This window comes from Phalacrocorax carbo, chromosome 2 (genome assembly GCF_963921805.1).
Source record: "Phalacrocorax carbo chromosome 2, bPhaCar2.1, whole genome shotgun sequence".
Classification (NCBI taxonomy): Eukaryota; Metazoa; Chordata; class Aves; order Suliformes; family Phalacrocoracidae; genus Phalacrocorax; species Phalacrocorax carbo.
This window is the reverse complement of record NC_087514.1, coordinates 91,023,429-91,281,453: the sequence shown is the minus strand read 5'-3', so window position 1 is coordinate 91,281,453 and position 258,025 is coordinate 91,023,429. Positions and strand designations below refer to the sequence as shown.

The following is a 258,025-nucleotide window of genomic DNA, read 5'->3' as shown; positions in this document are numbered from 1 at the left end:
CTGGTAACCTCTCTCCTCACCCCTCCCAAGCTGATGGACCACAAGATGGGGACCAGGGGGGTAAAGCTCCTCACACTGTAAGGGAAGATCAGGTTTGTGACCAAACGTGACGTACACAAATCTATGGGACCTGGTGAGATGTGTTCCAGAGTCCTGAGCGAACTGGCTGATGTAGCTGCCAATTCACTCTCCATGATATTTGAAAAGTCATGGCAGTCAGGTGAAGTCTCTGGGGACTGGAAGAAGGGAAACATTTTGCCCATCTTTATAAAAGGTAGAAAGGAGGGCCTGGGGAACTACCAACCTGTCAGCCTACCTCTATGCTGGGGAAGATGATGGAACAGATCCTCCTAGAAGCTATGCAGAGGCACATGGAGGACAGGGAGGTGATTCAAGGCAGCCAGCTTGGCTTCACCAAGGGCAAGTCCTGCCTGACCAACCTAGTGGCCTTCTGTGATGGAGTGACTACATCAGTGGACAAGGGAAGAGCCACAGTGTCATCTATCTGGACTTCTGTAAGGCCTTTGACATGGTCCCCCACAGCATCCTTCTCTCTCAACTGGGGAGACAGAGATTTGGAGTGGACTGTTCAATGGATAAGGAGTTGGTTAGATGGTCACATCCAGAGGGTAGTGGTCAATGGCTTGATGTCCAGATTGAGGCCAGTGACAAGTGGTGTCCTTCAGGGGTCTGTACTGGGACCAGTACTGTTTAATATCTTCATCAATGACATAGACAGTGGGATTGAGTGCAGCCTCAGCAAGTTTGCAGATGACTCCAAGCTGAGTGGTGCAGTTAACACACCAGAAGGACGGGATGTCATCCAAAGAGACCTGGGCAAGCTGGAGAGGGGGGGCCTGTGAGAACTTCATGAGGTTCAACAAGGCCAAGTGCAAGGTCCTGCACCTGGGTCGGGGCAACCCACGATATCAATACAGGCTGAGGTGTGAAGGGATTGAGAGCAGCCCTGCAGAGAAGGAATTGGGGGTATTGATGGATGAAAAGCTGGACATGAGTCAACAATGTGTGCTTGCAGCCCAGAAGGCCAACCGTACCCTGGGCTGCATCGAAAGAAGAGTGGCCAGCAGGTCAGTGGAGGTGACACTCCTGCAGTGCAGGCCCCTCTGCTCCGCTCTGCCTGCAGTGCTGCGTCCAGCTCTGGAGCCCTCAGCACAAGACAGACACGGACCTGTTGAAGTGGCTCCAGAGGAGGGCTACAAAAATGAAGCGAGGGTTGGAGCACCTCTCCTACAGGGACAGGCTGAGAGAGTTGGGGTTTTTCAGCCTGGAAAAGAGAAGGCTGTGGGGAGACCTTATTGTGGCCTTTCAGTACTTAAAGGGGGACTATAGGAAAGATGGGGGCAACCTCTTTAGCAGGGCCTGTTGTGACAGGACAAGGGGTGATGGTTTTAAACTAAAGGAGGGTAGATTTAGACTGGATATAATGAAAAAATGTTTACACTGAGGGTTGTGAAACACTGGAGCAGGCTGCCCAGAGAGGTGGTAGATGCCCCATTCCTAGAAACATTCAAGGTCAGGCTGGATGGGGCTCTGAGCAACCTGATCTAGTTGAAGCTGTCCCTCCTCACTGCAGGGGGGTTGGACTAGATGACCTCTAAAGGTCCCTTCCAACCCAAACCATTCTATGATTATAAAGCTGGTTTTGCAAAATGTCATTTCTGGGTCTTTCTGATCAATTGACTACTCAGCTAAGCTCAAGTCCTGGCTAAAACATGCAAAGCCTTTCCCCCCCTCATCTCCCCTCTAGTTCTGCACACATCCCAAATATGTTCTGCCAAACAGCAGCTGTACAAAGCGAGGGTTACGTCAGGCAGCTGATGTTTAGCCACAACTCAGAAACATCAGAGGCAGGTTTGACCCACACTGATGGAACGTGTAACTGGGCTGTGGGCTGGTACCACAGCATCACAGCCACAATGCCACAGCCAGCGCCCTGGCAGGTACCGCCCCTCCGCAGCCCTCCTCGTAATTCCTCCCAGCTTCCCACAGAGGAAACACACAGGCAAGGTACTAAGTACCCTTTGCTGTTAATGTTGCTTATTAACAGTCACTTCAGAAGCACTGTGGTTATCAACAGCTAGTCAAGGCATGTTTTGTTTGCATCCCCTTCCCTGCCTCACCCAGGCTCAGCCAGTGCACGTCATGTTTTCCAATATAAAATACTTCCCAGCGGTATCAATGGGCTTCCAAGAGGGCAAACGAAGGCAATTCCTTATGCCATTTGTGGTAATAGTCCAACTTGCTTTATCCAGTGCTCATCCTGGTGTTTTATTTCCCTACAACAGGTAAAATAAAAGGTGCCTGCAATATCTCCTTCCTGCTGGCAGCCATAGCTCCCTTCTAGCAGGAGCAGCCCTACCAGTGGCGTTGCACCAGCTAGAGCAGGAAATGAAAAATCCTCCATCAAACTGAGGCCGTCCAAAAGGGGATCCACCAGCTCAAGAGCAAGGAAGGCGTATGGCAGAAACCGCATTATGCAGCTTCGGATGATCTCAGATCTTGGAGTTCACCAAGCAATGAGTGGAGCTTAAGGCAGGTCTCTACCACCAGCCACCTTCAGGCCACCGACATCACCTTAATGGCCAACGAGCAGCCGGAGCACGGGCTGTGTCAGCTGTACCTCGGTTATGGAGGCCATATAGAAATCTCTATGGCAGCTCCCTGACACCTGCTTTCCTGCACCCCGAACAGCGTAAGAAAAGGCTTGGGTAGCTGGAGACCTGGCCTGCTGCATTTGCATAAAGTCAGCAGGGGTGTCTCGTTTGGAGGAATATAATGAATTAAACGGGAAGAGGTCCAGGATTCAAGTTACACTAATTATGGGTTTAAAATTAATGTAACACTAAACACCTGCTTCCTTCGATCCTGAGAAAGATGCCTTAGAAGGGTGTTATGCCTAATTTGTGCTTTTACAACCTTGAAAGGAAGGTGCTCTTACCATGTGAAATTAATTGCTTAGGAGCCCTCCCTGGGCCCTCACGTGGAAATCAGAGCCTTTCAAAAAATGGGTGAGTTAAAAGACAACAGCTGTAAGATGAAACTCATGATGGAATAAAGGCTGCACCTTAGAGAATTAATTTTACTTTTCCCTGTAATACAGCCGTGGTTAGCTTCAGTTTTCCATCTGTTTAACCCTTCCTTTTCCATTACAATTTATTTAAAAACCACAAAACCTTACATGGCTCAGCTATTCCTTTTCCAGCTTGGATTATCTTTCTCTTCCACTTTTAAAACAAAACTAATTTAGGCACACAAAAGGCTGTCAAAGCTCGGAGCTGATGAACCTCACCCATCCTGCCCCCATCTCACACTCTTCAAGGGAGCCTCTTTCTTCTGGGGCTCCCGTGGCATGGCAGCCACCCTCCTCCTCCAGGTACCCTCCAGCCAGGCACAGCGGGCACCAGGTAGGCAGCAGCCCTGCCTGTGCGTGCTGCCCAGGAGCAGAAGCAAATCTGCCCCTACAGCACTCCAGTGGGAGGAAAATTAGGGGGACCACATGCTCCAAAAAGCCCTCCAAGGGTTTCTGGGAACACCTCTGACTGCAGCCTGGTGATGCAGCTCTGACCCATTGCGTGGCAAAGTGCACGCTCCTCTCCTGTGAGAGCTGGCACATGGGTGCCTCCCCATGCCGTCGCGTGGCCGCGCGGAAGGGCAGGGAGGGGAGACGTAACCGCTCCTGCACCCTGATCTTTAAAAGTTGTGTGACCTGCACAGAGCCATAACATCTGGGAAATCAATTCCCTTTGGGACTGGCTTAGAGCCTGTAAATACTACTCACCCAGAGTAGTTATCCCAGAACAGTTATTTTGGGATGTGTGCAGTCGCTGCCATTTCTTGCAGCAGCTTGTGCTTCCCCCATTTCCGATGCCTCCCATGTGCTGTAACACACCTGCAGGGAGACTCGTCCCTGTCTTCCAACTTTTCCAGCAATTAGAAGCAGCTGCCATTTTATAAAGGAAAATAACAAGATACAAGAAACATTTTCCTTTTCTTTTTGCCGGGTCAGTGGGATCCTTAATCAGGTGGGAACAGGGATTAGCTGCCTAGTATTTAAAGTCTGACAAATTTAGCCCTGAAAATAGCAATATTGTTGATGTCTCAGTCACCAGGAACTCTATGGGGCAGTTTCTAAAAGTGAAAACCATCTGACTGACTTGCAAGCATTTTCTTTACTCTGCAAAACCAGGTAATGAAATAAACCCTCCTCATTTTGCAAGTGGATTTTTCCCAAACTGAATAGTATTGGGTCACTGCTTCCAGCTCTGCGCTAACTGTAAACACCCCTTGCTCCCCTCTGCTGCATCTTCAATGTGCTGTGGCCCAGGAGTGCATCCTTGATAAAATGGTCAAGCGATCCCACTGCCATCGCTCCCGGGGAAGGGGAGTCCTGAACTTCTCGGGGAGGAAAGTGGGAACAGGCCATCAGGTTTGATCAGAGGAGGTTGCAAATTGCAGAGCCGAGAGGGAAACAGCCCTGAGAGGCTTAACTCAGGCAAAGTAGTTAAAACACTTAATTTTTGCACTTGTTGATGCTATTTCAGTGCCTCCGTCTGTAACATCTAGTTGCCTTAGATACATGAGGTAACTACGGCAACTAGATATTACAGGGAGAGGGATAAGAAATAGATCAACATCGCTGAATTTGGCAGGCTCTAAAATAGCTTTTCTGTGAAGTAGAGGCAGGTGCAGGTGGTACAATAGCGTGGTAGGCAGTGAATGGCACAGGTGGCTGTGGCAGGAGGATACTGTAGCGTTGGGCTGCGTAAGCACTTGGGTGCAGTACCCCTTTACATCTGCTTGCAGCAGGAGGACTGGCCAGTGTGCATTGGCAATACTTGGGATGCTCAAAGGGGGGTTCCCAGTGTTCATATTGGAGCTATTTTCAGAGAGCGCCATTCCATCCCCACCTCCCTACCCCCAAAAATAAGGGAAGGAGCTGGGAGCTGTAAGTGGTCCTCACCAGTTTTCTAACTAAACAGGGGGATGCATGAGTAGAAAAGATTGCAGTGAACAGAATCACTCTGAGCCTGAACACACTCATGTCCTAAATATCACCGCTTTGATGGCACAGGTGACACCATGCCTTGGTGATGCAATGTGCTGTAATGCCATGAAACGGATCAGAAAACGATGCACAGTTGTCATTTACTGATTATTTTGGTGCTTTTCAGAATAATTAGTTAATCCGTTAGAAGGCGAGCAGCTTTCTGGCTGTGTATGGTGAGTTGTCATCCCTGTAGAAAGTCATTAAAGTGCATTGAAACACTCCAGTGACCTCTTTGCTCTAGACAGGAGGGAGGAGTGGGTGTTCCCAGATTTGAAAGTGAACCAGCCAAGACTGCCAGAAAGACATGCTTGTACCCAAAATGTCTGTCTGACTTTTTTTTTCCCTGCAAGCCATTTTTTTCTGGCTTGCAGGAAAAGCTGTGTTAATAAATCTGCGTGAGAAGCTGGATCCGCATGCTGTCTGAGTATCCTTCACCAGGATTATTCCTACACAGAAATTTTCTCTGCGTAGCTGGGACAAAGACTTCATTTCTCACTTGACTCAAAACTGCAGACATTGGGAAACAGAAGAAAGCCAGCACGACTGCTCCATCTGTTGCATTTCATTAAAAATACCTGCAAGACGAGGGTGTTACAATAGCTAACCAGCCCCAGTTCCGCAAATGAAAGGCCTCATTCATTAATCCTGGCAACATTGTCTTCCCGACCACAAAGGGCACTGCCTTATTATATTGCTTACATATGAAATCTGAGTGCCTGAATCAGAAGGTCTCCACCTTTTCACTTCAGCATGCTCCTGGAGTGAAGTCTGCAGAGTTGTTTTCCTTGGGATGTTCTCCTTATTAAACCAGCTAGTTGGTAACTCACATAAGAACGTATTTTTCCCAGCAAATTGCCCTCTTGAAACACTTTGCTATTTATTTTCAGAGACATGAACTAGTTAGATGAACAGAAATGAAATTCAGTCTCAGTAAATGTAAAGTAATACACGCTGGAGGAGCAGCAAGAGCAATTCAAGCACCTTAAGGGCTCTAAATTAACGGCCTCAATTTCATAAAGTGACCCAGGTGGCAATGCATAGTTCAGTGAACATCGTTGCTCAATAGGCAATCCAAAATGCTGACAAGATATTAGGAAGTTTAAAGAATGGGCTGCATTTAAAAAAAAAAAAAAAAGAAAATATTTTAAGGCCATTTCAAATCACCAAGCACTGGGCAGACTCAGGTATAATATCGTGTTCATTGGTCAAAAGATTCAATTATCACAAGGGTTTGGAGGAATTTCATAAAAAATAGCAAACAAGAAACCTTTCCAATCAAAGAGAGATTTGAAGGAGTGAGACTGCATTCTTTAGGAAGCAGACAACTTGGAGGGGCCTGAGGGCAAGCATGGGAAATGAGAAATGATCTGGAGAAGAGAGATCAGGAGCTTCTCCTTTTCCTTCTTTGTAATACAAAAAGGCAATATTCAGCAAATTAAAAGATCAGAAGCACACAACATAAAAAAGGAAATACTTTTACACAGACTGTGCAATATAAATCCCTGGATATTGCTGCAAAGGCAGCTTAGGAGGTTACTGCCTAGACACCCTCCCCTATTTTGTACCTGCACTGCAGTCCCTTGAAGGACTGTGTGCTGGCTCCTTGGTCACCCCACATCACTGGCTGAAACCTTAGCTTGAAACCTGAATGAAAGCGGTCGTGTAGCGAGATGTCTGGGGTCTGGCAGCTAGGATTTCGGGTACATGCTCCATTCTACTTTGTTATGGGGTCAAAAGCCACCAACAGAGGTGTAATAACAAGCGCGTGATGATAAAGAGCTGCAGCTGCTGGCTCAGTGAATATAGGTCAGAGCTGCAAAACCTTAATCTACAGAGGAAGTACGAATGTCAAAAACATAATCAGATTCAAGCAGGATTGCAAGTTTTGTGGGTAACCAGAGCCCTCAGAGTTCACCTAAATTAGCTGATAGAGAATTTATCTGTTTCCATATAGATGCAAATGGGACTAAGCAGCAAGGCCTTCTGAAAACACGGTGACCTTGTCAGATACTTTGGGAAGACTACAAACTTCTTCCGCCCAACGGGCAACATACAGCCAGGACCTTTCAAGGGTGGTGCAGCAAGCTCACCACCACCGACTGCTGTTCTGGTACTATTAGCCGGGCAGCGTTTGAAATGAGAGGGCAGGTAGAGGAATGGGGTCACACCACATCAGTTTGGCACGGTGGAGCAAAGTAATTGTTTTGGGGGGCACAATCCACCAAAATCCTGGTGCATCACGGTGTGTTAAACAGTGCATATGTGAAACATCACTGTGTGTTAAACAGTGAGCATCACTATGTGTTAAACAGCAAACAGAGAAGCAATCTCAAGCCAGACAGGAATTTCTCAGAAATCAATTAGCATTTCACCTGTGAAGAAGTTCCCCATTAACAATTCAAACCCATCTTCAGCTCTTTCTTCCCTGCAAAACTGTTGGAGGTGATTCCCTCACCATCACCAAGCTGCCATGTTAATGCTGTAGCCACTGAAGCAGCAGCAGAGCATGGGTGACGACATGGCTCCCGCCACGGGCAGGAGGGGTAGAAGGGGTGTTAGCAAAGCAGGTGTTCGGTGGAGGAGCAAAAATTTCAGATGAGGAAACATTATGACTTTTTTTCATAGACTTAAATTTTGTGAGGCCTTTACAAGCGCATTTTTCTTGACATGTGCCAAAGTTCACGTGAGCCAGTCCATAAGCAGTGCTGCTAGGTGCAGAACACCTAATGATATCAATGGGAATGTTGCATTTGGGCTGCTTGCAGAATCCAGGAGCCCTGCGCTGCACGTAACATCTTTGGTAGTGTCAGTCTTAATAGGGGATAAGCTGCTCTAATCAGATGTGTGTTCAGGGAGGGAAAAGAGAGCCTTCAAGTCTTGTTCTTTGCAGACATGTGTCTTTTTCACTGTTAACCTGAAAAGTGACATTGATTCTTTTCTCTGTAGCGGAGAGCCATGATTATTCCGTTTATATCTGTTGAGGTCTGTGGCAAAAGCTTTTATGAAAACAACCATAATTATCACAGCTGACTTGAAAACTAGTGTGGGGACAGACAGAAGATGACCTATGGCTACTCAAATCTCAGCAAACAAGGTCATATCCTACTGGGACGAGGGTTTAAGCCCTTTGTACGAGCTCTCTCTCAAGGAGCAGGGTAAACTAAGGCTGTACCCCTGAGATTAGTCTTGTTTTACTTATAGTGCCGTACACAGTGGTTTGAACACTGTACCTACCTTTGGTCATTCCCTGACATTCGGGACATTAAGCCCTGCGTTAGTCTACAGAGGCAAAAGAGCAGCCTGGGTTTGAGTGACGACACCTGGTTTTTACAGAACTGGATTATTAAGACTAGTTTGAACACAAAGAAGCCAACTGATTTGTTGGGGGTTTTTTAACCTATGAGCCATCAGAAACAGAACTGAAAAAAACTCCTAACCATCTCTTTATACAGGGAGGTGTGGTGGTCTGCAGTGATAGCTGCATGGGCTCTGAACAAAACAGCCAGTGTATCAGAGGAGGAGGGTGGTGGTATCTCAGACAGTGCCCATGTGGACTTAACCGCATCCTCCTCTGCCAGAACAAGGCAGCCCCTAAATGCTGCAAGGTTTGACTGGTTCAGTGAGCAATTTAGATGCTGTTGGTTGGTTTAAAGGTGGTTTCTTGTTGTATAGAAAAGAGGAGGAAGAGATAATGTGCTCTGAAACCAAGTGTGGTGCAACTAGGTGGCACCTTCCTAAGTGCTGCCCAGTGCGCTCCTGCCTCTTGGAGGACACACCTGGAGACTCACTGCTGGGCAGAGCCACGCAGCTGAGAGGATGTGCTGCAATTGCTCCCTCTGGCGAAGCTTCTCCTCTTTTGGCAGACAGACTTCAGATATGCTGGTCTTTCTCCAGGAGCCCTGATCTTGAGGGACATAACACATGGGGGCCTGAACAACTGCCGAAAGCTGTGACAGCTTCGCTGAGGCAAGAGAGGCCCCTCTGGACAGCCCCGTGTCTCCACCTTCCTGAGCTGGATCTCATCGCCCTTTCTGACTTTGAGGCATGCTGCTCCATGGGACTTGACGACTGTATTTTGGCTGACTTCCTTCCCTGTTCGCTGCTTCTTGCTCCCAATAACTAATTCCTTGTCCTATACAGCTGATGCTCCTCAGCCTTTCATGTCCTCATCCATCATCCTCTGCTTACCCTGGGGCACCTGATGGCTCTCCCTCTGTCTCACCATTTCTCCTTCTGTCCTGCCAGATTCCTCTGTGGCCACCAAGCAACTGAGGCTCACCAGCCTCTCATGAGACACCAAATGCCTCACCCCAGGATGTCAAGGAGTTCGGAAGTGAGAAAATATCTTCAGTATGAAAATATTTCTGGTGCCTTCACCTTTAAATCAATATGCATGTAACTTCGGGGAAAAGAGAAAAAAAATTGTTTCAGAATGAATGCATTTTCTTCAGAGTTTAGTACTATGTATTTTCTACACATTGTTAATATTACTTACCGGCATCACAACATTCACTCTTTAACCAACAGTATGTAAAACCTCAGCTTTGTTAAAAGCTATCGTAGGCAAAACCAAGCCCTTTTTTGTGCTGTTTTCAATGAAGTTCGAATCTAACCACAAATATTCTACTATTTTTTAACACTGTGTGTGACTGCTGGTAGCACAATGAAAGTCTGTCAGGGTATTACTAGGCTGCGAATGTTTGCTTTAAAAATTTAACTTTTTATAGTAGTTGTGTTATATTTCCATGCTATTTTTTTTGCCTCAATACCTAGTCTTTGTTCACAAATGAACAATATTATACTAATGCTTTCCTTTTTAGGATATATGCATATTCTTCACATATAAGCTAAATTTTATCCATACATCGTTTTTTACAGAAATGGCAATGGGAAAAATACACACACGTGTATTGCATCTTTAACACTATCAGTGTCATTATTCAGACTCGAAAGTGCAGAAGTTATAGCAGTTATAAATGGAATTGTTCTCTCTGTGTTGAATTTATTACACAAAATGCAATTCTCACTTTAGGAAAGTATGTCCAGGTTAGACTCAACAGGTGAAAATTACTTCCATATTGTAATTTTCATTACAATAATTTTCAGGGATTCTTTTTCTCTGTTAAGAAAAGTTGTTCCCTTCTTTTCCAGAAATTCTACTCTCAAAGGCAGCTCAGAAATGAGAAGACTTCTAGGAAAGGATTTCAAATGAAGGCAACTCCTGCCCCTGTACGACAAGAGTCAGATAAGAAAGCTTTAATACTAGCACAAAACAGTCTTTGACTGCAAAGGTTTAATTTCTATCTGGCACAGGACCGATAAAACCAATCGTTTCCTCCTCAGATTTTGTTTTCTACTAATTGAATGTCTGTTCTTGTGAAACATGTTAGTGAGTGGCACACAGTGCTGGCTGCAGCCCAGCTCGCCAAGCTCCTGAGTTTATCCATTTGATGAAATACATAATTATGCACATTGTGTGCGTGCAGCCCAAGGTCCCACTGACTTTGACAGCTGATAAGATCGTATTTTAGGACCATCGGCATCTGTTCATAAGTTTTTATTCCTCCCATTCCAATTTCAGTTACGTTATTTGTTGTGGCTGTTTATCTTCGTTGGCCAAGGATTTCAAAGTGGCTTCAGGGATTTAGATACATTTTCTGGTTTATGTCTATATTCTTTACATTTCCTTGAAGAATCCCAGTTACCCAATTTCTAGACCTTTGTTAAGCTCTGTGCCAGCAACCCCTTGTGCTTTTGGCATGACATTTTTACATTTTACTTCTGGATTGGTCAATGGGTGAAACAGATTTAAGGGAGTATTTGAAAAGCATGGGAATAATACATTCTCTGTCTATAAAGCCGCCTGAAAACAAGAATACAGGCTTGACCTGTGGCTGTGGTGACTTAATTTAGACATTAGGAACAATTATTTAGCAATATAGTGACACACAGGACTATATTGCTGTAGGATGCCATGGTGTTCCTGTCTTCAGGTGACTTTTAAGGGCAGGTTAGGTTACACAGTATTTCAAGTCTGGCTATGCCTGCTTTCAGGCTGGCTCTTTGGGATTTTGTGGCTCTGCAGTTTCATACTTCTTGCAGAGAAAACGTCGTTTGGTGGCGAGGCGAGGCGAGGCGATCATTGCCAAGGGCGAGAGAGGAGCAGGGACAGTTTCAGACCAGAGAGGCTGTTGAGGTCAGCTGGCGGTACCTCGCTTCGCTCTCCATACAGAAAGCAAGCTCTCCCTCTTCGCCCGCCTATCGAGGCCATGCTAAAGCTGTTGTTCAGAGGCAGGGAAAAACCCGGCCGCCTGAGGCGGACAGGAAGCTCCGGTTAGAGGCGCTGGCGACTAAACCCAGCCCCCCGCCGGCCCCGGCCGCGGGCGGGCCCCAGCGCCGCCATCACCTCAGCGCAGGCGCGTCCCTGGGGCGACACCTCGCGGCGCCGCGCGCCGCTGCCGGCCGGCCGGCGGGCGGGAAAAGGCTGGCGAGGCCCGTGCCGGCACGGGGCAGGGCCGAGGGAGGGAGTACGCGTGTCGGTGCACGTCAGAACGGCGGCAAACCTCACAGCTGCCCAGTGCAGTGCATGTGTTATGCTGACGTCAGAGGAGATGGAGTTTTTCTTTGGTTTGGGGATTTTTTTTTTTGTTGTTTCCTTCTTGACGCCATTCACCTGCCTGTCAAACCAACATAACCCTGTTTTACAGAGGGAGGCTGGGGAAATGGAAGGGGCCCAGGGCTAGCGTAGAAATCTGTAATGCCAGGGTACAAGAGCAGGCTGGACCCAGGACCTCTAGTGGCAGCAGCAACTCCAGATATAGGGCATTTTCAGATAGACGGTTCTCAGGTCGACTGAGGGAGGTTGCAAAGATGGGGTCTCAATGAGCTAACCACAACGTGCTGTCTTTTCTGCCCCATGCCTTAAGAGGCAGTGTTGGCACATTCACACGCTACAAGGCCAGCCAAAGCAATAGGTAGCACCACAGCGCTTCAGGAGGGATTGCTTTGTTGATCCCAACCTTGAGGCTTTATCTAAATGCTGGGTATGGGCTAATCTCCCACGTATACATATATACATGTCCACTAAAGATGTTACATGCATCTATCCAACAGCAAAAAGTAATCTGCTTATTTCCATACCGTGCTGTCAGGTTAAAAGCATTTTCTTTCATCTCGCACACAGTCAGAAGTCCACAAGCAATCAAACATGAAAGTGGCACTGTTCAGGATAGCTAGAATCCACAAAGACATTTTTCATGCAGGCCAGCTGCAGGGAATACACACCACACTGGGACTTCTAAGTTTCCATTTTGATCACATTGCTCAAACATGAGAATGAGTCACCCACCGTACTGAAAACCATGACCTTTTATTTACACCAAAAAAGGAATGATAAGCCCAGGAGAGGGAAAGAAAACTAGAGAGAAAAAAAAAAAGAACCCGAACCCAAACCCAAATCCAAGCATGTCTTTGCTGTTTGAAACATAGTCAGCTGCTGTTATTCAGATGCGAGCTAAATAAGTTGTTGCTGTGATTGGGATTTTTTTAGTGTATCTGCATGAACTCTAAGGGACTCATGTCAGCAACACTACGGTCCCTGCAGCAGGCGTATGCTGATCACAGTAAAGCAGGGCAAAGCTTTGTGTGTCCATCCATCCAGTTGAGTGCTTTATTTAGAAATAGACTCCATCTTTATTTTAGGGTGATCCTGCCCTTCAGCCGTATGCAGCAAAAAAATCATATTGTGAGGGAACAAAATGGTGTCATGAAAGAGTGCTTACTCTCAAAGTAACCGCTCAGCAAAACATGGAGATGCAAAAGCAAACAAGTCTTTGAGATGTTTAAAAATGGTTAATGGGACAGAATTCTTGAGTCTGTTTTTCCTCATGCTCAGTCTCCCAAAGAAGAACAAAAATACTTCACTAATTTCTAGTATTTTTCACCAATGAAGCACCAGCTGCAAAATTTAATACTGAGTAGATAAAAGTATATAGTGTGGTAGACCCAAATGGGACCTTACAAAGGACATGGATTTGAAGAGAACAGACTTAATGTGCATCAACATTTAAATACAGCAGGCTGGCCTGACTGACAAAACCTAAGTCTTGAAGTAGATTTATTTTATGCGCCTCTCTATATCATACTTGGAGCATCTTTTCAGACAAAGGGGACAAAACCCTTGCAATGATTATTTGTGTAAGCGAAGACGATGAACTGGACAGGCTTGTAATGTGTCCATGAAGTGTTGCCCATCCAGCAGACAAGTTGGATCCATGGGGTGAAGATGAAAAGAACAGGGGTTGCAGGAAACATTTATGAGCAGCCTGCTGAGACAATCATTAGAGCCACTTGCATCCGTCGCATTCTCTGATACATTCAAAGGGTGTTCTCAGAAGGAAATTTGGCCATGCACAAGCGGGCACCTGTATTTTTAAGTGGACAACCCTGTTAAAGAAACATTTTATCTGTTATAGCTTGAGCTCTACCATCTGTTGTCTAGTTTATTTATCACCAGCTACGCTTGCAAAAAAACCTGATGAGGAACTGAAATGATGCAAAAAGCAAATGTCCTTGGGGAAACAGTGTTTTGTATTTCCCACAGGGAGCAAGGACTTCTGTGCTTTAGAAGCTCCTACAACACTAAAAGAACGAGAAATAAATGTTAGAACTGATCAAAACCAAAGAGAATAAAGAAAGCAAGCTGCTTCATAAAGGCTAAGTAATTGAGATCTGTAATGGCAGGCCTACATGTGGAAAACCACCTTTTAAATCCTCATTTAAGGTGCTTCAAATAATTGAGACTTCGTTTAAATAGCCTGCCATTAAAATCTGGTGAGGATCAATGGGAACAGCCTATTAGGGCAGCGTTTTCTGCATTTGAAATGGTTGGTCCTTATGTGCTGTCTATGGCCGATTTCACTTCATTTCGTGTACACTGATTTTTCTGAGAGAGACGCACACATGGCTGATTTAATCTGAAAAAAACCAAACAAACCCTGGATCACTTGCCAGCTATTTCTTTCCCTGTGGAAGAGTGGGGACCCAGGTCTCGCTGGGTTACACCTGGTGCTGGGCACTGGGCGTGGCAAAGTCTCCAGGATGCTGCTGCCCAGCTGACCTCCACTGGAGGGGCAAGTTGCTGTCTTCTCCCCCCATCCCCACAGCCAGTGAGAAGAGGGAGTACAGCTCTTTCAGCGTCTCTTCTTTGTGTCAGCTCCAGCCTTTGCCTCTCACCATCCCCTTCCTACAGATGTGAAATTTGAAAGCCCACCCCCAGGCACAAGATAAAGGTTTCAGACCTTATAACCAGACAAAGGCACAACACTGGGAACTCGCTGAAATGTTGGAAGTTTTCTGTCATTTTAGGAACCATCTGAAGAAACAGCTGTATTAGAACAAAAGCAACAACTTACAACCTTTTGAGGAAAGACAGAAAAGGCGGAAGAGGAGGAGGGGTTGTGCTCTATGTAAAAGAACAATTTGAGGACATGGGCAAGAGGACACGTCAGCTGAGCGCCTTTAGTTCACAGTCAGAGGTGTCACTGTCAAGGGAGTACTCATAGTGGGTGTCTGCTATGGATGACCTGGTAGGAAAAGAGAAACAGATTAAACCTTCTTCAGAAATCTTGAAGACTAACAATGGCAGCCTTGGCTGCAGTGATAAGATCATAGAGTTTAACATCCGAAGGGGTGTGAAGAAGGCAAGTAGCAGAATAAAGCCCCAGAACTTCATAAGAGCAGATTTTATCTTGCTCAGGGAGCTCTTTGGAGGTATCCCAGAAGAGTCTGCCTTGGAACACAAAGGTGTTCAGGAGTATTGGGAGACTTTCAGAGACAACCCTGTCCAAGCACAAGAGGAGTCCATCCATCTAAGCAGGAAAAGGAGCTGACACAGCAAGAAACCAGCCTGGTTAAACAGTGAGCTACTGAGAGTACTGAGATGCAAAAAAAAGGAACATAAGAGAGATGGAAAAGGGAACAGGCTCCCAAAGGAGAATATAGAAATACCGCTCAGGCACGCAGAGATGCAGAGAGGAAGGCTAAAGACCAGCTGGAGCCCAAACTGGCAAGAGATGTCAAAAATAGCAAGAAAGTACTAATATACTGTGTATGTTAGCAGGCAGAAGGACAAGGAAAGGTGGGTCCACTGCTGAGCTGAATTGGCAAGTTAGTTACAAATGACAGAGGGAAACCTGAATATTTTCCTTCATGCCTTCTTTGCCTTGATCTTCATGAGTAAGGTCAGCCTCCCAAGTCTCTTTGGAAGTCATGATGAAGCTAACAATGAACGGCTGACAGTGGAAGAGGGTTGAGGTAGCTGAGGTAGGTGTTGGCTTCTGCTGGTTGCCTTCTCCTTCATGCCTGGAAATAGCTTCCGTGAGGACCTGTTCCATAATTTTTCAAGGGACTCAGGCGAGGCTGACTCATCTGTAATTTCCTAAATCATCTTTTTTGCCCTTTTTGTAGATGGGTGTAATATTTGCCCTTTTCCAGTCAGCTGGGACTTCCCCTGAACTCCATGATCTGTCAAACATGTTAAAGTGTGGCTTTGCAGTTACGCTGTCCAAGCCTCTTGGCAGCCTTGGACGCATTCTGCCAAGTCCCATTGACTTGTATGTGTTCAGCTTGTACAGGCGGTCCCCAACACTTCTGAGCAACTTTGCCCTCCTTGGGAACCTTTCTAAAAGTTTCCTGGGAAATTGAAATCAGGAGCAGTTTTGTGTCTGATCATTTGCATAAATAATGTGTGGAAGTCTGAGACCACCAATAGAAACTTGATGTGACAGACTTGTCAACTTTGATGAAAGTAAAAGCTAGTGCAATGTCCAAGGATCGATCCAGTGGTCAGGCAGGCTAGGAACGAGCTAGAAGGGCTGTGGTAATCCTCAGCCAAAACAAAGAAACTGTAAGCCAGCTAGCCAAAAGAAGAAGAAGAAGAAGAAGGAAAAAAGCAGTGTTAAAACACAGCCGATTGGTCATTCTGGCATACTTGTCTACAGCACCATGGTTCCTTAATGTTACGCTGTCATTGCCTCATTCACAAGCCAATCACAATAACATATTTTTCCCTATGTTCATGCTTATGTACGCCCACATTTTACAAAACCCCCCCACAACAAATGTTTGATAATGCAATGAGAGCACTGGAGGGCCTGACGGCAAGACCAGAGGGCTAGAAAGGCTTCCTTCAGAGATGACACTACCACTTGGTGGCCACAACAGCTTTGACGCCTTGCAGAAGGCAAAACTGGACAACCAGACTTACTGAAGTGAGAGCAATGGGAAATGCAGGTATCTGCTAGTGTCTGTCAAGGGGAGATCCTCATTGGGACTCCCTAGGGTACAAACACTGGACGACAGCAGAAGCCTTTGAAGGTATATGCAAAAAATGCACCGAGGAGTGCAGCCTTGAATGATGGGGAGAATGGGTTTGAAGGCATAACAAAGACTGAAACTAACATAAATTCAGCTCAAGTAAATCATCCCGTACATGGCAAAAGTGGGAAGGAAATACGACAGTACCAAAAAAACCCTACAAGAACAGGAAAAAAGGAAAAGGAGAGAAGAATTTCTCCTGCACCATCCCCTAAGGTAAGGATATCATGTGCAGTCAGCAACACCACTTAAACAGAAGTAGTTCCTCCTCTGGATTTGAGGGGAGGAATGCTGTGTTTTGATTTGCCCCTTACAAAATCTTGCTAACTTGGAATAAGCAATCATACATAAAATAGCACCTTTTACCATGGAGTCAGGTTAGATAAACTGGGATGTTAAGGAGCTGTTCATACATGTTCTGATTTCTGCTTCAACCTTCCTACTCAACAAGGTGATTGATACTGCAGCACAAAGGCAGAGTAAACTCGTATGACAGAGGTCTGGGAGAAATAATTTATTGTATAGCAACAATTCACTCTTCATTCTGGAAATTAGGACAGCACCAGGCAAGAGGAAGAGAGGAGAAACACATTTCATGACAATCTTTCTGTCTGAAATGGGACTTGTTCCCATCAGCACCTGAGATCAAATGCCTCTTGCTTCATCAGTGACTGTGGCTGCCACAAGATTACCAGTATCATTTTTCCAGAGATACCACTGCAACTCAGCCAAAGTGAATGTGAATTGTTGACATTCAGCATCTTGGGGGGGCAGAGGGTGGGAATCCTCACAGGCCAAATGCTGCCAGGCAGGGCTCTGTGGTGCCTACGTCTCCAGGTGCGAGTGCTGCAGAACAGCACCCGGGGCAGGCTGTGGGGAGGTTGCCCTAGCATGTGCCTTTCGGGTCAAAAGTATCCCTGATGGACTGACGAGGGTAACAGCCATTTGGAAGGAGGTTTGGAAAACTAGCTTGTCAGGTTTGGAGTGGTTCAGCATTCCTTGCAAGAAACCTCAGACAGCTTGGTCAAGTACACTTCGATTTTCCAGTGACTATTATTAAGTGACTATTAATATATATTACTTACTCCAGAAATAACTTTTCCACACAAGGAATTTGCAGCCATTTTACCATGTCCAGTACCATGTGCTGGCAGAAGTGAATTCTCCAGTTGTTATAGATGGCTTTTGAGGGTGGTGGTGAGGGGCCATTACTGCCTAATTTGAATGGAGATATCTGATAAAACTATAGCTCTATTAAATACCCAATTAGCATGAAGACATCCTTCAGCAGGGTTCCATTTTATAATACACATAGGGGTGTAGTTGCATAGATACCACCAATACGATAAAAGGAAGGGAACCTGAACGGACAAGTAGAAATTACAACATTTTAGTGACGCTTCTCCCAGGTATGCTGTAAGCCTTGCAGAGTGATTTCCAATCTCTGTGTGAACGCGTAGCAAAATACACAGATTAACACCAGTTATTGTCTATATTGATCTTTAATGCCATATTGTTTCTATGGGGGTAAGAAGGGCTGCTCCAGTGCTGTTGAGCAAAAGACTGCTTCTCATTTTCCCACAGTTACATGCAGAACTACTGCTGCCCTTCCAGGCCTGAAGTGGCTGTGTTTCAAGAACACCCAGTGTATTCACTGTGGATAATGCATGCTGTGACACCTCAGACTGAAACACCTGTAAAAACACATGCTGTGCAGAAGGAGACTTCAGGAACGAGTTGGAATGAGTACCCAGTTCTCAGCAGTAAAGCATTACCACACCAGATCTACAAGAGCTCCTGTTCAACTCCCCATGTGTTTGTGGATGCCCTTGTATGTTATTGCAGCACATACTAGAGAAGGGAAGCACTTTTTGTTAAAACAATTCTACATACAAAAAATGTTACAGAAGCTAACCAGGAATGTTTTTATGCTCACATTTGACTTTTTTTTGTCAAAATGAGCATGGGCATATAATAATGTGTTTGATTCTTTCATTAATTTGTATAAAATATTTACTCAAGTAGGCCTTTAAGATTTTTATTGTCATTAATTATGTGTATTACAATAGCAGCCAGAAGCCTCCAAATTAGTGCCCAATGCATAGGGCCCCATTGTACAAACAGATGTTAAAGAACAGCCCCACCTCCGAACTGACAACAAATAAAATCACAAGGATAAAGTCGTCCCTTTGGGGTCCATGTCTAAACAGCCAGGCAGAGACCCAGGGAACGTGCAGCATGATAATGAGTGTGATATGGCTTCTTCACTTTTGGGTAGACTCTGGAGAAAGAAGAAGAATCGGATCTGTTGGCGCATCGCATTTCCCATAAGGGAGCGGCCACAGTGCTGGGATAATTATGACCCATTTCTTCATGCTTGCGGATGATCCTAGTTTCAGTCCTTGCTCAGTAGGATCCTGTGATTCAGTGAGTGAAAAAATGTGTCCTCACTGAGGACACGTCATAAACTTCCCATTGTCTTCTCTGAAATCAGGATTTTGAGCCTGCTCTCTGGTGGCAGATACAAATCATGGGAAGAAAGAAGCTGCAGAGACAGAAGAAGGAGGAGACAGACCTGCAGACAGGTAGGTTACCTAAAGCCAAACACAAGAATTCAGCCCATCCTGCCCTGTAAGTGGGGCTGGTTGAATGCTTTCCAGGAAAATATGACTCAAAAAGTTACGATGAAGTGGGAAAATATCTGCATGACCTTGCATGAACGTGATGGTGACTCTGTTCCTTGTCCCTATTGCACCAATGCCTAGGGGATACAGAAATAGGCCAGAAGAGGCTAAAAAGAGGTTGTTAAAGGATCCAACAAGAAAGACGACAGAATACCACAGATAAGAGAGAGCTCAGTTACACACCTTCAGAGAAGCAGAGGTAGCTTGGGCCGTCACTGAATGGGACAACTTACCTGCCTGGCTGAGTCTAGGCTAGGGTGGTCTAGTTTTCTGAAGGCCATGCAGAGGTGAAAGGGAGGCTGGTTGTTCATGCACCATATTTGCCAGCCACCCAAGAGAGAGTCTTGCTTGTCTGTGCTGAATTTTATATGCCAGATATATAAATAATGCAGAATTATCCTCCTGAGAGTGAAGGTGGCTAAGCCCATCCTTTTGTTTTATGGATAAGAAGCTCATCATGACACAATGGTCACTTTGTCAGCTTTATAGGTGCTCTTCACCCACAGAGCAGTACTATTGCAAACAGAGCAGCTACATAGTGAACCCCTTGGCTTTAAAAACCTCCCTGGAGAGGACCCCTCCTTACCAGAGATCTTTTCTGTCAGGGCAGATGAGATCACACTAGATAAGAGATCCCTTTGCTGTCTGACAGGAAACACAGCGCTGACCTTGATGAAGGCTCAGACTGAATATAGCCTCCTGCAGCACTCACATGTGCAGGAGAATGTCAGAAAATTACCCCTTGTCAGGAAATCATTAAAAATGTTATCTTTTCCTCTTGGGAGTTCCTTGAGTCTCTCTTCCCTTCACCTCTCTCCCCACAGTGGCTGCTGGAGGAGGCTACAGGATACAGGACCTGAACCAAAGCCAGCTGAGTAGCTGAGAGTCCCTTCTAACTACAACTACTATTATTCTGTAAATCCAACCCTTTGGTCCCATTGCTTATCAGCTCTCAGTGTGAGAGTTGGCTACACTCTGATTTCAGCTCAGACAGGCCAAGCTCTGGAAATAGCTTCATGCTACATAAGTAAAGCTCTGCTTAGTAATGAAAATATCAAAGGGAATGACAAAATTGTTTGGGCAGATGAAAGAACGTGTGTTTGACCCTGACTAAATTCTCCTTCTTTTGGTAATCCCTCCCTCTCCTGTCACTCAGGAAATGTCCACAGCTGGTTACTGTAGACCCTTCCTCCACCTGCTAGCAGCTCTGTGTCTCAAAGTGCAGTGATGTTATTCATGCAGCAGCGTGCCAGGCGCACGTCACCGTCATCTTCAGGGATTTGAATTTCTCTGCTGAGGTGCAATAAGGCAGAGGTAAATCAGGGTCCAAAACTATAAACGCTCTTTGCTCAGGATCAATCTGATATGCTTGTAAGGCATATCAGCTCTGTTTTGTCTGTTGTTGTGCACCTGGGGCAGTGTTACAATTATTCATACCCACAAGTTAATAAGGGACAGACCAGGATCTTGGCTCTGGTGCTGGTTTGAGACTGGAGTGTCTGCTCCCTTGGGGAAATATGGAAAGGGCTGATGCCACCTGCCCAATCCCCATGGGGAGGTGAAGGTTGCCAGCAGCACTAGGCTCAGCGGCCGACGTGGCTGCCACTTCCTTCCACCACCAGAGACATAGAGGAGGCCCAAGACCCAGCAACATGGGTGCAGCTTAGTTACAAAAAGAAAACCCCGAGAGGGAGCTCAGGGGCCCCTTTCAGTGTGGTCCTCCATCATGTCATCCCCTCCCCGGGTGCGCCCCACGTGCCCAGCCAGCAACACTGCTCGCTTCCTCGCAAAGTCCCCAGCCCAAAGGATCTCCTCAACTCTCCTTTGCTGCTTGCTGGGGAGAGGTGCCTGGGAGCGGGGGGCAGGTGGGGAGCCTTCTGCCCCACAAGGGAGAGGAGAGTGTCCTGCCACTGCTTCTGCAATGGGGACAGCACATCCAGCTTCACGCATGCACCTGTCCCCACTGGTAACCTCCTCAGCGGGACCACCACCACCACCCCCCGCACATGTGCCACAAGGGTCCTTTCCAGCTGTAAAATTTCCCTGGAGACACCAGGGGCAGCAACAGTCTCCGAATCTGTCGCGACACCCGGGATTTCAGCAGCCCTGCAGCAGCCCCACACCCTTCTCGTGGGCTGCCCGTCGTCGGCGCCCCAGCCCGCAGCAAGGACTCTCCTCAGTTCAATACTTTCTCCGAGAAGTGTCCCAGCTTCCCCTCCTCCTGCACGGGCTGCGAGGCCTGGCTGTGGCAGGATGGGCCCCGCTCCTGGGCCAGGGGTCTGGTGGTCCACCGCGGCCCCCCACTCCCCGCCGCCGGGCAGGCGCCCTGCAGCTCAGCACACTTCTCCTTGTAGTGCTGGGCATTGCCAGCAAAAGTCTCGCAGCGGCTGAGGTTTTCCTCCTGCACAGGGCTGCCCACGTTCTCCTCGCTCGGCCCTGAGGCTGTTGCCCCCTCCTGGGAGTTTTGGCTAAGGTAGACAACAATGATGTCGCCCTTGAAATTCATTACTTGTCCACTTGAGATAAAGGTGGAGTTACTGTTTCCAGTCACATTTCCTGGGGAAGGAGGGGGTAGAAAAGAAGACACACGTGATTAATATTTTCCCCTCACGAGATGAAAGTTTAGCGCAGCAAACTTAATCCACTGTGGTGGCTTTACTCTTGTTCCATTATTTTTTCCCCATGACTAGAGGATGCTCTTATAATCAATGCCTTCCACTGGACCTTTTCATTATTTCCATTTCTGCCTCCTCAGGACAAAGCCTGTCATCCACAAGGAGCCTGTCTGGAAGGCTTGGAAACATTTTTTCTCAGCTGTGCTCTGGGAAGCAGGAGAGAGCACGATCATCTCATGCTCCTTGTGCGGTCCAATGCACAAGCTGTCTCCAAACTGCCTCTGCCTGCAGTTTGTGAGGACATGGTCATTATTTCTAATTAGGAGAGATTTGTTTTAGAGTCCCAGGCATCGCATTGGGCTATTTTTTCCCCTTTGGTAAACAATCAATCCTACCATGTGGGCTAAGTATCAGGCTTATTGAATAAGTGCTGAAAGACTTAGCATCAGACCATACAGTCACACACTGCCCAAATGACACAGAGCTTATACAATTATCTTCTATTGTCCTGATCCTCCGTGTAGGTACACTCCGGTCCTCACCTAGTGCCCTCATGGATTTACCTGGATATACACTGACTCCACTGAAGAGACAGACTCTACATTATAGCAACCTAACCGAGTTACAGTTTCAGTCAGTCTGCCTGCAGTTAGAGATTTTTCAGCATAAATTCAATCTTTCTGCCATTCAAGGACTGAGTCGACGACTCAAGTGACAGCAGGGCCAGGCTCTGGGAATTAATAAACTTCCCTTAGAGCAGAAAGAAAATAACTGAGAGCAATCTTTCAACAACAGAACTCTTAAAGTTTGAAAATTAAAAAAACCAAAGCAACCAAGTTTAAAAAAAAAAAAAAGAAAAAAAAGTCTTCCTAGCCTATGAACCCTCTTCCTAAGAAATGTTTTTCCTGCTGTGCTTCACTTCATCATTACTTCCGGACTGATCGGACACCTTTTAGACATTTTGTGCCTTTCCTCATTATGTTCCTCAGCACTTGAGATGTTCCCATTTCCATTGCAGCTAAGCATGGCTCAGCCCAGAGAAATGCTGTTTTTCTAGCAGCCACAGGTGATGTTTGCACATCAGCAATGGACACTGGGCTCCAACTGTGCTGAGTTAGGACCTGCGCCTGCTCATAACTGGCCCTGGGTAGCACTTGAGTGTCTCTCTAATAGCCCCCCTCAGGCAATCCTATTTATTTTAGCTAAACCACTGCATGGCAAGCTCTTTGCTTTCTTTCCTAGTGTTGTTGATTAACATGAGGTGTCAATAGGAGTTTTCTCTGCAGGAGATTTTCCCCTGCTGGTTGCTTCCCATGTGTGATTCGATTCGGCTCTTTGCCATCAACACAACTGTTAGGCATAACGGGAGTACAAAAATAACTCTCTGCCTTTATACAAATTGCCCGTCACTTGCAACAGGTACTGTGGAAAAGTTCACCAGTGCTCAGTAGGAGATCAAGAATTTAGAGATCTATGTGACAGTGGGGAGGAAAAAGAAAAGCAGATTAACACATTTATGTTTAGTTGAATGTGGCTAGCAAATCTTCACTGCTTTCTGAAGACATCGTGCTGAAACAGAAGGATATTTGAGACCTAAAAGCACAGAAAGTGGATGCAAAAGGTTCCTGGACTGCACTAAGAGGTGTGCTTTCAACCTGGAAAGTATAAGGGACACCTTCAGAGGAAAAGCGATGGCATTGTTCTCTGCAACGTTTCAGCCTTTTGATCTCTTCAGACTACCTGATTATATTAATTACAATGACAGATTAATTTTTGTGGTAATTATTCACTAAGAACTGGAACAATGCAGGCGATTAATTTTCTCTGAGCCATCTAATGGCCTCTAGGTAGTAAGAACTGTCTGTTGCTGCTGAAGAGGGCTGGTTTGGGATCTGGAAGTGGAAAGCTCTGCAAAACTATTCCTAGTCGTGAGTCACCTAACTCTTCCTGCACTCATGCTGTAGCCCTGCACGTGACTTGAGGTGGTCATGTTCTGAGTGCCTCCAGGCTTGGGGGGTTTGAAAGAGCGCTTCAAAGGTTACCTCCATCTCTGGTGGTGACCCCTGTGAGTGGCACCTGTCCAGATGTTTACTTGTGTCCTCTAGGGTTGTTTCACAGGAGGGACAGAGCTTGCAATTTCTGTTGTTGTTTTGAGTGTTAGGGAACTAAAACCAAACTTCATGGAATTACCCATGGGCTTTTTCTTCCCATTTCTTTCATCCACCCTTTTTTGTAATGCTCTGTCTTAGCATGACGGTGTGCAAAGTCTGGTGGCTTCAGTTGCTTTGAAAAGCTTTACAGAAAGTTATTTTGACTGCACATTTATTCCATCTGGGCGTTTCACAAGGCCCAGCAAAATGACCGGTGCTGTTGCAGCTCCACGTGCAGCCCCAGCGTGGCCGGGTTGCTTCAGTGTGGAAGCTGTGGCTAAGCCCTGTCTCTCCCCTCGTGCAACTAGGTGTTGCCAGCAGGGCACAGCCATTCTGCGGACAGAAAAAAGCCTCTGCCAGCAAGCCACGTTTCCTGCAGATCAACTAACCCACACTCTCCTATTGCCCACAGCTCAGTCAGTACCTGCTGGCAGTCCTGCCTGAAAAAATGGCAAATTAGGAATGCTGTATCTGTGCTCATGTTTCACCAGATGGCACTATAGCATGTGCATACACAAAGGCACAGGCGTAATTAAAATCCCGTATAAAGAATTGTGCTGCAGATCAAAGATGGCACTTTCTAGCTCATCACTTAAATCCAAGCTCTCCTGTTTGCACTATTGTTCCTTAATATTTTCTCTTTCCCTTCTTGTCAGATTTAGAAAGAAAAGCAGTATTCCTGCAGTGGCAAATATGACTTGACTTTCAGTTGTGCCTCAGAGTCACCTTCCAACAACAACAACAACAACAACAACAAAAGCTAATCTCTGTTCTCTTTGCTACAGCTGAATTTTGTACAGGCCAGGCAGTGAAACTGTGTCACGATTTCAGGAAACTGAAGTAGCAGAAAGAGTATCTGCTCTTAGAAAGATGAACGCTATGCACTTTCAGATTCCAACATGGCATGCATGTTGAGAGGGGAAGGGCCTTCAAAAGTGTTGCTTTTGGGCTTTGGCAGACTGACAAGAATGTCTCAGTAAGAAACTTTAAGGCATGACATGGTTTTAAAGAAGGGCAACTGCTTACGACTGCTGTGCGTATTACAGTAATACTTAGATGTCCCAGTCAAAGCTAAGGTCTCATTACGCTTGGCAGTGCATCGACATAAATAAAAATAGAGCATCTGACTTTAAGAGATTATAATCTAAAATGACTAATAACACATGACAGGCAGATTGCAGACTTTTATACTGAAAAAAAGTCTGAGGGAGGAAGGTTTCATCCAGAAAAGACTCATAACTTCCCTTCTGCTGGTTTTGCTTCAGTGATTTTTTTACCCCCTGCTTTCATTTGGCAATTTCAATATATTTACTTAATTAGTCTATTGGTAGTCAATTGGTAAATTGGCGACAGTGTTTCAGAGTTGTTTAGGGGATGGAGCACTTTTGTATGGAGAAACAATGTCTGTATGAAATTATTTTTAGGTGAACGCTTCTATTCTAGCAAATTAAAACAAACAGCTAAAAGCAGAGAATTGAACATAATCTCTTAGAGCCAGTCAGGTTACCGCTCCAGCTGGAGTTTCAATGATTGCCATATAAATGTAACTAAACGTAAATGTGCATGCAGACTGTTGAACGGAAAATCATCTGTCCGAGTGTTACACATCCTTTCTTGACTCAGACTCTAGATCCCTATACTCTCCTCCTCCTAAGTTTTCTCCAATACACACACCTGCTATCACCAAAATACTTCAGTAGCAGAATTGCCTGGCCTTTGCAGTGACAGCCATAAGACGGGTTCTGCATTGCTGGTTAGATCAGGGCAGGACAGCGGTCCCCCACAGTGCTCATCCTATTTGCAGAATTCACTACAAACCAAATGGCCTTGCTATTTCACTTCTGTCTTTCAGATTAGCTTCTGACCCTCTGAATAATACAGAGATAGCACAGAGAATTATTCTATACAACTGTGTACTGGTCAAGCCTAACGGGCTTACCAGATGCTGGAGGGAGGTCTGAAGTGGTGCTGTTTGTCCCTGAAGTGCTTCTGTTTGTGTTTTGGTACTTCATGTTGGTACTGTCCAAAGATGCACCTTCCATACCATGATCATTTGCAGGAGTGCTCTGACCAGCAGAGAGAAAATTCAAGCCACAGGTGCACTGTGCATAGGATCCAGTTTCTGGGCAGGTGGAGGCACTGTCAGCTGCAGCACAATAGGGTTTACTCCACTTTCTGGGAGATTCCCTGTACGAAATGCCACACCTCACACAGATCTTCTCCGAGTCATAGTTAGTTGCAAAACAATCTGTGTCTTTATCGCCTGTTTCCTTCAGGCAACTGTGGGCACGCTGGCAAGATTTCTGAAGAAGATTGTCCGTGGCAGTGTGTGGCCCATCTATGTTGGAAGAAGGGTGGGAGCCTTGAGAGACTGATATGTCCTCTGTGCTCCCAATCCCTGAAAAGTACTGATTTAAGCTGTCGTTCTCCCCTGCCTCCATTGGTTCTGAAAATGATGACACGGTTTTACTGGCAGTCCGACTTAGTAGAGATAAATAATCAGTGGTATTAAGATCCTTATCCATGTATTCATCTTCTGTGGGAATTGGTGGGAAATGGTCATTATCAGTCTCAGTTACCACAGAAAACTCTTGGAGGCTCCCTCCTGCCTCGCAGGGTGCTGTGCCGGGGCTCCCGTTCCTGCAAGGAGCGTGACCGCTGGTGCAGCATGAGTTTCCAGGGGCAGGAGAGCCAGTGGGGCCCAGGAGACACACGCCCTCAGAGGTCTGGGGGACAGCAGCATTTGTGGTGCTCACGGTGACAAATGCATCCCTTGGGGGCTCCTGAAAGAAAGCCAAAAGAAAAACACGTTTAATAAATAGATCAGCAGAAGGTTATTTTCTAGACAAAGAAAGAAACAGGCAGATCTCAGTTCTTCCTCAGTGTGGGGCTGCTGAGGTTGAGCAGCACTGCTACATTTGAGTGTTGAAGTGTAATTCTGTTCTGCTGTGAAACTGTGACCAGTGATGCTGGGCTCAGCATGCGCTCAGAAAAAATTCTGTGGCCTGGAGGGCAACAACATTTAATTTTGGGAGAGGACTATTACTAGTTCTTAAGAAGGCACTTGAGAGTTAATCTATCTAGAAGAGTTCCTGGATTCTGCTGTTCCTTATGGACCATTGATAAGACCTACCTAACTGCCTATAAGGTTTGGAAACCCCACCCATATCATCTGTGTGTCAGAAGGGCTGTTGATCTGTGAAGGCCTTACTGGGAGCAGAATCTTTATTATCAGTAATGACTGAAGAAAGAAACTGGGTTGATTCAGAAGGCCCAACACAGGCTAGAAAAAACCAGAAGTCACACGGGCAAGGCTGCTTTAACCTGGAAAATGTTAGGACAATAAATGCAAAGGCCCATGACGTTATATTGCTAGTGCTTGTCAAAGTAAAGCTATATTTTTGGTTGCAGCTCCACAAAAAAGGGTTGGGAAATACTTCAAGGGTTCCCTTCAGTTCAGGCAAGTCATGCTGTAATGATGGGTATTTGGGAACTGCTACCTTTAATTTCTAGCATCTGTTCAGATCTTCCAGGAGAGAGTGTAAATGCTCCCAGCCACTAATTGCTGTTGATTCACTCCTGTGTCCCAGAGGATCTGAGCAGCTGCCAATGCAGGAGCTTGCATGAACACTTAAGGGACAGAAGAGGAACTGCCTGCTCAAAAAGGTGGTGTGGTTGTTGTTTTTTTTTTGCAGTGGAATTTGTCTTTCAATAGCTAAGCTACACAGAGCTCCTAGACGGTGGTGGGAAGAGCATGTACCTGGGACACCTGAGTCCACGTCCATGGTGTGAAGCAGGCAGTGCACATGAACTTGAACCTGTGCCCCCATCTAAGTGTTTCAAGCATGCGATCTGGGGCTGTTCCAGAGCAAAACCTCTTGGAAGGCCTTACTTTTTTCACAGCCAAATGGACAAGAGGGATTTCTGTGAGCTCTAGAAATAAGGGTATCACTGCCAATTTCTACATCTGATGGCTCTATGCTTAATGCCTTGCATGTCTGACATCCTTGGCGTTGCCCCAAATCCAGGTTTCTCCCCTATGAGGACTCTGGTATGTAAAAAGGTGCAAACTCAACTAAGTTGTTCCTGCCCTTAGGATTTAGAAAGGCCCTCTCCTAGGCAGTCTCAGGTGTTCAGCAACCAGTGGGCTCTTGCTTAACTTTCTCTTCATAAATATTTAATCACCACAGAGACTTTTACCACCGTTAAAATTGGCTGAAACCAGAGAGCAGGTTCAGAAGCTATTTGAGAATGGTGATTTCATACTCCTCACATTTAGAGAAAACCAGACTGAAAAAGCCAAAGCTGCAAGCACTTTTTGAAGAAGTCAAAACTTCCTTTCTAGCCAAACATTAACATGGAGTCTGCTTCAGGAGGGGTGTCAGGAATGCCATGAGGAAAACATAAAACAGAGAGAAAATGTTAGCATCTTTGGCTTTACCTTTGTTCCTTTTATTTGGCTGCACACTTCGTTAGCCCAATTCTGTAGATCTGCTGTAGGAAAAACAAAAAGATTAGCTGTAATGTATAGCAGGCACTGAAGTTAACCACAGACCTAAACACACACAGTTGTTCACAATCCACAATATGATATTAAATGAAAACCAGCAAGACTGTTTTTACTGACTTTTCAAGTGTCCCAGCGTTGGTCTAGCTGAGGATTCATTGTAACTGGAACAGGGATATATTTCTGTGGAACAAATGTTTCCAAGCTCTTAAAATAGACCACGGTTAAACCGTGTTCCACATCAAATGGGGTTTCTTTCCTGGTCATATGTCACACCAAGCTATGACTGGCCCGATACCGACCCACTTGCAGCCATACAGTCTATTTCAAGAGAAGTCACATGGATGGCCCAAAGACCATTCTCAGACAGAAGTGAGGAGCCTGGAGAGAAGAGGGTAAGCCACTGAAACCACGGGATGGCAGGCTCGAATACAGCCTATTCCACTTCATCAGGCTGTACTTAATGGGGAAATTCACTTAATCAGAGTTATCTTCCAAGGAAAAGCTTTAACTCCAACAATGCTCTGTGGTAAAGATGGCCACTTAATAGAGTTAGCAATTCTTGTTTTCTGTTTATACTTTCAGGAGATTTTGTAGGGCTCAGCTCTCACGTACATTTGAAGCTTGTGTTGATTTTATATGTCTGAAGACAGATCAGCTATGTACCACTGCCATTTCCCAGCAATGACTCTGCCCCTCTCATGTTAAGTCTGTACATTTACCATCAGTCCCCAAGCAGGCAGAGCTTCTTCCTGAGCCTCCAGGTCTCAGGAGCTCTGGTTAGCAGGATTTACCGTGCAAAGGCAACGAAGGACTGTCACTACAGAGCAGCAGGGCAACAGAAGTGCCAAATAAAGAGCATTCCCCCCCTAACCTGCTTTGCATCGTAAATATTTGCTTTGCAAGGAGAGTCACCATTTCCTCCAGCCCATCCCAGGAATTCCAGATTTAGCACAACCCATGTTTAGTGTGGCAGAGGCAGCTTATTTCTAAAACACAGGCTGAAATATACTTTACAAAAGAGGGTTACTGTCCTCCCTTCCACTGCTCCCAAAACATTTCATGAATTACTAGGGCTTGGGAAAGGAGGTGATGGAAAAACTACACTTTCTAAGTGTAGGGGGGGAAAATAAAAAATTAACAGAACAATATGGGTATGTCCTAACTCCTAGCTAGGGAGATCCAGGGCTTAGCACAGAGTTAGGTAACTGTTGAAGGTATTTCCATTGTATTCATAATATATTCAGTGGCCCTCTGTTATGCAGTATGCTTTTGCTAGAATTTTTCTGGTTTTCTACTTTTACTGTTTATTCTATTTCCTTGTAGTATTTCTTCCATACCTTATCAGGACTTCAGCCTTCAGCTAAAATCATTGCCTCTGTCATGTTTTCAAATACACATCAGGCCTCTGTCTTGAAATTCATATTTTACCCTGTCCAGATGCAGGTTTCAGGGATGGAGAGAAAGTGTGGGGAAGGAGACAGAGGTGGTGAAAGCCCCTGCCTCCCCTCGGCCAAGGGGCCTGATGTGCCATGTGGTGCAGAGCAGCTGTGCTGCTATAAAAGCTCCCAGCACCAGCCCTCCTTCATCCATGCAGTGGTGGCATCTGCCCTGAGGGCAGTCACCTCACAGTCAGGGCTGCAGGCAGATACCAAGCAATATGCATTATGCACAAGTGTAATACGCTCTCTGCCTAGAGGAAAGAAATTTGAAGCATGGCTTTGCAGTAGTTAAAGTATATCCGTATGGACAGATATAGGGATAGCATAGAACTTCCAAAATAGCTCCTGAGTTTCTTAACCTGGCAGTTACCCACGAAATCAGAGTGCACATAGCGCCATGCAGTTGTCACGTTCATGAATATCGTTATTTATCACGTACCTGTTAGCTTTTTTCCCTTATTCTTGTAGTATACAATGAAGATGACAATGCCAATTAGTGCCACAAAAAACAAGAGGACAATCAAAACGTATAAGATCCTGTTGGTTCCTGCAGGATTTAAAAAAAGATGGTGCCATCAACATGCAGCTTTTACTCAGCAGTATGACAATCCTTGCTCATTTTACCTGCTTTTCCACAGGAGAGGGCTTTTTTCTCTTCCTTCCTATTTCATTTTCAGTTTCTATAATAAGGACAACAGCTCTAGCACTCATGCAGTTCTGTGACAAGCAGCCTTACTGAAGGTACCTGGTCCCAAACCACCTCCATAAAAACCAGAGTCTTGGTGTCTCAGAGAGGCGTGATCCTGTCATGCTTCTGTGAAAGTCCCCTCGCAAGCTACCAGCAGCCCATGGGCTGTGCTTGCTCTGGCTCAGGGGACAGGAGACTCACCTCACATGGAGGCCATAAGCTTCAGCTGGCAAAATTCCTCCTTTATCTCAGGTTATGAAGGATCACTGCATGCCAGACAAGCAGCCTACCTGGTACCATATCCACACTGGAGAGGGAAATGGGCAGTGGGCAAGAAGGGAGAGATACATTCGGCTGTGACTGTATGCACTGCTATAAAGGAAGCATGGAGGGAAGCTGCGCTGCCAGGCTTAAAATAATCTTTAAAGGTGGGATTTTCCAAGAGCCCTCTCTTGGTCCACAGCTGCTCCCCCTAGAATCACTCACAATGGGAATGGAGCTAAGCCAGCCAAACACATCCCTTCTCCTCCCTGGTACTTTCTAACAGATAATCTGTATGAGGAAACATACCATCTTCTGATGGCTCTGGTGTCTTCTGTTCTGCACAAACTGCATCTGACTTGTCAGTCCCAGGCACTATTTCTGCCATTCCTAGAGCTGTACAGCTGAAAAAGAAGGGCAAAGAGGCTAGGTTCTCAGAGGGAGCTTCTTATGGCTCCTACACTTATGCAGAATAGTACTTGCTGTTGTAACATACAACATTTGTCCTGCATTTCTCCACCCTTAAGAAACTCCGATACCTCCTTTACTTTCAGCTGTGCTAACTCAGCAGTTGTTACTGTTCTCTCTTGGTCCCCCCACCAAGGAGAATTGAAGCTGTAGTGTGAGAATGCCTTTATCGCTGCACAGCCAACAGAGATGCTCTGTGCACTCTGCAGACAGCCTGAAACACCCCACTGAAAAATGCTTTCACCCAGGGATCCCTCCCTTGTGGCTGGCATAGTTCTTTAGCAAGATACAGGGACTTACTTGGTCCAGGTTTTACACTTATCGGTGGAAGAAGCGACCTTTGAGAAGTAGCCTCTGGGACATGGCGTACACATTGTGTCCTTGTCTTGTTGCACTGTGCATAGTAAAGGAAGAAAAACTTCATAGCTGAGCTTCTGTGAGTTCCTTTCAGGTAAGGGGAAGGTGACTATGCTCCCCACACTCCCGCTCCGCTCCCCATTAGAACAACAATGACAGTCATATGCAAGCAGAAAAAAGTATGCTAGTCTCACCTGAGCACTTATCTACGAGACCAAAATGAGAAGTGACTGGGAGTCATTTGCAGTTATTGTAAAATAACACACAGCTATTATATCCTTCCCCTTCTATTAACTTCCTCGTGTCAATGTTACGCCACAGACAGCAATGCTAACTGGTTTTGTCACTTCTATGAAGCCACAGTAAACAAAATGCTGTATCAGGGCTGGAGAAAAAACAGCACCACCGTGCTCCAGGCCCACACAGCATTTCATCCTCCATTACTGTATTATGTACTGCTTTTCTGGGCTTCTTTGTGCTTGGCACAGCTGTTCCCAGTGTTCATTACAACTCTGAACTTGACTGTTTCTATTTTCTACCTATAAAACAACTGCATTTTGTTTTCAATCAGACTTAGAACTAAATTAAAAGTCTGTAATAAATCTTTGCATTACAAGTAATCTAAAACAAAGAATACTTGCGCTACCTGAAAGGTGTTAATCACTTTTAACTTGCTTATAATGTTATAAAATGGCAAAGTCATTGGACAAAAAATTATTTCGAATCCGACCTCAGCAAGAGTCCCCATTGGACGACTACTCCAAATACCAGAGCAATGCATGTCCTAGTGACTCACAGTCAGACACCTCAGTGAACGTTAGAAATGCACTGAACACCTTGCGACTATTGCCATGTCCACGTGGTATCTTGCAAAAGTCACTTGATACAAGATCCTATTTAAACTACAGAAGCAAAAGCCTCCAAAATGCAAATAGTCCAGGAGGGTTATATGCAGTAGTAACGATAACTCAGATATGCATCTCCTGTTGACAGTCATCTGAGAGTCTAATGTATCCTCTCTAATGTCACAACCCACACAGTGCTGGCCTCATCCTGTAGGCCTGAGCTGGACATTTCACTTAGTGTGTCCCCTTTCTGTATCTTACCAGGATGCTCAGCACCAAATCCCGGAGCACATATGGTATTTCGCTGACAGCAGTCACAGTCTTCGTTCCAGTGGTAGCCCATCGTACAAGCACACTGCCGCTGGAACGTGCTGTTCCCTGGGTTCACTTCTCTCAAAGCTTTCCCTAAAAGAGAAAGCAGAAGGGAGTAAAAATCTCTCTGATAATAAGCCTCAAGTTTTTGAGCCTCCTATTCTACCTGTTTGCTTTGCTTGAATGCCAGATGCAAAGCCATTCATGTTAGAGGAAATGTTATCTTTCAAGAAGCATGGGAGGCCTTTGATCAGCGTGGGGCTCCTCACTGCACTCCTGAACAACACTTTTCCTCGTAGCTGCCTTAGAAAATAAACAGAGCTTTTGCAAGGGTGAAACAAATGTGTTAGGGGAAGTGAATGCACAGTATGGTGGGCAAAAGGACAACCTTTAAGATCCAGCTCACAGGAGTGAATGGCCCCAGTGATGGTAATCATTAGCAGCATGGAGACTATGGTGGCAGTGCTCAGCACAGCGCAGTCTCTGCCATCTGAGGACCTCCGTCTCTGCCAGGTGCTTCTGCAAGCCCAGCCTCCTGTGTTGGGTACCTGAACAAACCAACTTCCCTAGATCCACTTTCCCATCTTTGCGCTACACTAATTTGGATTTTAAAGTTCTTCAGTATGACAAGCTCACCTTGATCACATATTTTATGTAGTAAACATTTATCTTCTTCATTCCAGACATCCATATACTCGTTTGGGCCACACGGCTGGCACACACTGTCAGAAGTACCGGTGCATCTAGCAGACATATACTTCCCTGTGAATGAGAGAAGGACATGTAGGTCATTTGCAAGTTGCATATGAGCTGTCTAAGGAACTTAGGGAAAAATAACAGCTTGGGCTAAGGCTGCTGTACTGTCGTGGACAATCGTTTCTTCCTGCCACCTTTTCAGTTCCTCAGTCTGGCCCTATTTAGTGTGGCAATGAAACATCCGTGAAGCTTATGGGCTGGGAGCAGACCTGTCTACCTGCATGAGAATGAAGCTGCTTTCTGTCTCCCACAGTGGTTAAGTGCTATCCCAACATAACAGCTGCTATGGCTTTTGCTGAGGTCAGCAGGACCACTCCTGCACTAGAAGGACTAGCCGTAAACTAGTAAACCTGAAATCATGCACCTGTAACAGCATGCGCCAGTGGATTAGGGGAGTCACAACACCAAGCTGCCTTGCTGACCCACAGAGCTGTTTCTAATGTGCTTTCCAGTTATGAAGCTGGTACAGCCCAGTGCTCACATACCTGGCTCACACTTTGTGCAGCACCGTCCAGAGTATTCATAGTGTTGTTCACTTTCACACGGCGGGGTGATTTGTAGTGACAACTGGAGCAGAGAAGGAGGGAGAGGACATGAGAACCAATATACCTGGAGAGCTTCAGACCTACCTAGTCAGTGCTGGCAGAGAGGAGGAAAACTTTTCTTCCGTACAGCATTCTGGATAGCTAAGCTGTAAAAATTACTCAACATTTATGACTTCAAAGGGGCTTTGTAGACACGCTAAGAATATGTACTTGATGCTGTACACACAGGGACTTGTAATGCAGCCAGGTGATAAACAAATAACACAAGCTTGCAATTTGTCATGAACTTTTGGCCTGCTATATAACCTTTTCTTACAGTACTCTATTATGTGAAATCTATGCCTTTAAAACAATTGTAAAGAAAAAGAATTGGCATAGAAATACTTCTGTAGTATCTTCCACAGACATGACCTCAGACCAAGACCTGGGCAACTGACAGTTTTAATGTATAGCCTTAAGCAAACAAGTAAGGTGAACAATTTATATTCCTGAAAAAGAAGAAGTTCCCAGCTTCCCACTGGGATACACGATACTCCAAGCTAGCCCCAGAAAATACAGGACTTCAATTTTGCAGCTTTTTATGGCTCCAACTGTCTCCTGCAGAGATGGTCTCATGGAACTGAGGCAGCCATCCAGACAGGTGATACAATTAAGCCAACAGCTTTTAGTTCCTCAAAAAAAAAAAAGAAACAAAACAAAACCAACACAAACCATCACCGCCCCCCACAAACCACCTGAAACTGTTACATGAGAGGGCATCTCCAAAGCAGGTAGCAGTGCTGCCTCTAGCTCTTATGGGCCTTCACACTCCCTCCCTGCTCTCAGCTGCCTGTGCACACAGAGGCTCTGCCTGCAGCCCAGCACACGCGGCTCCCTTGGCCGGTCTTTGGGGCATGGCTTGTGTTGGCGATCCTGGCCAGCCAAGCACCGTGCTCAGCCCCTTGCTCACCCTGCTTTGGCTGCCCAGGAGTCTCCTGGCAGTGGTCCTCCAGGCAAACTCAACACTTTATGGCCAGTTGTTGATTTTGCAATAGATAAGATGATTCAAAATCTGGCTCGTAGCAAGCAATTAATTCTTCATTCTTGGATGCAGTTGGTAAAATCTCATCTACTTGGAGGAAGCTGCAATAAAGCTTCTGCTGCTGGTTAAAGGGACCTTTTGTCATCTAATAGCGTATGACAGCCCTGTGCCTACAGGTACTGTTTTCTATTCTTCTACCTAATGTTCTTGCCTTGTTTCCTCCAAGTCTTTACTTCTCCTCCTTCATCCTTTTCTAGTTTCAGCAATAGCAATCTATTTAAACAAAATTATTTTCTCTAAACACCTTGTCCTCTTCTAATGCTGGGAAGGGTCTTGTAACTTAAAGACAACCAAAACTGTTGAATTTTTTCTTTAAAACACCACCTTCTGGCTTGTAGTTTGAGCCATGGGTTGGTGCATAACTTGTCTTTATCAAAACTGCACTAGCTATGTCTGGAACAGAGTAAGTACCTCAAGACAGGTACTTTTTGCAGGTTATGAACACCTTATAGCCATTTTGTTATCATGACAGCAATCCCAGGTCAAATTTAGAGTCCAGTCTTCCAAGAAATTTTCTGTTGTTTCATTGTTTTCCTGTCTCTTTCTTTGCGCTCATTAGCAGTTCCTTTCTTGTGATTAGATTATACTTTTTTTTGGAACAGAGATTGCGTTTTGTCTTTGTGCAGCACCTCCCAGGAGAGGCACAGGGTAACGATCAGTGCTGGCAAGGCGAGAGGCAATCTAGGAAAGGGAAAGTGGGGCCAGCCTGGCAGCTGAACAGTAACACCACTCAGAGGAAACGCTGAAAACACTCCTGTAATTGAAGGAGCTCATTTTCTGTAAATGCACTTCAGGCAGCATCTGCTAAAGCACTGAGCTGGCCAGCACGAGGGTGAGGCAGCATTGCAGGACCAAGCAGCAGAGAGAAGGTCTTGAGCAACTGATTCCCTATTCCCAGCCATCTGAAAAGGCAACAAAAGTGATGAGACCAGCAACAGGCCCAGTCACTTGCTTTTTGTAAGAGAATGTCCTCTTCTTCCTCGTTTGCCCCAGTTTGATAGTTCCTCTTTATAAGAAAAAACTAAAAAAATTACTGAAGTGTCAAGCAAGGGCAAAGTCATCCTTTTTACGGAAGGATATGCAAATCTGCTAACATGCATTCAGCTAAAGGGTCTGGAATAATTTTTGAGAATCACAACTCAGCCTGAGGAGAAGCAGCAATCCCCTGGTGCTGAGGCTATGGAAGCAGGCTAATTGCTTGGCTACCTTTTTGAAATCATTTCATACCTCCCTGCTTTACCGTATAAAGAGGGCTGTACTTACAGTGTACTCACAGCTGCAGCTACATAAATCTACCTTATGTCAATAAGTAGTCTCTTCTACGACCGTGTCCCTTCCCCTTTTCACACAATTCAATGCATTCACAGAGCTGTAATACTCTCTCCTTTGATTTATGCTCAACGACATGAAGACAAGGCTCTTGGCATCCATGTGCTAATCCCGATGTAAGCCCAGCCTCCTCGCAAAGGCAAGGGATTTCAGCCTGGTATGGACTGACTGGACCTGCTGAGCATGAAAGCTGGGGGGAGAGGACAGGAAGGGAAACAAAAGCAACCTGGGGTTTTCTTAGGGTGGGAGATGATCCAGTGAACTTGGGCCCTTTTGCTAACACAGCCCTGTTGAAGTCAGATTATCCCTCATTTAACCCTCTGCCAGCAGAGCACGCGTGTCTCATCGGCAGCTTCCCTCGGGGGCTGAGAAGTACTCGTGCTGCTGGCAGCACAATGACCTGACATGTCACCATCACCAGCGCATTCCCACCACAGTGTCCTTCTGAGACGGGGAAGTGCGATTCATTTAGCAGATGAGGAACTCGCACCCAGGGGCCGGCTGGCTTTACAGAGGTGACAGGAAACCAGACCAAGTCTCCAAGTTTGCCCTGTAGCCCCTGGAACATCCTTCCTCTCATCGGGTGCTGGCCTGTGGGTCAGAGTGATCTGGATATCACTGAACTCTTAGCTAGAGAGAGAAGGGGCCTCAATGAATGCAAAGGTATCAGCCTCCTCTGAAGCGATTAAATAAGACAAAAAACCAGCCTGGTCATGCCTTTAATGGTCCCACTACTGGTGAAGCTGTTCATTAAATACGACCACCATGTGTAAATGAGTGCTTCAAAGAGCTCTGGGTATCCCGTGTAAATTTAATTTATCACTTAAAAAGCGTGTGAAACACACAAGCTTGCACCAGTTCCTAAAAAACCATTCAGCTTTCCCACTTGATTAACATTACCTCAGTACAAATATATCTGACGGGGGAGAATCCAGGGGGAAAAAAGTCAAACCTCCTCTGGGCTTGGTGGATCCAGTTCAGCAAAGCACGCCAACACCTGCTTGCCTTTAAGCACATGAGTAGCACCACTGACTTCTTTGGAAAGACAGGCATGCTCGGGTCAAGGTTAGCAGGAGGACTGTGTATTGGTGTTGAGCTGCAGGCAGCCTTTTCAGCTTCTTTCCCCCCCCCCCCCCCTCCATTTGTTTAAAAGGACACTAAGCAAGAGTGTGCTTGTAGGGTTGGAGAGCTTCGATGACTCAGAGCTACAAAGCAGCACTGTGTTACTCAGACCTTGAAAAAACACGCACACAGGTGCTTCTGAAGGGGGAACCAGCAGCATTCAGATTCCTGTCCTCAGGCTTAAGGAAATATTTATTCTTGGTGCCGTTGAGCAATCAGATGGCAGCAGAAGCTGTGTGTCATGGATGCTAAAATTACTTTCTCGCTCAGATGAATATTCAGACAGACATTTCAGAGCAGATAGAGTTGCATGGGCCTCTTTCCTTTCAAAGAAAAAATCTGGAAGAACAAGCTCGGGGGTTTCCGCAGACTTTTTCCCATGTCACTTCTGAACAAGAACCTGAGGCCTCAATGGGAATTGCTTATTAGCGATAATCTTAGTTTTGCAAAAATTGAAATGTAAAGGGACATGTCAAGGGGTAACTACCTTAAGACGACACCTTCTTGCTCAGTGTAGTTGTTTCTGGAGAGTATTCAAGTCATCTGTCATCATTTCACTGAGCAAAGCGCATTTTTTTTTCTCCATTTAGTATTGCAGACCCAAAGTACCTACGGGACAGCCAACTATGGTGTGCCCTGCCTTGCACACCACTTGTTCTTTACACTTCAGAGCCTAAGTTTATTCAAACCACTTGCTTTTGAGGTCCCTAGCCTTGCCTGCTGTAGAACTAGAACATTTCTGTGGAATTTGGCCTTTATTTGCCTGAGTGTTTGGGCTATTGGCTGAACATTGACCAACATTTCCTGATCGGAAGGAGCCCTTGCAAGCACAGCACCCTGGTATCCAGCTAGCACGGCCTCTGCAGTCGTCTGCTGCTTTTTCTCCTTCAAATGTGAGCCACTCCCTCTCCTCTCACAGGTATCAATTGTGTCCCCACAGCCCTCTAGCTTCCTACCTGGTTTGGGTCAGCAGTACTGTTAAGCGAAAACCAGATTTCTTCTGCTCATTGCCAGTTTCAGAGGCTTCCCTAAAAAATGATTTAAGAATAAAAATAGAATCTGGGTCGCGATGGGCACTGCTCCGTGGCCTGTGCTCCCAGGCACTCTATTGGGGCACATAATAGTAACGCACACAATGAATGACTCTGGCAATTTTTACAGCTGTGAGTTTATAAAGGGAAAGAGGAGTCTTATGTTAAAGGCTTAATCATAATCGCATGGATGCTGAATGCAACAGTTCCTTTGTAGCCAGTCTTCACTATTGATAAAAATTCGATCAAAGCAGCGCACAAGTCACAGCTGTGCAATTCCAGATATTCACTTGAAGGTTTGTAATTCATCACAAAAGTCTCAGATTGTGAATGAAATGCTTTTGGTGATGTCAACTTTCCAGTGACCAGTAAACCACATCACAGAACTACCACCACGTGGTAAAATATAGCCGGGAAATGGCAACAGCTAAAAACTAAATATTATTTCACTCTTAAAAATAGGTCCTCAGAACCCTGCTAGAGCCTGGGTACCTAAAGGGGCCAGAAAGAACACGGGGGATAAAACTGATAATAAAGAGATTAAGAGACAACTGTAACTAGCAGCCAGGGAGCAGCCAAACAGCAGTAAAAGTCCCATCCTGACTATTCCCCTTGCCCCTCTGTTTTAGCGCGCAGCAAAAAGCAAACACCTGAGCAACTGGTGCTGCTCTGCCAATGGGAAGGAGCATTCACCAATCTCAAACCCACCAGAGTTATTTCTAGCCGGCAGACTATGTGAAGGAGAAGTGCCGCACTGACCGCTCTCGCAGCGGGGCGGTAGGGGTAAGGCAGACAGGAACCTCAGGTATATCAGATGGAAGATGACAGAGGTGATAGATGGCAGGGCTGAAACAGCTACTGGCTGAACATGTGAATCAGCCAGCTTTCCTCTGCGGGCTGAAAACTTGCCATCACCTGCACAGCGTTCATAATTCAGAGACAAAGGCATCTTCTCGCAACAACCAAAAGGGTAGACCTAACATTTCCATCGACTGGGCGGTCGGGTGTACCTGCACGTTGCCTGCTTGGTCTGCACTTCACTGCAAAACGTACTGCTTTAACCTACGTGTCCTCACTGCCACAGTAATTCAAAGATTAATAGCTACTAGGTAGAATATTCTAAAGATGAATCAGAGAGACCCAAAAGCCAACAAAACCAAAATATTTAACAAAAAGGTTTGACAGCAAGACCGCAGTTCGTAACAAGCAGAAATAAAAACTGAAGTATAATGATGTTACCAAAGCTAATACCTTGGTGTGCTTGTGAGAAGGCCTGCAAGGGCAAATCTCTTCTACATTAAGCAGGTGCAATAGTATCCTTCCACAGGAAAGCTTAGCAGTCTCACTGCTCCAGGTACAGTCTCAATGACTCGCCATGAGTAACTCTACACCCATTCATGCTTAATTAAAATAATAATAATAAAAGGGCACTAAAGACAAAATCATTTATGGGGAGCACGCTCCTCTTCCATTTTAGTTCAGCCGATTATTTTTCCATGCTTCGTCAACTGAAGGTGAGTCTTAATGAAGAAATGACCAGGAGAGATTTCTTGGGCTGGGCTATTTCTGGACTCCAGAGGTCAATGGGGACTTTCTATGCTTAAAAAAATCTGTAGATTTATGTACCTTTCCTGCCATCATGCCCCCAGAGTGGAGCATAATGTATTAATCTCTTACGGTGTGAGGGCGAGATGCTGCAATCCTAGCTGAGTTGCCAGGGAGAACAAGAAAGCTTGTCGAGAAGAGAGGAAGCCTGCTTTCACCACCTGACACCCTGCTTTGGTTTCCTTCTCCTGGATTTTAGCATCCCACGTGGAACAAATGCTGAATATTCTGCAGGCAGAAATACAAAGGGTAGCGGCAGGGTTGTAGCCCTTACTTTGGATGATGGCCCTGTAGAGCGGATGCATGTGACACCCACAGACCGTTCTGCCTTGGTGTGAGCTATAGTAAGAATTGCATGCTCAGATCTGCACCTTCTTAATCATGAAGGAATTGCTGCCTTTAGTAAAGGGCTCAGGTCTGGGCTGAGAATTGGTTCATTTACTCTTTAGGTGTCACCCCAAGGAAGCAGCTCGGCCGAGGACCGTGGCCAGTCAAGTCGGTGGAAATATTCCTCCCTGATTTGAACAGGCTTTGGCTCGTTTCCATAAGCGGCCTGTTTTACTACATGTGGTATTGCAGGGAAGAATTTTTTTTCCTGTGAGAGCAGATTCAAAGAATCATCTTGTGGCTCTTGCTACTGAACAATGAAAAGTTACTGAAGAACATGATGTTCATAAGGCAAAACTATTTGCTGTGGCAAAATAACATGCTCAAAATAGATACCCTTGTGTGCTACATAAGCAATTTTTAGGACTTTATATGAACCTAGTAGCACATTTTTCCCTATCTGTATTCCAGATTAATGGGTTGTCTAACACAATTTCACAGTATTTTTTTTCCACATAAGATTTTTTTTTCCTTTCCCTCCACTTTGACCACTGACTAAATATATTCTGCACCCATCTGCAGTCACAAATGTTGTTCTTTGTCATTCCTGAACAGATCCTATATACTATTTTTTTCTTTTGGAGTAGCCACAAAGTGGTGAGGGTGAATGACCTCATTTTTTTTCCCCCCCCCCTTCTTGGCTAATTGGCTCTTGCAGGGTGGATTAAACCGGCCAGCTTGGCTTTTTTACCGAACACAGCCTTTCCTGGTCTCTTTTATCTAGATTTTAAGAGGGGAGCAGCCAGTGGGTTGAGGCAGCTCTAGGTCTCAGCTCTCTGCCTGCCTCCTGCGCTGCCATCCTCCACTGCAGCCCCCACCCCTCCGTCAGGGACACCACCGGGAAGAGGCAAGGAGCCAACAAGAACACATTTGGACAAATGGCATGGGAAACGTGCTTCCACCGTGGGGACGCTGGCGGGGTCATGGGCAGAAGAGGACCCGGGGAATAAGGGTGAGGGTTGAATGCTGCAGCCTGCATGATGGCAGCTGGCTGGGGGGACATACTCGCTCCCTTCCTGGGCCCACACAGGCAGACCTCCCTGTGATTTCAGTGGGAAACGGATGGGGATCTATCCTGCGGTGATTAATGACTCTGGCTTTGTTTGCAGCCACGGCATCCTAAGCGCTGTACAAACACCAAAGAAAGCCAAGCCCTCAGCGGGAGAACTCACACCCTGAAAAGGCAAACAAAAGAGGTAGCCGAGGGAAGCACTGCAATGAGCAGCTGAGGTGCCTGCATAGGTATAGGACAAAACCAGGATGTCCTGGAGCACCAGGTGTAAGTCAGTATTGCTCCTCTGCTGCGGTGCCGAGCCCTTGGCAAGGTGCTGCGTCACAAATACGACTGCATTTTGTGGTGATACACAAAAACAAAAAAAAAAAAAATCAGGAAACTTGCATTTCCCCAGAGCTGAAGCGTCACACCAAACCCTGCCGCGGAGCAGACACAACCCTGGGTGCCAGCGCAGCCTGCAGAGCAGGACTCTTCTGCAGCCTGCCCGGCAACTCAGCCATTGCTGCTAGTGGAGATACAAGAAGTCTTCTACTACATGAACTTTGGACCATTTTCAAAGAAGAGTAAGAGATAAAAAGGGACAAGTTCTTGCAGGCAGGCTATTGTGTTGTACAGACTGAGGCCTACCCAAGTCCATAGTGCAACTTGGTTAAACAGCACTTAATTTTTATATTGCATTTATAACACACAAATATTTCCTTTTGTGTTTTCTATCAGTAATAACAAACCATTCTCAGAGCAGCTGCTTCTCCATGCAGGCCACGCCAACCAATGCGCACTTAAACCAGAGGGTGAGCAGCTGCAGCAGAAGCCAGCGCTGCCTGACAAGTTGAATTTCCAATGAAAGGAAGGGGCAGCCTACGCAAGAAGCACAGTTGCAGCTGAGGACGTGGTGAACCAGCCATCTCCATTTCCCACTTGCCCCCACTGCCTGCCTCTAGTAAGCTAAACCAGCATCTGTAGCAACTGCCCCCTCCAAGCGTCCAGCAGCCTTTGCACTGCAGAGCAGCCCCTTGCAGCGCGGGGCGTGGGATGGAAGGAGGTCTGGACTCCGCAGTCACAGCACATGGTGGTAGGAACCCTCCTGGCTCTGGTCACCACTAACGCCTCCTGGAGACCCGGCCATGCGGAGAGGAAGCTGGTGGGGAGGAGCAGCAGGACAGCCTTGTGACAGGGGTTACCTTTTTGTTGTATCTGCACGTGCACCTAGTGCAGCAGGGTCTTCCGCTGCTTGAACCCCAAGGGACAGACGGATAAGCATAGCAAAGTGTCCCAAATACGATTCCCCTAAACAGCGTTAAGGTATAAATGACAGAGGGCACCACTTTTTTTCCTGTGGTGTAGTTATACACGCGTCCCTTTTACTCTCTGCATTGGTTCTTGCAGAGCAATCAAATTACGTCCCACTTTTCTGAGCTTGAGGGTGCTTGGGATGACAGCAACAGGCAAGAGGACAGATCCTTATGGCCACAGTTAATCTTTCTGCTTGGCCTGCATTTTTTTTTTCTTCTGGCACAGTGTGAAGGAAGCTCTGTGCCATAAATCTCGTTGGTCAGTACCCTTGAGATGGCTGATAAGCTTTTGAGTTCTACTGACTTGTGAAATGTGGTGAAGGTTTGTTTTGGTCCCGTTTGTGGGACAGAAGAAATTACATCAGGAAGATGATGCTTAGCATGAAAAGAGAAGCAGCAGAGGTTTCTTAAATTGTGGATTGGTTCAGTTCTATATGCATTATATTCCTTTTATATGAGGTGCTATAAGATTTTTCACATGTTCTGGGGGGGGGGGGAAACTGCAAAGCAATGAAAACTTTCCAGTTTTCCTTGCAGGAACCATTCCTGCAAGGGCATTTTGACAAGTGAACTAGTTGAATTACAGTAACTTTGAAATGCATGCTGTTAACAACAGAATAAATCCAGGAGTTTAAATTAGATATTTTGGAAGTTTTGCTCTACTGAGTGATTCCTTTGGCCCTGTTAAGAACAGGAATACTGGACCAGGAAAGACCATGATATAACACAGCATGGACATTTTTGTGCTCTTTTTCCCCCTCTCATCATAAAGACTGTGTATTTTAGGAAGTTGGAAGATAATCTATATTTAGGCCAAAATTCTTCTATATTACAAAGGATTCCAGACACTTGCAGTGAGCAAACTTTCCCCATAAAGTAAATATTACGGAGTAGTGGAAGAACCCATCCCATTGCCACAAAAGGGAAGAAGAGTCCTTGGTGTTAAACCAGGCAACTGGTTTATTGAATATTTGCAAATGCACAGTCTCACAGGCTTTAACTCCCATCTGATAGAAACATTTGCGCTCTTCACCAGTGTTAAGCAAGGAAAGGGATGTGACTATTCTGTGCAAAGAAGCTGAGCAGATCATGCCTCAGAAAGCAAAATACCATGTCCCCTGACAGGCGCACACAACAAATCACTTGGAAAGATCATCTTGCGGCTGAAGCACAAGACAAGGACTGATCTCTGCTCCCAGCAGTTCTGCTCCACGCTCGATGTGTGACCTAGAGCAAGTCACGAATTCTCTGTTCCTGTTTCCTTTTTGGTAAAAATGGTGTCGATGATAATGTCTATTCTCAGCAGAATGATGAGTACTCATTAGCTTACATTTCCAAGTGTTTCACATTCTTTGCAGGAAATACATTGCAAATATCACTGCCCTACCACTACACCACTGTATTATTGACTCTAAACTAACACAAGCGCATCAGACAAACTTCAGGCCTACCACACTTATTCTCACAATTTGTTCCATCAGAAAAAAGCACTCTTGCAAGAAACCACTGTTCAAATTAGTCAAGCAAAGGAGAACCTGAAAGGCTGGCTGGGAGCAGCATCTCTCCAGGCTTGCCTTGCTTTCACGTTCTTGACTTGCAGGTGCTGCTCACGGTTGCAGACGGGATATTAGATTAACTGGCTTTTTGACAAAGTGCGGCTTCTCCTGTGTAAGCTTACACTACAGCTTTTTTGGAACCCCCTACTATTTTTTACTGCTACTTGTCCAAGGCATTGGCTATGGAAAATTGCACCCTCTGCAACCGCTTACAGACTCAGAATTAAGCATGCGTTGAAAGTGGAAAGACTTTACACATCAGCCCCAAATAAATACAAGTTCCCTGTTTTGCATCCTCTGAAAGGCTCTGAATTGAGAGGGGAGAAATAATGAGGAGCTCCTCCTGGCTCCTACATCAGAGTACCTGAAACACACTGGGAGCTATAGCATGGAAACATGAATTTCCAAGGTTTGGTCAAGAGTTGAGCAGGTCCCAGGCAATGAGGAGATTCCAAAGGGAACGACTGCCCCAAACCCAGACAGCTCCGGGAAGAAGCAAATATGTCATGGTTAGTGACCCAGAGCAAAGGTACAAAGAACATCACGCTGCACTGATCAGAGTCCTGAACACCGGGGCAGGAAAAAAAAAAGAAGACAGATACAGAGGATACTGAGGAACGGGACAAACCACCTGAAAGCTATGATGTAAAAATCACTTTTGAAATATGCAGGCTTATTCAGATACATATGGAGGACACCTGGAAAGCAGCAGTTTAAGAGAAGCCTAAGAAGTGAGGGTGGACAGAACAAAACACATGTTTTAGAGGGGAAGAGCGGCCTGTGTGGTTTTAGGCAACATATTTAGGACCAGGGATCCAGAGGAAAGGCTCTCAGGACTATGCGGTCAGACATTAAATTGTAAGCTGTAGACAGCAGAGGGTTTTGTTTTTTGTTGTTGTTTTTTTTATTATTCTTTTTTTGTCTTGAAGCTGCACCTTGCTCTCAGGGAACCCAGGGGTAATCACCCAGTTGTAGCACTACGTTGCTTCAAATGACACAACTAATCAAGAATAATGAGAGACACAGAAATTCTAGAAGTTCAAATGAAAGAAATACAAATGGTAGCAAGGCTGCCAAACATTGATTAATGGAGGAAATAAAGCGGCTGTATAACATGGGATTTGCAAACAGCCTGCCAGTCTGGAAGGGTCTAAATAAGCTGAAGGGAGAGGAATCATTTTTAAGCTGTATAATTAGAAAAAGCAAAGCAAGATTCTGCAAATTTAAACCACTGGAGGAAACCCAACGTACACCATTCACAAGGCTCAGCAAGAGCTGACTGTAGAAAATGGTCTTTCTGAAAACAGGGGAAGACCAGCAATGATCCCAACTGTAAAACACGCTGACCATTAGCCACCTGGCATCGCACGAAGCTGCAAAAAGAACACGCTCTTTTTGCAAACGACCACAGAGCCAAACCTCGCTCAGATCTTTCCCCTTGAAAGGAAAGGGCTGCCCTTTTGGGGCAGCTGACCTGGGATGGGAGTTTGGTTCCCGGCTCTGTCGTGAGCGGCACATGAACCTCCAAGCCAGTCACGTAGCCGGTCTGGCCTCAGACTTCCACCTGTGGACCTGGGGCCGCCCAGGGGTTGCCTACATTTGGGGTGGCAGGGTGGTCAGAGCACAAGGGGGACTGCACCCCTCCGGGGGAGGCCGAAAAGCTGTAGCTGGGCTGTGAAAACCATACGCACTCACCCCACGTCCGAGGGACAAGCGTGCTCACGCTCTCTTAAATAAATCTGTTCGGTAGGGTGGAGTCTGCCTTATTTTTACTCTACATGCAAATTATATCCCTCAACAACTTTGCTGCAAATATTTTCTGGTTTCTCACACCCTGCCCTGGGCAGGAGCAGGCTGTTTTCCCTGCAGATCCTCTGGTTTCCTTTGGAGCTTTGGGTTTGGGCACTTTTGATTTTAAAGAAGCAAGAGAAGCTTGTGAGACAGGGCGAGCTGCAGGGAAAAAACAAAACCAAAACCCAACCAACCAGAGGGGAAAAAAAAGGCAGGCGAAGCTGTTCTGCTAAACCTCGCTCTGCGAGTGCCGGCAGTGCAAGATACCGCAGGCTCCAACTTCACCACCTCCTCTAAGCAACAGGCGACGAAACAAACCTCCCCCGGTGAGATGCGACACTCGCCTTCCCCCTCCTCTGGCTCAGCCCTGGCAGCACAATCTTACCTGTTTGCCAGCTGCAGCGAGGCAAAGAAGGAACCAGCAGCCTGACGGGACGGGCATGTCTGGGTGTCCGTCTCTGCCTCCTCCTGTGGCTCCTTTTCCTGCCACCGAAGAGAAACTAGATCCTTCCAGCCAAGCCCCCGTGCCCCGGCAGCAGAGCGAGGCACATTTGAGCTAGCTACTTCTCTTTCTTCCTTTCCTTCCTCTCAGCTACACAAGGGGAGAAGAGAGAAGAAGAAGAGGAGAAAAAAAAAAAAAAAAAAAAAGCGCCTGGCTGTAGTTCCCACAGCATTTCCTCAGACTTGACATGCAGGGTTTTTTTTCCCCCCCTCTTCTTGTCCCTCCCTTTCCTTTCTCCACCCCCTTTTACAAGAAGTTTAGTCACCATGCCCACATCCCTCCTCCTGCTGATGGGGACTGCTTTCCCGGTCCTTCTCAGCAGGGCCATCCATCCACCTGCCTCCCACCCTCTGCACCCTCCCTTCCCAGCCCTTCTCTTACCTGGCGCCTTCCCTCGCCGTGCATCTGCCCCCTGATCGCCTTCTCCTCCTCGCTGCTTCTGGATATTGCCTTATGCTGTCAGAGGACATCTTAGGCCTTGGCCATGCCTCAGAAGGCCCCCCACCTCGCTCTCTTGTCCGCCCTGGCATAGCTGCCCTCCTGGCAACACCTGCCCCTGGCACTGGCTAAAGCCTCCTGTCCCATCCCATTCCCTGTCCCGTCCCTGCTCCCATGAAACAGCCCTATGCGTGCCAGCCTCTGCGTTTTGGTGCAGCTCAAGGCACCCCCAAGTACTTTGCTTTGGCTGATGGCAGGAGCTGGCAGGTGGGATTGCTGCCGGGGGAAGGAAAAGTGGAAGATGTGCTTCAGAAGCTCTCCTAAAACACGCCGCGCCGTGCATGGGGTCAGTCCCTGGCACTTGACTTGGGACAGTGAGTGCAAAGCGGCCTCCCGCTCCCCCAAAACACAGGCATGGCCCACACCGCCAACCCAGCAGCAACCGCCTTGCCCGGCAAAAGAGCGCTGCAGCTGGTGGCACGCTGTCCAAATGCGGGCAGCGCCAATTGGCAGTGCCGGTTTACGGGGTCTGAGGATGTGGCAGAGCCGACCGTGTCGTTACAACACCTTCCCTGCCTCCCCGTGCTCACAGGCCGCTGTGAAATAAGCCGGGAGCATGCTTCTGACTTGAGCAAATAAGGAAGTTGTTCTTTCACTTGTGTATTTAGATTTAACCCTTGATCAGGAAAAAAAAAAGTTACTTCTAAGTTGCTCTACGTTTGCAAATAAATAAATTCAAACAAAAAATGAAGGGGGGAGATATATATATATATAAAAAAATAAAAATACTTTACATGTGCTGCTGTGGTCTGATTTCTGTTCTGAGGAGCGATCCTTGGAGCCAGGGAGCATGCAGGAAAGAAACAGTTGCCAGGTTTCTCTCTTGCAGCTAGTGTGGAGAGCCTGCCTGCATGGCAAAACAAAGCTACGACCTTCACTTCATCTCTGCATAATTTCCAGAGGCCATAAAGCCAGACCTTTTTAATCTTTCTAAAGTTCCTTTCAACACTTAATACCCTCAATGTCCTCAGCAAGCGCTGGGTCCTGCCCGATCTGTGCTCAAGCAGGTCTTGACACCCATGTTCCCCTGCCCGCTCTTCGACATGGTGTGGCTGTTTGGGCACTGGTAGCAACTACATGGGTTTGATGCTCTGCAACGGCATATGGGGCAAAACAACCCTGCACATTGTGCCTGGCTTAGGGCCCGTGGCTGGTCCTGCTGCCCATTCATACCTCAAGAAGAGCTAGGGCAAGGGACATACTGATGGGTTTTTGCAAGCCATAGAGCTTGAAATTACAGCGTCAGAGCCCTGTTGACCTGTCAGAGGCGTCAGGGTCTTACCACACTTGGGCTGGAGAGGCTACAGCTCTAGTACTGAACAGAAATTGAGTTGGGGTGAGGGGTGGGAGGGATGGCTGCAGCACCCAGCTTGCCCAGTAGGCAACACGTGCAAAGCTGACTTCACTGGGGGCTTTGCAAGGTAAGGCATGAGGCGCGGGTAACGTACGTGCCCGGTTGCTGGCAGCGGTGCTATTCCTATTCCCCGTCAGTCCCAGAGGGAGCCTGGTAAAGCGGCAGGGCCGCACCGGGTGGAGATCCTTCTGCCAGAGCCACGTCCACCACCAAAAACTTGCAGCCCTATGCCAGCCGGGGTGTTTTAAAATGTTTGTATTTAATGTACAAGGAAATGTTTCTTTTTAAACAGAACAGTCTGTTAAGTCTCTTCCCCTTTTCACATTTAGCACAATACCAAGCCTATAGGCTGTGTTTATTTACCAGCTGCTCATTCTAACCACAGATTTACAGGAGCAAGCTCACTGTCCTGAGCAGTTAGACATGTTATCGGCTCGCTCTGGAGGTGTTGAGTAAAGGCTTTGAAGGCAAAGTTGAGTAAAGCCAAGCTCTGTTCAGCTCAGAGGAGCTCCAGATAATTCAGTATTGCACGTTAGCACGATTACTTTTGTGTTCTCACCCCTGATCCTGCCTGAAGTATTTCTTGTTCAGGCTGAAGTTTCTCATTTTCTACCACTATGTGAAAACAGCCTCTTTTTGAAAGCTCAGACATTTTCCTCCGAGTTAAATTTGATGTTTCTGAGCCAGAACCCGCAGAAGCCACTACTGGGTGCTTTATAGTCTTAATTATGTATTGCAGTAGATCGTTAGAAACTGAAATGTGAATGCTCGAAAATATGAACTAGGGAATGTATAGGAGAAAGTGCTGTCAATGCTCTCACGTTTATCGCATATATCATTCTATGCAGCACAAATAAAAACTAAAAATTTACACCACGAGTGGTTTCTCATCCTGTTCTCATATAGATTTTTTTTCTATTGTAGAACACTAGTTTTTCAGCTACCTTTGCAAAGCACCTATTTTGAATAAAACCAAAATGCTCAAAATCTGAACATTTCAAACATACGGTGGCGTTCAGGTGCCTCCTGTTTCTGTTCACCACTGTGACATGCGGGCCTAAACTGGCCTGGCCTTCGGGACGCTCTTTCTAAAGAGAGATGGAAAATCATGTGCAGTGTTAGAGGTGAGACAGAATCAAAACAGTCCCCTGGTTAATATCAGGATCGCTTCCTTGGTGAAGCCTGCTGTGGAAAACAAACCATGAGCACGGCTGACTGCTTAGCAGGGCTGCTGTCAGTACAAACTTACCTCCTTCCTCAAGAGAGAAAAGTGGAAATTACATACTACATAATATAAGAACTACAGCGTTCAATGTAACACTCAAGTCTTGTAATTGAAAATGAAACCTCTTCAGCGTCAGTGTAAAAATGCCTCTTTTCCAGGAGCCTGGATAAACAGTGAATTTGACTCCGGTCTTTCCAAAACTTCCAACCCAAAAAGCAAAGATAAGGGACAGTTTGGTGGATACACCAGTTGCCTGGGCAACTGAACAGTGCCTGTAGGCTCAAGTTCATGTCCCTGGCTATTCCTTCGCTTTATCCGTGCTGCTGAACGCCCCTGCCCCTTACCTGCACAAAGGCCCCAGCCCCTCATGATGTTGTTTCCCCAGGAAGAAGAACGAGGAGGCTGCATGTTAAAACCTGGGTCTTTGAAACAATGCAAAAGAAACCCGTGCAGAGAAGCAAAACTGTCTCCAGCTGCCTCAGCAGCCACCACAGGGAGAGGGCCCTACTGTATGATCCAATATGTGGAGCTTTCTACACTGGGCTAAAGAGAAAATAAAATAGAAAAATATCTGCACCCTTTTAGCTCGGGGGCTCCGATTTCATTTGAGGTGTCTAGTTATTAAAATAAATCCATTAAAAATAAAAAGCTATTACCAAAAAGGAAAAAAATCATACAAAAAAACATGCCATCAACATGGAACTGTGTTCTTCCTGTGAAATGCAAGTTTCCATAGCAGACTATTGCCCAATCTCCTTGAGATTTCCGAACGCACACGTTTTTGCATGACAGAGCAACTATAATGAAGCTTCTTAGTCACACTGCTACGGTTTACACAACGCACCTTTTACAATCCCACAAAAACGTACCGGTGCTGAATGCCTGTCAAAAACCTGAAGTTTGCAGCATTCAGCAGAAAAAAAGCTCACAACCAGCTGCCCCTAACATGTTGGATATTTGAAGTACGTGCAGGCACACACTGAACTGAGAGGCTATCGCCAACCACTGTAGCAATAACAATTCCTACATACTTCTGGAAGGAAATACAAAGGCGTGGTGAATTTTTAACTTGGAATATTTGTTCATGCTTACAAGAGATACCACCTGATGAACTCCAGGGCTTAAGTCACATATTCATCCTTAGGAGAAAAGCAATACTGGCACGAACTGGGGAGCTTGCGCTGCCCAGGATACACCTCAAGCTCTGTCCTGCCCGGAGATGAGTCTTCCAAGCTGGCAAACACCCACCAACCTCTCAGGAGGAGGACTGAGACCGTAACTCCTTTGAAACACTGTGCAACACCCCATTACTAGTTCCTCAGAGCCCCACTGTCATTTTACTTAACAGCACACTTAACGATCTTGAACTGCTTTGAAAGCTTACCAGAATGCTGAGAGGACTCATACATACTTAGATCAACAGTGTGCATTCACCCCTCAGCAGAGGATCAAATCTAAATTAAAACTTATTGCCTATTAAACACGACAGCTGCTTCTTCCCCCATCTCCTTGCAGCATATTTAAGGGGAAGGTGTAACACGCCTGGCGGAACGACACACAAGATCCGGCTAGGCACACGCTTTGCTACAGCTGCTGTAACTTCAGCAGGACTCCACCGTACTGCCTTCACCTCAGCTGCAACTGAAGCTGAAGAGGTTTCTCAGGTTTTGGGGAATGGGAAAAATCTCCATTAAAAGGACAGCAGCACAAGACCACAATCACAGTGATTTGGGGAACGGCAATATTCAAACACACTGCAAACAGCCCGGTTTGCATGCACACTGTATTTAAATGGTAGAATTAAAAAGTGGAATAGAAAACTTGGAGATTAAGGTACAGACCAGCCTGAAATACAGCGAACAAGGGACACGGTGAGGAGCACATGCAATATCAGTGCTGGGAAAGGAACCAGACAGACCACCGTCAAAGTCTTGGCCCTCTATGCCAACTTGTGAGTCAACTTTTCAAGTCACTGACTTCTACTGTAGAACTGCTCACGCTCGAAGTTTCTAGGAACTAGAAATCTTCAGTCTAAGAAAGCCTTTCACTATACTGGAAGTATGATGGAAGTTCAAGCTTAGCATGTACTGCAGATGCCTCCAAAGATACAGGCCATTTACCACGGACTTGCCTGTTACAAACTCTACAATCAGAACCATCTTTTCTTACAGCTTACCTACAAGCATGAAACCTGAGCAGCATTAAACCTAAAGGCAGAACACTTTAGAAACAGCTTCTCTGGAAAATGATTACTCATTCATGGTTACTCATCGAGATTAGTTAACACATGATTTATGAGCATACAATCCTAACAACATCCAGGGCCTGATTAGCCTACTTATTCAACAACAGCACTCCTCCATGCCTTCGTTATCCAATGTTATGGTCTAAAACAAATCAGCTACATACTTGAATGTGTTTTCTAGCAATGTTAGCCAAATGCACTCAGTAAACCACCAAACCAGTTTCCTTGAAGTCTTGCAAGCCTGTACTTCATCAGCATTTACATCTGATGCAAGAAATCCTGTGATTCTGCCCAGGATCAATGCCATGCCCATCAGCTTGCTGTATCAGCATATTAACGACTTTCTCCTCCATTAAGCTTTTCTGGTACTTCATGGTTTACTTAAGCATCAACATCACTAAGTTTCACATGGGAAACATCTTAAAATATTCTGAGTGCGTGATACCTACCTTTAGAAACTGCACTAAAACATAGAGCCATTCCTGGAACAGAAAAATGCCATTAGCACTACCACAGCAAAGAAAACAAATATTCCACACTACTTCTTTTTCTGCACCATTTTGATTAATCTTTTCCATATGTAGCAATGAATTCCCACAATATATTACAAAAACTCCTTCTTCTTCACAAGAGATTTTTCATGGATAGTTTTTCTTTCCATCTTAACATTTTAATTCACAAACATCAGCTTCCTCAGTTTCTCTAGCCCTGAATCCATTCAAACACTGCTTTTAGTTCTCCTAATCAGAAAATACTTTTACGTGCAGCAATAGCAGCATGTGTTCTCTTCTTGGTGTGAAAGAGGAGTGGGAAGAGACTGACAGAAGAATGTGCAGCTTTTCTTAAGGAGCTCCCTGTATTCACCTTGATTAGAAGACAGGAAGAGTAATTTGCCTCATTTCTAGTTTTAGAAAACAGTCTCTTGCAGAACAAAAGATACACATAATACCAGTCAGCCTTATGTTTAATCTATAGAAAACATATTTAGATCATGAACACTCATTCAGGCAGCCATGTACCTTCAGCCCACTGATCATCTTTCCTTAAGAGCACAAGAGTCAATCCTTTAAATAAAAAGATACTGAGTGTCTGAAATTTCACTAGGGGCAGCACGAGACCTTCAACCTATCCCCTATCTAAAACCAACAAGCTGTGGAAGCTCAGGCACAGCTAATAAAGCCAACATTTTTGCTCTTTACAGAATCCTTATTTATGCAAAGTCATAAGCAATTGAAGATAACCCTTTCGGGATGAATTGTTTTCCATACTAGATATCCAACTGTCTTCTTTTAACGCAGCATTTTCTCCCAAATGGTTCCCTTCACAAGTTAGTTTACAATATCCTGGGAATTCTTTTCTTTAAAGAGTTCTCTCTTTTCATCCCCAAACCTGAATGCTACAGTGCCATAGCCAGGAAGAAAAAGAAGGAAAAAACCCACCCCAAACATTCCCAAAACCCACACAGAACAACTTCTTGTAACCTTCTTGAAAAATCTGTATCTGGTAAACTAATAAAACATCTTTTAAAACTCCTGTAACCAACATATACTAACAGACTGGAAATTTAGGGGGCAAAACAACTGAAGACAACCTGCATAAGGCATGTTGCCTACAGAGAATTTTTTTCACCTGGGTAGTTACCGTGCTGGTCTTCCTGGGATTCTCACTCAAATTCCTCCTGGGATCAACTGGTACGAAGGACAATGCTGACTAGCAAAAGCTAAACTTCACAAGGGGTTGGAGAGACTGGATGTAGCTGGGCAAAGATGCTACATTTATACTAACGAACTGAAGAGCCTCATCCCACAGTCATCCACAGTTAAATTGCTGTCACAGGTTCTTGGCTTGTGCCGACTAGCAGGTTTCCAAACACTGGCTGAAGTTCAGCGTGGGCTAGGAGCCGCTCTCACAGGCAGCTGCCCTGCTTTGGAAAGTAGAAGTTTAACTATAAAGAAGTCATTTTGGTGTCATGACTACAGAGCTACCTCTGGCACTGCAACTACCTGAACAGTGAGGCACAGAGGAGGAGGAGACCCTGCATGAAAACGCCACAAGGCTAAAGGCCTGAGTAAAACAGGCACGCAGAGATAGGAAATTTAGCAAGTTCAGTCTACCATCTGCCATGTAAAAAAAAGTTAAGTCTAAAAAACTTCTGTGCATTAGACCTCTCTCCTGTAACAGCTGTTTTTATGCAATAATTTATTTTTTTTAAGACGACGACTAGAAGTAACAAGACAAGGCAGGTATACAAAACTCTTTATTGACAACAGAACAATAGAGAGGAACGTCACCACTTCCCATTCCTCAGGAATGTCTCTGTTTCACAGTCAGTCTGCTAAGAGTATACTTCCATGGTAACAAGCAATACGAAGGCATGGAGCTGTCTGTAATCTCAAGAAAAATGTTTCATCAGTGCAGTGTAAAGGGACCGACAGTGTGGAGGTGTGCAGCAGGCCCTGTCACAACACAAACATGTCAGGCAACTGTATATGCAGAGCCAACAGGCACAGACACGAAGCAGTTAGAAGCCTCAAATTACATCCATTATTTCCATCTAAGGGCAATACCTGCAGTGCTACTCCATCAATATTCTGTTTCAGAAGCAAATACTTTCTTCCCTCACTCCTTTTGCTCCCCCTGTCCTCAAAGAGGTTAATACTTCCAACTGAATGGTACTGTATCAGAGAATGCCTGAGCTTTTATGTTTTGCTGCCTCATACCAGTTCATGCATGCACTTGAGTTTACTTTCAGAAGCTTACATTGACAGAAAGGAAAGAAACCTCCAAAACCCACTGCATAAGAATAGAAGGATTTAGTTGTTAGTGCTTCCTTGCTAACAAAAATATTTGGTAGCTGTTGAAGATGCCCCTTGTAATGCCATTTTTATAAAGTATGTATGCAGTCTACTTAACATTTTAAAGAAACTGCATGTCAAACTCCCATAACATAATTTCAAATACTCTGAAATTAAATGTGAACTGAGATTCAATCTAAACAACAAAATACTAGCTTAGCTTTCACAGTACACAAAACTGCACACTGAGTGCAAGATGAAAGCACGCTTCCTCCTGCATAAGTTTCCTCTGCCTGCAGAACTGTTCTGGGACCCCTGTGTAGTAGTTTATATATTTATTAACATTTATTAATTTATCATGTTTTTACTTTACTTAGTGGATGTGCCTCTGGATGTGTAGACTGGTTGTTAAAGTGCTTTAAAATAAAAAAAAACCCTCAACAAAAGAAAACATCCCTCAAAATAACCACGACAGATGTGAGAATTTTATCTGAAGGACTTTGTACAGCATTTACAATGTCAGCATAAAGCGTCTGAAACATGAGCATTCCCTGCAGACTGATGCAGTGCAAGCAGTCTCGTACATTAGATACTGCAATTCCTCTGGATTCAAGATGCACAATACTTAGAAAAACAACCCTAGAAGCACAGACAAATGCTGGTGGCTCTTCCTCTTCTTCTTAGAAACATAATAAAAAATCTGCATTACTCTTTCATAATTTAAATACATAAGTAATCTCCACTTTTATTACTTCATGACAATGACTTCAAATTTACATTATTTTAAGTACCATCGTAATAGCTCCATGTATAATACAGATATTTGCTGATATCCTGTCAGAAAATAAAAAAAAAAACAAAACCCTTCCACTATATAAAAAAAAGTGATGCTGGAAAGACAAGAACACAGAACAGGGACTTGGTACAGACTATGATTTCAGTTTTATATCAACCACAGTTAACCCAAAATTAACAGATACACAGCGATATTCAAAAGCAGTGCAAATATCTTTGGAGGTTAGAATAAAATTATACTACAAGAACATAAGACAGAAGAAATTAAAAGGCAAGTACTTCAAGTACAGGAACCAGTCTCTGTGAGGTCCATCTTAGTGTTAGCTGGGAGTTCCTTTTCCCATCTTACTTCTTCCTCTGAAACACATTGGCCAACATTGCACCTGATGTAGTCAGCTGGCCCATTTTGTTCAAAAACTTGGTCTTTGTATCTTCACTCACAAGGCTCGCTGCAATCGACATTGAGCTAGGAAAGTAAAAAATTTAGTGACGTGAGACTACAAAGAAAAAAGAACACTGTGGTGTTATTTGATAAGCAACTGAGTTGCCTTTGCATTTTAGATGTTTCAAGATCACAAAAGACCAGTCCGCCAAGAACTGAAAAACCATCACCACCAAGCCCAAATACACACTGTTACATGAATTACCATGTTCTCACAGTCCTACTGAAAAGTTGTAAATTATTTTTGTGCACACGAGTTTTTACTACGTTCAGAAGTCACCACACGAGCATTTGTTAGCTTTTTGGCAATTGCTGTAGTGAACAGATCGGCTTTACCTTCTCACTGGAAATGTCAATCCTCCTTTATTTAAGACAAGAACAACAGTACTGGTTCAGACCAAGGATCTATCTATCTAGCCCAAGTATCCTGCCTCCAATAGTGACCATTAGCAGACACATAGGGAAGAGTAAAAACAAGGGAAGTACCAAATGGTGACCTATCTCCTTCATTTCCAACTCCCTTATTTTCCAAATATTTCCACCTGAGCAGAGTTTAGAATTGGTGTGGACTGTCAATCTAGTAAGTCCCAATGAATCTTCATTCTGTATTACTTGTTCAGCTTTCCTTTGTAAATTTCTTGTAAACCCCACACTGGGGCACCGAGTCCTAATAGGTCTAGCCCTCGCTGGGTGAAGAGCTTTCTCCTTCTGGTTGCTGTGTATGACTCCTACTACCTTTGCTTTGAGCATTCCTACTTTGTATGTACTAAAGACGACAATGGAAAGTCCACAGTTTTCCCACAAACTGGACTAGAAGGAGCAACCCAATCAGTGCTGAACCTACAAGATGCTACAACTTCAAACACTTGTTAACAAATTATCTCAATGCGGCAAAATTAACGGATTATTTTTATTTACCACATATCCGTGAGCTCAACTTCAGATATATGTAACTGTTTAGCATAGTAGGAGTAATCTGTCTCAAGACAGAGTGCAACAATGCAAATGTGTGATAGAGGCATATTAATAAATATTCCATACTTCCTATATTTGTAGTTAAAATGGCAAACATTTTTCAGCATCGGACAGGGCCAATTTTACAAAACATTACCAGTGAAATTCTCCCTTGTGAGCTCAGTGGGGCTCTGTGTTTGAAAATTATACCTAAAATCACAAGATCTGTCTTACTGGTACAGGCCAGCTTCTAGGAACTGACTTTTCAGTCTACAAGGTTATAAAAAATTCTGTTTGTTAAGACACTTTTGCATCAAGGCAGTCAAGTTAAAGTTAACTCCAAATTGCTTCAATGGGATTGGAATTACTTCTTCAAAGGTAGAAGGGATGCATTCAGTATTTTTTCCTATTTCATACCACAAAGGTGCCTAATGAATTCTGGTTCTTTTTAAACAGAGTACTAGAAAAAACAAAAGGGATGCTTCTCACTAAAGCTGTACTGTGGATTTACAGATAGCTTAATTGTATCGTAACTATATCCCCCTCAAATGTATCCCCCACCCCTTCTACTTTTTAAGCTGAAGTGACTCCGTCTCCTGCATTTCTGCAGTGCCTAATGGACCTAGATACTTGAAAGGGCTTTAGGCATGCCTCACGTAGCATACCTAAGAGTATGACAAAACATACTCTTACACGTTTTTTCAGTAAATCTCCTATGGAATAGGCTACTCAAATCAACTGTCTCATTTTAAATCTTATTATTAGTTGGTTTTCTCTGAAAGCTCTGTAAAGTTCCGCATTAATATTTAGTGTTTAAGCATTATTTTATTTGAAGTATGATGCCTGAATTTTGAGTAAAGTTTAAGATTTTCAAAATTGTTCTCAGGCTATCTCTCTTTTTAAGATGATCCCTGAGGTCCCTTCCAACCTGTGATTCTGTGATCTGATTAAAATTGACATTTTAAAAATAATAATCGTTTTAGTCTCTTTAGAAGCCAACAATGAAGATATATAGCTGTTCTGAAATTATTTATAAACTTCAAGTGAAATATTTCTTTCAGGCACAATCACGGAGCCAGACATATTTTGGCTTGATTAAACATCTATAGTCAACTAGGGAGTCGTATATTTTCAGTTGATAAAATTTAGCAGGTAAGTTACTACTACTGTAAGATGGATTTCTTATGCAATTTCCCTTGATTTCATGATAAAACAAGGGCATATAAATTACGTAAATAACAATTTATATTTGCTATCAGCTGGTTAACAACAAGAAACTCTTCCAGCCTATGGCATATCTTAGAGTTGTGTATAACTAGGGAAAAGGATTTGGGAAATATAGTACATTCCAAGCATTAGCAACAATAAGAAAATTGCTCCCTTCAGAAAAGAAAGCTTAGCGACTGCTGACAAGCCTGTAGTTTTAAGCAAATGGTGCTGTCATTATTCTAAAGATCCTGAATAAGTTTGAGGAAAACCAGGAAATGTTCACTCGACTTTCAAAACAGTTTTGGGAGAAATCAACCATCTAATGTTAAAAATTAAGAACTGGAGTGACTAGAAGTTAATGTGTTCTCGTATTATGTTACTGTAAATAGAAAGATAATCCACAACACTTGATGTACTTAAACATTTAAATATGCCCCAAAAGTACTTCTGTTACTATACAAATTGAACATTTAAGTATAATAATAAAAGCAATATGAAATCAAATAATTTGTCTCTCATATCTTTAAAAAAGGAATCAGAGAAACCAACAAGTCAATAACATATCTTGTTTGGAACAAGTGGTCCTATAGAAAAGTCCCTGCATTCACTCATTATTAAAAAAAAAAAAGGCACCAAACAAACCCACAAACAAGAGTAATATGTAAACAACATTTTGACCAGTGTCTAGATGAATTACATGCTACAGAGAGTTCTGCCTGTTTTAAGGGGAAGCTTTAGGCCAAAACAAACGTTCATGCGGGACATTTTATAAAAATCAGTTTGTAACATAAGTTGTTACCCAAGATTGAGATCTCGCTAATTGCTAGAGAAAATGTTTAACAGAAGTGGTTAGCCAATATTTAAAGACACAAAGTTTAACCTTTTTTTTTGAAAAGCTATTTCTGTGACCCCATATTATTTGACAAACCTTTTTGAACAGTAGGGGGCAAAGACAAGTCTTATGACTGCTTTTGTATCCAGTTTTATTTTTGCGCAAGCATTCTCATGCTGTTAAAACTCAGTAATTCATCTCCCAGTTGCATTTAAATCCTTTGTCAAATATATATTTAACACTGAAATTAGGAACTGAAATTGGCACGGTCTTAGCAAGAAAAAGGAGACATTAATGTACACAAAAAGATAATTTCTCAGTGGTAAAATATTTCGTGTTAGTTTTGTAGAGTAAAAGGTTGCAACCAAGCCTGATTTTGAGTAAGAAAGGGGGAGGCTTATTAAAGAACAAAGCAACACATTGCGAAGACTTACCCTTCTCAAATCTTACAGTTTTCAGCAGTTGCATTCCAAAACAAAATACACTGGATGTTGTACCATATTTGCATCTATCTATTTCTGCAATGGCTTGGTAGGATTAACTGGGATATCAATATATTTTAATAAGAGGGATTTTAAGAAATACAGACCTTTTACATTTAGGTTAACACATCTGCACTGATAATAAGCTAAAGCAAGGTAAGTCTAAACCCTACATGAAAGAGAAGCTGATCACTCATGCAAAGAGCAGCTTTGATGAACTAAATAGTTTAAAACATTTGAAAGGCAAACACACATTTAAAAAAAAATATTGAAGATCCTGTCCAACTGAAGAGCACCACTTGAGAATTAGGAAGAGTTCAGCCAAGGAATTTTGTTTTGCAACCTTAGATTTCACCGTTCAGTTAATGCAGGTAAGATAACAAAAAACTTTCAGGTTAAGGTTAGTGGTGTTCTTTAAAGAGACCAGTCTGATATCACGTACATTTGCTGCACTCAGAGAGAAAAATATTTCTTTTAGAACACATTTGCCTGAGAAGGAATCAAGTTCCTATTTTCTAATGATCTCTCCTTCAGCAACTTCTTGACAGCTTTTAGAAGTGATAAATTAATTTACTAAAAACCCCATTTATCAGACATAGAAGTCATATATTTAGAAACAAACTGCTTTTATGTTTGTCTTTACATAGTCAAAGTCTGAGATGGTGGCTTTTTTAGTGCACAAAGAATGAAAATTAAGTCCATAAAACCCAAGCAGAGGAAATATTTGCAAAGTAATAGACGCCCATGTATGCAAATGATTCTAATGAATATTTTGACTAGCAAGTTGATTAAGTCATTGCTTATGGGATGTCCTTGCACAGGTTGGCTGGTGAGAGTCTACAGCAATTGCTTAGCATCAGATCTGCAGTGCAGATATAATAGGATTATTCATATTCATTACAATTATAATATTTATTATCAGATAAAGAAGATTAAACCTGCCTCATCAGAATTACCTATTGGGTATCTACTATGTAAAGTACCTAGTACACGGGAGACCTTGATAAAACTAATGCTTACTTGCAAAAAGTAGGATGGGTCTAATGGGGCAACTAGCATGTCTATCTTGCCAAGAATCATGACCGGTAGGTTGTTTTCTGAGAAAATAGTTGGCTTAAATGCCAACCTTTAATATAGCCAAAGGCAAGCTAAGCATTCACCGCTCTTTAAAAATAAAAAGCAAATACAGAGCTGCTGAAGAATCTGAAGGATACAGGAAGGGGTTGGGCATTCAGAGTATGGCTAGAGGGGACACACACAGGTAGGCATGCCAGAAAACTCCATTAAAGAGAAGGCAGAAAGGATAAGGGCAAAAGTACAAAGCTTGAGGAATTAACACGGTGAAGCCCTGGGGAAAAAACCAGCATGAATGAATGCATATTTTGCTTCTTGACTGACTGACTATTTATGTTGCGAACAAGGAATACGCCTGTGGAGTGATTAAGTCAAACTCATTTTGTGAGTTACTAACATGTCAAAGAAACACTTATTTCATCATGAAAATAGCCACTCAACTGGAATACGCTTAGTACAGTTCCCTACGTCATAATATTGCCACATGAACAGGAAAGAGGAAAGACGGTGACTGACAGTGCAGTCTTCAGATCCTAAGGGTTTTGTATTTCCTTCTCCTTTAAACAGGACTTCTATACGACTACACAGAACCAACTACCTTATTAGAACAAATACACTACGGATTGTGATGTGTTGTAGAACCTGGTCATTTTTAGTCTTAAAATTATTTCACTTCCCAAGTACGTCTAGTACACACCTTGAAGAGTTGACCTCACGTCTCAAATGGGTTCAGTTCTTACCACACTCCATTCATTATCAACTACACCAACAAACAGGCTAATTGCCACTAGTAAAGCCTGAGATATTTTATCTGGTGCATGAGACTAACTTTTTTCTCACCATGTCTCTTCTGTTCAATTCTTGTACACCTTTCCTATTTCAGTTGTTCTCAAACTAGCAGTTGCTTCCAGGATTTTGCCTGAGCTATTTCAAGAAGTAAATTCTATCAATTAGTTACAGATATGGAAGCGTAACATAAACAAGTTTCAGTAATTGTCTGGATTCCTGTGGCAAGGTATGAGGACTGAGGACAGATTCTATTTGTCAGATACCTACTGTTTCTTCTCAAACTCTTCCTGGCAACACTGCTAAGGATTTTTTAAGTCATATAATAACCTGTGAGAAGTTACCTGCTAGTATGCTGTTCTAGGCAGCAGCAGGCAAAAGAACACATACATCTCATCATAATGATGCTTAGCTATCCAAATTTGTGGATCTGTTTGTTCACTTCTTTTCTTATCAGGAGACACACACACATCCGATACCACCTCTACCACATGAGGTGAATGAATGCATATACACCATGTGCCTGGTGCCTCACTGGAGAGCTGGGTTTACTGTGCATTTGTAGGATGGGTGTTTTACTGAAGTGCAACATAGGTGGCATTTTCCCAAAGACAACACATTTACTAAACAGTGTATTCACACAAGTAGGTCGGTTTGTACACTGGAGAAACTGTTCTCGTGTGCACTAGTCACATGCAAGCAAAGGCAGCAGCCTGGAACAGATCATTACCACAACCAGCAGGCCACCCCCATGAAAGAGGGTTGCAAGGTGTGTGCTACATGCATTGCTCTAAGCACTTAGGCCAAGCACTCCCTGCTTTCTCAGATTCAGGACAGAAATTCAATTACTGCTTTAAATGGATAAAAAATTAAGAAGAAAGTAACATGGGAAAATATGAACGCCATTGCTATGATACGAATAAAAAAAAGTGTTGATCTGTGTTTTACACTGGAGGCAGAAATAATCACAATCTGAACTAAACATAAAGTTCTAAAAATCTGCTTTCAAATACAGAATGTGTCAGTGGAGGATTTCTGGTCACAAGCCTCGGACACCATTATGGAATAGACTCCACAGAACATTAATCTGGAGGCACCGAAAAAAAGAGAAGTGGAAGTCTTACCCCTGCGGTTCTTGGACGGTCTTGTTTTCCACTTTCTGTTCGCACTCTTTTATCATAGAGCTTAAAATAACCTAAGGCATATAAGGAAGAGATATACATGACAGTTTTTCTTTTGCATTAACATTTTGTACAAAATCTACTCCGCAACTAATTCTGACATTAGCAAAAGTGTTTTGAAAGTTTCTCTGTTGTTTTTCAAGCGCATTTAAATTCCAGCTATGTGATAGTGCCTCATGGCTAGAAACAAGACCATTCAAAACACTTTAAGGAAGAAAATGTTTTTGTAATAGTTACAGAAGTTCAAGACTCCCTCCTGCTTCCCCTGGCTTTTTAAAATAGAGCTAAAGCAAACTCACTTCTGTGACATCTCCTTATCTTCCCTTTTTGAAACAATACTTTTATTCATTAGCAATTAACTCTGACATACATTCATCTTCCCTCTATTCTCCTTCAGTGAGTTTAAGTACCTGTTAAAATTTGAATCTTTACCAACTTTATGAATGAAAGAAAAGGCAAGGCAAGAAAACAAAAAAGTGTGGTGGTGTCCCAAGACAACATCTTAATGGAAAGGAAATGCTAAAGCAAACTTGGTATCATTTCACTGGTGTCTTCCAGGTTTCTACGAATCAAGGCTTTTTTTTTTCTTTCCCTCTACTTAACCAGTGGTTAAAGGTTTCTGCAGAACATTTAAGACTAAAAACTCCCCCACACTGACATTTTATGTTTCTCCAGCATACCAAAAATAATGTTTCCCAATAGTAGCCTTTTAAAGAAATAATAGAATTCATTGGACAGGTATATAACTCCCTGCCCTGCCCACAACAGTACTATTTTAACACATTATTTGAAACACATTCTTTGAGACCCTAAACTTAAAATCTCAAAGCTACAAGCAACTAAAATTAGTAGAGTCTTACCAAAACTTGAATATATAAAATAAAGGAAAAAAACTAATTTAAATTTTAAAAATACAGATCAGTCACTATTGGTTACTACCAAATGATAACTGGTTTTAAATGTATTTATACACATAAAAAAGCTGATTTCTGTTAAATCCCTATTAGACAGCTCCAGCACAAAATATCCTTTGAAGCCATTTATTACACTGATAAAATGTAGCCCAGTCTGCGGATCTGTGCCACTACTTACTCTATTTCTCAAAAATTCACAGAATCCCAGGTTGGAAGGGACCTCAGGGATCATCAGTCCAACCTTTCTGGGAAAAGCACAGTCTAGACAAGATGGCCCAGCACCCTGTCCAGACGACTCTTGAAAGTGTCCAAGGTGACCGAGCCAACCACTTCCCTGGGGAGATTATTCCAATGGGTGACTCTCCTCAGTGTGAAAAATTTCCCTCTGGTGTCCAATTGGAATCTCCCCAAGAGCAACTTGTGTCCATTCCCCCTTGTCCTCTCCATGGGACTCCTTGTAAAAAGGGAGTCTCCATCTTCTTTGTAGCTGCCCCTTAAGTACTGGTACACAGTGATGGAATCCCCTCTGAGCCTCCTTTTCTGAAGGCTGAACAAACCCAGCTCTCCCAGCCTATCCTCGTATGGCGGCTTCCCAGTCCTTTGGTCATCTTGGTGGCCCTTCTCTGGACCCCTTCCAGCCTGTCCACATCCTTTTTGTATAGAGGGGACCAGAACTGTACCCAGTACTCCAGGTGTGTCCTGACAAGTGCTGAGTAGAGTGGGATGATGACTTTATCTCTGCTAGTGATGTCCTTTTTGATGCAACCCAGCATCCTGTTGGCCGCCTTGGCCGCAGCAGCCCACTGTTCGCTCATGTTGAGCTCCCTGTCCACCAGGACCCCCAGGTCCCTTTCCACAGAGCTGCTCTCCAGCCAGGTGGATCCCAGTCTGTGCTGACCTCCCAGATTATGTTTTCCCAGGTGCAAGACCTTACACTTGTCCTTGTTGAACTTCATAAGGTTCTTGCTGGCCCACTCTTCCAGCCTGTCCAGATATTCCCAAAGAGCAGCTCTCCCTTCTGGAGTGTCTGCTTCCCCACTCAATTTGGTGTCATCTGCAGACTTCATCAGACTACACTTGATCCCATTATCCAAATCACTTATGAATAAGTTGAATAACATGGGCCCAATATCGATCCCTGGGGGACTCCACTAGTGACAGGTTGCCAATCTGAAAAGGAGCCATTTAACACCACACCCTTTGGGTGCGGCCTGTCAGCCAATTCCACACCCACCGCACAGACCACTTGTCTAGGCCATAACACATTAATTTCTCCAGGGGGAGGCCATGGGGAACCATATCAAAAGCCTCGGAGAAGTCCAGGTAGACAATGTCCACTGCACACCCCATGTCAACCAGGCAAGTCACTTTGTCATAGAAGGCCACCAGGTTTGTCAAGCATGATCTCCCCTTAGTGAAGCCATGTTGGCTTTTCCCAATCATGTGCTTCATTGACTTGTGATGGCCCCCAGGAGGATTCGTTCCATAACTTTCCCAGAGATTGAGGTAAGGCTGATGGGCCTATAGTTACCTGGATCCTCCCTTGAGCCCTTCTTGTAGATAGGGGTAACACTTGCCTTCCTCCAGGCCTCTGGGGCATCCCCAAGACTTCTTGATGATTATGGAGAGTGGCCTCACAATGACATCAGCCAGCTCTTTCAACACCCTCAGATGGATGTTGTCAGGGCCCATTGATTTGTAGGGGTCAAGCTCCTGTAATAACTCACATACTAACTCTTCCTTCACTGATGGTGGGTCTATGTTTGGATCAACCAGGAATTTTGCTCCCAAAGTCTGGGGCCTGACAGTACTTATAAAGACTCAGGTGAAGAAAGTGTTGAGAACTTCTGCCTTTTCAGCATCGTTGGTGACTGTCTCTCCTTTCCTGTTAAACAGTGGATGTATGTTTTCCTTCTGTTTCTGCTTGTGGTTGACATACCTGGAGAACCCTTTCTTGTTATTTTTGACGTCTATGGCCAGTTTCAATTTGAGCTGGACTTTTGCTTTTCTAACTGCATCTCTGCACACTCTGGCAATGCACTTGTAGCTCTCGATGGATAATCCTCCACTTCTCCAACTCTGGTATGCTTCTCTTTTGGATTTGAGTAGACCCAGGAGGCCATGGTTGAGCCAAGGGGGCCTCTTGCTCTGCTTACTTCCCTTTCCTTTATAGGGGATAAACTGGTTTTGTGCTTCCAAGAAAGAGTCCTTAAAGAACTCCCAGCACTCACTAGCTCCTTTGTCTTCCATGGAGGCATCCCAGGAAATCCCTCCCAACAGAGCTCTGAGTGAGCTGAGGTTTCCTCTTCTAAAATCCAGAACCCTTGTTCTAGTACTGACCTTCAGCACGCTCAGCACAATCCCAAACTCCACAATATTGCGGTCACTGCAGCCCAGACTATCACTAACCGAGATATTACAAAGCAGGCTTTCTCGGTTTGTGAATAGCAAGTCCAGCAGTGCCTCCTTCCTGGTTGGCACATCTAACATTTCTATGAGAAAACAGTCCTCTATATATTCCAGGAACTTGGTGGATGACATGCGAGCTGCCGTATTATTCTTCCAGCAGGTGTCTGGGTAGTTGAAGTCCCCCATCAGGACCAGGTTCTGTTGGCCAGACGCTTGCTTTAGTGCCCCAAGTATCACTTCGTCAGCTTTGTCATTGTGGTTAGGTTGGTACCAGATGCCCACTGTGAGGTCCTGCTTGGAGACGACTCCTCTGACTTTAACCCAGAGGCATTCGATAGAGCAGTCGCAATCACCATAGTTGACTTTGATACATTCGAGGTTTTCCTTAATGTAGAGTGCGACTCCTCCACCTCTTCTACCCTGCCTGTCTTTACGAAAGAGCCTGTAACTGTCCATTGCGATCCCCCAGTCATTTGAGTTGTCCCACCACATTTCAGTTACTCCTATGATGTCAAAGCCTTCTGAGTGGGCACTTCAATATTTGAAATGGTTTGAGTAGCAGGTGTTACATACCATTGAATATTTCAGAAAGCACATTCAAACCTGTGTACCAGTCTAACAGGACTACAACTCTTACTGCTAAATTTGCTGTCCTTCATTTGCATAAAATATTATGAAAGTACTTAAACTCAAGAGTACAGAGGGACAAGAGAAATCCCTTCAGAATGCCAGTGAAAAAAGCAAGCTTTTCTTTTGTAGCAAAAGAAAACTGAAATTTCAGAGTACAGCTGCCATATTTTTTGTTACTTAGCATTTCTACCTGTGCATCGGAGCACTTCTACATTTTTTTTTACATCTATCTGAATCTAAATATTCCAAATATCAACAATATGAAGTCCTGATCAAGGGGGAGAATAATTCAGCAAGGACCCAGAATCATTTGAATACCGGGATGGAGCCCCGATCCATTACACAGCTCCTTCTGGGAAGGCTGCGTAATTCTTGAATGAAGTGGAGCAATTCTTCCCTTTTCCTGAAATTAATTTGTCTTAAAGTTTAGGGTGAAACAGAGGAAAGGTATAAATATATTATTTTATGGCAATTTTACATTATGATATTGCACATACTGCTCACACCTATTCCTTTGGGTTCTTTGTTTGGTCATAGGACTGACTGAAACCATTTAGACCTCCTTTAAGAGAGAGATTTTAGAGACGTAACTCTATTTAGAGACATTTAGGAGACATATTATGACTTAAGTATTAGAAACAACACTGCAGATGGGCTAAACATTTTTATCAAGTACTGACACTATCACTATCATGCAACTCAAAATCCAATTATTTTGAAAAGAAATAGAAGGCAAGGACAGAAGGGGGAAGAAGGGACCTGACATGGAATTAGAGATGTTATCTCTAGATAACTTCTAGAGAAGTATCTGAAACATCTGCACAAGGTGAAATGTTTATTTTGAAGATGAGAGGGTCTGGCTTAAGTGCCCAACTTGCACTTTTGTTTATATGAAAAAAATGAAAGCAAATATGAGGGATAAGTGGTAGACGCTGCCTGACAGGATCACAAGCCAATTCGACAAATGTTACACTTCCAAGATAGGCATAAACTCTGTACTGATGTTAGAGCCACAGGAGCTATGGCTCTGTGAATAAGAAAATGTGGTTTTGTAACTGATACGCCATTTGAATTGTCAATAACACCACAGGAACCAAAATAATGAGAAAAGGGTTTTTTCTGTTTATGCAAATGTTTAACTATTTGAATCAGTAGATCATATTTACCTCAGAAAACAGAAGGCTTGAAAGACAGACACTGGAACTAACTGGGCCTCAGAAGTCTCTATCATGGTGCCTACAAACAACCTGTTGTAGCAAGGAGCTGATTAAGCACCAAATTTCCATTTCTACAGTAAAAGCTGTAGTGAGTTTTCAACCCACTGGAGCAGGAGTAAATATTTTTAAATTTATGTTTCTCTCTGGCTAAAAAAAAAATGAAGCACTTGGCATCATGCCTGAAGCCAATTAATAACAGTGATGCAGAATGTAAAGGAGGACCGAGAGCTGTCTTTAGTTAGTTATTTATTTTTAATCCTATTTAAGCCCTCAGTTCCTTCTCTGGCTACAAGAGCCAAACTCAATCAAATCAACTCTTTTGTTCCAATTCAGGGCATCTTCTGAACTGGTGCTGCCCTTAAAGCATAGAAGTTTCACTAACCACTATACAAAAACGAAGTATTACTATTTCTATCTGTTATCCCATTAGTGAATATGATAGAACAAAGAAAATTAAGCAAATTCCAACTTGTGCCTACTGCAGCTTTCAGATATATTCTTGGACTTCCCAAAACAACACATCTCCAAGCTCACTCTGCATACAGAGTATCATCAGTGCCAGATCTCTTCCAGTGCTGCCTGCAGTAAGGAAGTGCAATTCTGTTGCCTTTGACCGATGCTCAGGTCACTGCTGTCCCTTCTGACTCAGTCCTCTGAAGTTAGATTCCTTCCTTTTAGGTCTGAGAGTTCCTCAAATTAACTAACTTCCAGTTACATATTATATAATATAATAATATACAGAAAATAAAAGCATGAGACTATAGGCTATTAGACTGAAAATGTAACTGGAAGAACTCAGAACTCGTAGAAGAATACAGTCATCTCAATTAAGTCACTTCTGCAAACAAAGAAAAGTAATTCATTTTCTCAAGTACAAAGTAATCCATGAAAGTGCAGTATTAATCTTCAAAAACCAGAGAGATGTTCCTGTGTACATTTTGATTAATCTTTTCCTCCATCACTTGGAAACTTTATAGTGTTGAGATTTTCCCAACATGCAAATAAACTACATCTCTTGTTTTCAGCTACTGACTTAAGACATATGTGTTTCAATCTCTGTTCGTGTTCGTCTTCTCCAAGTATTCACAAAAAAGGACCAAGATGTATGGCCAAGATTTTCAAGTTTCTCAAGTCAGCTCCTCCTGCTAACTCTTCTGCTACGTTCTGTAAGCTCCTTCTACCAGAGAATATCTTGTTAGCTCCCATGTTGTCCTGTCTGTTTATTATAATCTGTTTTTTACAATTCACAGAATCACAGCATGGTTGAGGTGGGAAGGGACCTCTGGGGGTCATCTGGTCCATCACCCTGCTCAAGCAGGGCTGCCTGCAGCCCAGGACCATGTCCAGATGGCTTTTGAGTATCTCCAGGGATGGAGACTCCACCACCTCTCTGGGCAACCTGTGCCAGTGCTTGGTCACCCTCACAGTAAAAGAGCATTTCTTGATGTTCAGAGGGAACCTCCTGTGTTTGAGTTTGTGCCCACTGCCTCTGGTCCTGCCGCTGGGCACCACAGAGAACAGCCTGGCTCTCCATCTTCTTTACACCCTCCCTTCCCATATTTATATACACTGCTAAGATCCCCAAGCGTGCTCTTTTCCAGGCTGAGCAGTCCCAGTTCTCTCAGCCTCTACACCTAAGAGAGATGCTCCAGTCCCTTCATCATCTTCGTGGCCCTTTGCTGGAATCTGTCCGGTAGGTCCATGCTTCTGTACTGGGGAGCCCAGAACTGGACACCATAGTCCAGACATGAAGTGCATCCCGTATATTTCAGGACTATACTTTCCTCATCCTTGCCTATCATTTCTCTCCTGCACTCCACCAATTTTCATCTGCATTTCCTTGGAAACATTGTGGCCACTGATTTTAGTGTATCCTTGTTTTGATGAAAAAACAGGTGGTAAAACCATCTTTTTCTTAAGTCTACAAAGATCTGTTTTTCTACATGCAATTCTGACAGTTGAATATTTCTCTGCAGAGGTCCTCTCTTAGAAGTGTATTTTAAAAGATTTCACTGTTTTTAAAATCATGTGACCTATTCCTTATCAAAAAACCCTCAATGCTATGTTTTGATACTACTTATGAGTAGCTCTCCTTAACTTTTGGTTTTAAATACCATTACATTTCAAGTCTTTCTTGTCACTTGCATTTCATACTCAGTTATTAAACATAGCTGCTCACCTCATGCTCTGGCGAGAGATGTTCCATGTCAGTTCGTAAACACTTAAGTCCTGGTAAAAAGTGATTGACCATTAAATCCTCTGAAATAACTAAAAACCAAGTTGTTAAGGTATTATAAGGATTGTCTTCTGAAATTATATAATTTTTTTTTGTCTGTTTTCTGATAATGTTGTTCTACTGAACACAGGGACCATCTACTGTAGCAAGACCCAAGAAAACAGAACAGCATTTGGCACTTGATTAACAGCAAAGAAAAACAACCTTAAACATACTTAACTTCATATATATCATATATGCATACAATTCTTTTCATTATTTTTTTTTTCTTAATTTACTGGTTAAGATCAAGGGCTTTGTTTTTATAGTTTTGGGGTTTTTTTAAGTATCTATCAGTTCCAATCTATTGGGTCTGGCTGAGAGGGAGTTAATTTTCCCCACAGCAGCCCTCATAGTGCTGTGCTTTGTATTCATAGCTAGAAAGGTATTGATAACACACTAGTGTTTTGGCTACTGCTGAGCAGTGCCGGCACAGCATCAAGACTGTCTCACCAATGTTGCCCCCTCACCAGTAGGTTGGTGGCGGGGGCAAGATCTTGGGAGGGGACATAGCCAGGGCAGCCGATCCCAACTGACCAAAGGGACATTCCATACCATATGATGTTTGCTCAGCAATAAAAGCTACGAGAAAGGAGGAGATGGGGGGTAATTCGTTATGATGACGTTTGTCTTCCTGAGCAACTGCTACCCATACTGAAGCCTTACTTCCCAGGAAGTGGCTGGACATTGCCTGCTGATGGCAAGCAGAGAATGAATCTTTTGTTTTCCTTTGCTTCCACGTGTGGCCTTTGCTTTTGCTTTATTAATCAGCCTTTTTCTTGACCCATGGGGGTTTTTTCCCCATCTTATTTTCTCCCCCCTCCATCCTGCTGAGGAGGTGAGTGATAGAGCGGCTTGGTGGGCACAGGGTACCCAGCCAAGGTCAACCCACCACATTCACCCTCTGTGAAAACCTCTTCTTTATACAGATCACGTTTTACATCTCTCACTCAAGGACAAACTAGGTTTTCTCTCAAGTATTAATCTTCTCCCCCCACCAGAAAATTAAAATATAAAGTTCCCATAAAAAAAGAGGATACAACAACACGAAAGAGCACTGTAGGCTTCAAACAGGTGGGTAGCGATATCCAGTCTCTTCGAATCCACAGACTGCTGGTTGTTGACTAAGGCTAACTTGTGCAAGTGTGGAATAACAACTGTAAAAGTAAATGCTGGAGTAAGTACTTGAAATTGCCTTCCATAGACTTGCTTAGCATTAAACAGCTGCTGAGTGGCAATCTTAGACATCTGAGACATCACACATGAGTGTGGAATAAGAACTGCAAATAGCTTTTGATGAGAGTGCCCTTCCAGATTTAACTAATCAACTTTAACTTGAAATAATCTAAAAAGGTACCCCAGAGTATCTTTGAAATAGTAACAGCTTACAGAAAATATTTTGCAACATTATTACTCTCCTACTGCTACAGCTGTCTAAAATATGCTTCTATTTTATAAACACAACTGATAAGCCAGTGACAGAGATACACATGTTCTGAGAAATCTTCACTGACTATAGAGGAAGCCTATCTAATGAGTTTAGCCTGCTAAACTAGATGCCTGTAGTTGGGAGCAATGATAGCTCCCCACGTTTTGTTTACGAGTATCTTTAAGACAGAATAGCCAAGTCAATTGTTAGACTATTGCCTTACATTTCAGGGCTGTGGCAAAAAGCTGTTTTGTTAAACTAGGATGCACTTACATTTAAGTTGTGTGGAATACTTGAAATTTATATGCCAGCAGGGGGCGAAGCAATGGTGGGGTGGGGAAGGCATTTTACATGTCAAGTAATTAAAAAAAAAAAAAGACAACTTCAAATTTGCTCTCAGCAAAGTGACCATTCCATATCTGAAATAATTTGTCACCATGTCCTGGCTTTGTAGGTAAAGTGAAAATTATATTAGCAAAGACTTAAATACTGGGTCACATCAAACTCTGAAAACAAGAGTACACTATTAGCTTTGGGACAGAAAGAGGAAGACTGCATCTTCCCACTATCACAACTTACATTCATCTCTAAATCTGGGCTCAGCATTAGGTCCAACTCTTCCAAATGTTTTTATGATTTCTGTATGTAGAGAATGTTGGTCTTGATATTGAGGGTCCTCCAGGAAAGATGCCAGCTGCATTTTTACTCTTTCCAGAAGCTTCAACATTCACAGAGAAATAAAAAGTACACAAAAAAATGAAGATCCTAGAAACTGTTATGGTCAGTTCAGAGTATGCCTGTAGTCTTCCACATTTCAGATGATAAACCTTGGACCTTCTGTTAATTTACACTTTTTTGCTGACAGGATGTCGCAAACTCCTTGATGCAGCTCTACATTTTGAAGGCTGTTAACAGTGTTTTCATCTTGTCTATCTTTAACTATAGACAAGTGCTTCCACATAGCCCATCTTTCCTCCTGAGGTTTCCTTGGTTTTGATACCCACATTTATTGCGTGCTATTAAAAATTTCCCTTTTACTATTAATATCATTGGAGTTTTCCTGTTTAATTAGAACTGAATTCATGGCGGGTTTTTTGTAATATATCTCAACTAGTATGCTGAAAAATTTTATGCAGAAGACAGATCCAAAAGTAAGCATCATAAAAATCAGTGGAATTAAAAAAAGATTTCTTCAACTAAAGGCTAGAAAAACCTGAAAATACAAGTATATCTAGAGATGACATAAGTATTTCATTTGCATTCAAAGCTGTAAAAATAACATTTTCTGGTACATTTTGGAAGGTGCTATCACCTCTGTACTCTAAGGCTTATTATAATTAGTGCAATGGATACAGTAATTTTTGTATGCTAACAGAACAGTATTCTTCCCAAACTGATTATAGGCATGCATTCCAAGCTACAAAATTGTAACTTATCCATCTTCCAAGCACTTGTGAGTCATCACTGACTTCTTACTCACATTTCCTCAAACACATTCTTTTAGAATATGTTGAAATTACAGGAAGAATGCAAGCTCTGCAAGAAGCTGCACGGACTTTTAAGAAGAAATTTGCACAGTTATATAAAATACAATACAGTGTTTCTACTGCTTACAGCAGAATCCTGAGTGTCTTTTTCAGAAGTCTGATCCGTTACCAAAGTTTCATCATTTAAAAAATACAAGGAGAAACTGCATATCTATATTATCCTCAAGGATTATTGCAGTTATATCAGTATGATGTCTTTTAATGCCATATTGGATACCATGGGCTAAACCAGCAGATATGACAGGAACTACAAGAATCTTGTGCCCTTCTAAAATAGTTGGAAGCCAAGCAGGATATCCTAAAGCATCTAAAATGATACAATAGACTCATGTGGAGATAACTAAATCCTACCATGACTTATTGGTTATCGTTTTAAACTGAAGCTATTTCATTTTGAAATAGCGGACTTGAATTTCTCAACTGCATTAGTGAATGTTTTAAAACAGCATTTTGAGCATGGGATTTCCCACCTTCTAGCACAGCCCTCCCCCTCTACATATCTGGGTTTTTTTGTTTATATTTGGTTTGATATTTAGAAGGAAATGTTTTTATTAAAGAGACCCAACCCAACCAAACAAAAACTACTGCAAAACTAGAAAACATTCTGGAAGAGGATATAACAAAGGAAGAAATAATTTAAGCTGGCTTTTTTTTCCCCTTCAAGTTCATTAATAAATGACTGGATTTCTGGATTTATAAAAAAAGACAACCACCCACTTATGCTACAAAACCAACAGCCTGACAACAGCTGTCTTACCTCTCTCTGAGTAACAGTTTCCATGATGGTGCCAAAAGCAGGAATTGTTGCAATCCTTACTGAACTACAACAGAAAAAGTGTCTTTAAGATGTATTAAACATTAAGAATAAAATTAATTAAAAATAAAGCTAAGATAAGAAATTAGTACTTCAAGTTACATTAGTTTCTAGCAATGACAAAACAAAAAAAGCAGACCAGGAAAGACAGACAGGATTAACTCAAGGTCTCAATCTGAAACTCACAATTCAGGATCACTGGACAAGGTAACAAGGGCTGGAGCAACCCGCTTGTCAACTAAGGCTTCAGTCATGCCTCGAAGAGTCAGCTGTAAACCAGTCAACATGCAATAAAAAATGGTTTGGTAAACTTGAAGAACTGAGTTAGCTGTGACTGAGGATGGGCAGGCAGACTCTTGGGGTTTTTCTTGGTTTAGTCACCCACACAAGACATTAAAACGATTAAAGCTATTCATGCTGTAGCGTTTATTAATAACAACCTGTTAGTGAGATTAGCAAAGCATCCTTCCTTAGCTTGAAAGAAATATCACATCAGAATGTTGAGAAAATTAAGTTCTACAGTTGTCTATCAAAAAACTAGATACAGCCTAAGCTATTCTGCATTCAGAAATGCAGATGATATTTAATTTTGCAGTAGTAAAGCTGATGGCATTATAGAACACAGTAGTATTCAGCTTTCTACTAGAAATGATGTAAGAAAATTTGAAAACTCAGAATATGATTAGATATAAAAAAACCATAAAAATGACATTTGTTTAAGTTTTCTATTTAAAGTTTATTCAGCATTTTTATCCAGTTTAGTTCCAGGTGCTGCAGTAAACCTTTTTATTTACAAATACGTGATTTTAAAGTTAGCTTAAAAGTAATTCAATTTTTGTTCAGCTAGAATAAGAAACAGAACTGATGGTTATTTCTTCCTAAGTATTAAGAGGGATGCTAGGTATATAAGACAGTCAGGAAACTTACATTTCAGGGTCACTGGAGAGAGTAATGAGAGCAGGAACAACTCTCTGAGCTACCAGAGTTTCATGTACCCCCTTCACCAACAGCTGAATGGTCGGAGCAGGGGGGTGTCACAGGTGATGCACGGAAAGAGCGAGCACAGTATCATGGGAAGAAGAACGGCACAACCAAGAGAGAGAAAGAAAAAAACACAAAGCAAACCAAAATTAGAAGCTAAGCAAATACTGCTAGACTAGTGCTTCATATATGCAAAGGCATGGCGAAAGCTGAAGTGGGCTGGCAATCAGCACAAACCTGACAAATTCAAAAATAGGATTGTTTTCTCTATTTTCAGCTCTTTTGAAACTTGAACTCTCAAAAGTTCAGCAACTAAGTATATATTATAATTCAAATACTAATGTAATTACAATGATACAGATAATTAAATACTAAAGCGCTGCCAATTTGAATTTGATAGTTTAATCTAAATGCTGTTCCTAACTCAGTGGAATGGTATTTATTGTAGTAGGTGGCTGTGACATGTGAAATAGATGTCTTTAGCTAGGCCAAACGCATGTAGTTTTCCCACACTGAGTGATACCTTTCAGGCCTTTTACAATGTGACAAAGAACACCTTCCCAGATGCCACTAAGCTTTCCTCAAAGTCATTCAGGACTGTTTTAGATTTAACTGCCATCCAAGCAGTATGTATGTGAAACTTCCCATGTTCCCCTTGCTAGTCTATGCAGGTAGAAAATGGAGGACCCTTGGATTATCCATTAAATGTATTTCACCAAGTCTTTTTGCAAACTAAGGGCTCTAGAAACGTATTTGTGGCAACACATTCCAAATGCTAAAAACTGAGATCACAGTGAAATTTATTACCTGTAAGTATGTGGAAATTGTTTGAATTTAGGTGTACACAGGTGATGTTATTTTTTTTTTTTAACTTATGTAGCGATACATAAGCATATTTTGCTGCATATGTAGCAGGTTTTCTTTACATTTTTCTTTCCTTTACATGTTTTCTACATAGGAAAACCTACTAAATTTCAAAAATGACAAGTTCCAAACTTTCTCCATATTCAGCACAAGAGGTTTTTTTTTTTGGTCTGCATTAATAAAAAAGCCTTGATATTTCCATTTTGTATCTCATGTAAGAAAGCCTGCATATATTTACTGGTTTTAGGAGATAATCACAAAAACCTTATCAGTAGTTTCTGTGAGAAATGTGAAATGTCTTTTTAATATTTAGCTATAGCCTAATTACTCAAATTACGTCATGAACAAATTTAAGTTCTATGCTTTCCCCCCCCAGCAGTGTAACAATAGAACACACAAGATCCACAGGGTGTGGGGAAAGCAGTAGCTGCCAGTATATCACACTACTAAAAGCAGGCAGTATTTACACCCTTCTAAGATGGTTTTACATTCTGCTATTTGTTTGAGCATTCCTGCTTTACCAACTCCGAATTTAAAGCAAAGTAAATTGTGAAAGACTGGAAGGAACCTGACTTCCCAGAAGCCTTCTATACAAATCAGTGATTTTTTATTTAGTAATTTTTACGTGTGCACGTACGTGCGTGCATGCGCAGGTGCACACAGGCACTGAACATATTGTGGCCTTACAGATAGTAACTGGAGAAGGAAGAATGGGGAGAGAACTGTTAAGCTGTGTAAGAACATCCGTTATTGCTGCAAAGCACCTGGAGGGGGAAAGCTGCAGCTTCCTATACTTGTTATTCAGAAAATATTAAGAAAGTCAGTTCAACTACTCTTTTAACATTAATACATTTTACGATTATTTACAGCGGCAACAACTTAAAGCACTGAGGTGTTGAGCTTATGGGCTACTCTTCAAACTAGTGTTAAGGACACAGGTCACAGTTTGACTATGACGACCTTGCTCTCATACACAGATTTACTAATTTTCCCATTGATTAAAATAGAGAATGCTTACTATTTTCAATTTTTAACAAATAGGAACTTCAGTTTTCATTACTAATCTTGAGAAAGTCCTAGATGTAATGTAGCGCTTTGAAAAGAATGATTGGGATTTGTATAATTAGCAAACAACTAATGATGATCTCAGCTTCATGACTATGTGGGCTGCCACACTTCTAATTATGGTAAAGCATGGTAAACAGCATCGTTCAGGCTTACAAAAAATGAAACATGCTTTATAACTCAAGTGTCATTCTGAAGATAAATGTTGCTACCCTTGAATCTACATAGACCAATAAAGCTTGTAACTCAGCTATGCGCTTCATGTTCAAACCAGCAGCAATCAAATCCATTTGCATCAATATTTAAATTAAATGGGAAACTATTCACTGAAAACACTAACACAGAAGCAACAGAAACAGCCGGATGGGCAAAGCCATGTAGCAGCACGTAAGGTTACAGTGAGACAGACAATGCAAAATTTTATCCTGCTCCGATTCCTCTAGATCAATGTGTGATCATTATTTATGCACACTCCATCTTAAAACTTCTGTGTCCTTCCTGTCCTTAACAGACTGTAAAGATTTGGTAACGCAGTCTGGCAGGCCCAAATGACGGCAGTCTCTGTGCTGCTGTACATACCACTGCACTGCTCAGAATCTCTATAGTTCTCATACGGCTGTCCTGCAGGTGACATACTCTTTACCTTATTACCTAAGCGCTGGGCTTTGCCATTCAGCAGCCTCTGAGATGTCAAGAAATTCCAAGTGAAGGAATCTTCCAAAAGTGAAACCAACTGTTACCACCTCTTTACACAGGTGACTTCCCAAATATACATATCGCCATGTACAAATACGTACGCTATGGCTATCAAGGAAGTGGCAATATGATGCTATTTTCAAGTGAGAAAAGTGTCTGCAACAAAGTTGCCTGTGCTTTAGTGAAAACTGAACTATACTAGGAAACAAGAGGTCAAACAGCTTGCAGGACTGCCAAAAAATAACCAACATGCAGTTGAATTTGAAAAGAAAATGCAACCAAGACAACAGGCCAGTTGTAACTGAGGCCTTTCATATCTTTGGCTAATGCTTATTTAAAAGAAAGCTTACTATTACAAATATAAAATATAAGTAACATTTTGTTAGATTAAAAAAGGAAAAAAAACCCCAAACAACTAAAAAATATTTTCAGGGTGACCAAAAATTGCCATTTCCTTTTTAAAGGGAGAGGAGGGTTTCAAAAAAAAAAAAAAAAAAAAAAGTTGGATGTTTTCAACCGAAATCTCAGAATCTGTCTTAAAATGGCTGTTTAGTGCTTTATCTGCAACTACTTGCAGAGTTGCAGTAAAGAATGCTCATGGTTAAGAGCTGTTTTTTCTGAGGCAGACTTGAGATTTGTTTTTCGAAATGGATACAAGGTGGCAGGTACAGCTAGTGGTCTACCCAAAGCCATTCAAACAAGTAAATGTGAAGGAAATGGGAAGGGAAATGGGCTGTGATTAGAAATGTGTCTTTCTAAGATAAAAGAGTACTTTCTTTGTTCAGCAAGTGGAGTATGTCCCAGAATTTTTGTATATGCCTTTTTTAACTAACACTTGATGAAACAAAGGCATGATGTGGAAATAGAAGCAAACTTATTAGTTAAATGTAACAGTTTTCATCCTGAACAAATTTATAAATGTTAAGGGTAAGATGAAGCTGTCACTATGTGACAAGTAAAGTAATCGTAAATTATCTTAATCTTTATAAAAATATAAAATTGCTTAAATGTGTGTTTTTACCACCATATTTGGTGCCAATAGAAACTAGTTTGAATTGTAATGCAACTGCATTGTATGAGCATACACAAAAAATATTGAAAAAACAGTAACTTGTGAATTCAGCTACTGATGGTGTGTTGAATAGCAAAAACAAATGTTCAAACTCAGAGAGATGCTTGCTTATGTTTATCTACAGACATAAGCAAACACATTTGACACCGTATTTAATTCTGGTTTGAACACCGTTTAGCAAAGAAATGCATTTTCATAATTGGAAAATGTTTCTCAGCATGCAATAATCAGAATGCAACAATCAAGTCAGCAGCAGACCAAAGAACACATACACAGTTACTACAGAAACACCTTGCAAGTGGCTAAAGACAAATTGCTTAATGAAAGATGTGGTGTTGAACAGAGAACAGATACAGAAACAACTGCACAACAGCTTCCTGCTCCATCACACAGTACACAACTTATTTAAGCCATGTGTAATTATTAAGAATGTAGCAACATTATCTGAATCACTTTATTTTTAAAAATAAACTCTTGTTTTAAAAAGGTGTAAAAAAGTCTGGATAACACTTACCTCAAACATTCTAGCAGCTGTACATCGAACAAGAGCAGACGTATGGACAACTCCATACCACAGGACAGTTAATAACAGCTCATGGTAAGCTGGGTTTGCACTAAAAGAAAACAGTTGGGCAATCAAAAAAGCAAAACAAAAAACAAACAAACCAAACCCCAAAACCTGCCAAACTCTGAATACGTTCTTTGCCTACAAAATGTAATCTCAAGAATCCACTGCTCCACAAGTTTAGAACTCCAACATTTATCCTTTCTGAAGGATACGTAACATTTATTCTGAAGGACATGCAACATGTTGCTGTCTGAAAATATGTTGCATTTTGAAGGTTTTTTTTTTAAGAAACTTTAAGAATATTATTTTCAATAAATTATGACACTGAACTGAATGCAAATACATATCTAGAACACATCATAATAGTATGGAAAATACAAAATTATCTTCCATTTTATCTTCAATGACTGATTTTTGCAAGGTGGTTTTGTTTTTTTTTTTTTTTGTTTTAACACTTCAGAATTTTTTTACCACATTTTTAATCCAGAGATTGAAAGTTTAAATTTTGTGAAGCATCAAGGAAAAAAAAGCAATTATACCCTTTATTCACCCAAAGCATCAGTTATTAACATTACAGCCAGATTAACAGCTTTTAATAAAAGCTTCTACTGTATTTAAGATCTAGACAATTCCAAGGTATATTCTTTACCCCAGTTCCACAAAGGAAGCTTTCAGGCTATCAAGAGGAGCATGGGACAGTGAAAGCATGGTCATTACATCTTCTAAGAATCCAACTAACAGCTTGCGGTCTTCTTCCTGAAAGAAGAGCGTACAATGTGGAATGTAGTAGAAGCATTGCTGTGGCTGTGATGACCTACAGCTGTGAAAGAGACACTATGAGAACAAACTACATTTAGCCTTTAACAATCTCATGAACTTCAAAAATGTGGTTTAAGAACAAGAACCTTTCAAAGTAAGCACAAGAAGGACTGTATTTCATCCACTAAGCACATACTCGTGCATAAATTATCCAAACTGTTTTACTAAAGAAATTTTTAAGAAGAGTACTTAAGCACTTTCATGACTCCTGACAGTTTGTGATTGTTCACAGTCCACTAAATATGTGTGAGACGATGAAGTACGTACTTTTTCCTGTAAGCTGCGTGTATGCCAGTCCATAACAACTGGTTACTGGAGGATCAGGTAGTATTATTTATGGAGTGTTTATTTTAGTACTAGGTAACGCTACAATTTTAAGACTCCAACTATGACCAAAATGGTGATTTACCTGCTCATCTCTTTCAGTAAATTTTGCAAAATTATTTTTGCTGGGGTCACAATTAAAAGGCCAAGAACCAATTTATGGCATAACATTAGTATTTTTGATAGAGGTACACAGCAGCTGTCAATGTCTGAGAGTTAGCAGTGGTAAAGGTGCCAGAAGTAGTTTTAAGATGTCCTAAATTCAGGTTTTAACACTGATGAATATCATCTCAATGCAGCAGACAACCTGACTAGAAAACTTTGCCTTCAAATGTGTTTACAGCCGCTCACTTACCTACCTAACTTCAAAGCACAAGAACACTAAGTTTTCAAAGAAAACAGTAAGGTTTTTCTGGTAGAATATATTTTACATATTATTATACATTTAACAATGAAACAGAAGAACCAAACCCACCTGAATATAACATGTAAGGACCCCTGTTGCATAGATGGGAACTGTGGCTTTTGTTAGCACTCCATTACCTGCTGTGGAATCTAGTGAAACACAGTGAAGAATTTAGGTTTTACATATAAATAAATAAAAATATATAAATATATACATATATGTGAATGTGTAATATATACACTATGTATTTTATATATATGGAAGTCTTGTATATGTGTACTGTATTATATATATTCACCTTTTTATATACACACAAAGACCTTTACACACACATATATATGTGCACATATACATGCACACACGCTAAAATAATGCTCAAGTGGTATTTGGATTTGAGATTTTGTTTGTACTCCACACACACACGCTCTCAATCTACAATTCCAGTGTTCCATTCAGATTAAGATTAGATATTCAAAATTTAATAAAGATGACAAATTTGAGAACTGCAGTATGAAAATTTTATGAGAATAAGAGATAGATTTTTTTTCCAGTTGCAGTTAGGATCAATTTTTATTCATTTGAGTACAAAGCTACTTACCTATGTTTTCCTCAGACAGTCTTAAGATTTCCTGGAACTGTGGTTTTACCTATACAAAAGATGATGAATCCCATGTAAGAAAACCTGTCACCAGTGTGAATTAACTTCGGAAAAAAATTAAGAATTAAAAAAAACCCAAACAAAAACCCAACAAAATACAACAGAAAGGACATTTTGAAGGTACAGAAAGAAAAAAAACCCACCTTTAAAAAGCACAGGCAGCTTTTATGAAAATTGAAAGTATGATATAAGAGAGGAGAAATTTCTACTGAGTACCCACACTGAGGTAGCAGTATTTACCACTCCTGATACCAGAAGTTGAAGTCTCTGGGCAATACGCTTGCCTGGGATTTAAGGATTATGGTTTTACCAAGCTATATGTTATTAAAAAAAATGTTTTTGTTTTATATCTTTGCTGTCCCTGAAGTGCTGTCTTCCAAACTATAGCTGTGATAATCAGTATCACAGCAATTTTATTACAGAAGGGGCTTTCAAAGACTAGTTTTCAAAGACTAGTTTTAATCTTCCTTCTGCAGACAGCACATAACACTAACCCTGTTTTGTAATTTTATCTTTAGGTAAGCGTCTTATGTTTTATACTTTCTGTTTAAAATATTCTTGAATTCTCTTCAGAAGTTATTTTGTTGAGAAAAATTAAGTATTTCCTTGAAAAGAATGTTTAGATATCATCTGTAGAAAAATATTTTGGGCAGGGAAAGCATTAATTTTAAATTTCCAATCAAGTACAGGCTGGAATACTTATGTTGACCGCAAATACTGAACAGTATGATATTCTGAAGAAAGAAAATTGCGCAATCATTAGAATTAGGATGATCTCTCCCACTCTATTCCACTCACAAAGCAAACATGAATAACACAGTTTAAAAAAATCCTTCCGTGTTGGGCAAGATAAGGCGGCCATTCCAAAATGGTTAAAAACAGAAATCAAAAGGATGCAAACAGAGGTTTAAAAATAGCAGGTTTAAATGTACTTATGGAAAAGCATCCGTGTGACACACAAATATAAATAGTCACATAAAGCATGGGTATTCAGACACACTGTAAATACAGAGAATATGTATTATCAAGGTACTCTTTTTGTAGAATATTTAAGGTAATGGCTTACCTTAGTGTTCGTAAAAATTTTCCCGAATGTCCTACAAAGTCTCCAGAAAAATCTAGAGAACTCATGGACACAGGCAGTTGATGCTACATTTATCTTGCCAACTATTTCTATAAGCTGCGGTAGCCTAAAAAAAAAAGAACAGGAAACAAAGGGATATTAAACACTACTCTGATCTTTTGCTTCTCTCCAGTTGTATCTGTATAGAGCTACTGTTTGTATTAATAAATATACATATACACACACAGCCCTACTGGTTCTAATAAATTTATCTACATGTTCTGTAAAATCCCTGACCCTTGAAGAAAGCAAGGGATTAAGCACCAGAAAAGTCTGACCTTTGTTTTCAAACATCTGTTACTGCAGAACAGTGTATTTCATTAGATATTCAGAACACAATCTTCACTTCAATAGAGGTTTGACTATACCAGTGCGAAGATGAAACAAACAATTTTTTGAGCATGTTGTTACCTACATGTTCTGCTATAGTTGTTTTCTGAATAAAATCAAAGTCAATCCAGTATGAAAATTAAAATGCCTAAAAAAATTTCAATCTTTTCCTCTCCAATAATTCTTAAATACAATCATACTTACAATTCCTATGTTTAGTAATTACTAAACAAAATCATGTTTAAGAAGTATTAATTTTGACATATTTTAAAATTAGTTATCATAAGATACAAATTAACTCACAGCTGGTTGACTACCCATAGCAAAGTCTCCCAGCCTGTGGTACCCTCGTGTTCTAGCTGATACTCGTACAGTTGCAACAACACTGCTAATTGCTCACGGCTTCCAATGATGACGGCCACATCCTGAAGAGGCGATACGGGTCGGGGAAATCTAGTGACTGTAACAGCAGAGAACAAGCGATCATGAACAAAAAGAAGATTAAAATACCTTGGAGGTGATGTCAGTAAAGATAGCTAAGACAGTCTGAAACTCTTTAGTGTCTTCATGTAAGGTTATCAAATTGCTTTTTAAAAATCAAGGAGTTAAATCAATCGCCAAAGAGATTGCATAACCCTCAGTTAAAAAGAGAAAAACATTGGTGTATGGAGATTATGGAATCATTATCACCAGCATGGCTTCACCAAGGACAAACCTTGCCTGACCAACCTAGTGGCCTTCTATGATGAAGTGACTATATCAGTGGACAAGGGAAGAGCTATGGGTATCATCTGTCTGGACTTCTGTAAGGCCTCTGATACAGTCCCACCACAACATCCTTCTCTCTAAACTGGGGAGATATGGATTTGATAGGTGGACCATTTGGTGGATAAGGAACTGGTTGGATGGTTGCATCCAGAAGGTAGTGGTCAACTACTCAATATCCAGATGGATATTGGTGACAAGTGGTGTCCCTCAGGGGTCTGTGTTGGGACCAGTACTGTTTAATACCTTCATCAATGACCAACAGTGGGATCATGTCCACCCTCAGCAAGTTTGCAGATGACACCAAGCTGAGTGATGCAGTTGACACACCTGAGGGATGGGATGACTTCCATAGGGACCTGGACAAGCTAAAGAAATGGTCCCATGTGACCCTCATGAGGTTCAACAAGGCCAAGTGCAGGGTCCTATACCTGGGCTGGGGCAACCCCCAATATCAATACAGGCTGGGGAATAAAGGGCTTGAGACCAGCCCTGCCAAGAAGGAGTTGGGGGTACTAGTGGAAAAAAAAAATGCACATGAGCCAGCAATGTATGCTCACAGCCCAGAAAGCCAACAATATCCTGGGCTGCATCAAAAGAAGGGTGGCCAGCAGGTCGAGGAAGGTGATTCCTCTACTCCACTCTCATGAGACTCCACCTGGAGTACTGCATCCAGCTCTGGAGCCCTCAGCACAAGACAGACACAGACCTGATGGAGCGGGTCCAGAGGAGGGCCACAAACATGATGTGAGGGCTGGAGCACCTCTCCTACAAGGGCAGGCTGAGAGAGTTGGGGCTGTTCAGAAGAAAAGGCTGTGGGGAGACCTTATTGTTGCTTTCTAGTACTTAAAGGGGGACTACAGGAAAGACAGGGGCAACCTCTTTAGCAAGGCCTGTTGTGACAGGTCAAGGGGTGATGGTTTTGAACTAAAGAATGGTAGATTTAGACTGAATATATGGAAGATATTTTTCACAGTGAAGGTGGTGAAACACCGAAACAAGTTGCCCAGAGAGCTTGTAGATGCCCCATCTCTAGAAACATTCAAGGTCAGATTGGACGGAGCTCTGAGCAACCTGATCTAGTTGAAAGTGTCCCTGCTCATTGCAGGGGGGTTGGACTAGACCCAAATGATTCTATGATCCCAAAAAACACACTGCAGATTTACGGTAGAGTGACTTGCATGCAAGGTTTCCTGACTTCTACAGCTAAACTTTAATCATCTAATTGCTCCAACCTTTATATATGAAGTAGTTTTTTACATGCCTCACTCCCTCCCCCAACTCCTTAATTATTTGAATTATCAGAAGAGAATAATTTATATGTAAAAAGAAAACCCCCAAAAAAGTTCTAGACTATTAAAATATCTAGGGATTGAAAACCTGCTACACCAACATTGCTTTTAATATTTCAATTCACGTCAAGCATACTTAAAATTATTCAACAATGAAGCTAAGCAACAAGAACATCATCTTTCCTGTTGCAAAACGCAACAAAGCAAACTTGTAGTTCCTGTAATACTACTGGATTAGTGCAAAGTACATGAGATTTTTTCATATACTTTTGTGGAGGAAGAAGCTGTCAGACCAGGTTGAAGCCTGAAATTTTTTAATTCCTTAATTAAGTAGTAGCCATTCAGAAGAAAAGTGCTCATCTTCAAAGGACGTAAGTCAGCTAAGCTAGGATTTACTGTGGCATGTTTGACATTTTCACACTAATATCATAGAGTAACGTACCCCTAGCTACTTTTCAAAATCATCTTTAAGTTTGTTACCCTTTCTTTGCATCTTCACACACAGTGCTATTGTCTGCATGTGGCAGGTATTGTCAATGATATCTCTAAAAAAAAAATTTGTAACAGGAGAAAACATTCTACAGGCTGCGATTGTTGATCTGAGTATAACTTCAGTATGACGCCATTCAGTCTGCTGAAGTATTACAAATGTACATAACAGATGGTAAAGCTCCTGCACTAGGCTGCATTTTTCCCAAATCATAAAACCTTTTATTTTTAAGAGTTAACTGAAACTGAGGCCAGCCTTCTCAAGCTATTACTGGCTATCAGTTGAAATAAATTATTCAGAAACCTTTAGGAAGTCCAATTAAAGATTGCTTTGCTTTCTCAACAGCTTCTTAAAAGAAGTAGGGAGAAATAATGAGAGATGAAATAAAAAAATTTTGGGGTGATAACCAGGTCTCTCAAGCATGAAAATGGGTGGAAAAAAGAAGCATTACTTAAGGTATTCTAAGGGAGACCAATATGAAAAAACATTTAAGAGGCAAATCAGAAGGTAAAACTGTCCCACCCCCCCAATTTACATCAGTATTTCAAAGTATTTCGTTGCAAAGTATACAACAAAGTATTTCATTTCAAGACTCTCACTGATTACATAAAGCTATGTGACTGGGCATGAAGAAGCCATTTTCCTTGTAACACTGCTAAGTAAATACAAGGGAAAAATTCCAAAAGGACACCATTTAGTTCTCCTTTATTCTACTGGCTATCATTTTGTAAATATTCACAACTTACATATTTCTTCTGCGTCAATAAACTGATATTTGTAGTTAGGTAAATATCTGATAAGGGTTTGTGTCAGACTGATTTCTTTCACAGGAATGAAGTAGGAGCTTCAGGGGTCTTGGGGACATAAACTTAAATCATTATTGTACAGACAGTGTGCTATTAGAATCTGAAGTTTAAACATACATTCTGCAACTTATGTTTATGTAGTAACCTTAAATACACACAAATCCCAAGAGCATTTGGACTATGGACTACTTCCTGGAATTCTTCCGTCACAGTTAATAGTGATTTGAGATTTGTCACTGCATTACACTTGAGGTTGTAAAAATTCCACATATCGGAAATTAATCATTTACCTTCTATTTGTGGTACTTCTCCCTGAAGTTTAGCCTTGCTTGTGAAAGGTGCATTCTGTAGCACAAGTGCAAACAGTGAAGGAATCAATGACTGCAGAGCAGACAGATACATGTGAAGCTTATGTTCATCCAAGCCATGTTCTCCTTCCTGAAACAAACAGGACGTTTACTTCAAGTTTTTGGTTTGGATGATTTATTGCTTAGGCATGTATACCCTGGCAAGAGATCAACACATCTGTGATGAACTTCTACACAGAAACACTAATTATACAGTAATTCATCCTAACCACAAGCTTTGTGTCACCATCCTGGCACCGTTAAGTCACTTCTACTCAAAGATTCAAGCAACATAGCCTTTGGAATTTAGTCGTTCATGCTGATGAACATACAGATATTCTGAAAGAACATTTTTGAGCACGTTTTGGAAACATGAATCCTTGGTCTCAGAGACCAATGCATCTAAAATCTGAATAAACTAGTCCGTTATACTCTGAAAACAAGCATCTTGGTTAAGTGTCTTAGATAGTTATGAGATACTCTATCTTCCAAAACCTCCCAGCTATCTACCAAATCAAGTGTTCAGACAAACTGGCTCAAAATTGCAAAGAACCTAAATCATTCAATTCTACTTTTTTTCTTTAATAAATATTGCACTTTATTAAAAACTACACTACATGACACTTAAAGACACGTTAAATACAGGGCAAATGCACTCAGAGTAACACATATCATATGGTCACAGCCCTAAAGCAAGCATTTTCTGAACTGCACTTTGATTATTGGGCTATAAAGCAAAACTTTGTTAAAGAAGGATATGTTTGGTTTTGGGAGTTTTGGTGTTTTTTTTTTTTTTCCTTCTTCCAAAGGACAAGTAAAAGTTAGAGTTACAACAAGAATCTCCAGAAAATTTTTCTGCCATAGAACATTAAGCAGCAATTATTTACATTTTTATATTTTTTTTAAAAGCCTGCATATGGAATAGATACAAACAAAATTCTCCAGTGTAGAAACAGCTGAACACATACCCTGAGCAGTTTTTCAATTTTATTAAGCAGTGTAGGTATAAGATGGAACTGTAAATTTCCCAGTTCTGTTGTCCAGGCAGCGTAAGCAGGTAAAAATACCTGATGCGTTGCACTAACTACACGTTCTGAAGGGTCTCCTAAAGCTGAAAGCAGCAGTTCAAAGCCCTGGTAAAAGAAAATAAAGAATGTAATTATTTTCCTAAAATTTATGCTAAAACTTTCCCCCACAGAAAATGCACACTATAAAAAGATAATAATCTATTTCAAAATTTTTTCACTAAAAAATAAAACAAGGTAGTACATGGAAGCCTCTCAACAGATATTCCTACAACTACAAAGGTAAACAGTAGGTAGTTCAATGATCTGGCTAGTATTTCTCTACAGTTAAGCTATCAAAATCAATACAAACACATTTTAACACACTGCCTTCAAAAACTCAGTATTATAAGTTCTTCATTTTCACTTATCTGAAACATTATTAGGCAGTATTAAGTTGAACTGCAAGTATCTTTTTTTGTAGTAGACAAATATCTGTTAGCAAGTGATATCAAATTGGCTAATAGTATCAGGTGGGTATTGAAGAGGTATGTCCTTGAAGGCAAATTATGAATTATTAGGGAAGCTTCTGTATAAGGCTTACACCTGAGGTTCTAATGATACTTTTAAGTATATGTTTTCTGTTTGGTCTTGGTGATACAATAAAATCAACATCCATAAACACCCTCAAAATTTTTAAAAGTATCTGGAAAGTTTTAATAAAAATACCTGAAATTATGCATCCTCCTATTCATGAAATAACGATAGAAGACATTTTATACATACAGAATCCAAAACAAATTATACCTGTTGATATTTGTCTGGATCATCAATATATCCCATAATGATGCCAAGGCTTTTGATCACAGCTTCTCGTACCAGATCTGCCTTATCTTCCATTAACATTTGCTGCAGCATGGAAAGTACTAACGAACTACGAATTTCTTTCTGTTTGTAAACAAGAAGCATACTTGTTAAATCCAATGAAAGAAGAAATGTGGGTTTATACAGATTTTAATAAGTAATTTGCACTTCTGTTAGTGCTCCGTAACAAAATCCCTTCCTCCAACAACAAATTCCCTTTATGAATATTACACATTCAGTTTCACAACAGAAGACGAAGGAATATAAGATGTCAGTAGCCTCATTAGAGAGCCTTTTGTCCTACTAAGCACAGAACTCAGGTCCTTTAATTCATATGGAACCAGAAATAACTAACAGCAAGAAAAACCTACAGACTTAAAACAATCTTTAATCACTGCATTGCTAAATTGGAGAGGTGGGCTTTTAATTTGGGTTATTTTCCTCTTTCTCTGAAGCTTCAAATTCTAGTTTGTCACTGACTTAATTCTGCTGCTTCTTCTGACTGGCAGCACTCTTCATGTAACATTCCACAGTGAAGAACTCTATTATTGGGTGCCAATTATTTTTTCAGATGTTATTTCCTTAATTGGTCCTAATTATCTTTACTTCATCTTCACCGAACCAAAGATGATTTTTTCAGAACATAAAATGTCTTTAAAAATCGTGTAACTAGATTGACTTGAATTCCTTTATAAGAAGTTATCCCCTCCTTAATGTGATTTATTGAATCTCCCATGCGTTATATGAAGTAGAAGATAATGTGACTATCTATGCATAAAAAGCACGCTTGGGAATATTTACAATAATAAGGACATTTACATTTTGCAACAGGTTTTCACCTTGCTTTCACTAGCCAAGTATTTAGAGTCAGTATTAATACTTACTGGAAGGTAAGGTGCTAGAGCTCCACAGGATTCTGCTACCAGTAGCCGTCTCTCTGGGTATTTGTGGTTAATCTGGTAAAGAGAAACAGAACATCTATTTGCTTTGCTTTAACCAGTATTCAAAATGTGGTTAGAATGAACTGCAATGCAGGGATACGTCTGCACCTCTTAGATAAACATTGACTGTGCCTGTAGAAGTTCCATATGGGTACTAAGCAACCTCAAATTCTTGCACTGAGGCATAAAGACAAGGCAGATACAGTCTTCTTTAGTTGCCCTGTAAAATAGAGCTTACAGTAAGAGAAGAATCTGAGAAGCATGTATGTATATGCAGTAAAAAGAAAGGTGGAAAGCAGCATATGGGCTGCTATACTCTTAAGGGTACAAATAACTTCTGAGCTGGCATGTCATGAAATATCTCATTTTGTGTAGCCCTTCAGGAACACTGCTCCTCTAAGAACTACACAAGTGCCCTCTAGTGCTCTAAGCCAACCAGTGTAGCGTAGCTGCCTAGGTCTTGCTGAGCAATCGGGGTCAAAAGAAGACACATGTACTAAGCCAAAAAGTATTTGCACGCTATTGAAGCTCTGCTCTCAAGTCCAGCATAAACATGTCACGTCTCTAAAATGTGACTCAAAACAGCTCCCTATTCCCAAGAACCTCTTGATCCTGCGCTACCTCCGCTTTCCACTCAAAAGGCTGTTCAAAAATTCTGCCTTACAAATTAAATATTAACACTTTGGAACCAAGTTTGCATCTGGTAGAATCAGCTTTAATGGCCAGTGTAATGGTTGTACAAGGAAACATGTGGTATGTTTCAATATATTTTGTGGATAAAACATTTTAGGGTAAAATAGTGAGAGGAAAATGTGAATAGTTTGATCCTGTCAGATAGAATAGGATACACATGTGGTGTGACTGTTTCTTTCTTGCTAAGCAATACATAGCCTTGTTAAGACAACCATCTTACCACAGAAAAGACCAAGGTACTCACTGACTTCTTCATCTTCGTCTTTACTGGGAAGACTTGCCTTCATTAGTTTGAGGTCCCTAAAAGCCATGCGGAAGTCTGGAGCAAGGAAGACTTACCTTTGATAGAGAACTATCAGGTTAGGAAATATTTAAGCAAACTGGGCATACGCTGATCTGTGGGCCCTAATGGGGTTGCAACCCATGAGTGCTGAGGGAGCTGGCTGATGTCACTGCAAGACCACTCTTCACAATCAACAAAAAAGCTGTGCCAATGAGGGAGGTTCCTGAGCACTGGAAGAAAGCAAATGTGACTCCTATCTTCAGGAAGGGCCAGAGGATCCAGTGAAACACAGGCCAGGCTGCCTCATTTCACTTCCTAGAAAGGCGTTGGAGCAATTAATCCTGGAAAGCATTTCCAAACATATGAGGGACAAAAAGGCGGTTGGGAATAATCAGCATGTATTTATATAGGAAAAACCATGCATGACCAACCTGATAGCTTTCCAAGATGTCTGGCTTAGTGAACAAGGGGAGAGCTGTGAATATGGTTTATCTTGACTTCAACAAGACTTTTGATACTGTTTCCATAACATCCTCATTCACAAACTGATGAAGTCTGGGCTAGGTAAGGACAGTAAGGTGGATAAAAAACTAGCTGAACTAATCACAAACTCAAAGAGTTACAGCTGGAGGCCAGTCCCCAGTGATGCACCCCTCAAGGGTTGATTCTGGGGCCAACAACAATAATGTGTAACATATTCATTAATAACCTGGATGACAAGACAGAATGTACCTCAACAGGTATGCAGATAAACTAGAAGGAGCAATTGATATACCCAGATGGGTGTACTGCCATTCAGGGGTACCTCAACAGGCTGGAGAAACAGGCAGACAGTACCCTCACTAAGTTCAAGAAAGGGAAGTGCAAAGTCCTGGCCTTGAGAGAAATAATTCCCATGCACCAGGACAGACTGGGGACCAGCTGGCCAGAAAGCAGCTTAGCAGAGGACCTGGAGGGCCTGACAGACACCAAGCATAGCCAGCAGTGCACTCCTTGCAGCAAGGAATATCAATGGTATCCTGGACAGCACTAGGATAAGCATCACCAGCAGGTAAGGAAAGTAATTTTCCCTTTTCACTCCACACAGGTGAGACCGCATCTGGAGTGCTGTGTACAGTTCTGAGTTTCCCAGCTAAGAGAGACAAAGATATATTGGACTAAGTCCAGTGGAGAGACATGATTAAGAGATAGGAATATCTGATACATGGGCAGAGGCTGAGAGCTGGGATTGTTTTGTCTTGAGAAGAGAGCGCTCAGGAGCAATCTTATCCATGTATATAAATATCTGTACCTATCCACAGAGAGATAAAGAACACAGAGGTTCTTTATCCCAATAAAGAATACCCCAGAAAGAATCCCGATAAAAGGACAAGAGGAAATCAAATGCAGGAAATTGTTTTATTGGGAGGATGGCCAAAACTTGGAATACATTGCCCAGAGATGTTATGGATGTCCTTGGACATATTCAAAACCAGACTGGACTTGGTCCTGAGCAACCTGCTCTAGTTGACTCTGAAGCAGGAGACTTGGACTACAAGATGTTCAAAGGTCCCTTCCAACCTCAGCCATTCTGTGATTCTCTCAATTCTTCTGGCTTAGGAGAAACTACAGATGAAGACATAGTAATAAATCAACCTTGGACAACTTCTTACCTCGACTTTATTTCCACAGCACACTGAACAATGGTACCTGACTGCTGATGTAGTATTATGTCTTCAACTTCCTCACTGTTCTGATCTGAAATCACCAAAAACTCTCTCATGAACAATGTGTGGCAAAGATAATTTGGAAGAGACTCAAATGAAAAAAATCATGAGCCTCAGGACTAAACTGAAGTGTCAAGCATGGGAGAATATTCTTTGAGTGTGTCTGTCATTATTTTGCATTCATTCATCAGCAGGGCACCTGTAATAGTTTTTGGAAGCATGGAGATTTCATAGACGAGAAGCATTACAAGCACACGATAGGCTACTTTAATACCTATAGTATCTTTGACTTATGTGCCATTTTTCCAAAAGTTAATTCCCAACTGGTAACAGACATACACTTTGCCTTCTGGAGCTCTGCCTACCCGATAGAAACAGCAAAGACTAGTTTCAACTGGTTGAGATGGACTGGCAAGGCAATATAAATATCACCCCGATATTGCAAAGACATACTGACACACTGGAGGAAGAGAGACTCAAATTTCTGCAAGGTTTGTGTTCAGGAAAGATTATTAGCCCCTGGAAACTTAAACATAACTGTAAAATGTGTATTACCATTTCTTTTCCCTTTGTCTTTAATAAGCAGTAATAAAATTTTGGAAACCAATTAACTGGTTGCTAGTTCTGAGGGAACTTTCAGCGTTCACAAAGACTGGATCTAAACTCAGATGAGCCAGCTACCAAATTCTAGCTGTGAAGAGCAGGTAGAAAGATCACAAAGACTAGCCTGATAACTGAGCTCCAGAACATGTGGATGAAAATGCTGAATCTTCTCAGGGTCCGGTCCTTTGCATCTGTAAATAGGTTTTGGTTGGAGACCAACTGCATGAATTCTTTCATGATTAAAGCACCTACCAAGAAAAGGTAGGAAATCATGTGTATTTTTGAGTTCTTTCTACAAACTCAGTCTTGTGACTATGAGATTCACCTAGTATTTTGCTGGAGAAGATGATGACCTGGTTTCAGTACTGCAAACCAAGTCTGGCAAACTGCATTTAATAAATGCACGATGACATATGGCTTGGCAGCCTGATATGCTGTACTGTTGCAGTTGGACTTGTTTCTCTTTTGCATCAGCAATTAGCAAGAAACTGATATGATGAAGATGTGCTCCTACTGAGGTGCAACTTTTTTTTAAAAACACTGTTTAAATTTCGTGACAGGGACTAAGAAAACAAAATGTAGTTTATTTTGTGTTCAACTACTACTGCCATGAGTCCTTAATTTATGCAACAGATACATCAGTCATAAGCACAAATTCAGCATATAATACATACTTCAGCTTCTACTGTCAGAAAGCATTAAGACTATTGAAGCTTGGACTTTATTGTGAAACACAGATGGCTGCATTATGCAAGAAACAGCAGGCAGTTATCAGACCAGAAAGATTGAGCCATCAAAGCAAGCATTACCCCTGTGTCATGGCTTCGCTATTCACTGTCTTTTTGGCAATGATGAACTCCCTTTTCTTCATTATGGTAGGAAAATAGCACGCATTTTCACCTGAACTCATGTTCTGTTTCTATACCTCAGATGAAACAGTAAGAGCATTTCAGTTTGGTTATTCAGTTTTTTGTATTAATTTAGAATATCTGTGGAAAAGGTCACTGTGATTCTAGAAATGACATGTAAACATCAGGCTGATCTTACAGGTGTAAAATCACACCCATCTACAGGGGACTTATTTCTGACTACTTTGACCTTTGATTTTGTTTAAGAATTTAAACTAGCTGAAGTGCAGACGCTGCTCCAGGGACTCAATACAATATAAAAATCAGTGAATGAATTATTTGAATGAAGATGGATTTCCAACAGTCTGGAAGTTACAGTACAAATTTAAAAGGCACCTACCTGGCAACAGGTTAGGCAACAACACTGATGATGAACATGTGCATATCTACATTTCAATACAATAAACATATGCACGTATGTGCAGGTAACTAGAATTTTCAGATAACCTCTGACAAATTCTCTGCTTCTGAGTTATTTTTAATGTTATATCAAAGTACAAATAAGGACGACAAAGGACATATAAATATCTTTCTGAAAAATACTCAGAACTGCCATCCATTGAAAAACAAACCCAAAAAATCTCCCCCTCAAACAAATAAAACTCAACGTTTATGAATTCTTAACTATCTTTCCAGCATAAAGCACAAAATAATCAGTTACCTGTTCCCAACACTGTGGTAAAAGCTCAGCTTCTACACGTGTTGGTCCAACGTGTCGGGCAAATGCCACACACCCGGTCAGTATCATCTGTCTGAAAACATAAATTTAAACCTTTAATCTGTTTATAAAGTTAAAGAATATATTCTTATACGTTACAGAAGTTTGGGAAAGCAGATACTGCCAGACAACAGGTAATTGTTCACAGTCAGAGTTTCACACCATACATACTGACATAAAGGCTAAATCTTAAGTTGAAAGCTGCTATTGTCCCTGCTCATTGCAGGCAGGGACTGGACCTTTAAAAGTTGCTTCCAACCCAAACTATTCTATGATTCTGTCTTGTTTTCTATTTCATATACCTTTTCCAGAAGCTTGCAGATCCCAAACTCCATGAGCCATAACCTGAGAAACTGATTTGGGAATCTCTGATTTCTTAATGTCTGAGATTAGGAATCTCTGACTGAATCTCTATTTAATTCTTATTAGTGAACACTATGATTCATCAGGCAGTAAAAGGATCTAAATTACTTCATACTATCATTATCTCAGTCATGAACAAGTACTGCTTTTATTTAGAGGCATTTGAGATTTAATGAACTTTTTTCAAAACAAGTAACTTGGTTCTTTTATGACATGGTTTTGCAACATTCTAACATGCAAGTTCCTCTCATCTCTCCCAAAATACTGGACTCTACTCTTGTCAGAAATCTTCTAAAGCCCAGTATTAAAGGGAGGCAATTAATCAACCAGTAGTATCTATGATCACCTGAGTAATTTGTATTTATTTTCTTGCCTTTTTTTCTTAACTTCCCTCAAAGTTTGCAAGAAATCACTGGTGTTCCACCAATTTCATAGGCACAGAGTTAAAATTTCAATAAAATTGTACTTAAAAGTTAGTGTCGCAAATGACAGTTGTTTAATGAGCGTTTATCTTGCTAGGACTTTTTACTTCTATTTCTCCTGTTAATAGGATTGGAATGATACCAACTTTGCATGCAATTCACCAGTTCTATTTACTTCTAGTGCCTACCTCAACACTTAAAACAGTTTCAAATAACTCATGGACATGAGACTTATTTTAGCACCTCCACAGTGAGATTAGGACACTACTGAGAATTTATTCATTATTACTTTGGGGAAACCAAGCTAAGTTCATTTTAGTGTCATGTCTAAACTCCTAAATATTTACTGCCGCTAATAGTATGCCCTTAAGGTTGAAAGGCTGAGATTCTGCTGGTGACTTCTTAAACAGTTATACAATATACTCCATCAAAAAAAGACTCATTCACTTTCAGAATCTTTTCAAGGAGAAATGGTATATTAAAAAGATTTTTTTTCCCCCACCATCCTTTAGGCCAACAATCAGAGCAAGCTCTTTGGTTTTGTGTTGTGGACCACATACAGAGACCTAGACCTTTGATCAAGGTAAAAAGGTTGGAGGAAAACAAAAATGCAATGATTAGATAAGACTCAAGAAATGAACAGCTGATATGTGAAAGCAATACGGAGACAAAAGCCTGTGGTAATTCCGAGTTCTCAATAAACAAAATAATTATTCAAATGCCTGTCTTTGGTCCTACATGCTGAACTGGGCAACAGAATACACTTTTCTAAGATATTAAAAAAGCAAATAGCAGAATAGAGTAATCATTGAAATCCTCTGCATTAGAAATGGAGAAAACCAGGAGAGAGAGTGTGTATATATATAAATTTTTTTTTAAAATCAAACCTTCTCAAAGAAGTTCCATGAAATCTCAAAATTAACTCCAATTTCCTTTTGCCTTGCCTATAAAGTAGGGAACTTCAAGACATTGCAAAACTATTAAAAATGTTTTAAGTATTTTACTGCAACCATCTTAAAAGTATATGACATTAGTTGGTATTTCAGGGGAAGGCAAGGCTGTAAGGATCTCAACAACAGGTCCTCGAAACAAAACCGTTAACACTGAGCTGTTCAGAACTGCAATCTAGGCTGGATATGGGAAAAACTTCTTTGTACTTGTTGTTGTAACAATGTCTTTTGTTAACAACATGCTGGGAATGCCTTCCTCAAAGAACTTTCTCCAGGTTATGCACTTGTATTTACTTAAGTAGGAGCATAAAGCCAATCAGCGTGATTCAGCAAAGCACTAGTTTGCTTCATCGGTACATAAACCAAAGTGAAATAAAGAATCAGACTAGAGGAGCATGGCAGAAGTTAGAGTAGAACAGGCATAATGTAACACTACTAAACTCTTTCTAGAGGTTTTAGAAAGTAACTGCATGCACCGGTAAGCAATTCAATCTTATATTACACAGTTCAGGGTTCTTCTGTCACTCCTAAAGGTTATATTAAAAACTTACTTATTAGAGTTTTACCTAATATTTCAGCAAGTTATGTGTGTTCTGAAGAGGTGGTATCATTCGACTGATAAAGTCATACCAGATACACTAAACTTAACGTATTTTAGCTTCTTTTCATGAAGAGTGCTGCTTCTGGGTGCATTACTTGGAAATCTTCAAGAGTTAACATTTTGAACTGTTTTAACCTTTTCTTAAAAGACCCCAACATTAATCTGACTTCTTCATGGCTCCTTAACTTCCAAAACCAACATAATTGTCCAAGAAGTTTAAGTAAAGCTAATACATATTTGTTCTTTTGCAGAAGATAATTTGATAGACATTTTGAAAAGTTGAATAGTACATTAATGAGCAGAGCATTGAGGATAAAAGTTGCCTTTTTAAATATAATGTTAGTATACAAGACTATGGCATGCACTAAAAAGCCTCTTGCATGGGCAAGAAGTATAATAAAGACTTTTCGCATATTGCTAACATCCTTTACAAGGTCAAATATTTAAAGTAAAATATTTATTTTAATGGGTTGACTATTAGAAATGCAATGTCACATTTCAGTCTCTTGCATTTAACAAATTAAAAAAAGCAAACTTTTTATGAACTGCTACTTTAATTTATAATGTAGGCCCATACAGTATAGCAGAAGGTAAACAAATAACATGAGATAATTGATACCATTGTTCTGGTCACTAAACCTGAATGTCTTTGCTTACTTCATACCACACTAGACTATTAAATTATTATTTAAACTTATTTAGATAAAAACCAAGCATGCATAATACACTTCCACACAAATATAAAAGAATAAATAACTGACTGAAATTCTGAATAAGTATTTTCTATCTAACATGTTTTCAGAATCTCTTTTATTTGATGGGCTTTTACTTATTCTTCTGGCAGGTGTCACAGCACCTTTAAAACAGATTATGATTTTTATGTGTGTGAATGTGTATTATGTATATACATGTTTTGTCCTGGAGGTTATGGCAGATTATTCTTCCAAAATTTCTAATGAAAATGACTTATTTTTAGATATAAATCTCTAATTCACAACAAAGAATGAACAACTTCAAGGAAAAAGCAGCTTGGATTTTCTTCTTTCTTAGCTGCCAGAAAAGACACACCTAACTACAGCTAAACAGGCATATGAAAAATCTACTTGATAGGCCACAAATCCTGTGACAAATTAACTCTAAGAGACTACAAGCAAGATGTAACTTCCTTCCCCCCTCAACCACAGAATAATTTTAGCTTCTCAAACTGCATGAGACATTCAAAAGACTTTAGATATCAGTGGACATTTCAGAAGCAGATTTCTAATGAATCTGAAGTAGAACAAGGACTGCATCTTTTTATAATGTCAATCTGCATTGTGCCACTTTGCTACAAGTTGCTTTTATTTATTTATGCATTTTTGTCTCCAAAGCCACCTCTTTCAATTGTACCTCATCCCTAAATTTTACCATGGGAACAATTCAGAAACATACCTGAACACTTCCATTTCAGAGAATCTTCAAAAGAAATGTTTTCCACTGATTTCATAAAGCCTGCCTATTTTGTCTGAAGACAGAATGAAGCAACAATAGACACAGATGTTTTACAAAACACCTCTAATGAAAACTATGGAAGAGCTACAGCTCAAATACGAAAAATCCTTCCAGTTACAGAAGGAAACATATCAGCTAGGGCACTGTCTTTCAACCTTAAGGACATTCTTATCAAGACTGGTACAAAGTCAGTCAAATTTCATGAGTCCTAAGGAAGAACTAAATTTATGAAACAAAAAAGTATATTTTGTTTCAAAGTCTTAACCAAAATAAAACAAAGCTCTTAACACTTGTTAGAGCAAAATCACTGCTTCAAGCTTCTGAATTTTTTATTGCTACCATAGTACTGAACCATAAATAGGCAGAGTACTATTTTCTCATGCTATTTTCCCCAGCTGAACATGGTAGTTAATTTACAAACATAGAGACCACTAAGATACACTATGACAGAGGTTTAAAAAAAGCTGTTTGTATTTCTATATCAACCATTGCTAAGTATTATGATCTTAAAGCTAATTTTAACAAAGCGTTTCAGTCCATCTTTAAACAAAAATGGAACTGAAATGCTACACTGCAGCTTACCAAGCACATTCTTACATTTCAGTAACTAGAAAGTACAGGTCATGGAAATGGAAAGTCCCGAAGTCCACATAAATTTGTCAACACTATACCAGCAAAATATCAGCCTAAGTGAAGCTTGGTTAAAATCATCCAACAATATCCAGTTTCTATTAGTTCTGCGTCTTTGACAAAGAAAAAAAGCTCGTTCTTGTCCCGCAACACACAAACGCAAACACACCTTTGCTCATCATCTGGTCGTTTGATCAAATTGAACAGTATGTGTAGAAGCTGATCTCTCTCTTTGGGTTCAGGATGGAGGCAGGCTGTACACAGTATGAGTGGGATCAATTCCTAAAAGGTTGTGGGTAGGGGAAAACCAAACAAAGTAAAAACGCTTTGGGCATGTATTCATAATGGCAAAAGAAACTAAGAAGACAAATCTAGCCACATAACATCAAAACAGTTATAGAAGATGTTTTAGAGTCTTGAGCTCTTATTTAAGTGACCTGAAAAAAGGATTATTTTCCTGCTAGGAAAGATCAGGGGAGAACCAGCACATAAAACAAAAACCTCTACAAAGATTACCATTAACTTGTGCAGGTCACCTGCAACCAAAATTAGAGGACGATCATGGTTTAAATTGTCTTCACTATCTCCTGAACTGAAGCAAGCCCCACAGACATCTATGGAACAAAGCTCCTACAGAAAAAGCTATTTCTGATGCCATGGAGTTAAAGATTAAAATTTCCAATTAAGCATGCACACAGTTTTGTGCACCAAGTTTGAATAAGCACTGAGAAACAGACATTGGTAAAGGTGACTGCAGACAGATATACTCTATTTTGTGTTGACTAAGAACTATATGATTCTTTTTAAAGGTTTGTTTGGGTTTGTTTTTCAATAAAAGAAGCAATATCTGAAGCTGAATTTTCTTTTTAGAGCAATTCAATTCCCTTAAGGACCAAACTACCAAGAAAATATTGTGTAAAACATTAACTGAAAGAAAATATAAGGCTGTTCACAACAGTGAAGACCTCCTCCTTTCTAAATATGCCTTCAAAGCTCATGGTATTCATTCCCAGAAGAACCAAATGTTTCTAAAACATGGACTGGAAGTCCCTTTCCTTGACCTTTACTCCAACTGAATTTGGAAACCATGCAATTTCTAGGTGATTTATTATCTTATGGGCCGAAATACCACACTCAGAGGTCGGGGGAAAAGAACAAGACAAACCTAGGTGTCTGCGGAGAATACAAGAGCAAGTAATCTGGAGGCTTCCTCTCCCACCTGCTGCATATTTCTGAGCCACTTTCAGCAGAGAAGCTTTTTGTGAATTAATAAGCTGTGACAAGCAAGCAGATGACAGTGGGAAACACTTCTGGAGATACTAAGAAAGATTATACAAAACCTGGAAAAAACCTATAGTTACTGTAGCAACTTTGCAGGGAGGTGCCAATTTCTTCTTGCAGACATTCAAAGTGACCTATTCATGATGTTCTTGAGAGTAAGCCTATTAAACAAGGTGGATGTGTGGAAACCACATTAAAGATACTCTCACTGCTCAATTTGTATTTTCCTAAACAGCAAGTGCTATGTCAATTTTAAGCACAGAACAATACTCTTTTAGAGCATTGCCTAAGCTAGTCAACTCCTAATCAGCTTTTGTTTTCATTTTACAAGAATACTATTCAGTATGCTATTCCCCCCACCCCCAAAGATGACAGAGACACATCCTAAAATGTATTTTAACATTCTGGAAGACATTTTGGCAATATTTAACTCAATTATGATGCAGATTAGGGAATTTATGACGAGACAGAGGAATGAGTGTGGGAATATCCTACCCACCGCTTAAAAAAACCTGAAAGTACAGGAGAAATGAGAAAACTTTGAAAAACTCGGACATTTCTGTTTCTCAATATTTTAAAGTCAACCAGTTTTCAGGTTTGTTTCTAAATAAGTGCAGCACAATGCAAAATAATGTGCATTGAAAAAAACCTGTATTAAAGAAACTGCAAATTACATTGCATGAAGAGCTAAATAACTTCAGGTGAAAGCTCCTTTCCCCTCTAGAACTTGCATGTTAGATTTTATTTTTTTGTACACTTAACATTAAGGTTTTGCCTATTTAAAGCTCCGAGAAGGCAGAGGGCTTAACCTGTTGGTTTGGGGCTTGGTTTTTTTTTTCCTCATGGAAGCATCTTCTCTCCTGCACACAGTTTTAATTAAAAAAGATATGAAAAACTATTATAAAAATATTGAAAAATCCTGCCACTCTACCACTACTTAGACATTAAGCTAAGATCTTTTAAAGAGGAAATCAGATTGCAACTTGTAGACACAAAACATAACTACTAATTTCACCATAAAGAATATAGGTCATGGAAGAACCTTTAAATCAAAAAGCCCTGTGTTACTTTACTGAGATCTAACTTTCTGAATTCTACCAACTGCTCTTGCAATTATTCTTAAGTACTCCTTATAAAGAATTTTTTAAAAAAAGAATTTACCCAATGAAATAGGACTTGCATATTTTTAATGATCTGAGGTTTTTGTTTTATCTTTTGAAACCATCACGCTGACTTCACTTTCCTAGTACATTTGAGTGCTTACTCAAAAATCTCAACTGCTCACTCAGATCAACGGCTATATTTCAAAATAGTGCCATGAGATTTTTTTTTAATAGCTTATTTTCAAATTTAAGGAAGTTTACAAAGCTGTCTTTTTCCAGCTGAGTCTGTACAAAAGGAAAACACCTCCGAATATTCACCTAGATAATACTACCTTGTGTGTGAAAGGCTAATGAGTAACCTAACACCATCAACATGGGGGGCAGATACAAGGCTGGTTCTTTACCTTGCAGAAAGCTGGTTATTATAGCTGATGGAATTAGCTGTATTTTCTTGTCCATTGGTCACATTCTTTCATGCATACTATGGGAGAAGAGAGAGTTCTCTGCATCGCTGCATCAGTGCTTCTACAGTTCCTTCTATTAAGGGGAGTGGAGAAACAGTGATAAGTCTTGAACAGTGTTTTATGTGCTCCCTATATTCTTAATGGACAGGAAGGTAAAACTGGAGGCAAAAGGGACTTTCTGGGGGACAAGAAGAACAAAACTGCTCTCATAGATGGACAAAACAGGCCAAGTGAAGTCTCCCAAAGACTTAAAAGGGGACAGATTCTTCAAGATATTCAGGATGATTAAGAACAAAAAACAACCTAGGAGCAGGTTCAAGCTCACTACTTCCTGTTGCTAAGAGCCATGCCTTAGATGTAGCCTTGTTTAATAAATCTCAGATTTTTCATTCTTAAAACAGCAGAGAAGTGCTGTAGAAAGTGGTAGTTTTCCAATCAGACACAATAACATTAGCATTTGGCCATTTAAATTCAAGAGGAAAGTTTATAACCTTGTTATGGAGGCTGTGTATGTTATTAATAATCAAGGAGAGGACTTCCAGTGCTATTTGAAACACACTGCCTTCCTTGGGAAGGAATACCAGTGGTGCTGACAGTCATAAAGCAAGAACAAAAACTATCAAAAAAAACAACCAACAAAACCAAACCAAAACACAAAAAAACAACAAAACAATCTCCCCCCACATCCCAAAAAAACCCCACACCGCCAATAACCCTCCCTCTATTTAATTTGGGATCATTCCTAAACGTCCTGTTCATCCCCATGTCCCTCTTCTCCCTTTTGCCTCTAACCTAGGAAAACTGATTGATGTTGGTGTTAGTCAACAATATCAGGAGGCCTGATTTCCAGAACTGCGATACTGTTTTCCTATTAGATGCCAAGCAGGCTGCCATTATAACATTGTCAGCGCTTGCAACTTGATGAAATAAAATGTCATGCGTCAGAGGTCTCACCTCCACTACTGAGAAGGCAAGTTCATATCTGAGGCAGCTGATACCTGTGAACTACCCAGATGTAGAACAGAGGAGAAAAGTTCTTTTGCTTCTACTGTGAGAGAAGCTACATAAAGGTCAATGACAGACAAGGCTAGGATGCTGGCCTAATGCACTGCACAGAAGTGAAACGGCCCATCTTCTCTGTTCTACTTCTGCGTAACTGTCCGTGTAGGTCTCTCCAAATTAAAACTCATGGTTTTTCCACCATAGTACCTTTGGACAACTTCTCCCTATCTTAAAACAACATGTTCCATTATCTTTGAACAGGATTCACTATTTAAGCTAATTCAAGTTCTCAAAAAAGGCAACATTTACACGGGCATATGGAGCAGCTCTTCATTACGGTCAAAAGAAGGTGGCTTTTTAATGGTAACTGGTAACACGTCAACTATATGCAAAATGGTTCCTCCTACATATTAAAAGTATAAAACAAAAATATTACAGTTTGGGTTTTTAAATGCATCCTATAGCAAGCATTCGTCTGTTTTGCTGACAATTTCCTTACAAGGTAGCAAGGAATTTTCTATGTGTATTGTTGCCTTCACTGTAATATTTTTTGTTTAACATTCTGACAAATGTCTTCTACATCTTAGTTTCTCTCACTAATTAGTGCCTTTTTATTGGAGTGTTCATTAGCAAAATAATTATCTCTGATTAAATTTAATTACTGTTAAGTGTCAAGACTGGTTACTTCAGTAGGTTAGGATAGTAATCTTTATTATTTCAAATATTAATGTAATAATGTTGCAAACAGATGAGACAAAACGTATAAAACAGGATGACTTTATGATTGATTTTGTGATTTTGTAACTGTGTCCCTTTTTAATCTTCTCTAATAGTCAATGCTTGTATGGTAAACCAATGCTATGTTAAAATTCTTCTGTAACAGCCTCTGGCAACTGAAATAGCAGGTACTAACAAACTACTGATACAGAGTCTCTTGCGCAAGAATGTATTTAAAATTCAGAATTAATCTTTTTTGTTTTAAAACAAAAAAAAATTAATCATAGGATTAACAGGTGACTCCGGACTTTGTGATACTTATCCTATTAACACTGAAATTACAAGTCTAATTACATTTCATGGGTGAGAATATTATTCCAGGATCCAAATTAAGTCTCTCATAGATCCCAAAGGGATGTTTTTACATAAGAATCAGTGCAGATATGGGTATGAAAGAAACCTTTGTACTACTTTGTTTATATCTACTGTTTATTTGGCAATTGGCATATAAAACTACTGTGACAAAACTAGTAATAACTGGCAATTCATAGACATTAAATTCAACTCCTTGCATCCATGAATTATGTTACGTTTAAAGACAGTGTTGGCTGAAGATGAAAAGGATACCATATGAGATTGAGCTATTTCATTCTCAACTGTATCCTGGGCTGCATTGAAAGCAGCATGGGCAGCAGGTTGGGGGAGGTGATTCTGCCCATCTACTCCACTCTCGTGAAACCCCACCTGCAGTGCTGCGTCCAGCTCTGGAGCCCTCAGCACAAGACAGACACGGACCTGTTGGAGTGGCTTCACAGGAGGGCCACAAAAATGATGTGAGGGCTGGAGCACCTCCCCTATGAGGAAAGGCTGAGACAGTTGGGGTTTTTCAGCTTGGAAAAGAGAAGGCTGTGGGGAGACCTTATTGTGGCCTTTCAGTACTTAAAGGGGGCTATAGGAAGGATGGGGGCAACCTCTTTAGCAAGGCCTGTTGTGACAGGTCAAGGGGTGGGTGATGGTTTTAAACTAAAGAAGGGTAGATTTAGACTGGATATTAGGAAAAAATTTTTACACTGAGGGTGGTGCAGCAATGGAACAGGTTGCCCAGAGAGGTGGTAGATGCCCCATTCCTAGAAACATTCAAGGTCTAGCTGGACAGGGCTCTGAGCAACCTGATCTAGTTGAAGCTGTCCCTGCTCACTGCAGGGGGGTTGGACTAGATGACCTCTAAAGGTCCCTCCCAACCCAAACCATACTATGATTCTAGGGAAACTACATTAGCCCCTCATATCCAGAGAACAGACCTAAAGGACTGAAATTAAAAAATGGTTATGTGTCTCTCCCATGAGTTTGTGGGGCAAGCCCACACCCAAAGAAACGAAACTCACCAGGCCAAAACCAATACCTCACAACCAGAAGGGAACCAGCCAACAGGCTGTGGTCAACACTATCCCTGTTTTTTAGAAACACAATCTGTAGAAACCTACTGCAATCTAAGTTTTACAGAGTAACAAAGTATTGTAATTGTTCATTTAAATTTTCCTGTTTTCCCCTATTCAGTGAAACAGAAACAGTCATTTAGACGATACTGATGGCTGACAATTTTCATGCCCGGGAACTCAAACTTATGTATCTTTATTCATATCCAACCAGAATGACATCTGTTTGACACAGCCACTGGAAAAAGCCACTTAAATATACTGCCAAGCTCTGACACAGCACACACTCATATTTTTAACAAAGCCAGTATTTTATGACTTTTAAAGCATAAGACTGAGATGAAAATCTGTAAAAAGATATTCAGCTCTACCATGGTTTAAGAAAATGCCAGAGAATCAAAATGCCTCAGTGGTGACTATGTGTGGTCACACATATTGACATGAACAACATGACATCTACATCATTACTTTGTCCTAGTAGAGTTGAGAATGGCACCCATTCAGAGTTTGGAGATTCAGTATTATCTTTGCTTCAACTTTACAAAGAAATAAAAGCAGAACTATTCCTAACATATTGAACGCTATATAAATTTCTCAGTATAAAAAATTAGTGGTGCACATTTAGTAAACCGTTATTATCATGGCTTTACTAAGTTTGCGTAGCACAAGTGAAAGTTACAGAAACTAACCCTGGAATAATAGGCAAGATGAAAAGTACAAATAATTAAGGAAAAGTGTTTCTTGATTAAGGACAAGAGGAACAAGATACTGATATTAAGCCAAAAAGTTTACTCTGGCCCAAACTCCACTAAAGGACTACATACCGCAGAATGTGGAAGTTGTACATACAAAGTTACTTCTGTTACCTGACAAAAAATTATTGATTATTACATCTTATAAAAGGTGATAAATTAGTATTGCACTGATTAGTTATCACAAAAATTTGAAAAACTTGCTCTTCTCTAACTACAGTTTAGCCAAAAGAATCTTTTTGTGTTACACCTCTTCACAAATACAAGGTAGCTGATTTTTTTAATCTGTGTTTTAGTTTTAAGTGGTAAAAACACAACTGAGAAAGCAGATTCCACTGCAGATGAGATTTCATAAACTCAAGTTGCTCACCTGCAAGAAGCATTATCACAGACTGTATACCCTGCTGAAGGAGGTTTTTTTGAAGAATAGGTCTTTAGCATTTTGTTAGTGTTCATTCTGATTACTATTTGGCTTGCAGCACCTCCTTTAGTTGTAGGTGCATTCATATACAAATCTAAACATTGACATATTTGTTTTCAAGCAGTTAGAATAAACTAGGCACTTGGGATAAAAACAAAATTAAATTTATATGTTGATACATGGAATTTTAATAACTATGGATTGTTTTCAGGCTATTATCTACATTATGGATTTTAGCCAGTTGAGCTGCTCTTTTAGAAACAACTAGAATTATCTCCTCGACCACCCTACTCAATACTGTATTTTTCCTTCTTTCTTATCTTCCACCAGAACATAAACTACAAACACTGAAAAACAATTTAGGCTGCACCAATACACAAAAATAACAAATAATTTCAGAAATGCAGGAGAAATACTGACACTAACTGGTTGCTCAGATGTCAACTGTAGTATTTACTGGACCACTTATTACCAAGTAAGGCAGGCTGCTACTGAGGCTTAAAAGCATCGGTGAAATGGCTTCTGAATCTCTGGTATAGGACAATACCTACTGAGAGGTATTGTCACCCTCCACAAACCCAGCTTCTCCAAAATGAAAATGTGTAGCGTAACATTTTCAGCTTAAGATTTCACAACCAATTTTAACGTGATGGATACTTAAAGAACAAAAATAGCAATTTTAGGGAGTCATCATAAAATTATGTTTAATTCTCATGTCTAACACACTGACAGTGTAAGGTCTTAAATACTACCACTGTAACTTTTCAGAGCAGACTGGTGACCACTTTGCATTATAATCTGAACCTGTTACATATCTTTCTGAAATCAGTGATCTTTTGGTATATTTTTTACACCACTTCTCTGTAAAATTGTGCTAAGACTCTCTCATGATAAGGCTATTTTTGGGCAAGACCTGAAGTTGTAGCTTTTTGGAGAAAGCCTAGTTCTTAGGTTAGCTTTTCTTAATACTGATATTAATAAATACTAACAGATGGTCTACCCAAGTTTTCCTTCAAATTCCATGACTACATCTGAAAGAACATTACAATAGTTATAGCAATGGGTCAAAACAGAGAAAAGCTATTTTTAAAACAAATTTCAATTCTTGGAACATTAAGCATCTCATGCAATCCAGTTACACAATTCTCTCTTGCATGTTTTTCAAATTGAAAGCCATGATTAATTTAAATCAAAAATACATGTAATCAAATGTAACTTCAACTGTAAAACAAAGTAAGTAGGAAATAGCCTACAGGGTCACAAAAACATTAAATGCATTATACAGATTATGCTACAAGCTGTGAAAAGAAGCCAAAATACTGCATCCTGCCAAGCAGAGGGAAGGAAAGGAAAAAATAACAAGTCAGAAATTAAGCACTGATCCAGGAACATTCACAGAAGTATTCTGAAAGACTATTAACAGCACCATTTCCAGAGCACCCAGTTAACACCCCCACCCTTTCAGGAAAGAAAAACCCAAACCCTTTTATAAAGTTTGAGACTTACAGAATGCGATGCATCTCAAACTCACCATGTCAACCACTGGTAATTACTCATATATCATAAGATTTTAGATTATAGGATCAGTACAAATTTCTTGAGGATTTTTAAAGCCTTAAAATGAATTTATGCAAAATGCACTACTAAGTCTACCATACTGTAGGTCCCCTCAACTAGGACTAAAACTTACTCAATAAGCTATGCTACTTCAAACCCTTTATTTTGGTGTCAGCTATAAGGCTGTTGAATTTTTGAGGTATTTTCTTATTTTTATTATTTTTATTTTTCACACATTTGATAATGTGCAGTATTTACAACAAACCAATACAAAACCAGTCTTTTTTCCATCTTCAGTAAGTCTTCCTTTCCTACACTACAGCATATGAATGATTATGCAAAACACTATCTTCATTTACATTCCAAATAAACATTACATTTTCATAGTTTTATTTAGCTTCATTTTAATTTTAAAGAAAACATATAAGCAAGATTGCTAACTTTCTTACGAAGGGGTGTTTTTGATGAACCTTGACTGATACATGAAGCTTCTAGAAAAAGACAGTAAAATAATTTTTTTGTTGAAATACATAGTGCTGCAAAAGAACCTGAATATTAATCCTTATTAAATTTGGTTTATTTTACCTGTCAGTTTTGATGCGTGAACTTATAACCTCTGGTCTTTCTAGCACACATTAACCATGGTCTTCTCTAGCAAAAAACATTTTTGCTACCACAAACAGATGGACCTACAGTAACAGTTAGTCTTGCTGAATGCTACTGGGTGCCTTAAGCAAAGGAAGAAATATTAGGATACCATGCAGGTTTACTGAACTCACCTGACAGAGGTGTAAAACCATTTTCTATGAGCAGAGATGCATGCACAAAAGTAAGAACATGATTGCAAGTAACAGACTTTCATGAAAGTAGACACATCTTCAAAATGCAGAAAAAACACCCCCATCCTGGTAAAAATAAAAGTAAAATTTCAGGGTTCCTTACCTCTCGCTTTGCAAGCAGCACGTTAGGAACAATATGAGGCAGGCAGCGTCCCAACATTAACATGACACTTTTTTCACTGTCTGCAATCCGAGATACCTAGAAAACCAAGTTGTTTGGTTTGGTGGGGTTTTTTTTTTAAATTTTTTTTTTTTTTTTAGATGAAGCACAGGAACAGAAAAACATCCTTTGAAAGGAATAGTAAGAACTGCAGCAGGCTGATCACTTATCAGAATCTATTTAATTTATTAACATTAAGCTGTAAGTTTTTGATCTGGCAGTAACTTCAAAAGCATGAATCTATTTGTAGAGACTCAAAACTCCTCAGTAATTACATATCTATCACTAGGTTTCACATTTAAGCTAAAATCTGAAAGCTTATTCTTATTTCTTCAGTTTCATGCACAAGGATTTATCTCTCCATATATGTTAATAAATCTTGTTTCAAAGCAATTATTGCTTGTTTAACAATTGCTGCCATGCAGAATAAAGGATCTTCTAGTTTATGTCAACTGGGAAATATACCTCTGATCCCAAACGGCTGTCTGCTGACATCCGACAGAAAGACAGTAGTGCTTGATGGAAAGCTGGTGACAATTTCCTGAAATACCATCAAAAAGGGAAGGGGGAGAAAAAGCATAGGTCAGAAAGGTGACTGAACAAGTCCCTTCACTCTGGTTTAGCCAGCTATGTAAAATGACATTTAGAAAGCACATTTAAAGTGAAGCACACTGCAGAAGTTTTTATTTTAAATATCTTTGACTTTCAGGGTGTTTAGTTTTCAGCAAGAAAAACGTGGGTGTCCTAATTAAGAAGTTACTTTTAGTTCTGAAAAAATGTAACATCTTTCAAACTGCTGCACAGACAAAAATAGGACTAAAGCATGAAGAAAAGGAAGCTTTAGCAATGCAAGAGGAAGCACACAATTATGCAAACAGGGGGTGGGGTGGGGGGAGAAGGAGGTACAGAAATCACAAGGACCAGTATTTTCGCTTAATGCTCTGATTCTGCACATTGCATAAAAATATTTGAGTACTCAGTCACTTAGAAGCTTCAGGATTAAATAGAGATTGCTCAACTGCCACTTCGGGATCTAACCACTGGATTCAAATGTATAGCTGGAACCTCAAAACTAACCTTAAATTGCTGCCTAATCCCTAATGTGTATCTACAGAAGCACTGCCTCATGGCCACGCACAACGCCAGCCAACAAAGCCAAGCTACTCAAAGCCTTAAGCGTACACATAAAACCCTGGTTAAGAGTCTCAAAAAACAACCTTGTCCAAGGATGATAATTTAGCAGAAGTGTTCTCAGAAAACAATTACTGGACTGACCATTACATAAAACAGGTAAGCATCAGCAGCATCCTATTTTTCCCAGTAATGACAACTCCCTCTCCCTTATCCGAGGCCTGTATTTAGATGTAATCTAACACTGCCTCATCCAACATGCTTAAAGAGGAAAATGAACATTGTCTTCCAAAACATGCACAGAAAGCATCTCACCCCTATATCATCATTTGCTGTTTGAATCCTCTGACACTATATGAGTTTAAAGGAGGAGGGAATTCCTATTTCTTATGTGGAAACCAGTATTACCTTTAAACTCTTAAAAATGCTATTTTGAGCGTCTGAGCACACAATCCTACACACATACAATTATGTGTATGGACATACATATTTTTATCTAATACAGTGAAACATCACACTACTTATTGTAAATACATCATTAACCCTTTTCTAACCAAAAAAGTCCATTAGAAATCTAAGTTCCTACTTATAATTGTTTAAAACAACTGAGGATACAGATAAATATACTAGAGTAGTTTTCCTCTTCTATTTACAAAATATGATAAATAAGAAGGTATGTTTATTACTTAAAATCAAGTTTCTTTCCTGACAGTATAGGCTTTTAAAACACTTAAATTTTAATGAATTAAGTTTGGTTTAATTCCAATCAGCTTGGTTTTGTGCAAGGGCTACTTTAAAAAAAGTTATTAAATGACTCCGACAGTAGCAAGTCGTAAAGGACCTCTGTTTAACAATATGTTAGTCCTCATTCTGTAAAGGCATTATTGAATGACAGACTTACAGGTTCTACTCAAGGCTTTAAAGGTTTATTTATACTGGGGGAGCAGGAGCAAGCATTGCAAAGCAGCAGCTTGACATTGAGAGCAGCAAGGCCTTGGCCAGCCCTTTGCCTGGGCTGTCCTTCCCCTTGGCATCCATCCTGCAGGATGTCAGATCCTTCCCCACTTGAAGCCCTAATTAAAATACTACATAAGGGCAAGTTCTATCCTTGTTTTGCAGAGACTGAAAACTAAGTATGACAATATGTCACTGTATTTCCCTGTGGGTCAATTAACAGCAAGCTCTGGCCATCATGGATCCCATTATGATTGCTGGCTGTATTTAGGGTCAAGAAAGCTTCTCCTTGAAGTCTAATAAAATCCTTGATGGACATGCTGGACAGAAATGATGACAGAACCAGGCCTCTTGCACATAAGTCAGTGAAAAGTCTTTTCAAGGGCCAACAGATGCCAGTAGTGAAGATGTTCAAATATAAGAAAGTATGATGAATAGAAAAACCAAGTACTGCTATTCTATTCCATGTAACACTGGGTGAAAAGAGTCAATTTACTGAAAAAGTCAGGAATGACGGCTATATACAGAAAACACGTTGTATTTGGTGCAAACTACCAAACATCTAAAATGAATTGAATAAATACATGTGCTGCAATCTATTCAAACTGCTGCTAGAGCTTGCTACTGCAATCTGTTAGACAAGGCATTTTTCCAATGATGGCCATGTCCTCATTTGCAGCCATGAACGCACAGCTGCTCTGAGTACAGTCACACAAAGCAGGCTCACTTGCTCTTCTATCCTCTTTTCCCATCTGGGCAAGATTTATGCCAAGAATCCACTCCTGAGCTGTAGTAGTAATAATCCTGCCTTTTAGGCAAGAGTCTTAGTTTTTAATACCTCTTAGTACATTCTGAATAAATTGTAGTAATTGTCTTGTACAAATAACCACCCCTGGACTGAAATAAATATCTAGTGTGCTTCTCCCACAGATCTCAAAATACTTGAAATATAACATAATTCTTAATGAAAAAAGTTTACTGTGTTATTACAAACCAAGTGCATAATCGGGGAAGAAAATTTAGTGATACAGATCTAATAAGACACTGTATTGAATATGGTTTCCTTTGACCCTTCACTGACATGTTAAGCCCAACACTCAGTATGAAAATAGCTACATATTACACATGCATTACTTATTTCTGCCGTGAACTGTGTTTGAGGGGACTTCTGAAGTTAACTCAATGGGGATTTAAGGCTTTATTCAGGTACTTTTCAAATAAATCTATGTGCAGTTATATTTAAAAGAGCCGTGAGCTGCAAAGCAAATTCTGTTGAGACTACTGTCGTAAATCCCACTGGAGATACTCATAGTTCCTTCCTCACTCAGTGATCTCGTCCTATTTTGATAACCATCCTCACTATCCCCAAACCATCAAGCTAATATTCACGCACTTAATCATAGAATCATAGAATGGTTTGGGTTGGAAGGGACCTTAAAGATCATCTAGTTCCAACCCCCTTGCCATGGGCAGAATTGCCTCCCAACACGCCCAATTACTCTGGAAAAAAAAAAACCAACTTGCAATGAGCCACAAATGAAAGTAGGTAGACAAATTCATAGCAATCAATGTACACGGCTTTAAGTTTTGATTATTACATAGTCTAGATATTTAGCTAGGATATGAAAGAAAAATGGAATCACTGCAAATTTTCCAGAAAAATCTAAGCTGTGTTTTCCTTTCCTGTTAAACACTAGTATATTCAACTAGAAGAAATTTGTAGTAAGACTCTGCAGAAATCTTTCCTCCTGTTCAATTCTAAAGTTAAGATATCACGGAAAAAGTGCCCCTGCTGCCACGACTCAGTGCAAGAAGTTCAGGAAATCCAGAGAAAACAGGATACTTAGTAATTAACTTTTCTTGCAAACCCTAACAGGGCAGCAACTCTTTTAATTCTTCTTCTTCTCCCCCACAGCTTGTATTGATTTTCCATCTGCACAGAACATCACACACAGATTTCTACTTCGTATTTTCAGATGGAAGTTAATTCTATAAACATGTTACTGTATAAATACCAGCAAAAGAAAGCTAAGGGAACTGACAAAATACAAAGCAGAATGGCTACCTGCTCCCATACAAGACCATAAGGTGAGCTACTTTTTCACAATGTTAATTTTGTAAGTTGTACATACCCTCATTAAGTTTGTGGCTGGTGTTTCTCTTAATGGTTACACAGTGGTTTATCTATTACTTAATGAACATGTTACTTCCCCTCTTCATTACAATGCTTAAAAAGACTATGTAGACTGGAGAGGCTTTCTCAAGAAAAATCAAGACACACACACTCAGTCTCCATGTAATAACACAACATGAATACCTTATTTTAATTAAAAGAATCATAGTTACCCATGAAGACTTGCACAAATTAAAAACTCAAAACCTACAATGTCATCAGATACCCTTTTTGTTTATAAAAAAATGTTTATACACATCTACATAGGAAAAGTAAAAAAAGTTTCCCAACCACTCATCAAGCAGAACAGAAGAGATTACATTATTAAATTAAAATTTAAAAGAGAACGGAAATATCCTGTCTTCCCATTCAACACTCAGATTTTAGCTTTTTTTGGTTGTTGTTGCAAGGAACAGCACTGGTTTTAGAAACAAGTAGGAGGTAAAAAGAAACCCTTAACCTTAATACTAAAAATCTGGATTTGTCAAATATACTCCTTTCTAAATAGATTAGGAATAATATGAAAATATCAGCACCGTACCCTAAAGGTATGTTAAGTCTTTTATTTGCATTCAAAACACAAATGATCTATGAATTCTGCAGACTTTTACTGTTAGAAAAGTATCTATCCACTTCACAAGAATTTAATTAAAGCATTCCAGTGTAAAACTTAGTACTAACCTATTAGGTTTATCGAAGTGGACTCCAGCTTTAGCTGGTGGAGGACAAGAGGACAGTTTCTCTGTTTCTTTACAGGGCACAGAATTTAGCGTGTCATCTTTAGCTGTCCTTGAATCCACTTCAGCTGATAACGAAAGGCTTGTGTCCTCAGGGTTTCCATGTTTATTGTCATTCTCAGAGCTCTTGATGTCCAAGTACCGTCCATTGCCCTCTGAGACTGTGACAGGCACTTGTTTTGAAGAAGGATGGGGAGCTACACCATAAACCGTTGACACAGCGAAGTTTTCATTCTTGAGAAAATCTATTTCACTAAAAAATGAAATGAAAGCAAAGAAGGAAATATTTTTGTAGCGTTCATGAGAAGGTTGTTGGAATCACAAGACTGAAGCACGGAAATAAGGACAATGTACTGGGAAGATCCCTCTTCAACTCCAGTAGGTTCAAAAATTCCTTTAATAGAAATAACTTATATCAGACAAGCTGTTCAAATGAGCACTGGTTTAACAGAGTTCTTTAGTCAGTAATCAGTAGTAGGAAAAATGTTGCACTCAAGAGCAAGTGAATCAATGAAATAAGTAGTAACAATAGTGTTATGAACTTCTGGCTGAAATCTGAGCACTGGACACAAATTGTCATGAGACAGAACTCTATCGGGGATGAAAAACTTAAAATACTATAGGGATTAATTAAATATATACTAATATGCCACCTGGCTTTGAAATGGTAACTATGCAAGTCAATAAAGCCACTTAAAAATCATGCACTTGCCCAGATGTTGTACTGGTGCGCCTCTTTAAGAGGCACGATATCTTACAGCATCATATGTTTTGATCAAACCATTTCTACTAGTCTTGCTCTGTCGAAAGAAGAACTGTGTTGAAATAAGTTATTAAACCAACCAACTTTCTAACAGTGTTTGCAAGCTGTACACACCATAGTACTAAGGAGTGAAATAAAGCTCACTGAAGAGAAAACCTACACAAAACACATTAGAACTGATTCTGTTTTCAAAGTAGTAAATAAAAGAAGTTGCACTGAAAGAACAATACTGATTACAAAATTAAATGGTGTAGGTAATAAAGGGAAATAGTTTAAAGTCTCTTCCTTTTTCTAAAGCAAATACCATGTATTAAATAGGAAGGACCGTCCTACTCTGAAGAACTAGTAATTTTGTAAGTGTTAGTTGTATGTTTTCATATATGTGCTAGAAAAACATTGAGAAGTTATTCCAACATTTATCAGCAGTCAAGCAGGTTGATAAGTACATACCTCTCAAGTCTTTGGATTTGTTCCATCAAAGACCATTTCTCACTGTTTAACACACTAATTTGATCTTCTAATTTTTGCACTATTAAACATTGCTAAATACAAGACAGAAACAAAAGAGTTTAGTACAATAAAGTTAAGTAGTACTGCAAAGAGGTGAAACACTACTTCTGTACAATCTCTTACTTCTATTGACTGTGGTGTTGTTTCAAATACAGGGATGCTCCCAAGTATAGGAGTAGCAGCCTCTAACTCATCATCTTCTACACCAACTGATACATCCACCACATCTCGCGCAGTAACATGATGGTTTCCAAAGTCACGATAGAGTTGTAACAGGTCAGGAGGTTTAGGAATGTTCAATCCTACATCATCCCAAAGTTCAAAATCCTTCAAAGGAATAAAAGAAACTAAAGCACACAATATACTTCCTTTTTTTTGTTTGTTTCTCTTCCTCATTTGACTGCAGGTCATAAAACAGCAAAATAATCCCATCAAGACTGCATTGTAGTAAAGGGGATGAAAGCCCAAATCACAGACCAAGAAACAAAAGTAGAGAACAGACCCATTTCATGACCCAAATCAGTTCCACCTTAAAGGCAGCTCTAGACAATGTACTAAAGAGAAGACCTTCTAAAAAACACATATCACAATATTTTTTTTTCTAGGAAGTGAACACTTCTCAGAATCGAATATAACACCGATCAGATTCTAACAGAAGCCAGAGCAGTTGATAGAAGCCTTTCTACTGATTGGGGTGTTGCTTTGTTCCCATCTCATTCGCAACTACAGGTGTAATTTTCCAGAAGCAGACAGTCAAATAGCTCTGTCAATGACTGACAGACAGAGTGCGTATTATCAGTGAAATTTGGACATAACTGTATTGTGTAAGAGGTGTAAACAATACTAGGGTCCCCTGCCTCAAACCATGACTATATGCCCTTCCTTTTCTCATTGACATGTAACCATCCTATTATTACAAGATTATTCCGGATCTGCCTTCAAAAATAAGGATCTGCCTTCAAAAATAAGGATCTGCCTTCAAAAATAAGGATCTGCCTTCAAAAATAAGGATCTGCCTTCAAAAATAAGGATCTGCCTTCAAAAATAAGGATCTGCCTTCAAAAATAAGGATCTGCCTTCAAAAATAAGGATCTGCCTTCAAAAATAAGGATCTGCCTTCAAAAATAAGGATCTGCCTTCAAAAATAAGGATCTGCCTTATCTCCTTAATGCCATTAAATTTCAATTTTAAATTTTTTTTAAACTTTTCCTACTGTTCACAATTTTCATTATATTTTTCCATAATGTGGTTACATACACCTATTCAATGAAATATTTTCTGAAAGAATGATGTGAATAGTCTAGAAAAAAATGTGCATTCTACATGCTAATTGTAGTATGTTTGTATTTACTTTTTAGAATTGAGTTTGCTGGGTTGTTTTTTTTTTGCTAACTGTCTCACAAGATAAAACATTTTCAGTTGAGAACACAAAGGTAGTGATAAATTATTCATCTTTTCTCTTTTTGGGACTATGTCCTCACAAGCATTTGTATGAAACCTAGCACCGTTAAATGCAAAATCTTAAGTGGATGATCCACAACTTCTATTTAACAACTTATTTTCTTTACAGATTAGAATGTGAACTGTAGGAAAAATATAGGAGGACTGGTTACAGATAGAACCAGTTGAAATTCAATATTCAATTCTTCTAACAATATTGCAGTTTTTTGCTGAATATATATTGGGTGTTGAGGTTACTGGGTGGTCTGTTCACTCAGTAACAGTCAGAATGCAATTAGAACCTTCTGAACATTTGAGAAATTTTTCCCCATGAAATGCAAGCCAATAGACATAAAACTGGTCATCTTAAAAAAAAATGCATCAAGGCACAACTATGTTTGGAAATATCTAAGATAACACCTTATTACTGACAGTTTCTTCAAGACTGTATTCAATGCCATGGTATGACTAAGTATACTCATACACATATGCCCAGGAGATGTCAAACACCAAATATATTGTATAATGTGCACAAAATCAACTGAGTATGATTTAAGGAAAACATTATGTTCAAATTTTACTACACCTAGATCCTTGAGTTTAACTGTCCATCAGAATCCAGGAAAGAGTATAAGTACCTGTAACTCACAGTATTTTTCTTCTTGTTTTGCTTCCTTTAAAGAATGCAAGCATTCTGTCTCCTTTCTACAAATTTTGGGAGAATATTTCTCAAAGTGCTGTGTTTTCAAACCATGCTTTATACATGAAAATGCTACCTAACATATTTAACTCTTACAATATTCATATGTATGAAGTGAACTACATGCACAGGAAGCATCATTTAAGTTCACTTGATTTTATGGCAAGATCAGAATATGGGAAGCAGAAGTGTAAAAAAAAAAAACAACCCACAAGAAAACTTTACCTGATCATGATTTTCATCTGAAAATGTTATTGATGTAAGCTTGTAACTATTCTTCAATAAAAATTCATTAACTAGGAAGTTTAGAGCTCTTTTCTCAAGAGGTCTGATCGGCTCCTGGAAAAAAGAAAACGATACACTACATCTTTGGTTCATCTTCCTTCCAGCTATGGAAGCGTATCTGTCTTAAAGTCCATGCAAAGCTCAAGTTATCACCAGTCACCTACCTGAATTTCAGGACTTGATTTATAATTTTTTCGTTCCTGCAAAGGAACTTCATTTTCTGGGGAAGAAAAAAAAGTAACTAAATTTTACTTTTTCACACAGCATGAGCTCAGCTACTTCTACATTGTTCAAAGTAGAGACTTAAGAAAAGGTTTATGTACACCACCTGCAGCCTGAGTCAGGTTGGCTCGGAGCGCCTGTATGGTCTCCTTGGCTTTCCGTAGTTCAAACTCCAGGACTGGACAGGGATTTGGATTAAACACACACAGGCATCCAACCAAGGCAAGGGAAACAAAAATAAAATATAAAAAGCAAGGATGGGTGTGAAAAAAAATATACAGTTTGTATTAAACAGAAAGCATGCAATCTTTATGGAACTCATGAACACATGCAGCAGAGTTGGCCTCAAAAGCAAACTGGTGAACATTTTCCATAGTTTCATTGGCCTTAAGTTGCTAAACCAAAATTTCAAGCTGTCTGACAAGGACTCGCTGTAGGGTTTTGGGTTTTTTGTGGTGGTTTTTTTTTCTTGCTTTTGACTTTGCATATTACTGGGAAACGCTTGTTATTTCTTCCCCACTCTTACAATCAGCTGATACTGTCAAATGTTTTTATTTCTTGTGGCAAGGGGAGTATGTGGATAATCAGAGGACAGATCCAAACGAAACAAATACATGCTGGCAGCAGAGAAAGCTGTCTCCATGTAGCAAAGCTTAAACCGTAAAGTGAATATACTGTCCCACTGAGACTACAGAATGCTTTTGAAAATGAAATTACACACTGAAATTTTCGTAGTTTAAATGGTAGAGCATGAAACATACTTTATTTTACTACTAAGAATAATCTCTTTTTAAATCTCTATTTAAAAATAGTGCCATTTTTAGGAGTACCTTAGAGTTGATTAAGATTTTGAATTTAGTTGTATACGTTTAAGAGATGCACAAGACCAAAAAAGGCAAAATATGCAGCTCTCCTATAGAACTTACAGAGAAGCTTGTAACAAAAAATGGTTTTGCTTCATTATTCTTAAAAGTCTCCAGTGATTCTATACTAAACAACACTTTAGATCATTTAAAGTCAGCTTTAGAGATTCAGAAATACATAATTCTAGCTGCCATTATTAACACCCACCCCCGTCACTGCTACATGTTTCTCATGTTCCAATGTTTCCTCCAAAAAAGGGCCAGTAGTGCTTTGGTTGCACTGGAATTTCAGGTGTTTTGATGTTGAGGTCATACTGTGGCTTCAAATTTCAAAACACTGTACCTTTGCAAAACATACAGTGAACATTATTTTTATAGCCATTTACAGTTAGAGTATCTAAGGGAACCTATTTAAGGAATTACCAGATAATTACATGCATTTCATTATTTCTCAGATTAATCTAATCACACTTAAATATACAGTTACCAGAAAGGATTCTTGTACTTAACTAGAAGATATGAGCACAGAACAGCTACCATACTGAAGTGTTAAGCTATTCTAAATAGATTATCTAATGCTTACTTTATTCCCATGCAAAACTAAAAATGTTGTAACTGCTTTTAGTAAGAAAATAATAATGAGATTTTTGATCACTGCCTGGAAACAATTTAACATGGCATTTTGAAATATTTACACAGAGGACAATGCATGGCAGAAACACTGCACTGGCTCTTGCTTGTAAGAAATGGTACTGAAGTCTACAAATAAAACTGTTTCCTCTTTTGAACATCTGTTACTAATAATCTTTTTATAATTAGCACACATGGAAAAAAAGATTCACTCAGTTTGCATTTATCCATAAAAACTGAAGGAATAACTACAGTACACCACATTTGCTACATGAAAGTAACTTGTTTGATGCACAGAATTTTACTGCAGCGATACAAAAGCGCAACTGAGGATACGATGAATAAAATATGTAAAAATCTCTCTAGTATTCAGCAATGCTGATCTGCAAATACTTCTGTGCAACAAAGTTAGAAAATGCTCTTGTAGTAAAGTATCTAATAATTTTAGCACTTCCTTGCATTTGAATTACTAATTCACAGTTACGATTCTAAGTTGTAAGCTACTAATTTGTTAGCTTTTGAAAATTGTAAAGAATTCAAATTAAGTTCTTCTGATGGAAATGACTATGTGTTAACATTTTGTGCTTGTATAATATTTTCAAAGACCAGAACAGTTGCAGATCAGGAGTGCCCTGCACTAGAATGATATAAATAATAAAAAAAAGTTAGAAAAACAACACAAACAAAAAATCAGGAATCCCATTAAGGAAAAGAGGAATAAGACATGTCTGAAGGCATAGAAAGCCAAAAAACTCATGTCAGACAAACCCATGTCAGACGGCAAGAATTAATTTTTCGTGAACTGTCATGATACTGAAAATTCTCAGAAGCTGTTAGGACTTTACCCATTCAACCTTAAAAGTAGATTACTCTGCTGCATGTTTCTCTGTACACAGTGGAAGATTCTGGACAAAGTATATTTCAGAAGTTGTCACTTCGCAGCACATCACATAATTCTACTACAACACAGCATTGCTACAGTTGTATCTCATTTCTTAGTCTTACTAATGCCACCATTGTAATTGCCATCATACAAACCTTGATGCACCTAGGTCAGTCACAAATTTAGCTTTTATTTGAAGAGGCTTGTTTGTAGTTTTTTGATATAAGCGTAAATATTTGTAAATAGCTGCAACATAATTTCAATTAAATTTTAAATTATGATTAAAAGCTCTCTATTTTAGAAGCTATACTGAAATGCAATCTTCTGCCAAAATACATAATGATTTTTAACTAATGAAATCAACACTGGAAATCCCCATTTGTTGATGATATGACATTCTTTTAAATAAAAACACAATCTCTAACCCCTTTCTTTGTAACCATTGTCAAGTACTGTCTTTTAAAATAAGTGACCTGATCTCTCTCTCCCTGTCTCGTTCTGTTCTAAAGCTTAGAGAAGTTAAAAGCCTTCAAAAGCATTGATAAAGCCAGCTAAAGTTTAACTTCATGCTTGACTGAACTGATAACACGTGTAACTTGCTACAATACTTCGTGAAAAGGAGCTGACACTCCTAAATGATGCACAGAAGAGTTTTGCTGCAGACAGCCTAGGAAAAGAAAGAATCAAATTGATTCCCCTCTACATCAGGGAAGCAGAGAACAGAAATTCAGAGCTCTGAGGTTGGTTAATCTTCCTACAAGGAAAGGGCATTTCTGAACAATCTGTTTTGCCTTAGGGGAGAAAACCATTCCAAATTTTAGTGGCTCTTTTGCTTTTTTTAGTAAGATCTCAAATCAGTACAGTTACCATTCTGAAAAAAAAAAAATTACTTAAGACTTACTTAAAGCTGAATCTTTCAAGAAAGCAACCGAGCATTAGATCAAGATTTCCAGATCAGAGATTTTTAAATGTTTCAGTTTTCACGCAGCTAATCCAATACATCTTAAGAGAAAAGTGCACAACAGGAGTGAGTAGCTTGTCTGTTCAGCTTCGAAACTTAAAAATCAACTTTTCTCACTCAAGGATCTTATTCTATTCACCCACATTTGTTAATGACTTCATAAGTGATTGAACCATAGATTGAGAAGTTACCTATAAAGAACAACCTGCAATATGGGATACTGAACAAGCTGAGATCTACATGAACAGCTGTCTTGTTGTGGCAAGCCTAAAAAGCTGAAGAAATAAACAGTACTTGTAAAAATTTACAGTACTTGCTTTTTTATAAGCAGTATTTTTTCCAATTATACTAGCATTTTACATTCTACATATGAATTATCTTGTCAGACTTTTGCATGCTTCTGTATGAAGTACTTAAAACTACCTTTATACTGTTGTCTGATGTTATCAAGCCACTGTATGGCATTCCAGCATTTTCTTTTAAAATTAGTTCTCTGAAGTATCAAGGGCCCCTGTGCTTACCTAGCTTTCCTCAAATTTGGACATACTGCTACAGGTTTTGTTGTTGTTGGTTTCTTAACTGTCTTTTCAAGTTCCTTCTCCTTGTAAAGTGAATGTAGAACTCTAGATGCCCTAAATTATGCCCTCTAAAACACATTTGACATCCCATTACATTTGATGGATTTGTGCACACATGTTGAGTCAATCAGAAGAAACTTGAAGTCGGACTCTAGTTATCAGTGAAGGTACTATCACAATATACTTCAAGACCTGAAGTTTCCCAATTCCCACGTCCCTGATACAAGTCTTAAGAAGAAAAGATTAATCATATTTACAGCCAGTGTGAAACACTTCAGGATGTAACACAAAGACCTGAACCAGAAAGTTGCACTACAGCATGGAAGACAACTATCAAGCTACAGAAGTTACAATCAGCATGACAGTTCACGAGCAAGCTAACTGAGAACTTGTTATCATTCTAACAGTGGGAAGACAACACTTGACTCATTAGCCTCATTAATGCTTCTAAGTTAATGAGACAGGACCAGCTACAGAGAAGACCTGAACTACAGCACACTTGTCTTCAGGTGAACCCTTGGAAACTACTGACCTGGAAGGAAATTTAAGGAGGCTTACAACTGCTTAACAGGGCTTAAGACAGAAAATGGAAGACAAAACCAGACCCACTTTCAGGATTAAAAAAAAAAAAAAATAAATATCAAACACACAATGTTAGCAAATGATTGATGAACTGCAGATGCTTTTTGTGTTTTGTTTTTGTTAGGTTTGTTTTTAAGATGCTCTGATTTTTTGGTTGCAAACAAGTAATAGTTCTTATTAAAAAATAAACAAAAAGGCTCTATAGAAAGCAGAAACTGCAAACCTAAGCCTAGATAAACAAAATCCTTAAAAATAATCAAGTTGTTTTTGACCTTGACTCTTCCCTTCAAATCCTGACAGGAACAGTATTTTATTCTGCTACTCAGAGATACACAGACTAGCCAGAAATCAGCACTAATGCAGGGAGATCTGAGAATACAAATGATTGAAATGAAGTTTTATTATGAGAATTTATTTTATTGAAAACACAGCATTTTGTTTTTAAAATTATCAGATTCTCAGAACAGTCAATGTGAAAGGCAGGTCAGCAATACTAAATATTTTGAATTATGGAAAGTTGGGGGTTTAGATCACAAACATATTTGTGCACACAGTCAATTTAAGATGTGGCAGAAGGTTTAGTTCCTTATATTGAATGTCAGATTACTTATTTACACCAAGTGCTGTGGGTATTTGACTTCAAGTTAGGTGTACTCTTATTCTACAGGAATGGAACAGGTTTTCCATTCTCTGGTTGTTTTACGAGAATGAGTACTTGGAGGAGGTTTACTAAGCCTAATAAATCCTTCATTACTGACTTTATCTTAGCACCAACTGTTTCAGCACTTAATTCATTGTCCTGGTTTTGGCTGGGATAGAGTTAATTTTCCTCCTAGTAGCTAGTATGGTGCTGTGTTTTGGATTTAGCACAAGAATAATGTGATAATACACTGATATTTTAGTTGTTGCTAAGCAGTGCTTATACTGAGTCAAGGATTTTTCAGCTTCCCATGCTCTGCCAGCGAGGTGGTGCACAAGAAGCTGGGAGGGGCCGCAGCCAAGACACCTGACCCAAACTGGCCAAAGGGCTACTCCATACCATATGACATCATGCTTGATATATAAACTGGGGAGAGTTGGCAGAGGGGCAGCGATTGCTGCTCGGGGACTGGCTGGGTGTCAGTCAGTGGGTGGTGAGCAGTTACATCACTTGTTTTTCCTAAGTTTTGTTCTTCTCTCCTGTTGTCTTCATTACTACTACTACTACTATTATATTGTGATTATTAAACTGTATCTCAAACCATGAGTTTTCTTGCTTTTGCTCTTCAGCTTCCCCCCCCCCCCCCCCCATTCCACCAGGTCTGGGGGGAGGGTGAGAGAGCAGCTATGAGGTGCTTGGTTGCCAACTGGGGTTAAACATACATTAATTTAGATTCAAGACTTATTAGTCTTAGAGAACAAGTTGTTTCCATCTAGTAACTTGCAAGCTCTAAGCTTGCATATATTTTTTTGAAACTCTCTGTGGATTACAAATGTATTATCCAATTTGTTACACAGCCCCCTATGTTAAGATTGGGTAGATAAGGAAGAAAATTCATATTTTCTAAATTGCCATTAGTATTGTCATGCTCATCCACATCCTGACTGGCTTTTGTGATTTGCATCTTTTCAGTGAAGCTGATAATATTATAGAAGAGACTCGCTTAGCTTCCTTCGATCAGATTTCTCAATTGACAAGTTCACACCAACTCCTCAGAATGTTTGCTTCTAGGCCAGATTTTGATTCTAATGCCAGATGAAATGAACTGGGCTAACAGATCTGAAATACTGAAATCCATTCCAAACAATAGTCTTTCTAGTTATTTCTATTAATTTTTTGGATTGGTAAAATAAAAGCTATGGCAACACCATCCATAACAGCAAAGCAAAATATGATGGCTTTGAATGCTATACATGCACATTTTTTGACTTTGTGCTTTCTAACATTGCAGTGGTATAAAAGTAACTGGATATGTTATAACTTTAAAACTGAAGTCCTTCTGACTCGGAACCTTCTTTTTGTGACTGATGTGCATTTATTTTCTATCCTTCGTTTGACATTTGACTAGGCAATTGATATGAAAATCATGGGTTCTGTCCAAACAGTAAAAAACAAAGATAACCACATGAGAAAGGCATTTACAAAAAGTAACCACTCAAACCTCACTCTGAGAACTATCAAAAGAAAAATATGACTATCAGATCATGGCCTCAAGCTTTCATAACAGATTACAATTTTATCTCCTAAGCATCAAAGCTCTTTGCTGAGAAAAAAAAAAGAATATGAGAAGAAATAAGCAGGATGGACTTCGAGTTATGTTTCAAAGTGCATTTGCAGCTAAGAACTACTTCAAAAGCAGAAGTTATAAGCCAGAGTTTGTTCAGAGAAGGAACTGGATATGAGAAGCTTTTGAAACCTCTACTGACATAATTTTATGTGCAAACTAAATACTACTCAGTTTTCTGAAGTTGATTGTGCAGGTAGATGGTTTTAAACAGAATTGAAGCAAAAGATTTTAAGCAATTATAAGTAGAAATAAGATATTTTGGAAACTTGAAGTCTTCACAAACATCCAGAAATAATATCCGGTCTTGCTTCATTTGAGTTCCTATGCCACTTTTTAACAACTCTTCAAAAACCTCTCTAAAAGAGCACAGAAATGTAATGTAAATATCCTGCCATATAATTTGCTTGTCTGTTACATATGACAATGGTCAATTAATATACTATAACCTTCAAAAATCTCTATTTTAGGAGGCACTTATTAAATTTAGTATTTAATTTTAGGATATATTCATTTCATACTAGAAATAATCACTATTTTGTCAATGTTCCTTCAGAAGATTAATAATTCTATTGGATGTTGATTCTGACTGGTCTTTACTGTCTATAAGCATCTCTAATCCAATTCAGTTACTAAAGACAGCTCCAAAGATCACACTAGCTCTCTCAGTAATACTACTGCCAAGAAATATTGACTAGAAACAGGAAAAATCTATCAAGATAATGAAAATATTAAAATATTTGGGATTTGCTTGTTTCTTCCTTGTATTCCAGAACACCATTCGGAAATACTTGGGTTCCTTAAACACACTTTGTTTAGAAGATTAGCTGCGTATTTACAACTATTGCCTCCTTGAAACTCACTACATATATTGAAAAACACAGCAATTAGATAGTAATAAGAATCTGGAAGTTCCCATATAAATCAAAGAACAGTAAGTAGCTATAGTTTCAGACCAGAGCACCAAAATACCTGATTTTGCTTCACGTTCATTAATTTAATCCAGTCCTTTACTTCAGAAACACTGGCTGGATAAGAAAAGTGAAATTTTTCCCAACACTTTTGTTTCTTCTCTCTGAGTCAATACTGGTTGCCATTTCAGACTGACGGAGAAAGGAAATTTCACACTCAAGATTCCTCACGGAACTGTGTTTCACCAGCCTTTTCTTTGCCTAAGAACATGATAGTGTTTCTGCTAGGATGAAGCGTGGTAGTTTAGAGCAGAGACAACAGCACGGAACAGAGACAGAGCAGCTTGTTTAGATTTATGAAATCTGAAACGATGCAAATGTCACAGCGTGGACAACCTTCATGCTCTCATGATATTAAACAGTATTAATTGAGGAAAAGTAATTAGAGTTCTGTAGCAGTTTCTAGAGAGCTTCTATGGGTTTCCCTATAGAAGCTGTGAATAACTTAATACCTGAATTTAGAAAAAAGCCTGGATTAGAGAAACATGGCTCACATGCAAAAGATATTATAATTTCAAACCTAAGAGAAAAGTAGTCTTTGCCTTTGGTGAGATAATCATAAATCCTGAAATTGAAAATGCCACAGGTTCCTAAGTTCAGAACAACTTCAAGAGTCAAAAGAGAGCATCACTTCTTTGAACAATCTTACACAATCAAGAAATCAAATGGAAAAGAAGAAAAGCACTACAATTAAGATTTGTTGCAAAGAAGATCCATGAAACTGAGAAAATCCCAAGTTTACTCTGGGTCTGGTAATGCCTGTTTGATCTACACGCAAGCTATATTTAACAACTGACTTGCTACAGACCTTTACATCAGAAAGCTATCACCCGTGTAGTAGTCACAGGTGACTACAGAGAGTATTTTAGTACGTTTTAGCTGAACAGTAGTAGTCGGTATCAAGATACTGTTCTATTGGCAAGAACTGGGCACTGTTCTCAAGCATACTGCTTGCTTCTACCCTGATGGCATCTGGATTCATACAGAGGTACACCTGCCTGAATATTTACAGTAATTAAAGTATAAGTGTCTGAAACATAATTATGTCATTAAGTGACTAGTTAAACCACCACAGTGAAGTCTTGTCATCTTCAGGAACGTTCATTTACATTACGTATGGCAGAAACAAGTCAAACAGTAACTTAGCATACTATGATTCCTAAATAATACAAAAAACTTACCTGCTACTCTTTCATCCGTTTCCCTATTGCCATCATCAGAGTATCTTGCAAAATCTAAGGAATCAAGAGTACTGATGCTTCCGGCACGATCTTAAGGAAGGGGGGGAAAAAAGAAAAAAAGATATCAGAAAAAATCCTGAAGAGTTGACTGGCTTTGATAGAGAAAGTCAAAACATCATCTCATTTCCAAAACTATAAATCAAAGATAAGTAAGTGTTCCGCAAGACACAAGTTTTACTGCATTTTCTAAAAGTCTGCCTCTAAGAAAAGAGTATGTCAGTAAAGTTGAAAAAAAATTCAGCAATACAGCTATTTCAGTGAACAGATACTGTAAGAAATTCACCCTTGCTCCCCCAAAAAGGGAGCATTTCTACCCTGCCTGCAGCAGATGAGGAGCAGTGCCGTGTAGCACTTCCCCTTTCCCACAAGGGCCAGGGACCTTTGCTTGGACATGCAGGTGAGCACGCAGAAGAAACCAAACAGATACAAACTGTTCTGCAACAAGGTTCAAGCAGTTCTGTTCCCATTTTAGTCACCTGTAACTGGCCCAAATACACTACTTCCTTTTCCTTTTCTTAGTATTCTAAGGCAACGTTAACGTAACCAAATACTTTTCTACATATCTCCTGATCTAGCCATTAATTTCAGTACATACCCACTTAATACAACATTTACTAAGGAATGCATTACGTAGCAAAATTAAAGCAAAGCAAGTACAGTTCATGCTCTTGCAGGTATAATAGTCAGACTCTAGAATTAAATTGTTAATAAAAACAACATTCAAGAAATTCAGTAACCAGCATACGGTTTTGATCTGACCTTGACTTCTTTTTAGGGGGTGGTGGAAATAAAAAAAAAATCAAGACAAAAAGCATTTTTGATAATTCCAAGTCTGCTGAAGTACACATTCACATTTTTATTAGAAAAATGCAAAAAAATTTCTTGGTGACAGAACCCATAATAAACAGAACATGTTCCCAACATAATTGAATATGCAGAAGTTATATTAAGTAACTCAGTGTCTTTGCCTTCCTTTTGAAATTCATTTCTATGTAGCACTTCAGAAATAATTTTAATTACATTAGAGCTATTGTCACAGTAACAAAGAACAAATTCCATAGGGCTGTCAAAAAACCTCGTAACTGTCAGTGGAAATAGAAGTAATTTCATCACCTTTCAGTCAAATTCTGTCATGACTAACATCACAGAAAGACTTAAACGCCCCCCACCCCGCACAATTCTGCAGTATGTAAAAAAAAAAGAATAATCTGTTAATGAGCTGGGTTTTTGTGCGTTTGAGCCTAAGTTGTCCCTTAAGCTCTTGCGAGTCCCTCTCTACATACAGGCCAGCACTGGACTGAAATAAGACCTGGACTGAGACTGATCAAAGCATCTACACTCACCTGAACAGCTATAAAGAACACAAAATTTGCTAACTCTATCCGAATTACACATTATCAAAACTAAAGTGCCTGGCAACCCTAACTTTATGGAGGTAAAGCATATAATAGTATATAGTTTATATTTAACCACAATTTTTTTCCTCATGACTATGCTTTGTCATCCAGGCAATGAAAGAGACTGTTGCTCCTCAACAAGTCTCTATTCAGTATTTAGTTTTAAAACTCACTGTTCATTTGCAGGTTCTAGTCTTATCTACCACATTTTTTCCAGACATTAATCCCGTTTAATAATTCTCCCTAGGCTGTTCTATAGCGCTTAGCAGCATAGTACAAACTCTTCTTTTACAGCATCTTTGCAAAATGGACCATTGTGAAAATAAACCAAATTTTATACACAGGGAACCACATTCAGAGTGGTTAAGTTCAAAAGCAAACAATTTTTGCATGCTCAATGTGGAAGTATTCAGAGCTGACTTTTCAAAACACCTAACAACTTATTCAGTAAGTACTCCTCCAGTTTATTTCACTGGAAGCTGCAAGATCGTTTTTGAAATCAAATTCAAGACTTGAGTTAAAGAAACAGACAATATTCAAACAGAGATCTCAATAAAAAGCTAATGTTTAAGAAAAGCGACCCAGTCTCATACCTAGCGTTGCTATAGCAAAAGCATAAATACAATTCCATTTCCTCCTGCAGTCTTGCCATGTTCACAGATAAATTTTCCATTTATCTTATGAAGCAGCTAACGTCAGAGCAACAATGCTCAAATTTTCAGGTAAAGTCAACCACATTATAATTACTGAAGCATCCAAAGGTAAGCAACAAATCCTTTTTCATATCACTTTTAAGGCATGCTTTAGAGGCAAAGGCTCCCCCACCCCAAATGATAAAACAAATCCATGGATAGAACACAAACTGATTTGCCAAAGCAGCCAGAAACTTCTTAAAAAAATGCAGTCGTCTAGAAAAAAGCAGGGGGTAATCAAAGTCTACATCAGTATGCACACAACAGAAGCCATTTAAGCTCATATCAGCAGCTTTAAGTCCAACAATTCACCACCAGTGAATATCAGTTTTACAACCTCAACCGTCCTTACAGAAACTAAATAAAGCCACAGGTTTTTATGATTTTAACACCCAAGAACTGCTTTAAGCACCACATCTACATGCACAGCAGCAATTTGTAACGTTGAAACTTGCACATTCACCTTTTGATTTCTCCTAATCATTACAGTGTTCATGATAACAGCAAATATCTGACACACTCTTTACATACAGGTTGGCATCATAAAGGGACACAAATATCTGGATTCAGATTGATTAAAGCAAGCAAAGATGTGCTGAGGAACACCAGCCTCATGGCCTGCTTCCTGCTACCGTTATTTCCCTCTCCCAGTAATGCTGATCCTCCTTCCCATTACAAAAGTACCTGCCCCGGTTATCATCACCCCCCAGGCATGCTGTCATTAAACAAAGCCAATGTGGCTGCTAGAATTCATTATGTCCACAGTGTTTGATCTGAAGATAAAGTTTAAAATGAAACCTATCTTCATGTACTGCTCTGGTAGAACTGGAATCTACATAGAGAACTGTGTACAGCTGCCCAGTTAAATGCTGGAGGAAATCAAACAGTAACAAAGACAACTGTATACACACACAGGCTGAACAGTATCTTCTCAACTAAGAATCCCACTAGATGATACATACTGCAGACCTCAATCAAGTTGGGAAATTATAGCTTCCATCACCCAAATCATGTGAAATGGATAGGTTGAATAATGTAACAAGACTTCTACCACTACTTAGCTATAGGATACTGCCTTTAAATGACGTGGTGTGGCTACTGAAGTGGTTCCTGCTGTTAAGGTAAGAGGCCACCAGTGCTGAGGACGCAGTTCAGCTGAGACTTCTGGCCAGACGGGCTCCATAGGCATCAATGAATCATCATTTGCTAAGGTTATACCCTGCCAGTGCCATCTATGGGGAAAGCCCCATCACAGACACTGTTGCACTGCCACAGCTCCCACCGAAGCAGGAGTTTCAAGCAGCAGGAAAGGAAGCGATGCAGGAGCTGCTCCGTCTACCTTCAGTGCTGGTGCAGCTACTGGTTTCTGCTACCCACCTGGAAAGATGGGCTTCCACCACAGCCAGGCCAGGTGAGGTCTAAACAGCAGCTCCACCCCCTTGCACTTACACTGCGAAGCTTTTAGTGCCTGCCTTGGCTACACTGCAGTCTCTGCCCCAAGCCACAGCTGCTGTGGAGCCAAGGCTGAGGGGAAAGCAGGCAGCAACAGGAAGCTGGAACAGGAACAGGAAGCAGCAGGAAGCAACAGCTTCTATCAATTGCCACCAGTGACCTGGACCTTGCCCCACTGGGACTATGCAAGATGAATTTTGGAGCTGTTATTGCACAACATATTGAAGCTTCTCAAGAAACAGAGATAAGCACCGCACAGAAACTTAGACAGTGGCTTTAATCAGCAAAGAGGGATTTCTGATAGAGCCCATTAAGACATCAGCCATGTGATAACAAGGTGAGAAGAGAAAGCTAAATGAGACAGTTAACTGCAAATATCACCCAGGAAGGTGAGGGTTGCAAGCCTGCCAGATATATCATCAACAGTGGAGTCATGGCACACATGCGCTGCCTGGCAGGGCTGTGCTGAAGACTGCCCAAAGCTGGACAGTGGCAGGCCTGCCCCATTGCTTCACCTACCTAAAATGTCATCATGGAGGTAACTGTACCTGCTGCCTCACTCCTTACCACTGCCTTCGCAGGCAGTCATCAGCGGAGGTTAATCTCCTAAAACAGAATCACAGAATGCCCTGAGTTGGAAAGGACCCACAAAGATCGAGTCCAGCTCCTGTCCCTGCACAGGACAACACCAAAATTCACACCATGTCTCTGAGGGCATTGTTCAGGTGCTTCTCGAATAGCACTAGGCTTGGCACTGTGACTGCCTCCCTGGGGAGCCCGTTCCAGTGCTCCACCACCCTCTGGGTGAAGAACCTTCTCCTAATACTTAACCTAAACTTCCCCTGGCACATCTTCCTGCCATTCCCTTGGGTCCTAATGCTATCTAGTCTAACTAATGCCTAACTAATGCCATAGTCCTGAAAATTATGGCATAACATCTTACAACATCAAATTTTACGCTTCCATAAAGGATGTACGTGCTTAGCAAAGGATCAGAGGGTGAGAACAGTACCTTCCCGCCGCCAGCGCAACAGCCTCTGCCTCATTCACCAGGAAAAGGAGCACGGCTGTTCAAAGGAAAGGAATCGGCAAGGGAAGGGCTGTGCTCAGCCGTGTAGCTCACCTGGGGATTGTGAAACATCACCATTTTTCTGAAGTACCAATAGCTGTACTCCAGTACACTGAGTGGAAGTATTTCAGCTAAAGCATTCAGAAGAGAAAACTACTTTCTGAACTGAAAGGGGAAAAGAAAAAAAAAAAGTTTTTTAGAAAAAGCAATATATATTTTTTCACTTTTTTTTGTGTAATAAAAATAAAAATCTTAGGTTTAAGTTATTTGACAAACAATAATCAAAGCAGAATCTTGCAGGGGGAAACCACTGAAAAGGAGAAGTACGCTTTGGCTGAATTCTATTTCTTTTCTGGAAAGAAAACAATGTGACCGAGCAGTGGGCAGCCATTTTGCTGTCATGATATGCACGTTCTTACCAGCTGCCTTCTGTGCATAGATTTTATCTTTCTCTCAAGTATTCTGAATTAAAACACTTTTCTTTTTAATCAGCAATTCCTTTTTGCTAAAAGCTTTCCAGTGAATAGTGAAAAAATAATTGCTGTCAGTTTAACGTTTCAGAAATGGTAAAGCAACATAATAAGAACAGTTTTGACAAGCAGGTATGAACAACTCCAGAAGCGTATCACTGCAATATGGGACAAGAGTGCCACAGGTGCACAGAAAACAAATTAAATAGGCTTAGGCTTCTTATAGCTCATACTAGTGAAATGACAGGAGATAGACTGGGATAGTTAATGAGAACCTGTGTATAGTTCTTGTCTCTTAATCTCTACCACTGGAAAAGAACTAACAAAATCAGAAAGCTACATTCATATTTGATACTCAAAGCTCAGTTTTTAAACCCATTTGTTGAAAAATACAATGCTTTTCATTTGCGAAGTTAAAAATCAGGTTCACTGCCATGTTTTGCTTATTAACATATACAGTCTTTCAAAATACTGCTTCATTCCAGAGGAAAGGAGTTTTAATTCTTTTCTTATTGCTAGAAGTTTCACCTGTATGACACAGATTTCTGCTGACAGCTTCTGTTCTCTAGGCATATTCAGCTCTATCACTGAAAGTTAAGTGTAACTATATAAGGAAGAAAGAGTTAAAAAAATTACTAGTTGATAAAGCAGTCAATAAGTTGTCCTATTTTCTGTAAGATCACAGGAAATTATATAATTGTGTACTAACAATTTACCAAACAGAGCATATGAAGACCAAGAACTCTGTCTTTTTCCTTGAAATTGAAGAAGTAACAATGATACCACACTTGTACAAGACAAATTCACTTTACATCTCTAAGAGTTCACTTGTATTGAAAAATATCTGTAACCCTGAAACAAGGTCATTGCCCTGTTTTAAACTGATGACTGAAATAGCTGGCTAACCACATTTTAAACTCAGAGAAATAACTGGCTACTGGAAATCTGGTTTTGCTTAGCATTCATACAGAACAAGATGCAGTGCAAAGCGAACCTTTCCCAATCAACAAAATCAACAAAAAACACTCTTTGAAGACTTTATACCTGATCATTTAATACAGTTCTACTTGCCATTTACTATAGCTTTGCCAAACAGAAACATGCAACATACCACAGGCCTGGAAAAAAACATTATGGAACATTGTTCCTGCTACTGGATACAACATAAGATTGATATAGACAATTCTGACTATTTATCCAAGAGCTCCATAACCTCTGCTTCCAGAAGAACAGATTTTTTTAAAACTTTTTCACTTTAGAGAAAGTTAAAGTGTTTTAACATTGGTGTTAGAAGTATCACAAAAGCAACTTGATCCACCAGAAGTAATTATTTGATAATAATACACTCTTCACTAGATTACATTTTCACTACATAGGATTTCACTAGGGAGAAACCTTAACGAGGCCTCTCATTTCAGCCCCAGGTACAACTCTATTTACACACCATGCCATGTTAATGCCTTCTAGCTTCTGAATAAACACAGATGTTGAAAGTTAAAGTGAATGAGGCCATAAAAAATTATTCCTTAGCATCATCATCTTGATGGCTATTTCTAGAAAAAGAAGAGAAACACCAATAGGACTCTAGGATGCAATTCTCTGCAGCAGTACAAATAGCTGTCCTTCATTCTTGAACCGATCATCAAAAAACTGTTTTGTAAAACAAAATTATTAAAATAGGGAATTGCTAAGGTTTAATATTTTTATGAATTAAAAAAACATGGTAACTCAACCAACAGACATGCTAGACTTTAATATGCGGCAGTAATTTAGACTCCAAATGTTATGAACTACCATACAATGGAAAGTAGTTGGGGATTACAGATGTCAGAAAACCATGTAATTACATCTGTATGTGAGATAATTCAAGAAAAATTTTCTAATTCTGAGATGCTCTTTCAGATCTATGAAAAGCAAGAAGCTAAAAAAGTCCCCTACTGCAATCTTTTTCAATCTACAACCCACAGACTATCACTAAGGCAAGCTTTAAGATAATGAAGCATGTAGTTCCATTGAACTTTAGAAAACATACCAAAGTTTCTCCTGAAGATTTGTGCTATTGTTATGAGTTAGGCTCTCCCTCCTCCCAATACACACAGACAACCCTTCTCGCATGGAGGAACCTTTGATGGAAAATTTTCCACCCAAAAGAAAGTTAGATCATAAGATCAAAGCTGAAACTTTAAGGGTCTGCAAGTCAAAGGTTGGAAAAAAGCTTCATATACATCTGGAAAGGACAACAGTACAACATATTTCATAGGGTACAGCTTACCTTTACATTTAGGACACCCAACCTATTTTTAAGTTCAAAGAGATACAAAAGGCAAACCAGCAAGTACTCTGGTAACCGATCCCAACTGGAAAGCTTCCTTCAAAACTACTCAGGTCTGCCACTTTTCTCCTTTTTTTTCCTCTGAGCTACAGGTACAATAAAAGAACTGTTGAAGTTCAGTCCTAAGGAAAGTCAAGTATATAAATACATATTTTAGATCTGTTCCCGCTGGCAGTAAAGAAGTCAGCCAACTAGGTATTCTACCTACCTTAAATATTCAAGACCTAGAGTAAACAAGCCCTTACGGCCATGCAACAGAGGCCTACTCTCTTCTAGAGATAGTGATCTGGAAAAGCCTGTCCTTGAATAACTTGCATTTTCACCTGTCCTGCACAGTATCACCGGCACAAAACAGCAGAAGCCAAGGGAACTGGGGACAGAGACCATCTGTGATAAAGAATAAACTTCCGCTTGTATTTACTTGCACATGCTCAAGCCCCATGTTAGTACTGAACTGCATGTATGTGTATGTGAATAAACCAATTGGCAAGAAAGACAGCATTCACAGAAGATGTGGAATACTGCAAAAACCTGAAGAGCTTTAATGGAGTCCTTTCCATATTCAGTCAAAGAATCACTTTAAAAGTGATCATCAATTCACAGTTTGTATTTGTGGCTGCATTTTGTAGCAACTGAAATAGACATGTTGTGCAATACATATAAATAAATGGATTAAAGTATTTAATTCCCCATAAATGATACTGCAAATTTCTTTAAGCCTTACCAAATTTCACAAGACAACTCTAGAGCAATATGACTTTGAGAAGTCTTAATGGCAGTTGCGTTTAAAACTTCTAATATGCTTCAACTTGTTCCAAGTTTACCAATGCTGGATCAGCCAGCAACGCAAACTTCATCCATGGTAGCAGATACCTGATCTAGCATGACACCTTTATGGTAGAAACAGACTTACATATCAATTTTTAAACCAATTTGAACTTTCAGAGTAAATTTTACCAGATCAACACATTCCATATCACTATGGTAACTCTGAGATGGAACTGAGAGCCTTAAAGTTATTAATTCCATCAGGCACTAAATTGTAAGCACCTGACCTCTCAACCTTGTTTTGCAACTCCAAGTGCCTCTTTCGCTCTCTCCCAGGTGTTCTTACTCAATGAGACCTGCTGAATTTTCAAAGCTGGTATGTTCTGAAATGAAGTCCTCAGACCATCATCAAATGAAAAGGAAACTAAATTAAGCTACTAGAATAAAATTAACTTTCAAGCTGTCAGAGCAATCCACTTGCAAATTACCTAGAAAAGACATTCAAGATGATCAGGTAATACTAGTTCATGACCAATCCAAACCAGATTGAAAGCAGATGACCAATATATTTACATACTTCATATTACTAACAAGCTATGAAAATTCTGCAGAAGTCTATGAGGGTAGAAACCCTAAAGCTGCTTGGATAAAACTCATCTATTCTTGCTAGCCAAGAACAGCAGGGGAAAAAAAAATAACCAATCACCAGATATGTAAAACAAATACTTTGCAGATATATTGCAGTAAAAAGATAACTCTCACTCCCATGACAGGCACACAGCAGAAGATCATGAGAAAGGTGAAATTACAAGTAGGAAATGGGTAGATCTTGCACCCTAGCACAGAAATAACACACACACTGAACTGGGTTAAGATGCAGATGCACCTGAGCTGATCCCATGGAGAGCCATACCAACAACATACTGATTTTGTGGGGAGCTTACTGCATAGACAGGCTCGGGCAGCATCCAAATTAGTCAAGTCTGAAAGAATTTAGTCAGCCCTGAACAAAGCTATTTGAATGTTGCTGCAGTGAATACTGAGGTCATGGGGCATATGACCTTGGGGAAAGCATCAAACCCAGCCTGGCTTCCTACATACATGCTGTAGTGTGCTTGACCTACCAAAGCTTCCCAGAACAAAAAAGCTAAGGGAGGAACATGGCACAGAGGTACTTCGTCCAACTCAAGACCCCAGCTGGCTTCAGCAGAAATCAGAAAGCATCAACAGCATCAAGTTAACTCCATATGCATGATGTTACAGCACTGCATTTCCCAAAGTGTATCAATTAACTTGCATTACAAGGATTTTTCCATTCTCTGCAATAACCCAGCTTTCCGTTCTACTGACACCAAGCAAAATTATATCAGCCTAGTCCTTAAATTGCTGTCTTTGCCAAGGGACTTGAAGTGTATAGATAATACCTGTCTTAATTCTCAAGCACTGTATTCTCTGTTTTCTTCATGTTTCAATTGTAGTAAGTTCCCCTTTCCCTAATTTCTATATTTATATCAGGACACTAGCAAATTTTCCAGCTACGTTTTAACAACATGTGTCCACATGGGATTCTATAAAGAATTAAAAATATTTTTTAAAAAATTTAAAACTAGCAAGTAGAGACCAAATTATCTCTCCTATGATGAGAGGCTGAGAGAGGAGAGGCTGTTCAGCCTGGAGAAGAGCAGGCTCAGAGGGTATCTCATGAATGTGTATAAATACGTGATGGGAGGGTACAAGGAGGATGGATCCAGGCTGTTCTCCGTGGTGCCCAGCGACAGGACCAGAGGCAGTGGGCACAAACTCAAACACAGGAGGTTCCCTCTGAACATCAGGAAATGCTTTTTTACTGTGAGGGTGACCGAGCACTGGCACAGGTTGCCCAGAGGGGTTGTAGAGTCTCCATCCCTGGAGACACTCAAAAGCTACCTGGACACAGTCCGGGGCAACTGGCTGCAGGTGGCCCTGCTTGAGCAGGGGGTGTTGGACAAGCCAGTCTCCAGAGGTCCCTTCCCACCTCAACCATGCTGTGATTCTGTGATTATTTTTGCCATGATTTCTCTTACTCCCAGAGTTTTGTCAAATGACAAAACAGCTGATAGCTCTCTCCCCACTCCAACATCAAATCAAGATGAAAAAGTACTTGTTATATAAATAAAAAATCTGATTCTGTGAATTTTTATGGACTAGCATTTCCTTCAATTCAACAGAAAAGTAATTAGTTACATCACCATCAGGCAGCATTATATTGCAGGAAGGGAGGAATTAAATTGCCTCTCCCCTATGGTGCACCAGGGAAAGAGTTCAGTATTTCTGAAGGGCTTTTTCATAAAAAAAAGAAGCAACCGACCAAATCCCCCAACACCCCTCCCCCCAAAACAAAAAAAATCACAAAAAAAAAACCCCAGCAACTTTACAAATTTGTTTTAACTTTTCATCCAACAAACTCAATATACTTTGTGCCATGAGCATCATAAATAAAAATACATGGCCTACAACCTTTACTGAATCACTCGGTTTTAGCTTATGCTAGAGGAGAATTCATCTCAGTTTCTCAAACCTGCATCTTTACAATACACTAGAAAACCAAATGCAATAATACATTGAAGAGAAAGAGTTATAACTTTGAACACACAACAGCATAAGGTTTTATGACTTTTATATACTGATAGGTAAGACACTTTCTGATGCTGTATTTTAAATAGTTCCACATATATAAATTACCTAACTCAATTTGTAGCAAATTTTAGTTTAGTTTGAAAGTATGAGAACTTCCTGGAAAAGATTCTTTTTCCATATTTTCGTTAATTCTGAGCTTATAGAACACAGAATTCCAGTACTTAACATTTGTAAGTTAACAGAGATGACAGATCAGCACACAGATCAGCTTCCAACACAGCTGATAACAGTACCTACTTGATTATGACTTGCTTGCAAATGCTAGGTAATGAATCCCATATAAAATTTCCAGCAAGTGCTCTCTCAGATGAACAGTCACATCTTCAGTCACGAAGATGATGATTCTCATAGGAAGAAAAGATACAGGAAACTTGATATAACTTACATGGAATTGAAATTATGTACAGGGGTGCTTAATGAAGCTTCCAATGGTTGGTTCTGAAATGCTAAGCTCTAGCTAACCATATTGCTGCTTCCCTTCTTCTCTCCCCCCACCCAAAAATCTCGCCTTTCCCTAACAGCAAAACAGTCAAAGAAAAAATAAATGGCAGATTTTAAGACTAAAGCTAGTTCTAACATTGTAAGCTGCAACCCTTCATAAAAGTGCATTTGCCAAGCATAGCAATCAAAGGGCATCCTATCAATCACATTTTAAAAAAAAAGGTTTCTTTACCCACTATGCTCCAGCTTGAATTATGATCGTATGTACATACACAAAAACATTTGAGGTTTGGAACAGAGATATTTGAGCCACAGTTTTATTTCTAAATCTCAATTTGTAGAGTACTTTCTTAGGCAAACATGATAGGGAAGGGGACACAGATTTACGTTTAATTATGTATGTGTTAACCAGAGCCTTGCAAAAGATCTGGGATACTCTAAGAAGGAGGGACTTCCAAACCATACCACTCGCATGAGTAGCGTTAGAAAAATGCTATCAAAACGGTCTAGCAGATGTGGAGCTACTGGTATTGAAACCAATCAAGAAGCTGTCACAGAAGTTTGGGATGATCTAGCAGAGATACAGGACATGAAGGATGAGCATACACAAGTGCTGTGCATCCAAACGAACAGTGCTGACTCCTTCACAAAGTTAATTTGCTTCAAACTAAAAGTGCAAAGTTGCTAGACACAATACACATTTCCATATTTTTCATTACAATATACCTGAATCTCTTTCTGCAGCTGTGACATTACTGCTGCTGGAAAATGGAAGGGTGTTTTTCAAAAAAATTAAGAAATCCTAGTCACCTGACTGTCATTTGCTTTTATAACCGAGCGCTCTGAAGCACAGTTCAAAGACAAAACAGCTTCTAAGTCACTAGCTGACCACATGATGCTAGTTGTTTAAATCCTATGATACTTCATTATAATCTCTTTATAGCAGTCTATAAAGAGAAAGATAAAAAAATGAAAGAAATTCCAGCACGCACTTATAGCTTAGCTTGCCTAAAAGGCTTCTGAGAAGTGCCAATGAATACTCACACTGAGATTCTCCCATTCTGTACAGGAACGCACAGTACAACAGCTTTCCATTGCTCTGTAGAAATCCTCAGCAGCATTCCAAACATACTTCACATTCAACAAGAACTGCCAGTCACACTTTTTCTGCACCCACTCAAATTATTAAAACCCTATAGTAAAACTATAGAAATTAATCTAACTTGGGGGCAGGGAGGAGCAGATGCAAAGCTAGTGCTGAAAAGAAGTTCTAACTTTAGATATCAACAGAAATAAAGAATTATTTTAATCTGAGCATATTAAGAACTTTTTTTTCACTGAAGCATAAAATTCAAGTGACCTTGAAGTGTCAGTCATGCCAAACTGCTGCTGCTGTCTACATCACCACTTTATAGAAAGAAAACTTGAAAATACCTTTTGGCACATTAAAGCAAGAGAAGGTACTTGCACTCCTCTCACATACATTCTCTGCGAGTCTCCATGTGAGGATCCATGAAAGCGGGCACAACAGACTGGACCTCTCAACAAAACTTCTGAACTTTTTGACTAACTTAAACTATTCAGACTTACTGTCAGATATGATCTGTGCCTTAGTCCTCGAGCTAAATCCAATAATACCAGATGCTTAAGAGGGAAGTGAAAAGAACTCCTGCAAAGACCATAAAATTTTCAGCCCACCAGAGTCTGCTGCACTCTATTTTTCAACATTTGGAAATTGGCATAAATTCAGAGGCAGGAGCCTATCAGTTCTTGTTGACATTAACAAGAATCAGGCTAACAGCACTGTCACAATTGCTAGCTCAATGCTAGACTCCAGACTGCAAGAAAGTCTGATGGAAATAAGTTCAAAAATCTACTTGAGCTATACCAAAATACATTTTTTTGCCTTGTTCTGGATCTGTCACCTTTCAGTGTCACTCATTTTGAACTGCCTTTTGAATCACTGTCAAGATAAAAAATTCCTTTGAAAAGCAAACTCTAACCTGTTGTAGATATCAGATTTCAAGACACCCATAGCCTTTAACCTAAGGTCTTTAACCTAAGAACAATATTTATTTTTAGCACACCGCAGTATTATTAAACTGCTTCAAAATAAGTTTTAGTCCCCCCTCCTCTTTCTCCCCTGCCTCCTCCCTCCTTTTTTTAATAGTGGTGTCTCATCACCATCTATCATTCAACAGGTCAGAACAATAATCACTGAGATGTTCTCATGTAAACGTACATTGGTCTGGGATTGTAAGAGGTCTTTTTTTGCATGCATACATAACACCACAGTTACACAAGGCTGCTGTTTTTCTAATTCTACTGCAGTATGCACACTATCGATAACTGGAAATAACATGTCAACAAAGAAAATAGAATATTTAATCAATTAGATGAATTGACTGGAATCCCCAAGGAAGCTGCTTTTAATGAAACACCAATTTATATAAGTTTAAAGCTCTGAAGCACAAGTTTTTCCAACATTCACCAACTTATCACGAAGACGACCACACTGAAGGTCTCAGTTGGACAAAGCCACATACAAAATTTTAAGTATTCACAAACAACATAACCAGGATATAAACACAGCATCAATTAAAAAAAATCCATACCAATTTTAAAAGATATTGAAAAGCAATAACAAATTGAAAGTTTAGATGTCTCCCTGTTATCCCAGCCATCTAGATACCATTAGCTATTTCCAAATTTTAAGTCTAAGTGCATGTCTTTACAACATTAGAAACGTTTTTAAAAACGAACAAAAATATGGGACTATCTACAAAATGCCATTAGGTGTCTTAGAATACACAAACACATAAATAACTCTTTCAACTGTCTGCTAACCACAACTCCTTTAATTTTAATACCTTCCCATGAATCCATTAAGTCCTCAATAATCAGGAGGCTGGGCAGCTCCCCTCTCTCAAAGCCACTTCCACATGCTACCTCCTCTTTTAGAACTCTGCCCTTATCGACGGTAACATTGATAAGACACAAGTAATTTTATTCTAAGCCATCTGCTCTACTATTAAAACTCAAAAGGCTTTAAGACCAGCTACATGATGATTTTCCAGGAACCTGCACCACTTTTTCACCGAAGAGCCCATACTAATCCAGCATGTTTACCGCTCCCCAACTCCAGATGCCAAAACGGTTAGCCAATGACTGCAGGTGCTTGGTAAACACACCAGCATTAATTATAGGAAACATTGTATTAGTTCTGATGACCTGTGAAACTCAGACCTATCCTTGGATGACTTGGCCGTTCCAATGCATCAGCAGAAATAACACGGTGGCCCCAACACCCAGTTTTTGACAATTTTTAGACTTAAAACGTAGTAGCTATAGCTTAACACCCAACTCTTTCTCCTAGCAGCAGCATATGGCTTATCCCTGGACAGCAGGCACTCAAGGAGGCACAAGAAACCTCGAGACAGCTAAAAATTAAGGCTGAAATGCCCAAACTTCTGACTTCTTGGCACAGGCGTGACCTTCTCACGAGGCCCGAGGCTCGACACGGTACGTGAGCGGGACCAAGGTAACACCGCTCCTGGCACCCCACCTCCCCGGTCCCCGGGCCGCCCTGCTCCATCAGCCTCCCCCACTCCCGCACGCAGGCCACAGAAAACAAGAAGCGATGCAAAACGCCTTCCCCGGCCGCCCGGCTTCCCCAGAGACCCGCCCCGGGGTGACTTACTGAGCTGCCCGGCCCCGGGCTCCCTGCCGCCCGCTCCCCCGAGCACGCCGCCGCCCAGGGCCCCGCCGGCGGGCGGCGTGCCGCTCTGCCGCTCGAAGTTGCCCGGGTTGGAGAAAAAATCTCGGAGCCTGGGCAGCTCCCGGCCGCTTTCCAGCAGCTCCGTGTGCAGCTCCAGCGCCGTCAGCAAGAACTGGTCCCGCAGCAGCTGCGCCGCGATCGCGTCCATCGACACCCGCGGCGGCTCCCCCGCTCCGGGGCCCGCCCCCGCCCCGCCGGCGACATCGCCCGCTGCTGCTGCACGCACACCCGGCGGCTCCTCGGGGCTCCCCGCGGCCGCCGGCGCCTCCTGGTGCCGCTGCGGGTACGCCGGCCCGCCCGGCTCGTTGCTGCTGCTGCTGCCGCCGCCGGGCCTGGGCTCCTCGGGCTCGTCCTCCTCCGAGTCGCTGAGGAAGGGGTTCACGCTGCTGCCCCCGCCTGCCGCCGCCATCTTACAGCCCGGCACGGCGCGACCGCTGCCAAGGCGCTACCTCGGCAAAGCCTGCGCGGAACCGCCGCCGCCGTCAAGGCCGCTTCTGCCGGGACCGGGGCTGGAGGCGCTGCCAGCCCCCTTCGCGGCTGCGGGCGCCGCCGCCAGCGGCAACAGCAACTCCCCCCCTTCTCCTCCCGCCACCGCCTCCCCTTCCTCAGCCACCTCCCACCGGCCCCGCTACCGCTTCCGGATCCTAACTCTCGCGAGAGAGCCCCGGCCAACGGCGAACAGCGCCCCTCCACCAGGGCCCCGCCCCACCCCTCCCCCGCGCGGTAGGCGGCCCGGCTGGCGGGCGTGTGGCAGTATGGGGCGGGGCCTCGCCGGGAGGGGCAAGGCTTGCGCGCGGCGCCCTGGCGGAGGGCGTGGCCGGGGAGAGGAAACGGCTGGGTGGAAGCGGAAGCTGTTGGGGGCTCGCGGCGGGGGAGATGAGTGAGTGCTGGCGCGTGCGCATTGGGCGCTTCCCGCGGGGGGTGGGAGGGGGGGCTGCTTCACGTGGGCCTGGCTGTGGCCCCCCGGAGATTTTTGGCTGCTCTAGGGGCTCGGCGGCGGCCCGGACTGACCCGGCCGGTGGCATAAGGGTGCTGCTGGGGTGGGGGTGCGGGGCTCAGGCCTCAGTGCAGCCATCAGCCGTGCCCAGGTCCGGGGTGTGGCGGCCGGGCCGGTGCGGGGCCTCCAGGGAAGGCGGGTCCCTGTTGGGCTGCCCCGGGCCGGGTGGGTGGTGAGGTGGGTCCGGCTCCGCGCCCCCCGTGGACTTGAGGTATCGCCTGGCGTCAGGTGTGCCTAGCAGGCCGGGGGTTTGGGAGGGGCGAGCGCGGGTTGTGTGTCTGGAGGTAGGATGCTGTCACTCTTGAAAAGGTCATGCGAAGCTGTCACCTTGTGTGTTTCTGGCAAGAAACTTGAACTAGAGTGTGGCAGCAGGCACTAAAGGGAGTTTAGCGCACTGGAAACGATGCGGAACAGGGTTAGCGTTGGTTTCTGATCCGTGTATTTGAAAATAACGCCCCATCCCCGCTAATAGGAGCTCTCTTTGCATATAAAGCTGGCTCGCTAGGAGTTTTGTTTTACTGAGAGGAAAATTGGGGCTGAAATCTTGGTAGGAAAATAGTGGCAACATTTTGTGGTGATACAAAGATCTACAAACAATATTCAGTACTGTGACTGCAAACTATTCCATTCGTGTCATGACAGTATGCTATGGAAGACTAGTGCTTTCCTTCTGTTTTTAATTTGCATAAATCTTTGTAAATAGTGTAATCAATTTTGTATTCTTTATAATAAAATTGATTTTTTTACTAACTGTTTTATGTTGTCGATATATAAAAAGAGTAAGTAGCGGAGCGTGAACTGGTTGTAGCATAAAGTAAAATGGTGGTAAATGCTTTTTTTGGTAAATTAAAATGGTGGTACATCATGGAAAATGCTTTAAAATTTGACTCAGACCACAATACAAACAGGAACAAAAATATTTTACTGTTGCTGCTCCGGTGGAATTAGGAACGCTTAAAGATATCTTGTCCTTTTTCCTTTCCTTTCTGGAGAGTTAAAGCATGTTCAGTATGAACTTGTTAAAAGTCGGTATGTTGGTGTTCTGCCTTTTCCCTTAAAATGGAGGGAAAACTTACTGATGTCCTGTAGCAGCCTCTAGTGGCGACTGGCAATGTTTACATGTGACTTCCAGATGTGTAAAGATAGTTCAAACACTAAATTCTGCCTTTAGTAGACTCATTTCTGCCAACTTCTGTGTGCTGTTACAGTAAGGACTAATTTTTTCATTCTTCTTCACCTAAAATAATGTAGACATGTCCCTCTGTTTCTGTACTTCGAAAGAGGTTTGGGTTTGTTAAAATATTTACAGATGTCAGTTGCTCCAAAATAATTTACGGATGGCTGGAATAAAGTTAACGCAGCTGAAATATGTATTCCAGAGCTGAAGAACGTAGGGAGAAAGACTTGCTTTTAACAGTATGCTTAAAGCCAGTTTCTTACAGTATATACAAAGGGGTTATTGTTTTGAGAGACCTGATAAGGAAAGTGTAGCTCCCTGGAGGATGTGCAAGGCAGAAGATGTATGAGTTCTGGAAGTCAAGTATTATGTGGAACTACTTGAGGCAGACAGCTACAAAATAATGTTTTTCTTAATTTATCCAGTAGTCATTCTGAGCGAGGCAGATTGTTCATCAAGCTGCTTTGTCTCTTACTGGAGTTAGAGTTTCCTTTGAACTTTTAAAGGATTTGGATTCTATATCTGAAGAATGGCCTACCTAAATACATCTCAGAAAGCTTGATCTCTAAAAACAGGTCTGCCAAGCTAAATATCCAAAATGCACGGGGCCTGTAGAAAAAAGATGTTCAGAGCATTTTGGAGGTGGTGGTATATAAATAATTTTTTCAGTCTATGTGTGTTTCTTCATGAACTTTTTAAAAGTTCATGAAGAAACACACATAGTGAAAAAACTTACAGTTTTTGAGATGGAAAATAAGTAGAAAAAAATTGGTCTTTGCTTTTACTGTGTTGATTTTGGTAGGAGTGTTAAGTCTTGAGGTAATACTTCAAAGTTTAATGTACTTAAACATGTGACCAGTTTCAGGTTTCCTCCATGCTGTTTCATGGGGTCCTGTGTGTAAAGTGTGGTTTCTTTCTGTGCTATTCTGGTGTAGTGTCAACTGCTCTCACAGTGAGCGAATGCACAGTTTAAGTCAAGCTATATGGGGTTTTCTCTTTCAGCTTCTATAGAAAAGCCTAATTTCATTTTAAAAAAATTAATTATCTTGGGTCCATAATGGGTTTTTCTGTCCTGAGTACTTGAAATGTATGAATTAATGTGTTCTAGTGAGTCCTACAGTGAAGCAGAGTAGCCTTTTTTCATCTGATTGGAGTCTCGATGAAGGGACAGGGAATGGAGGAAAATCTGAAGCAAATCTGATTTCTACTTTAAAATAATGCAGATCTCTGAGTTATGCCAAGTCTTCTACAACTGAGCTGCCTGAGAGAATCTTTGTCTGTGTATGTTTATCTAAGACTTTTACCCCTTTCAAAAGAAATTTTACAGAAGTTGATTTTTATGTTTACTTTCAGACCTTAACAAATTTTAATTTCAGTCCTCTTTAAACTCTCTAACCTCAAAAACATTTTGATATTTTGCAGGAGCTGAATAATGCAAATGTTGACACTCATAATGTTGGTAGTTTGTGCTTAAAGACCTCTGCCATTTCTCTGAAACTGTATCTGTCCCTTCCAGTTTTAAGGGCAAGTTTTTCAACAAGAATAGCTGATATCAGTAGTTACTAGTGACTTGTACGTTAAGTACAGACGCAGCTTTACCCAGAGGAACTGACTTTAGAAAGTGTTTGTTAAATTGGGATTTGAAGTCAAAGTAGTACAGCAGTGTGAAGGGGCTCTTGGAAATATTTTCAGCCTCACCAAAAATGTGATAATGTCCCATGAAGTCAGGTGAGGACCTGCATTAAACAAAACAAATCCCCCAAATCCCTTTGTATCGAAGTTTGGCTTTGCTCTTCTACCTCTAAAACTGTTGTTTTGAGGCATTACTGTGAACAGTGGATATTTGGAAGCCTATCATCAAGAACACAGTAAGCAAACACTCGGAGCTTAAGGAGTATTTTAGAAGACTTGTTGAAGTTTCATGTTTTTGTGAGAAAGACTAGGTAGGGAAAAATGCTGTTGCAGTTGAGTGAGGAAATGTAATTTATGAATAAAAGATATGAGCTTTTATGACACCACAAACACTAGAGTATTGAATCGCTTGGGCTTTGTTCACCCTGGTGTGGAAGACAGTGTGTGTCGTCTGGAAGCATAGGCTGCACAGAAAGCTGTCGTAGAGGGTAACAGACCACTCTGCCTAAGATGGTACACGCACCTTACTGTGTGTCACCACCGTGAAGAACAGTGTGTATGGGGAAGGGAAACAGTGCACTGAAGTGAAGTATGAAAACAGTAGTTGTAGAGTCATTCTTGAGTCTGAGGGCTAAAGGTACTAAATTCAAATGAAAAGCTGTTTTGCCAAATTTGTTAAGGTGCCTTTTATTGAGGGTTTGCGGAGGTCAAGAAAGTTAAGGTTTAATGTTGAAAAGGTCTTACTTATTCCTGTCACTGCAGAAGTGTGGGCCAAATTGCAGAGATCTTGCTATGCTGACTCCATGCTGCTGCTCTGTGCGTTTGAGGGTTGCCTGCTTCACCTTGCTCCTCTTTGATTTGGTATTTGCTCAGTTTTGAAAAAAAAAAACAAACAAAAAAACCAAAACCAAACGCTTATTTTCCTTACGCAGCCTGCTGTTCTTCAGTCATGTTCAAATATAATGGGGAAAAGTGATGAGAGAGATTTGAGATGGCCTGTGGAGGAGGTCATGCAATAAACTATGGTGTTAGCAAAAAGAATCCAACTAGTGTGAGGTGCAGGCTTTGGAGAACAATGTAGGAGTCTGAGGACATGCTTTGAACATGCTGAGTTAGCACTGCTGTTGGGAGGAGATGCAATCCTGTCGTGGTGCCAATGCAGAGGTTTGTTTTGGGGAACTAAACTGCAACAGAGTTATCTTTACTCTTCCTTTTTTTTTTTTCCCTCTTGACGTTATTTTCAGTTGAATTAATTCTCCAGTCTGCTTGACTATACAGTAGCACGGATGGCTGTGCCAGCCCAAGAAAGCGATTTGGCACAGGAATAAGTGGGGACGAGGAAAGGAGGACAGGACAACTCTCTGCAGCTATACTGGCTTCATTTTCCTTGCAGTATTTGTGACCGAAAACCTCACGTTCTTTTAACTGCTACTCCCATGACAGCCACTTCTGTGTAAAATACCTGACAAAATATATTTGCATTGCTGGTCTTGGGTATTTTGGAAAACATCCTTTAATTACAAGCAAGTTTCTACAGATGGTAGGTGAATAACTGCTACACAGATGTCAATAATAGCCTTTTTCTGTCATCTCAAAACTGGTTGTGTCCTCTCTGAGAGCGGATACTGAAATAGGTAGACTTTGCCTTCCTGTTCTTGTCATGAAACTGTGTTTGGTGTCTGTCTCATAATAGCGATTGTCATCTCTTTGGAATCTACCCACCAGTGTTGTTTCGCTCCCCTCTTGCCAGCAGAGAGATCAGGAAGCTACAAATGAGTCTCCATTTGGGGGGGAAAATGTAATATGAGAACTGGAGAGAGGTTGCCCGTCTGTGTTCTCCAGGTTTCTGGGTCTCTGTCTATCAGTTTTCATCTTGCTCTCTGAGCTCTTTTCCTACAATGAAGCTATTGCCATTTTTTGCCGAAGAAGTTTGAGTGGTGGGGAGCTCTCATTTTAAATCAGCAGTGCCCCAAACTGCAAAGAGGCACAATACTGCTTGTTTCCAGGAATCATTTCCTGGCTCTGTTAATTATTGGAGACAGTCAGCAGCTGAAAAATAAAGGTGTCTTACAGAAATGAAAAATGTCTTGGCTTTGTCTTAAAACCAAGTGTGAGCTCACAGGGTTTCAACAGAGGGTGTTTACAAGTCGCTATATCATAAGTTATAACGAATGGTAATTACTTTGTTAGTAGAGACTGCTGTAGGAGCAAGAACAACTTTGTTCTGAAGTGAATGTAAGTATTTCAGGCTGCAGTAACTGATAATCTGAGTGGTGCTTGTGACTTACGCATGCTCAGGAAAACGGTTTCTGTGTGAAAACCTTACAACTATGGCTGCTGGTGGAAGAGTTAGAGAGGTGAGTCCTTTGCATTAAGATTTCTTACTAGACCTCAAAGTATCCTTGGGCAAATACTGTGCGTATTTACATTACTATCTGAGAACTCGAATGCTCTTTTGGAGGTGATACAATCCATCCTATTGGTGTTTTTCTGCACTTTACAACTTCGCTATTGCTAATTTTTTTTACTAGTTTGTTTCATTTGGCGATTGAAGGAATTGGAGAACGTTTCCCCCTCGTGCTTACTTTATGACGAAGCAGTACTTCCAGACGGCATGTTTTCAGGGTGGGATTTCCCAGGGACTGACGGCTCCATCACGGGGCCGAGTTCCGGGCGGCACCCCCGAGCGCGAAGGGCTCTGTGGGGCCCGGGAGCGGTGCAGGACCCTGGAGAGCACCCGCCCCCCCACTGCCGCCGCGGGTGGGGGCTGCGTGCCCCCGTCCCGGGGGGCGCTGGGCATCGCTCCCCTCCGCATTCGCAGCCTGCTCTGCCCAGCTCCGCTCGGCGGTGAACTGTGCCGTGTAACGCATCTGCAGTTTGGGTTGCTTCCCTTATGTGTGCTCGCCTCAGGCTTTAAGGGAGTTTTTGTTCTCGGTGAAAAACTTAACTTACCTCCATCTGTGTCCACTTGGCTGTGAAACGAGGTTTGGTGGGTGAAGGTATACGAAATATCAATTATGCTAGTCAGTTGTTATTAACCCTTTGGTTATATATTATATTCAACTGGCTGCCATAGTTAAATAGTACTTTAGAGCTCAAAAGCTCCAAAGTCCTTTTTTTAAATAAAAGCTTTTGAAAGGGTGGCAACCTACAAATTATTTGTCTTCTGTATTTCTTTTATTAAAAGTATAACTGTATGCTTAGAAGGTTCTCTTGTAGTCCTTTTTCTCCTTCAAACTGAAGCTGTTGGTAAATTGACATTCAGAGGCTTATATGCAAGATTCAACAGATGTGGCTTATTACTATTTGACATAATTCCTGCATATTTGTAATGGTTGATATTTATAAGAAAATGTGACTTAATAAACGACAAACAACTTCTGTCAGCTTTTTTAAACCTTCCTTATTCACACTAGCTTCTATGGAACATTCTTTAAGCACTATTTTGTTGGTTTGTTGGGGGTTTTTTTGTGTCAAAGGGTGTGTTCTTTTCTGTGTATAAAGAATACATTTGCAAGCTGGTTTTGCAAAGCTCAGTGCAGCTGAAAGTTGTTCTTTTCTATCCTTTTCCCTGTGTGCTCTACATTAATATTTGTTGTATGACTTTAAAGAGTTTGATCCTTGTCTTTTTTTGCTAAAGGGAAGAACCGTGCTTCTTGTATTGGTGCATGTGCTTTATTGCAAACCTCTTTTAAAATGTCTCGGGGGGCCTTCAGCCTTGGTTTCTCAGGGAGGGCTCCAATGAGACTGTGAGACTGCTGTGGCAAGCTGTCTTCCATGTGCTTGTGTTCCCTTAAGTGCCACTTGTGCCTTGACCCTAGCAGCTGTGCAAGCTAGTGGGCTAGGTTTTGTTAGATACTTTTGGGGAAAGAATGCCAACCTGAGAGTATCCCATAAAACTTGTAATATGAAAAATCTGTCTACAAGATCTCCAAAGAGGGCAAGAAAAAATGACAGGGAAAAAAAAATCCTTATTTTTTCAAGAATAGAGATATCTGAGTAATGCAAGACACTCTTGGCAGCACACAAAGAACTAAACAGTCCATACTGAGATGAAAATATAATGTTAAGCTGTAGAGTAGTGGTGCTTGAAGAAGACTTGCTGATAGAGTATTGCTGAATGACGCAGAAGTCAAGAAATACCCATGAGGATTTGCAAATACCTCCTGAAAACAGGCAAGGCCTCCCAAATGCTGTTGCCTAGTGAAAGAGCTGATTTGCAGGAAAACCACTTGGGGTTTATTGTTGTGGGGTTTTGCTTTTTCCACATTCTGAATTTCTAGCTGCCTCCATACTGAGCAGACGTAATGCCAAATTTCTACTCTTTTGTATTTTCTCCGCTTGGCTAACAAGTGTTACCAAAGGATGATGCTCTTGTTTTTGCTTTCATGCCTCAAAGTAGTCCTGATTTCTTAAAGAAGTACCCTTGTTCTTTTTGCCAATGTCATCCTGTTACCAGTGTTGTTCTCAAGTACATTTTTGCTCTAGGGAGGCTTGTGGATACGATTTCCCATGTTTACAGGGTAATTCAGAGAAAATTGCATGGGCTGACATTGGGGTAACTGATTTTCAGTACATTCAAGTATTAGGGCACTTGATATTTTATTGGCACCTTGTAGGCCATAGTCAAATTTCTCCTTGAAAAGTTTTGGCAAAAGAGACTTTTCTAGGCAGTCGGAGTAATTTCGATTATCAAGTAATGTTAAAAATAAAATTAAATATTCTTTTAGCTCTTTGCCTCAGGTTTGGATGTGCTTTACTGAACCACATTTAAAATTTAAAACAGATGTCATTTGTTTTTATAATCCCTAAAATACTCAGTGAAGATGTTGAACATAAAATAATTTTAAACAGATGGTTTGAATTACAAAAGCCACTTCAGTGCAAGAGCAAGTGGAAATACTGTAGTTCCAATTTCATTGTCTGGCAGAGCATGTTGTGCCTCAATAGAGAAGGAAAATGACACTTTGGAAATAGGGAAAAGGTACTTTATCATTATCCCACTTCTATTCATAGTATGATTATATGATAAAATCAAGATGAGGGTTTTGGGTTTCCTATATTTAAGTAGCATGTAAAGATATGAGAGAGAGTTACCCTGAGACTGGTTGGTAAGGCTCTTGTCTGTACCAATTAATTTATACAGTAGGTGTATGTGCTGTGACAGCAGGAATGACTTGATTGCATTTCTTGAGTAGTATAACTCTTTAAAAATCTAAATTAGTAAAAGAATAGGGTAGGGACTGCTAGTACCATCTTAGATGATGGATAACTGCCATACCATGCAAAATACTGTCAGTTAGACCATGGAGCTTCCACTTTGCTCCCCTGTCCTAAGCAAAATGATAGTTTTTTATGTATGGACAAATGGTGCAGTCACTGCTTTGACAGTTTAAATTAGAAAATACACAACACTGTTTAGTTGAAAAATGTGTTAGTCAGCCAGAAACATAGCAGACGTTTCTATCTATTTCTTTTTTATATATATAAAAGATACTTACCAAGGCTATTGATGCTTATTGAAAATGCATTTCCAATGGATTTTCTTCATCTTAACCAACAGACTTGACAGTGTTAGTGAAGCATGGTCCCTCTAAAAGAAATGACTAATGTATCTTGAGCTCCCTGTCTTGCCACTTTATTACCCTTAAAAAAAATATTCCTGCCAATGGGGCATATTCCATGTAGTATTTTTGTGTATGTTTTATTGCATATTTGAAGAAAGGAAAATATAAAAAGGAAATGTTACATTTCTCACAAAGAACTATATTGTATTGTGGTACAAGTATGGTTTTCTTTACCTTATAAATAATGTGGACAGATTATAACTTCAGAGCAATGCAGCTTAGATGTAGATTACTTTGGGAAAATGAAGGCTGTGCTTAATTATGTTAACTTTCCTGTTAAGTGCTGAGGGACCTGATCCAGCTCAGGTGTGTGGATGTAGCTTCTGTTGCACGAGTCAAAAAATATGGGGGGGGGGGGGGGGGATGCGGGGGGGGCAAGGGAGGAAGGCTGGTCAGCAAGTTATGGATCAACTTGAAAAGAGGGAAAAGCTGATGTGAAATAAACTGCCTGCTTCTTGTCTCTGATGGTTGGGCTTAGGTGGCTTGCTGCAGCTGTCTTGCTCCCCTGCCGCTGTCAGAGTCTGGGTGTTCTAGTCCTTGCACTGACGTGACTGTTGGTGAGGAACTTGCAGCTAATAGCAGGATTGTTTTGTATTGTTTTGATGGGTGTGAGTACAAAGAAAGAGAGGCTCTCTTCATCCCATCTGCCACCAGGTGCTGAACTTTCTGAGGATTCAGGGGGGGAACCAACAGGAAAAAAACTCAGCCAAAAACCCCTTCTCTAATCTGCGTGAATCACTTTATTCTGGAAAAATTGAAAATAGTTAATCGTTGTCAGGAGGTTCTTGCTGCTTTTCTTTCTTTAATCTAGACTTTAAGAAGGGTGTCTGCTGGTTCTGGCTTATCTCTCAGAATGACTGCTCCCCTGCATCTGCTTACTCTCTTCTCTGCTCATGTACAACATCCAATAAAGTAGGAAGCTCTGAAGTCTGCTGAAGCCCTTGGCATCACCAGGGCAGTGCTAATTTTCCACTTGCTCTGTTCATGTGGACAACTCATATTTAACAGGCAGTGAGTAGCTTGGTGAATCTTTAGTTCTTTTCTGTTCAGGATCCAAAAAGGGCCTTTATTAAGAATCCACACCAGCTTTATGGTGTTGGCTCCAAATTGTTTAAACAAAAATACCTTATGGGATGGTTTAAATTCTGACATACTCGAAGTTGGACAGTATCATTACTGGCTCTGTGTTTGGTTTGGGGGGTGGTGACAGAAGAAGAAATAGAAAAGAATAAATCGGAGTGTGATGTATAGCTTACTAGTTGGGCTGAGTCTGTAGAGGAGGTGAGTTGGCTGTCTAAACTGTATTATCACAAGTGATATGTTTGGATGGACACTAAGAAATGGTATGTGGCAAATAGTTTGTAACACGTTTCTCTATTATCTACAAGATGAGAAGATTATTTCTCTTGGTGTGATAGGCAGTGGCTTAACAGAATTAAGTAAGATAATGCAGTCAGGATTTGGGTAAAGCTTGCATTTGGCTTTGTGAAAATAAAGACTGTGGGAGGTAGCGCACTAAGTCACTTGCTAAGGGATTGCCTGGGAAGTATCAGAGGACACAAAAATGCTGAGAATATCCTTGGCTTAGGTTTTCTTGACAGAAAGATGTAAGATGTATTTTCAAGTGACAGTTTGTTTATCTACTTTTCGGACAGCCAGGCACCTGAGGTCAGACACATTTTTGCACTAGTAATAAATACTTAGATCTGGGTCATTGTCCTCCAAAGTGAAAAGGGGTATTTTTCTTCTCTTGACAGGCTGTGGCTTTTGCTTTTTCTTATAAGCTAGTGCTTAATCCACTTTTTTCCTTTTAACCTTGTTATTTCTTCCTTTTAGCTTGTCTTGCAAGGTTTCTGCCTTGAACCATTGAGCACCAGGCTCTACAGAGAACTTTGCTCATAATGACCTCTGTAATGGAGAGGGGAGGAGAAAACTAAAGGACTCTTCTCCCCCTCCCCCTTTGTGTGGTATGCCATAGAAGTTGGATTTCATTTCTGTATCTCATTTGAGATACAGAGAAGTAGTATATAGATAAACATGTTTCCTGCTAAGGCAGATTGCACAGTGCTAGCTGTGCTTTCTCTGTGCCTAGAAGGCATGAGAGTGGACACTATAGGTTTGAGGGATGCCTGAGCACCCAGATTTTACCGGGTCAGCTGCTTTCTCCTTTTCCCAGCCAGAAAAGCATGCCAGAAGACTGCTGGGGACTGAGGAGTTTGATACTGATACTTCCATTTGCAGCTCCTCCTGATGCTGACAGGGCTGTCGGAACACCTGTGAGATCCTCTTCAGCCCCTGGTTCCCACATCGGACTTGCAGGTTCAGACTGGCTTTTGAATCACCCTGTCAAATGGTGATGCAAAAGCACAAAGAGGGAAGAAAAGAGGAGTGGAAGAGATCTCTGTATGGCAGAGGGCTCAAATGAGTGAAGATCTGTGCATTTTAAAATTTAGAGGTGCTCTCAACTAATTCTAGCTGTTCCTGCACTGGTTGTTTGGAGACTGTGTTGACTGTTAAGTGACATCCCTCCTTGGACTTGCAGTCCAAGACCTTGCATTGCATCTTTCAGAACACAGATCAACTGATGATTCCACTCCTCTTGGAAATGGGTGGAGAAAAAAAGGTGTAATGTCACAGCATATCATAGGCAGATAAAAACCAAATGACCCAGGAGATCAACACTGAGGTTTTTCCACAAATACCGTTTTTCCTAAATCTCCTTTTTCTGACTCATGAAGATGGTCCCCAGATCTTGTAAGGAAAAGGATATTTTTCAAGATAAATATTTAGCTTTCCCTCTCCATATTGATGGCCCCTCATGCCAGAGTGCAACAGAGGAGAGATGACCACAACTACCCAATTTAATACTGAAGCAGGAGATACTCATCTTCTCTTTGTTTAGTAGGGTGTTAATCTCATCAGTTTAAGGCATTAATAGTTTGGATTCTTTTATCAAATACAACTACATCAAAAGAAAAAGCCCAATGGAAAATAAAATTGAATAAAATTAGGTCTGGCGTTCCACTTAAAGGTATTTCTGTGACGGTGGTTTCATGTATTTATGTGTATTCATGCAGGAACACTGAGTAACTAAAAAATAAACAAACTGGTATATATAAATATTCCAAGTCTCTCTTGGAATTTCACTTGTAGACATAAAAGCATTTAAGTTCCTGATTAAAGAAAAGTTTTTGTTTGATCACTTAAGCATGGCTACTACGTGTCTCTTTGAATGTTGTATTTCGTTACCTTGATCTTGTTACCTGGTTTCTCTCCAAATCTCTAAAATGAGAAACTACGATATTGATGTTTCTGATTAGGATTGGAGTTGTTGCATCTGTGTTTCATTAGGGAAAACGGGTGGAATTAGAAGTTATGCTTAAGTTGCATAAAGGTCTGAATTTTCTTTGGGTTAAATAGTAATAATATATATTCACTTCCAAATCTTTTCTTAGTGTGTGGGTCTGGTTTTCCTGGCCCTTTATTTTTAATTTAAAAAAAAATCTTTCAGAGTTACGGCTATGTGGTAGTGAAACTCCTTTTCTTTTGATAAGACTGGTAGTCTTACCAGGTGGTGGATATCTGTGTCTGTCCAGTTACTGGAATTCTGTAAGTAACAAGATAAACCTATGTATTTTCATTTAGAAGCACTAAGTAAATTCTGAAACAAAGACTTCTTTTAGAGGTAGGTGTGTATTTACGTAGGTAATTGAATATTTGAACCTTCCAGGCTGTTAGGAACATCTCTTTCTAAATTGATGAGTGGAGGTCTTGTTTTGTTAAGGTTGGTAATTAGCTAATATTTAAATAACTAAGTTAGCAGCGTGGACAGCACTAATAGTACTTTGTCAAAACTAAGCCTCATTCAGGCTCAGATCCCGCACTTACCTGAGTCAAGATACATATTTGTGTTGCCTTCAGTAGGCATCATGTGAACCCCTCAGTACACATGGGCAGACGTATACCTTTCCACTGTACCTGTTATTAAGCATATTTGTATTCCTAACCTGAAAAAACCCCGATATTCCCCTTTTGAATGTTTTATCCGTGAAACATAATCGTAACCTGTTGTGCTTTTGTCATCTGTTTTAGAAGAGGAATAGTGTTCTGCACTCAGCAAAGCATCTTTATTCATTTAAAAGAAGTTTTCTGTTTATAGGCAGAATATAATGAGCCCAGAATTGATAGTAAGCTTAGCAAAAGCAACTTTGGATGGATATTTGCTATAGGATGGCTCTCCCTAGCTGTCTTTGCCTTGTGTTTGCCTGAAGAGACCTCAACGCTGTCATGCAATCAGCCAGTAGAGGGTAGTATGTTCATGGAGACATTGCATTGTCCGAGTCTTCAGTCACTGATGTAGGTAGCAAAAAACTGCTGAATGTCAGACAAACTGGCTTCATTCAATGGTCTTCTGAAGCTGTCTGATACCTCACTAAACGCCAAAGATGTGTTGCTGAGACATAGTGACTATCAGAAAGTCAGAATTAGCCATGCAGTGACTTTTGACCAAAACTTCTGGGAAAAAGCTCGTTGGAAGCAGAGATTGGTTGTGCATCCTGGGTAATGACTGTGGTTATGGTACTCCCGTTCTGTAACAAATTAAATACTGATTCTGATAAGTCTCATCTGCCTAATTTTATTTTCTCACTCTCTCTCAGTATTGGACTTTTCCTTGCCAGCCCACTGTTGCCATGGGTATACCGGTCTTCGTACTTGCCGGCCTCCTTGTGCATTGTGTGTTCCTAGTCTCCATTTTTGACATCTACTTCAGCTCTCCCCTGGTTCATGGTATGAGTCCTCAGCAGACTCCACTGCCACCTCCAGCAAAACGTCTCGTACTCTTTGTTGCTGATGGTCTGCGGGCAGATTCGCTGTACGAATTGGACAGTAACAATACGCCCCAAGCACCTTACCTGCGGTAAGTCCATCTGAAAACGCTACTGATTCAATGTATGTAACGTTGAAAAGAGAACAAGAGGAACGCTGGCAATTGTGGTGGCTTGGGTACTGCCATCTCTCTGCCTTTGAAATAACAGATTTTGCGGAGTTACACTCTGCAGAAATGCATGAATTTGAGTTGGTGTCCCTTGTTGTCAGTAAAGCTGCTAAACCATGAACAGAGTAAATTGAGTCAATGTTGTCTCTGAAAACTACAGCTAGCCAGTAACTGAGTGTGAACTTTCTCCATTCACATCAGCATAGTATCAATTCTGAAGCCTAACAGAGTTGTTAATTTAAACTGCTTCCTGGATGTTCAGTTTAGGAGAAGTAGTTCATTAACGTGCTTGTCTTCTAATTCTAAACTACTGATGAAGCTTTTTAAGGAGTGATTAAAAAAGATGGCCTGAATGGATCTAACAGCAGGCTGCCACTTCCTATTTGTTCCACCCTTCCTGCATGCATGACCCTACCACCTCCCTTGTGCTTTCTGGTGTGTGTCTGATTGCTTAATGGGATGATTTGGTTTAAGATTGTGAAAAACTAATCCTGCCAAAAAAGAGTGTTAAAAGACATATCATTGAGTGCTTAAAACTAATTTTCACCAACCTTCCCTGTTTCCTAATGTCAAGATAATTATTTGATCATAAGACAAATAATTTTGTAGACTAAAAGAAGTAGACAGTATTAAATAAGGCTACTCTTGTGTAATAGCACTGGTCTGGCTTGAATATCAGAGCAAACCCAAAGGTGTTAGAGCATTTGCAGTCTGCCACAGCAGTTGCCAGATTATATGGGATTACTTGTACCTGCTGCTTCTGTTAGTGTTTTTGTAAGGTGCTGTCTACCACATCAGTGTGAGTTTTCCATGTTGTCTTTTAGCAGTGGACTTCACACTTCCTCCAAAGCAGTCTCTTCTCTTAGCAGTAAAACTGTTGGTTTTTTGCACTACCAACAGGTATGAATGCCATAATGGCCCAATCACTAGGAGCAGCGGTGGGTAGTGGGTAGGAAAGAGTTACAACGGATACTTTTGCCATTACGTGGTTTGGGTTTTTCAGTTTCAGCTCTTCAGCATTATTACACCTGTCTAGAAGTAAAAAGCTAAACCGTGTATTAGCTTGTCCAGTGCTACAAAGTGTGCGCTTTTGCTGTCTCTGCTTTACCTTGTTTGTGGAGTTACTGGCTTTCTATTTCAAAATCTGTAGAGTTAAAACATTGCCACCTGCACTGAAAGTATGTGGGTGAATGGAGGGAAAGAACTGTCTTGTAACAAGCAAAGATGCTGGTGGGTCACTGAGTAGAATAAAATGCCAGTGGAGGTTTGAAGTGCCATCTGTACTTCTCTCATTCTCTATATAAATACATGTGTGTGAGCATGTATGTGAGAGAAGATGAAAAGAAAAAACATGTGGCGTGGCATGTTGTACCTTCTGAAAGGTAGAGGGCCAGGCAGTCCAGGGCAGCTCTAGTACGTGTATTGCTACAATTTTGAAGCAAGAGGCTCAACATTTTGTCACCAAACCTTTGAGCTATGCAGCTTCCATAAGTTAATCTTGTAAACGGGTTGACAAGATCAGATGTTAGTTGCTGGAAGTGTTTCCTTCTTTATTCTGTTGAGTTATTGCTGTCTGAGCTGTGCTTTTCCAATAATATTAACCCAAAGTATATGCAATTTAATGTAAAGTTCACTTTTTTGCACATTCATTCCTAAGTGCCAAGTGTTTGGTCCATTATATGCTTTATAGTAGCAGGGACATAACAGCCAGATTATTTGCCTCATCCAGGTGGAGAGCTTTGGGAACTATTCTGTTGTTAATGAGGAAAGATTATGTTTAAATGAGCAAGAACCATTCTTGTAGCAATGTGCTATAAATAGAAGCAAAGTTTTAGTAGGTACATAAAATCAATAATAAATATCCATTAGGCTTGGAGCAGATAGCTGGCTGATATATGCCAAGTACCTAGTCTTTTTTCTTACAAATATTCCTGAAAAATCTGGTTTTCAGCAGTGTTGTGATAGCTGTGAGGGATGGTAGGTGGTCTGAATTGTTGTGGTGGTGGTGATTTCAGGGAAGGTGTCTTCTTCCTTGCCTGTCATGTTTCAGCCATATTACTATCTCATATTCATCATTGTTATTATGGGTAGCTAATGTTTATCCTGTCAAGGAAATTAATTTTTTTAAACGGCTCTTCTGAGTAAAAGGCTTTGTAGTAATTCAAAATAGCTAAATGAATTTTGAACAGGTAAATGAAAATATCTGGCTATTTTTTTTCTGCCTGATATGTGTTATTGTTGACTTCAGATCCTGTGATACAGCGCTAGAAAAGCAAAGGTAAAGGATTACTTTCCAACTCAATAGAAATCAAATTCTAATTAAAATCACTTCTTACCTGTTGTTACAATGAAGTGTGAGGAGGGCCAAAAGTGTTTTATTTTTGTCTTAAATCTTCCGCTAATGCTAGGGCAACACATTTTGAGCAGAGTCTCCAGTAAGAATAAATTAGAAACCACTCATATCATTTTTTTCAAATTAGTACTTTTTTTTAGTACAACTTGTCTTAAAACCTAGCTGAGTTGAAAGCTAGGAATTACATGTCAGAGTACTGCTATATCACCTTTTATGTTTTTCACTGTAATATTTGGGTGATTCCAAATAGTTCTGTAAGCTTTCAAGTAGGCCTGAGAATGTGAGGTGTAAGGTGTGTTGAACAAAAAAAATCAAAACAAAAAAACCCCCAAATCCCCCACACACAAACAAAACCCCAACAAGCAAACTGTGAATCCTGCAAGCAGCCTGAAATTTTGTGGTTTGACTCTTACTTCATTAGTGAGAAATATATTTAGAGCTGAGTGTACAGATCTTGTAATTAACAGTTGTACAACATCTCTGTTAAAAAAAGTTATGAAGCATGAACTCAGAATCTACTTGGGCTGAAACACATCCAATGAAAATATAGCGAATTTTGTAGCTTATATCACGAACAACAAAAAATACAGTTTCCCAGTAGATTTGACTCTTAAACTGCTTTAAATTTGTTCAGAAGATTCTGCTGCTTTTTTCCTAAACATTAGTATAAGGTATGTCCTGGTGTGCTTTGTTTTCTTTCTCTCTGTCTCTCTCTCTGTCTCTCTCTCTGTCTCTCTCTCTGTCTCTCTCTCTGTCTCTCTCTCTGTCTCTCTCTCTGTCTCTCTCTCTGTCTCTCTCTCTGTCTCTCTCTCTGTCTCTCTCTCTGTCTCTCTCTCTGTCTCTCTCTCTGTCTCTCTCTCTGTCTCTCTCTCTGTCTCTCTCTCTGTCTCTCTCTCTGTCTCTCTCTCTGTCTCTCTCTCTGTCTCTCTCTCTGTCTCTCTCTCTGTCTCTCTCTCTGTCTCTCTGTCTCTGTCTCTCTGTCTCTGTCTCTCTGTCTCTGTCTCTCTGTCTCTGTCTCTCTGTCTCTGTCTCTCTGTCTCTGTCTCTCTGTCTCTGTCTCTCTGTCTCTGTCTCTCTGTCTCTCTCTCTGTCTCTCTCTCTGTCTCTCTCTCTGTCTCTCTCTCTGTCTCTCTCTCTGTCTCTCTCTCTGTCTCTCTCTCTGTCTCTCTCTCTGTCTCTCTCTCTCTCTCTGTCTCTGTCTCTCTCTCTCTCTCTGTCTCTCTCTCTGTCTCTCTCTCTGTCTCTCTCCCCTTGCTCTGACAGTGGGGAGTGAATCTTTCTCTTCTTCCAGAAGATGGAGACAAGAAAGCAGCATATGGTAATGCTCACCACTTGCTCTCCACAGCTCCAGCTATTCATGTCTTCAGCAGACAAGAGTAGTTTATGAGGCTGTTGCTTACACTCGGGCTTTGTCCTTTTTTCTTTGCTGTTTACCTGTTGTAACTAGTGTATGTGCATAATCCCTAGACAATTTGTATATTTCTGTATATGTGGTGAGAAGGTATTCTCTTTCACTTTGGTATAATTGTAAAAGATAGAAGGTTTAGTTAAATTTTCTCCACGTTGCTGAAATGATTTATGTGTTTTTTAAATTCTTGTGATGCTGGCTTCCAATATTCAGCACAGATAAAGGCAGACATGGTCACAAGAACTAATTACAACTGAGCATATTTAATGAGTAAGAGAAGATTGAACTAGACACTTTCAAGCCAAATGGAAAGAACAAAGAAAAGTAACACCAGGCAGAACAATCGGGGGGGGGGAAGTAAGCTATAGCAGAAAGCAGCAGAAAAAAATAGTATGTTAATTCTAAGTGTATTAGAACATCAGGTAAACTAATCTGTTTGCAGTGCTGATAGGCCACAATAGTAATGTTCTCTGTGGGGTGTTATAATATAGAGCTACTTGCAGGTTAATGTTCTGCTTGTTTTGTTGCACAGCAGGGGGTAGTGAAAATCTGTTTTAGTCTGGGTTGTTTTTTGTTTTTACATTTCCTGCCTCACATCTACCTGTCACTCTCTTTATCTACAATTCATTGTAGTTTCAAGAAGTCATAAGCATTAACTGCCTTGTATCCTGTTTTCAGGGGTATTCTAGAGAATAACGGCAGCTGGGGAATCTCTCACACCCGGGTCCCAACAGAATCCAGGCCAGGGCATGTTGCGCTTATAGCTGGATTTTATGAAGATGTCAGTGCAGTTGCTAAAGGTATGCTGGTCGTGAAGCTTTGAACACTGTTCTCTAAAGTAAGGTGTTTCAGTGATGTGCTGGGCTTCTAGACGATTATTGATGAATAGCTGCAGAGTGGTTCGTATACCAAGATTATATGGAAAAGAATTGGATTTCCCACCCTTAATATTGATAGCTATGAAAGTAGTTTACATAAGTTAATACTTTGTAACATGGTGAAATTTAGCACTCTGAGTCTAAAAGCTGAAGTATGTTATGGAATGACCTCTTCATGTAACAGTTTTTAATTATCATTTGGGATGTAATGGGAGATGGCTAAGGAGATGTCGCAAACAAGAAGTGAACTGCAGTGTCTCAGCTGAACCACTGCCAGGTTGAGTTGGAGAATCAGTAGCAAAATAAAACAAAAACCCCAACTGTGTGTTTTGTCCAAAGCTGGCTGTTACTGCATGCTTGGTGGTTAATAATGAGCAACAAGCCTTTGCATTACTGACTTGGTCTTTTGTGTGGTCCTCTGCCTTCCCCTGGGTTCTCAGGCGTGAACACCTGTGATGTTGCGTGTTGGTTCTGGACAAGGGAGTTAAGAGGAATTACTTGCTCTTGTCCATGTTCCTAATCAAAAGGCTCTTCCTTCTAGAGATCTGCTACAAATACAGGATTGGCAGGAATTGCCGTTAGGAGCATCTTTATATTTCTGTCAGCTGCCTTGTCACGGAAACAGAAGATCTTGAAGGTTTTATTATGATAAGGTGGAATGTGACTGGAAATATGATATATGAGTGTGTAATTTATTGCCTAAAATGCCAAAAGTTGAGTTCAGACAACAGAGGATTTAGAATTCAGGAGAATTTTAGCTGTTTAGAAGGTAAACCAGCTGTGTGTTTTGTGTGTCTGAATCCCTGCATAACGAGGTTGGCTGAGGTTTTCAGCTCATTTCTTAATGAATGGGGGACTAATTGCAAATAGATGTTGACATGGAAGTAAAACCAAGACTCGCAAAGTGGAGTTTGCTGTGAAATAATATAAGGGAAATTTTAAAAAATTTTTTTGCATGGACTGTCAGTCAGCAGTCGATGAGATCTTCTGGCAACCCGATTTAAATCCAGGTATGTTTATTTAACAGGATGGAAGGAGAATCCAGTGGAATTTGACTCTGTTTTCAATGAAAGTAAATATACTTGGAGCTGGGGAAGCCCAGATATTTTGCCAATGTTTGCAAAAGGTAAGGTTTAAATTTTGTGAATCTTTAACACTTAACATCAGGTAGTAAAACAGAGGCACAATTTCTAAGTTAGAGAAGAAGATGAATTAAGTATTTCCAGTTTGTATAGTTGTGTATATCTGATTTCTAGTTTGTGAATTCAAGACTGGGTTGGAGGAAAAGAAGCAAGTTTTTAAAGAGGATATCCCTATTCATTACTCATCCGTTTAAAGAGGCCTTCCTAATTCTATCAGCATACTAAAGGAAACACACCCATAGTTAAAAGGACCTAATATTTTTGCTTTGATGTTTAAAGCTCTTGTTTGCAAGCCTGCAGCTGGGGTTTTTCTTCCTCTGTATGCAGCTCCCAGTGAGTTGGCTGACAGAACTGAAGCCATGCTTTCTGGGAGCCTGAGCAGGAGCTTATTGTGGATTATCCTGCTTCTACTTCAGAACAATAATGTGTAAAGGGAAGAACTATATGCAGGTAGGAACTGCCTGGTACTATTCCTGAAGCTGAGGTCGTTTCCCCATGGTCAGTCTTGTCAGCCCAGTGCAATTGGTCTTTGAGCATGCAGAGATTGCTGAGCAACCCTTCAAATGTAATTTTGTTTTGTTCTTGGAAGAAACAGGGCATATAAACCCTTTCCCATAATCTCAGAGTAAAACAGACTGAAGTGAAAATGGGACAAGCTAGGGGCATAGGCGGGTGTTCTGTTCTAAGTGTTGGCATTGACAAATCAGAAAAATGTGATAGGCAGGATAGGATTGGAATCCAATATTGGTTTAGAAAAAGCATACATCTTATTTTTCGTGATGATTCTAGAACTTTTTCTGAACTCTAATCTCTTCACCCTCTCCTCCCGGTATTCCGCCCACTCCCACACACCTCTTCTCTGTTCTTTGCTTGATCCTCATAAGTTTATGTTAAGCTGTAAAAATATCTCCTGATAATTTCCCATGACCTCATATTACAGCTTGTATTTGGGAATACTGTAATGGTGGTTGGGGAGAGGGGAAAGGTAGTACACTGCCCTTTCACAGATTATTTACATTTTTGGAGATATGTTCCTGGGAAAATATTTTGGGAATTCAAGTACTTCCCCGAGCCCTGTCCTCCTACTAGTTTTGTTTAAGTAAGAAGATAAGCAGAGGACTTGGAAGCAACTTTGGTGTTATCTGGAGGGATGTGCAAGGGTAGTACCATATTGTCACTATGCCTCTCAGTATGGCTCGTTCTGAGTGGCATCAACAATGGAGATTTCTTTTGCAGGGGGAGGGAAGTCCCCCCAAATGGAGGAAGGTTTAGTGTAGCACTGTATCTAGGAAAGTGAATTGTAGTTTCTCATAACAGAAAGGTACATTAACTTCTTTTGGTAGAAAAAGGTATTTCCCCTTCTTCCAAAGAGGACAAGTTTTATAATACAGAAGGGAATGGAATAAAGTGTTTGTTCTTTAACTTTATGTTTACAAAAGAGCCCAGAAGGAGATAGGGGAGCATAGCTTAATTTGCCTCCCTCTTTCCATGTTGCAAATTAGTGAGGTCACAGGACTCCTCTTGTGTGTGTTTTATCATGCCAAAATGTTCAGAATTTTATTAACTGTTTGACTGCTGTCATTGGATGATGCATAAAGTGTATACAACACCTGCTGGTTTTTGGGAAGGAAAGAAAAATCCTTTGTTTCCTGTCATTGTCTGTCTTCTTGAGGTCCTTTTCCTGTCATAAAATATGTATTTCAATGAAATAGTTGAGGATTCTATAGAGAATGTAAACAAAATGCTTACAGGTCTCTCTTAATATCAAAATAGATATGCATGAAGTCTAAATTTGTCAAAGTTTCAATGACTCTGTGATTAGTGTTTTAGTCCAAGAAAATGTCCGAAGTACCTTTGAAACTGGCGTACAATTTATTTACATCTTAAGCCGGATTAAGAGGTGTTAGTTTCTATTAGTTAAACTTACTTAGGCTACACAAATTCATTGTCATAATTTTAACCTTATTTTTCTATTACATTTTTAGATTATGACCTTGAAATTATCTGAAAGTAATGTCCTTTGAAAATACCTGTTTTATTTCCAGAATGCTCTTTGAAGTTTTTACTTTCTTCTACACTTGCCAGAATTTGAGGTTTGACTTGAACAGTCCAGTCCTGTGCCGTTATTGTCATAGGTCTAGGTTGGAGTATAATCCAGAGTATTAAAAGCCATGCTGAAAAAGGAGCTGAGGCTGTTGCTTCTGTTACAGGAAGTAGATACTAGTTTTGCACCCAGATTGCCATTTGCTCCTCAGGTTACCTTTCTCTTGGAATCTAGCAGCAATGATAGGGTCATTGTTTAGCTTGAGTATGAAGAAGGGTATCAAGAGCATGGGGACAATGGGGACAAACCTTTGTCAGGGTTATTCTGGCCAGACAGACGTCTCTGTCTCCTCTTCTAGTTTCTCGTTCCTACAGCACATAAAGAAAAACACAGAATTTCTCACATTCCTCACCTGGCTGTGTTTGATGGCAGCTGTCATGCCCATGCTCTGTCAGCTCAGTGTCTGACTGTCCTTGTGCCTTCATTGTTTTTCCCCCCCTCTTTTGTGCCTGCAAAATTTGCAGGCAAGAGTCTCCTGCTAGTCTGGGCTCTGACCCATGAAAGACTTGTCAGACACGGGACCTGCCCTGCTAGTAGAGCGAGAGCTTTGCTTCTGCAGGATGTAAATCTTACTGTAAGAGGGTGATAACTTGATACCTGATCCTAATATTTGAATATTGATGCTGAGGGTGAGATGATGTCCCAGACAAGTCTGCAATAGCAATAGGTGGTACCTAGTGTGGGAGCTTCTGCCACCTCCAGTTATTTCCATTAGTGTAACGGCGGCACCAAACCCAGTAGAGCTCTGTGTTTGCTTCTAAAGGACATTTTCATCCCTGGCTTCCTTCTACTTCTCTATTCCATCTTTGCTTCCTCATCCCCAGACTTAAAGTATTGGGCATACTGTTGTCTGCCACCTCTCAAGTGACAGAAGTAAAATATTTTGTAACATTTTGCATAGTAGGTTTTCTTATTTAAAAAAAAAAACCCACCAATAATTTTATAAGCTATGCAGGTACTCCAAACCTTTTCTAGTATGGCTATATTTTGCCACTCTCTTTATAGCAATGCAGGGTTGGGTGGGATGTCTCCCTTTTGCTCTGGTAGAAATTAGAAATGGGTAAATAGTAGCTGTGTTCCTTTGAAAACTGCATGCTTTTGTTTGGCTTCTTTGGCGTGGCACCTCTCAAAGACAGATCTTCTCAGGTTTGCTGTGGCACTGCAGAAAAACAGTACAGCACTCTACCCTCTTAGACCATCAGTCATCCTGACAGTGATGGCCAGGGCTTATTTCTTCTTTTGAACTCCTTTATCCACCAATTGGAACTCCTTAAATCACTTTTTAATGCCTGGGAGTATTTTCTTCCTTTTCTTTCAGACTGTGAAAACTGCAGTGAGTGTTCTGGGTTATAAGTAGTAGTAATGTCTCCTGGGGGGCAGGGGGGAGCTGCGCCAGAAAATCTGTGCCGGCTTTCATCTTCCTGGCCTGAAATACCTGCATCCCTTGTGTGGGTTTGGACACAATCTTGGTTAAACACCTCCCTTCTGCTGGGATGTTAGTTAATTCACAAGCCTGGAAGCTTACAAAACTACATTATATGATTGTGACATCCAGCAAATCGATTATATTCTCTCTGGCCATCAACTGATGGAAGAACATTTTCCCTCTGGGAGTTTACGTAGTCATGGTAGGAATAGCATCCCCCAAGCTGTAACAGCTCAGCCATTGGCTGAATTATTTCATTAAACCCCACCTAACTTTAATTCTTTCCAGGACTTCAGAAGTTTACTTTCTTCTAGGTCTTCAGCTTTTTTTTTTTTCCCCTTTCACTGCTTTGCTCTTTTGACAGTGAGTACAGAATAAAATTGGCTTGTCCAGATACTGTGTTTTCACATCAGTGGCCCTTATGTTGTACTTTATGCCTGAATATAGTCCTGTAGTTGTCCCTTTTATATTTTAAATCCATGTTTTAAAGATGCAGACTTTGAATATTGTCTTTCTGAAGTTGTCCTGTTGTCTATCAATACTGTGTTGCCTCCTAGAACTGGTGTAGGGTAACTGACATCCCTCCTGTTGCCTTCCTTACACATGACGTATGATGTTTTCCTGTATAAAAGGCCTCTTTGATAGGGCATTGTCTTGTATGATTCAGTTTAACAACCAAAAGCTAACAAAAAAAAAACCAACCCAAAACACATGTGTTCAAACAAGGTTCTTAATGTGTAGCTTCCTCTGTTAGAAGTTTCACAGTGAAAAGCCTTGTTTCAAAACTAAATTCTGTTTAATTTGCTTTAAATGGGATTTGTTCTACTCCTATCTGCTTTTCTATACTTTATTTCCGCACCTGAGCATACTGGATAATGTTGCTTCTCATTCCTCTGAGGTGTCGATAAGCTAATGAGTTAAAATGGTATTCAGGCTTCAAAAAAACATAAATGATGGGAAAGTTTAAAATAAGGAGAAAATTTCTTTGAGTACTCTCAGGATTGTCATTCTTGATAGGTTTCTACTCATGTGCATTAATATTCATGTATTTTTGACCATGAGAAAAGGAAGAAAACTTTTCTCGGTCTCCTATTACATCTATATTATCTTTTGCAGGTGCTACTGGAGATCATGTTTACACGTTTTGTTACACGGCAGAAAGTGAAGACTTTGGAGCACAAGATGCAGCTGAGCTTGACACGTGGGTTTTTGATCATGTTAAGGTGAGCAGAGAATCTTTTTATGCTACCTGTGTATAAAAAGCACAGCTGGATGTTGACTTTATCATAGAACATGTTAACTTCATCATAGAACTAAAAAGTAAGACCTTTGAAAGACCTGTCACTCCAAGTCATGAGTAAGAATTGCTTGAATCAATTATCCTGACTAGTGTAATAGTGCAGTGGAGAATAGAGGAAGTTTGTCGTTCAGTGCTAATAAAAAACCCTAACACTAATAAAAGTACCCTTTAAAAAATTCTTTGCTTTTTTGTCTTAAATTTGCATATCCTCTGAAACCCATTTTAGAGTACTACAGACTCTTTAAAATCTTGAATGTGATTAGTTAAGGATTTTATAACAAGTATTATGGCATGGCAGAAACAGTAAGTCTTCATTATGAGAAAGAAATGGACAATATTATTGACTGAGTTTTGTCAGGCTTGTACCTACTGTAATTATACAGCGTGGCTTGTTCTAATGCACATAGCTGGCTCCTGATTATCTGCTGTGGCTCACGGTGAGATTGCGGGGGGCTAGGGGGTGGGGAGGTGGGTATGTGGTGAGTGGAGGCAACTTAGGTCCTGGAGCAGTATAACTTGTTCACATGGCACTCTGCTCAGCGGACTTGGGTCAGTGCTGGTTTGTGACTTTTGTTTTCTGTGATGCTGTCGCTCTAAGTATTAATAGTCCAAGGTGCATAGTTTCTGATTATTCCTTAATTCCTATATTCACGTTAATCTATGCTACCTCACTGGTCCTGGATTAAGAAATGCTGATAGTGGGTAAATATTGGTGTGTAAATATCTATATCAGTGGAGCAATTAGATGAGTTGCTTTCTGGATCTCATAACAATGTTAATGGCGTTTAAAACTTAATAAAACCTTTTCCACAAGATCTCTGGTCTGTATGCATTAACATTAGCTAACCAGCATAAATCAAATCAAACAAAAAATAAGCCCAAATAAATCAATAAATCAAATCAGCATCTATATTCCGAAGCCAACAGTGGGTCTGCTTTAAATGGTGATGTAGGGTGGAAAAGTTCATTATAGTTTGCTGATTTTCAAAGGGAATGGTTTTCTGAGTTTGCAGGTGAAAATATGTTTTTTTTCTAACTGTCATCCTCTCCCTGAATGTGCACCTGTGCCAGGTTGCGTGTTGTAATGCATATCAATGTAATACAAATCGTATTAGGCTGTCAACTACACTTGAGTAGCTGTTGTCTAAAAGTTGCACCCTGCTGTCATTTGGAGCTGCACAGCTATGTGAGGGTGGTACTACCTTTCTTTTGCTTCGAAACACCTAATGGTATGTCTTCTTTCAAACTATAATAGTGTGTTTAATATATATGTCATTACTGATTACTTTTTCCTTGCTACAAGCACCATTACTTTAAAGACTTATTTTGCTCATCTAAATTTCATACTGTGAATGGATAGGACTCGATTGACTGGTGTAAAACACTCATTCCACTAATCATCTCTTCAATTACACATCAGTGATTGCGTCAGAACTGTGAAACTTAAGGCTGACTGAAAGTGAGGTCACTCTGCTATTATAACTCAGACAACCCTCAGCTATGCTGGTGAGGTTTTATATAAAGTAACAATGACAATTTGATGGAATCTAAATTCTGCTTTGCCTACTGTTTTTTTTTGTTGTTGTTGTTTGGTGGGGTTTTTTTGCCTTAGAGTTGTATCTCCAGTATTTAACAACATATTGTTTAACTCTGTGTTGTGCAAAGTGGTCTCTGGATTTCTGCCGCTTTAGGAAATAAGACACTAATGTGTACTCCTTCTCTACTGTGTAGTCAGTAGGTCCCAAGCATCATGAGGGCCACTTGTGGCTCCCTCTGCCCCAGAAAAGATGGGGATAAGATGGAGAAGGGCTAACTAATGTTTGTGCTGGCACCCTGAATTTGCTTGTTCTCTTAAAAAGCGGTAACTAACGATAACTCAGTTGGTTAGGAGGTGTGAAACCCTGACTAGTTTTCATTTGTATGGATCAGAAGCAGATGGCTTAAATCATGAGTGGAGTTAAAAATATATGCTACTTGATAGTGCCTGTCATGTCTGCTTGTGGTACAAAGTGATCCCAGCTCTTTCTTGGGACAAACAAAATTGAGTGTAGACTAGACTGGGTGGGGTTTTTATCTGCAGCTGGGTTAAAACTCAGTGATTTTAATGTGTGGTAATAGCTTGGGAGTGGCTTCGAGATCCAGATGGCCATAGAGTTGATTGACTGTGGGAATTTTTTTTTTTTGTTTTCAGTTTTATGTCTTAGAAACCTTCAAAATAATTAAGGAACTGAGTATAATTTAATGTGGTGTGGTCCAATGATTCTCAGTTAAATAACCTTTACCTAGATCATAGTTTGAGTCTGTGCTAAAGAAAAATTAGGGAGCGAAATACTGAAAGTCCAGGTGAACTAATGGGGGAAAATGGTCTTTTTAATGCATTTCTGATATTTTTTTAGGTGTTCTGTGAAAAAACAGTTTTATCAGATTTAACTCTTTTTTTAGGGTAAAATGATTAAAATTCCAGGAACTCAAACAGTCTTGGAGATGAGTCACAGTAATGGTCTAACCACAATTTATTATGACTGCAGGGTAGGATATACTCAAGGTATTCAGTTGATGTCTTTTGACTTAAATGGTGCAGATGGCAAACTTCCCCCCCCCCCCCCCCCCCCCTCATTTTGAACACAGTACCTCATTCTTTCTTTGGCCCTTTTCTGCTGGAAGAAGGCCAGACCAAGCCTTCAGACTGTCCCTTCTGCGCAGGGTGGGGGTTGGAGTCCAGAACTGAATGATTTTAAACTTTGAAGCTCTGTAGACAGTGCCGTGACCTGATGTGGATTTCAATACAGATAGCTCTGCTCTAACTAGCAGGACAATGGTTGAATGATTTATTTTAAATGTGTGTAGGAGTCTTGTGCATGAGCATGCTCAACTCGTATAAACCTGGTGTGTACATCTTTGTCCTGCCTTTGTACATTTATTTTACATCTGAAAAATGGTATAACTATTTAAACTCTCACATGAGCACAAATCAGTGTGCACAGCTTTAATCAGCCAATTTAATTAAGCTGTCCTCGATTCATGTATGAAGGAGCCTTGTGAAAGGAGATTTGTTTGGTCTCTTTCTCCCTGTGCATCCATGCAGTCAGAAACAGTTTATCAGGTCAGTTAAAGGATCATGCTTCCATGGGGGGCTCTGGGGGAACAAACGGTTCCCAACAACTTCTGTTAAACATCTATGGAGTCCATATCTTGTTCAGACATCAGTAAATCATGTATCTGCTAGATCTTCTAGGTAGTTTTTTTTCTTCTTCTTTGTTTTCTTCCATCCAGTGAAGGAGATGATACTAGAAGATTACACACAGTCGTAACCAAACTTTTCTTGTAATATTTTAATTAGTATTATAATTAACTTTACAGTTCACTGTGAATGTTTTAATGGAAAACTTCTCACTGATTTTACTAAATTTCATATTGGTTGTAGCCAGGGCATTATTTTTTGTTAGTTGCTGGAAAACCATAGAGAAGTTGCTAGAATCATAGAAAAAGAAGGTTGGAAGAAAGCTGCAGTGGTCATCGAGTCCAACTCCCTGCATGAAAGAGGTCTAGTTAGAGCAGGCTGCTTAGGCCTTGCCCAGTCAAGGTCTGAGCATCTTCAAGGGCAAAAATTCAAGAACCTCTTGAGCACCTGTTCCAATATATGGCTACAGTTATGGTTTAAAAATAATTTTTAAGTCTCTTACTGGAATTTCCCACATTTCAAATTGTGGGTTTCCCCTTGTCCCATCACCAAGGCCCTCTGAGCGTTCTGGCTTAATCTTCCCTTCACCCTCCCATTAGCTGGTTGTGGACAGCATTTAGCTGATCTTCTTGAGACTGGAAAAACTGAGTTCTCTCAGCCTCTTTGTTTACACCCATCCCTGAAAATTCTTAGTGGTGTTTGGCTTGAATATATGAAGACGGTAATATTACTGCATAGAGCAAATAAAAGGGAAACAAAAAAAGATTGACAGAAAGATATAGTTAACCTATAACGGTGGCTCAGAAACTAGTGTTCAGTGGTGGTGGGCCTCAAGTTTTGTGAATACTGAGTACCAAAAAGAAGAGGCCTTTAGCAGGCCACAAGAAGATACAAGGGTAGTGCTGAGCAAAGAATTTGGCAACATCCAGAGCAAGGTGAAGTACTTTTTGCCCCTACCGTTTGATGTCCTGCTTACCAACTCACCACCTTTCTCAGCCTAAGGTAACTCCTTGTGGTGATCTTCCTGTTTGCTGTGTGTTTTGTTTTGTGGTTTTATTTATTTATTTATTCCTTCATTCATTTATCTAGTAGACCATTTAAAAATGTTCCATGGGATGAAGCTTGCTATTTGCTCTGGGAGAAGTCTTAGGTTACACTTATCTTCCTTTTGTCATTTTGTTCTTAATTAGCCAGAGGTTTGGTGATCTCTTCTGGCTGCTGCTGCGCTGGGTTACAAGGTGGCTGGGGGAATGGGGTAGTCTGGGTGCGTCATGGGAGCTCGTCTGGTGAGCGAGGACAAGCTCAGGCCTTGCCTTCCTTGTGATTTTTTTTTTTCTTTTCACTTAATCAGTTTGTGATAGAAAAATAGCTGCCTTCTAATATTGATCTACATTTTAGGGTTTCATTTTGGCAGTTTCCTGTTTGTCTGTTTTGTATGTTGTTTCCTTTTATTTAATTAAAAATAAGAAAACTGAATCCTGCAAACTAGTGGTGTGCTCTGGAAGGCTTCTTCAGTTAGCTGTCAGATATGTGCAGGTGGACAGACCCTGGTGGGAAATTGAAATCTCTGTAGAAATAATTATATTGCTATTGAGTGTGACTGGATTTTGTTCTTGTATCCTTATTTAAAATATATCTGGACTTGGGTCATGATTTTGTTTGGACAAGAGCTGAAGTTGAGATGTGCAAATGTTAGTCCCTGCGAATTGTGTATATTCAGAGGGGGAAAAGAGGTGGAATTGTGTACTGGCATGGTTTCCTGACACAGCTTACAATAATATTCTTGCTGCCAGTTTGGTCTTCCTCTGGGTACAGTGACTATCGTTTACACAGGGTATGAGCTTTAGTTTTTAAGGGCTCCACCGCTGTCACAGGTATGTGGTGGACTGCTCTGTCTTTGGTGGCGGAAATGGTTCACTGGCTTTAACCAGCATTTTCCCTGCACTCTTGTGTGAAATTCAAAGACACTTTCCTTTATATTAGTGTACTGAAAGGTCCTCTGGATGCTCTTTACACTAAAACCCTACCCAACTTTGTTTCCTTGGGCAGTGCTATTGCTAAGGAGATCATGCTGGAATAGCTGTCTGCCCGCATTTTGCATTGCTGTAATATGGCTGGTCTAACACAGAATAGCCATGTCAAGACTCAGTCTGTGGGGGAAATTCCCCCCTGGCATCTGCCTCAGGGGTGCTTAAGTAGAACATGTGCAAGGCAGATGTATGTTCTGTAGTTCATGTATTTGCAAAGCATGTCTTGTTTTGTTCTGTTTTAATTTGGTTTCTGCAAACAAGTTGTAGCTTGGTGTCTTGGTCCTGCAGAACCTGCTTCTGAAGCAAGAGTATTTGGGACCTTTACTTCTAGCTTGAAATTGATAAATCATGGAAATATAAAGGTGTAAGTGGACCTTGGAATGGTGCATAGTTGTGATTACATAGGAGGCAAAGAAGGGATGAGTGATACACAGTTACTGGTATTTCTGCCTAAATAAACCCAAATAACATTTAAAAAACACAGAAGCAAACAAAAAGACCCCTAAACTTCAGGAGTGTTGCCTGTCTTAGGCTGACACTTTGGACTGACTATATTAATGGTTGTTATCCTCCAAGAAGTAAATTGGGAAACAACTCATTTTTCTCTTTCATAACTCTAGTAATTACTAGTATTTTGACATGAAAACAGCTGCATTTTAGTTTTAATAGGCTGCCTATCATCTTTTTCTGTTGTACTCAGACGAATATTTTAATGGTTTATTCCATACAGAGCTTCTTTAATTCTTCTAGAAGTAATCAAACGTTGTTCTCTGCACTGAATGAAGAGAAAGTGGTTTTGTTCCTGCATTTGCTAGGCATAGACACAAATGGACATGCTCATCGTCCAAACTCAAGGTAATTGAGAGACTAAGCATATCTTTCTTATTAGTTTTAAATGCATACAGTAACTTTTCTACCAGTGCTATTTATGAAGCCTGAAATAAGACTTGTAGTCTTGAGGGTTTCTACAATAGGTCACGTATGTCACTGTGATTACTTATGTTCTGAATTTTCTGGGGTGTTTTGTTTTCAAGGTGTCCTCTGTAGAAGTGATTTTTGCCATATACACTGTCCGTGGTTATACTCCTGTACTTCAAGTCTGATTTTTGGAAGATGATCTTAGTTATAGTCAACACATAACCTAGAGGATACGTAGGAAACTGCAGTTTTAAATATAAAATGGAAACAGTTCTCAGATTCCCTATGGCTGAAATAGTATGGTTGAATTTATAGACAATAGTAAGCTTGGGAGTAATGGCTGCGAATTTGAGCATTATGTTTTAGCTTTCCTTAGGACACTTGAACAAAGAGAAGAGTTTAGATTAACAGGACTCATCACCAATTTATCTTGAAGTGCATTTTTTGAGAACTTTCTTTTCATTTCCTCACATGCTTTGAGCATAGGCTATTATGTCTTTCTTTTCCTCACATACTTTTGAAATACTTGCTCTGCTTTCCTGCATTATTCCAAAATTCATATTTGCTGTATGTCTCATGTTCTTTTTGGTTTGATTTTTTTGAAGATAGTTTTAAAATTGACTTTAGCAACAGCAACAAATGGAAAATTAGTTGGCTGAAAGTTAATTGTGCTCACCTTCTCTAAAAATATACACATTTTTGGTTTAGCTTCTATTCTACAATACTCTGGGATCTGTGCTGATCTGTGAATCTTCTAAAAACAGTCCCTGCCTGGCCAGATCTTTCTTTGCTGTTTAGTTACTGACTTAAAGTAATTTTTGAAACTTAAAATTTAAGGCATTTCAGTTTTCCAAAATTCCTTAGTTTTGGTGTTCTCCTGAACTTGCGTGATAGCTGTGAGTGACTAAATTATAGTCTTTAATCAAGGACAGGTCAGATTTGAAATATAAGTAAACATCAGTTTGAGACTAGTTTCAGGAACCCTCAAACTGTGGTGTGATAATTTAGTATCTCACACAAGAGTTAGAGGAAGAGAGATTTTACATCTAGGATGCCCTTTGTTAGCTTGGAGCTCTGTAGAGAATAAAGCTATTTATAATGAAAGGATTGGGCATTATGACCATGGATAACTTGCTTTATACCAAGTGTGAGAGCTACCACGAATCTAACATTTTTTTTCTTATTTTTCCTAGAGAATACAAGGAGAATATTAAAAAAGTTGATGAGGGTGTAAAAGAAATTGTTTCGATGATTGACAATTTCTATGGAAACGATGGGAAAACTGCATTTATTTTAACTTCTGACCATGGAATGACAGATTGGGGTGAGTCTCTTTAAATGTTGAGTCAGGTGAGTTTGTGGGTGAGTATGTGGAATGCGATTGCCACCTTGTCAGAGCCTCCCTGGAGAAAACTAGCCCAAGCAGGAGGAGATTTTGTTATATGGCTGCCAACAGCAAAGCTGGTCTTGTTCCAGCCCATATGGGAGATAGTTTTCACTTTGGTGCTCTGAACCACCTGGAAAAGGTGGCAAATCTATTCATGAGCTGGTGGAAAAACTTCAGGGGATGGGAGAGGAACTTCTTCCTTATTTTGGCCTTCTGGCACAGCAGAAAGGATGGGACTGCTGTGTGATCTTTCTAGAAGTAGGGTGGTACTGGAGACTAGGTAAGTCTCAGTACTTCTGGGAGTACAGAAAGGAGACTGAGGTGGGTGGCCAGTCAGGCTGGTGCCCACAGAGGGCACTTGTGAAGGGCATGACCTCAGCGGCCGAATGACTTGAGGCAGTTTTGGCATAAATAGATTAAGGGCAGATGAGAAGAGTTTACAGTGGTGAACTCATTTAGACAATTTTTTTCCTCCTTTTTTTTTTTTTTTTTCCAAGAATTTTAAGAACACTCCTGTCCTTGCATGCAGCCAATGAAAGTGATAAGTGCCTCTTCCAATACTGTGTGTTAGTTAACCCCTAATTGTGATACTTTTGAACCAAGGGTGCTTCTGGCGTGGTCTTGGCAAAATTCAGCATCTTATTCTGTGTATGAATCCTAAACTTCTTAAATGGACGGGATGCAGACCTTTTCTGTCATCAGAGATTACAAATATGAATATATTTATTAAAAATCAGCATAATTACCATCTGCCTATTTGCAAAATAGTCTGTTTTGAATATTGTTTACTGTTGAGCTGACTGCACTTGCAATAAAATTTTAATTCTAGCATATTTTTTTGTTTGCTTCTAGTAATAATTTATTAATTTTTATAAGGGAAGTGTTTCTGTATATATATATGGATATATTTTTAATATATATGATCATCGGGACCTCAGGAGGTCCAACCACCTACTCAGCTACTCAGAGCAGTATCAGCTTTGGGATCAGACACAGCAGTTGCTTGGGCTTTATCCGGCAGGGCCTTTAAAACTTCGAAGGATGGGGTCTGTACAACCCCTTTGGGCAGCCTGCTCCGCTTCTTGCCTGTCCTCATGGAGGGGAAAAGGTTTTCTTTATCTGCAATCTGAACCTCCTTTTTTTTTTTTTTCTTTTTTCCTTCAACTTATGCCTGTTCTCTGTCATCTTCCCACCATGCATTGCAGTGAGACCCTGACTCCATCCTCTCACAAACCCACTTGCAGTGGGATACAGGTGGGAGCTCTGTTACATCCTCACCAAAGCCACTTCTTCTCTGGGCTGAACAAGTCCCAGTCCCTCAGCCTCTCTCCTCACAGGACAAGTGCTCCCGTGATCAGTTTGGGGGTCCCCCACTGAGTTCATTGCAGATGGTTGATGTCTGTCTTGTACTGGAGAGGCCCAACACTGGATCCAATGTCTAGAGGTTGTGTCACAGGTACCAGGTAGAGGAGGATAATACATTCCCTGGACCATGCTCCTGTCAACGCAGCCCGGGGTGCTGTAGGCCTTCCTTGCTGCCAGAATGTACTGTGGGGTGTTCTCATTATGTACTGGATCCTTTGAAGGGGGAATAAAAGGTGGTAGAAGTAACTCTTCAGACTTTGAGAACCACTGGTCTCTCATAGTTTTCTGTCATCTCTTTCTGTCTTGAAGAAGAAGCTTGATCTTCTGCCAGAAGATGAACTTCAAAATTTATTTTAGTGAGTCTAAGAGCAAACCCAGAGATGATGCTCCAGCCCATAGCCAGCAGTGTGAGGGCTAGTTCAGTATTTTTTTTATTTGAGCTTGTAGTATCAGCAACTGCTGCAGTCTTTCAGTGGTTATTTGCAGAATGGGATGTGTACTAGTTTTAAAACAAATTGAAAATTAAAAGGATGTGAGGACCTAATAGGGAAGAGGACATGGCCAAAGAAACTGTGGTGGTTGGCAAAGACCAATAAAATCACTTGCTTTCTCAGTCTGACTCTGATTTTGCTTTAAGCTGATCTTGGATGGAACTTATGACCACCAACATAGGTGGTCCCACACCCACCCTCACCTTGGCCACTTCTTCCTGCTACCATCCTGGCACAAGTACTACTGTGTTGTAAACTGGACCAGAGAACAGAAAACTAAACAGCAGCACCCTTTCCTTCCCTTTCCCCTGAAAAGGTGTGTTTGGAGGGTGCTGAGGGGTGGAACAGGCAACTGACCCTGCTGAAAATCAAATATTTTTCTTTCCCCCTCTTATAATTCAGATCAGGCTGAAACCTGGTTCTTACAATAGGAAAGGGTGGATACAGCTGCCTCTCTCAGCTGCATCTACTTTAAAGTATTCATGGAGGCAGAGTCTCAGTAAAATGCTGATGGAGATCGTAGCTTGGCTAGGATGAAAGCTTACCAAAAATTGCACTTGCCTCCTGCAATAGAAAGAAAGAACTGATGCCTGGAAGATGGAGGAGGTGCTCTCTCCATCTGCTCTTTTCCCAAGCTCCGTAAAGAGCAGCAGTTGTTGCTGCTTTTGAGCCCAGAGAGTGCCTTCCAAGGGGTTTGTGAATATTGAAATCTTATTGCCAGACCTGTGTGTTCTTAAGCTTAGGGCTGTTTAAAGAAATCAAAGCTGGTTCTTCAGCTCTGCCATAGTGATTGTTGTACACCCTCAATGCTGTTCCCAATTTCATACCCAATTCTGTTTTCTTTTTTGTGGGTTTGTTTCTGGGTTTTCTTTTGGGTGTGTTTTGTTGGGTTTTGTTTTTGTTGTTTTGGTTGTTTTGGGGTTTTTGGTTTTTTTTTAAAAAAGCTGTCTTTAAACCAATGTGTTAGTCTCTGTCCTTGGTAATTATTAAAATGTATATATGCACACACACACACACACACACAGAGGAGAGTGTGCCTATGCAAATAGAAGGAAAATGTATTATCTTGTAGACCATTCAGTGACCAGCATGGAGTTTGTATAACAATGTCATTCCCTTTGAGACTGGGTTATCTCACTGCTGTGGTACCTCACCCACTGAGTTCAAAGACCAGTGTTTCTTTCAAGCTTGTGTGGCTTCTGCCTCAGTGCAGCTGCTGTTGAGACGTCATAGTTTTAAAGCTTCCTCCTTTTGGCAGCTGATATGTTAATCTGGAAGGAATTAATTTCCCTGGGGAAGTAAGTCATGTTTTATCAATTTTGAAGGAGTGTGCTACCAGGCTTTAAAACCTTAAGAATGAACTTGGATCACTGGGGAAAGGATGACAGTTGCAATACATATTGTCTTCTGGTTTTGAAATGGAAGTCTAATCCTTATTTGGGGACCAGAGATCAGTTCTATATGATCTTTTGGGGGGAAGGGGGGTGGCGGGGCACTTGCCTAATTTCACTCAAATCAACTGTCCCTGGTTTCCATGGGATATTCAGGATAAGTACATGCACATGTTTTGAGCAGGTAACTCCTCTACACCTTGAGGCTTTCAAATACTTCGGTTTCTATATGTTAACAGTTTGGGGTTTTAATACACAAAGTTTATATCTTTATAGGCTTGACTTAAGTGGTACCAATTTCCCAACTTGCAACTTGAATTCAGCCTTCGTTGTTAGTGGCATAAAAATAAGCTACGAAGCTGGAATAGGTTGTCTGTAACATGATTTTAGTGTACATACTGTAAGAAGTTAGTACATGTGTGCATATATATATAGAGAGGGGTTTTATTTGTTTTTACATCATGTGTTTTAAAGTTTACACTTTCTGGTTTGGTGTATCTTAGGATCCCATGGAGCTGGTCATCCCTCAGAAACTTTAACACCACTGATTGTTTGGGGTGCTGGGGTGAATTATCCACAGAAAGTCACATCCCAGTTGTTTGAAGACAATTATTTGAAAGGTAGGTAAAATATAAAACTGAAGTGCGAGATTTTGGTGGAAAGGGATGTGTTTAACCATTATACCTGTGGATCTTCACTGACTTCTGTTCCATTACAGTAATTATGACTTGCTTTGTGTGGTGTGGAAAGAAAAGGTGACAGGACATGCCTATGGAACATATTAAAAATTGGGTACATAGTATCAGAGTTGGTTTTCTTTTCTAATCATGGAATTGAAGACTTTTTCTCTCTGGGGACAGGAGGCTATTCACACTCCTAAAACTTATTTCCGGAGGAGACTGAATTCTTAAGAAGACTCCCAGAGGTTAAGAGCTATGTGTACAGAAACATGATAAGTTTGACATGTCCTGAGACTCTTTTCTAGCTTCACAGTACAACCCTGGGGATTTTCCAGGGGCTGTCTTGTCTCACTCACATCCTTGTGAGTGGTGTAGAAATGTAAACAGTCTTTCTCAGTGAAAAAGTGTGACACTTTACTGTTATTTTTCTCCTTTGTAATTTATTTAAGAGGAGTAAATATTTTTTAAAATAATTAATTTTTAATATTTCAAATATACAATCTAATACATACTGGTTTACTGAAATATGATTGGATTTCTAGAACCATGTGTGATTAAACTGTGCAAGCTCTTCCTCTTTCATGTGCCCTACTCTTGTAGCCTGCTCTGTTTCTTAAGATGCCTTGAATTTCTCAGGTTGTTACTCGTGATCAATGAATTAATGACCTTCTATTTTAGTGGATTGTTTGTCAAGCTACATTAGAGAAGAGAAAAGAGGCAAAAATTACTTCAGCCCTGAGGTTTTAACCCCACCCTGCTCTTGAGAAGGTGTTTGGTAACAGATTAAATAAACAGGACTTCTCAGTCATAGGCCATGCTAACATTTCACTCTTTGTGATTAACTGCTGCTATAAAATGATGACATCTCTAATAACACTGAAAATTAGTTGTAGAATAAAAAATAAAGACCAGTAAAACCAAGTGATTTGGTGTCTGTGGGGGCTGATCTGCTAGACTTCTAAGGATACTTGATGTCCCTAAGGGTTGATCTGTAATAGCTGATTTTTGCAGCTGTCAGTTCCCTTGATTCTCACCAGCTTTAGTATGAACCTCAGTGTTTGACTTCAAGTAATGATGAAAATTGTGTGAGAGCATTTCAGAAAAGATGAGTATTGAGCTGATTTCCAGGTACACAATAGGGAAAGCTTTTTGGTTGTCATCTGTTAGGAAATGTGTATTTTATTAAAGGAGGGAATGTTTCTGCACCCTGCTGTGCCTGCTTCATATTTTCCTTCTTATTGTTAAAAAAACAAACAACAACAACAAGACAAAAAAACAAATACCCCAAAGGAAACATCAGAAACTCCTCCCTTTGTTCTGGACTTGCTCTGCAGCTTTCCAGCTGTCGAGCATGTTGTTGGTCTGTTTGGACACCACCTATACAGGTTCTTAATTGCCAGGGATAATCTCTGTTAGATTTGAGTCTCTGAGTATCTTGTGAGTTTGCATCTCTATTTGAGTAATAAGTACCTTAAAAAGTGACTATTTTCTCTGTGGTAGTACTTCTAGTAGCTTCTAGTAGGCTATGTAACTTAAAAGTAAAAAAAAAAATTGTTATTGAAATGGAACGCGGCACTTTGTCAGGTCAATATAGTTCAGCTACGTCATTAAGTTACAATCCCAGATATTTTCACAAAGCTAACATATGAAAGAAAAGATGTTTAAAAGAGATCTCTTGAAAAGTTATTTGAATTTGCCTTTCCTGCTCCATGCAGATGCAGCTGAGACTGTGTGCAGGAGAGGGGAGCTTTTTCAAGACTGCTGTGTCACTGATGTATGCGGGTGTCTGACTTTATATTTAGGATTGCAAGCACCAGTGTTCAAGTTCTTGCATCTGTTGACAATCCTTCCTAATTTCTCTGAGTTAAGCGTTCATGGAAACAGCAGAATATTTCTAATGCTGACAAATTTATTATTCTCTGTTCAGTGCAAGCAGGCTGTAGGCAGCTCAGTGAATTGTCTCTCTTCTCATGATTGCCATCAAGCGCCGATACCCCCAAAGGCAGCGCCAACAGGCAGGACTTAGTCTGTTCAGTTTGTCATGGAAAGATTAATGTGCTCCTTGGATGGCCAGAGGGCAAAACATCTGCTCTGGAATGACAGCTTTCTCTTCATCAGTCACTTCACCTGTACTCTGCCTTCCCTCAGGCCTGGCCATGCAATCATCTTGGAAAGATTTGTGATGGCAGCCTCGCATCGTGTGGGTGACTTGTAGTATTACCCGTTTGGCCATTGGCTTGATGCTTCTTCTGAAAGAAAGCAAATACAGAGCTGCTCTCTAGCTCCTCAGTGCAGGCCCTGCTGTGTGGCCTTGGGCACAAGTACAGAGAAGTTTGTAAGCAAAGGCACTTTGCACTGTCTGCAGCAGAAGGCTGTGGGATGGTTGTTTTCACCTATACACATCACTGTTTTGGAGGGGGCTCAGCCTGCTTTGCTATGGCTGAGGGAGCTCAATGTACCCCTTCGCTGTTTTTGCTTCGGTGATGTTTCATGTGAGATTAACTTTGGTTCATGTAGCCTCAGCGTCTTCTTGAATGTTTCCCTGGACTGTTTGCATCTGACTGCCTGGCAGGCTGCAGTAAAAGCAGGGCAGCATAAAGTAAAAAAAAAAAAAAAACCAAACCCCCAAAACAAACCTCTTATCAAGTAGGTGGAAAACTGTGCTAAACACTGTACAGGAAACCTAGGCAGTGAGCTGGAATAATAAAATGGCGTGGGCAGGCACGTACACCTAAGATGCCTCACTCCTGGGAGTACAGCCCGGTCCGGCTGGTCTGCAGGTGTGTCTTGGTCCTCAGGAGCTCCTTGTCAGGGCTCAGTGTCTTACAGCTCCTGGTCCAAAGCAGATGTCTTCAATTCTGTGCCTTTTGGCAGTTTCTGAGTAGGGAAAGTAGAGATGTAAAAACTTCTGACAAAGCTAGATATTTCTCTAGCAGAGCTACAGTTTCTTCCTACCTTAAGCACATTGTGTGTGTGTAGACGGTTTTCCAACATTTTTCATTGGAAAATGTTGTTTAAAGGAAAACAATGCATTTATAGACTCTCACCATATTTCTATGATATGTCTCTAGAAATACAAACATGCTTCCTTTTGGGAAGCAAAAGGAAGCGAACTTGTTCATTTTGGTGTGAGTTTAACAGTTTCATGATTAATGCTGATACTTCACCTGCGTTGTCATGGGAACTCACTATAATTATATATCTCACTGCTGTTAAGGTTCATGGCTGCTCTTCAGGGTGCTCTTGGGACCAGATAACAGTGGACCTGTGCTCAGGCCCCCAAAGCTAGCAGTAGTATGGACTAATTGCTGAAAATAAGTTTGGTACATACAGTACTGCAAATGTGGATGTTTCCTGTCTCAGGCTATTTTCAGCTGAGACAGGTTTGGGTCTGGCACAGACAGGGTGTATCGGAAGATGGAGGAAGGGTGGTATGGTCTAGGAATTAAATGCATGTTTGGAGAAAATTAATGAGGTTGAGTCAGACCTTTCAGCAATGGTTTACCGGTGTCTTTCATGAAGCCTGTTTCTGGTACGTTTAAACTTCTACTTCACATAAACCTAAAGGATAATTTTGGGCAACGTGACTATACTGTCAATGGTCTGAGGTGCTAGGTGGACTCCTGCTTCCATCTGTGCTGTTTCTGCAGCGTCATTTTGGCAGGCAGCGCTAGCAGAGCGATGACTGGCCCATTTAGCTTTCTGTGTGTGCTGAGGAAGGTGGCTGTGCCCCTGTTGCTACCATTAAGTTTGGTTCCCAAGTTAAGGGTAGGTGCCCCCATTGTCTTTACTGCTGTACTTGAGATCTGCTCTAGGTAGGTCATTGACTGTATTTTAAGTACTGTATTGGCAAATCTGTTTCAGCCCCTGTCATGTCTTCTTGTGTATCTGATTTTTTTTAAAGTTTGAATGAAAAAAGGCTGCATATCATCTTTTTTTGAGTGTTTTGGGGTCTTTCTGTTGTTCTCTTTCCTGCTTATATTATTTCTGCGGGTAGTGGGGCAGTGAATTTAAACATTAGGAAAAGACATGAAAAAAACCCCCAAACGCTGCTAAACTTTGTTTTTAAATAACTCTTGACCCCCAAAGAAAACAGGCAATTTCCTCTTTATTTCCTTAGAGGCTAATGGAGAGCAGGAAAATACGGTTTTGAATCAGCTCTTTATGTGACGCACAGCACCTTTAGGGGCTTGTACACTTGGCTTTGTCTCTGCCTTCATTGTAGTTGTTCCGATTACTAAATCATTGAACTTTTCCCTTGAGCTTGCTCCTGGCTGGTATTGCTTATGGTAGTCATGAAGTGTGTTTGTACCACTCTGTACCAGTATTCTGGGAACCTTGGGTTAACCTTTTTTAAAAACTATTGAAGAGATTTACACAGCCCTTCTCCTATACCTGAGTTTGAATCTTATAGTTAGCACAGGACTTATATAAGTCCTGTATTCGAGTAATTTGAATAGCATCTAATGTGTTTTCTTCCCTTTCTGTACTGTACAGAAAAAAACTAAAACCTTGGACTTTCTTCAACTGGTCTGGGTCACAATTGCAGGCAGGAATTTATAGTGATGGGTAAAAGAAAATGTGAACCGAAATGAATGTATTTGATTGTTTCTGCCTGTTGAGTTCCATCTGTAACCCTTCTTCAGCTAGCATCCTACAGCCAAATTATAATTTTCTTTAGTAACAACACTTTATGGAGAACAGCAACAAGACATTAAATATTAACTGAATTATCCCTTTCAAATCTGTGTAGATTAGCTCTTTATATGGTCTGTTATTTCTTGCAGAATGGAAGCTGGAGAACTTGAAGAGGCTGGATGTCAATCAGGTATCAAACATACCTAATCTAATAGCTCATAAATTTTCACCTTAAATTAGGATTTTTGTGTGATTTAAACTGGTGAAATTTGCATGGGTGATTGCACTGATGCAGCATTTCCGTGGAACATGTTACTTAAATGTTAGAGAGTTGCAAGAACTGCACCCATACTGAAGAGGTTTAAATTGCTTGTTATCACATGTGGCAGTTATGTACTGCTTCTCTTCCTGAAGATGCATTATCACACCATTTTTAGTTATGTGATCATACACCATTGTAGAAAGAGTGCAGTACAATATGCCAGATACTCCCTGAAAACTCAGTGCATTATCTGAAAGTAACTTGAATGGCACCTAATGTGTTTTCAGAGTAGGATTTGCTTTTGCAAACCTTCAGAAGTAATTTGTGATGCTTTCTGTCTACTTTCTACTTGTAAGCTTGTCTCCAGAACAGTTGCTATGTCCTCGGTATCTCCTATGAAGGTGCCCAGCTAAACACAAAGAAAGCATGGTCTGATGACCATGTTTCCCAAGTTAGTGAGCATCAGCTGTATGCTTTTTGCTACACTTAAGTGTGTGTTCAGTGTAGTTTTTTTCAGAGCTATGTATTTCAATGCCTGTATGTTGTCACTTTTTCCAGAAGTTGCTATCATTCTTGAATCAAAACCAATTCTTGCTATACTGTTAAACTGTGGGTTTTTTCAACACGGCCTGTGATTTATGGCCTAGCCATTTAGCAATTTAGACAATTTGTACTGTAAAGGAAGAAAAAAAGGTGGATGACTTGGCTGATCTAGCATCAAGGGTTAAGTTTGCTAAAACCATGATGATAATGGTGCACCTGAAGCCTGTTTGCGTCTTACTTCCTGACATCCTGTGAAACCCAATATATGAATAACAGACTCCAAACCTGCTCAGACAAGGGAATTAAATTTGTGCTAGAAGTTTGAAGTTGGGAATCTTATGGAACAGCTGCTTTCAGCAAAGCCCTGGTATAAAATTAGAGGTGAATTTTTCTCTCAAGGTTGGCAGGAGTTACGGGGATGTTATTTTGGGACCGTATACAAGTGTCTTGAGTGTTGCTTTGTTCTGGGTAATGGAGTCCCCAGAGACGAGCTTTTGTCCTGTAGTATGTGTGGGACTATGGGTAAAAATAGCACATTAGACTTTTGCTTACTATTATACTGCATGTATATTATTATCATGATCATCATCATTATCTTCTACAAATAATTATCCTGTACAAATAATGGCTTCAGGTCTCCTTCTGCACAGTGCATCTGAGGCTGGAGCAGTGCCTGTGGCTTCAGTATAGTATCTTCAGATTTATGCTGGAAAACCAAGGAATTTTGGTGCATAGTTTTATATTAAAGGAAAATATAAACTTGGTGAGAGCCAGTGTTTATCATCACAAGTAGAAGGTAATCGTAACATTTTATGAGAAGCCTTGGTGTAGACTGAGGAGCCTTCATGAGGGCTGACTGGGACATGAGTAAAGGTGCAGACTCCCCCTCTGAAGGGGAGAAGATGAGTAACTGGCACTGTGGAAACAGGGGATAAGGAGTGATGTGAAAAGCAGTATATTCAGTGTACTGCTTAAAACTGTAAATGTGAAATTAGTTCTTTCTGTGGTATAAATAGTCATAAAAAATCGTATGCCTCCGAGTGCAGTGAAGGAGGTGCTGAATTCCTGTGAATAAATACTGTGGGGTTTTATATTTGTTTTTCAAACTAAATGAAGTTTTGAAGATTTACCAGTAGTAGAGCCTCAGATTTTGAATCTAATCATGCCATCATGACTACTGGAAACTAAAAGGATACTATAAAAGAGTTTTGCTGTCATAACTTCACAGTATTACACCACTTACTTTTGCAAATGCAGATATGTTAAAATTAAGCTGAGTTTATTAGCTCTAGAAGCTGGGACTATCTTAAAATGGGGATGCTTCTGTTTGCACAGGCTGATGTTGCACCGCTGATGGCTTCCCTTATCGGAGTGCCTTTCCCCCTGAATTCTGTGGTAAGTAGTACAAACATTTTTCAGTATTATAGAAATCTGCTCGCAAAGGTGTTGGGGACAAGGCTTGAGGCGTGTAAGGGGAAAGGTTATAAATTTGGAAAACTGCTATAGGTTATGGAGACTGCTTGTAGTTTTAGATTTATGTCTTCAGTTTGGAGCATAAACTCAATCTTTTTATATATTGTATAGTGCTTTCAATTGGAAAGGCAGCTGATCCTTTTATAATCTGCAGCTTTATACTCTTGAGCTACATGAGGTTTTTTGTTATTTTGGTTTTTAAGGATGGTGAAAAGGCAATATGGTTTGAATAACACTTGATTTTGATCATAAAAGCTGAGCCTGTAAACAAGTTGGTTCCTGCAATTCAATGTTTAATTATTTCTTGTTTAAACTAGTGTACTTCCTTCAGATGGTATCTTGTTCCTCTAATTTAGTGAACAGTGAGGGCCCTCACTGTGAGATGGCTTTTTCATTGAATTTCCTTTGTGTATTGTTACATGGTCCAAAAGTTGTCTCTCAAATATCTAATTAACAAATGACAATACATTAGTGTGCTTTCATGCTGCTTGTTTCAGTTTTAAAACACCTACTTACAGCACATTTTTTGAAGTATTTCTTCTGGAGACTCTGTCCCAACTTCTGTCCCCATGTCCCGCACTTGCTGCTGGTCATGCAAGGAAAGCTGCCCAGCATGGGGTGGCACAGGAACTGCTCACTTTCCCATCATGGGTACTGGGTGAGTCAGGCACAGGGAAGTCTTTGGATGGAAGACTTTTAGGTGTTTCAAAAATGGCTTCTGATTAAAATTGAGGATGTATTAATGCATAGTATATAATTCAGTAATGACTTCAGTTATTTTTCTTCTTTGCATTTCGGTAGGAGTGGGGATATTATGAACAGACCCTGTAATGTTGAGAAATAATGTGAGAAGAGTATTTTCAAAGGAGTTACAGTAGTTATTTCAGTGGTAATTTCAAGTATTCTTATGGCTCATTTGGCCTGCCATTCAGTTAGAGAAATTCCTATTTCTTTATTTAAATTTCTGTATGTGTATATTTTTCTTCCCCAGGGAACTCTGCCTCTTGAATATCTGAACAACAGTGCCCATTTCAAAGCAGAGAGCATGTTTACCAATGCTGTTCAGATTCTAGAGCAATTTAAGGTAACTAAACATATGGTAAAGAAGAATATTTCTTTGAATAATAGTTGTTGCCATGTGTAAAATAATTATACTAGGATGTATGCTGTATATAGCATGCTGTAATTCAAAGGACTAAAACTGAATGCACATGCTGGGTGATGTTGATTGACTAGCTGTGAGCCATGTCTGAAGGAGTTTGAAAGACTGTAATAAACACCTTTTTTGTAAGAAGAATGAGTAACTTTTTTTCTTTATTCTTTTGATGTTTATCGATATTAACGTAAACTTACTTGCAGTATGTAGGTAGAATCTGAGTTCTGATACCTGAAAAGGAAAATATTGCCTTTGCAACAGGGGCTGGGAAGCAAGGCTCTAAGTCAGGATCAGTACACAAACAGATCAAAAAGGTAACAGGCACCTGTCCATTAAAGAGATTAAATTAGTGGCCTAATTAACTTTTAGCTAATGCTGTCATATCTGTTGTTTTGCTCTGCAAGTGTTCATCTCTGGCTTCTCTGTCTTGATTCATCTAATATCAGATATTATCATATTATAAGAACACATATGTGGTCCAAACAAAAAAAAAAACGTTATGTTTCACTAGGTGCTTTTCAACTGTGGAACAAAACGGTCCCAAATCCAAGAATCTCAGTTTTGGCAAGACATATAAATGCCCTGAGGGAAAACCATCTTCTCTCTCTCAGCTTCATGGAGTGGAAAACTGTTGCCCTATTGGGAAATCTGTGTGATGGTGGCGGAACAAGGAGCTAGCATGAGAGTATCTTCAAGAGACTAGCACCATCAGCAGCTTCCATCCCTTGAATGCCACATTCCCAAATGTAGTTTTTGTGGGTACCAGGTTGGCAGTGTCAGCAGCAGAGTAGCTTCCAAATCTGTGGTGAAAAGCTGGCATGTAGCAGGGTAAGTGGCTGCCTGGCTGTGAAGTTGAAGTGTGCTGGTACAACCTCCACAGTTGGAAGACCTCTGCTCTAAGATTTAAGGATGTGACTCAGGTCTCTTTCAGTTAAATTGGTGTTTCAGGGATTATTTAAAAGAAGAAAAAGTTCTGGTCTTTCTTTTCAAGTTTATTTTTATTCTGTCATTTTGTAGTGCTAAATTATCTATTTTCTTGTTGGCTGGCTTGTTTCTAGCATTGTTTTGGAAGGATCATGTGTGAATTTCCTTTGTGGTTCTCTGCTGAAGCAGTAGTGCACTGGCTTAGACATACCAAGTGGGTTTTTACTTTTCCTATGATGGACTGACCTGACCGCAGTTTGTACTCCCTGGAGAGGATGTTGCCTTGGGTGGATAGGATGAGATGTGGGGGTTGCTACTTCAAGCTGTCAGGTTTTGGGAGCAGTGTGCCTAGAAAGTTCCTGTCTGCACTTTATGCCGACGGACAGACTCAAGTCAGGCTGCTGCGGGAGGCCTTAAAGATGTTCTGAAGGGCCTTGGGCAAAGTGGCTCTGATAGAATCAAAACCTTCTATTTGTATCCATGGGCAGGTTAATCGATCTAATGCCATTGCTTTGGCAGTGTCACCGCAGTGTGCTAGTTGCCATTTGGCATAAAGAATACAAGTTTCATCGAGGGACATTGTTACTGGAGTCTGGTAGCACTTTTAGCTGTATCTTCCCTTTATCCTGCAAACTGTAGAAGTCCTTCTGTGAAAGTTGCTGGGTGGGGAGTGGTTTATTTTACCTTAGAGCAGTTCTTGGTTTCCAGGACCTCAGAAGAGTTAACACCCAGTTTCCTGGACAATGTATCGACAGCGTGATTTCATTCCTTTTACAAAGCCTTAGAACTCTTCTGTGATGATTTTTTTTAGTTTAATTCCTGATACAACTTCAGTCTTGTTGCAATTTGTATATAACAATTTAATGCTTTTTTCAATGCAGGTTAAGATGAATCAGAAAAAGGAAACCACACTGTCATTTCTGTTCACACCATTTAAGTAAGTGTAAAAACTGTGTATGTTTTACCTGATTGTCTTACCACTTTGGTATTTCAGTGAGATGCAACAACACAAATTCTGTCTCTTCAGTCTTTTTAAAATGATAGTGTTTATCTGACTATGAAACTTTGCACTAGAACTCTATGCAATCAACTTCTATTTTAAAATTCTGATTAGAAGAGATTATTTTTTTTTAAATCAATTCCTTACATTTAATTTTTCCATTAAGGGTTATTTGCCTAAGCTTTTTGACAATATAGCTATATATAGACTGCATGGTAATTTTCATTGACTTCTTTTTTTGCTATGTTCTTTTAGCATTAGGGAGAGGTAAGTCCCTATAGGGTCAGGAAATACAGTCTGTACTTGTTTATGTATATGTAGAAGTTGGACTAAGAAGTGTTTCTTCTGTGACTTAAATTCTAATGAAAACAAACAAAAAAATACCTTGCATCCAGAAAAGAAGCTCAAAATCTTTAAAATTTGTGCTGGCTAGAGTTAGTGTTTCCAGGGCTGTGAAGGAGTCTCTGTAGTGTGATCTGTGTTTCTGCAAGCTCTGTGCTGTAGTGTATGGAGCAGTTACTGACCCACTCATCCTTCAGTATTATCCAATTAAACTGCTTTTTCCTTTTTCTTTCCCTGTGAAAGGTTTTTGAAAGCTTTGCTATGGTGCGTGTGATACTCTTCAGTTCAGCTTTCAGTTTGTTGAGTGCTCCAAAAACACTTTGTCTCCAAGAGAAGCTGTTTTCCTTTGAGAAATCAAACTGATATTAAGATATTTAAGTCATAGGAGCAATAAAAAGTATTTTAATCACTTCCTATGAAGTACATTTAAATGCTAAATAAGATTACTGTATTTCTGAACAGAAATTTACTATGTTATTTTATACCAATAGCTTCTTCAACAGGAAAGGTTCAAGACACTCTCTGAGACACAAGTCATGTCAATCTTGGGCACATAATGAATGTTTTAGATCAAATTCTAATTAAGAGTGACAGGTGCATTATCAAAGAATTTACTGATCCACATGGAACAAAAATGTCATATGGAAAGTATGGTCAGTCATCCTTGATTCTGTGGGGAAGACTAATTTGATTTCACAGCTCTTGTTTAAATTTTACCCTTCTCCAAGAAGTAAGACTCATTCTGCAAAATAGGATGTGTTTTCCTAAATGCTAAACTTATCTTTAAAGGAATGAAGTGTTATTGATTGCCTTACTGATTGGTGTGCTGGCAGGGAGGGATGGGAATTTGGCCAGATTCTAATTAGTCTTCACTGCTCTCCTTGACTTTCAAAACTTGGCCCATGTCTGAGAATCAACCAAGGGTCCTTGTCCTACCAGTTACTAATAGCTGGGCTGAAATGGCTGAACACTAACTTATTTTAAAGCAGTTGAGTAACTTCCTAGTGCTCCAGCTTGCAGGAATTGAAGGAAAACCTGAGGTAGTTTTTGACATGATCTGTCTACAGATCTGTCCCCTCCTTCACATGACTGTGTGTGAGCAGTGAACCCAAGTCTGAGCTGCAGGTCTTGATCTGATTCTGTGGTGTAAAGCAACCCTCATCTGTTCTTCAAACAACTTTTTCTTGAATCAGATACTGAGGGAAAGGCATGTACCCCCTTTTGCTGGCTTTACTGCGACGCTGTTTTTCTGGTGGTAGATAAAAAGGTATTGAAGGGTACAGTTACTCTACCTTTTTCAGGAGAAGTTAAAAAGGCAAAGTTGGGGATAGCTTACTCCTGTGTCTGGAGCAGGAAATATCTTGGTATACTGTGTTACATTTCAGAATTATTGGTAATGGTATGGAGATTGCATTTGTGCATAGCTATATGCTATTTGGACTGTGCCCCCTGCTCTGGGTGTGCCTGCTCAAGCAGGGCGGTTGGACAACATGATCTCCAGAGGTCCCTTCCAGCCCCTACCATTCTGTGATTCTGTGTGATTATGTGTAACAGAAATGTAGATATGAATTCCAGAAGAAATCTGAATCTAAAATGTCAGCTTGAGACATTCTGGTTTCAGAGAAGTTGATACAATTACTATTGAAGATGTATTTATCTGGGGGGTACAGTATGTTCACAAATGATGTCTTCTGTAGAAACTACAACTTAACAAAAACCTCAACTTAATTTTTAAGCCAGAAATAGCATTAAAAAGTTTTGCTTTAATAGTCGAGGGGAAAATTCTGTTTCTGAGCTTGGATTTCAGATATTTTATTACCAAGTGACTAGAAACCTGTTTTTGACCTTCAGATGCAGTGACTTAAAAACTAGTGTTTGAGTTGTATGTTGAATATATTGCACCAAAAAAATTAGGCTAGTTCATATATATACACACAAGTAAAAAAAAGTGTATATATATAACAGATATAAAAAGAGCCTAATTTTTACTCCTTATTTACACAATGGTGGCAATGGAGAAAGTATCCTGAACTGATATGAGGCTTCTGATTTCCACAGGGAATCTCATCCCTAGTAGAAGTGTGGCTGACAGGGAATGAAGGAGGCCATTAGACATGTGTCCTTTCCTACTTGGATCTAAATTGCATCTCTCTCTGAAATCCATGTCAGGTGTATAATGATGATGAGGATGGAGCTGATCTTTGTGTTGTGTGATAGGAACTTCAGTAGTGTCTACTTGACCAGGTTTAAGGCAGGTTAGAATTTGGATAGCTGTATCTGTTAATAAGGATGTGCCTGGCTGCCAGTAATGCCATTTTCATTTTGTCAAAGTGCCTTCATCAAAGAACAAATCTGTGTAAAAGCATATCTTGAGGCTACCTGTGAAACTCTTGAGAATATTTTTCAGAAGGAGCTCAGCTGCAAGTGTCTGCTGACTCTGCAAGGCAAGGTGCACAACCTGCTCCCAGGAAAATGAATGCGCAAGAGCAGAACAGTGTCCCTTGCTGATATTGAATACTTGTTGAGAATGCTTATCTGCAGTTCCAGTTGGATACCTGAAGGGATTTACAGTCTTAAATGAGTTTCCTTCGCACTTTCTTCCACTCCCTACATTTTTTTCCCCAGCTATGAAAGACATGTTTTCAAAAATTATTTGCATAGCAAAATCAGAGGCTTTGCTTATCAGGATTCTGAGACAAAGGCACAATCCTTTGACCTTTATGGGTAAGAAAAGCAGGGACCAAGATGCCAGGTGCTTTGAAGGAAGAGTGAGGACAAATCTGAAGGTTACTGACATAGGAAAACTGATGTCCAGCACAGAGAGCTATCTTCTTAGTTTTCTGACCATTTGATGTACCTTACGGCAACTGCCGAGCTGGCACAGTTCAAAGAGGAGTGTGCCAAGGGGCCAGATGCTACTGTGGCAAAAGCATTCCCAAAGCTGGAATATCTGGATTGGGAGAGTACAGTAAAAGATGTAGCAGGAGGCAGTGTAGTGAGTTGAGTGGGTGGGACATCAGTGTTGCACTAAAATCCTTTTAACCAATTAATGCAATCTGATTATCCCAACAGGTACAAGAGATTTAAGATATGAAATTACACAAAAGCACAGGAGTCCTTTTGTATATGCCTGGTCTATACAGTGCTTTCAGGGAAGACTGTGCTTCTAGCTGTTCAGGTTCTGGTGCCTCACAGTAAGATGGGAGGAGCAGTAGTTTAAGAACCACCACATAAGAAAAAAACAAGTGATGAGCAGCTGAATTATAATTGGGGCTTGCTTTCCACTAGCTGTGCTTTTTTCTTTAATGTCTTGAAGTTTATATCAGTAGGGTTTGGGATTTTTGGTTGTTTTTTTGTTTGTTTAGTTTGGGTTTTCTTTTTAGCAGGAAACAGTTTAAGTATCTTATTTATAGTAGAGTTTGTATCTTCTCATATATGAAACATCCCATACCATCTTGGGGCTGCATTTTTCAAGTAACATAATTGTTTGAATACTACATTTTAATAATCCCAAATACTTATTTTTGTGTGTATAATCAAGTAATAACTTGCACAGTTATATAGAAAGTTGCTGCATTTTTAATATGCACTGTACACCTATTAAACAAAAATGTGCCTCTCCCTCACCATATGAAAATGTAACTCCCTTTCCTCTACTTTCCAATGTGAATTAAGATATAACTCCCTCAAATATTTGCATGGATTTCATGTAAGGATGTATCAGTCATGTACAGTGAGTCTTTCCACTTAATTGCACATCATGTATTTGTCATGGTGATAGAAAATAAAATAGCTCTTTCGTAACGTAGAGTGTCTTTGAAGATGTACAGCAACTTTAAAGAAATGCCATATGCGGAAATATCTCTCTTCTTCCTTTCTCTGATGACTGGAGGTACAGAACTACATTGTTCCCCCTTTCTGATGGCCTTTCAAAACTTAAGTAATAGATATTTCCACAAAATTAACATCTGGTGCAAAGTGAAACAAGTGATTCCTCCTCCACCGTTAAGTGGGGCAGGGTTCCTTAAGATGTCAGTAAACACAATACATTGTTTGAAGCATCCTATTCATGTTTTGTTTAAATAAATGACATTTATTTAAATAAATGGTAGTATACAAGATATTTGTGATATACAGGGTAATGCATTGCAAGAGCAAACATTAAGGATTGAATGTCAGGAGGAAAGGGTGATGAAGCTTATTGCAGTAGGGAAGGGTATTTCTAACAGTGATTACTCTCCCTGTCCATTTGTCTGAATACTTTGTGTGTCCAGGGGAACCTTGATTTAGTGGAGCCACCAATTTATCTGGGAAGACATTTCAACCCCTTTATCCCATGGTCAAGAATGAGGGACAGTAGCATCTGTCATCTTCTAGTGAACCCTGGAAAGGCAGTCAACTTTTTCTTTTCTGCACTTTGTCCTCGTTTGTGTTACCAGGTGGTGTTCTAGGCATCAGCCTGCTTCTGGGGCCACTGGTACAAGCAGTCCAGTATGGGCACCTTCAGCCTCTTGGTGTTGGGGAGGCAGACTGGCAGTCCTTGCCCCCCCACACTTGACTTTCAGAACCTGTGTATATACATGTGAACAAAAGATAGAAAGGCAGCGCTGTAGGGACAAAAGTGCTCAAATGGAAATAGTGGCTTTGTATTATCTTTTAAAAAACCTGATTGAATAGTAGATGTATTATCTCTTTAGGGAGAAATCAATACTTGTGCTATAAAATGCATGTCCTTTGGCAAAAATGTCAGCTTCTCTTTCATTGAATGGCCTGTGTTTGAAGCACTCTATTAAATGCTGCTCAGGGAGGATGCAATCCTCTTAGAAAGCAGGCATCCTGCTGGTCTCAAGTTTCTCAGCAGCACACTCAGGAGCTTTTAGTTTGTACATGAAAAGCTTACTGGCAGCGGCTTCTGCACAGGAGGACCAGGCATAATTGGATTTACTATCAAGTAGGAGGTAGGTAAGGTCTTTAGAAGGAGTTAAGAGGCTAATGTATAAGATGAAATATCACAAGATTTATGTATATTTCTCTGTTTCCTTGTATAAATCCATTTGGCCTTTTCTTGGAACTTGTGGGGCTTCAAGCAATGAGGGTAAGGGAGGGTGTACATGCAGGTGGTGGGGTGGGATGGGCATAGGATGTTGTGCACCAGGGTGTGAGGTGAGACAGACAGTAAAAGGCTCTTTCTGGTTCTCAATAAGAAAGGCATGATAAAAAATAACTTAATAAAATAGGTGTTTTAATTAGATAAAATAAAAAGAAGACTGAAGATAGCAAGTAAATCTTACGTACCTTCAGATGCTGGGTACCCTGGGTTTGTGCAGTATCAGATGAAGCCGGGATGATTTTTCCCATGGTGCTGTACAGACCCTATCTGTGAAAAGGTTCCCTCTTTTTGGTCATTCAAGCTATTATATGATTTTATTTCCAGAAATCAACTCTAGTAATTATTTCTACTGTCAAACAGAATGGAGGTTCACATGAGAACTACTTGCTGCACCTCTAGATACATATGAGGACAGGCAGGCAGCGTAATCACTGGTATGGAGTGGGATGGCCTGCAGGCTCCTCGCGTAGTACTACAAGCTGGCCTGGTTTGTCCTGCGGCCAAGGATTTGTGCAGCATAGCCTGAAGCCACGCTGGAGGGGCAGCACAGGCCTGGGCCTACTCCAGTTAACTGTTACGTGGATGGATCACCGGCTCTTTGATGTACAATGGTCTCCTGGTCAGCATTAGTTTGGGGGCTCTGGCCAAACGTGTTTCGGTGGCCATGGGGTCCTGCTATTAGGTGCCTGCCCAAACACAGCACGTGCTGCCTGCTCCAGATCCAACTGGTTGGAAAATGTTTGCTACAGTTTAGGTTTGGCATGTAGGATCATGGAGGAGAAGAGGACCTGTGGCACAGCGCTGCAGATATCTATATCCAGCCTGATGTGTGATGTAAATCATCATATATTTTGCAGAGGTGAGGGCTGACTTGGTGCACAGGTAGGGCGTTGTTATTTAGAGTCAGCATATGTCCCTTTGCAGTACTGAAACAGCACAGACATTAAAAATAGTGCATTTCCTTTCCTTCAAAGGTCTTCATCTTCCTTATTGAGCTGTTTCCCTCTTCAAGGCTGCTGCATCATGTCCTCCTGTCTCTTCAGGCAAAACCCCTGCCCCTGCTACATCCCTGCATCCAGCTTCTCTGTTCCACTTTGAGCGGGCAGGAGGGACCGCTTCAGAGCATGGCTTCCTCCCTCCTGGCCTCTGGTTGTCTGCAGCTCTTGCCATAGTAGTTTGCATGCAAAATCTGCTGTGCGTAGCCCAGTTATCTTAATTGTTTCTCTCTGTTCAGTGAATTGGCAGCTGGCAGTTAGCTTGCCTGCTTCTTTTTCTCTCACCTCTGCTATCTAAAGGATTTACATAAATATCCTAAGGCACTGTGCTGTTGAATATGCTGCATCAGGGACTCAGAACTGTGGAAATTAAAAGGCTCTTTTAATTTCTAGGACTTGACAGTCTAGGATTAGACCATTAGCAGTCAGACCACTTACTTTGGTTTCACTGATGTCCTGCTGTTTCCTTCTTTGCATGTTTGTAAATCTGAAGGCAAAAACATACATGTACTGGTAGATTTTTGCAATGTGTCAGTAAAGATGCTTTTTGCTGTCTTTGGCCTGTGGAAGTGTGTGTCGCCTCCCTTCGTTTCATTGTTCTTTAAAGCATAAAGACATCCAAACTTAAAACAGGAGCCTTTTATTAACTTTCTTACTCCTTTCCTTTCTTTTGGAGTTCCTGATGCGTGCATCAGTGCTTTTTAATGCTTCTTAAAAGAAGAAAGTTGCAAAGATAACTGAGTACAATCCTACAGCTACACTGGCTGATTTACAATCTAACATGGTATTCAGAAAATCCAGAAAACAAAAACCTGCTTCAAATTTAGACACTCCAAGACAAACTCCTGGCAGTGGAACAGCAGGAGAAAAGGGCAGATCAAGTTGGGAGAGGGAATATTGAGGGTCCTGGGCATGAAGAAGCCATAATAAACTCTTTCGTGTAGGTCTATGTGGAGTACCTTTTTCTTTAAAGAAAAGAAAAAACAAAAAAAAAAGCAAAAAAAAATCCCCACAAAACAAAAAAACCCAAACAAACCACAGCTTTAGCACACTAAAAATGTTGCTGTAGTTTTTTAATCTGTTAATTACATTCATCTTGCTTCTGAATTATGAAAATCACGTTTGGTAGGATTTGCCTGTTTTAGTAGCTTACCTGAAAATATTTTAGTAAACAACTAAAATTCAGGCCATCTGAACAGATTAAGGATAACTGAGTTACTCACCAAGTCTTTGAAACTTCACTCTGATTAAAACTAAAACATAGTAAAGGACTGTCTCTATATCTCATAGTATGTGCTTTCAGTCTGTCTTTGGCAGATATAGGAAAACAATTCTTTCTTTGAGTAGGCATATTTAAAGAGCTGGAACTGAACACACTTTGAAAATAGGATAAATCAGCCTCAGGCTATTAAAATCCATGTAAATATGTAATTTGGTAAACTCCATAGAACTGTAACACTACCCCCCCACCCCACCCCCATCATTGCCCCTAATAGCATCATGTACTCTGTATTGCACAGCAAGTTCAACAGAAAGTAAACATCATGGTTCCAGACTTTTAGTTTTGAAATACTTATTTGGTTGATTTTTCACTGTTTTGCTGAATGAACTCTTGACTTTGCATCACTTGCCATTCACTTTCTTTCTGATGATTCTCTGGTGTTGGTGGCGACATGGGAAGGTTTTATGTTGTGCATGTCATTCTGCTCCTACAAGGCTATGCACCATACCTTCAAAAGAAACAATAGAATGATTAAGTTAGGCTAGTTTGTGATTGTTCTATCATTAATATCAAGTCTCTGCACTCATGGGCTGCTAACTGGGGTGAATTTGATGTGAAGTAGGCATAAGCATGCAATTGTGTTTCTGCTAAATTAATAGTGTTCGATGCAAGATATGTGTCTCTACTTTTCCATTGTCCACCTGATGCTTTCTGAGGTGCTGTCTCTGTTGTACGGTAGGAATGTTTGCAGGCAGCTCTCATGGGAGACTGACTTTGTGAAGCCTGTTGCTACTCTGCAAAAGGCTTTGAAAAAGTGTTGTTCAATTACTTGTGTGACTTTTGAATAGCAATCCTACAAAAACATCACGCCAGTCTTACACCTGTACTTTCAAGATGCCATTTTGCCAGCAGCGGTGATGTGAATCAAAACAGTAATAGTGGGTACTCTAAGTACTATTTCAGCTGACTGCAAAATTGCTGGACTGGAAGCGATCTTTCTTCCTTAGTATGGCTCTCTCACAGAGGGATGGGTGGCAAACAGAGTTCTAACATACTCAGCTGCTTCTGTTGCTGGCAGTTTTCTCCCATGGTAAGAGCAGAGAGGCACGGGCACCTGCCCCCCTCAGTGCCCAAGGGGCAGGAGGACAGGGGTGGGCAGCAGAGGCCTGGGCTGCTTGGTGGAATAGTGCCAGTGGAAGAGCTTCATGGTGAGAGGGGCAATGTTAATCTGGGGGATTTCTTTCAAGTTGCAAGTTACCAAGAAGCCAGAGATGATCTTTCTGGAGAAGAGAACAAGAACCTGTGGCTGCTCAGCCTTTTGGCAGAAGAGGTTGCTGGAGTTGTTTGGACAGTGGCAGTCTGATGCCTGTTTCACTGCCAACCATTTTGAAGTTAGAAATGTCATGGTAAGGCAAGTGAGAAGGTTTTCAGAAGTGGCCAACATGGATTCACCAAGGGAAGATCATGCTTGACTAATCTGATAGCCTTCTATGATGGCCTGACTGGCTGGGTCAATGAAGGGAGAGCAGTGGATGTTGTTATCTTGACTTCAGTACAGCATTTGACACTGTCTCCCATCACATCCTCAAAGACAAGCTAAGGAAGTGTGGTTTGGATGAGTGGACAGTGAGGTGGATGGAGAACTAGCTCAACAACAGAGCTCAGAGGGTCGTGATCAACAGGGCAGAGTATAGTTGGAGGCCTGTAACTAGCAGTGTTCTGCAGGGGTCTGTACTGGTTTCAGTCCTGTTTAACATAGTCTTCAATGACCTGGACGAAGGGACAGAGTGTAACCTCAGCAAGTTTGTTGATGATACCAAGCTGAGTGGCTGATATGCCAGAACGGTGTGCTGCCATTCAGTGAGACCTGGACAGGCTGGAGAGCTGGGCTGAGGGGAACCTCATGAAATTCAACAAAAGCAAATGCAATGTCCTGCAGCTGAGAAGGAACAACCCCATGTATCAGTACACGTTGTGGGGGTGACCTGCTGGAAAGCGGCTCTGTTGAGAAGGACCTTGGAATATTGGTGGACAGCAGGCTGACCCTGAGCCAGCAATGTGCCCTTGTGGCCCAGAAGACCAGTGGTATCCTGAGGTGCATTGAAAGGACTGTGGCCAGCAGGTAGAGGGAGTTTTTCCTCCACCTCTACTCTGCCCTAGTGAGTCCACATTTGGAGTACTGTGTCCAGGTTTGGGCCACCCAATTTAAGAAGGATGCGGAACTGCTCGAGCAAGTCCAGCAGAGAGCTACGAAGATGATCAGGGGACTGGAGCATCTTATGAGGAAAGGGTGAGACACCTGGGTTTCTTCAGCCTGGAGAAGAGAAGGCTGAGGGGGGGATTTCATCAATGCTTATAAACATCTAAAGGGAGGTGTCAAGAGGATGGGCCAGACTCTCTTCAGTGGTGCCCAACGACAGGACAAGGGGCAATGGGCACAAACTGGAACACAGGAAGTTCCAGCTAAACATGAGAAAAAACTTTCCTGTGAGGGTGCCAGAGCAGTGGCACAGGCTGCCCAGGGAGGTTGTGAAGTCTCCTTCCCTGGAGATGTTCCAAACCTGCCTGCATGCATTCCTGTGCCCCCTGCTCTAGGTGTGCCTGCTCAGGTAGGGAGGTTGAACAAGATGATCTCCAGAGGTCCCTTCCAACCCCTACCAGTCTGTGATTCTGTGAGAAGGTCTGCCTTATATGGTGTTCAGGAGAAGCTGACATACAAAATCCTAGAAGGCTTCATTCAGATGGCCATACCCTGCCTTGTTGGGGCTGTTGTGAGGTTCAAGGGGTGTATATCCTTATTCTCTAGCTTTTGCAGTTTTGAACAAACAGGAGGAGTTGGTCCTTTTCTCCCTGTCCCCCAACGGGCAATATGAAAAGTTAGGAGACTCAAGTCTGCTGAGCAGCTACTGCTGATTTGCTGGTGCTGGTGGATATGGGTCATAAAAATGTGACCACTACATCTTCTGCAAATCTTGCCACTCCGAGGGTTGTACAATGCACAGTTTTGGGGGTTTTTCCAGTGGAGAGTGAGAAAAAGTAGTGATAGAAGGGTGTAGATGTGCATGACCTGACAGTAGTCAGGTATGTGGAATTTATATTGAAGAGGTTGGATCCTCCTGCAAGAAATTAAGTTCTCAAGCATGAGTAGTCTCTCAGTTTTTACATGTGGGCGGTTATATGTGTGAGTGGAGTGAAGCAGCTGAAATAAATTTGTTTTCATTGGACAGTGAGCTAAGCAAAGATTTCAGTCTTTCTCTCTGCATGTTGCAGCTGGAGATCTGTGATGCTTCCTTGACTTTTATTCTTAAATCTGCAGTATTTTAAGTATTAAACTACTACAGATCTAAGATTACTTTTTATACTAGTCTTCTGGAAAATTTACAGAAAAATACTATAAATTACTACCCAAATAACAAGACATAATAAAATTTAAAAACTAGCAGTGACGGATACGGATGTATTTGCAAGACATCTCCCTCTGTTCCAAGATTTTTATTTCATTATTTGACTGCAGCATGCTACCTGTGCCTTTGGGGATGGTAATTTCTGTAGTGTGATGATAAACAAGACTCACTGGCCGAAGAGAGGTCCTCTTGACATTGCTATGGTGAATGTACTTCATCACAGTCTTGTTCATGTTGTCACATAGTGTAGCTTATATGAAGCGTGAATGGTGTGTTGGAAAGATTAATTTTGTCAGGTATACTTATGACAAGGGTAGCTAACATCTCAGAAGGGAGAGTTTACAAGCACTTGCACAATTAGCCCAATTGTTTTGTTTCATAATTAATTACATTTATTCATGGATGAAGCTGTGGTTTCTGTCTGCATGTAGAAAGTTAATCTCTTATAGCCATCGTGAAAAACAAGATTACTCTTCTGGAACCACCATTGTTTCCTGTGAAGAAGGTAATCTTAAGTCTTTAGAATCCTAATGATATTGTGAATGCATGAGTGTGCATAATATATGTGACCATAGTGTTCTTGGTTTTTCTTTTAAGTTAAACCTCAGAGTACTATACAATGCACGCATTTTGCAATACTTTCAAGACAAGAATAGGAGGACAGAGTTGAGTCTGCTGACTGAATTCTCTTTGTGTCTGTTTGTTAACTGGTAGGACAGGTATTTTTGTGTTATGGAAAAAGGCTTGATTTTTCATGTCAAAACTATTTATCTTGAATTTGGTAGAACTGGATTTTGGTGATGGATAGCTGGGAATAGCATACACGTACATAACTTAGTATTCTTTATAGAATTCAAAACTTTTCTAATAATAATTAGTAAATTCACTGTGTTACTATTAATGTTAATTGCATGGATGTGTGCATAAAGTGACCTTGAGAATACATTGGCATACTAGTAGTGCCTCTGGCATGTTGCATACTAAAACACAGGTAAATAACTCTGATCAGTTTATTCTTTTCTAACACTCTGTCTCATATTCAAAACCTTTTAAATAGTTTAGTTTAAAAGTCAATGGTGCTAAGAATAGTTCAAACTTAAACTTCTCAGATTTAAATTTTCCTTGTGATTTTGTTGTTTGAGTCTTGTAGGTTTTATAGTATCACTATTTCCAAAGTTCCTGCCTTCTTTCTATAGGCAGCTTTCCACTTCTGTTCACAGCTCAGCTTTGTCTCTACACTTTCTGCTACATCTTGAAAGGAGCTCGTTTTAAATCTCACATCTACTTTGTCAGCTTTAGGAAGTGAGTCAGAGCACTCAATAGATGATAAACTTATGGCGAGCTATACCCATTCCTTAACCAAGAGATGATCAGCATATTTGGTAACTCTTCTTTCTAGTCTGGCATGAGTCGCAAAATTTCTCTAATCGCTCTTCTGAGATTTTGTTTAACATGGAGGCAAAATATATCTAAGATGATGCTTAAACCTTGCATTCAGAGTGAAACTTTTATTTTGATACAGTTATATATGAACAGTCCTTAGTTTCCGGTGGAATTCATAAACTTTACAAAAGCAATCTGTAGGCAATTGTAAATTCAGCATCTTGAAAAGCATGCATATGGAAGTAAGGTAGAATGTGTGGTATGATGCTAGCTATTGAAGATTAACAATGCACCTGCTAACGGTAACCCCATTTGACAAAATAATTGCCTTCTGCATTTGACTAACTGAAGCTTTACTTTTTAAAAACCCCATTTATTCTGTTACACCTTCCATGTACAGAGATCCCAAGTGCTGTCATCTAAGACAGAATAGGTAAAGACTATTGTTCATTAATAAAATGATTCGTTGAGAATAAAAAGATAATTAAGGGGTTTATAGCTAAATGACTAAAGATATAAAGTGAAAGATAAAAATAAGGCTTTTTAGCTTATTAAAAATGTGCATTGAAAATGACAATGATAAAATGCACAGAAAGTAGTATGTTTAAAACAATAAAAATGAGACAGTGAACATAGGAACATCTTAGATGTATTTAAGTCCTAAATAAAGCTGCTTAATATTTATTCCAGACTCCTTAAAATCCTTACCTAAAAGCTAAGATACCCTTTTTTCCCTCCTATTAATCTCCACACATGATGAAAACTCCAACCTTGGTTTGGTGTTTTGCTTCCTTTCCCCTGCTAAAAAACTTAGCAAACCTTGAGGGTTACAGATTTCCTTGAGGCAGTACTTGGGTCTGCTTCGCCTACTTGAAGAATTGTTTCTAACTTGAGTCATCATGATCTTTGATGCACGCTTGCTGGCTGCACGCTGGTAGCCCTCAGCCTGTGGAGCTGAAAGGTTGGCTTTCACAGGGACGTGTCATGAAGGTGCAGGAACAACCAACATGCACTGTTTTTCAACTCTGTTTTCCCAAATCATCTGTTCTCCCCGCAAAGTTAAGGTGATCAAACACTTACCATCACCTTGTCATCATCTTTTCTTCCCTTCTTCCTTTTCCACAGGACCTATCTCTTCCTACCTGTTTACAAATACCATCTTTTGATTCTTTTCTAGGTTGGAGTTAAACTTTTTTTTAATTACAGTTATTTCATTTACTCTTCTCAAAAGTAAGATACATTGCTGCTGCTGTTATCCAATATGTTTTAGACATTTAGACATTTAGACTCCTGCACAGTACTGCTGTGCTCTGAACTCAAGGAAACAATATAAAAATATACCAGGATGTTAGCAGTAATAAAAATTCAGATTGTTGAGGCACAGAATCCTTTTAATATATTTCAGGGTTCAGTGATGTATCAGCTGCTTCTGGGTGGCAGGCAGAAGTGGTTCTCAAGTGTTTGATGGGAGCTGCAGGAATGAGTGTTTCCATACAGCAGTTTCATAAGATCAAGACCTGCCCCCGTGGTTCAGCAGAGTGACCACACGGGTGATTGCTGCTGAGTAAGAGTGAGACCCCAGAGCCAGTCCTGATTTGGCACAGCCTGTTGCGTATGAGGCGTGTGAAGGAGCACGTGCAAGGGAGAGGCATGCAACTGGGCCATCATGGGCTGGGGATGCTTAGGAGTTGATGCTGTGCCACAGCAGTGGTGTGGAAGGTGTGAAGGAAAACGGCTGTATGTGTTCATCAGCTATCAGTAAGTTGTAACTCATGATAGTTTGCCTGTGGTGCCTAGAGTGACAGTGACTGTGTTGTGGCTTATAACTTGCCCAGGGTAAGCCTGGGATCCTGTGGCCTGCTGCCATCCTTTACTTGAGGAAAATAATTGTACAGGAAAAATAACTCCTTCCCCCTTTCTCTGGTGGAGGTTGGTTGACTGGCTTGTTTCTCCATGTTGTTGCTTTCTGTAAGGGAAAAATTGTAGCAGTTATTTAGGTTGATAATCAAATTCGTTAAAGGGATTTTTATCACTAACCTCGATGTATCCAGGTAACTGCATTATCCCCTGCTCTGGGGACTCTGCTAACAGCTCCATATGTAACAGGAGGCAAGCTCTTATTTTTCAAAGAGAAGATTGTTAGGCATGGTCTACTGTTAGTGTGGGACCTGAACAATTTGTCCTACGCTGACAGGCTTATGAACTGCTTACAACCATCTATCAAATTGGTTAAATTGCTTAATTCTTATATGTGCAGTGCTTCTTGTCCAGAGCAGTGGTCAATAATAATGCACAAGGTAAATAATTTTTAGCAGTATTAGATGGGAATATCTACAGAAGAGAAGTGTCTCTTAATGCAAAGATCTTGGGATAAGCTAGACAGCACTAGTGTTGACACAAGTGGGAAGAGGAATGTAGAGGAATGGATTAGTTCCAATTACCTAATGACTAATACTTTGGTATGTTTCATTCCAGAGTAATTCTTTTATTACAAAGTTAATTTTTTTCTGCCTCTTCTGCTCAGGAAAAGAAGTGTTAATATCTCTTTATATTGTTGTACAGACCACTTTCTGATTCGGAGCAGATCAACTTTTTAAAGAAAACGAGACTATATATTCAGCAGCAGAAGTATGATGAAGCGGTAAGTCTAGTTTTGCTATATGCCTTCTAGAAACTTTCTACGGGAAATTCTGCTATATGTAAATATTTAGATTTGTTTAACTTGAAATGAAACTGGGAAATAAAACTTCTCCGTCCTTACGATGCACATCTCGCTTATTAACAGAAATAAAATCCCACTGTGAGTGTCCAAAATTTTGCATTTTGACATCAGTTCTAATGAATAATACTGACTTGCTGTATTTTTTCTCATGCTTCTTAAATTGTTTGTTACCATTCTGTAGTATACTAACACACACAGTGTATGTTTTTATTTTCCACTATAAAAAAGGGTAAATTGAGTGAGAAACCGAGGAATGTAGTTCATGTTCACATTTCTTAGGCTGCTGGTTGCATGAAAGCAACTACGATGTCTTGCTCCATCATAGATCCTGCTTTGTTTTGTTCTTTTACCTGAACCAGCTGTTCTTGTTTTTAATTTCACATTTCAGTTTGTCAGAGACTGGGAGCCATATGTGGAATCATTCTGTGCTTCCCAGTTCTGGTACTACTTTCCCAAGCATTCACTACCACTCACTGTGCAACAGGATACTCAGGTGCAGTTCACCAGTGCTTGTATTCTGACATTCACAGAAACAATTTGTAGAGCTAAATGATACACAGAAGTCTTTTCATTTTAACAGGTTTAGTTTGGTCACTGACCAAATGTGTTAAAAAGTGCATGAAAAAGTTGAATATATAAGATTACTTTTAACCTGCCAGATGCATGGCAGAATAATTCCTTTACATCTTAGGGTTCAGCTCTTTGTTTTCCCTAATATGTTTCTCAGGGTAATAAATTACTATTTTATGTACAAGACCGCTAAATCTATTGTATACCTTGTGCCTCTTTATTCACCGCATTGTAAATTGGAAATAGCTCAGTTTAAATCAGTGGATCTATTTTGCTGTGGGAGCAGGTTTTCTTTTTGGTTTCCTAATGCTACTACTTGTCTCCTATAAGTGCATGTGTGACAGCCATTTTATACATTTCAGCAGTAGAACCTGCAAGTTTGTGGTGTTGGTTATATATAAATTTTACCCCTTGTTTTCTTGAGTGTCCCATGTGTTTGAGTTCACTGTTAATCACTAACACATTGGGCTTGTGCCTGTGCCCTGGTTATCCTCAGCTTCCTGTACTGCAATTCAGAAAGGTGGGTGCATTACCAGTTGCTGGGTTATAGATGATTCTTTTCCTCCTCAACTCTGCAGGTCTTTGCATTGCAAATATACATTTGTAATTGTATCCTCAGGAATGACATGATTTTGGGTGAGTTTGCCCGTTGGCAGACTTGATCTCTTCAGTAGTTGACGTACCTTTTTCTCTGTTGCTGTTGGTCCCAACTGGATACCTGGACACGTAAAGAAGCATCATCATGTACACTCAATTTCTTACTATATTCTTCCTTACAGATGTTTTAGTTGCCAGAGAATCCTCTGTGACCACAAATTACATAGCTGAGCTTCCCATCTTTGGGTAAATCACAGAGGCCAGCACAGCTCTGTGTAAGGAGCGACACTCACAGTAGGAAAAAGACACAGTGTTTATCATGGTGTCTCCCCAGTGGAGGTACTGAGTAAGGGGACCTGTGATTAGGCTGGGTACAACCCTTCCTGTGTCCAAATGATTTGGATCCAGAGAGCCCCAAGCAGCTGCTTTGTGAATGAGACTGGGGCTCCAGTTCAGTCTCTGAATTCACCTCTGATGCTTAGGCAAAGGGCTGGGGGTATTAGGTACTACTGAAGTGGAGGACATCAAATCCCAGCAAGAGGGTATTTCAGGCTGTGGAGAGTGACCACATTTCAGCAGCATCCATAGTCTTCCTCTTATGTAGATATTGTACCTTTAGAAGCACATGACTTCTTTTCTTTGGGTGTCACTTATAGTGGAATATATATATTGTCAAATGCTAATGGGAAAAACAAGTGGCATGCTTGGTAGTAGGTGATGTTCAATGTGTGCTATCGTTGTAGCTTTCACCATCTGACCACTGTCATGGCCAGGGGGGTGGCAAAGGAGCCAAATGATGATTGACTTTATGTCCAACAGGAGTCCAAAGCAGTGTGTACTCCAGGAGTTGGTGCTGGCCAAAACACTATACCTGAGCACAGAGAAGGACACACGTGCAGAGGGTGGCAGAGCTGCTTGAGCTCCAGTTGCTGTCAGTTAGGTGTATTTGTGGAATGGAGCTTACACTATTCTAATCTGTTGCTTATATATTTTGTCTGCCTCTAGGTATCTCTGTGCAAAACCCTTATTAACCTTGCTTTGGAAGGCTTGTCTTATTACCATACTTACGATAGATTATTCCTGGGTCTAAGTATTGCAATGGGTTTTGTGGGCTGGACGACTTACGTGATTTTGGTGATTATCAAGGCCCATACCAATTTGACCAAGGCTGTCCAGACTAATAATAAGGTAGGTTGGAAACATGCAATGATATTTTTTTCCTATCAGTTTTCAGCATTGTATGTATGCTCAGTCTCTGTGTGGGAGACCAAATTGCACACCTTCCACTTCTGTTGTCCACATGTGAAAACTGTCAAGCTGTGGAGTTTTCTAGCTACTGTAATCCTGCATAGTGTTGCTGCTTGGTCCATTTATTAGGAGCAGTATTTCTAAGCCATGTAAGTCTGAGTATGTAATACTGTTTTCTCAGTTTCTTCCTTCCTACAGCCGTGCATTTCACCAGATGCTAATGCAAGTAAGTGTAAGCAAACATAGTGTTTTAAAACTCTTGGAGGGTCCGTCTTTAACCAGAAGCCAATTTTCAGCATTAATTGTGGTAAAGTCAGCACTTTGTCATAATAATACTAGTTTGGAAGACTTCAGGCTTCCATTTTGATTTTTGTTCTTTACTGTAAGGCCAAAAAAAAAAAATATTAGCATGTAAATTACTTTATTCCTGTCCTCTTTGGCAATGTGAAATTGGTTTTTCAGAAGATGTGCAGTCCAATCATGGCATTTTTAAAATGTATAACCTGTTTTAATAAAAAGGTGAACTGTGGTTCCACAGATCAGCTTGCTGTCTTGGTCTTCATGGTTTGCAATGGGGCAGCAGAAGACATCAAAGATGAAGGAAGCTCTTTTTGACAAGGTTATTATGGTTTGATTTTTCACAAAGTACAAAATTCTAGGAAATTTGTTTAGTTTCAGTCATTCATCAGGAAAAGAGATATCTCAAAAGGTGAACAGGCAAAAGGCTGGCATTTCATTAGGGAAGAATTAAAGCCTTGGAGGAGGGGAGGAATCTCCCAAACATCAAGAATTTGTTTCAGAAAAAAAGGAATTGTTTCATTTGGTAATGTAAATCAGAATGAGCACTCACTTTGCATCTTTACTGCCTTCGGTATATTACTCTGAGAAAATTCCTATCATGCTGTCTTGGGGTTTTTACTACTGGCTGAAATGAGATAGTCTTGGCCTTTAATGAAAATGATCAAACAAAACTGAAATGGAAAATATTTGTAAGTGCTGTACTGCATGATTTAGGTTTTCTTTCATCAAATATCTGATAAGAAATAATCCAAGATGCATGTTACGTTAGATATGAACAAAATAATTACGACAGACTAAGTATTAGGCATATTAATAGCTACATTAAGTGAAAACTTCACATTTTTAGTTGACATCAGATTTTCATTTGGTATATCGATTTTACTTGTTGAAGACAAATTTTATGCTAGTGACACTGGTAGAAAAAAATAGATTTCTGAGTCTTCGTCCATAGAATTTTTCTTTCCCTGGTTTTAGTAAGAGGCCCTTTACTGTAGAAACCAATTTTTTTGGTGTTCCTAAATACTTAAGGAATCACAGTATGAGGCTAGTGCTTCATATATGGAAGTTACTTGGTTTATAGCTAATACTGGAGCTACTTAAAGAATTTTGCTGAGAAACTAATCTACCATTGACAAATAGTCTTCTGCAAAGCACAGCCTTATAAAATCTGAAAGGAGCATCTGAATAATGAAATTGCATATTCTGTATATATCATCTTTAAAAGTTTTTGGCTTCTTATGCTGCATACGAAAGAACTTTTTTTTCTTTTAGTGTGTTGTTTTGCTTACCAAGAAGCCTAACCTTTTAATCTATTTCTAAACTTCCACAGAAAATGCAAATCTAGTTTTTCAATGCATGACCAACTCTATCGGACTCTATAATATTTATGTCTCTATATGGAAAAAAATGTTGATTGTATGTGTTTGCTTATTCAGTGATAAATTATATTGTGTGCATATCATATCTATAAATATTCATTCTGTCTATGTGTCAGCAAATGTAAAATTTAAACCTAATAAAATTGCATTGGGTCAGCTTTCTATATGACATATTTTTTTTCTTACTTTAATGGCATATCTTAGCAGAAACTCTATCTTAAAAATCATTTAGAACTTGGATTTGCTGTCAGTTTAGATCAAGGCAGTTGTATGTCAGTTATGGGGGGGGTACCAGAAAAAATGCTAACCCATCTATGTGAACTGCTAAATGAATGTCTTTTCTTCTCAGCATATTTAACATAGTCACGTATCTGTCTACATGACTCATTCAAAGAAACTGGCATTCATGTAGAAGAAAACAGTGTCTTCAGTCATTATCTGCACAATACACTAAAGACTGCACAGTCACTAAAGCTGCCTTTGCTGTCAAGTTGCAATACATAAAGATAAAATTGTTTATTTAAAACTTGTACATAATATTCCTGTACCAGTAATTCTTCTGATATCTGCATGTCCCTAAATATGGAAGAGTAGTTTAATGAGCAGGTAAAAGGCAGAACCAGAGTGATAGTTTAAATGCTCATCTTTGCACAAACAAGAGATTACTGCTACCTGATGATTAAGGAGTAGGCTACCTGGCTGAAATAACCCATTTTAAAAACTTCCTTTCTGTCTTTGATGTTCCTTCTTACAGCCCTCACTCAAAGAAACATGTTCTTGGACTGAATGTGGGAATGTGGTGGGGAGAATGTTCTAATCTCATATATTCCTTTTTTTTTTTTTTTTTTAAGAAAAGCCCAAAGCTGGCATTATAGGTTAGGTTTAAATATAATAACAGTTCTAGCTATGCTAGGAACCTTCTAGTGCCATGTGACTCTAGTCCTCTGTATTTTGAAATTGTAGGTTCTTTGAGTAAGACTGTCTTGCCTGTGGAAGGTTGGTTACAAGCTTCCTTCAGTAGCTGTCCCTAGATCCTGAACTGTTGGATTTTTTCCAGTAGGAGTTAATGCTGTATATTTTAATTTAATTAGTTCTCTCACAAATGTCTCAAGCAGGAGGAGGAAATGTGTGCTAATGGAATTTTCATTAAATGTTTTGACCGTAATGCTATGAACTTGAACTCAAATGGTTATGCTCCAAGTCTGTTTCTAAATTTAAGAGAGTTCATTTTTCCAAGACCCCTAACATCTCCAACTTCCAATGCATTTCAAGAATCCATTGAACATAAGTAACACTGCATACACTGGGCTTCCAGATTATGCAAGTGTGCCCCTGCCTGTGCGGATTTTACTGCAGGACCTTATGTAGAGACATATTCAGAATTAGATCTTCAAATCTTACTGTTGTTTTTCTTTATCTAGCTGGAAACAGCATCCAAAGTTGGGTACATAGACACAAGGCAGCTTGAGTGGCTGTGTTAAAATAACATTTGCTTTACTGTGTAACTAACAAATTGGAAATAGTACATAGTTTAAAACATTTTATTGCTGTTTCAAGAATGTTTGTCCAACCATTTGTTTTTCAGGAATCTACTGTTCTCTTCTACGGTTTTGCCTTTGTTGGAATGATAATAGCTTTTTTCCTGTTGATTCAAACATGTCCTTGGACATACTACATATACTGTCTCTTGCCAGTACCACTATGGTATGCAGTCGTGAGAGAGTAAGTAGAGAATGTATTTTACAAAGAATGCTTTATAAAACCAGGTCTGTACTTCCTTTTTGTTGACAATTAACTTTTTCCCATAAGTTTGGGAGAAAAAGTTAGATGTAATTTTATTAAACTTCCTGAAATGCTTCCTGAGACATTCCAAAGGGCTCTGGTTTATATTTCACTTGACGTGTAGAGTAGTTTCTAAACTGATTGATACAGCTGCCAATTCTAGAAGATACCTTTTCTATTAGCAAAATTAAATTAATGCCTTTCCAAGACAAAATGTTTTTAGTACTCTCATAACTGTAGCAAAAGGGTACTAAAATCTTGGGTAAATACCTGTAGCAGCTGACTTCTTTTGTAAAATGGGACAGGTTGTTCCTTTTTTTCTTCAGTAATTTTGAAATAGTCTGATACTGCGAAGTGTCAAGTATGCTGAACTCCAACTGCTTTTGAGAACATGTGCTAGTCATGTGGAAGATTGTGCTCTGATACTGAAACAAACTTGTCTTGTTTGCGTCTCCTTTTACTCCAATTCCAAAAATACTTGTTAGCTTCTGATTTCTATTACTTACCTAATCTACTGGCAATTCTGTAGATACTAACTTGGTATTATTCAAAGAAAATGAGACCAACTGCAGTTAGATAATGAGCTGCCTCATAAAACACTGGAAAAGCTAACAGGACTTTTTTTTTTTTCTTTAAAGCAGCCGGTCACAAGTGGTGTTCCCCAGGGCTCAGTACTGGGGCCTGTTCTATTTAATATCTTTATCAATGATCTGGATGAGGGGATCGAGTGCACCCTCAAGAAGTTTGCAGATGACACCAAATTGGGTGGGAGTGTTGATCTGCTTGAGGGTAGGAAAGCTCTACAGAGGGATCTGGAGAGGCTGGATCAATGGGCCGAGGCTAACTGTATGGAGTACAACAAGGCCAAGTGCCAGGTCCTGCACTTGGGTCACAACAACCCCATGCAATGCTGCAGGCTTGGGGATGGGGAGGAGTGGCTGGAAAGCTGCCCGGTGGAGAAGGACCTGGGGGTGTTGGTCAACAGCCAGGTGAATATGAGCCAGCAGTGTGCCCAGGTGACCAAGAAGGCCAACAGCATCCTGGCTTGTATCAGAAATAGTGTGGCCAGCAGGATGAGAGGAGTGATCGTGCCCCTGTACTCAGCACTGGTCAGGTCATGTTCAGTTTTGGGCTCCTTACTACAAGAAAGACAATGAGGCGCTAGAGCATGCACAAAGAAGGGCAATGAAGCTGGTGAAGTGTCTAGAGCATAAGTCTTACGAGGAGCAGCTGAGGGAACTGTGGTTGTTTAGTCAGCAGAAGAGGAGGCTCAGGAGAGACCTTATCGCTCTTTACAGCTACCTGAAAGGAGGTTGTAGTGAGGCAGGTGTTGGTCTGTTTCCCAAGTAACGAGTGACAGGACAAGAGGAAACAGCCTCAAGTTGTGCCAGGGGAGGTTTAGATCGGATATTGGGAAAAATTCTTCACCAAAAGGGTTGTAAGGCGTTGGAACAGGCTGCGCAGGGAAGTGGTTGAGTGACCATTGAGTGTCCATCCTTGGAGGTATTTGAAAGATGTGTAGATGTGGTGCTTAGGGACATGGTTTAGTGGTGGACTTGGCAGTGCTAGGTTAATGGTTGGACTCGAGGTCTCTCAGAGTTAGGCTCTAAGGTCATAAAGGTCTTTTCCAACCTCAATGATTCTATGAATGTGTTGTCAGTTATGATGGACATTAAGCACAACATAACCAAAAATGTTTATTAACTCAGAGTTGATTTACGTCAAGAATTTTTTGATGCTTGCCCAATCACTGGTGAAGATGTGCCAGAAATGGGATGCAAAAAGCTGGAGGGTTTTATTGTCTATTTTATGTCAAGTAAAACTGGGCAGAAGGAGCCTCAGGCTATCACCCACTCTGTTTCTAAACAGCAGGCAGTATCAGCAATACCTGAAACATTTCTTGTACTCTGACTCCCTCCACACCCTTCAAAGGTAAAATCTTATACTATTTCTGTTTTTTAAAAATAATGACTATCTTGTTCCATCATTTTGAACAGACTTCGTGTTATTCAGGACCTTGCCACAAATCTCTTGTCACTTCGTATCAGTCAGTCTATAGGATTCTTCTTGGTTTGCACACTGGGAACTGAAATACTAGTAAGTATTTTATCCATATGTATCAACAGGGTATCTCATTGCTAGCATTCTACCTCTTTGAGGAAATGTAGGTTCTATTAATGTGCTTGTTTTTCAGTCTTCTGTTGGATTTTTTTTTTTTATTAGGTCTTCAGCTTTTTCTACCGCTCTACACTTACTATTGGTCTTCTTGTCTTTGCTGGCTGGCCAGTGATTGCACAGCTGTGGGTTCAAGCAAAGGTACTGTATTACTTTGCTTAAAAAGAGCGTTTTAAATGGCTAACAGCTGTTTGCATCTCGGGATGTTGGGACTGGTCTCTTTGGAATGGTGCTTTAGATTCTTTTTCAGTTATGCTCTTATTCTGAACTCTCTCATGAGCAGCATGTAGCAAGGCAAGGGAGTTCAATATGATCTGGATATATCTGTTATATAAGTAAGACTGCTTAAGAATTTCAGGGTAGCTATGAGTTAACTATCAGTTTTCTGTTGTTAATGATAACTGAAATTGTTTTATTTAAAATCATGTGAAGCATACATAATTTGTCAAATTGTCACAGTGACAAAAGCATTGACATGCATGATTGGTTAAAGTACCACCATTTAAGTAGTGTGATCATTTATTGAAAAGAAAACATTTGATGATAACTGAAAAAATGCTTGTCAATTCATTATTGTCTGCAATCAGCTGGCAAGCTGCATTTCTCAGAGGCAGCTTTCTGTCTGTTTTCCACAGGAAAAACATTCGCTTTTGCAGATATGGGTGTGAAGTGGCACAACCTTTAATAAAGGAGACATTTCTTCTATTAGTTTATTCAAATATCACTTATTTCACAGGATACCTAAAACCTACAGTTCTGGGGTAACATTAACATTTTAATTAAAACAAAAAAAGTTGGAGTCAAATTGCTAAGTCTTGCTCTGCAAGAACTGTCAAGATGATGGAGGCTTATATTTGTTTATTTACAAATATTTTTTATTGCATTTGAGTAATCAAGTAACTTGTCTTAAAGCTGGGTACACACAGATGTTGTCTTGCAGCACTGAAAATTTCTCTTCAGGAGCTTGACTCTGACATTAGCTTGAAAACTTTAAGTGATATAGCTCTTAATGTTTTTATTTAGAGTAAAATACCTAGGATAGGGACTTTTTTTCCCCTTCCTGTCAAAGAGTTTAGAGAACTACTGAGGCGATTATGGTGGTTAAATCAAAAGGCATTCAGATTCAAAGAGTGGAAAACATTACTATATTGGTAGAGAGCAGGTGATTAGTTAGGTGCTGCAAACTTCTGATGAGATTAGTTTTATTTCTTTCTTCCATAATGTTACTCCTCAGCTTTCTGGCTACAGCAACGTGTATGAAGGCCACACTTTGAGAAAGTGCTTTTAAGTATAAGCTTAACTGTAATTTGCATTGTCTTTGATAGGATGTTGATAGCTGTGTAAATGAGATTCTCTTCTGTACTAAATTGAAGTGCTGTAATAACAATGACCCTGTGCCCTTTTTTCAGTTAATTTTACTCTTGATAGATGCGGGGGGGGGGGGTTGCCTATCGGAGACGCTATTAGCCATTAGTAGTTTGCTGGAGTATATTTTTTTGTTTGTTTCTGATTAGGCAATTGTCTGTCCATGTGGTCTCCAATAAAATCCCATTTGTTTTTCTTCTTTTAGGCGACAGCATTGATCTGGACTCTTCTGTGTGTGGTCCTGGCAATATTTCCTTTAATGCCTGTTGTAGGAAGAGAACCAAACATTCCTCTGGTGTAAGAATCTCATGTTGTTCTTTAAACTTTTTATTTCCCTCTCTGATATTCAAAATTTAGGCTGACTTTTGATGTATGTGGGGAATTGTATTATTGAAAGCTGGCTGAGACAGGTATTGAAATTCAGAATTTAAATAACATTATTATAGAAACTTCAGTTATTCACTAATGTGAATAAGAATAGACTTTTAATGCTTTTGCCATGTTCATTTGCTCTTTGCGTTATTCTGTAATTTCTTGTTGAGGGAAACATTTCTCACAATACAAGAATTAGCAAATTTTACGTGAAAATAAAGGACACCATTAAAGGAGCTTCACTGGGATGCAAACATGGTAAATAGCACTGACATATGCGAATAAGAACATTTATTCAAAAGCAGTTTACTTTGACAGCATTTTTCTGAATTCCTCCATCTAATTTTGAATAAGATGTCTTTGAATAGCACTCTGTGCCTAATGAGATATTCAGGGAAATAGAACAAACAGGATAGGCAGCGCTCTCTTCTTCCTTGATGTCTCCTTTGCCTCTTCTTTCTCCACTTCTGTTTCTCTGTTCTGCATTTTCCTTTGTGGTGTTGCTTGTCTGATTTTCTACAGTTGTTGATTAGTATTTTTTTCTAGAACATCTTTGTTGTTGTCTGTCCCTCTCCTCTTTTGAGCCACTCTTTCATCATACAAGCATTCACTCATATCTAGTTGCAATCCAGGTGGTTGGTCTGAAGGCGTTAGGCTTGTGGTATCATTGTAGTTACTGCAGAGAGAGAGACTTGAATTGACCTAGACTGCGACAGCTTCTTCTGCTGTCTGTCAGAAGATACTGTGCCCCATCAGAGCCAGGGTGCCTGATCCTCAGTAAAATACGGGACTTGACCAGTAATATATGATTGCAGATAGAATTATGAGCCCAAATTTTTCCAAAATTATTGACATCCTGCCTTGATATTTTTCACTGTGATTTAAATCTATTGAAGACCCTTCTTAGTCTTGATGCTTGGCCATGTTAGAAATATTCAGGGTAGATTTGCTATGGCTGTATTATAATCTCTCAGCTGTATATACACAAGTCTGTATCTCTCCTGGTCCTAACTGACAGGTTTTTTTTATTCCTTAGAACATTTGAGCACAGCTTAGAAATCAAAATTGAATTAAATTACCTTCAGATCTTCCTCCTTGACACTTCTTTACATTCACCTTACCCAGGCTGTACATCTTCCTATTTATTCTTATAATGAAACACTGTACCTCAAACAGTTTGCGCCTGTCTGAATCTTGTCAAGGGAGTTTTTAATCCAAAAGGGCTTGAAGCAGCAATTAAAAATATATGTACATGTGACAATTCAGAATATTCAACATAAGGTGATGTTGGCAAAGAAGATACAGGAGGGAGAAGTTAGAGCGCCAGTGAGAAATAGGTCAATTTATTAAATCTGTTCTTGAGGAGCAGCACTATATGTCAGGTCAGGGCTTCTTCAGTACATTAAAACTTGCATGGTAGGAACAGGGAGCTCCTGACTCAACTCAGTCATAAAAAGGAAGCATGCAGGAGGTGAAAGGAGGGTCAGATGACCCAGGAGGAACATAGAGTTGCTGTCTGAATATGCAGGATGGGTTAGGAAAGCCCAAGCTCTCCTGGAGTTGAATCTGGTGTGGGATGTGAAGTGCAACAAGACAGCACACAGCAGCAAAAGGAAGACTAGGGAAAGTGCGGCCCTGCTGCTGGCTGGGACAGGGACCTGGTGATAAAGGACATTGAAAAGGCTGAGGCCTTCATTTTCCTCCATCAGGAGCCCCAGCCTTCAGACTGCTGAGACCTGTGGGAAAGTCTCGAGCAAGGAAGACAGAACCTTAGAGGGAGGGGATCAGGTTAGGGAGCACTTTAACAAATTAGACATGCATGAATCTATGGGCCCTGGTAGCATATACCCAAGAGAGCTGAGGGAGCTGGCCAATGTCACTGTGATAATCTTTGGAGAGTTGTGGCAACGGCCGGTGGGGAAGGGTCATGAGGACTGGAAGAAAGCAGGTGTTGTCACTGCTATCTTCAGGAAGGGTAAGACAGAGGATCCAGGGGACTACAGGCCAGTCAGCCTCACCTCAATCTGTGGCAAGGTACTTGAGCAACTAATCCTGGAAGCAAATCATTCCTATATGTATAAAGGACAAGTAGGTGATAGGGAGTAGTCAGCATGAATTTATGAAGGGGAAATTATGCTTAACCTACCTGATAGCCTTTGAAGATGAGAAGACTGGCTCAGTGAGCCAGGGAAGAGCGGTGAATGTTTATTTTGACTTCAGCAAGGATTTTGGTACTGTCTCCCATAACATACTCATACACAAACAGATGATGTACAGGTTACATCAGTGGACAGTGAGGTGGACTGGAAACAGGCTTAACTGTCAAATTCGAAGGACTGTAATCAGTGGCACAAAGTCAAGCTGGAGTTCAGTTGCTAGTGGTGTACAGCAGGGGTTGGTACTGGGGCCATTACTATTTTAACATCTTCATTACTGACCTAGATGATGGGACAGAATGCACCCTCTACAAGTTTGTAGGTGATATAAAATCGGGAGAAGCAGTTGATGCAGCAGGTGGTCATGCTGCCCTTCAAAGGGACCTCAACAAGCTGGAGAAATGGGCAGACAGTAAGCTCATGAAGTTCAAAAAAGGAAATTGCAAAGTCCTGCACATAAGCAGAAATAATTTCCATGCACCAGGATAGACTGGGACCAACTGGTTTGACCATGAGCCAGCAATGTGCCTCTTGCAGGAAAGGCCAATGGTATCCTTGGCATCACCAGGATGACGATGAGGAAGGTGATTATTCCTCTCTACTCAGCCCTGACGAGACACATCTGAAAGTGTCCAGTTCTGGGCTCTCTGGAAAGAGAGAAATGGACATACTGGACCAGGTCCAGAGAATGGCCATTAAGATGAGTAAGGGATTAGAACATCTGTCACAGAGGAGCAAGCAAGAGCTGGGACTGCTTATCCTGGAGGAGAGATTGAGAGAGCTGGAACGGGTTATTCTGGAGAAGATATCAGTGTAGATAAATACCTGTCAAGGGGAGAAGAGTAAGGAAGGTGGACAGATTCTTCTCAGTGTCTAGTGAAGAGACAAGAAATGGGCAAAAAATCAGATATAGGAAATTCCATTTAAACATAAGAAAAAAGGTTTTTTTGCACCGAGGGAGATCAAGCATTGGAACAGGTTCCCCAAAGAGGTTGTGGGGTCTCCATCAGTGGAAATATTCAACACCCAGCTAGACATGGCCCTGAGCAGCCTGATGTAACTGGCTCTGGTTTGGGTAGGCAGCTGGACTAGACTGATCTCCAGAGATACCTTCCAACCTCCATTCTGTGAGCGAGTAGCCCTCAACTGGGTTCCTGTATTGGTTAGATCATTACTTGAAACTTGCTATTGAGATACACCTTGGTACCCTGATTTTACTGAATATGAGGTATTTGTACATTTTTGTGTTATGCCTGAGAAAACACAATGAGTGGAGCAGTCACAAATGGACTTTTTGTCAGTAGTCTCTCAGTGAAGAAGCCAAGGGACAAGTGGAAGCGAGGACTGCATGATTGGACTACTTCGATATCAAGGTTGTAGCATGACAGAGAAATAAATGCAAAAAAGTTGTGCTGCCCTTACAGTTCCTCTGCTTGCTTGATGGCTGAAGGGAAACAATCGGAGCTGATTTTAGTACTAATCTTCTAGTGAATGCTCTGTTATTTTGGAACTGTATCATATTTAGCAGATCTACTTAATAATGCCAAACAGTATTTTTTTCCTGTGTTTATGGAAGGACTGGTAATTTTCCTGTTAGTCTTGCTGTTGCATTTAGACGAAGCTATGTATTTGATAGTAATGGTGGTGTAATTACCCTGTTAGATGACAAACCTGACAAGCCTTGGAACCATTAATGTTAGATCACTGTTACTCTTTTGTTCAAAATATTATTTGGGGGTAATTGAAAGTACCTAAAAATAATGTGTGACAAATCAGACACGTGGCCAAAATAGAGATTTTTTTCCTTTTTTTTTTTCTTTTTCCACTGCCATAAAAAGAGTGTAACTGTATATGTGGATGGCAAGCTTGTATATTAAAAAAAAAAAACCAAGCCCCAAACCCAACCCCACCCCCACCCCCCCCACCCCCAAAAACCCAAACGACCACTACAAAAAGAAAACAAACCACACTTGATTCTGGATTGGATTTTGTTTTTCTAAAACTGGCTGTTGTGTCCTTAACGTATTAAGTCTTTATACTGTAATGAATTATTTTGTTGTAGCGAAGAACACTTACATGAAAATTTCCTGAATCTTTTGATGATATTTCCTGGGGGTTTATTGTGCTTTTGTTTGTTTTTACAGAATAGCATCTGGTTTGCTGACTCTGTTGTTCTCTTGCTTCCAATTGACATCTCTTTGTAAAAGCGAAAATAAGTACAGAAATAACAAAGAACTGAAAGTACATTTTTATCAGGTCAGTAGCTACTTTTCAGTAATTCTGAATGTTAGAGGGTTTTAGGTGCAAATTTTTACATGTTTTCTAAGAATGTGTTCCTACCAAGGCCACAATTTTCAAGAATAAAGTGATTGTTCCTAAGAGTTTTCCTCTTCTCTATTTCAAGAGGACCATGTGGTCATGGTAATATGCATTTTTAAATATTAAATGCTCTGTTCTGAAAAGCTCATCCTGTGCATATTTATGTGTATTGATACATAGATGTGCATACACATTTTGATGCTCTACGCAGTTTGAGAGTTTGTCCTGCCTTCTCTCTGTGTATGTAACTTCCAGTGACCTTTGCAGGAATTGCACATGCACGCTAAGGACAAGCTTGCTGGTTCAGGGGGTTCTTTCCATTTTCTGGCTGTTGAATAACAATGTGAGACTGATACTGAGCTGGTTTTCTGTTGGTTAAATCTTCTTTCAGATGAAAGATTACTTTTTTTCTGTATAGCTTCATGAAATAGGTACATCTTTTCATAGTGGGTGCTAATTAAGTTCTAGAGAGCCTTTAAGATTCTAATAATACCTTTCATTTTGTCTGTCCTTTTTTTTTAAACTTATTACAAGATAATGGTTTTATTTCAGGACCAGCTTTACTGGTTGTGACTTACGCACTGGAGCTTCTTATTGAGCTAACCAATGCTTTCATTATATCAGTGATTTAGGTATGGATCTTAAATTGGTTAAAATGAAGAGTGAAAAGAATAACGCATGCTTAAAATGCCTTTACCTGTGCACGCACACATGTATAATGCGCTGGTAGCTTCTCTTAACTTTTCCAGCTTAACCATGGAAAAGAGGTATCAGTTCCTTTCCTAAGCATTTAGGACAGATATTTGCAGTATATACTCAGCAGTGGATTTCTCACTGGAACGTCTGAAAACAAATTGTACTGGATGGGGGAGCGAAAGTGCAGCTGGATGGGCATCTGGCAGCCAGCCAGCATCACCTTACCACACAACTGCTGCAGCATCTCATGCAGTGTAACTTCATGGAGAAGCTCACAAATTATGATGATAATGAAATAGATCTGTAGTCAAAAAGTCATTCCTGAGCGAAGTTCAGAGAATCAGGAAATTCACTCGCAGAGCCCTGAGATACTTAATTTGATGAAAATGTTCTGCCTCCTTGTTCAGGGAGCAACGTCTTAATTTTTCTTCCAACCTTTAAGAAGATCATAAAGCTCCTCAAATTGCTCCTTAATCAGAGGATATTTTACAGTAGTGACATCTAATTACTAGCCTCTTTTAGATTTTTATTTCAAAAGCTTACTTGGGAATGGAAAACATGGGATCCACTCTGGGTAAGGAAAGTATTGGGAGGGGGAGAAGGACATTACAAAGGCATTACCTGTTTCTAAGTAACTTGTTTTGAGGTAAGATTGCATTTAGTTGCTTTGAAATGTACAGGAATACAAAAGGAAGATGTTTGCCAGAAGACTAGTATTTTGAGGCAATGGAATTCCCTTGTTCTCCTTTTACTTTTGCGTTGGAGTTTTCAGTGGGGACAGGGAAGGGAGTAATCTTCAAAAACGCTAGTTTGGAGCATTTTGAACCCATGAGTTTTGATTTACAACTCCCAGGCACTTCTAAGGGTGTCAGATGAACCACACCTATTTTGCAATGACAGACAGTGATCAGGGCACTGGCATTCATATACATAAGCCCATATGATCAGGTTCCCCCTTTGCATCTGACAAGGGGCTTCTTAAAAGTAGTTTTTGCAGCTCCCCCCAATGTGGTGTTGGGAGGCAGACACTGAAGGTTATACTTTCCTCTGATAATGTTGTTCCTTCCTAGACAGGAAACTAAGATTGGTTGTTTGATGGTTCTTCATTTTGGGGAATGAGAACATGGATGATTTTGCTACAGGTGTGTCTTCTTTTTGTGCCACTTCCCTCCAAGTATTGACTGAAGCAGAAGGGAAAATATGGCATCCCTTCCTCATACTCTTTACACTTTATGGTTTGTCTTGGCAATTCCCTTAGCCACTCTGCTAACACCTTTTATAGGTTCAGCTCTGACTAAAAGCCTTTGAATTACACAATGGAGAAGGAATAGCGGGTGTTACAGGGTTTTTTTTCCTTTTAGCAAAAAGCCTACTGATCTGGCCAGTCTTCTCTGATCAGGATCCCTTGACTCATTCTTTTCCTCTTTGTTTTGGTAGTGTTTGTAAGAACCCTCTTTTAAATCCTTCATTTCACTTCACCTCAAATTTTTGCATCTGCTTATTTGGGATGAGATGCATTTTCATACAAGAAATAAGATAATATTTCCCAAAGACTCAAGTAGTTTTTATTTGCCTGAGTTGTTCTTCACAAGATATTTTGGAATTGCATCTGAATAAAGACACTTCCTTTTACAGTTCTCTTCCTATTTCAGTCAGAAGAAGAGGTGGATTCAGCATAACCTAGGCTTTTTATTGTGCTTATGATGAATTTTTTTTTTTATTCTGAAGACAACTTTCTTCTTTCTTGTCCAAGTGAGCTTCCTTTTCCATCTGGGAATTAGCCTGTAGTGAAGAGAACATGCCTGGTAAGGAACAAAGCTTGTTCCATTACATTAATTGCTGCTTTTTGGTCAAAAAGAAACCTGAGTTGACAGAGACCCTCAGAGTAGGCAAAAAAACCCACCAGTTGGCATGTAGTCCTCTATAGAAAAGATAATTCTCTCTGATTCAGTCCTGAACTATGTATTTTTTGTGTTAGTTTTTCCATGAATGGGACATAGTGTACACCTGAGCAAATGAGTATGAACTACGTACCCGTATGGATCTGAGAGGTCATTTACAGTCTACTCAATTTATCTTCTAGTTTTTATACCTACACTCATTCCAACATGGGTATTAGACATAAAGGAACAAAACAGTCCCAGACAACCAAAAAGATCAATAAGATTTTTCAGTAAAGTGTATGAATAAAGAAATTTTAAAAAATAAAAACGCAAGCTTGAATAACTTCATATGGTTATATATACATTTCTGCTACAAAATCTTCAGTTATGTTTAGATGTAATTTTGAAGTTTTGATACATGTCACTGTTTGCTTCAGGCAAAAGATGCGAATTACACCCACGCGGTTTCTGAAAATTCCCAAGAATTTCTCAGGTTTTCTTTTGATATTAAAGCAGGAATAATATTTTTTGCTGAATATATTTTGCTATGGCAAGGAGAGAATTGTCTTTTGGTTAGTGCTGATTCTGTCTTCTAGTGAGGTGGGTGTTGGTTTCTTTTCCCAAATAACCAGTGACAGAACAAAAGGAAACAGCTTCAAGTTGCGCCAGGGGAGGTTTGGTTTGATTATTAGGAAATATCCCTTCACTCAAAGGGTTATCAAACACTGGAACAGGCTGCCCAAGGAAGTGGTTGAGTCACCATTCCTGGAGGTATGTGTAAATGTGGTGCTTAGGCACATGGTTTAGTGGTGGACTTGGCAGTGCTAGGTTGATGGTTGGACTTGATGATCTTAAGGGTCTTTTCCAGCCTAACTGATTCTATGGTCTTTGAGAAGTCATCATGGCTTCAGGAATGGTGAAAAAAGGAATTATTTATAATCCATCAGCTAGACTGCTGCAGTGCTTACTGTACAACTTAACTCTTTTGCTGGAGAGAACACCAATTTCTCTTTGCCAGCTGTTTCATAGGTGAAGTCCCATTTTTGCTGCACTACCGAAAGCACTGCTGTTTCCATTGGTTGATAATGTTGGGCCAAGATAGTATTCCTAGGAGGCTTGACCTTCGTGCAGGTCGAGGGTGCTCAGTTTTTGTTTTCTCCTCTAAATTAGGAGAAGAAATAAACAGTAGGAATCCATGTGATACTGGTGGAACTAGGTGACAGAAGGAGTGTTTTCAACCAGCCTTGTGTAGTGTCCAGCTGATGATGCTGGTTCTACCATTCTCTCTATGGGTTGTTATCGTGTTAGATGCTTAGAACTCCCAACCAGAGCTGCTAGTGAAGAGGTCTTGGGACTGCAGATGTCACCCTTGGTTTCCGCTTTCTAGCTGTGACCTACAGTGTTTCTCAGAGGCCAGCTCTTAAACTGTTCAAGAATAATCTCTGTGCTTCAAGGGAGGTTGTAAAGGGGGAAAGAAGACAGATTCTTAGCTGGAGACCTCAGTTTGCATTAGCTTCTGTGCTGTTCCACAGTCCTGGAGATGTTGGTGAAAGCTGAGAGCAGTTTGAACATTACTTAAACTGTGAGCACAGTGGTCTCAAAAGCAGATGCTGAGCCCTTCCCTGGATGCTGGCAGAGGTCCAGCAACAGTAAATTGGGTTTACTAACGTGCCCAGGTCATCACAAGTCTTCAAAGGCACAAGATATATTATGGGAGGTGACAAAAAGTAAGCGCAAAGTGACCTCACCAGTGGCTAGGGGATAGCAGAGGGGTTACCAGAGCTCATGACACTAAAAGAAGTTGAAAAGATAATCAAAGGGAAGACATCTGGCCTGAATACAGCAAAACCATCCCAAATAAACACCAGAGGTCTAAAGGGGCCAATTCCCCGAGGTTTTGGAGGCTTAATGCTTTGACCTAGCTTATTGGTGTCACACAGAAATACAAGTTACATGTTCCTGTGGCCTGAAATTAAATACAAGCAGCAGATACTGAGCACCTGTGAAACCAAAAAAGGATGCTGACTGCTAAGTGTATCCTCTGGGCTGTACCACTAGGTATCACTGTGTCTGGCAGGGGAATGAAAGCTATTCGTATGGTAAAAACCAATGGATGTGAACACTGTGTAGTTGGTTTGCATTCAAAAAGCCACAACAGCAATTGTATCTTGTAATGCAGTTTTAAAGCACATGTTTGCAAAGTACCATTTGCATGCTTGATTTGCCTTTTAGTGGAACTGTGGAGTTGTGAATAAATAGCAGTAATTGAAAACTTGGCTCAAGCATTTTCTTGGATAATTGTCACCTTTCAGAAAGAACTGACTCATGGGGTAATTTTCCTAAGACTTTTTGCACCTACTTGATGACTGAATGGTGTCTCTTGAATTAGTCAAGTAATAAAGCCCTCTTCAGCTTCACTGCTTCTCCAAGGCAGAGGGCTCTGCTTGAGGTGGTTCAGACAATTTCATTTGAACAAAGATTATGGCTTCTTTCCATCTCTTAAAATCCACCTTCAATCTGCTCTGCTGCTGCTGTCTCTTCTTACAGGAGCTGTGCTGCCTATGCAAAGCTCTTGCCTTTACTTTTCACCTTCAACCTGTACCTGATCCTACAGCAAAGCCAAAGGTTCTGTGAGTTCTTAGTGGTTGCTGTTTGAGGACAAGTGCTCCTCGAAAAACTGGAGGCGTGTGGGGTGTGGTTTTTTTGTGGTTTACATGAGTGTCTAAGTAGTTACTCTTGACAAAGCATATCATGTCAAATCAGTGATCCAGGGCACTTGTTTAAACTATTAAAAATAGGACAAATAAAAAATAACAACAAAAAAAAACTAGAAGAAAGTTTTAAAAAGCATAGATTGTAAAAAGCTAGAAATACTTGGCGCTACATATCAGACTTCCTGTTCTTATGTTGATTCAGATGAGGTGTTTATGCAACTCTAAAGCATATTTACATATTTAGTATACGGTGGCAGGAATCTATATATTAACTATGTGTTTATTGTCTGATTTCATCTTTCTAGATGTTGAGTATTGCACTTTCGACATATGTTGTGAGCAGTACCCATGACAGTCTTAAGAACAAACAGGGACTGCCTATATTGAATCAAATTATTAGCTGGATGACTCTAGGTAAGAACATCTTCCTCCCAAGCTTGTATGCTGATAGTTTGTGGGGTTTGGGGTTGGGAGGGTGGTGGTGACATTTTTTAATTAACATCTTTCTTTTGCACATATTCCTTTATTTCACTCCTAATAGTTCTTCCATGTGTTCACTGTTTTTTTCCTCAGTGAGGTTTTCTGAGGAATATGTTAGAAAAACCTCCTTTGCAGGTTTGTAATAAAATGCAAACTTGGATTTACAAGTAGCTTTACCTTTTGTTCTGAATATTCTGAATACCTTTATATCCCTAAAATGGGTCTTTAATTCACTTTTTGTTTCACTTGGAGCCAGATAAGGGTGATCTGAGATGGTCTGCAAGCAATCCAGTTAAGCATCGGGGAGCAAGGAAAGGTTGTAGCTATATTTCAATAGAAACTTGAAGTTGCAGCTGATGGCGGAGACCTTTAGGGTATGGAAGTGCTTTTCAGAGCCAGGCAAAATACCTGTGAACTAATGAGGCTAATGTGTGTTTGATATCTGTTAGAACCCAATTATTAAAGAAAAAAAAACCCCACAATTTACAAGTGTATGGATCTTTCACCACTCTCAAACTAAAATCTTAGGATGATTAAACAGAGCAAATGTCATTATCACTGGGGTTATTGTATACAGTAAAGCAATACCTTTCATATTTCAGCTATAAAATAATTTCTGTAGGGCTCCATTAGAAAATGTTAAGCATTGTTTACCCCTGAGTGATCTGGAATGTGGGATTTGTTTTAGAGATAAACATATCCCATGCAAAGTTTGATAGCAGCTCTTTGCTAAAAGTCAAGACCAGGAATTTAAACATAGCTTAACAGAAGAATTATGACTTTTGTTATCTAGTTGCTGGATGTCTTGTACATTCCTGTACTGGTGACATTGTTTTAACTTAAGCGGATCTTGTCAGTTTTAGCAATCCTGCTTCTGTTTGAGCAAATGGATTCAAGGTTAATACAACTGATTGCGATCAGTGTGTGAGCAATTCTCTGTTTGTAATGTAGTTTTCTTTGGAGCACTTCCCTTTTCGTCATGCCTTACTCACTCTTCGCAGCCTGCTAAGCTAAGTGGGGATCTCTGTATGGATGAATTCCTTGCAGTTGTAAAGTCGATGAAATCAATGATGTCCTGCTTGGCTTAGTGGAGCAGGAATTGAGGGTAAAGGTTATCTTTCTCTCCTGTGTAAGGGTGAGGGAAAAAACATCTAAGAGATGATTTGGGTGCTCAGAGAGGTCTAGAGTTAAGAGGAAAAAGTATATTAGAAATTCTCTTTGCTGTCGGTGATGTTTCTATGATAAAAATAAAGCTAACATTGAAGTAAACTGTATATATCCAAAAAGTCTACTTGCTGCCATGCTAGTATTGAACATTTTTAGCAAAGTACTTCAGGCTGGAAGTAACCATTTTAAGTTAATATGATATACAAGGTAGGAGCTCTATGTGCTTGCTGAAGTCGCTGTATGTAATTCAACACTGAACTAAGCAGGTAAAAAGCTAAGGCATCCCACAACATGTCTTCAGTACTCTTGTTGGAGGGAAATGCCTTGTCACTACCATAACCACAACTAGGATCTGCCTTTGTCACTAGTGTGTACCACAAATGTGGCACCATAATAATTAACATACTGTAGCTTTTCCAACGTTGGTGGCATTACAGGTGGTCAAACCCCTCTTCATCTTCTTGCATAGTTGTGGAATAATGGCGCAGTTACTTACTGAACTCTCATTTTGCACCTCTCTGTGAATTTATATAACCAGAAACCCAGTTATCAGTGTTTATTCATAATAGTACTGATATGAGTCATATTATCATGTCAGTACAATAATGAGACTTCTGAAGTTTTCTAGCAAATTGTTCCCCCCTCCCCAGCTATTAATTCTGATTAATGTGAAGTCTACCTGGTTTAAAGTTTTAATTTAGGCCTAAAATTATTTTTTTTAAGAAAGACTGGATCTGGAGAACTAGGCAAATGAATTAGTGATTAGGTTTCTGCAGGCCTTTGTGTAGCTGGCTTTAGCTGGTTACACCGTATGGTTCGTGCAGTATATGTTAACCACAAATATAGAGGTAAATCCAGGAAGCATAAAGTTAATACAGCTGTTCCCATGTTCTTCAGAACCATCTTTATGTTAGCAGATATTTCTAAATGAATGTTTTCATCAGTGGAAATCCGTCATAGCAACTTGCCAAACTTTGAGGAATTTGATGTCACAACTGTGTGCAGGGGACACATACAGAGATAGGTCAGCCAGAAACCTGCAGGTCTTTTGATGGTTAATATCTGATGTGTCACATCAGAGATGGAAGGAAAAGGCTAATTACCACCTACCAGCCACTCATCTGCTCTCATCTATGATTGCGCTCAGCGTGTGATACATATCTGATGCGCTGAGTGTCATTCACAGAGGCTAGTTGCCATGCTGAATTTCTTTCCAGCTGTTCTGACTTGCAGTGAGGTCCCTGAAGTTCCTTTTTGAGATGGGCCTTTTTTAAGCTACAAGTGATGCTGAAAGGCTGGAGCACCCTTGAAATGAAGTAACTTACTCTGTAATTGTAGCAGTGGAGAAGGCTGAAATCCAGGCAATAAAACATACTGACCCACAGGTTCTAGGAACAGCCTCATCTCTCTTTTGTTTATATGTTTACTATAAATACTAATGTACACTATGACAATAAGCACAACTGAGCACTTTCCATATATTACAGTTTTATTTCTGTTCCTTAATAGAGTGGTTATTTATTATGACTCACTGTTGATGCAGTCTTTGAATGATTCAGTAATGTGAGGGCACTATGCCACAATGAAGAATCACACCGATGTTATTTGTCACTGCAGTTCTTTATAACTACATACAATTTTCATATTTAAAAAATCACAGCAATGCTTTTCCTTCTCCCTTTCCATGTTTCAAGCACTGGCCGCTTTTCCTCTTTTCTGCCTCTACTCACTCTTCCAGCAGCCCATTTCCTCTCTTCCCAATTTTCCTCACATCCTGCAAACTGTTGGGCCCTCTCCTCACCCTCTGAAGGTTCCCAGCTAGCAGAGTCTCTTTAGGGGCAGCGCAAATGCCGCTAACCAGGGCTGGCTGGGCAGTTGAGCAATGGACTGCACTAAGAAGTGACATGCAACTCTTAAGATACCACACCTGCGTTAGAGAAATGCATTACAAGTTGAAGGCAAGAGGCATGAATCATGACAGATAGGTCCTCTGTAGTTCCTTAAATATTCCTGTTTTAAAACTTTAAAGTAGAGAAACTAAGAAGTTGATAGTTTCTGTGTCTTTACTACCAGTATTTTCAGTTGTACCTCAAAATGTGGCAGGTTTCCTAATCTAATCCAGTGGAGCAGTGGCTCTGTAACTGCAGTCTTTGAGCAGCAGGAGGTCCTCGGGGCCATGGTAAGTGGTTCTCGCAGTAGTATTAAACAGTCAAGTTTAACTGTTTTTTGGGGTAGTGCTTCTGCATCATCTCAGGATTTGTTAACATAAGTTCATGAGAAATTATAAAGCCTGTGAGGTAGAAAGCCAGGGAATTAAAATGATAGGGAAATAAAATTACTTGTGATAATTATTAAGCATTCCAAACATTGGGTTTTCTTTAGCAAAAGTAACTTCTGAAAATAGATGGTCATATATGGCCAGTATTGAATTTCTGTACATAAAGTGTCAAGATCTGAAGAGTGTTATCTCATTACTAAGGATTAAATGCTTCACGTGTAGTGACTGATGGATCTCTTCTTATTGCAGTTTCTTCCTCGGTGTTGCCGTTACTGAGCCCCACGTTTCTCTTTCAACGACTGTTCAGCATATTGCTCTCCCTGATGTCCACCTACCTGCTCCTCAGCACAGGGTACTTCTCTCTTACTCTATTTAGATCAGCCTTACACATGAAAATCGGGCTAAATATGAAGCTGCTGAATCTCACGAAGATTTCTGTTAAAGGTGTAAGGTGTGCTTCTAGCTGTAGTCTCACCATTTATCTCCCTGTTTAGTTTCCCAAGTAAAATTTCAGGAGAACTTCCATAATCCTCCTTGTATTATAAACACTGTTTTGCTGACATTCCTTTCAGCTAGACCAAGCAGTGGCTGGACGGGTATGTATTCAAACCATCTTGCACCAAAATAAGGAAGTCTGGTTTAGTTTGTCTTTTGTTGTTTTGGCATGTGCTCTTCTGCTTGCAAACAAAAATAAATAACTTCTCTTCCAGATGCTCAGCACTGGTGTCTAGTTATGTCTAAATGACATACGACAGGGAACAGATAGCCCTAAAATGAGGGAAAATTTTACTCAGAGAAATTTTCATGGAAGTGATTTTTGTCAAAGGGATGCTAGTCCCCAAAAAGAGTAGGACTTGATTCTTTTTGGATAAAAGATAACTCCTCAGCACTTGTAAATGAAAGAAACACTGTGTCAGCCAGTGTTTTCCAGACTGAGTAGCTCTTAAGAGAATAATTAATGGGGAGTATAGGAACCATTCTTTCCATCTCTCCTCCCACTTATCCTCTGGATTTAATTACACTGGAAAATTAAGTGGAATAAAATATCTTGCAGCAGACATTTTGCAGTAGTTGCCCCTTGTGGATACTCTCATTTTAGATGAAGTGTATCTCTCTCTCTTTTTTTCTTTTTTTTTTTCTTTTTTTTTTTTAATCTCCTGCCTCCCCTTCCTCCCACTTCCCTGTTAAGATTTTGATCCTAATCTTACTCCTGTCCACACACACACTCTCACACTCAACCTTCTTAGCCTGTTCTGGCTACTGGATAAAGTATGAATGTTGTTCTCTCTGAGGCTGGTAACCTCCCTCTTTATATTTTGGCCCTGCACCAGACCACTTAAATGCTGACGGCTCTCTGTTGTCTTCCTACAATGTTCAAACAGACCACCAAATTTTGGAAAAAATCTTTTTTTTTTTTTAACACAAAAAAACCAAAACCACTCCCAAACCAAAACCCCCAAAATACCAATCATAGCAAAACCAAGGCAATAACTGCCGAAGGTGTCCAGTGTTTCTCTCCTCACGCTCTGTTATACCATGTGTTGATAACCCAGTGCATGGCCCAAGTAATAACAGCACCTCTCTAGGTGCAGTTAAGTTGAAGCATCGAAGCCAGCTGAAGAGCATGGTTGCATACAGTTGTCACTGACTCAGCTGAAGACATTCAGTTTGTAGGCAAGTGTAGACCATTATGAGGATTGTAGATACTTTTGTTACTGACAACCCAACCACTGTTGTTCATGTTTAACTGCTTGTCATTCTGATAATTAAAGCAGAAATGTCTGTGCAAAATTTTTAGTTCCAGTTTGAAACTGCTTTGTAGCTACACTAATGGGGAGGCACAACAGAAACAATACCAAGATTAACTGCAATGATTTCCTTATTTTTAAACAAATAAGTGTGTGTCCAAGGCGGGAAAAAAATAAAAAGGAGGAAAATTACAGTCTTGTCAGCGTTAGTGTCACAGTCAGTGTCAGTATTATAATTTTATCCTGAAGGGGGAAAAAAACCAAAACCTGAGAGGCATCATGAAGTACAACTGAGATGCAGAGGGTAAGGAGAAACTAGTATTATCCAATTACAGTCTACACCCCTAAGTTATCTGGGGGTTTTAATCTCTCATGTAAGTACACTCATAGTTAGCGATGTTTGAGTGCTGCAGGAGCCAGAAGTACTCCTCTGGGACTGGGGGTGTAGCTAGAATAGCTTAGTGGCCTTGGTTAGAGTGTGACTTGATGCTGCTATTGTGATAGATTGGTATGTAGTAAAGAAAGTAAAGGACATTTCACTTCAATGACATGTAATGCTATTTTTATCATACAGATGCCTCTGTCCTTGAAACTTGACTGAGATCACCAGAATGAGTTTCTCTGATTAGGTCCTAAGTAGAGACAATCTCTAGTTGCTGTCTAGGTTGGACTGTAACCCCGAGTTCCAAATAGCTCTTACTACAAAATTTTCCATCTTGTAGAAAATAGGTGCCAAATGTGATTATTTTTCCTGTTTCTTTTGAATTTTATTTGTTTTGTTAAAATTAATCATGACAAAAAGGGCACTCATCCAATGTTGTGGCAGCCATCAAATGAGAAAATGAGTGCAAAACATGACAAAGCTGAAGCAGCATGTTTCTCCTACTTTTACCACTTAATTACTGTATGGCTTTAAACTTCATCCAACCAACTGTGGGTACTCCTCAGAAATGGGGAGAGAAGGGGAAGAATGCCACTTGGTCTTTAGTATATAATTTGTGTGAAAAAAAAAAAGGAAAGACAGACATTAGTATTTGATGTTAAATAGTTGTTAGTGACTGCACCTTTTATGATTATTATGTTACTCTTCAGGTATGAAGCTCTGTTTCCACTGGTGCTGTCTGGTCTGATGTTTGTGTGGATAGACATGGAGCAAGAAGCACTGCAGCACTATGGTCTTTCGCGCAAACCGAAGGTAACAGTTCCAGATAGCTATATCAGCTTAATTATCAGCTTGATCTTTTTTTTTTTCTTATGCTATAATAAATATTCTGAATGGTTTTCATAGAGCAACACTTTGCATTTCTTTAAGTTTGGGAAGACAGTATCAGCTTTATGAAATAGGAGTGTGACATTGTAAGAGTGTTTTACTTATGTTATTGAAGATATTCCAAATCAGAGCTATTTCTATGTATGCAGGAAATCAGTTTGACTTAGTGGTATGTTCTGTGGGCTACAAAGCTCTGTTCAAGTGTGGTGCTAATTCAGCATAAGGTACAGTAACTGTTTAGAGTAAGTACAGTGTCACTGTACTCTTTTTTTTTTATTCTAATGGCAGAGTCACAAGTGAGAAGCTGAAAAGAAATAATTTGATTTCTGAAATGACCGATAAGAAATTCCAGAAGCATTAGTTTGACTTTGTCCTTCTACTCTTTCTCGAAGAATGGAGTTTTATTTCTGATTAGACAGACAAAGAGCCAGAGACTAACTTGGAACTAGCACCTTCTTGGATTTGCCCGGAGAGGGAGTTTTGTAACCAGTGCAACTTCTTTCACCTTAAAATTTAGTATATTGTCAGCAATTTTCAAAGCCCGTGCTGCTCACACTGCTACTTAGCTTTGAGATTAGGTCAAGGATTTAACAAACCGTGGCTATGCCGTCGATTCAGTTAGATCTGAAATGCCAGTTGCAGAGTCGTCTGGGTGCTCGGAGCCAGGCAGGTGTGCAGCACAGCTCTCCCCCACTTCTCCCAAATGTGCCGTCCTTGGTGCAGGTCACAGAGAACCTGTGTACAGATGCATGGGAGTGGCCAGAGTCACCTGTAAGAGGAGTAGCCGTACATGTCTTTCCTTCCTTTTGCAGCTCACAATAATTAGGGAGAAGTGCCGGGAGGTGAAATCTGAGCCAAGGCAGTCCTGAGCGGACCTGACACATACTGTGGTTTTGTGGTTCTCCTGCAAGGGAGAGAGTGTTAAAACTTGAGAGAGAACAGGCTTCACCAATTCAAGGCTGAATATCAGAAATGAAAACTGGAATTGCTTTTTATTTATGCTATGTATAGATAAGATATTTTGTGTCACCATGTTTTATAGCATCTTAAGTGATAGAGAAGGAATCTGAATATACAAATGTACACTTACCGTGATGCCCTGATTGGAACCGGAGGTTTCTAGAACAGCAGAGTTGTCTGTGGGATGCACTTTCTCTTCTACTCTAGAATCCACTCTACCTTTTGCATCTTGTAACAAGGCATCTGTGATGCTTGCCTGTCGAATGTGGTCTGATGGTCTGTTTGTTTTAAAATAAAGTTCCATTAAAGCAGTACGAAACAGTGATAAATGTTTTATTAATCAAATGCAAATGAAAATAACACAAGTAAGCGGTAATTAAGTTTTCTGTTTTCACACCCCGTATGTCATTTGACTTTTGGTTTCAAGTGAAAGGAACAATAATGCTTACCCTTGCTTCTTGTTTTTGGGTTAGAAAAAAATAATCTCTAGAATGCCTGTTAATACATGCCATAAAGTAAATCTTGTGTTAAAGAATCCAGCTCATTTCTCTGATGATGTGATATTATTTTTAATTAAAATGTTGTCAGTGTTGACTGTTTATTACTTGATTTATTTTCTTTTCTCCAGTGAAAAGGAGTTCATTGACCTCTTAAACTCCATGAAGACAATTTCTCTTCAGGTCAAGTGATGTTGTGCTGAGAACTGAGTGGAGGAGATGGAGAATATTTTAGTATTCTCATTCATAACATAAGTCAACTGAGGATAATTGCAGTCTTTTATTTCTGTGGGTCTTTATCCACATGCTCATGTGAGCAGTGGAAGTGCATGTGTGTAGGAGGAATATTTATGATGAAAAGAGATGATGATAAGTCTAAGGCACAGAAGTTCATTTTTCGTGTAGATAACAGCAGAAGCTCCACTGTTCATTTGATCATCTCACTTGTACAATCTTTCTGGCAGATTCATTAAAGTACAATGAAAATATGGGTAAGGTTTGCAGTCCTCATCATAATACTACTCTAGTAACAGCTGATAGGGAAGTAGGTTTATTTCTTATTCATTTCAGTAAAAATATGATGATTCTATTAAAGTACATCAGTTGATATTCAGTATTGGTTTCTTCTGATGTCGTTCCAGATTGCTGGTTTCAACTTTGCCTATGCTACTGATATAACTCAGTTTCGACAGCTCCACCTAGACGATGTCCGCAGGTCTTTTTTCTTTGTATCCTTTTGCTGGTTGCTGCGTTCCAGGGGAAAGATAGGTTTGTTTCAGAAGGCCCCACAATCAAAATCTGTAGCCTGGTAGCCACTGGAAACAGAAGCTGGTGAAGATAATTTGAGTCACATTGCTCAAAAGACAGTAGTCTTCCACATTATGCTTTTTGATAAAAGTAGTAAAAAACTCAGTACACACTGCACTGTTTGGGAATCTGGCTCCTTGGCCACTTTGAAAAGTTTGGTCTCTTATGATCATTACAGTTGAGGTAAACTTTCTTCTAAGGAGACCTGTTTTCAGTTTAGTTTCATTTTGTTTTATTATGTTTTGGCTGGAGGAAACTCATTAAACCTTCACAAACCACTTGGAAAAGGTAATATTAAAGTTATTCTTATTTTCTTATTTTTAGAGTATTGCAGTTTGTTAGGAAGAAAATATTGTGGGGCAGGCATTGGCCATGGCCAGGCATATGAGATGAGAAGGAAGGTTCCTGCAGACTCTTAGTGCAATGTGTTCCCAGACTCCGGCCTAGAATTATTTATATCACATGTAGTTTCTGCTGTTAGAAATTATATGGGCTTGGGAGGGAAGAGCTGTTTGTTCACTAACCTAACAGTTATTTTGGATTTCTCTAACTGAAAGTAAAGCTGATTATTTTTTTCTTTTAATACTGTACAGACTTGATAATAATGTCATTTTTCTCTTCCGTCGTGCAACTGCACCTAAGTGAGAGGTATTTTGCAGCAAGGGTGATGCGTGTGCAGGTGGGAGAGAAATTATGAGCCAGTCTAGAACATAAAGGTTCCTAGCACAGGTGGGTTATCATAGCTGGAGCCGGGGAGGGACTTGTCTCAATACTGGTTCCTGCAAAAACAGACTTTGTGGTTCGTAGAATAACCAAATGTGAGAGGGTGGATCACTGTCGCAGAGTCTACGCTGTTGGACATTGGGAACCTGCAGCACAGGAAGCATGACACGTACCTCATTGAGAAGGCAGTTCAGTGCTAAGGAAGGAGGCAAAACGGTTTGCTACGTGTTGAATGTTTACATTTGCTTTAGAGTATACCTGAAAAGCAGCTGAGCCGCCTTGCAGTAAATTTATGGATTTCACTTGCTATTTTGCTGTTTTAACAAAAAAGAAACTAACTTTTACTAAAACTACTGCTGTCTGTCAGATGCTAAAAATGAGCCAAAACAAAAATCAAACAATCCAATTGTATTTTTAAAGCTCCAGCATAGTACTGCTTTAATCTAACACTTGAATGTAGCACTGCTTTAATCTCATTTTAATTTAAAACACCTGAATGTATTTTGTTCAGCTCCTGGAAAAAAGACACAATTTGCAGGTCTCCTTTGCAGAGACCGGGTATGATACACACCTGCTCAAAAGATGATTTGGCTTTTTAAATTGAGATGGTGTTTAATGTTTAGAAATAGTGGTATTAAAAGGGAAGCCTTTTCTATGAGAGCAATCACATTGCAACTATGACGCCGTGAGCTGTATATCTTAAGATTGTCTCAGTCTTCCTGTATAGGGTCCAAAAGTCAGCATATGCTGAGGGACCTTATAGCCTGATCTTCTGGAAGAAAATTCAGATTGGTTATGCTTAGCATTTTGATTAGACCTATGTGCTACTGGTATGGGTTTGGGTTTTTTTGTTTTATTGCAGAACTGTCCTTCTTCTAAATTTTAACTGGCAGAACTGCACTATGCTGTTAGACTGCTGTGTTACTAAACTTGAAATGATCTTATACTCTTGGGAAGCATAATTTGTTTAGTTATGCTGACCTAATCCTTCCAAAATATCACATGTAGAATCCCAGCAATTCTGCTGAACAGTTGGTAGTAAATTGTTTATGCAGAGACTGAAATGATCCAGTGCAGGAGCTATAACAGGAATGGAGGGACCAGAGGGAGCTCTGGCAAGAGCAGCCATTGTCACTGACTAACCGTCTGCCTGATGCAAAAAAGCAGGTAAAAACCATTCTTCTGCTCAAGAGGGGTAAGCTATAATGGGCCCCAATGAGCTCAGGAGGTAGAAAAATATCTTTCATGCGTTCATATAACACTAAGTGTTGTACCTAGATGAAAAGGGTAGGGTTTTAAAAAACCCTTCCAGCTATACAGATACTGTCAGAGTTGTCCTCCCTCCCTCTCTTGAGTACGGAAAAAACCTGGGAGTCCTGTGTTGCAGTAGATAGACTCAGCATAACCTTTGGACAACAAACTGATGGAAGGGATAGCATAGGAACCTTTAGTCTTGTTTCATAGCCAGCTACCTCTTCCACATTCAATTCCTCAATGAAGCCATTTCTTTTGGTGTGCAGTGCACATGCATATGTCATTACGTTCTGCAAAAGCATGTGGTTTTGAATGCACGGCTGGATTGTGGTCCGAGATTGTTCCTAGCTTGCTAGGTAGGGGCCCAGAAAAAAACAAGCTGCAGCTTTCTGGTAGGGGCCTCAAGACAGACTCTCAAATCTTACCCAGGCAGTCCCTGTCTTTTAAAATTGACATAGTCATGTGTGAAATCTTGGGTAGAGCTAGACAAGACTTTGGATTTCTTAATTTGTCATAAAGCTGAAATAGTGGGTCAGCATGATAGAATTTTGAAAGTGAAATGAAGGGGAGAAAATGCTGGTTTTGTTTTACTGTAGCCATTTCTGTGGTGTATTTTCCTTAAGTATATCTAGGTTTTCTTCATAGTGACAGCCTTTTTTGGCACCGGAAACATAGCTTCTGTTAACAGGTAAATTTTATTCACTGATTTGAGACACAGGGTACAAAAAATTCTTCCTGCAGTTGGTGTACTAAATATAAATTTGGTTAGCAAAATCGGGACAGCAGAATTAAAGCAATAGTCAGTGGAATAATGATAACAGTTTATTTAATTTCTGCTCTCTGTAATGTGTTCCCTAAGAGCCTGAGGTTGTTGGTGACGAGGTTGTCTCAATTTCCATTAGAAGTTACTGGCAGCATGAGCAGAGAGAGCTCGGCTGCTCACCCACAGCATGGGCACCTCGAAAGACATGACCAGAGAAAAAAATTTAGAGAAAGACAAGTGAGGTGGGCTGTCCTTGCTAATTTAATATTGGAGCAAGAGAAGAGAAAGTTGGAAGCCTTTTTTAAAATGTATATAAATAAAATGTGTTACAGGGGTAACTAAATGCTCTGTTTTTGTAGTGGAAAATGCCATTTCAAGGATATATTGTAATATGTTTTTCATATTTCTCTAGTTTTGATCCTGCTTCTGTCTATTGTTTCTTGACTGTGTTTAGTCCCTTCATGATGGGAGGCTTGCTTGTGCTAAAGGTTAGTAACCTTACCTTAGTGAAATTTTCTCAAAGAACTGTTTAATAAATAACATATCACATACATGGTTGTTACATATATGTTTTTGTAAACTGCAAAGTATTTGGGCTTCACTAACCTTCTTAACCATGTGTGAAGCTGTTAGCCTTTGTAGTGTTTCTAGGGATGGATCCTTCTGTTTCCCAAAAGAGAGGAGCTAAAGTGCATGGAAGTATAATTTAACTGCATGAGATTGGTTTGTTGTATTAAAATAGAAATTTTAAATGTTGAAAAGAATTTTAAAGATTATAAGCTTTCCCTATAGTATAATATCTACAGAAACATTGAGGATATATATATACACACTAGCTCTATCTACATCATGTTAAGTACAGGTTTTGAATGCGCTACTGATTAGGCTGTCATTTTACAATTAACAATTACAATTAATTTTTTGTATTTTTTTACTAGTCTGTCAAAGATTGGATTGTACTTCTTGTTTGCAGGCAAGGTGTGGGAGCTCTTTTCTAATATTTGAGTAAAGGATTTGCCAAATCTGCCAGAGGGGGGAGAGAGGCAAACAGGAAGGGGCACATGGAATTTATGGGTTATTGCTAAAATAAGCCTCTGCCTTTCTGCTGCTTCTGTCCCAGAGAAAGCAGACTTAAGTTACGGCTATACTGCATGTTATACTGCAGGACATAAGTCAATAATGCAATACTTCCAGATGAGAAAGAACAGGTTTTAGCAATGCATTTACACTACTAAAGGATTACGAGTCAACTTTGGAAAGAGCAAAAGGCAACATTCATTTTTCGAACTTGTTTGTTTTGTTCTTAATATACTGAACTGTTCACATTTGCTTGACTGGGCTTTGGAGGGGCGGTGTGATCCTTGCTTTACTGAATACGTTCTATATTCAGATTTTTTTTTGTGGTTGAGATGAGATTGTCCTATTAGCCTCCCAGCTCTGGAGCCTGTCACGTGAGATATTGGATTTGAATAGTTCTGTCTTCTAGCCTTGTTGAAGTATTTATCACTAGTGCTAAAATGGATAAATGAAGTGAGGATCATTAGTGAGTTTTAATTATAGTTTTCCATATTGCCTCATGGCTTATTTCACTGCAGTTCAGCTATGACCATGGAAGGGGGTTTTATTAATTTACTAAACATGTTTCCTGCAAAATCAGTTTCTCCCCTTTCTTGCCAGTATTTTATTTTTGTAACATACACATTCTGTGATAATTTCAAAAGCAGGAAAATGTTTCCACAACCTGCCAGGTTGTTTTGTAAATATGGCTATAAACCAAAATGTAGTTTGTGTTTTAAACAGGTGGTAATCCCGTTTGTTCTAGTATCATGTGCTTTCGAAGCTGTTCAAGTGACAACACAACTGTCTTCTAAGAGGTACAGTAAGTGCTATATTTCTGCATTAGTAAGGGTTTCAAATCTATTTTGCAGGAATTCAGGACTGTCAAATCTCAGTCTAAATTTAAAAAAAAAAAGGGCAAAAAGCCAGTAGATCACATTGTTACTTTTATTTGTTATTATGGTTTGGGTTTTTGTTCAGCGATTTTGCAAGCTCAGGAATTCTTTTCTTAGTGATAAATGAGTATAAATGGAAGTGTTGGCCTTGTCTGAAACAATCAGATATTTAATATTCTTTGACAATACACAGAAGGAGCACTTTTCCCCCATAATGTAGAAAAATGAGCAGAATTTAAAGTCTGATTTTTGTTTTATATTGTATCTCTGCCTATAGTACAATATTTCTAAAATAACCCATTTAAGTGTAACCAATTTACAGCTTTTAGCACTGGCCTCACCACAAACAGCATTTAAAAAAAAAAAAAAAGGCTATATGACCTTCCATTGCAGTTCAGTGTTTCCCAGTTGTGTTCAGTATTACATACTTTTTCAGTAGGACTAGATGGCTGCCAGTCCTTTCTCCATCTCTAAAGACTTTTCAGTGAGAATGTGGGATGGGTGCCCAGCCTCGCAGAGTGCCATATCCAGACTTGAACTACCCTCATTCTTTTCACTGTCTCAAGATTTTTATTTTTTTAAGTTAGCCCTCCATACCCCTTTCAGCGCGGCCAGTGCCCACGACTGAATCCTCTGCTCATCACGTGGGATTACTAACGGTGCTGAGATGGAGGAGGTCCTTGTCAGCCATGTGGTTTTGAGTTTGTCACCATGGGATGTTGTATGGGGTTGACCGAAAGTCTCGCTGGACAGTGGCAGGGGGAGTGCAGGGACTCTGTCCTGCGTATCGCTCAGCTGAGCAGGAGGAAGCTGCCCTTGTTCAGTCTGATGCCCTCTGCCTTTCTGTTTGTTTCCATCCTGCCTGTGCCCTGCCTTTTGTCTCCTTATACAATGACACCCAGCGCTAACAAGGGACATGGCAGCCTGAAATCTGATTTCTTTTTGGAGAGGAAGCACAAGGCTCACCATCCCTTTTACCTTCTCTGCCTTAGCTGTGCATGCAGTGTACTTGGGCTGTCCCTGGACTCCCAAGGAAGGATACTCATCCTCCTCGCTAAGGCTTCTACAGAAGCATGTTCCTGCATTGAGGAATCGCGGTTGCTCAGAAGACTAGCTAGCGATTTACACTTCTAGGGCTTGGGCATTATAAAGGTCATCATTTCCTAGCTTGTGAACGCTTGCCTTAGCCTGCAATATCACTGGTGCTGCCATTATGAAATGTGCATCTGAGTGTGTGAGAGGGGAAGCAATATCAACTTCTTAAACCAGGGGACATGAGCATGTATGTGCTGCTTTACCAGGATGTGGTTGTAACTCTGGCTGGTGTTTGTGCCTGCTTCATTTAGCTGTGCTCAGGTAACAATAGCAGGTACGCGGCCACAGCGTCCCCCTGGGAACAAGGCAGAAAACAGATGTGCCCAGGATCCCTGGAGAGGTGGTGCTCTGATTGTCAGTGCATCCTGAAGTGTGCGCTACACACTTTATTGCTCTTGGTGCCCCTCCTAGATAAATTAAGCCATCACAGGGGACAATCTTATGTTTGCAGTGTATAAACATGCCCTGAAATTAGTGTTGTCCTCCTGTTGTGAAAGGCTTCCTGCAGTTCAGAAGGGCAAAAAGCACACTGTCATGATTTGAACAAATTGCTCCTAAATTCCCTGTTTACAGATTAAATTTTTGGGGGGTTGGTTTGTTTTGGTTTTTGTTTTTTTCTGTCCATGGGGAGTGTTCTGTTGGAATGTGCTCTTGGAGGTTGCCTGTGAAAACAGCCCTCTAGCTGAGTGCCTCCTAGGCACTACAAGTTTGCAACATCCTATCTGAGCCATAGGTTAAGTGGTGAGAAGCCTTTCAGTGTGTCTGATACAGCTGGTTTGTTGCCTCCTTATTTACTAGTGAAGCATAGCTGACGAAGGCAATATCAGAAACTTCCTCCTCAGGATGCGTTGGTATGGGTGTCCCCCCAGTATGCGCTCGTGCAAAACTGCAGCAGGTCATTTTCCCAAAAAAGATTTGTGGATTTATGATGGTCGTACTGATAAATTAATTGTATTCTAGTTAGACTTCTCTGTTAATGGGTCAGCTGTTTGCAACATTGCTTCAGTGTCATTAACTTAGCAACTAGTTTTAACCAGTTATAGCAATTGCTTTAATGTAATTCAGGATTTACATAGTTTAATGAAAGGAAGATTAGGTTAATAGGGGAAAAAGTATCCCTGCGTGTTCCCTTCTGCTTCCTTTTACTGCCCACAGCCTACTTTCCAGATGTAACCTGCTGCCTGACAGAGAGGCCCGTGGGATTGGGAGCACACCACCAAAATGCTGGGTGCTCCCAGAGTAGCTTAAGGGCACCCAGAGATCTGGAAGGGGGCGAGCACCTCCTTTAGCAGCCTCCTACCCAGCAGGGTGGTTCTCAGGATAGGACTGATCAGCTCAGGTATCTGTCTGCCTATGCCAAACCACTTTGCTCACTCCTGAGTCCATCTTGAAGCTTCTAAATCAGCTTTATTTGGCCTAACTGGCACATGAGCTCCCTGCATCAGGAATGGGCAGGTGCTGTTTGTAAGCTGCTCTTGTTCTCCAAAAAATTACTCCTGTTAGGTTTCTCTGTTGCAAAATTGAAACTTTGTTAATGTGAAATCTCTTTTTCAAGGAGGGTAGGATTACACATGCCAGATCTCCTAGTCATATATTTTAACTGTTCTCTAATACATTGAAGTATATCTGAGTGATTGAAAGGCAAGTGGAAGAAATCATATCTTATTTTAATTTCTTTATGGGGGTTTTAATAAGCTTTGTAACATATGCGGCCCTAAATAAAGGTTGATGGTCTGGTGGTTTGTTTTTTTTTTCTTTGCAGCCTTTTCCTCATGGTTCTTGTGATTTCAGACATTATGGCTTTGGTAAGTTGTTGCACATGCTCTTCAAATAAGATTAAGAAACAGAGGGTTCTCCTAATTCCATCTAGAGAGATCTGAATTTGTTTCAGACTTCAAAGTTTTTGTAACTAGGGCAGTGAATTGGATTGAAATCCTAGCATAATTTAGAGATAAAACTCCTCCAATCACTGCTCTTTGAATTTCATGTAATTAATGCTTCTGAAGAAGCAATATTCTCATAATAATGAGAGAAAAATGAAGTAATAGGTTATCATTCTGAGTCTTTCATGTGCTTTCCAATCAAATTCCTAGGAAGAATTTAAATAAGAATATCAGTTTTAGCTGTGTGCAGGGTTTAGTTAATTTTTCAGGAACTTTGAACCTTTTACTCACCCCACTTCCCTTCAAAAAGAGAGAAAAAGGAGAAGTGCATTGCCCACCAGCTCTATTAGAGTTGTCAGAATCCAGGAGATCAGCAACATCCAAAAGGACACTTTGTGCCCTTTGTAATAAGCTGTTAGGAAATCCTGTCTTCAGAAAGCTTGCACCCACAAACCAAGCTAGCTAAAACAACCCAAAGCTGAACAATACCCCAGCACAATTTTTACAGATTAAAAGTATCTTTTCGTTGCCCCCTCGTCTTCAGCCCAGCAAGTGGTGCCACTGGGTATCACAAGGTAAACAGAAACCTTCTCAAAGCAGCTGGTAGAGCTGGTGTTCTCACTTCATACATGCTGCTATAGCTTCGTCCCCTTTGGAGTAAGCATTCCCGATATGATTTCCTTGTACAGTGTGATCTGTGGATCACACCTGATAGGAAAAACAGTGAGTCAAAAACCAAATAATTACTAATTTGTCTGTAGAGTGAGAAATGGAGAAGCTATAGTTTTGTGTAATTTCAAATAAATCTGTGTGACTAATATGTTTTTTGATAACTTTCACAGGAAAAGGATTAAAATACCAATAAAGCACACTCGTAGCATTTCTTCAATAAAATCAGTCTAACTAGACTAAAAGAAAAGTGCAGGCATGTGCTGGTGTGTGGCAAACCCCAGTATATCCAGGTCTTGTATCTCATGTATTCTCATATTTTGGTTTAACTATTTTAAAACAATTAGCAAGTATCTACTTGGTGTTCAAAACAAAATATTACCAAAGAGGTTTGATATGCAGGAGCTGTGTGTATATCAAGAAATTAGAACATTGGCAGGAAAAAAAAAGATAATTGGTTTGTGGTTTTGAATCAATGTGGCCACCACCTAGAATGTGCTGATAGGCAATAGAATTGCTAATAGGCAATAGGCAAGTGCTGTCTTCTCCCACTATTATTCCCATTTTACAGGTGGGGAACTGCCAGTGTTGCCCAAAGAAATTTGTGGCGGCATTCCATTACAACAATATGCAGCATTCTCTTCGGCGCTAGCTGTTATTTGGGATCCTGTTATTTCAAACAATAAGGTGGCTTGGCTTTTCTTATTGAAAAAGTTCTCTGCTGGTAGTCTTCTGTTTCTTGCAAGCCCAGCTTGACAGACCTTGGGCCACCTTCAGCTGTTTGTGTCTGATACCACGTTAAATCTCTTTCTGGCTCCTAGCCTATTCTTTACTTTGGTCCAAATGAGCATTCCTGGAAAGGTCTCGCCCTTGTTCTCCTTGAAGAATCAGAAACTTGGAGTAAACAGCCTGAAAACATGGGGTTTAATTTTGTTTCAGATTGTGCAATGTTGATGTACTAATCAAAGTTGTTTTATTTCCTAGCATTTTTTCTTTTTGGTTAAAGATTATGGAAGCTGGCTGGATATTGGAACAAGGTACGGTATTTTTTTGCCTCCATTGCATTTTTAAAAGGCTCATAGGTTAATATTGTTGTTTATCTACTCAGAACTCTTGTAATTCTTTCCAATTACTCTCCTTAATCAAATGCTCCAGTGATGTTCCCCATACTTAAAACACATGTGCACGCATGTGTGCACACATACATACATGTATATATACCCAAGCTGAAACTTGTATCTTAAAATCTATGCCAGAGCAACATGGAGTGAGTAATGGATCTAGCATAGCAAGAAATACAGTTAGTAGGATTTGTTTGATTTCTAAAGAACAGTAATTACACAAAAATATTTTTTAATTACTGTTTTGCATTTTAATTACTTGTAATCACTGTTAAAATAACAATTTATCAAAATTGTTAATTGTCTTGTATCTAGTTAAGCCTCCATATACAATCCCCTGTGAATTAATGAACATTGTGCAAATATGTTGGTGGCTACCAAGACCCATGCATTTATCATTCTCTAGCTGGGGAAGAGTAAATCTGTAGCAGCTGAACACAGAAAACACAGCTAAAATGAGAGAATTTGTTTCATATTATTAGTCGTACTAGCCTCCACAGCATACGTCATGGGGTAGGTTTTCAACCGTGCAGTCTTGTTTGTGAATAGTCCAGACATACATATTCGAGATTTAACTTCCCTGAGTTGTGGAAATAGATAGTATGCTGTAATAAGATTACTAGGGAATGCGTCGTTAATAATCCCACCAATCTGGTCACTTGACACTGTTATTTAAACAGAAGTTGAATAGCGACCCATTGTTAATATTCTGTTTAGTCTAAATTTGCTGTGTCTTGCTGAGACCCAATGTTCCCTCCAGCGTATGCGTGCGTGTGTACGCACACGTGCACACACATTCTGCCTGTTTTCTTTGGAGGTTCAAATTCCTGCTTGTGGCTACCTTTAGAAGGTTCCTAGTGGGAGGAGGTACAGTTAGATCAAATAGTGGAAACAATTAACATTACACTTCCTTGCTATGGTCAGTTTATGGTAAATCAGATGGCCTAATCCTTTGGTTTGAATTCCTATGCAGATTAATAAGGATATTAAAGACCTCAGAAAAGCTCTCTTCTGTTGGGCAAGAAGGTTTCTAATTGGGACTTAGCAAGCAAAAATATAAATTGTTACAATTACCCAAAAACTTCCTCTCTGATATACCGTCTTAATAGTGTAGAGATTTACAACATTGATAAACTGTTGGATCCATTTCAGCTGGAAGTTTGCCTTATCCCAAAGAGTTTAGGGGAGCTCATTATGCACAACTGTAATTCTGCCTCTCTGTATGTGTGTGTTGACCACTGAAGAAAGCACTGAAAAAGTCCTTTCAAAAAAGTAATTTGTGATTAATTTTTAACGTGGTAATGCATAATGCTCAGGCAGCCTTAAATTTGTCATTAGTTCACTTTTTAAGTGCTTGACTTTGCCACCTACATTATTTTACTGTAGTCTTTTTTTAAATGCTTTATATGTATGTGTGTATAGGCGCATAAGATGAAAATTACAAGGTTGCATAAGAAAAGAGGTGAAGCCATAGATGCAGAGTTGAAGTGGTCCTTTTAGCTAGCACGAGCAATATTTTGCTGCTTGAATCTTTTTCCTCTGAGGAGATTTCTAATGTCTGGTCCTCAAGCTTGGCAAAATTAGCAGGCAACAGCAGAAGATTTTTTTGGTTTGTTTTGTTTATTCCTGAAAGGGAAGATGAGCTTCATGGGGTTTTGGGCAATTCCCAAAACCAGTGGGAGAGAGATACTAACATGGCTCTTTCCTGTCCTCCCGTTACGACTGCAGTGACAGCTCTGTGGCATTCCCATTGCAGTGTTCTCTGTTGTTGCTTTGACAGCAAGGTCTGAAATTATCCCATCTCGGTTGACATTTTAGGTGTTGCAAAAATTTTCCCAAGAAGGCTGAGTCAGTTAAGGAAATGACAGTTCTTTTTTTTCCTGGCTGTTTGTATCTCAGCAAAACCTGTGTGGGATTTCATGGAACAAAGAATAGGACCACCATTAGGGGCAGCTGCTCTCATCTTCCCCCCCCCGCTTTTTTTTTGTGACACTGATAGGAAGTGTGGGTGTGCACGCAATTATCAGGGTTTGTGTTATATTACTGGTTACCACATCATTAAAATCACAGGTGGAAAACCAGCGATTTAATTGCCCAGTGAAGACTGATTCCTCTAAAGTCTGTCAGAGTTCAGTGGTATATGTGCAACATTTGCAGAGCTTCGATGTACATTTCTGCACTCATTCTTTTTTGTGGTTGTAGCTTTCTATGGATTTTCTGATTACCATGCTTCAAAACTTTTGTATGTCCTCTCTCTTACTAAGAACATGCAAGTTCAGTGGGAAACCCTCATTAGGCCATACTTGGGTTTTTCAATACCAGCGCTCAGAAGTTTAATGTATAAGAGCTGCTTTTAAATCCTGTGTGATAAAAAGACCTTCACTGCGTTTTTTTATGGTGATGTTTTGTTTCCTAGTGAATCTCGCTCATTGTTTGGAAGCAGGGTTTGTTTACTGAGCTGACATATTTTCTTTTTTTTTTTTCTTTAATTTCACCCCTAACTCCTGGCTTCTACATCTTATTCTACCATGCCTTAATGACATTACATGTCATTTTACTGTGGCTCATATCTGCCTTAACAATGTGATGCCTTTATTCTCCTGGCTGAATTCACCATGCCACTTAAGTATTGTCTTCAAATGTAAAGAGATTTCTGCTTTTCCCACTCTTCCAGATCATTAATGAAATGCTGAGCAACAACAGATCTGACATACAGTCCTCTGTTACCACATTCAGCAAATTATCAACGCACCATTGATTCCCTCCTCTCAGTAAATTATCAATTACCGTATATATTTATGGCATCTCAGAAAGTTTTCAAGCCCCTTTGCTTAATGGTCATGCCAAAATCAATGTGAACTTGTTTTTCAGGAAGTGCTTTCCATTGTTTTGATATATTAATGGCATAATAATCTTGCAGTGAATGCAGAACTCTGAGCAGTGGCTTAACGCAAGCTTCTGAGGTCTGCTAACCTTCCCCTCTACCTATATGTCTTCAGGTCACCCTACATTGCATCATATGGTCTAGAAGAACACATCGTTACGTTTCATAAAAATAATAATGCAGTTTTCCTGGTATTTTTGATGTATCAATGTGTAGTACGTGATCATGAGAAGTTTGTTCTGACCAATTCTTTTATTTTTGAATAACAGACAAATGGAATAGCTAGCTTTTTGGCTTCTTTGTCACTAAAATTTCTCTATGCCTTAAAAGGTATGTTTATCTATCTCTATAGATCTCTATAGACAGAGGGATATAGCCTTTAAAGCCTACTGTATCTATACAGTATATGCAACTTGTAAATAGCTGTATATTCAGATAGTCAAGATAAACCCTAACACTTCTTTATATGACAGTATTGTATAGTTTTATACAGACACATCTGTACTATTCCCTACATCTTTTTATAGCAGTTGCTGGAAGATAAAGAGAAGGTTCCAATCTTAACTGTTCTGCAGTTTCAAAGTTCAGGGGGCATAGATAAAGAACAGGAGACCGATTTTTAGATTTTAGGATAACATAATCGCTTTAAGCTTTGGGGAGCTGGGGCTTCTAGGTCTCACTATTAAAACAAAGGTCTTGTAGCTAGGAGGAAAACAGTGTTTACCAGCAATTTCTAAAACAGGTCCTAGGAGTGATGTGCTTTGTGATTTGTTTCGTGTGAAACAGGAGAGAAGGTGTGGGATTGTGGCTGGAAATGCAGTAGACTTAAAATTCGGAATCTAAATCTGGGGTCTCAGTGTGTACTTGGGAAACAATCCCACGGTTCAAAGTAGCATGTTGTGTAGAAGTAAGGTTCTCGGACTCTTCTGGAGAATGCTCTTCCAAGTCCTTGCAGAAGTTGTTTTTGTTTTATTTCTAGGTTTTTAATTGCTATGGTAACTCACTCCATCTTCCTGTCTTCCCAGCTTCTAATCAGGTCTGCCATCTTAGGAATTAGCTTCTCCTGGGAGAAGGCCATGTTTTGCTTGCAGCAAGATTTATTCCCCCTCCTTCCCCTAATTTTTTACTGATCTTTGCTTCTTCTTGTCTCTGATTTAGTACTTCTCACCAATGCCCACTGTCACAAACAAAGCCAGGAGATGGTAGTACCTCAAATATTCTCCTTTTGGTTCCTTGCCACTGAAACAGGTGTCTTCCTCTATGATACAAAATTTTCCTAGCACTAGCTTTGCCCGTTGACCTTGATCTGTACATAGGGCACTCACCTTTCCATTGAACAGTGCTGCTTTACCTTAGATCATCCATGATCCCTTACACCAGCTACCTTTTCTCTACCATTACCTGTCTCTGCCCATCTCATTGCCCCACTATGCCATTCTCTTGTACCTGTTTAATGTCTCTTCTTCCTCCACATGAATCTAACTTGTCTGGAATTTAGACTCTTGCTCCTTTTTCTTATTAGCTCAGGTTTGACTTCTGGTGGAGGAAGCTTGTTTTGAGAATTACCCGCTTCACTGTAACTACCGATCCAGCCAAGGGCGCAGGTCTGGGTTGTATAGGGATTAAGATTTTGCCGCTGTTCTTGTGGCATATACCTGTAAGAGTCTTGCTTTGTTTGTTTGTTTTAATTACAGCATTACCCCAGCCTGAGAACTAATTTACAAAGCAGAGCTGCCTGCAGGCACTGCAGTACGAGTTGCTGATAGCCCCAGAGATGCTGGCTGTTTTTTATTATGTGACAAGTAGACTGAAATTGTTTTTAATTCTGCTATATGGCATAATATCTCTATATATTTCTTTATGCTGAACATCTGATATATTAATAAAGGAGCATAACTATTCACCCTCTTGCAGCATAGTAAAGGAGAAGTGGGTGCAGCACTTTCTTCTTTACCAAAGTACGGAGGACCCAGTCTCTCGACTGACAGGTAGTGAATCAGAGTTTGTGGAGATTTTTTTTCCTTTGACAAAGTCCCTCTCTATGTCCCCCAAAATCATTGATTAGCATCCACATCTGGAAAAGCTCCTTTTGGGGTAGACAGGAACTCAGATACCTGAGCAGAGGGCAGCAAGTCACCAATACTCTAGTGACTGTCTCAGGGTGTCTGTAGGAATAAAGGTCTTCATTTGGCTTCTGATATTCAGATTTCTCACTGAAGTTTTCCTTGAAAGCTAGAAGGGAATTGCTGTTGCTACTTACATGAAAAACTACAATTTTGGTGCCAGGTGAGAAGGAAAGTTGAGGTGTTACCAGTAATGCATGAGGCGTTAAGCCATCCAGCTGTTTACCAAGGTGGTTGTTCCCTTAAGAGGCATGCAAACCTCTGTACCTGTGGTGCTTGTACTGTCCCCAAGGGCATGTTACACCATGAAGATAACCACAGGGAGGGTTTGACTTTCAGTTGGCAACATGTCCTTTCCTGTGGAGAACTGAAACTGACCCTGTAACACACCCAAGTGGACTTCCACAGGCAGCTCTTGAGGGAGCTGTGTTATCTTTGTTACTGTAAACGGGCTGTGAGCTACGAAGTCCGAAGTGCACTGATCAAGTCAAAGTATGCTTTGTGCCTGGCTTCACGCTCTCCCTGTGTCATCTTACACATTCCCCACAGAAACAGAGCAGCAGCATGGCTCTCTAGGCATGCTGTTCTGCTTAGCTAATGCTGGAGTGGGGAGATGCTTGTAGGAAAGATGGCTCCTGCCTGATATTTTAAACCTTGAGTTGTTCGTATCAGTGAATATTTTCAGTTGTGCTGTGGGAGTTTAGAGAGATGCAAACTGCAGGCTGTTGGGGTGGATTATGCTTGTTGAGGTCTGAATCCATTTGTGCTAGTGGATTTTTGCAACTGATTTCTTAAAACTATGTGTGAAGGTGTTTGTGAGAAGGCTTAATTGGACTCCATAGAAACAGAAAAATCCTGTAGCATGAGCCAAGTCCCTCTCCATCTACTTTGGTCAGAACTCAGCTCCTTTGGTTGCCAGTATCCTGGCTGTGGAAGAGCTCCTGCTCAGTAGTGAACTTTCTGGATCACTTTTATTCTCCCACTCTGGTTAGCAACCCAGCTTTGTTGAGAGCTGGTGCTTCTCCACTTCACAGAGCTAATTTGCACTAGGCTAGCACCAGGCTTGTCACAGTCTTGGGGTGGTGAGGACTGATAGCGGCAGCATTATGAGCTTTACTGCTCTTCCATGGCTAAACTCTCAAACTGAATGAGTCGTCTGGCAGAAATTCCAGGTCATTAAACTGGCAAGTGGTCCTTGCAATCCTTTTTTGTGACTAAACTCAGACTTCGTCGACTCTGAAGTTACCCTACTCATCCTTAAAGATCCATCTGCTTTGAAACAGTGGAGGTGGGTGCATCACGAGGTATGGGTACCTCTCGCATCTGAACAGCAGGATCTTCAATAGTTCCAGGTGAAAAACAAACAGCTGCACTGGATGTGTGATGGATGTGGGTGCAGCAGGGTTCCATCTGCAACTCTAGCCTGAAATGTCACTGGGTTTAGAAAAATTCTAATTTCTTATTGGCTAGGGGTTTACGTTAGCAGCAGCTCGATTTAGACATTGGACACAGGGTGCTGAATATCCTAGGTCAAAGCTCAGTCTGATCCTAAATAGCCCATTTGTAATGCTAGTGAACAACAGGTATCAAAATTTGAGCAAGTGGAGAACAAGCTCTCTGCTTGTTATCCTTTTAATCGTTAGTGACTTAAGGACTTCCTAACCCAGAAGCTGCATCTTCATATTGTGTTTATTAGCCACTGTTGTACTCATTTGTTTAACCTCTTTGAAACTGTGTATTACCACAGCAGAGAAATCCATAATTTTTAGAAATGTTGAGTGAAAAAGTAGTGGGTTTGTGTTTGGGTTGTTTTTTTTTTTTTTCTTAAAGCTGCTCATCACTGGAATAGTGTTTTCTCTAGAAAATTGCACTTCAGCTGACATAAATATCTGAGTTGTCTCACTACCAAGGAATGTCTACCTGAAGGCAAGTTCTCCCTAGATTCTGCATTATCAGTTCACAGCAAATGGAAGTTTTGAAGTGGTTTCAGTCACATATATTGAACTACCCACTTGAATGAAAAATACACCTAGTACCTCTTATTCACTTGGTATATGCTCAGTTGTGTTTCCTGTTGTCCCCACCATTTTATTTTGTCACAGACTTTGTTTTCTACATGATAGTGCCCCTGTAATAGTTATCTTCCAGGAGCAGTGTATATAAAATGACACACTAGGCCAATAATTAAGCCTAGTTAAAAAGGAAAAAAAAATATTCAGATGGTTGTTTATGACAGGGTTTTATTTTTTTACTCTGCAAATTTGCATTTTTCTCTCACTTCTTTTATCTGTCTTGTCCTTGCAGCATTAGCCACTATGTGCTGGTGATGTCGCTGACCATATTTATGATGCTGATGAATGGACTGGCCCAGCTGCTAACTACCAAGAGACTTGAACTCCCCAGAAGGACTAAGCACCATTCCACGTGATAACGTGATAAATATTCCTGCCTTGTTCCCATCCTCAGGTTTTCTCTGAACCGACTTCCACCTCTGGAATGTAAATATAAGTTAATGGACTAGAGTGCCAAAATCCCACCCAGGGATCAGAGTGCTCTGCTAATACAGGCTAAATGCTGTCCCATGACTGAAATTTGCATTTGGAGATTGCCATTTAGACATCAATGGGGCTAAAAAAAGCCTCAGCTTTATTCTCCAAGTGTACATATTTATTGAAAATAAAAACAGCAACAAAGTCCTTTTTAAAGAAATAGGCAACCATCTTTTGGGGTGGTTTTTTTTTGGTTGTTATAACTTGTCTGCCAGCTGTTTCTCACACATGCTCATTCTCATTAGAAGTCTGCAAAGTCATAGCTTCATTTCATGTCTCACATAAGCACCTCACAGACTAAAGCATAAATGAAATCAGTCTGGGCAGATCATTGATTTGTATGTTGCCAATGCAGCATACCCATTTGAATATCTCCGAAACTGGCTACGCTTTTTGCAAGCTGTGTCAGTGTGCATGTGAGAATATGTTGAGGCAGGTTACGACTGGCGTGCTGTGAGGCTGTTGCTGTAAGACAACAGCTTTTAGCTAACCGTGGTGTAAACTGCCACTGCTGACCGTGCTCTCCTGTTGCCTCATGTGCTTGGGTGAGCTGAACAGTGTGCCAGCTCAGGTAATTGATCCAAATGAAAAGGAACCTGATTGTAAAATAGTATTCGGACAGATTCCCTGGTCCAGCTTGTGATGGGGCAGGAAGGTTGGCACTGAGTGCTTCAATGGCAGCCCAGAATTAGATCAGCAAAAAGAGGTCATGAAGCTGCAGCTGGAGTTGGTGGTTTGCATAGAGTGATACCACATGATGACTTTTTTCCTTTCTTTCCCTCCTCTCTTTTCCACTTGTGTTGTGCTCCTGATTACAAGCATCAGCCTGGGTAATGGCTGCACTAATCCCCAGGTTGTATGCTGATTACAAGTGAGAGCAAAGAGCCAGGGTGCTTCAGAGGCTCTGCTGTTGTGGGTGCTCCTGGGGACCCAGTAACTGTAAATACATTGCATGAGGCTTTGAGATAGACTTGTAATTTTGTCGTCGTTTCAACTGCAAGCATCTGCTTCCCAACCACTAGCCCACAGCTGATTAAGTAGCACAAACTACAGTACCCACCTGCACCTCAAATGCTTCATCACTCACTGAAGTCATCTGTTGCAAGAATGAAACAGAAATTGAATCTTCTGAAGCAAAAGATATATCTCCTGCTCAGCAGGAGGCCTGCATAGAACTAGATGTCCTGCCTTTGAAACAGTTTTTTTCCATCCATACCATCAATAAAAGGGCTTTTGAAGTGGGTTCCTTTGCACAATGAAGGAAGTGAATAAAAAAAAATACTTTCTTCTTTCTGTGCTATTGTATGATGGCATCAATAAAATCGTGCTATGTAATATCTCTGGGTCACTCTCCCAGCGTGCAGCCAGGCCTTCCTTTCTGGGAGAGGATACATATGGTGTGTGATGCTGGCAGCCAAGGCTAGACATTCGTCATGAGGGCTGCTCCAATGCTCTTTGAAGCCATCTGGCATTTGGTTATGGTCACATGTCTCTTTAATGCTCTGGAAACTAGTCATCCCTCTGCAGGAAGTTTGGCTGGGAGAAACCAGTCACAAACCTCCATCTGCTTGTTGAGTGTGAGAAAAATATCATATCATGGGCCTGCAGTCACCTGTGTAGCTTCAGAGTGCCTCTTGAGAGTGGCTTAGCACTGGAGAGGGAGTAATTTTTCCACTAGGTAGTGGTCCGGTGCTCCTACTGGGTGTGTTGCTAGCACAGCTGGCCTCAGTCACAGAAGGTGTTTCACATTTGTTACAGGCTATACCCGCAGACTTGCATGCCGGAAGGTGGGCATGTGCCCACTGCTGGTAGCTGTACTATTCAGCCAAGACAAGGAGAAGCCGTGAGCAGGTGGAGAGTTGCTGCCACAGCAAAGACTATGTGTTGGCAGGGGAATCTGCCACACCTGTTCTCCTTAGGTCTAGTGAGTCTCTGCTATGGAGAGCAATCCCCACCTCAACCCCAGTCTACAAACTACAGTGCATCATTGCAGGGTACTGTATCATCAGCTTTTTGTGACCTAAATGATGTCTTGAGACCTCTGGCTACAGCACTGTCATTTTAGTATGCACAGCTATAGGAAGCTGTACCATTGTGCATTCCAGCCTCCGTTGCCGGAGTGATTTCTTTGCAGAAATACTGTTTGTAGAGCAAATTTACTGATGGGAGCAGCCGAACAGCTGATGTTGGTGTGATGTGAAGGAATTGACTGAAAAAGTAGGAAGGTGGGACCCACAGGGCTTCTGCAAGCACGTCAGAACTGCTTGTTATCTATGACAAGACCAAGTGGATGTCCTACCTACAGAGAGACAACACTGGAGGTACATACTGTCTGGTGCTGTATGTTCCCCAGGACATACACAGGGGACTGGTAATAAAACAGCATCTCACCCCACTGTGGCTGGTGCTGCTCATCCATGGTAGTAGGAATAATCCACATACTTTGGTACGCCGGCAAGTGGAAATGGCTGTCCAAAGTATGACCTACATCAATTACTCTTTCCACGTATGATTTCCATAGTGTGTCTTTCCATAAAGAAGGTTTTCGTTTTTATGCCCATTCTTGTAAGAGCAGACAGGGGATGATGAGCGCAGGGGAGCATTTGCAACACACGCAGGTGTTTTTTGCCAGTGCTGCTCTGCAGGGGTCTGTTCGTATTTGCCACTTGCTCTGGATGAGCCATAGTGGTAGCAGCCTTAGCTGACGTTTCCCTTTCCCCTGCTGGTCCCTTGCATCTCGGTGGCATTTGTGAATTCAGTTTCTAGAGGAGCCCGCAGGAGTGCTGGAGAGCAGCTCTTGTGGAGAGGCAGTATTGGCTGTGCTATTCCTGTGTCTCCCTAGGGGTGGCTCTTGCTGGAGTCTTGGCCCATACTTTTGGGTTTACTCCAGCACAGGGAGGTGTCAAAAATTCCCCTACTCAGCTACTTTACACAGCCTCATGGGGTGTGTGACAAAGTCGGCTCTTACCTCCCACAGAAACATGTTCCTTTCCTTTCTAGAAACAAATGTCATCAGCAGTAAAAAGCCCTCCCCAGTGTTAGGAGCCAAGGTAGGAATAAAATTTTTTTACTCAGCTGAGTTGAAGCTTTCTTTTCCTCTACTTGTGGGTCTTCAAACGTTATCCCTCTTCATGGAGCCCAGAGAGGGCTTGGGCCACGGAAAGAGGGGCTCTGCAGGCCAGTGCAGGTATCACCCAGCTCCTGTGTTTTCTGCTGAGGGCGTGAAGGCAGAATTATCCTGAGCCCTCCTGCCTGCCCGCCCTCTTTCACCTGCAGCGGAGTTGCAGACTCTCTGACTCCTAGAGCAGGTGAGGCTCCAGACAGTGAAAACCTCAGGCAGGGAAAGGCAGATAGATTGGCATTGTTATTTATGCCTGGAGCTCACAATTTTTTTTAACTATACCTGTAGTATAAAAACTCTGCAAAGCTTATATCTTCTTGCTTTCCAAGCCATGGACCCCTGAAGAGCTAACCATAAACCTGGAGTGCCCATCAGGTGGTGTAATGTAAGAGAAGCTGTACTGAAGAGCAGCTGATACAAAGGTCTTGTAATCTTCAGTGCTAGGAATTGTTCTCTGCTGTTGTGTTATCAAGGCTGTACACAGGAGCCTTTTGATATCCGTCCAGGGATTGAGCTGTTTCTTCAAAGATGATGAAGCTTAGATTGGATCAAGACCTCTTATGACTCAAACTAAATGACTTCCCTTCCCCCTCACAGAGTAAATCAGATTTTACAAGCTTTGGCAATTTCCATGCATGTTGTGGCTGTTTAGTTGTAAGGCTGCTACAGCCTTCACATTCTTGAATGAAAACAAAGATATGAATGAACATTCATGGTCTTACTCAAACCTTGCTCTCTAGCATCGCCCTTCAGCTGCAGTGTCTGGTTTGGCAAAACCATGATACAAATGTCATTTCAGCTCCTACCACCCCAGCTAACTGCACCGGTAAGGGTGTGATGCTCACTGCTTTTCAGTATTGTCTGCATTAATCCTGCGGTCCCTTTTCCTGTGTCTTCAAGGTGGTGAGGGTACTTCTCTTGGATGCCTTTGGCAAAGAGGATGAGAGCATGGAAGGTGCCAGGCTTGCTGCTGCTGCAACCTGACAGATGTGGGGTGCTGTGAGCAGGACCCAGCTGGAGAAGATGTTTTGGGGAGCTACAGTTGTGGTGGGGAAGGGCAAACATCTCTGTTTGCCCTTCCTGCTCTGGGTGTGCTCTGTGACACAGTGGTGGGGCAGCTCCAGGTGCCCCCTTCTCCATCACCACATGGCTTCAACCAGCCTGAAGGCAAGAAGCTTTGACTTTCTTCTCCTGTGCATTGTCTTTGGGCAGCTGCTTTGTGAGCTGCCATGGCTGGGGAAGGATTGGGAAACTATCCTGCACTGCTGTGCATGTGTGGGAAGCCCCAGATGAACCCTCGTCGTTTGTGAGATAGGGTGCATAATGAGCTGGAACTGACTATCACAGTGGCTGGTGGTCACCAAATTATTTACAATTCTTTCCTCAACTAGTCTCTTCTGGACTGGTTACATTAATAAGGATGTGCAGGGTTGAATTCAGATAATTGGCTTAAAGAGGCTCTGAATTCAGCTGCTTCCTGCAGGGGCTCCCTCCTCGTCAGGGGCAGGGCACAGTGTTTTAGCATTTGAGGAGGACTGAAAAGGAAAGGAGAAGGCTGAAAGCATGGCACTCGCCCCCTCCCTGTGACCTTTGAAATCAAGCTTGTTGGTATTTTCTTTGTTTGTTTGTATATTGACTTATGCTTGGCAGCAAGCTTCATAACTTTCTAACTTCGAAGGTGGATAACATCAAGTGGAAATAGAGGAAAGCACACCTTATTTTGTTTGCATTTTATTTTCCATGTGAGTTGTAAGTGTAAACGCCTTTTTTTTCTTTTTATTTCCTTTGACGTTACATAAGGTGAAGCTGACGTACAGGTTTATCTTTCACTTGGGTGAGTACTGCTGTCAAACCTGTTGTTAATGGCTGGATATCACCCAGTGCATTATCTGAGAGAGGGAGAGAGAAAGCACTACACCAAGATCCTCAGCCAAAAGTGCTTGCAATGGGAAACGACCCATGATGGAGCGCATTTCTGCTCTGAATTTCTTGCCATCTGCAACCCTGCCTCTCAGAGTGTCACCTTTCCTGCAAGGGAGTCCTTCCTGACCCAAACTGTCCTGTGTTCCAGTGTAGAGGCTGCCAAGTCCTGTATGCCCTGTGCATGGGCTAGTGGTTGAGCAAGGGACAGGATTGTGCAGACTCAGGCCTAGGGAATTTAAATTTAAGTCACTGCAAGTGCAGTCACACCTGGCTCCAACATTTTTGCCTCACAGCAAGATGGGAGAAGAAATACGAGAAAGCCGTGTGTCACTAGCATGGCTCTTTGCTGTTCTTGTCACCCTCTCTTCCTCCTGGGGGGTTTGCAGTGTTGCTGCAGCAGTACCTTCTCCTCAAGCCTGACCCCAAGCTTCAGCAATGGCAAGCTGATCCAAAGGGCATGTGTCCAGTAACAAACATTGCAAAACTGAACCACTGGCTTTTAGGGTTGGGGAAATCTCTGACCAAGACCTAAACTCCTGTCATTAAGCTTAGCTTATCGCTCTTGCAGAAATGCTAAAGGACAAGGCATTCTGTAGTGCAGTTCTCATATTGACTTTCTGTGGAGTAACCTTTATATATCTCAATAGACGTGGCCTTTTATGCTGGACATCATTATTCTGTCATCTTGGCATATGAGACAGTGCAAGACAAAAACTGCAGAGTCATTTCAACAGGGCCTGAAATTTGTTGGTGTGAGTCCCAGAGAGCGCACAAACAGAGACTGGCTCTGAAAATAGTTATTTTATTTTTGTATCAATTTCCATATTAAGTTAAGAGACGCTAGAACTTATTGTACAAAGCACTGCTATCCAGAACTATATTTATCTGCCCAGATGTTTGTGTCTCCATCTCACTAGATCTCCAGAAATGAGTGGGTATTTTCGATCGTGGGCTTTGAGTAGGAAGCTTGTTACATCTGACCTACTGTGAAAGGAAAATATCCATTTCACCGCCATGCATTATCTTTCTGCATGTCTTCTAACCTACATCAACACAGTATATTTCCTTTAAAATGCTAGACTTACTTGCTTTAATGTAACTGGGAATTGACTAGTCTTTACAGCCAAAAGTAGAAATGAAATGTGCGTGTCATTTTTAAAGAATTTAGTAAGGAAAACCTCCTAGTATTTGAGGTGATGGCCAAATCTTCATCCGGGACCTGAACTGAATGCAAGCCTTCCAAAACGTTGTCCCAGTCTCCTCCATTTCCTGAGGCTTTAGTTCCCTGCCAATCCCAAAACAGTCATGCAGTGAACCCTGCCTAAGATTTTTTCCCCGAGCGTGGCTTTCGGTGGTTGCCCTCAAGGGTCGCTCCTACCCTTGCTCCTCTGCCTTGTCCTGGGTGGCCCAGGAGCCCACCTGCCAGCCTGGCTCTGTGGCAGAAGCTTTGGGAGCGTTTGCAGAGTGAGCACCCAAGCCCAGGATTGTTCAGAGGACGAGTTTTGTCGTGTTCTGGAGGTCATGATGGCAGGTGGTCTATCATGGGGGAGTCTGTTTGCTTGGTTTGCTGCTTTTGTTTGTTTGTTTAGGATTTTTTTTTAATGATACTTAAAGCTTTGGGTTTGTGTTTTTTTTTAATTAATGATTGGGAGACCAGTTGGCGGCATTAATTCATTTTAATATGACTCAATCTGCGAAGTGCTCAAGCTTCCTCTCAGAAAAAGTAGCTGACTGCATTTTTTTTTCAGGCAGTTTGTTTGACAGAGAATAAATTTTTACAAAAATTGCTCTACAGAGCAAGGGAACAGACTCTGTCATTTTCCCTTCCCGGTACTCATTTCTCGCAAAAGTACCTGACATTTGGGGAAAAGCAGCCTTTTTATTAGTGGATGCATGGAAGGCCCCACGGGCAGGAGCGCAGAATAACTGGCTCTGTAATCTACGGAACTGCAACTAATTGTATTTTAAGGCTCTGTTTCAGCGAGGCACCATTGCCGCCTATCATTGCAATACGATATGTTGAAACTGAATGGCAGCAACTGTATTTTCTCTCCTTGTGGCAATTCTAATTCCTTGTGAAAAATCACGGGAGCTGTGAGCTTTCTGAATAACAAAGCAACAGGGCTCAGGTAAGTGGAGGTGACATTCCCCTGTAGTTCACAGCAATTAACCTCAGGAGGGAAAGAAAAATTAAAATGGTCACTTGTGCTCAGGAGAATTACCTTGTGATACATTGCAAATACCCTCTTCTTCATAGGCAGTTATTTAACTTAATCTGTGCCACGTTCATGCAAATATGCTTATCATGCATTTGACAACTTGCTCCCGTTCTCACTCTAGGAGTGGCGGTGTGTGTAAGATGGATCGATGTACATGCTCCTAAAGGCAAAATGCGTGATACTTGTCAGGTTAGAGCTAAATGGCGTAATTTATTTGTTTATTTTGCAAGTCTGTGAATGAGCCTCACTATTAAGAAGAGGAACACGCAATGATTCTGTTTAATTAACGGAGAAGTAACTTTTCTGCCAGTCCTAAGTGCTGTTTGATCTATCTGAGGTGTCACAGGACTGGAGAACTCCTGTAAGGGGCTGAGAAAGCATTATTTGTGCTTGGTGTGCGGAGCTTTGTGAAAGCAATCTACATATTTGCACACTGAAGCATAACTACTGGCGCATAAGCAGGGTGATAAATGATTAACTATAAAAGATTGACAGTTTGGGCAAAAATCCAGCAGAGCACTTAAGCACGTGCTTAACTTCAAACAGCCTGGCTCTGCTGACTGTGTTGGGGCAGAGTCAGGCCCTCTCTTAAGTTCAAGAAACTGCTCGTACACATCAATTAAACGTGCTTAAGTGACCTGGAGGACCAGAGTCTGGCTAAGAGAGCTTATAAAAGGGAACAACTTTCTCATATAACACTTAAATCAGGATGGCAGCAGCACGTAGGGCTATAAACAGGTTGGAGCTCATCAGGGATGGAACATCCCCCGCCCCTATTGATGAAGTGGGAGTTGTGAGTTGCCTAGCATTTCTCAGACTTAGGACAAAAACAGAGGTATTCCAGCAAAAGACTAACTTAGCCTGCCCATTTCAGAACAGCCTTTTGTTCTGTGCATTTTGTTCTGTTTTGTTTTTAATTTTGGGGAGCATAAACATATTAAATATTTTATTGTTGTTCTGTGAAAATCTCATTCTGCTTTGGCCAAATACTGCTTTCACTAAATCGCTTAATTGGAAATGGCATTAGGCCAAAAAAAAAAAAGCTAAAACCCCCAACCTCCCAACAGTGTTTTTGTTTTCCAGTAACTTGAAACTTTTCCCCAGCATCCATCCTGTAGTGGCCTCATGCTACCCACAGGAATCCTGTTGGTAACTTCATCATAAGCCCCTTTCTTGCAGCGTATTTGGAAGTTCCTGAAGCTGAAGGTGGAAAAAGCTGCTCTGAACCACAAGTGTTAAGCAAAAGGTTGAAGGTCCAAATCAGGGTCCTTCTGGTGAAATTGGGTTTTGTCTCTATATAACAAACTTTCTTCGAACTCTGTGGGAATGATTTCATGTGCCTGAGTGAAGTCTGGCAAACCAGAACTACAAGTGAAGTCCACTGCTTTCTCCTTGTAACCTTTCTAAAGGGAAATATTTGGGCTTATATCACTGTCAGAAACATATGTTCCTCAGGCTTCCACTTCCATTTCCAGCAGATATCTGAAAGCGATAGCTACTCTGTGTTCATCAGGCATTCACTCAAGCATGAAACCTTCACAATGATCCCTGTGTGCTTTTACATCAGCCAGCACAGAGCAGTACATGCTATTGTTGCATGTTCTTTGCTTTTTGACTCCATAATTTTAATTATTTATTTTCTTTATTTTACCTCTCCTGATATCATCTTTCTTAAAATACATCTGAAATTCACAGTGGTTAGGTGAAGATTCATTAAAGCGTGTCAGTGTGATGGTTTATTTCATTCAGGAGACATGCAGGAAGATTATAAGCTCCTTTTTTGGAATAAAAATGAATGGATTCAGTGCCCAAAGCAGAGTCCCAGAGTAATTAACAAGAAACAGAAAAGGATGATGAAAGGTGTTTTCTAGGACCCAAATTCAGATCTAAGCAATAAGATACTGTTATTGGAGTGTGTGTTTTCCAGAGTCGCCAGAAAACAGACAGAAGAAAGGA

The 258,025-nt window shown here is 40.6% G+C and overlaps 3 protein-coding genes across 10 annotated transcripts; 1 reads left to right on the top strand and 2 right to left on the bottom strand.

Annotated features, from left to right (window-relative positions):
• Positions 1–17,960: 17,960 nt before the first annotated feature.
• On the bottom strand, positions 17,961–47,035 carry TNFRSF11A (TNF receptor superfamily member 11a). Of its 2 annotated transcripts, none has more exons than XM_064443461.1 (10): positions 46,669–47,035; positions 34,015–34,096; positions 33,410–33,535; positions 32,723–32,866; positions 31,560–31,653; positions 31,101–31,195; positions 30,282–30,389; positions 28,335–28,384; positions 25,833–26,676; positions 17,961–21,684 (listed from the first exon to the last, which is right to left on the bottom strand). In XM_064443461.1, the coding sequence occupies exons 1-10, from the start codon at positions 46,723–46,725 to the stop codon at positions 21,305–21,307; spliced, it is 1,980 nt and encodes a 659-aa protein (XP_064299531.1). In that variant the 5' UTR covers positions 46,726–47,035; the 3' UTR covers positions 17,961–21,304. The 2 variants fall into 2 exon arrangements, with proteins under 2 accessions (XP_064299531.1, XP_064299530.1); XM_064443460.1 differs by having other exon boundaries at positions 17,962–21,684; positions 28,335–28,387.
• Positions 47,036–54,346: 7,311 nt separating this feature from the next.
• On the bottom strand, positions 54,347–141,995 carry RELCH (RAB11 binding and LisH domain, coiled-coil and HEAT repeat containing). 6 transcript variants are annotated; one of them, XM_064443444.1, is made up of 29 exons: positions 141,293–141,993; positions 126,236–126,325; positions 117,429–117,500; positions 117,265–117,320; positions 117,041–117,154; positions 114,799–115,002; positions 114,616–114,707; positions 113,347–113,655; positions 108,873–108,948; positions 108,351–108,446; positions 98,845–98,957; positions 94,162–94,252; positions 89,251–89,322; positions 88,310–88,450; positions 87,467–87,631; positions 86,442–86,589; positions 83,102–83,258; positions 82,412–82,535; positions 81,286–81,334; positions 80,757–80,836; positions 79,788–79,894; positions 79,085–79,184; positions 74,079–74,161; positions 73,836–73,899; positions 72,111–72,249; positions 71,143–71,259; positions 70,007–70,095; positions 62,601–62,671; positions 54,347–56,163 (listed from the first exon to the last, which is right to left on the bottom strand). In XM_064443444.1, the coding sequence occupies exons 1-29, from the start codon at positions 141,777–141,779 to the stop codon at positions 56,043–56,045; spliced, it is 3,627 nt and encodes a 1,208-aa protein (XP_064299514.1). In that variant the 5' UTR covers positions 141,780–141,993; the 3' UTR covers positions 54,347–56,042. The 6 variants fall into 6 exon arrangements, with proteins under 6 accessions (XP_064299514.1, XP_064299513.1, XP_064299516.1 ...); XM_064443443.1 differs by lacking the exon at positions 74,079–74,161 and adding an exon at positions 74,820–74,902 and having other exon boundaries at positions 141,293–141,992; XM_064443446.1 differs by lacking the exons at positions 62,601–62,671; positions 74,079–74,161 and adding an exon at positions 74,820–74,902.
• A 162-nt stretch (positions 141,996–142,157) lies between these two features.
• On the top strand, positions 142,158–250,150 carry PIGN (phosphatidylinositol glycan anchor biosynthesis class N). 2 transcript variants are annotated; one of them, XM_064443450.1, is made up of 29 exons: positions 142,158–142,250; positions 155,462–155,721; positions 160,239–160,360; positions 161,466–161,564; positions 166,227–166,333; positions 172,352–172,476; positions 173,733–173,863; positions 177,677–177,793; positions 182,641–182,681; positions 184,632–184,691; positions 185,761–185,853; positions 187,731–187,786; positions 202,868–202,946; positions 205,200–205,382; positions 208,707–208,843; positions 210,901–211,000; positions 211,127–211,219; positions 212,649–212,740; positions 217,116–217,227; positions 222,889–222,997; positions 226,758–226,860; positions 229,349–229,451; positions 231,625–231,711; positions 234,400–234,455; positions 234,943–235,018; positions 236,331–236,404; positions 239,340–239,382; positions 241,114–241,166; positions 248,562–250,150. In XM_064443450.1, the coding sequence occupies exons 2-29, from the start codon at positions 155,495–155,497 to the stop codon at positions 248,683–248,685; spliced, it is 2,802 nt and encodes a 933-aa protein (XP_064299520.1). In that variant the 5' UTR covers positions 142,158–142,250; positions 155,462–155,494; the 3' UTR covers positions 248,686–250,150. The 2 variants fall into 2 exon arrangements, with proteins under 2 accessions (XP_064299520.1, XP_064299521.1); XM_064443451.1 differs by lacking the exons at positions 142,158–142,250; positions 160,239–160,360; positions 161,466–161,564 and having other exon boundaries at positions 155,510–155,721.
• The last annotated feature ends 7,875 nt before the right edge of the window (positions 250,151–258,025 follow it).

Excerpts from the sequence above, each read along its gene's own strand:
- TNFRSF11A (XM_064443460.1), bottom strand. The coding sequence starts at position 46,725 with ATGCCCGTCCCGTCAGGCTGCTGGTTCCTTCTTTGCCTCGCTGCAGCT. Across the intron at positions 32,867-33,409 it reads ACATAAAATATGTGATCAAG|GGAAAGCTTTGAGAGAAGTG; the intron begins GTGAGCTTGTCA and ends TTTCTCTTTTAG. Across the intron at positions 31,654-32,722 it reads ATTTGGTGCTGAGCATCCTG|TGCAACAAGACAAGGACACA; the intron begins GTAAGATACAGA and ends TACTATGCACAG.
- RELCH (XM_064443444.1), bottom strand. The coding sequence starts at position 141,779 with ATGGCGGCGGCAGGCGGGGGCAGCAGCGTGAACCCCTTCCTCAGCGAC. Across the intron at positions 117,321-117,428 it reads CAACCTGACTCAGGCTGCAG|AAAATGAAGTTCCTTTGCAG; the intron begins GTGGTGTACATA and ends TTTCTTCCCCAG. Across the intron at positions 113,656-114,615 it reads CAAATCCAAAGACTTGAGAG|TGAAATAGATTTTCTCAAGA; the intron begins GTATGTACTTAT and ends TTCATTTTTTAG.
- PIGN (XM_064443450.1), top strand. The coding sequence starts at position 155,495 with ATGGGTATACCGGTCTTCGTACTTGCCGGCCTCCTTGTGCATTGTGTG. Across the intron at positions 173,864-177,676 it reads CCATGGAATGACAGATTGGG|GATCCCATGGAGCTGGTCAT; the intron begins GTGAGTCTCTTT and ends GGTGTATCTTAG. Across the intron at positions 202,947-205,199 it reads AGCAGAAGTATGATGAAGCG|GTATCTCTGTGCAAAACCCT; the intron begins GTAAGTCTAGTT and ends GTCTGCCTCTAG.